The sequence below is a fragment of the Motacilla alba genome, chromosome 8 (assembly GCF_015832195.1).
Source record: "Motacilla alba alba isolate MOTALB_02 chromosome 8, Motacilla_alba_V1.0_pri, whole genome shotgun sequence".
NCBI classification, from domain to species: Eukaryota; Metazoa; Chordata; class Aves; order Passeriformes; family Motacillidae; genus Motacilla; species Motacilla alba.
This window is the reverse complement of record NC_052023.1, coordinates 29,502,284-29,740,986: the sequence shown is the minus strand read 5'-3', so window position 1 is coordinate 29,740,986 and position 238,703 is coordinate 29,502,284. Positions and strand designations below refer to the sequence as shown.

The 238,703-nt window shown below is 44.7% G+C and overlaps 7 protein-coding genes and 2 long non-coding RNA genes across 16 annotated transcripts; 4 read left to right on the top strand and 5 right to left on the bottom strand.

The window, feature by feature from the left end:
• Nucleotides 1-4,577: 4,577 nt before the first annotated feature.
• SELE (selectin E) lies at nt 4,578-12,411 on the bottom strand. The gene is made up of 12 exons (XM_038144672.1): nt 12,278-12,411; nt 11,550-11,622; nt 10,736-11,122; nt 10,293-10,400; nt 9,988-10,173; nt 9,185-9,370; nt 8,894-9,079; nt 8,316-8,501; nt 7,195-7,302; nt 6,876-6,897; nt 6,694-6,765; nt 4,578-6,334 (listed from the first exon to the last, which is right to left on the bottom strand). Exons 2-11 carry the CDS (start codon nt 11,584-11,586, stop codon nt 6,708-6,710), a joined length of 1,464 nt encoding a protein of 487 aa, XP_038000600.1. The 5' UTR covers nt 11,587-11,622; nt 12,278-12,411; the 3' UTR covers nt 4,578-6,334; nt 6,694-6,707.
• An 11,259-nt stretch (nt 12,412-23,670) lies between these two features.
• Nucleotides 23,671-26,526, top strand: LOC119703659 (14 kDa phosphohistidine phosphatase-like). Its single transcript, XM_038143741.1, has 3 exons — nt 23,671-23,903; nt 24,704-24,828; nt 26,330-26,526. The coding sequence occupies exons 1-3, from the start codon at nt 23,774-23,776 to the stop codon at nt 26,420-26,422; spliced, it is 348 nt and encodes a 115-aa protein (XP_037999669.1). The 5' UTR covers nt 23,671-23,773; the 3' UTR covers nt 26,423-26,526.
• A 4,156-nt stretch (nt 26,527-30,682) lies between these two features.
• On the bottom strand, nt 30,683-32,339 carry METTL18 (methyltransferase like 18). 2 transcript variants are annotated; one of them, XM_038143739.1, is made up of 3 exons: nt 32,198-32,339; nt 31,810-31,890; nt 30,683-31,675 (listed from the first exon to the last, which is right to left on the bottom strand). In XM_038143739.1, the coding sequence occupies exons 1-3, from the start codon at nt 32,241-32,243 to the stop codon at nt 30,708-30,710; spliced, it is 1,095 nt and encodes a 364-aa protein (XP_037999667.1). In that variant the 5' UTR covers nt 32,244-32,339; the 3' UTR covers nt 30,683-30,707. The 2 variants fall into 2 exon arrangements, with proteins under 2 accessions (XP_037999667.1, XP_037999668.1); XM_038143740.1 differs by having other exon boundaries at nt 31,810-31,887.
• Nucleotides 32,340-32,477: 138 nt separating this feature from the next.
• Nucleotides 32,478-60,812, top strand: C8H1orf112 (chromosome 8 C1orf112 homolog). 3 transcript variants are annotated; one of them, XM_038143738.1, is made up of 25 exons: nt 32,478-32,600; nt 33,176-33,215; nt 33,909-33,997; nt 35,445-35,549; nt 36,097-36,234; nt 37,605-37,767; nt 38,096-38,180; nt 38,707-38,845; nt 39,291-39,371; nt 39,699-39,763; nt 41,181-41,329; nt 41,858-41,966; nt 42,475-42,661; nt 43,002-43,084; nt 43,471-43,522; nt 43,804-43,893; nt 44,588-44,773; nt 45,453-45,575; nt 46,477-46,572; nt 47,001-47,114; nt 47,516-47,620; nt 47,919-47,999; nt 48,730-48,843; nt 49,120-49,301; nt 60,710-60,812. In XM_038143738.1, exons 1-25 carry the CDS (start codon nt 32,502-32,504, stop codon nt 60,714-60,716), a joined length of 2,682 nt encoding a protein of 893 aa, XP_037999666.1. In that variant the 5' UTR covers nt 32,478-32,501; the 3' UTR covers nt 60,717-60,812. The 3 variants fall into 3 exon arrangements, with proteins under 3 accessions (XP_037999666.1, XP_037999665.1, XP_037999664.1); XM_038143737.1 differs by having other exon boundaries at nt 60,707-60,746; XM_038143736.1 differs by lacking the exon at nt 60,710-60,812 and adding an exon at nt 55,435-55,557.
• On the bottom strand, nt 32,610-42,463 carry LOC119703660. The gene is made up of 3 exons (XR_005257684.1): nt 41,904-42,463; nt 38,456-38,613; nt 32,610-32,775 (listed from the first exon to the last, which is right to left on the bottom strand). It is a non-coding gene; the product is annotated as an uncharacterized LOC119703660 (long non-coding RNA).
• Nucleotides 49,676-65,194, bottom strand: SCYL3 (SCY1 like pseudokinase 3). 4 transcript variants are annotated; one of them, XM_038143734.1, is made up of 14 exons: nt 65,128-65,194; nt 61,733-62,007; nt 60,739-60,924; nt 59,973-60,086; nt 59,320-59,376; nt 58,516-58,618; nt 57,886-57,997; nt 57,477-57,554; nt 55,943-56,082; nt 55,467-55,654; nt 54,873-55,044; nt 52,882-53,025; nt 51,575-52,302; nt 49,676-50,404 (listed from the first exon to the last, which is right to left on the bottom strand). In XM_038143734.1, exons 2-14 carry the CDS (start codon nt 61,895-61,897, stop codon nt 50,342-50,344), a joined length of 2,250 nt encoding a protein of 749 aa, XP_037999662.1. In that variant the 5' UTR covers nt 61,898-62,007; nt 65,128-65,194; the 3' UTR covers nt 49,676-50,341. The 4 variants fall into 4 exon arrangements, with proteins under 4 accessions (XP_037999662.1, XP_037999660.1, XP_037999661.1 ...); XM_038143732.1 differs by lacking the exon at nt 65,128-65,194 and adding an exon at nt 63,963-65,108; XM_038143733.1 differs by lacking the exons at nt 59,320-59,376; nt 65,128-65,194 and adding an exon at nt 63,963-65,109.
• A 5,000-nt stretch (nt 65,195-70,194) lies between these two features.
• KIFAP3 (kinesin associated protein 3) lies at nt 70,195-138,328 on the bottom strand. 2 transcript variants are annotated; one of them, XM_038143728.1, is made up of 20 exons: nt 138,175-138,328; nt 133,671-133,802; nt 132,283-132,437; nt 131,117-131,172; nt 130,475-130,616; nt 129,266-129,365; nt 128,393-128,517; nt 127,823-127,921; nt 126,943-127,121; nt 124,643-124,805; nt 111,670-111,770; nt 107,299-107,407; nt 106,139-106,251; nt 105,016-105,181; nt 104,673-104,801; nt 104,345-104,443; nt 103,474-103,559; nt 95,163-95,352; nt 90,921-91,020; nt 70,195-71,568 (listed from the first exon to the last, which is right to left on the bottom strand). In XM_038143728.1, the coding sequence occupies exons 1-20, from the start codon at nt 138,204-138,206 to the stop codon at nt 71,460-71,462; spliced, it is 2,385 nt and encodes a 794-aa protein (XP_037999656.1). In that variant the 5' UTR covers nt 138,207-138,328; the 3' UTR covers nt 70,195-71,459. The 2 variants fall into 2 exon arrangements, with proteins under 2 accessions (XP_037999656.1, XP_037999657.1); XM_038143729.1 differs by having other exon boundaries at nt 104,673-104,798.
• A 13,224-nt stretch (nt 138,329-151,552) lies between these two features.
• Nucleotides 151,553-175,624, top strand: METTL11B (methyltransferase like 11B). The gene is made up of 5 exons (XM_038143731.1): nt 151,553-151,570; nt 152,960-153,345; nt 162,233-162,408; nt 169,602-169,851; nt 172,921-175,624. The coding sequence occupies exons 2-5, from the start codon at nt 153,102-153,104 to the stop codon at nt 173,193-173,195; spliced, it is 945 nt and encodes a 314-aa protein (XP_037999659.1). The 5' UTR covers nt 151,553-151,570; nt 152,960-153,101; the 3' UTR covers nt 173,196-175,624.
• A 2,483-nt stretch (nt 175,625-178,107) lies between these two features.
• LOC119703653 lies at nt 178,108-182,679 on the top strand. The gene is made up of 3 exons (XR_005257683.1): nt 178,108-178,871; nt 178,943-179,069; nt 179,810-182,679. It is a non-coding gene; the product is annotated as an uncharacterized LOC119703653 (long non-coding RNA).
• The last annotated feature ends 56,024 nt before the right edge of the window (nt 182,680-238,703 follow it).

Sequence of the window (238,703 nt, the reverse complement as noted above, 5' to 3'; positions counted from 1 at the left end):
TGGCAGCATTTGAAACACTTTTGTCAGTGACTAAAGGAACCACGTCTGAATTTAATGCAGCCAAACTGGACAAATAGCAGTCTGGAGAAAATGAGGATCTGTGTCTGGTTTCTTTTCAGCAAAGCCCAACACTTGTAAGCACTTGCAGTTACTTTACAAGATACTTTGTACACCTGGTAAGTTTTAAAAATGCAGATTTTAAACTCAGTTGTAGGATTAGAAGCCAGAACAGAAGAACCTCTGCTGCATCTGGTTGTTTCCAGGGGTTGCCGTGATAAAAAGTGATCTGCTGTGGAGTAACAGAGAGATCTTCTCCATGCTCTGACAGCGACCCAGCAGTTCCTACCTTACCTGCAGAGCTTTTCTCTGCTGCCTTCAGCAGATATGCAGAGAGGACTGGAGAGGGCCCTTGCTCTCAGCCTTAGGATGGGACTTTCCAGGCCAACCCCCACTGCCTTTCTGCTCAAACTGTACCATTTCCCCACGGGATACTTTGGTTGTTCGAGCAATGACAGCATTCCACCCTGTCTGATATTCATGTTATCTGGGCTGTTTGCACTGACACAACATGAGGTAAAGCAGGGACATCGCTTTTTCCTGCTGCATTTTCACCTTGGTTTGGGCCAGGCTGAGCTTGATTTCCCAAGATCCTGAAGTGAATTAATCCTGCCTGATTGCAGCCCCTCCTTTCCCAGAAGTCATCCTACGGAATAAGCCCTGTTTCCTATCTCCCTTTACCCTTTTCCTTCCACCCAAGTGCTCCATGGCCCAAGGCCTGCTCCAGAAGGCATGAATTCAATGTGATTCCCTCATCCTGCCCACTCAGAGGCTGTCAAAAGCCAAAAATGACAGCACTGGAGTGCCAGAAGCAAGCAAGTCACCTGCAATTTCACACCTGCCATCGCTGCTTTCGTGGCAGCTGGCAAGGCGAGAAGCTGATGAAGGTCCCACTTGGCCCAGGCTGAAAGTCAAAGCAATTGTTGGGCTTTTCAGGGAATGTCCTTTCCTGAAGTAGGAAGGCAGGTAGAAAACCTGCTGGCAGCTGCCCCGGGGCATCTGCTGCCTTGCTTAGGAGGCATTTGTGCTTTTTTGCACGCTGTCCTGTTCTTGGCAGCAGCTTCCCTGAGCTGGAAAAAGCACTGGCCATCATCAGCTGTGGAAACACTTTCTGGGCTGCAGATCTCTTTCTGTGGAGCCACAGCTGTTTTGGCCAAGTCTGTGTCCCTTCTAAGTGAGTGCCAGGTGAGTAGCCAAAAATCATCCAGCAGGTTTTGACTCCACTGGTCAAATCTAACCTGCAGTTTTGATTGTTTCTTCCTACAGCAGTGCAGGAGAGAGGCCATAAACCAGGCTAGGGAGCTCCACAGGACAACTGTGCAAATGCTGTGACAGGCTGGGCTCTGGTAGCTGCTTTCCTGCTTTTCCCCAAGTTCCTGTTGCCCAGTACCTACAGGAACCTGTCCTGCCTGTGGCTGGGCAAGCCCAGGCTGTATTCCTCATTTGCTGTGAGTTCTGACTCCCAGGGAGCAGCAAACTTGTGGCCTTCTCTGTCCCTGACCAAGAGCTCATCACAACCATTTGCTCCTCTAGGTCTGTGTGGGCTGAAGACCCCTCACCCAACTCCCACCACCAGCCACACAAGAGCAGGGAGAGGAGCCAGCCCCCTGCAAGAACCAGAGGAATCCAAACAGCAGCGAGCCTCAGGAGAGAAACCAGACTCACAGAGGCCCAGGAATGTTGCATTGCACAGACACTGTGTTTGCAGCCTGGCCTCCTGGCCCTAATATCCTCTGACAGCTCCCAGAGCAGGTTCTGGCCATTGGATCACAACACCAAGTCCTGTGGGAGCTGCTGCTCCAGAGTCCTTCTGCCAGGCCTCAGCACAGCACGCGAGGAGCTGCAGGGACGTGCAGCCTCCAGAGCTTGGAGCAGTGGCCGATCTTCACAAGAGAAATGCTGGCCAAATGCTGGCTCCAGCCCAGTCCTTAAAACCTGGAGTTCTGGAAGGCAGCTTCAGCCAGGCCCAGGTAAATGACTGCTTGTTTGGTGGCTAATGGCTTATGAAAAGAGAAGGCGCAAACCCAATGTTGTGTCTTACACTCTTTGTGTCGCCAAAGCCCACAGAAACACTCACCCCAAATCAAACACTGCCTGTCTGAGACTTTCAGTGGAATTTTGTCACCAACTCCCCCAGTCTGTCAGGCTGCAGAAGTGAAAAAGCTGAAGCCTCCCCGGGTAGCTGGGTTCCTCAGGAATGTGTTAAGTTACGCCACAAGCTCCATCCCCGTGCCAAGCAGCGCACACACAAAGCTGTGAAAGGACATGAGTGCCTCCCAGTTAATGTCACCTTCACAGCTTCCATAGGTCACAGCACAAGCAGACACCAAAACAAGATGCCAGGCAGAACGCGGAGCCCGCTCTGAACAATGCCATGGGCCCGGGGAGAGATGAGGAATTCAAGGGATGCAGAACAACAGGAAATAAGGAAAGTCCCTCCAGCAAAGGTCCTGTGGCCCATCAGTGGCTGCTCAGCACTGCACAGGGAGCAGTGACACAATGGAGTGACTGAAGGCCTGCCTGGCAGCCAGCATTCCCAAGGCCATTGTTGCCAGCACGGGAAGAACACAGATACAAACAAGAGCTGTGTTCCCAGGCACTGCCAGAGACACATCCACTGCAAATGAATTGACTTCCTGAAGCTCCTCAAGGCCTGGATGCACCATGCCATCCTAACTGGGAAATCATATCCTGAGGCAGGAAAAGCTGTGCCAGGAGGGGATAAAGAATCTAGCAACCTGGATGAGCACAGGCTGGGTTTTTGCCTGTGTGCTGGACCAACATTAATTATGAGGATAGACCGAACCTGAGAGTCACTGCAAGGAAGGAGATCCCCTTCAGAGAATCTTTGTCTGGCCTAGGGGATATATGTGAGAAGTAGAGGATGAATCCCACACAAATGTGATCTCACTAAAAGAGCATTGCGTCTAGAAGTCACAAGGCTTGGAGAAAGAAGACGGATAATTTCATAGTCTCTTTTCTGGCAATAAAGCCCCTGTAAGATCCCAGGGAAAACTGCTAGAAGCACCAGCTCTGGTCAGGAAAGGAGAAGATGAACTGCTCTGGGCAGCAGGGTGGGATCCATGCTGGATAAGCAGCTCTCTCCAGAGGATGGCCATGCACGTAGAGGACAACAACAAGGGCAGGCCAGGGGATTCATGTGGTGCTTTAGCTCTCAAAACAGCTCCTGCAGAGATTCAGAGCAGGGCGTTCCGGGCTAATCCCTGCGTCCCTCAGGGAACCTGAGGATTACTGCTCTACATCTGCTCCCAGGGCTGGGCCCCACCTTGTCAAGGCAGTGGAAGTGCTGACAGCCACTCTCAGCTCTTTAATCGGTTTGGGACAAACAGCAATGGGCTCTGTCCCCTGTGGGGCAGCACATCATGGCATTCAAATTCTCTGAAAAATCCCTTCGCTCAGGGTTTTTCTCCTGGGAAGCCTCAGAGAAAAAGAAAAACAATTCTTATCTCAATTGCTTCTCCTCTGTTTTGCTCATGTGGAATGTGTTTGGAGATTGTTTACCCACAGGTGATTGTTTCATTGGACTCTGCTGTGAGTTGTTTTCACTCTTTGGCCAATTGGGGCCAAGCTGTGTCGGGACTCTGGAGAGAGTCACGAGTTTTCATTATTATCTTTTTAGCATCCAGTAGGTGTCCTTTCTGTATTCTTTAGTATAGTATGGTATAGCATTCTTTAATATAATATAGTATAATAAAGTAATAAATTAGCCTTCTGAGAACATGGAGTTAGATTCATCATTACTTCCTGCCATGGGGACCCTGCAAATACAATAGCACCTCTTAAGTGCCTCCCTCCCTCACAGACCTGGTGGCTTCTCTTGACCCTTGGCTGGGGCAGGACTGCCCCTCAGAGTTTGTCTGGCAGCAGCTTCTGAGCTACAGTGCAGCTTCCCTGGTGTAGTGGTTTTGGTTTGTTAATTTGAGATTTTGTTAATTTTGAGATTTCTTGGTTAACATACTAAAGAGCGTGGGGGGTTTGGTGTTGGTTAATTATTAATGTATTTATTTTTTTGTTGTGAGATTGGAGTAGCAGAAAGGTAATGTAGGTTTAAAACTTTAAAAGGTATAAAGAAAAAATTATTAATAGTAATAAAACCAAAGAGTGATAAGAATTAGAATAAAACCCAACTAGAACAAGACTCAGTGAGCCCCCTGGAGAAGGCCCCAGCCCCACAACAGAACTTGTCTGGCCTGGCTCAGCTGAAACAGGCCTTATTACTTGTTCCTAAGTCATATTAAAAAAAAAAAAAAAAAGTTAAAAAAAAGAAAAAAAAAAAGAAAAAAATTCTCAAATTTCTTTCATCTTTTACATGTGTTTTCCACTGAAAACTGTCTAGTTTTCTAGTAGCTAAAAGTTTTACATCACTTCTTTAAATGTCTCCCATACAAAACCATAACCCCTGGTTATCTCAGGGGCTGGCAAAGGGTGACCCCAGCAGTGTCTGGCCACCACTGGAACCTCCCCAGCAGCAGTCATGGCAGTATTTGGCTGCAGCCCAGGCCAGGGTGGGATGGAAGTCCCAAGGCAGCAGTGAGAGCTGTGCTTTCAGCTATAGACCCCTGCAAACTCTTTCAACTTCCCAGCAGAAAGGGCTGCAAACACCTGGGGTTTGTGCCGTTAGTTATGCACCAAGATCACCTGCTTGTTTCTCTTCCTGCTCTTCTCTTCCTCCTGCACTTGCCTACCGGAGCTCGCTGCTGGCCCGAGCCCCTGGGAGACGCCACTGGTCCTTCCTCCTCCCCTTCAGACTGGGGATGCTGGTTCGGGATCGGCTCTGGCTGTGCCAGTCCCAGGCAGTCAGCCCCATCTGCTGGCTGCTCTGTCCTCGGCTGCTATGGAAATGCGGGAAGCTCCAAGGGAAGTTCAGGTTGGATCTTAGGAAGAAGTTTTTTTTTTATTGAAAGAATGATAAAGTACTGGAATCGTCTGCCCCGGGAGGTGGTGGAGTCACCATCCCTGGATGTGTTTAAAAAAGGATTGGTTGTGGCACTCAGTGCCGTGGTTTAATTGAGGTGGTGTTAGAGCATGGGTCAGACTTGATGATCTTAAAGGTCTCTTCCAACCCAGAGATTCTGTGATTCTCCAGTAATGGACAGCCTTGCTTTTAGCCAGTCTTCTCCCTACCCTCACATTCTTCTGTTGAAGCCACAAGTCACAGGGCAGACCCAAATAATTTAAATTATTAACATTTACAAATAGGGAGTGTTAAACTGAAAATATTTTATTAAAAATGTTAAAAATAGGACAGTACATATCAGGTTAAATGAGAGATTTTTAATTTATAATCATAACTTAAACATAAATTAAAAGATAATCTCATTTTAAGACTTTTACCAGCTAAAAAAAAATCATACTTTCAATACATAAACACACAAATCTCAGTCTTCCATTTCATTAGTGAACATTATGCAGGCATGCAATCCTTACAAACACTTCCAATTTCATTTCAAATAAACTCTGATCAACAGCCACAGACCTACTCAAGAACAAGTATTTTACAATACATGTACAGTTAAGAGCACAGAAATATCCACAGTAAAAGCTGCTCAAATAAATATGTATGTATATACACATATTACAGTGCAGAATCCCACAGGGATGAGATAATTTCAGATCTACCCGCTGTGTTCAGAGTCCAGAGTACCCTGTGTAAGCACCATGGTTCTTAGTGCTGTTATATATTTTTTTTAAAAGGCATCTAAGTTTTCTGGGATATGCAGCAGAAATCCAAATAATTGCCCATATCACTGCAGGCATATCTATTGACTGGGACATCTGAAAATAAACTGACTTCCACAAACCAGATCAATAGTTTCAAAGCTGTTCAGTGAATATTTTTCCATCCTGATTCTTCTGTTTCTGTAAGCATAACCCCTGTGACTCCTGCAGCAGTGTAGTAAGTGATGTGAAATAATGCATATCTTCACCTCACCTCAGTACCTTTGAGTGGAGCAGAGGAGGAACCAGCCTCCTCTTTAGGCAGCAGTGCACTGTTTACTCACCACCCCAACAGGAGATGGCAAGCTCCCAGTTCAGGATAACTACATGGCTGAATGTAGGCAGGATTTGGCCACAAGGCCAAAGTTCTCTGTTTGTCTTCAATGGAAATACCTGACAGCTTGAGTTCAAGATTCCAGAATCATACACAAGGTCACTCATCTTGTCAGCAAAAGGTAAAAACATCTGGACAGCTGCTGATTTGCAGGCAGTTTCATTCTCCAGAAATCTGAGATGTAAGTGAAGATGGCTGCAATTCCTGTGAAGAGAACAAAATTCCTCCATAAATCAGAAAACTGGCAGAGATTTGTATTTGCTCTCATCTCAGAGGAATTTTGTATGCAGCAGGTAGCAGAACTGCACAAAAGTGTTCCTAATACCATTTGCAGCTGGACAGAATGCTAAGCACAATCGTCCTTCAGGAGCTGAACAACCATTTCTACAGCAATAAATCCATCAGTCTTGTTAGGAACTGCCATGCAATGCCAAGATGCATATTAGGTGTCCCAAAGCACATACTGCTGTGTCAGCAACTGTACAGCAATTAGCAGCTCTGATTGATTGCTTGTGTGATTAAAAGGAAGAGAATTGGTGAGTGAAGCCATCACATGTGCTTACCTGAAACACCTGAGTTAGACATTCTCGCCAGCACTTAGGAAACTACCTTCACTGGCTGTTTCCTGCCAGTTCCTAAAAAACAAAAAGTGGAAAGTACTTTAGTGACAACAGGTTTTTATCAAATGGATTTTAGCAAAGTGATGGCAGTGGTTTTTCCTGTTGCTTTTTGAGACACAACTTACCTGAAAGGAATAAACTTCTTTGCTGCAAGAAGAATAAGAAAAGATATTAGTATTTCAAGACAAAAGCCCTAATTCTTGTTGTGTAAATATTTGGGGTTTACTATTTTTTTTGTTTTTCAGATGTCCATCCAAAAACCAAACATAGCATACACGGAGGGTTCTTGAAGATAATTTTGGAATTTATCTAAGTATGGGAATTACCACTTTTTCAACAAGCAAGGTATAGGGCTTTGGAGGTTTTGGGTTTTTTTTTTTGTTTCCTTCACTGAAAACTTTTCAGGAAGATAAATAAAGCAGTGGAGCCAGAGCGAGTGCTCACCTTTTCTCCGGAAGCGCCTTGCAAGCCAAAGGAGGAACGATGCTGTGGACAGCAGAGAGGCAGAAGTGGCTGCTATGGCCACAGAGATGTAGCTGGCTTGGTCAGAGGCTGAAAGGATGAAAAGATTTCAGTGAGATCAAGGGGCATCGGTGGTCTTTGAAACCCTCTCTCTTTCTTCCCTTTCCTTGTGCTCTTCAAGAGGAACCAGAACTGCAGTTTGGAACACTTAAGTTTTCTCTTGCTGAAACAGGATAGTTCCTGTACAGAAGGTAAAAAGCTGAATACTAAAAATTACCCCATCCATTGCCAAAATAATGGCAAGGCAAGAAGCTCCCTACACCAGGGTCTGTCTCTAATCTCCAGCCTTGCACAGCAATTTGTGCTCCTCTTATTTTTCATGCTGCAGTGCATATTTAACTCCCTGTGTGCTATCTTCCTCTTTGACCAATCCTGCTGAGATCAATGAAATTATTCAAGGATCTAAATTCTGTTCAAGCAAATGAAAGTGGAATTGAGCTTTTAGGACCTCAAGCAAAAGCATTCCAGGCAGGCCAGGGGTGTTCCAGCTGAGGGCAATGACAGAGCTCTTACTGCCTTGAATGAGAAGGCAAGGCTGAGCTTCTGTCCTTTGAAATTGCAGCCTCTGAGAGAAAAAGCTCTGTGAGGTCTTTTGGCTGAGGAGTCCATCCAAGAAACTATCACACCAAATCAAAAAAACCTATACAATTTTTCCACTGAGAATCAGACTTATGAGTGCAGATTTCCTCACAAGGTTCTGTTTGTCTAGGAAAGCTTTTGTCTCTATTCACATGGAAAAAAAGCTCATTGTGAGAAATATTTTGTTTAAAACCAAACAGAAAGAACTGAAATCTGGTTGCAGGGTTATATATATATATATATATGTATATATACGAAATCAATATTTTCCACCAAGATCTTTTAGGATTTTTCCCCTCTTCTATTTTCAAGCATAATGAGTGATTTTGTTGGGCTTTTGCATTCATGGACTTCTACACATTTTCTAGCTCACTGGTTGCTATTACCACCACTACCACCCTTCCATGCCTCATCTGACTAAAAATACAGTGCCACCTCTCTGTGGCTGCTCACAGGCAAAATACCTTCACATGTGGGCAGGCTGGCACTCCAGTTTCCTGAGTGGCTGCACTCAAGAACACGAGAGCCATTGAGACCCCATCCTTCAAGGCAGCTGAAGTGGCAGGAGGTGTTATAGGTGAACATCCCAGCCCCGTGGGAGCAATCCATGGAGCCTTTCTCAGGAGAGCTCAGTGGTTCACACTGAATGACTGAAACACAAAAAGATATGGTTATTCCTGCTGTAGAGCACTGAAGTATGCAAGAAAAAAAAAATCAAGAGGTTCCAAGTAAACAAATAGTGAAATTTCTATATAATTTCCCATGTTTTGCTTGCACATATTTTGTTGTGCAAAAGAACACACCTGGAACAACTAAGGACTTTCCTGTCTTTGGCCCAATTTTTTGCAATAGTAGATGTACAATTTATTTTCAAATTCATTTGACTTTGGGATGGGAGCTGCTCGGAGCCATGAGCAGGCATTCCAAGGCACAGCTGAAAACATGGGAGCACGGAGTTTAGTTTGAAGCCAGGGACCAACAGGAACGTGGATTTCTGCGTGTTCCCCAGCGACCAGAAAACTGCAATTTCCAACAGCCTTACCTTTGCATTTGGGCACCGGCTCTGACCACTGTCCCTGCGCCGTGCACTCTGTGCTGGGCGAGCCCTCCAGGACATATCCCTCAGGGCACTGGAAATCACAGCGTGAGCCGGAGGTGAGCTCTGCGGGAGCGCGGTCGCAGCTCACGGAGCCTTCTGCCGGCCGCGGGACAGCCTCACACCGCACAGCTGCAGCACAAGGAGCGCACAGCAATCAGCACCGCTGCTCCAGCGCAACACCGCGGCAGGGCCGGCAGCCCTGAGGGCTCGGCTGAGCAGGGACAAGGAAATTACCTGCACACGTTGGCTGCTGCCTGTCCCAGGCCCCTGAAGAGCCACACTGCAGTGTAGCTGGCCCTGTCAGGGTGAATCCTTCCTCACAGGTGAACTCACACGTGGTTCCCCAGGTGAGCTGCACAGAGGGATGGGAGCAGTTCACAGCCCCGTGGACAGGAATTTCCAAGGCAGGACAGGTCACAGCTGAAAGGCACAAGAGACAGCACAGAGCTTAGCTTGCAACAAACCATTTAAGGTTTTTTTCTTTTCTGAAACTTAGCAACACATCCACTAAACAGGAGCAGCTTTAGAAAGGGGTCTACTATGCCACCATCTCAGAAAGCAGACAGAAGGGGAAATATTTTTAAATGGAAAACTTGCTCTTCAGGCAAGACTGTTAATTTATCTACAGCTCATAACACCAACTATTTACAATCCAGAATTTCCCTATTTTGACTGCTGCTGGGTGACCTTTGTTGCTTTTATTTGTTTAGAAAAGTACCTCATTCCAAGCCAAACACCTCAGAAAATTATTTCTACAGTCAGGAGTAACTGGCCTGATGAGAGCAGTCTCACAGCTAGGTCAGCTCAATTCCCTGTTTCCACCTAAGAGTTGGAAAAGTCTTTCCCTCTAAGGAACAAGGCCAGAACATTCATCCTACTCATTTCACCTCCTCAGGATCAGAGACCTGTGTGCTGAAATAAAATAGCACCTACACCATGTAATGTGTTCAGAGGAATTGGCCAAACTTGCCAAACTTGTACCTACTGCCAGAGCAGCACTGAGGTGTACAGGGCCATGTACAATGCAGCAAGCTCACCTTTGCATGCTGCAAGGGGTGCAGACCAGATCCCAGAAGAGGTACAGTGGACAGACTCCAGTGCAGTCAGCTCATAGCCCTCCTCACACTGAACTTTGCAGGAGGAATTGTAGCTGAAGTCCCCCAAGGGATGGTGGCACTCAAGGCTCCCATGGTCAGGTTTCTTTTGTGGATCACAACTCTTAACTTCAAAGAAGCACAAGAAGGTACACAGTCAGTCTCTTTGGCTGAGCAGGTAAACCAAGAAGCCAAACTGAGCACCAGGTGGCATGAGTTGCTGAAAAAGCAGGATGAAATAATCTTACCAAACTCGCATTCAGGGCCATAGAAGCCAGGGTTGCAATGGCAGGTGTGGTTGTTGATAGTCTCTATGCATTCTCCATGGCCACTGCAGAGAGATGGGTTGCAAGAAGCTGGAAAAAAAAAATAAAGCAAATTATGAAAGAATCAACAACAGCCACTAAGAAAACCTGGCTAGCACTTTGTTTATCTTTCTGACACTAAACAAGCCCTTTGTATGGCAAAAGAAAATCAGAGGGTTTGGTATTTAGGATTATCCTGTCGTTTCACAGAAGAATTTCTGAAATGCACACCTTTTACAGACTAGCTCACAGTAAAAGGATTCTGCTGGCTGGAAACTCCGAGACCACTTGTTCTGATGTAAATATTAGATGAAGTTAAACAACTCATCCCAGCCACCACCTCAGCTCCGCAGGGTCACACTGGAGTGACCTTTATCAGACCATACCTGTGTAGCACAAGGCGACTTTCTTCTTCTCACACTGCTCATCGTTCCATTTGCCATCATCCTTCCCTCTTTTGATGTAGATCTCAACGCAGTCCTCATTGTTCCCTTTGCCATTTGGCTCCCCTGAAGCCCAGTTTCTTGCTTCTTCTGTCAGTTCTTTGTTAGTTCCAGTCCAGGTCCACACACCATTAATTTTTCTGATTCCAATCCAGTAGTAACCCGGATTGAAGGGTAAGAAGGCATTGAGATGCTTGATTTCCTCCTTGTTCTGGATGGCAACCAGGTTAGTATACTTCTTTCTGCACCACAGCTCTGCTTCCCTGTAGGTCATGTTTGTGTCTGAATAATGGTATGTCCACCCATTCACCCCCTGCAGCACTGTAAGTCCTAGAATGAGAAGATATCCAAAAGTTGGTGTCTGACTTTTCCCCTTCTCTCTCTCTAGAAGAGGAAATTTAAGCTCTATAAACACTGCAAACTTGTCAGTATCTGAAAATGCATATAAACTAGAGGTAATTATTTTATAAACAATCACCTGGCAAGCTCCAAACCAGGCAAGTCAGCTTCAAGTCCAGGACTTCAGCCTGTGAAACTATGTCTGATCACACAAAGCTTTGAGACTATAGGAGCCAACATGGCTCTGACAGGCAAGCAGGGAAAACGTGCCATTGCATCCAGAGGTTTTTCTGTGTGAACACAGCCCCAGGTTAATTAGGGCAGGTTCAAAAATTCTCTTTGATGCTGAGCTCAAAGAGAACAGTCACACTAATATTGCCATCCCACTAGTTTTCTACACAGCGAGATATACACTTACCATAGGTAAGAAGAGACAGGAACTGCAAGCAAATCATGTTTCTGAGAGTTTTCTCTATCTTTTAAGCAGATGGCTATGAGAAATCAAAGAAACATATTTGTAAAAAACCAAATTAGTCAAAAATCCATATAAACTACTGGTCATGCAATTTTTGCTAGGTACTTTTAAACAAGTAGGATTTCCACAAATTATTTGTAGTTATGATATTTTATGAAAATCATTTTGTCAGGATTTTCTTCTTCTGAGAAGCTGAAGGGTCTCAGCTTCAAGATGTAAATAATTATTATTTATTAGTGTGGAGTGTAATAGGTGTTTCCTTAATTAGTCAATGTGAGGTGTTTTTATTTAATAACTAATCAAGGAAGCAGCTAACTCAGACTCTCCAGGAGTCACAAACCTTTGTTATACATTCCTTTCTATTCCTATCTCGCCTTCTGATGCATCTTTCTGTCTGTTCTTTTAGTATAGTTTTAGTGTGGCATTTTTAATATAATATATATCATAATATAATAAACCAGCCTTCTGAAACATGGAGTCAAAATTTCTTCGTCTCTCACCCTTATCCTAGCTACCCTAAAAACCACAATTATTCATTTAAAAACTGTTTTTAATATCAAGATACTTTAAAATGTAAGCAGATTTTAAGGAAGATGAACACAGATTTCCAGCTGTCCAGTTCTCCTTTAGGTGGACAGTGAAACAGAATAGCAGAGTCCATTTCTACTCACACTTTGTAGCTGCCGTGTCCAGGTGACAGGATTCCTCTACGCTGCTTCCCAGAGACTGTGGCTAAGTGGATGAACTCAGCCTTGAAAATCAAGTTCAGCTCCAAGTGTCTGGACTCTCTAGTGCTCTGCCTTTTATTCCCTCAACTAGCCAGCCCTCCACGAGACGGGAAATTCCGTATGGAAAATAATTTCTTGGAAAATCCCAGGATCTGGCCCTCCCACACGTCAGGACGGATGTTTCCCCTAGCCAGATCAACCCTCCCAGAAAGTCGCACTGTGCTGACAGAGTGCCAAGTGCCCCATGACAGACTTTTACTGACAGAAACACACAATTCCAGGATATCAAGGAGGAGGAGGAGGAGGACAATTAGATGGAATTAAATGCATGAATAAGCAGATTCCAATATTTCACCTGGCATAATGTTTTGCAGTAAGGAGGTGTCAGTTCTTCTGGTATCTCGGTAGGAAAGGCACCAACGCTCAAAGCTGGTTAAGCAAGCTGGAGCAAAAAGGGGAGCTGCAGCACAGGACAAGCCCTTCCTTATGGATCTCAGCTGCGCCGAGCTCTCATTTGTGGTCAGGTTTGCCAGCCCCAGAATTGCTGGAACTCTTCACAATACAGGTTCATCAGTCCCTTGTAGCAGTCAAGCTTGAAACGTGGACCTTGCTTTGAAGAGTCCCTTTGACCATATTCTTCAGTGTCCTGATCTCAATAGAGTTACAGCACCTGAACAGGTGCATAAGACAATACACCAGACAATACACCAATACACCAGACAATACACCAATACACCTTTCGGGTGGACAAGACAATACACTAGGAATTCACGCACATTTATTGTGTATACCCTGGTTACTTGTACTGCTGCATAAAGCTTCACTGTTACGGATGGGATTTATGAGGCTGAACATGCAAAGGACTCAACAAGTGCTGGCAGCAATAGGAGGCCACAGGGTAGCACCTAATTCATATCTGTAAAGCATAGTATGAGTTTATACAGTGCATGTTGGAGCTCTGATTTTGGGGCCTCAGGCTGTTCTTACAGAATAAAAATCGATGGCTTCTGAATTCCAAGCTAACATCAACTGGTATCACCCAATTTTTTCACAAAAAAGAAAGAACTGTCAAGTAGCCAAAGATCTCTGCCCATCAAAGAAGTTATTTCAGAAAAGAGCATGGAATAAAGAGTACATTCTAAAACAGCCTGTTACAAATCAGAAGAGTTGACTACAAATTGCAACAAAGTCTTAGAAAGCAAGTCAGTTACTGAAGAGAGTGAGGATTAAAAACAACACACTGAATATTTGTAGGCAGAGGAACATTTTCTAGCAGGTGCTCACACCTGCTAGTAAGCGTTCCTCTGCCTACAAATATTCAGAGGAACACTTTCTAGCAAAGCTAGAAACACAAATGGACAATCAAGAAACTCTGGGAAGCTGAGGTCAGCTTTCGGTTGGCCTGGGCAAGCCCATCTTAGAAGCACCAGATGTCCTGAGGCTTCCAGGCAGCATCAGATCAGGGCTGCTGTTTATTTAGCCTCAAACTGGCAATGAAAATTCTTCCTGTTTGCCAGCCCTTCTCTGTCAGGAGGCTTTACCACCTGAAGGACACAGACAGAAGCTTGTGTTTTAATGCACCTGTACAGCACATCATGCAGCAGGGCCTAATTTCAACATTATTCTGCTACAAACTAATGTCAATCAGTCTTGATAGGGCAGGGTTTGGGGTTTTTTGGTTTTTTTTTTCTAAAACATTGATCACCTATTACAACTGTATACACAGAAAATTTATAGACAACTTCAGGAGAGTTTCATGCTCCCAGGCGCCAAAAGGCAGAAAATGCTGCGCCTTTTCCTGGAGATTCCCTTTTCCAAGCCATTTAATGAGCTTCCTACTGGTAAGCACTCACCCTTGTCATGGCAGATACTCTGAAGAAAGCTCTGAGGAAACTTCATCGGAATTCATTTGCCAGTGGAATCTCCGGAGGAAGGAAGAGCTTATTTCATAGCTTACACTAGTCTTCCTTTGCAGGGGCTGTCTGAGACCTCTTGTCTGCAGCAGATAAAGAAAGCCCCACAAAAAATAACAAAACACCAAAGCCTACAAGCATTATGCTTGTAAAAACTCCGGCCTAAAAAAAGACTGTTTCTTTTTGTTGGCTGTATTCCCTTGTGCATCATTGCCATGGGACACTTTTCGGTTTTTCCCAGGGAATTCTGCAATCCTCTGATTATATTCTTATTTCCCTGTAATGTACTGGAAGATGAAGGCAAAATTTTCAGGAAAAAAGAAAGCCTGAAAATCATTCTCAAAACTCCGCAACAGAGGTAAAAACCTCATTATTAAAAGTCAAAGGCACTTAAAAACTTCAGGGGAATGGGGATTCCTATGAGCTAAAGCTCCTCTTGGATGCTAAACTACATTGATATTTCAAGGAAAATACCTGTGCTACAGTTTCTTAGGATGAACTGGAGATAATCAAGACAAAAATACCATTTCTGATTTCTGTGTTACTTATTTATTCTCTTCTCAAAGTTATTTCACATTCATGCATTTTTACTCTTTTGCCAGTTGATTTGGGAATGTAAGATCCTTGTTTCTTGTGCTGTACAGAGCTGGATGAAACTGTGGCTCTCTTCTTATGCTACATGAGCACAGACATAGTTTCTCAAAATTAATACAATTCCTCTCTGCCAGAAAATCAGGAGACACTAAAGACAAGTTTTTAGAAATGCCGAACACTTCTTGTTCCTATACACTCCAGAATTTTATTTGCACAAGTGAAGGCCCAATTTTTATAGGGGGAACACGCCAGATCACCTATTTTCCCTCACAAACAGAGATGAATTAACAATTAGGTAGCCACAACTAATTTTCCAGCTGGAAGGTTTACTTAAGAGGCTACTATGAGACATAAAAGGTAAGAAAGGGCTATATAAACACATTAGGAGTAAAACCAGTAAAATCCAGCCAGGTCTGCCATTTAAAGGACACCAATCGACAGAGAACATGTCAAATGTAATTTCTTCCTATATAAAGGAAAGTTAATATTCACCGCAATAGTGTGGGGAAATAGAACAGGTCAGATTATGGAGTGAAGACTATTTAGGTTGGTTTCAGCCAATCAAGCTACGGTTAAAAGATCCAAACCCTCAGCAATTAACTTTGAGAATATGAGCAAAAAGGTGTAAAAAGGTGGACAAAGAGCAAATATTGCCTCTCTGTATCTCAGAAAAGGAGCTCAAGGTAATCAGAAGCCGGGCCTTCGATGTGAGCACCTAGAAAAGACACTAGAACATTGAAAAATGTTAAAGGAAACCATTGAAAAATCAGCAGAAGGCTGCCAGGCTGTCAAGAACAGCTGACATTGATATGATTGATCTGTTCCTGGTAGATCAACCTGGCTTGTGCCTCAAGGCTGTGTCAGTAATAAAGAAACAATAGTGCACTGTGGTTTCTTATAATTAAGATTTTTAATATCGTCCCATGAGACATTCTTATGAGGAAACAAGCGAAACAATGCTTAGCTGAAATCACCATAAAATGAGCACACAAGGGATGGAATCAGAACTCAAAGGGCAGATTTTCAAAGAACCCTGTCTGTCCAAGAGAACTGTTTTATTTCCACCCCACTGTAAAACAGGGTGCTGGAGGAAAGAAATCTTTACAATCTACTAAAACCCAAAAGGTGTTTTAGAGAACTTAGGAGGCACGTGATCAACAAAGCTGCACATCCACTTGGTGCGTACCAAGTAGTGGTGGATTGATTTGGAGGGACAAAGTTCTAATTGAATTTTTTTCCAAAGAGGCCAAGAATTGCTAAAACAAGGGTTTTGTAGAGTCTGCCTTTCTGTTGGAAATTTGTAAGTTTTGGTTTGAGAAGCATTTTTTCAGTATCTCTATCAGTATCTCAAGAAAATTTAATGCAGTGAAAAATTATTTTACTTTATCTGAAACTCTGTTGGACTTGAAGAAATCACAAATTCAAGACAAATACAGAATGTGGTGGGATCCCAGGAAAACAGAGTCTATAGATGTACATTTGTACATGTAGAAAAAGACAGAGATGAATTTCCCATGTCCTTTTTAAAGACTGGTTCTTTATCTACAAGATTGCATCTGCATTTACATATCAACAGACAAAAATAGAGCTTTAAGTACCTCTGAGTAATCCAGTTCCATCTCTCCGAGAAGACGTTTTTGTCATTCCTAAATTAAAACACTTGATAAGTATTTATTTCAAATTGCTTTGTATAACGGACATTTATCCCATGGCCAAGAGTCATAGAACCACTTGGAATTTTGAAATAGTGGAAAAACCTCCAGCTTCACCCACAGTAATACTAGGAGAGGAAAAGTAAGAGATTTAGCCAGCCTGGAGGGGGGAAAAGGAGTTCTAGTGCCAGTAGTGAAGGTGTTTCCTGTTTGGAGAGGAGCTTGCAACACTAAATTCTTTAGAAATTAAGAGACAAAAGGTTTAAGGCACAAGTTTTCCCTGAGGCCCAGACGGGAAGAAAAGATAATTTCTGAAACCAGACTTATCCCTCAGCCTCTGTGTCTGATTAAGTGTGAAGAAGGTAGGCAATGCAACTTCTACAAAGACATTGGAATTTCTCAAGGCTGCCTCAGGCAGTCTCCACTCTGTCTGGAGTGGAACCCCAGGACTCAGAAAATCTTATCTCCACTTTTCATTTCGGGAATTCTGATGTGACTCATAGTGCTCAATTTCCTCCAAACAGGCAAAAATACACATTGAAGTATCTAACCTGAGGCTGGGGGTCACTTGCACCGGCCAGGTGTGATTCAGAGCATTGAAACATGAAACAGCCAAGGAGCAGAGGAAACAACAACTCACACCTTGAGTTAAAATAAAAGCAGGACTGGCCTTAACACCACACACTGCCTGCCTGCAAGTGGAACTGATCCCATGCAGAACTTGATTCTTTCTAACTCCACTGTTGGAAATCGTGGCAGAGAAAATCTTGGAGCCTTGTCACCCTTCATGTACAGATAGAAAGAATAAGCATATAATGCATGCACTGGCTGTTCATTTACTGTCCAGCTCTGTTCCACAGCCCCATGGTCTCAGCAGGGAGATGTCCCAGAAATGACACCGACAGGAGATGCTGGCTCTGAGGAACAGAACAGGTACAGCTTTTGGCAAGTGGGAGGCGTTTTGGGATTAGGAGATTAAGTAGGTGGTTGAGACTGTAAAACTGTATCACGAGATACAGTTTTTGTTTTGCAGATTCTTTGCACAGCTTCTGCCTAGCTCTGTTCCATTAAAATATTGTGTTGACTTATCAGAGAGCATGTGAGTTTATCAGCAGCACTGGATGGCTGACATGACCCACCAGTCTTCATTTGCTGTATCAGGAGGAAGAGACTACAAAAACAGGAGGAAGATGCAGCAGCTTCACTTCCTTACTAATGCATTTCACCACAGGTTTATGAATTCCAGGCTTCAGGTTTGTTCTCTTTAGTGCTCAAGTTCAGCTTCAGGCACATCATTTTTATACATCAGTGGACACAGTATTTAACTACAACAGTATTCAAGAGCAGTCATTAAATCATTAAACACAGCATTCATTATAACAAATCTAACAATCATGAAAGGTCCATCACCAAAACTACTGGAATTCTGTGGAATGAGAACTTGCCACAGGGTATCTGAAATCTTCAAGGCAGAAGACCAAAGCACAAGGAACAACTGCACAGCACTGAGAAGTAAAACCTGACCCAAGAACAGCCATCAAAGTGTATCATTCATACCACTTTTGACTTTTCTCAGTCAATAGACCATGAGAGAACAGAAGTTGAATTCTGTTCTTCTTGAATTCAAGAAGAGTCCTTGAATTAAGGACTCTTTCAGGAGCTTTTTTTGCCAAAACCATACCATCTATGAATTATTCGGAGAAAGAAATTTATTTCCATCAGCAGAGTAAGAAATTACTTTTTAGGACAGATGTTTTTAACACAGAATCATTAGTGAAGTCTACTTTAATTGCTGCATAGAATTGTTGTTTCAAAAACAAAGAACTCGTCACTAACTTTGAAAGCATTGGTGTTAAATGACTTAATTTTATCACTTCCCAGACAAGAAAACCCCAAACAAACTGGCGCCACAAGGCTCTTAAAGTTCCAGTTAACTGCTACCAAGAAAATTAGGACTTCCCTTTTTTCCAGGGCTTGAAAACAATACTTCAACTTTTCCAACAAAGATTTTGCACTTCCAACACTTTTAGATTTCTTGACTCAGCAGGAAGGATGATCTGTCACCCTGTCACCTATCCTGAAACTGTTGCACTTTTATGTTTGAGCCTGAGAAGAGGTCCACAAAGTGGATTTTCTCAAGTGCAGAGCATGTACCCGCCCTACAGACCATGTTAATAATCCATAAATGTTGATAAAGGGTTGTCAAGCACTGGAACAGCCTACCCAGGGAACTGGAGGAGATATTTAGGTGCTCAGGGACATGGTTTAGTGGTGACTTTGGCAGTGTTAGGTTACTATTTGGATTCTCTTCTTACTAGGCTTTTCCAAACAAATGACTGATTCTGTGATTCTGTATTCATCCTTCCTGTTGCATACTAGTTGTGGTTTTTCTTCCCACATATCAATAGGCATTTACCCATCATTTGCAGTTGACCACATGACTGCAATCAGTAGCAAAGTCCGGTTATTTGGCCCAGAGAAATAAAATCACTTTCACAACAGGTATTGTATCAGCAGGAAGAGAAGGAATTGCCATTTACCGGCTATGAAATAATACTGAGCCTGCACAGAACACTCTTACTTCAGGCAGTCTGGAGTGCAGTTAATCTAAATCCCCACAATGGGGGTACACAAATACAGTGGGGAAGCTACCTTAGTCTCAAAATAAAAAGAAAGATCCAGATTTATGCCCACCTGAAGATAAGTAAATTCGGAGCACAGATGCTCTATATCCTCCAGAGTCAAAGACAGACAAAGGTTTTATCTAAAGGGTAAGTCAAAGGACATAACTTCAATTTACATCCAGAATTATGCTAGTAAGACTTCATACCATTCCACTCCCCATCCATCATCTTCATTCTGATTTTTTCTTAGGAGCTGCCATCCCAATACCATGACAAAGGATGGGCATGGTTTCCCTGCTGAATGCCTCTAGCCCTAAAAAACCCCTGATATCTCTACTCCGTGAATGCAAATGCATGAGCTTATCTTGAAGAAAGGCAGCTGAAAGGTCCATCCTGATATTCAGGATGTCACATATCCCACGTAAATGAACCCTGATCAATTAAACAGCTCATTCACACTGTTTGTCTCTGCAGACCACAAAGGAACAGCTGGACCTCAGGAACCATCACCTGCACACTGCTTCCATCATGCCCCCAACATATGGTGCAAGCCACGGACACCGAGAGCAGGGAAGGACAACCAAAGGACAGCAGAACCCTGGAAAAAAAAAAACCTGGAGAGCTGTTTCATTGATGAAGTGGATTCTGGGCATGTCCCATGTTGTCTCACTTCAAACATTAACAATCCTGTGACAGGCAGGTGATATTTATGGTCACTCAGAAGGAGAGCCAGGAGAATGACACCTGCTGGTAGGAAAGTCCAGGCTTTTCAAGGAATAGATACATGCCATGAGGTCCCTTCTAAAGAAATACCTCTCCAGAAGCCTATTAGAAATTTGTGTTTAAGCCTGGGGGAGAGGAAGCAGCTTGGAAGGCTCAGAAAAGAAAGTGCTCAGAAGTTTTCTGTATATAGACAGATAGGGCTGGTACCAAAACCCCAAATGGATAAAAAAACCTTTTGTGAGTAAACATTGACCAGAAATTAGAAGGGGTTTTTAGCCAGCAAAGCAATGGGGTTATGAAACTGCCTTCTATGAGGAGCAGAACAAAACTTGGTTTTCCCCAGATCTTGTTCAGTTTCTGAAAGGGATCATTATTTATGAAAGCAAGAGATGAGGGGTCCAGAAAAGGCCCTTCACAGATGCCAAAGATGTTAATCCCAAGAGAGATAATGTTATTAACCTGCATTTGTTCTGGTCTCTTTGCTAATCTGAGGAGCTGCTAATCAACAGATGTAGAAGAAGAATCTTCATTAAATCCTATTAAATTGAATGGGCCAAGCAGCAAAGAAGACCTGTGATCTTTGATGCCCATGGCAGAATTTACAACAGTGCATTTCCTTTGCACAAGTGTATTATGCATTCTTCTGACCAATCCCAGGGTTACTCCTGCTCTGGAATAAAAGATAGATTTGCAAGTACAGATAAACATTAGCCTTCATTTTACTTTCTCTGTTGTGTGAGGGTTACATGTGATGGAAAGCACCTACTTCAAAAGCCTTCCCTTAATATTTTCCTGTAATACAAGCACGGGCTAAATGTATCCTTACATCTTGTGCTCTCTGTCAGAGAGCTCAATAAAAGGAGAAATTTATACACCTGGAGTTCAAAGTGATTGCTTCCCTTTTCCTGATTCTAGTAGCCTGATTGATCCAATGGCTTGAGAGAATCTCGTGTTGAGTTTCGCTGCAGCAGAGCGTGCAGTTAACAGCTTTGCAAAACAGTAATATTACTTTTCTAGTCTCTTGCCATTTAGAGTTCAAATTGCTAAAAAAATGAAGATGTTTTGGCATTAGGATTCTCCTGGCTCACAGGATCTGATGATAGGAAGGACATAAACAGAGCAATTTTAGTCATTTGGGTGCAATCCAAATCCTGCAAACTGCAATGCAAAACAAGACCCAAACAATGTTTTTTAGGACTCCCCTGCAAAGAGACAAGATGTCGCTTGATCAAATAAATAAAAAAACCCTTAATTTTTTCAGAAAATAGTGCCAAGCCCATGACAAAAGGAAAGTCCCTTTGTGCAGTTTTGTTGGAGACAGGCTGTGTCTGGCTGAAGACCCCTGTCACCCCGTGCCATCCTCTCTGTACCTCTGAGGCCCACAAAGTGACGCACCAACAATTCCCACCAGCAGCGGGGAATTTTTGTCCGCAGCCTAAAAGCCAACAGGAAGCTCCTACACCTGGCATGGGAAACTCTTGGATAAGATGGGTGCTTAGGAAGGGAGAAGCATGGAAGAGAACTGGACAAAGCTCTGCTGGGACTATTACTAAATCACAAAGTTATCTGGTCAAACTCATGTAGGGTGAAGCCTGATGCCTGTCCTCCTTTTTGAGAGCAAATTCCTTTCAAGTTTAGCTTCTAAGGTATGCCACAAGTATTTCCTTTGCCATCCTCACCACTATTGTTTGTTGCTGGTTCCTGTCGTGCATCATAACTGAAATGGGGCAATAAAGGTTTTCACAGCCACGCAACAGATTTCTGTGCTTGAGGAAATGAAGGAAACCATTCCAGTGAAAAAGAAAAAATGGAGTTCGTGCAAACAAACAACCTCCGTAACACTTTGTTAGTACAGGATAAATCAGAACATGACATATTAGGGTAGATTGGTAAACAAAGTAACCAACCACAACCAAACCACACCTTCCTAGATTACTGGAAACAAACTTAAAGCACTAATCCTACCAGCCTTTAGTGCTAGACAAAGCAAGCTTAGGCAACCACCTCAACTCCACAAGACTCTCTAAGCTTCATTATCCTAAACAGGCAGAGATTTTATCGCTTTTTCTGACTGCCTTGAAAATCCAGAACAGCTGAGGCAGGAGCTTGGTTTCTACTTAAAGCCCTTCACACCTCTTCACCCCTTAAATTTAGTTAGTAAGGATTTAGCTCCCTAGGGCTCTGGGCATTTTTTCCTCCCAGGTTTGCTCTTGCTCTGTGCACAGCCGAGGTAACTAGCAACAGTCTCTGAAATAACAAAATGCTTGATTTTTTTTTTAAAATTACCATTTATTGCAATGAATAAAGTGGCTCAGGAAGCCGCTTTAGTTGTAAAGTAACAAATCTCAAAATAGTCTAATGAACCACCAATTTACATTTACCTTTGCAGTATCTCTAAATACTATATTTAGAGGATCTGTACTCTGCCTCTGTTTTACTGATTTTTTTCATTATATCATAAATTATATAGCATTTTGTGTATTTAGAGAAAGTATTCAAGTACTAGTTTTAGATTTTAAAGCTATTATTGATGGAGAAATTCATTTCAACAATAACTTAAATACTTGTATGTATGAAAAGAATAAAATAATTTAGTAAGAAATTATCTACAGTGCAATTTAAAATGTAGTTATGTGGAAGTGCCTGATGTTTTGAAACTTTAAAAAAAATTCTAGTCTTTAAAATCTGAAATTTTCCTAATTTTGGAGTAAACACTTGATACAAACTATGCTCTTACTTCAGCACTGCATGAAAGCAATTATTTTTCCTTTGGTAAATATTACAGATTTAGTCTTCAGTGAAGTGGTAACAAAAGGGGATGGCTTTAAATTGAAAGAAAATATGTATAGATTAGATAGGGGAAGGAAGTTCTTCACTGTGAGGGTGATGGGACTCGGGCACAGGTTGCCCAGAGATGCTGTGGATGCCCCATCTCTAGAAGTGTTCAAGGCCAGGTTGGATGGGGCTCGGAGCAACCTGGGATGGTGGAAGGTGTCCCTGTTCGTAGCAAGGGTTAGGAATAAAGGGTCTTTAAAGTCCCTTTTAACCTCAACCATTCAGTGATTCTATGAAATTATTCATTCTACACATCTGTGACTGTATGGTCAATTCGTGTGGGGCTTGCCTAAATCATCAGGTGCACCTATACAATTAGGCAACCACGAGGTATTGTATTGTATTTCTTATTCAGCTTCAGTAAAACATAACCTGTGGAATATTGGCTGTTAGAGCTACCAGCCTCCCTGTGACCCTCTGCTCTGGCACGAACACCTTGCTTTGCCTTGGCCCTGTAGGTGCCATCTACAAAGTCCCAGCTTAAGGACAATGGAGAAGAGTCCACGGTTGCAAAGGGAGGGATGCAGGACAAGAGCTCTCTGAAGGGCACTTTAGTGTTAGAGGCAGTGGTCGACTCCTGCTCTTGTAGTCTATGAAAAATACTTCATTTCTCTGCTTTTGGTGCCTTGATGCTCACAGAGGAGCATCAGGTAAAAGCAGAGTTTTATTGCCATGAGTGCTTCTGTCAGGGAGAGACCCCGAGGCTCAGATAACCTCAGTCCCAGGTCGGAAGTTAAAATATTAATTATATTGGTTTAGTGCTTCTCTTGACTTGGGGATTTGTTGTCAGACTCTGTAACAAAACCACCTTGGTGTTTCATTGCAACCACAGAAACGGTCATTTACTTATCTTTAAGCAGATGCTGTGCTGCTATTTTTAAGGCCGTATGTGGCTACCACGACACGAGTGATCTGCAGAAGTGCAGCTCTGCGACTCGACCTAACGACAGAACTCGGCACGTTTTTATCAGCGGGCCCCTCAAGGAGCAGCGCGGCCGCTGCCGCCCGTCCCCTCACGCCTCACAGCCCGTCCCGCCTCACGGCCGCCATGGCGCCCGCCCCGCCCCGCCGCCTTCCCGCCCCCGCGGCGGCGGCGCCATGGCGGCCGTGCGGGACGTGGAGATCGACCCCGAGGGCACCTTCAAGTACATCCTGGTGCGCCTGCAGCGCCCGGGCGGCGGCGAGCAGCGGGACATCGTCCGCGGCACCAAGGCGGCCGAGTTCCACAGTGCGTGACAGCCCGCGGGGCGCGGGGGCGAGCGGGCAGCGGCCGCAGCGGGGCCCCCCCGGCGGCGGGACGCGGCCGCCGGACCCCGGCGGGTCTGAGGGGGAGCGGGAGCTCTGGCCTCGATAGCTCAAAAGTCCCCCTTTCCCCGCTTTCTGCGTCCCCCGTGTGATATGAAAACTGGGGCAATATATCTGTCATGTGCCGTTCCGGAACCCAGTTGGAGGGAATGAGGACCGCAAAACCGTGGGCCTGATGGTAGTTAAGGGCAAATACTGAGAGGTGAAAGAAGAAGTGGAGGGGGAGCCATAAATTCCTTTGGAATTCCACTAATTGACACAGACCGTTACTTGCTCAAGACTGTGCTAAATCCCTCGATTTACAGAAAAAGAACAGAGACACAAGGAAAAAGAAAAAAGGTGTGGGGGTGTACACATTAGAAAGGGGGTCTGTTAAGTGATTGGGGAAGTACCTTTCAAGGGAAAGAGAGAAATGCTGCTGAGAAATTAGGATAAAAAGGAGGCTGTGTCTTCTAACAGTTTTGAGAGAGCCCACGGGAAATGCCCATGCTTCATTCTATTGGACTCCTCTGCCTCCTTTTTGGACATAACACAATCAGCCTCATTTTGGAGAACCATGTATGCTAACTAACTAAAAAACTAAAGGGCTTTAACTGCAGCTTTTCTCTGCCTCTGAAGAGAAACCTTCCTGCCTTTTATGTGAAAGAAGTAGCTAAAAATGAGTTCTAGACTATGTAATGCCTAGTTCCTGTTCTAATGTCTCTCTCCATTCTTCTTATGCAGATCATATATTTGAAAAAGTAAATCCTGAGATGGAAAAGCTGGGATATGAATGCAAGTGCCTTGGAGGAGGGAAAATTGAACATAATAGCAAAGACAAGAAAATCAGGGTTTTTGGGCTCTCAACAGTAAGTGCATCTCTCATTTTCCTTCAAATGCTTCTGTCTCTGATGCTCTGGGATTTTTGGTTAATAGCATGGTGGATTTTGGCAATTTACATCACATCTTAAACATTCCTGCCTGTCTCACTTGTGAGATAGGTTAGAAAAACAATAGTTTTAGGGCAGGAAACCTGTATTAATAATCTAGCTGCCAAATTAAGTGTTAGAGGCAGTGGTCAGCTCTTGCACTCTGAGAAACAGACTTTATTCTCTGCTTTTGGTGCCTTGATGCTCACAGAGGAGCATCAGGTAAAAGCAGAGCCTTATTGCCATGAGGGCTTCTGTCAGGTGGAGACCCTGGGGCTCAGATGACCTCGGTCCCAGGTCAGAAGTTAATATTTTAATTATGTAGGTTTAATGCTTCTTTTGACTTGAAGGTTTGGTGTCAGACTCTAAAACAGAACTACCTTGGTGTTTCATTGAAACCAGAGAAATGGTCATTAACTTCTTTTGAAGCTGTGCTGCTATTTTTAAGGCTGGATGGGGTCTTCAAAGTGGTTGCCAAGGCAAGAGTGAGCTGTGGAGCTGTTGCTTTCCAACTGACATAACTATATTATCTGCTCTTTTTGAAAAGCTTGCGTTTTATAATGCATCAACTTTAACCTTTTCAGTTTAAATGCTTGTTTATTTAAGCTGTTCCTCTTTGGGGCCGTCACTGATGAATAAGAGTATGCTTTGTTTGATAATACAAACTTGGGCTCCTTTTTTTCAGTTTTCTAAGTAAACTTTCATGTGAAATATTATGGGAAAAATAACCTGTAAATCACAGATTTCTATCAGTGTGCTGCACTGTTGTTATGTGTAGCTCTGAAATAAGAAATCAAGATAACTCTGATCATGTAAGACAATAATGGAAAGGCCACTTTGACCACAACTGCCTTTAAATTTCAGTGAAACAGCAACACTGTGACCAGTGATTTTTAAACGAGTGCTAAAAACCACATGGGTCATCTGACCTTACCTTGGAGTTGCAATGGCTGAAGAACACAGATACTTAAAACTGTGCTACTATCAGCTAAGGCAGGATGGGAAATAAATAAACCATGAAAACTGTGATATCTTCAGTGGCCAGAATAGTGTTCAAATGCTCACGCTTGTTTGCTTATTCCCTTTCCCATCGGCTGAGCCAAATTGTATGCTCACACATTAAAGTGGGTCAATGCAATCTCTGTGGTTTAAAGCAACATTCCATAAATACCGTGGTTGATGGGTTTGGAACATTTTTAAAACAAGCTTTCTGCTGGAGAAATTGTGTAGGAAATGCATTTTCTATTTGACCCCCCCTCATTTATTTTGTAGAACTTTGGTTTGGGGAGGAGGGAATTGGAGAGGATGATAGAAAAATAAAACATGATACTGCAAGAGTAACTTTTTTAGAACTTTTGATTTGCATGTGAACAACTTGTGTTGATAAGAACTGAATGGTTCTGAAGACTTAATGTCCATGTCCAATTTTTCTGTCTTGCAGGGCTATGGAAAAGCAGATCACTCAGTCACTGTAGAGATACTGAAGAAAGAGTATACAGATTATGAAATTACATGGTCAGATGACAAGAAATAAACTTGTGAACACAATGAGCAGTTCCAACCTGGAAACTGTGAGCTGTACTTTGATAAATAAAGTTGAATGTGTGTTCTATGTGTGTAACCATAAATCTGGAGTAACTGGACTCTGCCTGAGTTTATAATATGGTTGGTAATCCTCAGATATATCTTATTTTTTAGATCATTCCATTGTGCAGAATATGAAGTTCTAACCCTTTTTCCTTTCCTTTTGATGTGCCCTTTTAGTTAAACACTCCCACACCACCTTACCTCTAATTTGTTTTCATCCAGTCTCATTTCACTGATCTATTGTAGGATGCCTAAGGCTTTACCATCAACTTCAAACACCACTGGACCAAACCTGTTCACTGGTCTTTTGACCACAGTGTTTTCAATTTGTTTTTCTATTACTTTTTAGGCTTTTCATCTTACCCACATTTAAAAAAAAAATTGGTGTGAGGGTGGGGCTGACTGTTACAATGATCCAAACCTTTGATTTACTCAGTGATTTTAAAATCTAGTATTCTGCAGAAGTAATGATCAAAATATTTGATTTTCCTGTAAGAACCTTCCCTACAGCAGACTGGTGGCAACGTAAAAATTCTGCCAATGCTTCTTTCATTCTGATTCCCCTGGACAGCTTTGATTTGTGTGAATTTAATGATGCTTTTTTCTTTTTTTTTTTTTCATAGCAGTAATTGTGTTATAGTTAACTACCCCCTCAGTACACCTAGGCAGTGTCTGAATTATGTAACATCACCCTCCTGTTGTGGCAGGATGTTGCCTTTTGTTTGTTGTGAAATTATTTGCTACAATTTTCACTCTTTTTGTTTTGTGATACTTTTCATTTCATTCATTTGTGAATTTATTGACTTGCTGTCTTGCAGGCTTGCTGACTTCCAGAGGTAATGCGATATAGATGCAATATGGATTGTTCCCTTTTCTGTGGTTCCTACTGCACTTAGCCAGCACTATCTGGTGGTATAGGGAAGCCTTTCCTTTCAGCATGCAAGTGACTCTAACAGTACAAACCAGGAAATCTGAGAGACTTCAGGCCAGTTTCTATCACCAAAAATCTTGCTGTACTCCCTTCTTACAGTTGTGATCCGTCTTAAATCACCTTTCTGTAGCTTTGTTTCAGTCGTGGAGAGGAATTTTCTGTTCTCATCATCAAACCTTTGAGTCCAGTCCTCACCAGAAGAGTTCAGGGTGTCCATCCCAGTAATCTCCTCGGAGCAGAATCTCCTGAACCTGGTGCTACAGGTCTCTTGGTTGGCACCAGATTTCCCCCCACTTGCAGCCTGGATTTTCCCCTCCAGCATCCTTGCCTGCTTTTGCATCTGCTCTTTGTGCTTCTCTTTGAGTTCCTGTGCAGTGGTTGTCTGGCTGCGCTTCAAATACCTTGGTAATGATGGCAGGATTGTTTTTACTTAACAAGATTTTGATTTCAAAGCCTGTGTGCCTAATAACCAAGAATAGCACACAAGTCAGTAACCTGCAAATCGGGCACTTCCCAGTGCCATTATCAAGGGCTTTTCTTCCTCTAAGCTTTAGTAAAATAACTGTAGCTGCCAGTATACAGACCTGAGTTTAAAATAGCCTCATTTCCCAAAACTGGCAAATAGTCTTCAAATGGAAGTCATCAGTTAGGGATAGCTGTGTTAAAACAAACAAGCCTTTCAATTTAGTTTCCTGAGGTATTTAATGAGTGATTTTAATCTTTGTCTCCACAATACTTACAGGAAAGACATAATTTACACGGGACCTATTATTGTAATGACGTGTTCAAAATGTGAGGGGAGGAAAAACCATGATGGTTTGGAGTGAGCTGATCAAAATTGAGCTACCAGCTGATCTCTACCTTTTATTTCTTCACAGAAGAAAGACTTTCATGTGTCATCTAAAAAAAAAAATACTTTGAGGGACCTCCCAATTCAGTTATGTTTTAGTGCAGTGTCATTTGGGGCAACTTAATTTCCCTGGTCATTAAGTAATACATGCAAGTGTTACAAAGGAGTGAGAAGTTTATTTTCTTCTATTCCAGTTTGTGAAGAGGAGCAGGACACTGGTCACTAGGGTGGTGAGGATTTCTCAGGTAGAGCCAGCCTTAATGTAGGTGAGGGAAATTAGTATTATTTGAAGTTGAAACATCAGCCTAGAAAACTAAGTGTTGAATCCTGTTTCCTCCCAGTATGGACCTGCTGAATTCTAAGAACAGAACTCATCTCAAATATGGAAATCCCAATGCTAATTGTGCTGATTTCACCTGAGAAAAAGCATCTTCCATTTTCTAATCAGATTCTGAAATTGGAAGCTAATTATACTGTGTGGAGTTATTTGTTTTGCAGGTGTGCAGTCATGATAAGATTGTGGCTCTGCCATTCTTCCCTCAGAGTCCTAAAAATTCTGATTCTGTATTTGCACAAAACCAGCTATGTTTGAGCTAAATACTGAGTGAAGGCACAGTAATTAAACCACAGATGGTGAGTTTGATAGTGGAATACTATCAAGAGGAAATACTATAGTTGAAAATTTTAAGTACCTTCTTCATTTATTCATCCAAAATTACGTGAGATTCTTGTTCCTAACCATATTCTTTGTCATAGTGGTCAACATTTCTTATTACTTGAGGTATGGTTCTCTGGAACTGCACTAGACTAGCAGGTGCAGAACAACCTACTCAGTGCAAGCCATGATTTATCTTAGCATTGAGTTTGAAAAATAACAAATGGTAACCCATTTGTTTCCAGCTTTTCTGTTTTGACAGAAAAAAAATTTTAAAAGCTGTTAACAGTGCCTTCTTGGTTAGCCAAAGCTAAAACTTTTTTTGTTCCTCAGTCTGTAGTCAGCAGTTATCATCACTAAGTTTCAGAGTAGGTACAGAAAAATTCCAAAGCACCATTATATTCATGGCAAAACAGACTTTTTTCCTCCCTCTCTTACCCTATGAGAGGCTAAATTCAGTAGTTTCCAAAGCATCCCTTTAAAATAGTCTGAAAGAGTAGTGAAGGCTCTTCTGTGAAGTACAGGAAATCCTTTACAACTCTATCTTAATAGCAGCAGGTTCAAAATAGGAACCTTGGGATTGACTTTCAGCACTTTCTGTGATGGAAACTTGATGGCGTAATTCAAGTGATTTAGATCACTGCTGTACTAAGTTTCTTTCCATCCCCTCAGACTATTTCCTTCTGCTCTACACTGAAGATCCTTGCATCCAGTTTACAGCAGTGGTCACTGTCCCCAAGTTTGTATTTCTGCAAGGGCACCTGATAAAGCAGTGCATGATGTCAACAGCTGTCTAAGAGCTTTCTGTCTGGTTTTGGCCAAGGCAAAACATGCAGTGGATTTCCTTTTTTTATTTGAATTGCCAGTGGCAGTGAGTGCTCAAGTGTAGTTCTCTGGGGGTTTGTCTGCAGTGAGATCTTTGGCAACATCACTGCCTTCAGCCTAGGAAAGACTGAAGAGGTGTGGATGTTGAGTAGTACCCCCTGCAAGTTTAGAAAAATGGGGCAATTCATTTCTGGAAAAATCTTGTTAAAACAGTACAGCAATCTATTAAACTCCTGTAATAGCACAGTTTATCTCATTTTCCAGTTATCTCCTAAAGCTCAGTTCTGTCATTCTCCAGTATTTCATTTGTAGGCTTGCTGATTGGTAGAAGGAGCTGATCTTGTGTAGAATATTCTTTCAAGTCAGCTTCTAAACCAGTATGGCTTTTTCTAATTCCTTGCTGAAATTTTCTTAGCCTATGACAAAATATGAATGTGAAAATTTACAGACCACGGTGGTTAATATTGTTACACTCTTTAAAGGGCTTGAATACATCATGTGTACACATGGAAACATTACATGGATTTCTGAGATTCTCATGAGTGATAAATACAATCACATCCCCCTCTGCTGGCAAAGCAGCAGAGCTCAGAGGTATGTGGTCCCTGCTTGAATCTGGCTGCAGTTAGGCTGCCCAGCCCTTGAGAAAAGCCTCTTCCACTGATTTTGGATGCTAAATTTACCTCATTCAGCCACAATATGTCATGTATGTCATTCCTGTGATGTACGGAGAATGTGAAAGCCTGGCTTGTATATAAATTAATTATCATAAACAGCTGCTGCTTTAAACAGAACTCTATGCAAAGTCAACACCAGAAAAGTCCCTCACTTCTAGTCAGACACCAGAATTTGTCAAACATTTCAACAACCACCATCCTTAGTTTGTTAAACCAGAATAACAGAGGAAAAAGCAAAGAGACATGAGGATTAAAACATTTTTGAGCAATTTTTGGAAGATCAGTAGTTTAATTTTAACAGGAATTTTTAAAGGCAATTTCCATGATGCATCGTTGCAGACCCTGATCAATTGTTTTAACCATACTGGTTCTAAACACATTTTTGTCTTCAATGAATTTCTCAAAGAGATAGATACCACCACCAACTCCAAAATAATGCACTTTGCTTGCCAAATACACACGGCCATTCCTATCCAGGAGCTGAGCCAGTGTATCATGCAAAGCACTGTAGTAGTCAGGATTATAGATGGTCTCAGAGGTGAGAATTATATCGTACTTTGAACAGGGTTTGCTGTTTAACAGGAGCTGGCTGACTTGAGACCACTCTCCAGAAAAAAATCTGCATCTGTTGAGCACATCAGGTGAGCCCTCTGCTTTCCTGGGCCTCTTTGAAGGAGGCTTGCTGGCTTTTCTGTCCTTGCCACTGCCCATCCTCCTGCCTTCACAGATACCATTGGCCACCACATTAGGCATGGTTATTTCATCAATCACTGTGCTGTTGTAGTCCTGAAAATGGACTCTGGCAGCTTCACCCTGTAAAGCAACAATTCCCAACAATCCAGCCCCACAGCCAAGATCCAATACAGTCTTGTTGGTAAATTCTATTTCAGCCTCAGAAAAGTAGTCCATGAGATCAAAGGTGCATTCCCAGATTTTCAGCCCTCCTTCGTAGACTCCTGGGATGAGATCAGAGTGAGAAGAAATACTTTTGGACACGATGCCTTCGCTGTCAGCATCACCCGAACACGTCATTTCCACTACAGACAGCTTTACATAAGACAGGCCCAATACTGTTTCCATGACTTTATTTTCCAATACTTTGTTGAGATCTTGGGGAATGCTGTGCTCCTTGGCAGCTTTCACACAGAGGTTTTTCTTCAAAGCTGCCTCATCCTGGTTCTTAGCAGCAGCCAGCTTCGGGCTGGGCTTTGCTGCAAGAGTGGCAGCTCCCCTGCTCTTTTCACTGGATTCCTGCTTGTGTTCTGGAGAGCACAGCAGTAAGTAGTGAGCATCCGCCTCACTGTTCTCATTTTCATCAACAGCAAAATCAAATCGAAAATCCATTTTCAGGAATAACAGTTTTTTAAAAGCTTAATTTATTACAGCCAAGCTGTACCTTTATGTAGGTATTGTTGCAGGACAGAGTATTTTGCTGGTGCAGTATCAGATATCTTGCCAAGAGCCAGGCGAACTGCTGCTGGAAATAAGAGTAGATAGTTTTATTTATCATTAATATCAGCACAAACCGTATAGTTGTAGCATCCTGATTTTCAATTCCAGGCTCCGGAAAGCCGTGGAGTCTCCCTCTCTGGAAACATTCCAAATCCACCTGGACGCGCCGCTGTGTCACCAGCTCTGGGGGACGCTGCCTTGGCGGGGGGGGTGGACCGGATGATCTCCAGAGCTCCCTTCCAACCCCAGCTATTCCGTAATTTTAAAAGCCCGCTCTCTAACCACTTAAATTTATTGAAACACAGCATCACAGCTGACGGCATCTCACATACCGGGCAAGGCAACTGAGACAGCCGCCAGCTCCGCTAAGACTCGCATTTCAGACTCCACGTTTCAGGGGGCGCAAACCCAACGCGCGGAGCGGTCCCCCTGCCGCGCAGGCCGGGCGAGGGGCTCCGGGAGCACTTCCCAGCCCGTTTATCCCCGCGCCGTGCCCGCACCCACACCCGGTGCCGCTCCGGGCCGTCCCCGCTGCTCCCGCCTGGAGCCGCTTCCGCTTCCTCGGGCGCGGGGCCTTGTGGGAGCGCGGGGCGCTTTCCCGCCGCTGCCCGCGCTGAGGGGAGCGCGGCCGCTGCCATGTCCCAGGCGGACCCCGAGCTGCTGCTGCGGGAGCTGGACGGCTGGGACGGGGAGCTCTGCCGCCGGGAGCTGCCCGCCGTGCTGCCCCGGCTCCTGATATCCTTCCCAGCAGGGCTCTGGGGGGGCTGTGGGAAAGGCACACGAGTGGTGTCGGAGGGGTGGCTGTGTGCGTCCTTCGGAGTTCCAGGATTCCACCGAATGTGTGTGAGGGAGAGCGGTGGGATCTTTGTGAGGGGCCGGGAATTTCGCTGGAGACGAGTACAGCCTTTCCCTGGAATAAAAGATTCAAAGAATCTGGAACATCGCGTGTGGTTCTTTTAGCACTGCAGTTAATTCCCCGACACACCTCTCACCTACCCACCCCCCCACCCCCCCCAAAGAAAATAAACAAAAGAAACCCAACTCCCTAAAAAAAACCAAACCACACACCACCGAAAAAAAAAAATAACCAAACCAAAAAACCCAGCCCTCAAGACTCACTCTCTAATACATTTTGGAAATACTTTGTTGATCCCGGCGGTACTCTGGGCTATCAGCCTGCGTTGGTTGTGGAGCATCCCCACAAATTTCAGAGGAACGTGAGACCGTGATAGAAGTCACTGTGGCTTCTGCAGGTGCTTTAGAGGTAGCCTCTATAGCAGGACAAGTTTGATTTTCTTTAACGTTTTTACTCAATGTATGAAGAATCTGAGGACTGGACTGAGCATATTCGTAAGTAATGGCTAAGAAGTGCCTCTTCCTGTGGAGCTCTGTATTGCACTTGCGTTAGAATCACTGCAGTGCTGAAAATACTGCTACAACTTTTCGGAGTCTCCAGCAATCCTGCTGGACCTTGCACGTTCCACTAACTGCATGTTGAATGAGCTTTATAAATGCCCTTAGAGAAGCTCTACATCTAAGGCTGCTTTTAGCTTTCTGCTACTTCTGATCTTTAAATGCACAAAAAAGGGGTGTTTTTTTATCTGGTGTTTTACTGTCTTTTGGGTTGTTATCTTCTAGGTGACAAACATGATGATTTACAGAAAATGAGGCTTATATGTAACTGTTTATGAGTGTTGCTGAAACTGTTACATTGCATATTATGTTGCATTATAAAATGTGCTACTATTTGCAGTTTGGAATGTGTCAAATACTGGATCTGTAGGCTGGCAGTTGTGCTTAGCCTTCAACTAAGTTTAGTCAGGCGTGCTGCTATTTTTGATGGGTTTGTGCGTGTTGGAGCTATTACAGTTACTTGGTTTTTCAGCTCATATATGTGTGTTTTCATGCATTTCAGATAAGGCAAATGCTCTGTTGCCTGTCTCAAAATCAAGTACCTGATTTGTTTTCTGCAGTTCTTTATTTCCTCTGGTAGTTTGCTGTATATTTCTGAGAATTACACATTGCAAATGTTTTTCTTTGCAGGTATTTTGAGGATCCTGACTGAAATGTTTTTGCCGCATATCAGCCTTGAAGACGTGGAACGAATTTTTTTCTCAAAAGTATTACCTAAGGTAGGACAGCTTCAGTTAACTGTGGAATTGTCTCAGTCTAGTGTTAGAACCTGCTTAGGCTGCAGTGATTCTTCTTTTGGGGTTGCTCAGTATCAATGGGATACAAAAATTGCAATGTACCCGTTAAGAGTTTCCACAGTGTTGTGTTGAATTGTTTCTGTGATTGTTCTCGTTCTTTACAGTAGGGAGAGAATCAAACATACAATGTTCTGCTTTCTGTATTCAGCAACAGCCTTGGGTTTTATTTCTTTCTGAGAAGATTGGGCTTTTTATAAAATGACCAAGGTGGAGAATTTTTAAGTGAGGGAGCTTCTCAGGACAAGTAACCTGAAGAAATCAACACTCCCATATCACGAATGTTGTGAAATTTGTGAATTAATATAGTGAGTAATCTTTTAGACCATACTGACTTCACACGTTTTCTTTTTTGATTAAATGATGGAGAATTTTATGCCATAGGTATATTAAAATCTGTGCTTGCATTTTAAATGAAATAAAGAGCTGCCAAATGACTGAATTAAGTTTCAAGACTCAGCTTGTCCATTTTAAGAAGCCAGTAAAAATGGCCACTAGATTTCCGTTTCTCTTATTTTATCTCAAGTAACAAATTTTTGGAGATTACGAGAAAATTGTCTCATAATAAGCATATCGTGAAAAAGGCTCACTGTTTATCCTGCATGTGTCTCACTGTCTTTGCAGTCTCAAAAGTAACACTCATCCAAAAACCTCAACTAAAGTAGAAATAGATGTTGTCTGCATGTCACAGCCTTTTTTTTAATGTATTCAAAATGTGAATAATCATTCTCAACAAGTATTTTTCTATGACATAAAATGAAAGTATTTTTTTTAAATTATGTGGCTTTAACTAAGTAAAAATGTTTGGTAGAATAATAGAATATATTGTATTTAATATATAAAATTAAATAATATGTAATAATATTTATTATACATTATATATAGATGATATATATTATTAATGAATAATAATATGCATTATATAATAATGTATAATAATATAATAATATATGTATAATAATATAACAATATAATAATATTATATGTAATATATATGATAATATATAATATATAAAATTATAATATATAATAATATATAATGTATATACTAATAATATATTATATAATAATAAAATAATTTTATATTAATAATGAATAATATATTTCAAGCAAATTAGCTGCAAAGCTTTTTTTTAGCAACAGATCTTTGAAAAAATAACAGCTAAAATGTCTTCTGTCTATAATATATACATGAAAATGGTTTTTGCTTCTTGTTATATCATGCTTTATGACTGAAATGCTGCAAAGTGTTTTCTGCTGCAAGTTCTCTCTGTGCCTCCCTGCCAAGGCAGCAAGCAGGTATAAAATGGTATTATTATTTGCGTGTGTGCCTTTGTAAGTGGAATGTTTCAGTTTTGTTGTGTTCTGCCAGACTCTACGGTTCTTTGATAACTTGATGTGTGAATTATCCAGCAAGGCCAAAGGACTGACCAGCCAGAGTACAGAGTTATGCAGTACTGTGAGGAATCTGCTACAGGCAAGTCCCGTCGCATAAGTTGTCAAAATAATGTTTACTTCACTCTTTGCTTTTACCTAAACTACTAGATTACTAATTACTAAATAGGTTTCAGAATGTTTTTGCCACCTACTGGTGGTTAAAATGTGATTTAATCTTCCTTTGTAGTTGAAGTTCAGTTAACATTTTGTGAATGATTTGATCACATCTAGCATCTGATGCTAATAATAATTTAAAAAAATAATCTCAAATTCTGCTCCAAGTCCCTCCTGCAGATGGAATGGGACTCCCCATATTTAAAGAGTGACCCTGGCCCCTGTTTATACATATGTCACTTCATTCTGAATTCTAACATTTTTGTAAATTGAGAGCAATAGTGAAAGAAATAAGGAGCTTTCACCAAGGGTATGGTATCAGAGAAAAGCTCTGGAGCTTCATTTGTCTTTACTTATTGGTGCAAATAGCAGTGAGCTTTAAATGCCATGAAAATCCAGGTGTATTTCAGCTGAGAAAAGATGCTTGTGGAGGTATTGCAGGAGTGACTGATGTTGTTCAGTTTTAATCTCAGGCGGTGGTGCAGCTGCTGGAGACGCTGACAGGCTGCGTGCGCTACGTGTGCTCGGTGCAGGAGCTGTCCCTGCAGAGCATCCGCTCCCTGCCTTCCTCCGTCCTCTGCGTGGTAAAGAGCACCTTCACACACTGCAAGGTAGGGCTCTGCTGGGAGCACAGAAATCCTGCTGCTCCTTGGCTTTTGGGAAACACTTTAGAAGAAGATCTTATTTTGAAATTATACTGTTGTTGAAGTATAGTTGTAAAGTGACCCCAGTGCGAGGAATAACGAGTTCTGACTCCGTGATTCAGAAGGTTGAACAATTGTTTTTTTGAGCTGTACTGTATTATACTAATATTATACTATATTACATGTTAAAGAGATAATATACTAAAGAATACTATATTAAAAGAGATACTAAAGAAAAACCCATGACTGTCTGAGACAGCCAGGACACAGCTTTGACCCAATGGCCAAGGAATCAAAACAACCTTCACCAGTGTCCAGTTAACAAATCACTTTGGGTAAACAATCTCCATAACACATTCCACATGTGCAAAACAACAGGAGCAGTGAATAGAGATAAGAATTGTTTTCTCTTCTTCTCTGAGGCTCTCACTGCCTTTCCCAGGAAAAATCCTGGGAGAGAGAATTGTGTCTCTCTCTGTTCAGAGAATGTAAATAGCATATTAAAATATTATTCTTTTAATTTTAGTTTTTAAATCATTATCAGAATGCACTCAGTGCACAAGTACAAAGATGATTTTTCAGCTGTCTGCCCAGCAAATATGACCTGCTGGTGAGAAGCTCAGACTGGGCTATTTCCATCCTTTGCATCAGTGTTAGCTGAACATTCTGCTCAGGAGCAGAGTGCTCTGAGAGATCTATGCAGTCCTGATGGCTACAGTATTTACAGAGCTACAAATGGCAAGTTCCAGAGTGGATTGAAAGTTGAGGTTAGCAGGTTTATGTTGGTTACAGTGAGCAGTGTGTATCAGTTTCAGATATGGACTGATCTGGATTTTCAGGTGCAATAGTAATTCCCTCTAAGCATTGAAAGTAAAACTAAGATTATCATAAGGACACACCAACTTTTGGTTGCCTTTCATCTTCACTTTTAATATTTCTTTCTTATGGGAACATTTACATCAGTTTTCCATGTCAGGACTCAAACTCTTTATGTAGTAATTTTAAAATGAAAGTATTGGCAAGTCCTTGGAATGCTACTTCCTTTGCTGCTGACATAGTCCTGTTTGGTTCAGAAATATGATCTCAGGTTCATACATGGAGGCCTGATCCAGAGCCCCCTAAACTCACAAGAGCCAGCCAGACCTCGTTAGTTTCCCACGAGCTGCAGGTGAACATATTGAGTGCTCAGGGGCTGTGTATTGAGTTAAAGTAGTGCATTTGTGCCTTGTTCTTTTTTTCCAGAGAAATGTATGGCAAAGCTCTTGGTGTTTTCTGCATGTGAAAAATCAGCCTGTGAGTCCTGAGCTCTTTTACAAACCTCTTCCTCCCCATTTCAGGATAGTGAATCAGTGTACTATGGGCACCTGCACTTAATTTCTGACCTCCTGCAATCCATGTTCAAGGAGACTTACTCCCTTCAGAAACAGCTGATGGAACTGGTTGATCTGATTTCCTTAGGCTCTGAGTCCACTGAAGATGACATCACATATATGGTGTCAGGTATACATGGATTTGATACTTTAATCTTGCTCAGTCTTTTTTTCTTTGGAGAGTATGTTTGAAATTTTAAAACAGGTTTCTGAGTGTGCTCAGTTCCTGCTGTCCTGACCAGCTTTTCAGAAGGCAGCATTTTGAACCTGAAGTATTTCCATTTTTCTCCTGAAGCTGTAGGAACGTTGTGTAGATTTGTAGGACAGGGACAGCACCTAAAAACTGAGCCATTTTCCTAATTCATGTCAGAGTGCTCATATTCTCTCAGTATTCCTTGGGATTGCTGTGAGCTCACAAATCTGATTTAACTCTGTTGCTGCTGCTGTTATTTCCTTAGTAATCCACACTGTGCTGGAGATCTGCTCTGTCATTTCCAATATGGACCACGCTCTTCATGCCAATACGTGGAAGTTCATAATCAAGTATGTAGCTAAACTCTTTGGGTTTTATTGTGGTGTAGTTTTAAATAACGAATGTCTCAAATGCTTTCTGCTCAGTTTCTAATAAAATTAAAATGAGAGAATTCAGGGTAGCTGTTTAGTAAGGAAATTTAGCTTGGAGGTTAATATTAAAGCACTGCCAGTGAAAGTAGGTAGGAATTGGTATGAAAAGCAATAGAAACTTGGCCATCTGTATTGCAGTGCAGAAGAAAATTTGCAATACTGTTGTCTGAGTGAGGAGCATTAAGAGGTCTAACCTGCAGTTCTGTAGATGTTTTTGCCTTGAGTTGGCTTTCTCAGACTTCCATCCTGCCTCAGCCCTGGGTTTCAGCCATGGCCATGGAGAGGGTTGTTCTCTCTGAGTTTCTGCTTCCAGTGTTCACGGATATTGCACCAATCGCTGCTGTATAAAAGGCTAAATAGAAGAATTAGTTATTTGGATTTGTAAGAACTCATTGCATGATGACTTCTGACAATTAAATACCTGGTTATATTCCTGTCTTTTCAGGCAAAGCCTGAAGCATCACTCCCTGCTGCAATGCCACCTGAAGCACAGTGACATCCTCAGTGGCCTGTGCAAGGACATTCTTCTTTCTTTTGACTCCTGTTTGCAGCTGGCTGAGCAAATGAAGGTGTCAGAAATACAGGTGAGTTAAAAGCTCCCAAAGCTGCCAGTGAACTTGAGGAGGAGAAATTCTTTCTGCTGTATTATTGCTTGGAGTAATTTGGTTTGGGTTTTTTGGGGTTTTCGTTATTTCATGACAGAATACCTTTGAAACCACATGAAAATGAGGCCCACAGCTTTGTGTAGATAGAGGATGTTTTAGTGAGACACTAAGTTTTCATTATACTATGTGAGAATTTTTCATTTCCTAAACTGACAATATCCCAAGGTCGGGCGAATCCTTAATGTTGTTCTGAAAGTGCTGAAGCATACATACTGAATATTTTTAAAGTTTTGCCGCCTTAGCTTTAGAGTCTGTAGAGAAACAAATGTGAAATAGGTTTTGAACACTGTTAGCAATCTAACTTCCTATTTTACTCTATAGTAATTACTCAATATTAACTTTTAAAACTGCTTCTTTTGGACAGGAGGGCACTGACTTCAGGCTGTTCCAGAAGACAGTGAAACTGTGCAGGTTCTTTGCTAACTCCCTTGTACACTACACCAAGGTAGGTTTTAATATTTCAATTCTATGTTAGTATTAAATTTAAGCCTCTGGTCTGCGGATGGAATCATTTTGTACTCTGTGATATCTTAATGATTTACAGCTATCCCATATGGGCAGTATAATTAACATCCCTGCATAACCTGCTTTAGTTCTTCCACCTGTAAATACTCACAAGCCTGTGCAGGGTTACTGCTGGAGTTTCCCAGAAAAATCAACAGGTTGTTTCACGCAGTGGCACTGAGGAGTTGGTAGGAGATGTGCAGTAATTCGTGTAATTAATCATGGATTTTATTTTAAAAGTATCACTCAAAATTGATGGCTTTTGCAGGAATTTCGTGCCTGCCTCTCTGATTCCTGTTCTCAGTTACATCAGCTCTTTCTTCAGATATACAGGTATGTGAAGTACAAATAATTGATTATTGATAGTATCTTTATAACATTTCAAAATTACATTATTAAATTACAAATATTTGGAGATGTGAATATGCACTTCTCGTTCCAGAGTTGTTGCCATCTTTTTCATGTACAGAAAGCTGAAATATTTTAATAAATAAATATTTAAATATTTAACTATTTAATTTTAATAAATAAAGTGGTTTAGTGTTTTATAGTTACCCTAAACCCCATTCTTGATCAATACTGTGCATGTCCCATAATGCCAAACCATTAACTTCTTTGCAACTATTTATGCAAGATTTATTAACAAATTATGTGTAGGATATGCAGAAAAAAAAAATCTACAACTAAATGCAGGTGTCAGCAGTGCCTTTTGACAGATTGTTTCTAGTTGAAGACAAAGTTTGGAAAAATTTGTCCTGGAGAAAGAGGGGATCAGAAGCAGAGTGTCCTGAAATTTTTCGTAACTTTACTGTTGTGTTAATAATCTAGTGGAATCTCACAGGAGGACTCTGGTTCTCCTGGAAGCAGATGCTCTTATAATGCTGCACTTTTAAATGTCTGCAAGTGGTTTATCACTTTCCTTTTAAAAAGATTGGTTGCTGCAGTGGTGGGGAAGCACAAGAGAATCCAGACTTTGTAGTAATAATTGTTTATTGTCTGAAATCAGAGGGCTGATTCCAGCCCTTTGTTGGAATTCAAACCAGGCTCTGTGGTGAGATGTGCACCTGAGTTCACTGCATGTTCCACTGCAAGATTGGGTGGATAATTTTTATGAGTTGCTTCTTCTAAGTTTTCTCCCCTTGTAGGTTTTTCCCAGGTGGAAGATTGTAAACTTTTACTTATTCAGGGAAACTGAGTGGGATTTTTGAGTAGGAAAGCAGCATTTTTACAGTTCACTTTATGAGCTGCAAGAGTAGGTTTTAATTTCATGATCTCTTGCTTTATTCTCATATTGGTTCTTCTTTCTTTTATTGCCCAAAGTGTTTTTTTTCCTCTTCAGAGAAGCTGTGATACCCTTTTGGGGTCATGTGTTAAGTTAGTGCTGTAATATTTATGGCTGTAAAATCATGTATAAAGGCATTTTTCTTGGCTTTTCCCTTTCACTTGACTCTTTGTGATCTGATATGTGTCTTCTGAGAGATGTTATGTATTTTACACACATTTTGTGTGAGCTTGTAAGGTTTTCTTTAAATGTTTAGTAAAGTACTGGATTGTGATGCTCATTTTAAAGGCTGGATGCAGAGTTGTAACTCTTGGGCTATAACAGATATTCTAAAATGGGGAGCCTTTTCTGTCTTTTATTTCACAGGAACAAGGAAATAATGAATTTGCCTTTTTGTCGTTCTTTTGGAGAAAAAAAATGCTACTGAGAATATTTAACTGCTTTTTTTTTCTTTCCATTCCCCCTCAGCAAATTTCCTCCCAGTCTTTATGCTCCAGAGATCTTGGAAGTTCATCAAGATGAAATATCCCAGGTTTTTCTTATGGCTCTGGACCCTCTCATCACCCAGCTCCTTCCCTTTAGTCCTTTCATGGAACGAGTGTTGAGTGAAAATTTAGGTGGGTTGAAAGTACAATCCCAGTGCTGTCTGAGGGATCAGCATTGACATTTTGACTTTCTGCACCATAATATTCTGTACTCCCTTGCTTGTCTCTGGTTCTTCCATAAGTGCTGTGATAGAGCTGATTGCCTGCTCACTTGGATGGATTTTATAACAGATAGTTTATGTTGTTGCTGGATTCATGTTTTCCAGAGTTCTGATAGCAACTGCGCTGTTAACAGAAATCCTGTCAATTCTGCTCTTTTGCATAATTTCAATCCACATTTGCCACAAACTTTCGAAGTAAGATGGATTTTTTCTGCTGTTCTTTTTTCCCTTAAAGTAAGTATTTTCTGTGAAAAGTAGCATGCCTTTAAACTGGGAAAATATCAGCTTTTTGTTTCAACAAGCTCCTCTTGATTTCTGCCCTGACCGACATCTGAGGTAGCTCATCAGTTTGCCTCTACACTTGCTTAAAAGCCAGTTTACACACACAGTAAATATATCCAGGCAACTTACTTCACACTTGAAACCCAAACTTCTACAGGTCTCCCTCCTGAGCAGCAGCTGCCCCAGTGTCTCCTCCTGCTTACCATCATGGACAAGCTGTCCTCTCAGCCAGAAGAAGTGCAAACTCTCTGGAACACAGGAAAAAGGTACAAAATAGGTTTTTGTTGTAGTTCTTCACCACAGCAGTCGTTCCCTGCAGAAAAACAAAAGGGCTCAGCTGCTGGAGCTTCCTTTGCAACTGAACTTGGAAAATTGTCACTATGGATTTCCATCCCTATGCCAAGACTAACAGGATCTGATGTTCATTGCCTCAGGAGTGAAGGATACAGAGACAGAGATGTCTTTGTTTTTTCAGGGAAGGAGTGGTATTTAGAGTACTTGTAGGTTAGGAATAAGGCTATGGATGTAATTTGTTGATACTTCACTAAGTTAAAGTCTCGCACTTTTATGCCTGAACCCTCTAATAATCACCTGAATTGGTAAAAGAGGAAGGCAGCAGCATAAATCTGGTGTAAAAGCACTGAAGTTACTGCTATATTTTCTGGCTGAAGACAAAGATTTTGTAATACCAGTGTTGCTTGCAGGATTTGGGACTTACATATCTGTAACTGAACTGTTCTCTTTTTTGGTTTTTTTTTTCCTTTCCCCTTGCAGCCTGTCTTTGTTTTCAGCTCTCTTCCTCAGTTTCCAGCAGTGTTGTGGGGAGCTTTCTCTCCCTGTCTGTTTGCCACTGGTGGTCAGTACGGGACAGCCAGCAGTTCCCATCACCCTCTATCACTATGTGTGTGTCCACCTGTGCTCCTTCATTGCTTCCACACTCCCATCACACTTCCCTCAGCTGGTAAGATTGGGTTTTGCTTATCAATTCTTCAGCTGTTGTGATGCATAGGTGCTACTTAAAAGGAATGGGTTCTTTCAAATGATGTGGCTCTGAAAAGATGCTCAGAGAGAACCATCTCAGAGATGGTTTTGTAGAGATCAGCTGTGACACAGTTGCATGGCTGGAGTTCAGTTGCACAGCAAATGTCACTTTCGGGAAAGGGGAAAAAGTTCTTGAGGACCTCAGTGGTCTTCGCAATTTTTATTCTCTTTCAGACCAGGGAAGGTCAGGTTGTTATAAAAGTTTAGTACTTTCTTTTCTGTGGTATTCAGACTGTGATAATTTTCCTGTTTCTCCTCAGGAGCGTGCCCTGCTGGAAGCTGTGCTGGGTTCCAGTATGATCACATCTCTGCTAGCAGTGGACTCGTGGTGCTTCCTTGCGCGGTAACATGCTCCTAGTACAAGTCAAGCAGGTTTTCCACAGATCCAGTTCATTCTGTTGTTGTTGTACATAATTTGCAGCTTGCTTGAGAGAGATTTTTGTGAGATAGAATCATCCCAGACTTGGATTATTTTCATATACAGAACATATTTTGAAAATTGGGAGTAGAAATGGCTCAGCCATTTTTATGTTGTTGCAAGCAAGAGGAACATAGCTTCTCTCTTTAATAACTGATTTTTGAAATGGTTGTCTCACGTAAATTGTGTCTCTGCAAATCGAGTTTAAATGTGTTAGAGGAAATTGCAATTTCTCAGACCAGATTTATGATACTTAGTCTGTAGAAGAATGGGAAGTACAGATTCACAAGCTGCTGTCTCTCATGTTTCAGGTATGGAACAGCTGAGCTGTGTGCTCACCACGTTAACGTGATTGCCCACTTGGTAAGAACCACAGTGATGTTTTCCTTTTGGAACCAGTTTTAATCTTGAGTGTTACTAGCAAAGATTCAAATGGGAGATTGTGTCAGTTCTTCAAATTGGCTTAGTAATTAGCAGCAGCAATATAGTGAAAATATAAACCAGTGTGCCCTGCTTATTTTATTTACAGTGTTACTGCTGTGATCCCACATAGCAACTCAGAATATCCTGTACAGAATTTGTTTGCTCAGTGGTGATTTTTCCCTCAGTGTAATGAGGTGCATTACTCTTTTATCCTAATGCAGGTGAAGGCTTGGCCCAGTGACTGCTGCCAGGTCCCTGCCCTGGGCGTGCTGCTGAGGCGAATGCTGTTCCTGATGGCCCCAGAGCATCAGGCAAGTACAGCACCAGCATCTGCTGTTGTCAGTAGAAGAGATTTGAATCGGTGCCCTGTGTTCAAATATTCCCTTTCAGTTCTGGAGAAGTGACAAGATGATGAGTGCTCACTTGCTGCACTTGTTATTGTACTTGTTATTAGTTAGTCTAAGTCATTAAGTCACTAAGTTATTTCTTATTGTGGGTCCCACTTTGTGCAGATGTGCTCTTTAAAACAAGAAAAGCACATTGACCTTTCTAAGAGTCTTGCTGGGTAGCAATAAAGCCTTTTTTTTGACAAAGTATGAAAACAGCACATCTCCCCAGATTGGCTGAAACTGTATCCTGTCATTGCACCTGTGACATCTGTGAGTGTTCTCGTGACATCAGGTGTCAAGGGGAGTGTCCTGTCCTGCCAGTGCCTCTCTGTGTATCCTGGAGGGGCTGAAGCCCTCTCTTCTACTCACTGGGGCCATTGCTTCAAGCAGCTGAAAGAGTCAGTTGCTTAATCATTCTGATGTCCTGTATGTGACAAGGGAGGTGGCAGTTTCTAAATGTTTTTCATATAAAAAGATGGATTTTATTGAAATACTTCACACAAATTGTTTCACATAATTAATCTCAAGCAAACCAGCAGTGCATTTTGGTTTCTCATCTTTCAGGCTATAAAATTGTTTTCTGGTCTGTTTTGTTTCTATTGGCTTTTGTTTCCAGGTAGAATTTGCTCATGAGTTTCCCCCTGAAGAAGTGGAGAACTTGGCTGTGTGGCAGCACGTGTCCCTCAGAGCCCTGAATCCTGACCTCAGGGCACAAGTGGCATCTCAGCTGTGCTCGGCAGGGCTCGCACGGTGCCAGCAGTGGCTGAGCAGCAGCCGTGCCTTGGGAGGGCTCCCACCTGTGGTAAGGAGATCTGCTTCTCTCTGGAAAAAGGAATGAACTGTAGTTTTTCAAACTACCAGGGTTCTGTTGCTGTCACCTCAGTTCTGTTATTCAGTCTGTTGCACAGCTTTTTGCCATGCCTAGCTGCCATATGCATAAGCGAGAACTCTCATTTTAATGTTTTCTTGTAGCATGCAGCACCTTAGGACCTCTGCTGTGCTAGTGGAGGCTCTGTGATTCTCTGGTTATTCTAGTTGTTGTTTGCTCTCTGGCTGAGCAGATGTATTTTTCTTCAGAATTTCTGATTTATGCTGTACCTTAGCATGCAATGCCCCTTCAGTTTTAAAGTCCTGGCTGGTTTTGTGCAGCATCAGATCTTAAAGATGCTCACTGGCCTCTTTGATGAGGGAATGTGAGAAACCGGAGGCTTCCACATGAAGTGTCTGCTGCCAGAATTCTCCTGCCACTGCAGCAAATCACCTGCAGAGTGTGTGAAACTCACAGGAGTAGTGGACGGTTTCCCAGCTCTGCAATCTTTGTTGGCTGCTCTCCTGCTGGATTAGCTGTTCTGTACACCTGAGGCAGCACATTGGGCTTCTTTCCACCTTGTATCATTTTAGATGTTTCATATGAGCCTGGGATTTTGGGTTGGTTTTCATGTAATGTGTTTTTGTTGGTCTTACATATTTTTTCCTCCTAGAACACTGCCCTGTCTGTCCTGCTGGCTGCAAGCAGTTCTTCTGATGCCCCTCTGGAGGCAGAGCTCAAGACATCTGTCTTGGCAGTGCTCAGTCAGTTCTGGTCTTTTCTCCAGGCTAAGCAGGTAAGAGAGTTTGCTGCTCCAGCAGTGAAAGCATGTCTTGGAGAGGCTGGTGCTGTTTCCTCAGGCTGTTGTTACTCATTTGTTTGACTTGGATTGGACTGTTTCAGTAGTGTATCAGTGCTGCCCATCTGCTCTCAGCTGGTTTTTCTGTAGGGCAGGCATGAGCTCTGGGAGCCTTGAGTTTGAATTTCCTGAATGTTACATATATGGTTCCTTGTTACTCCATCTGTTACTCAGTGTCACATTCAGACTTGCTCAAGGAGAAGCCTGAAATACCATATTTTGCTTTGTACCAGTTACGAATTCAGTGTATTTAAAATATTCATCAGAATGTGACCAGAACTCAGGGTGGTTTGATTAGAGCACAGCCCAGCACGTGGAGACACACAGGGCCAATCACCCTCCTCCCAAGGTGGTCAGGCAGTGTCCTTGTGACCTGTTCGTGGCTGCAGCTGCATATAGGAAAGGAAAAAAGGATTGTCAGGGTTTTCATGCTCCAGATTAGACAAGAAAGTTTGAGAGTGGGAGTGAAGAGCCAACAATGTGCCCCTTCAGAGGTCTTTTCAAACCTCAGCCATTCTGTGAGGACATTTGGCAACTGAAAGTGAAAAGAAATAGTTCAGATCACCTCTAGGTGCCTATTTTAGTGAGTGATGGAAGGAGAGGAGGGTTACGAAATGTTCTTCACAAAAATCAAAGAAAATAGTCTCATAAAATATGACTACCAAGAAATACTGATATGATTGTTTCAATATTTTCTTTGCTGCTTACAATGCAATGTTTTACATGTGTGAAGTCAGGCTAACAATTTTGGAACGCTGCTATAACTTGACATTCTCTCTGAAGCAGTTATTCTATGAGCTAAAATGCAGTGTTACTGATATTTTGTGCTCTCTTCAAGGTCTCAGATGAGCCATGTCTCCAGAAGACACTGTGTTTATTGCTTCACCTTTCGGAATTTTTCATCCAAGCATTAGATGCTCAGCTGATGACCCAGGTGAAAAAAAAAATCTTAAAGCCCCCCACGCCACCTTATGAATAATGCACTACATGAAAACCAAGTTCTTTGTGATTTGTTGAAATCTCAAATGAGTTATTTCATGGTCTGGCCTTCTCTTAACAAGGAAATAATACTCCTTGATTACTTTCCTGGCCTTTAAACCAAGCACATGGCATTTGGGTTAATACTGCTTTTGAGAATCCCTTTCCTCTGTAAGATAATTGAGATACAAAGAAGTGTGATAGGGATCATGCTCATTTCTTTCTAAAATGCACCCTGCAGCTTGATCCTGGCCAGTTCTATTGGAGGTGCAGCATACCTCCTTCGGGTTTCTAAACTCCATGTGTTTGGATTTAAAGATGAGCCTGCTCAGTTTTCACCTGCAGTCTGTGTGCTGGAGCTTTGCTGGGGTTTGTCTCCTGCAGATGTTTGTGCTGCAGTCATTCCTGCTCCAGCTGCATCCCCCGGATCATGTCCGTCTAGCTATGGTGGATTTTCTGTCTTCCATGGGAAAGGTGTTTATTCCACAAGAAGCACAGGTAAATGGAATTGTGGCCTTAGTGAAATTGCCATGTCTTTTGATAAAAAGACTTTTATTTAAATATACAGTTAAGGGATCAAGTTCATTAACTAGATACAGAAATGCCAGGATAGTTGTCTTAGATTAATGGTCTGCAACAGGTTTATTTTTCATCAAGACATGCTGAGTGCATGCAAGATACTTCCAATGCCAGTGCTTTCTCACTGATGAGAGGTAACAAGAAGTGAGAATAGAATGTCACCTCCCTCACAGTGGTTCTTTAGCCAGACAGGGCAGTAGCACTCTCACATTTCCCAAACCTGTCCCTCAGTCTGAGAGCCAGTCTTCAATAATAAATCATGATGGTGAGGTATGCTCAACCAGCTCTTGGGAACTGATGGCTGTTTGTTCCTGTTGCAGAGGCAGGTTGTGCCCCAGCTGTCCTGTCTGTTTGCCTCTCTGCTGGCTGACCAGACCTGGCTGATTCACCAGCACGCACTGGAGGCATTCACACATTTTGCAGAGGTGAGCAGAGCACAAGTCTGAGTGCAGGCATTTGGTTCTGTTAACTTCTGTTGTACACAAATACTCCTGACTCAAATGTTTGCTGCTCCTCACTGCACAGTCTGGGTCTGAGTTACAGCTGTTGCACACTGAAAGTGCTGAGGGCTGGTGCAGGTGGAAGAGGTTTCAGGAGCTGGAAGTGAAGAAGGACTGGGCACTGGCTGCTTAGATTGGGCAAGAGGGCAGATGTCATAGAAACATCTATTTTGTTCCCTTGTTAGCAATGAATGTACTGAACAACCAATAACATTTTTGACAGGAAACAAGACATGAAGATGTTGTTCCTTGGTGCCTTAATTCCGAAGAAGCTAAGAACAAAGTTGTTAATTTTCTGGCTAAGGTATGTATATTGTTTAACCATTTTGCTGCTATCTTAATTGATGCTGTACATCTGCTGTCAGCAATACACGGCATGGGTCTACCCTTGCATTATCTGCATGACCATTAAGTAACTTTAAAATAAACTGTCTGGTTGAACTTTTCTACTTGCTTTAATCAGCAGAATTAGCAACTGCCATTCATATGCATGCTGGTCCTTCAGTACTTTCAACTTAAATGCAGAGTATTTATCATCCTTAAACAAAAAATACTTACTGAATTGCGTTGTTGTTCTTGAGAGAAGTTACCTATTTAAAAGACAGGATTTGATAATTAGGTTTGATTTCCTTCCCCATTTCTCTTGGATGAGTTTCTGAAATCTAAATGAACATGTATGAAACATCTCAGTGCCTTTTGCATATTAGGAGAAATCCTCTTGGGCCAGGTGGCTGTTGCTGCAGAACAGTGGCATTGGGAAAGGGGGGGCAGCTGTAACTTGAGGCAGGGCTCTCTGGCTGAGCAGCTTTTGGCAAGCAGATAATTTACAGAAGAAGTGGTAGCTGCCAGTGATGCTAACCCAAAGTTGTAGATAACCTCAGTCTTTGATCAGAAGACTATGTAAGGAATAATATTCTTTGAACTGCACATTAAAATCCCTCCCTCTCTCCCTTTTGTTCTGGCCTATATATTGTGCCTGTGAAGGCTGGTAATGCTGCCTGGGTTAGTTACCTCTCCTGGGGCTTTCTCCCTAGACAAGGCAGGTGGAAGAGACAAGAGAAGCACGAACAGAACGCCTGAAGCAAGAAAGGATTACCTGGAGTGCACAGGTTTTGAAAGTGGATGGAGAATTGGAGTCAACAGGAGAGGTACGTGTGATTCTTTAAACTGTTAATTTCTGTCAGTTCTGGGGAGTCCCTGAAAAGCTGAGCTGGTCTTGCTGCCCTCCATGTCCTAAGAAGAAAGGTCCTGGCCCTTAGTATGATATCCTAATGGTCTGTAGTGTCTGCCAGGCAGCAAGGACCCTCACAGGACCAGCGACTCTTGCAGCTCTGTTCCACCTAAGGCCTTTCTTGCATTTGGATGAAGACTGATCCTTCAAGTACAGTATTAAATTGATGTTTCATGTTTGCTTAAATCTGCAGCCTGTGGCCAAAAGAGCCTGTCACCCACCCTCTGAGGAGCAGTACGAGGCAGCAGTAGGCACGATGGAGGGAGCAGTGGAGGCTGTGAAGCTGCTGCTCCAGAAAGGGTCCCCTCCAGGCTGGCTTGCAGTGAAGCTGGAGGCTCTGCACACAGCCATAGCCACCCTCAGGGACAGCTTGCGGTAGGTGCTCCTCTTGGCTTGGGGACAACGACCTAGCTCAGCTCCCTGCTGGGAGGGAGGAGGTGCCTTTGTGCCAGGAGGGCTGCAGAAGAAAAAGCTGTGACATGGGGCAGTGCTCTACAGAACTGCTGGCTCTTGGTTTGTGTGCCAGGATGGACTGAGGGGTGCAGTGCCAGCCTCTCCTGCATAGCCTGCTGCGTTTGAGTGGACACTACTGGACATGGGAGCTGTGGGTTTGTTTATTGCTTGTTCTTCTACTGCGTGGAGATAAACATTCCATGACATTGTATTCTGGATACTGAGAGGTTTGAATCTGTTGTGAAAGTAGCAGCGACCTTGTTCCTGTCACATGCAGGTACTCCACACTAGGGTGATCCTTTAAAAATAATCTTTATTGGTCTTTACAGTTAAGAGCAGAAAGAACATGGTGCTTGAGCAGTTTGTGGTTGTTCACTGTATGGTCCTAGCACCTCTTGTGCCATCCATTGACAGAACTATACAAACAAAAATAAATAAGTTGAATAAACTGTACATTCATTTTAAAATCATCTCTTAGCTGAAAAGTTAAAAGGAGCCATTTCTAAGGGCTTCATTTTTCTGGGAAAGGAAAAAAACAAACAAACAAGAAAACCAAAGGAAAAAGGCACGTTAACCAAGAAACTCAGTGTGATTTTGATTTATTGTCAGCAGTTTTTCAGGGAAGGGGTGACTTCTAGATCAATCTCCTCCACCACTCTTGGCCTCCAGTAGCCTGTCAGCACCATCACCACCATCACGCTGTCCTCTCTCCGGGAGCAGGGGAGGCACCACAGCCGGGCATACTGCTGGAGTGCAGGCTCACCCCTGCAACTTTTGGCACAGACTGGGAAGGAGCATCCCTGGCAAGAGCTCAGGCCCCACAGGATCTTGTGGCTGTGCAGCAAGTGCCTGCCTTATGGCAAAAGCAGCGCTGAGGTACTTTATCCATTGTACTGGGGAAGCAGCAACTCCTGTCACAGGATGCAACACACCATACATCGCCTTGGTCTTGTTCAGAACTGTTACCAGTTTGTATCATCTTCCCAGTTCAACTCCTCTTCTTCACCCCAGCCTGTAGCTTCAGCCTAGAATCACATAAAATTATCAAGATTAAGGGATGTGGAATGTACTTGTGTGCTTAGCACAGGCCCAGGAGCCAGGCAGGAGCCTGCGTGGCTTGGGATGGCAGAGCATGCATCCACGAGGCCAAAAATGAAGTGTCAGTATTTGCAGCTTATGGTCTTAAAGAACTTTGTCTTTAAGGTGATTCCTCTTGTAGTTCAAAAGCAGACTTAACAGGGAGTCTCTTTTCTTTTTTTATTGTTTCTATCAAACCCACTTTCCATTAAAAAAGGATGCCGTACATTAGATGATTTCTTTCCCCCAGGAAACAGTTGTTTTCTTGTTGTATTCTACATTTGGTCTCCCCTTCCCACTGACACAGAACTCACTGCCTTCCCCCCAAAATGGGGTTGGGGTCATGATAGTCACAGGACATTGTGCCACTTTCAAATGTCATAAACAACTTCAGTTTACAGCCCAGGCTCCTCTCCCCATGCTCCCTGCTGTCCCTGGGGTAGCTCTCTTGAGGCTGAATGAGCAAAACAACTTGAAGTCAACACCTGTTCCCTAAGGGAGTTACATGTTCAAGTGGGAACGCTGCCTTCCCCTCCTAGAAAACAACAATGGTCTTTGGAGTCTCCCTGATTGGGCTACAGGGATTTATCTGCTTAAAGAAACTCCAGTTTTGTGATCCCCCTGTCTCTGAAATAGAGAAATGTTTCAGCTATTCTTTCACGAAAACACACTCAAATCTTTACTCTGTAATCCAGAGGTTCAGGTTTCCTGGACCTCAATTTACAATGCTATTATGTTTTGCTAGAAGAGTCAGGAAAAACACTTCAGTCCTGAGCACTCTCTGTGCCTGAAAGCCCCTTCTGTTTGTGGATGGGACCTGTTCAGCAGCCAGGATCCAGCCTTGTTTTACTTGTCTTGACAAACCAAAACTCTCCTTAACAAGTCATAGGATTCCTGCATCCAGGATGCAGCAGCACAGAGTAAAAGCTGGAGTTAAAACTCCTTAGTACTTGTAGTAGTGTACAAAAGGAGTCTATTCCTTGTTTCCTAACAGGAAACAACTCCTTGTTTCCTCTCTTTGCTGTATCAAGTGCCCACTGCAGTGCCTGGTGCCTGCTAAGATGCTGTGTCTGAGGAGCCTCTCAGGGCTGCAGTCACCTAAACCTCCAGCCTCTTACCTCAATCACATCAGCTGCTGCAAATTTGGATGAAAACAGCACAGTCTGGGAGGCTCCTCCTCTGCTGGACACCCCACCTGAGTGAGTGGGAATAACTGCTTCTGTCCTTGCCTCAGGTAAAATCAAGAAGGAGGAAGAAGGTTTAATGTCTGGGATCATGTCAGCAAACCAGTCCAGCTCCGGGTCTTGCACAGGTTTCCTCTTCACTTTGATTGTGAATTCTTCTCCCAGGCCAGACTCTGATGAAGACTTCAGCCTTTCCTGAAAGGTTTTTGGCAACACAGTTTCTCCCAGTTGTTCCTCACGGTCCCACTTGTCATTGCTCCAGCTGTTCCCATGGCAAGGCTCTGTGGGGGAACAAAGTCTGAGGCTTTTGAATTCTTTGCGCAGTTGCTGGGTACCTGGCAGAGGCCTTTCAGCCGCATCAGCCTGTGTCACAGTGGGGCAGTTTCCTGAGGACAGTTTACGACTGGGGCTCCTGGGTTCAAAGTCATCCCAAGGCTTCTCATCTACATCATGATCAGCAAAATACGGTCCTGTGCTGCCCCGCAGCTCCCGGGGCTGGATTTGAATGTTCACAGTTTTCTCAGTGTCTGTCTCCTCTGGCTCACTCCAGTCTGGCCACTCCTCTGCTGGCTTTTCTGAGGTAGTCAAAGAGCTCCTGCTGCTCCCCAGTGTATTAATGCTTCCAGGAATTCCATTCAGGGGGGGCTGAGTGCCTTGCTCACCTGTGGAAGACAAAGATGTTGCATACCCATTTAAAGAGAGCAAGTGCAGGCAGAGATGGAGTTATGTCTTAAACTTCTTGACATTACAGGCAGCACCTGGCACGGGAACAAGCCAGTAATTGATTGGAAAGAAAGCTCCTCTTGGATTATAAAGCAGGGACACCTTCGTGCTTGCAAAGGAGGGAATTCACCTCAGAGCCCTGGGGCAATACAAGCTGACTGCTGATAAGCAAGAGGTGACTGAGAAAAGGCCCTGGAAGGAAAGAGAGTCAGCTTTGACTCTCAGAACGAGCTGCCCTGTAAATGCAGAGTATCTGCTGAGCTGTGAGGGGTGAAAGCACAGCACAGAATCTGCCACAAGAAAACTCAAGTCCAGGCACCCAGTCTGTGTATGTCAGGTTCCCAAATAGCTATTCCCTACGATTTTAAGGATCACACTCCCCCCTTCCTTCACTGTTGCCCTCAGTGGTTCACTGACTCTTTCAGATCAGCACATGGGGGAAAAAGGCACACCTTTCAAGCAACACTTCCTTGGTGACACACTTGATTCCTGAAAGGAAGCACTTGGGCACATTTTACCTGTCTGTGAAGCCAGGGGATTGTCCTGTCGCACGGGAAGCTTTTTGCCAGGTGCATTTGCAGAGCTGGGGAACGAGCTGGGACTGCTCTTCCGTGGCTGAGAGGTTTGGTTTCTCTGATTGATCACACCATGACTGGGGGAACCTGCCAGGATAAAGGGAAAGAAAGGACACAAGTCCACAAGGTGTGCTGTCAGTCTGAGCTGAACTGCCTGCAGCACTGGAATGTTCTTTTGGAACAACACTGAGGCTTGGCACAGCAATCCAACAGCTGCACCTCCTGATCCATATATAACACAATACTCCACTGTTCCTGCTGCCTGCAGCTCTTGTCAGTACGAAGTTATGGCAACTGTACATGGTCAGCTTTTGCTGAGATGTTCTTTCAAGAAACACACAATGAATAATCTGATTAGGATCAGAGCAGATGCTTTAAAAGTGCTCTTTGCCACCTGGCTGGATCCAAAATCCCAACTGGTACACAAATCCAACTGGTACCTGCCTTATACAAAATCACTGCACTCGCTCACAGCAATTCCAAGCATAACTCATGGCACTACACAAACCCCTTTCCATGCCTGGGCATGGGCTCAGCAGCTTCCTGAATGAGAGTCTCTACTCCAAAGGCTGACTGCCAGCTGCCCTCCTATGCCAGCCTGAGGTGAGGTGAGAGGTGGGCAGTCGAGGCCATGCTCTAGAGCTGCCCAAGGCAGGCGTATTTCCCTGGCTCAGTGATGCCAGCTTGGCAAGCACATGGTTGCAGGTCATTTTTGGGAGCTGCAGGGTATGATCAGTATGGTGATGTTTTGCCAACGCCAGCCTCAGCTGTGTGGGACCCTGTTGCCACCACTTCAAAATGGCATATGGGCCAGTGCTGCACTTCCTTCCACAGGGCTCATGTGTGTTCCCGGCCAGCTGTGCCTAGGCCAGGGATCACCAGTGCCACCAGACACTGTGGCCCATGGGAAAGGACTGCAAGGAACACAGAGAACCCATCCCCTCCCCCAGTGGCCTTCATTAAGGGCACAGCTTTTGAGGGGCTTGAGCAAACAGCTCGTTAAGCATCACATGCTCAGCCTCTTGTGTTACTTTTTGCAGATCATCACTCACTGTTGAGGACAAAGGTGGGGTTTTTTTGTTTATCAGTAGTTAAATCAGATCTAATTTTTAGTATATTTGAAAAATAAACCTGGTTTCAGCCTGAGATCCACAGCGGTTTATTTACTACAGTCTACTAAAATAAATAATGTAAAGAAACTAATGCAGTGAGCCATCCACAGATTTTAATGAAGGGTGGTAGCTGCCAGTACACATATAAACAGGAAGCAAGCACTTAAACTGATCTCTGTCACGTATTTCATTTGGTATCTCTATGTCTAAAGTTGCACAGATGCTGACTTTTCCCTTGTTATAAACATTCTTAGTTTCAATATCCAGAGAAGTTTTCCCTTAGCACACTTGGTTCCAAGTTATCTAGCAGGTGCAGGGGCTACTGTCTTCACTTGCATTAGCTGAAAAGCCTCCAGAGAGCTGATAAAATAGGGAAGTTCGTATTCCTTTTCCAATCTATGAATAGAAATTGGGGGAAGAATGTGAGATTTACTGTTTTTAAAAACAGAAAGGACAGAGGGAATATTAAATAACTGCCTATGTAAGTCTTTCAGAAAGGAAATACAGTTTTTCCACAAAAGACACACACAAACTCTTATCTCCTTTACTTACAGGGATTCTTAAATGAAGAAGAGGTTTCATTTTTTCCCAATATATTTGGTATATTTAAAATACTTTTATATAACTCTTCTTCTGGTATCAATTCTGTATCTGCAAATAGCACCTAACTCAAAATCCAAGTTTGGCTGCAAATTAGCTTTTTTTTTTTTTTTTTTCAATTAACCTGTCACCAGGAACAGATTAATAATCCAAGAAATTCTGCCTAAGATGCCTGGACAGAACAGGCGAGCATCCCAAGAACACTCTGACTGTATCTTTTACCTTCTGGGGAGAGATCAGCAGTTTTCATGAAACTTGGTGCAGAGCTTTTGAAGATCTTTGTTCTTTCTCCACCCACAACCACTTCAGGCCCAAGCAGGGAGACGAGGACGGCCAGGCTGTGCAGGGTTATGGCCACGATGGAGTCACTGGTGTCCCGCAGGCCCAGCAACACCTGCACCAACAACACACTGATGTCAGCACAGCAGAAAGCTCTGCTTTTGCACTGTGTGCTTCCTCAGGTGTTACTTTTGTTTTCGTTTTTTCACAGACTGTCAGTTACACAGAAACTTGCATCACTTTTGTAGATGCCTCCCATGCAAAACCACCACATCAGCACATCTCATTTCTAATCCCCTACGGCTCTCAGCTGGATGTTGTTTCACAGCATAAAATCCACTTTGTGCTACCAATTAAGTAGGGTGGCTGATGCTAGTGGGTGAATGGGACTCTGAGCAACGTGGTCTAGTGGAAGGTGTCCCTGCCCGTGGCAGGGGGTTAGATTAGATTAGATGGTCCTTAAAACCCAAACCGTTCAGTGATTCTGTGAAATCCCATATTCCAGGATACACCACCCACTGGTCTGCTCTCCCTAACCTGTGGCAATATGATGTTCTTCAGCTCCTCCCGAGAGAACAGCTCGGCGTAGGCGTGGATGTGAGACAGCAGCACCATCCTCACGTGCTCCTCGTGCACCTCAAAGAGCTTCAGCAGCACAGGGATCACGTGGGCCTGGAACAGGGCTGGTGACAGCAGGCAGCTGGTCTGGCTCTCCCCACTTTGCTCTAGGGAACAGAGGTGAGGATGGGAAAAGGCTGCTTCACCCACCAGAGACAGCTCACCCAGAAGCTACTGAGTGGTGACACCAGGATCATTGCTAATTCTCCTCCCAGCATCAGCAGAGCAGTGCAAAGGAGGAAGCACAGATTAACTGTCCTTTCCAGTTCTGTCTGTTAAAGCATTTGTTCTGCTTAGGGAAACACCACTATTCCCTTGATTCAATGAAACCACCACTCTGAATTCATTCCAAACTTGTCAGGAATAATTGTGATGAGGAAGTATTTAAAGGTCACCTTTCTTTGGGCCCAGCAGATGAGGAAGAAAACTCTTGACAGCTACAGGTTCTGCAAACACGAGCTGATTGAGTAGGAGAGGCACCAGCCGTGATGCTATCAGCTCCTCTGACAAGCCAGCCACCCTGTCCAGCAGGAATCTGCATTCCAGGAGACAGCAATTAGTATCAAGGCAGCCTTCCATGCATTTATGCCTGTTTCCCTTAATATAATTTTCCCCTTTTTGTGTCTGACTCATCCAGAGTCAGTGTCCCACTGCAGCCTCTCCCTCTGCCTGCATTCTGACCTACAGAGAGAAGCCTCTGCTCCTGCCTGAGGCAAAGATAGCACAAACCAGGAGCCAGGACCACATCCTGTAACACCCCACACACCAGATCACAGGCTGGCACAAGCACATCCAGCTGGCACAGGAAGCTGCTGGGGCATCAAACTGCCTCAGAGCTGGCATCTCTCGTGAAGAGCTACAGTCAAAACTGCAGCAGAGTTCTCCTCTCACTCCATATCCTGGTCCAGGATTGCAAGGATTTTCCTGCTGCTTTGGAAAAAGCTGTTCTACCTACCACACGAAGGAAGTTTCCCTTGCACAAAGGGAATCCCCTTTTGAAACCACTTCCATCTAATGAGGCCAACAGATTGGGTTTATCAGAGTTTAATTTTGTGCAACTGCTCTTGTCTGTCAGACTTTTGTTTTTACAATGTTAATTATCAGTTACTGCTTTCTCTCTATGCTTGGAGGAGACCAAGAGAAGGGTGCACATGCTGTGAAGGCCCCTCTGCCTGATGGAAGGACAGCACTCCCCTACCTTTAAGCAAAATGTTCATTCCCTCCCTCAGTAAACACTGCTGACACAGAGATAGTGAGAAATACTCTGAATGTGCCTGCTAAGGATTCCCATTGTCCTCTTACTTCCTCCACTTAAGCCTCAAACGAATGAAAAATATCTGCTGTATAAAATAGGCAGGAAAACAGCTCTGTGAGAACACCAAGGCTCTTTTATATGGAAAAAGAAAAAAACAGCTTCTCCCCTTTTCAGGCCTAGATAATGCCACGATTACACAGAAAATTCCCTGACAGAAAAATTCTTGGGGAGCACAACAGTGGGATTTACTGCAAGATGTTCCACTACTGCAGCTAAGACATCCATTACAGGCAACAGCTTTACTCTTGGCACCACACGATTAATTCACTCAGCAAGTCTTACTGCAAGCTCTCTCATTGGCAGCTGCATCACTCTGGAGGCTGGGGAGCACCAGGATGATGCAGAGCCCAGCAGGGACTGCTCCTCCCAAACACCAAACCAGTCAGAAGGATTTGGGAAACGAGAGGTGGAGAGTTTCCTCATTGACAGGACTCTTTGGCTGGAGTACCCAAAGTGTTACAGAGTGAACAATGTTCTGACAAAGCCACCAAATCTGCCACCTGAGGAAGCACCTCTGGCCAGGAGCCTTCCCAGGTCCCACCACAATCCATTTGCAGAAGTGTGCTTTATCATTCTGAAATAAGAAGCTTCCACATTACAGCTCATTCGCTTACTTGAAAAATTCAGTTTTCTCCTCCTCAGACTTTAGCGTTAAGGTCTTCAGAAAATTCACAACTTCCAGAAAATCATTCCTAAGCACAAAACCAAAAGCTGTCAAGTGTGATCCTTACTGATGCATAAACCACCCACTGTGAAGAGACTGAAACCCCACCACCACTCCTTTAGCAGAGAAAAGAGACAAGAGGGACCCAAGCCAAGTGCTGGTGGATCAAGAGTGCCAGCAAGGAGGTGACAGCTGAAGGCTGCTGCTCAGCACCTCTTTGAGAGGGCTGGTAACACTTTCTTAATTTAAGGAGCCTCTTTGTCAAAGATCCCTGCAAGAGGCAGGGATTGAGTCTGCACTGCCACCCCACCTTCAAAGCAGTATCAGGACGAAGAGAGGCCTGACATTCCTGTCCTTACCTGAAGAACTCGTGAGACAATAGGCTGGACAGTGGTGGGCGACACTTTGGGTCTGGATTCAGCAGTGTACAGTGCAAGGTTTGCTGAAAGCTGGAGAGAATATCTGCTGAAACTGAAATCCAGAGCACCTACAGTTAGATTTCTCTCTCCACACTGAACAAGATACGTTCAGGACTCCTCCACCCCCCACCCCCAAAAACTTATTTTTAGCAAAAGTGCAAAAGGAAGGGGAAAATAGCATTTCCATTTCCCTTCCTAACCTGCCTGGCTACTGGGCCTCCAAGGAGTGCTACTGTTCTCCCAAGAAACTTCCTGCTGCCTCTCTGCTGGAAGTGGCAGCCCCTGCTCAGCTGTGGCTCTCAAGACCCACCTGCCACATCCTTAGCCCTTGGTAGGACCAGAGCAGGTTTGGGAGTGCTCGTGTCACACAGGCCGGTGACCTCCAGCCACATCTGACCCCGTCCCCGCAGGAAAAGGGGAACACAGGAAAAAAGTCTGCAAACAAGGGACAACACTGGCCACTGAGCCCACAACACTCCTGTCAGCTGCAGAGCAAGGTGGAACGTTCAACCACACAAGGAGTAAACCACAGGGCCTGTCACCAGCAAAATAAACCAGTGTCATTCTCACCCTGGTCATTGAGAACTGTCAGGAGATTCTCAACTGTTGTCCCAAATGCGTAGGCATCCCTCGCATGCCCGTAGCTGCTGGGCAGGATTTTGAAGTCTGCAGACTGAAAACAAAACAAAACAAAACATAACAACAAAAAAAAACCAAAACAGCAAGACAGGAGCTGATGAAATATGTGGTGTTTTCCATAAGTCTTCATTCCCACCCCCCACCATATACACTCTCTAGTTCTTTTTATAGCACCGAAGCTCCACTGTGTACCCTACAAGTAGAATATTATGCTAAAAAAACCTCCACTGGGGAATTTATAACCCAAAGGAGCAAATCCATAATGATGAAACAACTCCCTGATGAATGCAGGCAGTCAACAGCTTTCAGCATTTCTATGGAAACAGGCGGTAATTAGAGAGCAGAAGCGTGCTCCTGCAGCGCAAGCAGCTCCAAGGATTCCCAATGGCTAGGAAGTGACTAACAGGTAGGGGAGAGGCTGTGCTGGAAGTTACACAACCATGGGACCACAGTGATCTGGGCAATCTCAGCAGCTACTCTGATTTTTGCAAAACTTTGGTGATTTAGAAGCAACTCAAAGAGTCTGAAAAGTAGCATTACCTGTGCCCAACACCATTCCCAAAGCAGGGATGGGACAGAGGAGGAACAAAAGGCACAGAGGAAACCTCAGATATTATCCAAGAGCCGCTTCCATGCCATTCAGGCATGAGGAAATACAACATGAATGTAAAAATATTTCCTGACCACCGGGTTTTTCTTTGCTGGCAGCAGGGAGCCCCGTGAGCTGTCACTCACCATCTCCTCGCAGGGGATGCACGACTGGTCTCGCACCGACCTCACGTGGCAGAGGAACTGCAAGGACAATAGGGGGCCATGAGCTGCCTCCGTGTCCCCTCCGTGTCCCCTCAGTGCCGAGCAGCAGAGCGGGCTGTGCCCATGGGCTGGGGGCTGGCAGCAGCTGTGCCCATTCTGTTGGCACCCAGGGCAGGCTGAGCCTGCTGCAGCAATGACTCTGCACAGCAGGCAGCAGAAATCAAAACAGGAATTGTTCTTTCTGCTACCAAGCAGTGAAAATGCCACCAGCACAAGCTAAGGAGGCATTTAAATTCTTTTCCTTAATGGTTTGTTTCAGCCTGAATCTTCCAGATCTTTTTTAATTTTTATATCAGTCCAGAAGGGCAAAGATCTCTCACTCTCCAGCCAGCAGTGTCCCTTAGCAAAGTAGCTGCATTTTGGCTAATGGAGAACTAACTTGTGTGGATGTTTTAGTTTATAGTAATGGTGTCCTCAGAGCAAAGATCCAGGACAGAGTTGGAAGTGCACCAACACATTTAATAGCAAATCCAGCTAAGTGGAAGGACTTGGGCCTTCACCCCCATAGACGGCCAGATTCCACAGGCCAGGAATCCTCCCCTGGGCATCCAGAGTGCACTTGGCTCAGCTCTTACCTCTGGGGTGGCTTCACTGAATTTACAGACTGTTTCCATTCCTCCCAGCTTCCAGTGCCCATCCTCACTCACAAACACAGATGACAAACAGACGTTGTTATGAGTTAGGTTTCCCTAAAACACAAAAACCAAAAAAAAAGGGTAACTGACATGGGGAACAGATGAAGATATAGAATCTTAATCAGTACTAATTAGGTACTGCAGGAGGCTGAGGGAAAGCTGCCAAAAAACCACACAGTTCCTCTGGGACTTTGTAGGTGACCAGCAGGTACCAGGCAGGAGGGCCAGGGTTTCAGAGCAGACAAAGCCCTAATTGTCAGAGACCCTGCAATGCAACTGTAAATCCAGGGAAGTTCTCCAACTGTGAACACAAAACCCCAGAGCTACAGTCTGAGCTGGGATTTACCTGCAGTCCTGGGCAAACACACAGTGCCCAGACAGGGCAGCAGTGACACCAACCTCTGGCATGGGGCAACAGCTGTACACAAACAGCAAGGCCAAGCAATCCCATTTCCCTAAAGCAAGAAGTACTACAAGCAGATCCATGAACTGAGAACTGCTTCTTCCCTCATTTCCACAACATTTTCAATTACCCTTCCTCCTATAAAGCAGGCAAGTTTAGCAGTTTCAGCCTACAAGAACTGTGGGGAACGTGTCTGTCCTTTTGGGAGGAATCAGTCACCCAGACAAGGCCAGGTACAATGCTCTCCTGTCACATTTCCTCCATCTCCCAGCAGAGCCTGATGATGCTGCCGGGGGTACCTACCCTGTCATGGAGGAAGATGAGTGCCAGCAACACATCGTAGATGCCTGCACAGATTTCTGCAGCAGAGAGTGTCTCCAGGACCATCTCCAAGGGCTTCACCCGCTCTGTGACCAGGTGGATCCCGTTGGCTTCCACAGTGCAGGAGAGGAAGCGCAGAAGGCAAGGGTGGCGCAAGGTTTTCAGGTGCTTCCAGGAACAAAGGTGTCTGTTAGACTTCCTCTGAGGCAGCTCCCCCAGGTGCACAGCTTAGTCCTGTCCCCTTAACCATGCTTTCTCATGGAATTCAGACAGCCCATCCCTGCTCCTCACCAAGCACCCAGCAAACTTCCTCGCTCAGACTGCAGAACTTTTTATAAGGCATTGAAACAGAATCATAGAATGGTCTGGGCTGGAAGGACCTTAAAGACCATCTTGTTCCATCCCCCTCCCATGGGCAGGGATACCTTCCACTATCCCAGGTTGCTCCAAGCCCTGTTCAACTGGCATTGACACTTCCAGGGATCCAGGGGCAGCCACAGCTTCTCTGTGGGCAACCTGTGCCAGGGCCTCACCGCCCTCACAGAGAATTTCCTCCCCTAAATCCAATCTAAACCTACTCTCTCTCAGTCTGAAGCCATTTCCCCTTGTCCTGTCACTACATGTTCTTGTCCCTCCATCTGTCTTGTAAGCTGGCACTGGATGGAGAAAATCTTACACAGAATAAAAGCCTTACTCATAATAACTATGGTATTTTGGGTGGGTTTCACCCAAGAAAGACCCCGACTTGCATCAGCAGAAGGAGGCAGCACCTTGCAAAAGCTGTCTGAACATTGCTGCCCTCAGCATGCAGCACACAGTGATCTCTGCAGCTACCAAGCCCCTTCTGCCCCATGGCCAGGCTGGCTTCCACTTTCCTCCTGCCCTCACTCCCAAGGGTTTGACCCTGTTAACTGAGTCCCATCCTGCCAATACAAGGAGGGGCAGCTGTGCAGTGTGTCCCAGGCCCAGGCAGTACCTTGGCAGCTTTGTTGACCTTCTCCTGGCTGTCCCTCTTGTACACGAACACGGAGGCCCGTTTGCCATCCTGCAGCACGGCCGGGTAGATGGTGTGCCCGCTGGGCAGCGTGAAGGGCGGCTCCTCCAGGCTGTAGCTCTTCAAAGCACTGTTCTCCGAGCCCATCCCTTGCACAGGCGCCCTGCTCACCACAAACAGGCCCTGGCTGAAGGAGGATTTGCTTTGGGCAGGTTTAGTTCCAGCGGGCGCTGTCCAGGTCACGTTCAGAGCATTTTCTGCAAAGCAGGGAACAGCCATGAAGAACCTCCTCCTGCCAGTATCCTCTCCTTGAGTTTAAGGACAAGAATAACATCCCCAAAGTTTACTAAAGGAAACCTAGTGTCCACAAAAGGGTTTGGATCAACAGGTGAGCAGCTCTCAGCAGTGGGGCTTGGACTGCACTGGCACCTGTGTCAGCAGCACCACCAGCTCTGACACAGTGCAGCCACCCACACCCATCCCTGACCTGGCTGCCCAGCTGAGACCCAGCAAAAGCAGGATCCAGCAACGCCCCCAGACACACAGACACTCACTCCAAGGGTTTAACTGACATGAAGCTCAGTCAGCAGTTAGGAAGTGTGACTGCCACCCCACAAGGAGCCCCCGGCCTTCTTAAAAACACCATTCCTCAATTCTCCAAGCCAGAGAAGAATTCAGTGAAGGAGGAAGGGTTACAAGCTGGATTTCAGGAGGTTACCTGTAGCCAGGTACTCTCCTCCAGGAGCATGTTTTCCCTCTTGATTACCTTCTCTCCACGTGACAAATATTCCTTCTGCCTGCCAACCCTTCCTTCCTCCCACAGCCTGTCAGGAAGAGACTGACACAGATTTCTGTGCTGTTTCCTCACACACAAAACCAGTAAAACAAACACACTGATTGCAGAGGCTTTTTTGGAAAACACTGACCCAGCACATGCTCTGTCATCAGGCTTGTGATCACACGCCACTGGTGAGACCTGAACTTGTCTGCACACGCAAGTCAGCAAACCTTCCTCAGGAATCAGAGCGACAGAGCAAACCCTCAGTTTTCAGGAAAAGCGGGGGAAATTGTCCACCCCTAAGCTTTTTGGGTTTCTTTTGCAACTGGAGAATTGCTTTATTGTGGTTGTTTCCAGCCATGACCTGAGGCTTCAGGAAGGCAACATCACAGGAGTCTCCCCACACCCCCGCAGAGCTGTTCCACCCAAGCTGCTGCTCTGGCCCCGCACCTGTGTCTCCAGTCAGGTCTCGCAGAAGCCCCGGGGCCAAAAGTGCTCAGGGCCTTTGGAAAGGGAGCTGGCCTGTTACAGTTCCCTGGCTCCTTTAACCCTCCAGAGGGTGCCAAGTGAGGGTACAACAACCCCTGCAGCCTGAAATGGGGGGGAAGAGGGGCTTTTAATTAATTCTGTGTCCTGATCCACCTAAAATCTGAACTGAATGAACTACTGAACTTGCAGCTTCCTCATTGTCTCCCCTCTGGCGTCAGGCGTGGATCTGCACCTTTTCAGCACTGATTCAGTAAACGGGACCTTTAAGACATAAAGGGAAAGTTATGGAAATCTAAACTGCAGCTTCCCAGCACTACACAGAGGGGCTGACAGGTGAAAAGGAAACACAGTGCAGCGACAACACGTGTCTCTAAACTGGATTTTTCTTTGGTGAGCTCCCTGGCACAAAAGCATTCATGCTGCCCTCAGACAGAACATTCTCCTCTCCAGACAGGGCCTGGGAGCTCTGCCCCGGCTGCTCCAGGTTATCCTCCTCACCTGTGTGCAAGGCACCAGCTGCTGCTCCTGGGCACAGCCAGTGCATTTCTCTGCACTCTGCTCTTCCCAGCTGTGCCTCATTTGGTTGTCCTACATCAATGATTTCTCACTCAGGACACCTGAAAGTATCTGGGCTGACCTGATGCCTCAAGTTCCTCCAAATCCTCAGAGACACACTCAGCTCAGGAACAGAACCATAGAATGGTCTGGGTTGGAAAAGACTTTAAAAGCTCATCTCATTCCACTCCCCTGCCATGGGCAGGGACATCTTCCACTATCCCAGGCTGCTCCAAGCCCCATCCAACCTGACTCTGGGCACTTCCAGGGATGGGGAAGCCACAGCTTCACTGAGCAACCCGTACCAGTGCCTCAACACCCTTACAAGGAAGAATTTCTTCCACACACCCCACTGAATTTTCCCCAGGTTCCATTTGCAGCCATTCCCACCTTTTCCTGTCACGTTTCCTGATGAAGAGTCCCTGTCCAGCTTCCCTGTAGCCCCTTCAGATACTGGGAGGCTTCTATGAGGTCTCCATGCAAGCTCCTCCAGGCAGAACAACCCCGACTCCACCAGCCACAGGGGAGGTGCCCCAGTCCCCTTATCAACTTCATGGCCTCCTCTGGACTTGCTCCAACAGTTCCATGCTCTTCTCATGCTGAATATTGCAACATCAGAGTCATCCTCATGCCTGTGATGTACCTGAGACCTGCTGTGCAACAGCCAGCTGCAAACACACCGCCCCTCTCCAGGGAAGCTCCTCTCAGGATCAAACACGGAGCAGCCTGTGGCACCCCGAGCCTTCCAGCTTCTTTTATGGCTATTTGAAACTCCAGCTGGTAAAAGCATCTGCAAAGGTCCGTGCCCAGGTGTGGCTCTCCGGAGCCAAAACAAACCATTACTCACGCAACTATGAGTTAAGAGCATTAACCCTTTTGTATCTTATGTTCAACAAATTGTCAACGTGAATGTCAGGTGTAATACACAGAACACCTTGGAAGAGAGAGGAGCCCGGCAGGGAAAACTAGAGGGATTGGTAGTAAAGGACAATGTGGATTTACTACCAGAAAGAGGTGGAATTTCCATTTAGCTTCCCTGCGGAGCGAATGACAGCCGCACACAGAGTAATCACCTGAAACGCACACACACCAGCTCACAGAGAGGCTGCTCCCGGCTTTCCAGGAGCCCTGCCCGCCACCTCCCAGGCCAGCAGAGCCTCCGGGAAGGGCTCTCAGCCGTGCCGGGGCTTTGCTCCCGAAGGCAGGAGTCTCCCAGCGCGACACCTGCAGATGCCCGCCCGGCAGCCCGCACAAGCAGCGCCGGGCAGGCAGGAGGCGACCACAGCCCCCGCGGGAAGGAAGCCCGGCTCTACGCGCTCCCCCAAGGCCGGGCACCGGGCACAGCGCGGTTTTAACACACGGGAACCCGGGGTACCGCCGGCTGCGGAACAGCACCGCCAGAGCCGCCACTGCGGGAGCTTCGCCCGCTGCCCGCGGCTCGCAGCCCGGCCCGGGGGGCGGCAGCGGCACCGCGTCCCCAGCGGGGCTGGCAGGGCCCGGCCCGCCCGTCAGACCCCATGGCAGCCCCTGCCTTCGGCCCCCCGGCCCCGTTCACCTGTCCCCGCCGGGCCGGGGCTCCGGTGCCGCTGGGCCCCGCCGGCCGCTCCGTCCGCCTGTCTGTCCGTCCGTCCGTCCGTCCTTCCGCCCGCCCGGCCCGGCAGCGCCGCCCGCCTCGCGCGCCCCCTGCCGCCCGGCGGCCGCAGCGCCCCCAGTGCGCGGGGGCGGGGCCCGCGGAGCGCCGGCCGCCATGTTGGGTGAGGGCGCGCCTCGCTGCGGGCGCCCTCAGGGCCGGGAGCCGGGGAAGCGGCGGGGCCGGCGGAAAGCTGTGAGATGGAGCGGTGCCGCCGCTAAACCCAGCAGCGCCACTGCAGCCGCTAAACCCAGCGCCGGCTCCGGACGCCTCCTGAACACCGCTGGGAATGGTGACTCCAGCACCTCCCTGGGCAGCCTGTTCCAATGCCTGACCGCCCTGACCATGATTTTTATTTGTTTTCCTCCTATCTCATCTGAACTCCCCTGTCTCAGCTGGGCCATTTCCTCTCGTTCTCCCACTGCAGGCCCGGCAGAACAGGCCGAGCCCAGCTGGCTGCAGCCTCCTGTCAGGAGCCCCCTGAGCTCCTCCGAGCTCCACACCCCCGGCTCCCGCAGCCGCTCCTCGCAGGGTGTTCTGCAGACCCTTCACGGGCCTTGTTGCCCTTCTTTGGACACGCTGCTGCCCCACAATGTCCTTTTTAAAAGAAAGTTTTAAATATCCTTGCCCTCCCCGTGCCCCGCTCAGGTCCAGGCCGCAGGGTGCGAGCGAGGCAGGTGGTCTGCCGCTGCGGCGTGAGGGGATCCATTTAATGCCATTAAATCTAATTGCTCTCCGTGCTGCGGCTAAAGCGGCTCCGGGGGGAGATTTCACGGGAGTGTTTTGGATGGCGGAGCGAAGGTTGAAAGGAAGGGCTCCAGAGCGGTGGGAGGTCTGAGCTGTTCACACGCTATTTTCATATCGCCGGTGTTATTCCAGTTTCCTGCAGCGCCAGGACGTGAGGATGTGGTTTGCTCAGTCGCTCTGAACAGCAGCACAGCCCGGCCCCGTGGCCTCGTCTAGACGAGGGTTTAATGGCCAGGGCAGAGTGTTTAACACAGGTGGTCTGAACTCTGCAAGCGCCTCGGCTTTCTGTAGTAACTCAACTCCACGAGTTTAACCTGCACGGAGTTTTGTGCTGCCAAATCCAGCACGAACTGGAGAGTAGAGTGTGTTCTTTAGCAATATGCCTTCCCCCTTCCATTTCTAGGGAAGCCTTCCAGGGCTCGGACAGCACGGATGATCCCAGACACACAGTGCTGCTGGACAGTGGCTCATCAATGCCAGAGTCCCTTCAGCTACAGCTCTGCTCCCTGGATAGCAAAAGGGATTCCCTCAGATCCACAGCCCAACTCTGCTCAGCTGAGCCTCACCGGCTGTTCAGGTGAGCCAGGAGAGAGGATTTCTCCTGTGACTGTGCAGGGGAAGGGCATGTCAGGGTTAACATGTGGGGACACAGTGCTAGGAGGAGCCTGCTCCTCTGGCAGGATATGCTGATAGATGGATGATCTGGGGCTTTTTTAAAAGAAGAAGAAATATGATGGGAGGAGCAGGGTGCAGGAACGTGAAATGGGTCACAGTACGACATAAAAAGTACATCACACATTACAGGGTAATATAGTGCACACAGGAACAGAAACTAAATACAGTTCAGGTACACCACCTCTATCTGTCAAAGGCAGGAAAGATCAGAGTCTTTGACCCAAATGGGACACACGCCTAAAAAGATCCTGGCCCCAAAGTGCAAACTAAAAGAAACTCTGTAATGTTCCCTAAGGTGAACATTAGTCACCAGTTTATTCACGGGGCCAAGCGTGGGTTTGTATGTCCTGTGTGTGTTTGTGGCAGGGCAAAGGCAGAAGGTCAGAAGATGTGAATAACTGGAGGTAAAGATAAAAACTTCTTAATAAGCTACAACTGATTTCTCCTCACGGCCCTTGGCTCCAGCTTCAGGCTGTGGTGTGATTCATGTGGCTGTCAGGAAGAAAAAGCAACCTTAGGCTGTTCTGCATCATTTCTGGTGCGTTTCCTTTGCTGGCCTGTCTCTGTGGAGCAGCATTCTTTCCCTTTACCTGCTTCTCCCGAGTGATCCCACTGTTCCATACAGGCTGAAGTGGCACTGAGGGGTGTGCCCTGCTCAGGGCCCTGTCACTGGGTACTGCACAAAAACCCCAGCTGGGTTTCTGCCCCCCAGCTTCACCCTTTGCCCTTTCCTAAGCACGGCCAGCATGGGCTCCTCCACAGAATAACCCAGGGATTAGGATTAGGGAGGTGTGAACCCCTCAAGGGCAGAGGGAAGAGATGGAACCAGCAGGATTACAGAGCTCCTAGCAAATGCCTCATCAGAACTGGAACTGCTTCTTTAAGTCAGCTGGACAAGACAAGATTGGCACAGTGGAGAGAGAGACAGCTGGTGACTGCAGAGGAGGATGGGGCCAAACTCACTTCAATGGAGTGGAGCATGTATGGTCGAAAGGCACAGCTGGGGAGCATTGCCTTAGAATCCCAGAATGGTTTGGGTTGGAAGGGACCTTAAAGCTCATCTCATTTCATCCCTGGGCAGGGTCACCTTCCTCTGGACCAGGCTGCTCCAAGCCCGGTCCAGCCTGGCCCTGAACACCCGCAGGGGTGGGGCAGCCACAGCTCCAGCCTGGCCAGTGTGCTGGGCAGGCTCTCAGCAGTGCAGAGACGTTCCCCAGCTCTTTGGGAAAGGCACGGGGAACAAAGGCTGCGGTGGTGCTCCCACTGATGCCTTCTCCAGTGAGGTCCCACTCCTGCATGGCCATGTGAATTACAACTACAGCACAGCAGCTTTTTGTTTCCAGTGATATTTCTCAATTTCTTAATAAACAGAAGTGGGTTTCTTTTATTTTAGGGGGCAGGGACCCCAGCCTATTTTTTCCAGCTCTGGAAAAGTCCGTGTTTTTATTCAAGTGGGTGTCCAGACCAAGTGGCTGCAAATACCACCTTGTGACTATGAAACCCATGCAGGGGAGTGCAGCCCTCCTCCGTCTGTGCAGCTCCTACACCTCCCTTGGCACCTCAGAGCTCTTTCAGAAGAAAACCCCTCAACCTTAACCTGAAGGAAAAAACGAGCAGAGCACAAGAGCTTCGAGGTGACGTGAACTGCACCAGCAGTCAGCTCAGTGCATTTCGTGGGTTTGGAGGATGGTTACAGAAGGCATGGAGGCTGTCGCCCCTCTCAGCCTCTGGCTGTGGTGAGGGGACAGCCGAGTGCTGCGCTACAGGAATGCCATTAAAGAACCTGCCAGAGGGGCCCAGAATCTCTTGTATCTAAACAGAGCTTGTCCTGCTTATTCCAGAGGCAGATACATCTTGTTCCTGTTTCATTTAATCCACAGTGGATACAATTAAACAGAATCAGGGCAGTCTGATTTCAGAATGAAATGCACATGTTGAACTGCAGACAGCTCCACAACCCCCTGGCATTTGAAAGACCTTGAATCAGGTCCTCCATGAACTCTCAGGGAGGAGAATATTTGTAATATTTGTTTACTTTTGCTTTCCCCAACCCTGTTGCCCTGGAAAGCTCCTAAGTACTGGTGTAGTACAAATAATAATTTAACACAAGATCTTAGGCGGCTGCATGGAGCAGATTGCTCCCAGAAACGAGCCCGTCCATCTGCACAAAGCCTCTCTAATAGCTACCAGACATAGGAGCTGCTCAGCCATTGCTTATTTCATTGTGCCATTAACTTTACAGCCTCATTATATCTAAAACACTTGCCTAACCAAACTCATTAATTAATTAGCAGCAGACTGGGAAAGAGGATACTCCTAGGATGGTTCAGGATTGCTGCTGCAGGGAAAGAAAAGAGGAGCTCTACAAAGCCTGGAAGAGAAACCAGGAAAAAGAGGACAAAAGTTGCAGAAATTGCTAAATGAAAGCAGATCCCTCCTCGCCCTGTTTCGTGCAGCATACAGTACCCAGGGACTAAATACATAAAATAATTAAGATAATTAAACAGCTCAGACTCTCCCATCTTCCTCTGACACCCACAGGAAATGTGATATAGGAAATGTGAAAAGTTTATATGCTCCTATCTTTTCTTCCCCCTTTCTGGCTCAGGAACTGTAATTAAAGGGAAAATCAGCCTCTCTCCTGCCTTGAAAGTGCAGTGGCACAGCTGGTTTTCATCTTGGCGAGCAGGCTCTGTCCTCAGGCTACTAAGTGCTGAGTAATTTTTACCAAGCTCTGTTTGCAGATAAATGATGTTCTTTTCTTAGCTGCTGCCAGGCAAAGCTACAAATACTTGATCTTTTATTCTTTTCCCATAAACTCCTAACATTGAATACTAAAAATGCAGCCAGAGATTTTTTTCCACTGCCATTTATTCTCAGCATGGTCACAACTGTATTACAATTACAGACACCCACCCTTCACTGGAGCTCCACTGCAGCTCCTCGTTAACCTGAAGCTTCCAATTAAAGGCTCCTTCAGTTTCATTGATAGTTTGCATATACTCCAAGGACCCACTTCATTTCGGTTTTCCCCCAAAACACATTCCATGAGCAGGGCAACTGCTTTAAATAACTTCACACTAATTTCTAGAAAAGCCTGACGAGCGAGTGCCAGTCCCAGAATAGCCTGAGTGTGCAGTTTGAGGGATTTCTCTCACAGCTATAACTATAAAAATATCTGAAAGCTTTTGACTGAACGTGGCACAACCTCTGGGCAAATCCAGTGTGGACTCAGAACAAAGGAAACGATCTAGAAAGGTACAACACTGGAAACCTGTTAGTGTAGTTCAAGTTTTCTGCTGTGTTTCTTACTGAGATCTTACCTGTTCTAAGAAACTGTGTAAGAATTAGTTAAGAATGGTAGAGAAAATTATTTAAAAAATACTGCTTAATCTTGGCAATGCTGTTCTTCCACCTACCTCCAGTGAGTGAAGCCCTGAACAAGAAGCCAGCACAGAGAGAAGGCTGAAAACTGGTATGAAATACCATGGCTAATTTTAGACTCGTTTCCAGTCACGCAGCCTGGAACACAGGGAGTAACGGTGCTTATAAAAGAACTTGCACACTTTGTAAAGATAACACGGGGTTTCAAAACAATTTTTATTTCAAAGGTATTTTTGAAGTGTAAGACTAAGAGTTTGTCAGACTCCCCAAACAATCCCATGCCTTTGAAGATCACCTTCCCAGCACAGACCCCAATCTTATGGAATTACTAGTGACTGGTTTCGTAGGATGCAAGTCAACTTCTTGTTTAAGCCATAAAGGAGGGAGGAAGAAGGAGAAAAATAAATCTGCAAATCAACAGACATTAACAAAAGAAAAAGGATGAGGTACAGGTAACTTTTCTTTGAAAAAGTGAAAATTTGAACTGCTGCCTAGGTAGCTGTGGCAGAGAGGGCATTATCATCCCTTTCTTCTGTCTCTAACAGGGGGCATGCACAGCTGAAGAACAGCTTCACCCTGAATTCCATTTGCAGGTTATTTCAAAACATGACATCAAACAATCACCACACTGCAAGTCCAGTGTGAAGGGGTCCTGGCCTGACTCTGCTGCCCACTGATCGCTGCTTAGATCCAGCTTAAACCCCAGAAACCAGCAGGACAGGATGGATTTGTGTTTCCAGATAGGGAAGCTGGGGTAAAGGCTCTGCTCTGGATTCTGAGCCAAGATACAGTGTTTCTTGCTCTTGCTGGCCCACAGGATGGATGTGGCAGACTTCTCTCAGCCCACAGCACTCTGTTTAAACACTAGGGTGAAGGCATTCTGTTGTGTAGTTTCTAATTTTAAATGTTTTTAAGCACTTAAAATGGACTGTAAATGTCTGAAGCTCCAGGGGAGTGAATCTGTGCCATCTTTCCATTATTAAAGTGGTGACCCAGGACTGGACTTTGATCCAAACTATGTGTCAGGGCAGTGCCAGGAGATGCTGGGGCTTGGTGGTGTTCTGTGACCGAGGTGTGAGAGGGAAACAGTCCATGTTAAACACGCTGCACATGGAGCACTCTTCTTAAGTGCCTTGTAAAACACACAAAACATTGGTTAGAAACACATTCACCACTGCTGACCACACAGGTTTTTATATTTAATAGAAATTAAATTAGTAGCTTCATATACATAATGTGACACTTTCCAGTCCAGTAGTTTCCAATTCCCGCTTTCAAGTCACAGTTACTGTACAAAAATAATAACAAAGAGCAACCGAAGGGCAAACACTGTCACTAACACACCAGACCCAGAAAGGCTAAATTTACGTGGAGCTACACATGCCAAAGGATACAGAGTGCTGGAGGCACGGTGGTGCAGCCATGCAGGAGCAGCAGCGCTGCCGGCCGCCTCACCGCGCGCCGTAGCCGTAGAAGAAGGGCTCTTCCGGCCGGTAGCCGTACGCGGTCGCCGGGCGCCCGGGACCCCCCGCGCTCTGAGCAAAGCCATCCACTCCAATACTGCAGAAAACAAGGAGAGAGAAATTGCAGAGCTTTGTATGGCATGGAAGGAACACCGGTGCTGGTGGCTCCAGCTCCTGCTGCCTTTTTGGGCTTACCTAAAAACAAGAGGCCAGACAAAATAAAAAGCAGCTCTATTTATTGAACGGCCTTCAGGTACATTTAGGGCAGACAAAGCTCCCCCAGCGGCTGTACCCAAAATGGACAGCAGGTCACAGTTTTCACACTTTTATAAGTTTGGTCCATTTCCATATTGAGGGTTAATCTTTCAATTACATCTTCAGGTCATGAAGTCATTTATCCAAAGTTTGCTCCCCCCCAAACTCACTTTTGTTTCCATTTCTCGGGGCCTGAGGCAGTGAGGTGTCCTTGATTGCCAGGCCTGGAGAGGAATTGCTGTGTCTGACCAAAATGGGAAAGCAGCAGCTAACAATGGATATGGAGTTTGGAGCTGTACACTAAAGAACTGCAGGACTGCAAATAGATAAAAAATATACAAGCTGAAGTCTGAAGGCATCACTGCCACAGAGATGGTTTTGTGAGGAAGCTTTGTGAGCTGTGTTCCCCTTCTGGACACCACTTCCCTGGTGGAAAATGAAATGCTGTGGAGACATCAGTGCAACTCCGATCAGGGAAAGGCTTTCAGGTCCAAGAGGAATCCCAGGAGAGACCAAAGTCTTCTCTTCCCTCCTTTCACAGATTCACTGGCCAAGCACTTTACTTCCATGACTCAGTGTCTCCCTCTGTACATTACAGTTACCATGTCCTCCAGGCTTTGGCAAAACCTGCTGTAACCCTGCCCTGCAGAGCACATCCGAAGAGTCTCTTTCCCTGCCTTCAGTCCATTTTTGAGGTGTATGGAGAACACCACCTAGAAGTGAGAATATCTGGTAAAAGGTGGTGCTTCTGGTGGGGTACAAGACTGGCAGCCAAATGGCAGAAGGAATTAATCACATACTGAAAAGCTATGTACTAATGAGACAGAGTAATTATTTTTTCATGTAAAACAGCATCTTTTACACCTAAAAAGTCCCACAAAAATGAGTTAGATACTAAAACACAAGAACTGCCTAGAGAAAAGTGGCACATATTTCATTTCAACAATAACTCATGCAGGAGGTAGAGGAAAAACGAGCATTGCCTAAGACACTGGATTACTGCCTATTCATAGCTATGTCACTTCTTAGCTTCCCCTTCAGTAGGGGGACAAATGGAAAAGGATCCTGATTTATTGTCTGACTAAAGATGCATTGAAAGGAGCCGAACTTCCCTTCTGAAGACTGTCAAAACACAAAGAACCAAAGTGCTTTTGGAGTGGGGAAAAGCTGAACCTCATTACTGCCAATTATCCATATGGAACATGGGTTATGCAACAGTCGAGGCTGGGAAAGAACGACCCCTGCAGAAGATGTACAATGGGTGGGCCTCAGGCCCTGGCTCTGCAAGAAGCTGGCACTGCTGAATTGGATGGGCTGAAAGGGCTCAGCTGCGTGGGGGGGGACCATGTCCATCTCTGTCCTCACAAAGGCACTTTCCTTGGATTCTATCTTAGGGAGGCCCTAGGAAAGGATCCCTAGTGCCTGTTTCTCAGAAAACAAGTTCACTCATGAGATATCCTGATAGTCGAGTGAAGGTGGAAGGCCTGAGGCTGAGATCTGTCCTCTGAGACAGAAGGGACACATTCAATAGCCAAGCTGAGAGAAAAAAAAATCACTGTTTTACTTGGATGTATCTTGGGAAATGCTGTGTCCTGAAAGTGCTTTGCATTTCCACATCTGCCCATGTGTATCTGAATTGGCAACAGCCATCTCCTCACTCCTGCACAGAGCCATCAGCCCTACCCTGCAGGCTGATCAGCCCTTCAGCACAGCAGAGAGCAGCAGAGCGGCCCTGGAGTATCCTGCAGTGGTGCAAAGCTCTGTGAATGCATTCCTCTCACCACCCATTTCTTCCTGTATCCACTCCAAAGTCCTCTTACCCTTTTCCAAGCCCATTAGGAAAGGAGCTGGTGACCTCTGAGGCACCTTCCCCAGATGCCTCCTTTGTACCTGGCAAACAACAGCTTTCTCATTATCAGGCCTGAAGCTTTGAAAGACCCCTGAAAGAAGGGATTAGGAGAAATCCTGTTACTTTGTGTTTATCTCTCATCTCCAGAAACCCCCAACCCAGCAGTCACCCTAGCCAGTCCCTGCCTGTCCTGTGTCACTGCTCTGCAGAGGGCAAAGGCACTGACAGACAGACCTCACCCAGGCTGCCCTTGGCTGCAGTGGCTCCATATCAGACCCAAAGCTCTTGTGAACAAGCCAACAAGGACAAGCATGAAGCTGACCAGTTGGTTTGGCAGTTCAGAAAACAAACCATTTAACAAACTTCTATGAACCAATGCCAATTCCTTAAGGGTTCTTCCAGTACTGTCAGTGCCACGAGTTAACAATGTACTAAAAGAAGGCAGAGTGGGAATTGGGAGTGCAGGGTCTGGTTCTGTGGTGCTTCTACAAATTCCCAGTGACACTACAGATGTTACACTGCAGAGAAGCAGGACCCTTTAAGGCTACCTTTAAACTCAGGATTTCATTGCTTTCCTCCAAAGATCCTTGAAACATCTACAGCTGATTTATAACGAGGAGCTATTTTAACAGAAAACGCTTTTCTGGGTTTATCTTTCCAGGACGTTTTCTGTGACTATAACAATGTTAGTTGTGGACAAGTTGTTTTTTTTACAAGTGTGGTAGAACAGGGCCTTTTTGCATTTCTGCAAACCACTGCAAAGCTCATTCTGGAATGATATTCAGGTGAGTGAGGAGGCTGTGGGTGCCCAGGGCTTCTGACTGCAAGTCAAGCTTGAAGCAGCCGTGCCCAGGCTCACAGCAGTGCCATCCTCAGGTTTCCTGTGGCAAAGAGGGATACATCAAAAACAGGAGCTTGAAACCTGTCCTGAACTCCTCTGTACACCCCAAGGTGAGCCACCACGGGCTTTTGGGGGTGAGGTGTAATGACGCCCTGAGCCACGCGGTGGCAATGGGCCTCTATCCCTGCAGGCTGAGCTCTTCCAGCCACTTCCAGCTCAGTAATCCTCATTCAAAGAGCTTCTAAATGGATTTAAACTGATAACGAGAGCAGGGAAAATATGGTTTCAATCACACTCTCAACAAATCAGTTTTTTAATATTTTTTTATAAATGTGTAAGTAATTAGGTAAAGATCCCTAGAGTTTAAACTTTGAGGAGTATCAGTTATTTCCAAATGGTTCAGACATATGTTAGTGTCCTGAAGAAAACTGGAAGAGATGGATCAGCTGATAACTGCTTTGGACAGTTAAAAAAAAACCCTCAAAAACCAAAAACAACTACAGAAAATCACATTAAAACACCTTGATCAAATCACTACTCTCTCCTATGGAAATATTTCCCTGAAGTAAATGAAGTCTTGACCATGCTAGAAAAAAAGCTGCTTCATTTTTGCACGTTAGTGCTCTTGAAGCATAGCAGCTTTGCCTGTTGGATTGTTTGCACTGGCAGCCTGCAGCACGGAGCCTGTGGGAGCTGCAGAGAAGGGTCCTGAGCCCAGGAGGTGACAGAGGGGGGGACAACCACAGAGCCAACACACGCCTGGAGAGCGGAGCCTGGCTGCCAGGCCAAGGGCACAACCCACCGAGGTGAGGATGGATTTAAAAACAAGTCCTGATGAATCCTTGCCCCTTCTGCCAAGAACAGCAGAAAGGGAGAGCCAGCAGAGATGGCAGTTCTGCGGCTGTAAACACTTGCTGGAAAACGACTGGCCTGAGATCATGATCTGTGCCATGTGTGCTCAGATTTACACCAGCAATCAACCTCAAGACTTGCTCCTAGGAAAAACGTTGTTGGCTTTATGCTACAGCATCTACCAGGAAACTCAGTGCTCAGCAGAGTAAGCACCAAGCCTGTCTCCCATAAATTAGGGACACATAATTATCCACTGGGGCAACAATACTCATGCCTGAGTTGGTATTTTTTCCTCCCAGTGCTCACTGCTATGTAACTGGGCAGCCAGAAGTGCATGCACCCCTGCAGCTGTCGGGTGACATGGATGACAGAGCAGCACAACAGCCTCAGAGCCACGGCTCAGGCTGAGTGGCTGCAGGTCACGCGTGCGCAGAGCGCGGCGCTCGCTGCAGCCTGGCACAGCACAGCCCCATCTTGTGCAGAGCTCAGCCCCACGCCTGGGGCTCACGGAGTTAAACAGTGAACAGCCCAGCTAATTACTATGTACTGCTAACCTCAGTTGCTGGTTCATTTTGAGACCCTTTAAAATATGAACTGTGTATTTTACCCCTATGCACTCTCTTAATGATTTGTTTTTTTTAGACTGAAATCACTTCCAGCCATCAGTTATACTCGAGGTCTCTACACATGCACTTCTCCAAGCACAAATATTTCTTTTTCCTATTGGTCTGCCAGCCCCTGTCAGAGCAAATTTCACTTTAAACTAAATGCTGTGATACTTAAAACCTCTTGGATTACTCAGGCTGCTAGTGTGATCTATGACCTTCCCCAAATGACAGCTGAACTTTCCAATTTGCTTGTACTGCTAGGGAACTGAGGAGCACATGCCGAAGAGGAAAGTGTTCCTGATGTGCAAGAGTGAGGAGAGATTTCTGAACAGCCCTGCTTATTGATGATTCAGAGCATCCAAATTAATATACCCATGTAGGATCTTAGGTGCCCTGACAAAATTCAAGATGTAAAGACCAGTTGTGTCCTGTCTCCCAAGAGCAAATGGCAGCCAGCATCCTCCTGCATCCACAAAACCCTTCTGAACAAGACAGGCTTTGGACTAGATAGAATTCATGGGATGTGTGGAAGGCTCAGCAGGCTCCCACAGGGAGCACTCCATGGGGAATCCTCTGCTGGAGTTTCCATCCAGGAGCCTGTCCTGCTTCCCAGGGCAGGGTATCAGGAGAGGCTGGAGAGTCTGGGCTGGGTAACTAACACGAGGGTGCAGAGGGACTGTGGCACTGCACACCCCCACCCTGTCCCCACCAGTGCTCACACTGCGACAGTGCTGCTGCTGACAGGGGCTCTCAAACCACAGCCTAATTCCCAGGTGCTAATTCCTCCAGCAGGGCCTCAGAAAGGCAAGAGGCAAATCCAGCATCACTGGGGACATTCTTGGTCAAAAGTAAACACTTGAAATCCAACTGAAAGCCCCCCAGTAGGATCCATGGATCTTGGAGTGATCCCAGCAGGAAGCACTGTCTGGGAAGCAGGTCTGAAGCAGTTTGGCACACGTTGTACCAGACTGTCACTGCCTGTGTGACAGTGGCCCTGGAAAAGCCTTTGAGGGTGAAATACCAGTTTAGGAGCTCACACTTTAGGGCCAAAATTTCATTTGTTTCTGCCCAAAATTAAGGCACCCTGGAATCGCTGGCCCCTGAAAATGAACTGCAAGCTAAACACAGAGTGCTTCCACCAGAGCCAAGATTTCATCTCTAATTCTTTTCATTCTAAACTTTTTCTAAAACCCTGTCAATCCTCCCTCCTTACTCTGCATCAACAAGCCCTCGTGTCTCAGAGGCTCACAGCTACTCAGTGGGGATACAAGATTTATAAACTTATTAAAAATAAAATCTATAGATTTTTAATTATGTAGATGCTCTGACCAGCCAAACGCTACTTGCAACTCTCAACTCATCAGCAGCCCTACCAAGTCCCAGAGAAGGGCTCACACCCAAAGCTCTCCACATGCTCCAGTGAGCTGCCAGGAGGGTTTCCATGCAGGTGTAAACAGGCAGCCTCTCTCGACACACGTGGCACCTCTGATCACACCTGCAGCTCTCCAAAACTCCTCCTGAGGATCAGAGAAAGGGGTTAGAACCAGAGGGGTTCTGAGCATCTTTCAGAAGCCTGGTATCAGTACAGTTCATAGCAATTCCACTGTTTCCTCTGTACCTTCTCCCTCTATACACTGGCTGTTATTGTTCCTCAAAATCAGTCTTCACTCCCAAGCCATCCCCGCCTCAGCCCAGGCAGACGTTCAGAGTTTCAGGTGCACATCACTGAAGTCCTACATTTTCTGTTCCATGAATCCACTCATGTGTGACAGTACACTTCCCATCCTGTATCTCCTTATAAACTCTCATGCCACAAACCCCTGTATTCCACAATGCTGGATCGAGTTCCTGTGTGTAACAGACAAAACAAATCATGTTCAGATGAACACTGAAGGCTGTACTTTCCCCTCAGGAGGTGCCAGAGCCACAGGAGTGGCACAGCAGTCTCTAATCTCCAGACAAGCACAGCATTATAACCTGTTCAAATGAGATGCAGCTCACTGATCAGAACTCTTGCCAACAAGACACACAAGTCTGCCAGCAGCAAAGGCTGTATTTTTTCTCTCATCTCAGGGTTTTTGTTTGTTCCTGAAGCGTTGATGATTGCTGGTCTGAGACAAGGACTGCAGCGCAGGGCAGTATAATCACAAAGGGGACGCTCAGCCCTGCCAGCCCAATCAGCAGAATGGCTGCTGAATGCCGCAGCTCCCTCCTTTCCTCCCTCCTGAGGTTCCTCTGCGCAGAGACCAGGCATGGAAAGGCAGGGGGAGCTGGGGCATCCAGGCCCAGACCCACTGCACGAGCAGGGATTAGGGCACTGTGTGCATCCAAGCACTGCAGGTGGGAAATGGTTTTGAATCCCAAAGAACACACACAGACCTCCAGCTTCTAAAGCTGCCTGCAGGTATGACACGTGTAGCTAATCCTCTGCAGGTAGCGAGGAACCGTCACACGTGACCCAAGGGTCAGAGCCTCTGAAGCCATGGGATCTGGGGCCTTTCTGCTGATGCTCCCTGGCAGCTGAGTACTGCATGGGACCCCACTCTCCCAACACCAGTCATGGCAGGGTAAAGAGCATCAAAAAAGGCATCACAGGCCTGTTGCTTCTGTCTTTGCTTCAAGTCCAGAGATTGAGATGATGATCCCATTTCCTCCTACAAACCTCTGGTTTGCCTTCATTGACCATAAATTTTCTGTCCTTCAAAGCAAGAGCACAAACCATGGGTTATGGAGAAACTCCGTACAACTGAGAAGCCTTAGGAAAAAACAATGTTTCTTTATATAATGTCTTGTAACTAGATTCTCCCACTACTGGTAATGACGTTAAACTAGAAACCACAAGTCTCCTAAATTCTGCCTCTCATGACCCCAAGTTGTTCTCCCCTATCTGCCAAGCTTTTTTTCATGCTTTTTATTCTTCAAGCTCAAATGGGAGGGGAGTTTAGTGGCAGTGTCTGTGACTGTGCCCACTGCATCAATCACCCAAGTCCATCTCTACATTAGCATTAATGTCCCTTAAACAGTAATATTGTACCTGCTCACCAGACAGAAAACATCCAAATGAACCTGTGCAGTAATACTTTAGCTCCCTTGTGCATCATAACACAGCTTTTATGCATATGATCATGTCTCTCCTTCCATGTGACCCAGCTTTCTTCAGTGTACTTAATGACTTCAAGTTTCCAATTGCTTCTGGACTTGTTGCCCAGTTGTATCTCAGCACAATACTGCTGTTTCTCCCACTTAATTACAAACAAATGGAAAGCTGACAATGGGGGACAAATGAGCACTGTGTCTTCTGTGTCAGGCTCCAGCTATGCACCAAGCAACAACTACGCCAAAATTCACTGGGGGAAGGCAGCATTAAAAAAAAATAAATTCCCAACTGAATAGTAAGAAAGCACTGAACCAAAACCAAATGACCTTGCTTAGCCAGATTCAGTGTGAGCCTTGCTTGAAAGCTGTAGCTCTTGCCATCCTTGCTCTGCAAACACAGCCTGGGATTTGGCCTCAGTTTCTTGCTCTGTCAGTTACCTGCTGTGTGATCCTGGACAAGTTGCTCCTTTTCTCCATGACCTCAGTTTCCCATTGGAGTATTGGAAGAGAAAACACCCCAGACGTTAAAGACAGCCAAATGACAAACTACAGTAATGAGAAGACTCAAATCAGACTGACATAGACAGAAAAGACCTTTGCTTATTCTATAAAACCCTTTAGGAAAAAAAGATTATTTCTGCTCTGCTAGAAAGGCAACCAATCCCCAACAGAGCCAGGAGGCAGAACAGCAGCTCAAAGGCTGCAGTTGTGTCACACAGCCACGTCGTTCCTGTGAAGGGCATCAGGAGAGCTCCTGCAGCATTCCTGCAGTCAGGCTCACAGCGCTGCCACACAGACAGGGAATTTCTCAGTCATTCTCTCTACAGGATTTCTTAAAAGGTCAAGTGCACAGACAGATCTGGAACGGAAATCAAGAGCTCTGGCTTTCCACTCTAAGCCTGACAGAAACATCTCCTGTGCTCTTGGCTCAACAACTGTCCAAACCCACTGATTAGATACATCCATTTCTTAAGAATTAATTAAGAACTAAAACAAATAAAAAAGCCCCAAGGAATAGGCAGTAAAAAGCAAGATGTTCTTTCCTCCCCCTCTCTGCTTGCACAGTCCAAAGTGTCAACTCCATACACTGAAGAGTACATTGCCTTAATCTGAACTAGGGATAGGCCCGGCTTGGGAAGCTTTCACACCTCTCTTTGTCTTCAGCGAGCTCAGTGTTAGGCTGGGTACAGAAAGCTTCAGGCAACTGCCTGAGCGGAATGAGATGCTGAAGTTTCACAGAGATGACTGGTGTCACTGACCAGATCAGGATCTGCTCCAGCTTCCATCAGCCTTCCCATTTCCACACAGGAAGTGTTCCTTGCTTCCTTGCTAGAGCAGGTCACTGAAAACGTACCCAGAGATAAGCAGCTGAAGCAAAAATGCAGCTTTCTGGTGGAGAATTTTCCCTTTAAATGTTTATACAAACCCTTCGAGCCCAAGCACAGCCACTCAGTTCTGTTCTTCAACACAAAAGGGGACAAAAGTTCCCTGTTGTGCACCCAAGCCAGGAGGAGCCGAGGCCACAGGGCACTGGTGACACCGTGCTGTCTGCAGGGCAGCCCAGTGGGGATGAGAATCCAGATGCTGGAGGGAAGGAGGGAGAGTCAAGAAATCTGTTCTGCTCTGACTTCCAGCTGCAGCCAATAAAAGCTTTCAAAGCCTTTCTGAAAGTTAACATAGCAGGGGGATTTGCAGCGCTCGCTCGAGCACACACAGCCAATGCAGTTGCAGTGTTACTACTGATGAAGAAACTTTAAATATTCTTCTACCACCACAGCTGATTGTCCTGATTTCAAACACTTTTATATATCAGCACAGGGGCCTAGTGAAATCTTGTTGAGATCTATCCCAAATCAGCAAAGATTTTAGTGAAAATCAAGAAGAAAATAAATCTCAATGTCTCTTACTGATTTTTTTTCCTTAGGAATAACACTGGATAGATCAGGAAACAAGGCAGATACAAATACAGACAAGGAATGTGTTCTTGGGGATCTATTTCTTTGAGTAGCATTATTATATAAAAAACTCAACTTAAACAAATGAGAAATCAAATGTTTCCAGACCAAAAAGGTTGATCAGGGAGTACTGGAAAAAAAAAAATTTTTAAAAGCTCAACATCCCAAAGGCAAATAAACTCTGTAAGCCAATTGATTATTTTTTAAATTTCAGAGTTAAAAAACCATTATCTTGGTTTTCCAGAGAGAAAAGAGTAGATCAGTCTTTGGAGTTGGATGGTTGAGGCTGATAAACACAGAATCAGAATAAAATTTTAGAATCAAAACAATTCTAAGTATTTGGCAAAGAAATTAATTTGATATATTAATTTTTATGCTAGAGAGTTGCTCAGAGCACATGTTCAGTTCAGATAATAACCACAAGAAATACCCCACTGATATATGGGCCTTTTTAAAACTCCTCATTTTAAGTTTAATTTTGAATCCTGTGAGCATGCTTAAATCCAGCACACAAAACACCCCTCACTTTATTACAGTTTTAAATCTTTCTTCCAGATCTGGCCTTGCAACCACTTGTCTTGATAAAATAGGTCACTTGAAAAAGGAAAGCTCAATAAAATGAATTACAAAACCAACAAGATTAAACTGATTGTGCTGTTTTTGTACAGTGCAGCCGAATTCTGCAAATATGCTGCTGGCTGTGGTTTGGCATTTAACAGCATGTGATCAGTGAGAAGGAGGAAATTTTATTCTCATTAACTGTTGCAGATTTACTGCAGTGAAAAAGGGCTATGTAACCTGAGAAGTGACAGAATGGAAAGATCAAAGCAGCAGTCTGGAAACTAAATAAACCTTCTGGCTACTTCCTGCAAGGAAAATTCACTCTGGCAATGTAAAACAGAGTCCAGTTAAAAACTACTCTCAGTTTTATGAGCTGTCACAGCAGCTTGAGTGGTTTGGACCAGTCAAGTTTAGAACATTATATTTCCTTGTTTTTGTCTCAGATACTTCTGTAAGCAGTTTTACAGTTTCTTTTTCTTTTTTTTTATTTTTAAAGAGAAAAATAAAATTCTTTTCTTTTGGTTGAAATCGAGAAGGTCACAGCTAAACTCATTAAAAACAAGCAGGTCTTCATTTGCACATTCCATTCCCCTTTACTACATTTTAATATTTTACTTTGAGATTTATAAGCAATGTACATTTGCTTTAATAACTCTTCCGCATTCTGTTCACTTATTGTTTAATATAAGTGCAAATCAGTTTACAGAGCCCAGATGGCTTGTAACCAGGGAGCCAGTCTATTCCTAGTAGCACATCTGGAGGGACTGAGCAGCAGACAGAACGTGGGAATTAATTAATGTTACATTTCAGAAGAGACAGGCCCAGGTTTGGGGGATTTTTTGGTAAGACATTCCAAAGGACTTGAGCTCACTGCTACAGCATTTGGGTATTCTTTTAAAATTCTTAATAGCCACCTAAACCGTGATGGTTAAATGAGGCCAACTGCAGGTGGAATATAATAAAATAAAAAGCAGCTAAAAATGTAAAAAAAAAAAAAAAAAAAAAGTGACTGCAAGTAAAAGAGGCCCAAGTATCCTGTATTCTGAAAGAGCTGAAGTGCATTAAAACCTCAATACTTATTCTCGTCCCAAACAGCATCTGCAACTTGCTGAAAAAACTCTGCTATTTTAACTGTGTTAAAATATTCCCCAGCAAGCTATTTCATCTCTCCCATACTGCTGCAATTGTTGGAGCAATTAAACCTCTCTTACAGTAAATGAAACAAGGGCAACCTGATCCTTCCCAGCTCCGGACCACACACCTTGGCGAGGTGGTGTGGTCTGGTCACTGTGGGAGCAATCAGGAGAGCCCTGCCCTGCTCCAGCCCTGGCACCTGGCTCTGCAGGAGGAACTGCCCTTCTCCTGCTCCAGCCCTGGCACCTGGCTCTGCAGGAGGAACTGTCCTTCTCCTGCTCCAGCCCTGGCACCTGGCTCTGCAGGAGGAACTGTCCTTCTCCTGCTCCAGCCCTGGCACCTGGCTCTGCAGGAGGAACTGCCCTTCTCCTGCTCCAGCCCTGGCACCTGGCTCTGCAGGAGGAACTGCCCTTCTCCTGCTCCAGCCCTGGCACCTGGCTCTGCAGGAGGAACTGCCCTTCTCCTGCTCCAGCCCTGGCACCTGGCACTGCAGGAGGAACTGCCCTTCTCCTGCTCCAGCCCTGGCACCTGGCTCTGCAGGAGGAACTGCCCTTCTCCTGCTCCAGCCCTGGCACCTGGCACTGCAGGAGGAACTGCCCTTCTCCTGCTCCAGCCCTGGCACCTGGCACTGCAGGAGGAACTGCCCTTCTCCCTCCCTTCCCTACTCCTCCACCTCTGGAGGAGTAACTTCCCTTTTCCCTCACCTGCGCTTTCCTGCCCACCTTGGCTATCACCTCTCAAGGTCTGTGGGCATTGGCTGTGTGTGGGATACATGGAGAGCTGCTTGGGAGCGTCTCCTCATGCCAAGAACACAGTGACAAGAAATGAACACCCAAGCGCATTCAAAAGTTGTTGTACATCAAATATTGGATATGAATAACATTGTCCTTTCATGGATATTCCTCAATTACAGCCCTAATCTTTCAGCGGTGCAAAAGTTCTCCAAACTCTGGGAAAATCTCAGTGATGAATATGGGCCACAGGGCAAAATCTCCATGCTCTGGAATAATCAGAGCCCTGTCTTCAAAAAGGTTCCAGTAACTGTCCGCAGCATAACAGCAAAATTTGGTGAGACACTTATTAGTGACACCTAAACTGGGTTATATGATCAGGCTGCAGCACCTCTATAAACAAGGCTTTGAGCAAACAGTATGAAAAAATAATGAAGTGACAGCTAGCAGGAATATGACCACTACCCAAACAAAAGCAAAAAAAACCAAACCAAACCAACAAAAACCCAAACCAACCAACCAAAAAACCACCACCACCACCAAAACCCCAACAAAACAAAAATAAACAACCAAACAAACCCCCTCCCCAAAAAAAAAAAAAACAACAAAAAAACCAGAAAGAGAGAGAGCTCTAGTTTAGTACTGATGCAGAAACAAATTACTGTAAGACACAAAGAAATTCAAGCTCTCATTCAAAAGCTCTCAGCAATGAAGCCTTCCTGTTCTGGAAGCACCACTGCCACATGTCAGTACTGAAGGGGAATAACTACACAGTGAGTTCTGTGTCATTTTAGGCCACGATCCGGGCAGACCCATGAAACAGTCAAGTGAAGTCTTTCAATAAGCTTGTCCCAGACTGTGACCAAAACCCTCCAAAAGGCAGCAGTTCCCACTTCCTTCTCAAGTTCTTTTAGATGCAAAATCTCACTTCCAGGAGAAGTGAGGTGCACTGAGGCACTCAGTGCCTGCACAGGCACTGAGGAACAAAATATCTCTGCCAGTTCCCCAGGAATAGTCAGTGCCTTGAACTTCTATAAAACTAAACACATAGGCACAGTTAGGAGAACAGAATATGATAAAAAAGCGACTCTGCTGCCAATAACAAGATTTTTGTGCGATAAAAATAAAATACATGAACCAACCAAAATAAACTCCCTTATTTGTGTCCAGGAACTTCATTGGTTCTGGGCTTTTCTTTAAGACCTTTTCAAATTCGTTTCAGTGGGATTTACAATTTGCTAATACTGATGTGTGATAAACTAATAAAACCTCCCTGCAAGGTTATAGGCCCAATTTACTAATAAAACCTAATTTAATTCTCCTGGGAAATGCAAATTAAATAGTGTCCAAATGGCAGAAGCTGAGTACAACTCTGCTGAACATATTGCAAAGGCAACTAAGGTAGATTTTGTTTTTAAAGTAAGGTTTAAATATGGAAAAGAAGAAGTACTGCACAGAGCTGTAAGAAATATCATTATGGTAAAATGGTTCAAAGTAGAATCATCTTGTAAGAGTAATTTATGCTCTTTCGGGTTTTCTTCCCATTAATTAAAATATTTTATACTCACTATATGTCCACCTCTAAGACAGGGAAGTATTATTGCCTCTGTTCAATTGGGGAGGAAAGAGATGCGAGTACTCTCAGCACAGACCCTGCAGGAGAACATTTTTTGTCTAAAGAAGCATGGAACAGTTTGTTCTGCCACCGATCCCTGCTGCTGTCTGCTAACAGAGTGGTTTTTCACCCTCAGAGACAGCCTGCAAGATGGTTCTTACCTCCTGAAAAGCTGGGAAGGGAATGTTCCAACTTCTAAATAAACTGTCCTGAACTTTACTGAAAATAGAGGATGGATGAGACACACTCCCTGGCAGGGTCACCAAGATCATCAATTCCCTCAGTCCTTTCCTTTAGCAAACCTAACTGAAGATGAGGATCTATATGGAACATAGCTCTAAATGTCAAAGTAGGATGTAGGTTACAGGTACAACCATTTTAAAGCATTTTGATAATCATTCACAAAGTGCACATTTGCCACCACCTGCTGCAGTTCCTGTAGCTGACCCAGATGGGAGATGTTCAGCTGGGAATTCACACCACAGCGCAGCAATCAACGGCAGTGAAAGGCTACAGCTCTGGGTTGTTCCACCATGAAAACTCCCACCTGATTCTCATCAGGGTTTCCAAGTGAAAAAATGCCACGGATAGGAGCATTCTTGCCATTCAGTGTGGACTTGCAGCACGTGCAGACATCACAAGTGGTTAGTCCAACTACAGATAAGCCAAGTCCCACTGAGAGTGTTGGAGCACCAGGAGCTGTGGCCAGGTCCTGTTTCCATCAAGCCCAGACACAGGAGCCTGGCTGTGCACCCTGGAATTTGCCAAGAGCAGCCACAGCTTCCCTGGGGCCAGCACAGAGCAGCCTGCAAGGGCCTGGCTCCAGGCACTGAGCTCATGGAGCATCCCAATGACCTGCCATGGCAGAAACAAGACATGCAGGCACAGCCTTAGGCTGTAAATCCAGGCACAGGAAAGATGTTCCACCAAGGACAGAGACATGCAGTCACCCCATAAAACTGGTTGTGCTTGACATGCCAAACCTCACTGCTTCCTGGGAAGAAGCCTCAGTCAGATCTCTGCTGGGAAGAGCTGGGAGTGCACATGCTGGGAACAGCACACGCAGAAAGGCCTTGTCTCAGAGAAAATGAGGGTTGAGCAATGGCAGCTCTGCTGCATTTTACAACAAGGTTAAAGGATCCTGCACTGGTGAAAAACTACCTCAGGGGAAAAAAAAGCATTCTGGCCAGCTCTAGCATTCCTAACTATTAATCTTTTCAAAGCTACAGACTGAGAAGATTTGAGAACTCTGCTGAGAATATTAACCAAAAATTGGCTTTTGCACTCAGAGTTTGTACCATTACCTAGCTGTAGCTGGGAAAGGTTAAGAAGTGGCCTCTTCCCCAAGGAGCAAGAAAAATACTGTGGCTATCTCTATTATAAGGTATTTAGCCATCACTGTTATGTTTGTGTCTTAAGAAAGTAATTAGTCTCCAGAAGGTGATTAAAATTTGATAAATGACCATAGATTCTGGAAGATGTCTTTCAGCTGGTCTTTATCCCCTGCAGCTCAGACACTAAGCTGTCATCACATCGGCCAAAGGTGAGGGATTTTTGTTTGCCACAATCATAAAACTTTCACTCAATATTAAGCTTTATCAGAACCAGAAACCTTGAATTCAGATTTTAATAACAGATGAAAATTTCAAATCTATGCCTAATGCCCATCTGCTTCTGAAAGACAGTAAGATGATTCAAAGCTGGTAATCTAATCACAAAAGTCTTTTCCTAGCCAATGAAAAAAAGCTGGATAGATGCTGTCAAAACAACCCCCTCAGCCACATCTTTTCTGCTGAATGGAAAACATACCTTACAATCTGTCTGCATTATGCTCCAAACCTTTGAGGAAAACAAGAGATGCTGTTTATGGATTTTATCACTGCTCCCGTGGATGTTACATTCTGAAATAATTCTATTTACAGGCCTCATAGGTAACAGTACAACTCCACTAAGAATACAGTTCAGGGATAAGAGCTGTAAACAGAAGCTGCAGAACACACAGGCTAGATCCCCAGAAACAAAGCATTTCCCAGAGTGGCACGATCAGAAAAATGGCAGCTGCCCAGGTCTTCACTTTTGTGCTCCTTCTGCTTCATGATGACAAGTAACAGAAATAATTATCAGGATGTGGACATGTCCAGAACAGCAAGCATACAAGCAAATCTACAAACTGAATTCAGGGCTAGACACTTCTACAATGCCCTTCAAAGGTGTTCTTTACTTCACAATGCATTATCATGTGAGGGGCATTCTCAACTCCTGAGAGTAACTCTACTCCAGGTTTCAAAGAAAAAGTCCAAGGCACCCCACGAAGGGAAGGTAGTGTCTTTGAAAAGAGCCTCTTTCCCCAGATCAAGAGATGCTTTTACTGCCAATGCTGTCACTTCACGTTTCCCTCTTGAAAATGACAGGGAAGAACATCCCCAGTGTGGTAACCCAGTGAGTGCAGATGCCTATCCATAATTCAACTATTTTGAATTCCTATTCTGCTTGACTTCACAAAAGCTTCTCGCTACCCTCCTAAGACTGTGCAGCAGCTCTAGGTGTGTAGGTCCAGTGTCTCCTGGGACAGGGACTCCACAAGAGATGCTGGTGGTATCCCTGCTGCATTACAGGAGAGTCAACCACTTCAGCACCTTTGGATACAGCTGCTGAATTTTCCCAAAGAAGCAGCCTGGAAATGCAATGGCAGAGGGTGCCCAGGAGCTCTGCTAGAACAGCATCCCCCCAGCCCTGGAAGTTCACAATGAAACTGGAGTAGCAATACCACACATGGCAGGTGGTGTGGGCTGGGTTATCAAACATAAGTTACAGGGAAAACCTTCCAGACAGTTTGAGTTTCATTGTGGTGCTTGACAGCCACTCCTCACAAACACAGCTCTTTGGCTCCAAAAATTAGGATGGTGATCAGAACAGACTCAAGCCCTGGTAATGCACTGAGGGCACCAGCACCAGTTCAGAATGAACTCAGTTTCTCAGTGATGGGCAGCCACTAAGAACATGGAACTTTCCGGCTGCCCTTTCAGCCCTCCTGGAGGCAAGGCAAAGTCCCGATTCACTCTGAGCACATTGCAAGGACAGGAAACAGCCTCAGAGAAATTAAAGAGGTAACATATCCTCATTCTTTCTCATAGGAATGGAGAAAGGAGAAGAAAGGATTAAGTTATTCAAGGCTAAGGAGCAAGAAGTCAGCTCATGGTTGTTACCTACCTCAACATCCACAGGGTGGTCTTAAATGGCAAAGAGACTCTCTTAAATGACAAAGAGACTTCAGAACTCACCCCATTGCTTAGCAAAAACCACTTCTATTACAGAATTGAAAAGCCTAATATAAAAGGCAAAGACCAGAAGACACAGGCATAATAAATAAATGTATAATAAATGAAAAAGTGTAACAAATTAAAAGACCAAAACCAAGAATCTACTCATAATTAGCAATCTCTCTCTGAACTTCCAAGACATGTTACTATTAACTGACTTGCTAATTGTCTATGAAAACCACAACTCAGCTTTCTTGCTAAAAAAGCTCCTAAAAACAAATTCAAATATTATTAATAGAAAAACGAACCATTTCTTATAACAAAAATCTTGATTTATTAAAAGCTGGAACTGGTTAAAAATAAATCCTTGACATAAGGTTCTTGTTAGCTTTAAACTGTAAGCATAAAAATACCCCAGAATTATGTTTTGGTAGGCTGAAATGCACACTATATAACACATAAAAAGCGCCTTGACTTGCTGCTATTATTTTTAATTAGGCTCTGTAGCACGTATGGTTTTACCTTCCAACACCAGTTCCAATTGGGAGAAGGGAGCTGCAGACCCATGGGACTGGCAATTCCATGCTCATGCCTTGGAGCATTAATGCATTTTACATTAGGTCTGAGCATCAGGAAATCCTGGCTGCTGGCGCCAAGCAGTTCCAGCCCATAATGACCCACATGTGAGAAGTCAGATTCACCACTCAGCTGCCAGTATCTATTCTATCAAACAATTCGCTCCTGCTCTGCTACAAGTAAGACAGAACATTTGCAGCACTCCACACTGTTTCCAATTAGACTGTGTGTCTGGACTGCAGATAAGTCCATGGAGCAATCATACTGAAAGAAATCTTCCTAAGAAACAGAATTCTAGCCAGAAATCCCAGTATTTCCAGAGGCCATCAGCAATGGGCCAACCTGCAGTTTTTCTGTTTCATTCTTGAGGTGAGCCTTCAGTATGCCTTGAAATATGCAAGAAAATTCTACAAATACTTAATTTAACTAGGTATACACCAGATGTATTTTGCTACTCATGTTAGTTGGAATACAATCAGATTAAAAAGCAGGTTACTATTGGAGCTCCCTGATGAGGGTCTGCAATTTGAGGCTGACTGATGTGCCTTCACTTTTAAATAAGGACACTGAAGATGGTTTTGTTTCCCAGCTGAAAACTCTCTGTTTTCAGAGTATCTTGACTGGGGCTTTCTCTAAGTTTACTTAGTTAACTTCTCTAAGTGTACAGGAAACAAAGGAGTCTGCAAGCTCTACCCTACACACCTTTCCCCATACCTCCAGGTGGGCCTGAAGATCACAGGGAGCACCCTCCAATGTTCTGGTGAACAGAGAAATCCATCACCTCATGGTTGTGTCCATTGTGAAGTTAAAAATGGTGAGTCACCCACTGAGACCCCAAGAGCAGCACAGAGCTCACACTTACCTCAGTTTCTCTCCCACCTGCAAGCTCTGCAACAAAGGCTGAACATTTGGAAATGATCAGCACAGGCACCAGCATCCCCTTCCCAAACACAGACTCACACTACTCTGAACTTGATGCTTACTGAGTATAAATATTTACTTTTTTCTAGAAGATTCATCTCAATTCCTGGTTTGTTTTTTTTTTTGTTTTTTTTTTTCCTGAGCATGTTAGTTATTTTAATTTGTCACTAAAAATGTTACCACCACTCCAACCCTCACTCAATGTTCAGCTTTCTGGTGAGTCACAGGTAGAATAAACCAACAAAAGTAACTGTCCACCACCCTCGATTAATTACAAGAAGCCAAAGTAAGGAAGGAAAATCTTTTTTTTGCTTCAGCTGTACATACTATGAATGGCTTACATTTTACAAACGGTGACTGAAGTTGTTAGTGGTGAAAAGAACATTCTTCCTTTGGAAAGAAACAGCTTCAGCCCCAGGGCTGAGCATATTCAGACAGCTGGATCCTGCTGAAGTGAATACTGTACCTTGACTGTCAAGTGTTTGAACTATTTCCTGCTCATGAGTGCACAGAATTCATACTTCATAAAAGGCAAAACTTCCTAAACTCTACATCATCAGGATTTATGAAGATTCCATTATTGGAAATGAGTCTTTTCTATTTTGAACTCATGGGAGAAGTTCACTCAGAAATTCAAACTGCAACAGCTTGCCAACATTGAGAAGGAGAGGTCTTTGACCAGAGGGGAAATTCAGAGAAAGATCTCCCAGAATATCAGCAAAAGCTGATGCCTTTTGCTCCTATAGCCCATTTTCCAGGTGCCCTCAGGAATCTAAGTGAGAATACCTTGGGAAGATTTATGTTAATGAAAAACACAATAAACCCCAAACCCACAGCAGCTGAAAGACTTCTTTTAAATTTACCAATACTGGAAACAAACATCTCAGTAATCAGCATCTCAAGCCTCTCTTTAGATATTTCCCAGTGTCTGAAGAGTATTTGAGTAGTTGTCATAACAGGTGGTGGATTCTGTGTTATTGTTCTATTCTACAGGTTTTGGGAAGCTGTGATGTGTTACAACATGTTAGGATGTTAAAACAGACACGTGATTCAGACAACGGACTAGAACTGCTTGTGCAGTGTAATTCATTCCTACTGTTATGGGGGCAAAAATTACTCAGCACTACAAATGAAGCCCTAAAAGAAACTTGAAGGGCCATTGGATGATAAGAATTCTTAAGTAGGAGCAACTCACTTGCCAGAGAAGGGGTGCTGCCCAACCAGGTCTCCATTCTGCAGCTGGTAATCCCCGAAGATATCCGGACTCACCGCTCCATCCGGGACTATCAGCCCATCTAGAAAACAAAACACAGTCACTTGTCAAGGAGCAGGATTGATGGCAAGTGGGCAAAACCACCTGTCCTGGTTTCTTTTAGCAATTCATTAGGAATTTAACTTACAGCAACTTCAAGCTGCTGTAATTTAACCTAGCAACTTCAAGTACAAAAAAGTCCTTACTGGGACTCCAAGCAGCTTCAACCCACTGTCCTGAAAAATGCTGTACCTAAGAAATATTCCCTTCTTTCTTAAGCCTATAAAAGTTATTTAAAGACAAGTCTTGTCTCACCCATTAAAGTAAGCCCAGAAAACAAGTAATGAAAAAGGTAAAACATTAATCTGGGCCAGCAGCTTAAAAATAAAAAAGCAGCAAAAGCTCTTAATTGTTCCGACTCTATACTGCACCACTGTATCTCTTCAAACTTGTTGAGAAAAACAAGAAAGTGACTTCAAACTTGTTTATTTTATCTTGCCCCATCTTTTAGTATCTCAGAGCTCTTTCCAACAAGGGCAGGCTTTTCCTGTGATATCCTCTCAAGAACACAGGTTACAGATTTTCTGTGCTCTCTTTACATTACAACATTGGCATATGAAGAGGCAGGCATTTGTCAAGCCAGAAGTATTCCTTAAAGGCTTCACAGTCTCTGCTTGCTTTATGAGGAAAAGAAAATCAGGAGCTAACATCTTCCTTCTGTTACATCAGTGTAAACCCAGAGAGTGTCTTTGAAGTAAAGTCACTGAACTGACCGCAGCTGAATGAGAGCCCAGCTTAACTCTTTGCTGCTCCCATTCACAAGACACATTTCTTTTTAATATTAAGGACACAGTTCTTACTTGGTAATTAGTATTAGGCTCTAATCAGATAAAACAAGCTCTATCATTTAAACAGCCCCTACATCAGTTTGTCTCCATCACTGTATGAAAACCATTCCAGACTTGAAGTGCAGAAAGCATCCCCATAAAACCAGGGCAGAAACAGGTACATCCAGACTGATACATTAAGAGTTTAAGAGAGGGAAGACAGAGATTCCTAATGACTAGGAAGTTACAAATGCCATTCCACTTTAAAGAAAGAGAGATAAGATCCAGGGGAGTCACAGGCCACTTAGCTTAACCTCTGTGGTTTCCAAACTACTAAAACTGCCTGCACAGGAAGCAGTGGAAAGTTACTTACAGACACAAGGGCTTAGAGATGACGACTCTGGCATTCAAACAAATCTCCCTGTGCTTTATGAATTTACCTGATGTTTTTTGAAGATAATATAGTGACAAGTGATAAAAGGAACAGAATTGACACATCTAGATTTCTAACAGACATTTGATGAGGTGCTACAGAGATTCATTTCGAAGATAATACCTCATGGGAAAGTGACTGAATGCAAGGCAGCAGATTGCAAATGGAAAATGCCAGCCATGATCAGACCACGTTTTAGCAGCATCAGATCGCTGTACATGGCCATGTTCTAACTGCAGACATGTGTGTACAGTATGTGAAGGAGTATGAGTTGACAAGCAAGCGTTCTGGCAGGGATCAATATTCCTCTCTCTCAGTATGTTCAGTGGGACACGAGTGCCCTGTGACATCACACAAATAGAAAATGTCCAAAGAAGTGAAAGGAAAGTTGAAATGGCCTTTATTAAGACTTGTGCCAAATTTTTCTATTTCACCTCCTAGTCTGTGTGCTCCACTGAACTGAAATGAAGAGGACCTTATCACTTTTATACCTGCAGCACTTCAGATCAAAAGCATTTATGTGACTATGCCTTTTAAATAGTCAGGCTAGATTGAAACTTCTCCTCTTTGAGAGCGGAGAAACTTAAAAATAACATATGTCTCTGCATTAATAAAGCAAGCACTACATTTTAACTCTGAGGCTACTGCTACCACTACTTAAAGTGTCTTCAATCAAGAGTGTTAACAGTCAAACCATAACACTCAGAGTTATGGCTCACATGAATTTATAGGAAAATGAAAGCACATGGAGAGCGTCAGCTGCAGAAAATGTGATTACACAGTTAAAGGACATCTGTTGTTATGTACATTTCAACATAAATTAGGCTATGTACTTTCAGAGCAAGAGAGGCACTGAGCTCAGGAAGGTAACTTCAGAGATTCTACCACATTTTTCATGTAGATTTAAATTACTGTGCAAGAGAGAGATTGGCCTGTCATGAAATAAGGAACACATCTTGCCATCAGTGAGCTCAAGAATGATTATGGTCAAGGTGGGACTTGTACTGTCAGCCATCAGTGTAGATCACTTCTGAAATTATCAAACTGAAATACAAGTATTTCATTTCTGACTGCACAAAGATTTGTACTTTTGGTGAGTTTGGGTTTGGTTTTTTTCACTGAGTAATGATCTGTCCTTCAGAAACCCAAATCCCTGCTCCAACTGGTACCTTAACCTGTAGCCTTTTCAAAGGAATCCTATGTCCATTTTGAGATGCCACATTTCAACAGCTGAAGTCTAAGAAATTGCAGAAGCACATAATTACTGACGCTTGTTGCAATGAACCTGAGAAGTGAATCTATCTTTTGAATACAATCACTCTTTAAAAAGGGCTACCTTTAAAAACAAAAGCACATTTCAAACATCTGCAGAACATATCACCAGAATTCTACCTTTCCCTCCCAGTCAAGCACAAAAAATCCAAAAGGGATAAACTATCACACTAAGAGGCAAGTTGCTGTGGCAGAAGAAAAGGAAGCCTTATGTTCTGATATCCTTTGAGAACAGTGCTTGAAATGCTACTGAGATCTTGCACAATTATTTTCTTGCAGCAGCTATGAGTGAAGACGATGGGGTTTAGTGGTTTTGTTTTTCTAATTACTCTTCCTGCAAATTGATCCCGAGTCAAGGAGTTTTGTGACTCATGCTTCGTGGCAGAGGACTGGACACACATGTGGAAAATGAAAAACACAGACTCAAACCTAGCAATTCAAAAATACAAGCAAAAAATTCATGCACTCAGTTATCCAGAAGTTTGAAAAGGATCTAAACCCGCAAGTTTGAGAGGGTAAGCAAACTCCTCGTTACAAAAAGTTATGAAGACATTTATCCACTGGGCAAATTATTTCATTATTGTCTCCTGCAAAGTTTTATTGAATCTTCCTCCTGAACAGCTGGCAACACTGGATTAGATAAATCAGCATTTACAGAAGAGATTCAAACACTTCCCTAAATCCTAGATATACAACAGCAAAAATCATATAGATAAAGTCATGAAATGATGGCCTCTGCTAAGGAATCTATGAGTTTGCTGAGAATCAACTGAAGTCTTCTATCAATATCTGCAACAAAAATCCCATTGTACAACTAACACAATAGGCAGAACAAAATTCAGCACAAATCTCACAGCTGTGAATTTAACAAGGATGAGAGGATTTTGTTTACAGAGCAAACAAACTATGGACACAAGAAATAGATGGGAAGAACAAGGCTGGGCACCCTTTACTTGACTCCATTGTCATGATCCATCAGCTCTCTGAGACAGGTCTACTCATATTCCTGCAGACCTGTAACACTTCCTAAAATCATGGATGCAGTACTTAATCCATCACTGACACCCTGATGCCTTAGGATTTTAGCTTTTATATTTTTCAAATCCTGTACTGCATTAGTGTATAACTCTGAACTCCATACAGAGTGTTAGCTGCTGTCTTCACATTTTGGTCAGACAAAACAATCCCTCTGGGCCTGAAACTCAAGGACACCTCACTGCCTCAGGCCCCAAAAAGTATAAGCAAGAGTGAGCTGGGGGAGCAAACTGGGGGAATATGACTTCATGGCCTAAAGCTGTAATTGGAGGGTTAACCTCTGATATGGAAATGGACCAAACTTATAATTGTCTGAAAAACTCGTGACCATTGTCCATTTTGGGTGTAGGCCCCTTGGAGGCTTTTGGCTGCCCAAGGTGTAGCTGTTTGAAGACCTTCAATAAATACCCACTTTTATTCTCTTAATCTTGTTCTAGGTAGCCACTCCATGGTATCAACCCCAACAAGGACAAGCCCATCCCTGGCTGGCATCAGTGCTGCTCCCAGTGCCACAAAACAGGAACTGTCCTGCTGGTTGGAGTCAGGCCCAGCTCAAGCTCCCACTGCAAACGCAGAGGTGGCAATCCCAGTGCTAAACACCAAGAGGTGCTGCTTTACCTGCATTATAGTAGAGGTCAGGTCTCTCCAGAATATCCCCCTCATGGATGTAGGGCTCGATGGGATCATCCCCATACAGGTACTGCTCGCTGTCGTCCATCTGCCGGCTCTCCACCATCTCCAGCCACTGCGAGTTGTGCCATCGGAACTTCTCCGTCTGGATTTTTTTAGCCCATTCCTCGTCATATTCCTGGTAAAAATCACCACACAGTGGTTTAGGATCAGCTGTAGACAAAGCTGGTGTTAACAGGAAATGGCAGGGGAAGCCAACATCAGCAAAAGATGCCAGTTCAGGGCCCAGTGACTTAAACGCTCTGCTCAGTTGCACGTTCTTCGAGCAAAGAAGGGATTTTGCAACCATTGGGCATTATTTGGGTTTGTGATACAGCAGTACAATCTTTCCTTCATGGTTTGGAACTTCACACCATCCAGAAAAAACTCCTGCTTTGAACAGAACAGTTCCATTAGCAGTCTCCTCACTCGGTTTAATTAAGAAGACCCAATTACTGCCAATCTGCAGGGGATTTTTAGTAATTAATTATTAACACTGACCAAAACCCCTGCACATCTTCATTAAATGAGCATTTCCTAGGACAACTAGTTACTAAAAAAAAAATCTATTAAGAAAAAAGGCTGTGATAAAACCAATAAATTTCTTTTCTTTCATGAGCTCCAGCAAGAATTTAATTTCAACTTCATGTCAAATTTTATGTATAATGTCTAACAACCACAAAAATGGTAGGCAAGGATAAACTCTGAGGGGAACTTCTCCAGAAAGCTGAGTAAAACAGGATGTAGGTTCCAGTCACTGTGGAAAAACATGCAGGCATGACATTTCAGTCTGGATTACAGCTTAACTGCACTCAAGTGATGTGATATCCATGTAAAGGAACACCAGCATGAAGTGAGATAGCCTATGGTCACTGCAATCAGCTGTTCTGAGAAGCAGCTTCTGAACAGAGCAGATCTGGGGGCTGGTGATTTCCACAGAGGGAGCACCAACCCATGGGGAGCACTCTGTTCCTCAATCCTGCTGGGAAGACAAGGCCCAGCTATCTCTAGGAAGCTCATCAGCATATGAAATCTGCAGATGGGATCAATCGGGGAACAGTCACAAATAAGGCACCACGATTTGTGCTTTTCAAACCAAAGTATTGTGAGCAAGAATAATAACCCTAACCAGAATGTTTCTTCTTGTGGGAAGAAATATCCTTATGGAACATATCCCACTCCACTGTCTTCTAACCTAACTACAAAGGAGAGAAAAGTTGAAAATAATTTCTTAACTCTCATGGTGGTGAACACATGATCTAGACAGACTTTCCTCAGAGATCTAAGGTGGAGTAGTTCAAGGCTTTAAAAATCTGTTTTACTTAGCCCAGAAGATGACACACAACTGGTGACAATGCCTTGGTTGGCATTGTGGAAGTGAGAATTTCTCACATGCCAAAGTAGATCTGTCCACAACCAGAGGCCATAAAATGGCAGAGAAGGCAGAATCAGCTGGCTCAGGAGCTCAGGTTAAATTTCTGAAAGCTCCATAGTCTGAACTAGAGGTTTTAAACTGACTTAATATTCAACCAGCCTTGTCTTCATTGCTGTCATATGTGTTCCACAGGTAACACTGTGTGCCTTTCCCACCTTTGGGCTGGTGGATAACACAAAAGCCAGATGGCCCTGCCAGTCTGGCAAAGGCTTCTCTGACACTGCCAACAGGTACGTAGAACATCCAAGATTTCATTATTTTCAATTTCTCCAATTCCAACTCTGATCAACACTAATTCCTAGACCTTGCTAATTCCACTCCTCACCATCCCGGCACTCCTGTTCAGTGATCCTGTCCAAAACCTGGTGTCCTGCACAACTTCCACACCCAGAGCAGGTATCACCTGTGGGATCTACAGCTATTCTCAGTGCCTAGGGAAGCAAAATTCCACTTTCTGTCTGTCAGGATTATTGCAGCCTTAGGGAGGGAGAAAAAACAAGACCAAAACCCAACAAACACACACACCTCATACTGTTTGGAAAAGAACACCTCAGGCTATTTCTTGATTTTTTTCCCCCATTTCCACTCTTGATTAAAAAGAAAAACTAGAAGTAACAGTAAAAACTTTGAAAAAGCAAGCTCAACACTGAGGACCCATAAAAAAAAGACAAGGCATGACTTTCAATGATGACATCTGACCAGCACCTTGGAAACAGCTCCTTTGCTGCATCTGCCAGAGCTAAACCCTGGGCTGGCTGTTATGTCACCCTCCAGCAGTTGTGAATTACTTACAAGCTTTAGAGAAACATCTTGTAACTGCCAGAAATCATACTGCACTCTCAAGAACACTATTCCCAGAAGTCATGATTGCAAAGAAAGGGAGGAAAATAAACAAATTTAACAAACAGCAAATTAGATTAACCTCTGTGAAAGCTGAATCCCTTTTACATTATCCTGTTTACTTTTCAAAGTTCTCAAAAGCCAAAAGGCCATCAGCTAAATCACCTCACTCACATTTACCATCAATGCACTCTGAAAACACTTGAATATTCCCAACGTTACAACCCTAAATGTATCCCCCTTCCTGACATCAGAGTTCCACTCACACCACTGTCTGAACATGCTGAAATCTGTCAGAAACAGACATCAACTTCTTATATCCTCTAGCAAAAATAATTTTACATTTCTCAGATTCTAACTGATTTTTCCTTCAGCTGATGACTGCAGGGCAGAATATTCCTACATATTCTACATTTCCCATCCTATATTAAGAGGTTTAAGACTCCCAGGTATTTTTCCTCTATCATTCATCTAAATTTTGGAAAATGATATTAGCAATTGAACAGCACATTACTTAAAAACCACAATTTATCCATTCAAGGACTTTGACAACTTTGTTCTTGTTGTTCATTTCCAGTGAAAAGAGCAAGGTACAAATGGTACAAAGAAGTGACTGCACCAGAACTAGATCAATGACCAGTTCTGTCAGGAGTTTCATTCTGGCAGCAATCACAGAAAAGGAAGATTTGCAATAATCTAGAATGATTTACATAACCTCAGCACTAAAGAAGTTCATTCAAGTAGTGCTAGATCAGGAATATATTTCTGTAGATTTTCCATGGAAATATGCAGAACCACCACTGGGTAAATGATTAATGGAATAACATCAGAGTGGAAGAAAAGCTGTAAATGCAGGACTACAGCCAAAAGGCACAAAGAAACCAAATTAAAGACATTTAGAGCAAAACAATTCCCTAAAACATTGCAAGTCTTCCAGTAATTACATTTTGATCTATTAAAATCTTTTTTATTATTATTTTGTGGGGGAGGGTTGTTTTGGTTGGGTTTTGGTTTTTAAACACATGAAGCACTCCTTCTTTACAAGGGAATTTCTGCAAAGATGAAACCAGAAAACTAAAAAATTATGGAGCTACAGCTACAGCTTTAAGCCCTCCAGTCCTTTTAAATGTTAGGCTACTAGAAAAGCAAGGGAGAACACGAAGGTGAACAGAATGTGCCTATTTTCCAGGACCACCCCCCTCAAACACTGCAGTCATGGTCAGAAACTTGAAAGGAGGAATTCTCAAAGCTGATTTTATTCTCTTTGGAGCTCCCTGACATCACTGGTTTTAACATTCGGTTTCCATAAATCCAGAAGTGTCATAGAAGATGTATGGCTTGACTCTGGGAGGAATGTGCCATCCTTTTTGAAGTTCTCCTTCCAGCTTTGTTTACTACTGAACCATTGAAATATTATGAAGCGTTAACTGGCCCATTATCAGAGCGTGTCTGCTCCCTATCAGGGTCCCCTTTGTCACTGGCTTCCGTCACACCTTGTATCTGATTAACACACTATAGGATAACACAGAGCTACACAGATCTGCTTTGTGTTCCCTCACAGCTGATGGAAAACAGATTTTCCTTTGCACTTTAATGTGGTTGCCCTTTAATTGGGTCTGTAATAGGGTTCATTTGATGTGATTCCTCATACTGAACCGAAACTGCTCTACAATAAGTAGAAGGCTCATTATGTTCAAGGCTCTACTTAGTGATTTGTTACATTCTTCATTAAAAACCTACTGTTTACATGAAAGATTAAATGAACCATTTCTTAAGAAAGAAAAGATTTATCTTGTCTAGCTATCTGAAAGTTAGGCATGTGATTTTAACTCAGTGCCTCTATAAACCAAGGAGAGAGATGTTAGGGATCATCTTCTGCAGGTGTCTACCACACCTACCTTAGGGTAAGTACTACTGCAGGGCAATTCCTTCACAGGCCAGGAAAAAAAAATCCTTCCACCACTTACACCTGTGCAACCTAGAGTCACTGCATCACAATCAGCTTCATGACTATAAATATATTCTGACAGTAAGCTCACAGAAACCTGAGAGCTGAAACTAATGGCAAGGCAAAGAAAAAAGAGTAACCATTGATGTCTTCTAAATTTAGGTGGCTCCATAAAATGTAGGGCACCCTCAAAGTTCCTATATTGGCAGTAGCAGACTAGAGAAACTTTCTTCCCTCCCTTTGGGAGGAATGTAAGATCTCATTGGCAACCTGCTATGCAAGTACAGATCAGTGGTTTGGCTCACTTTCCCAGTCCCACAAAGCCAGAGAGCAGGCACCAGTGCTGAAAGGGAATCTGTCCAAGGCAGGTTTTATGTGAAGACAAAAACACTTTGCCCTAGCAAAAGCCACCTGTGGTTACTCTGCTGCAGGCAGAGCCACAAGAAGCAGCCAGCACCAGAACAAAGTGCTGGCAAATTGAACAATGAACAGAGGAAACTTCAGCAGCTCAGCTGCAGCCCCAGCTCCTCGCTGCCCTTCTGCCCACCCCTGTTTTCATGTTTGCTACAGGATAACAGGGCAACAAGATGCACCACAGAAAGAGAGTCCTGTCAAGTGACGGGAGACCCTTATTCCTGGAGTGACTACAGCACTCTTCATGGAAAGAGGACACCAAGCTGGAGTCAAAGGTTATCTATTTTCAGAGCATGCCGCCTATTCAAATAAAGCCCACACCAAATCCCTGTGGTCTGCTCTTCCTTGACTCTAAGAGAGCGGGCCAACATCTCATACAGCTGTCCCAAATCCCAGAGCACAGAGGGTTCACAGCACATACCTGCTTCTTAGGTGAAATTCCAGCATTCCCAACATGAAGGATTTCTATCAGGGAGCTTAGCTAACACAGAAAGATGCAAGCTGATCATTAACAATCAATTCCATACAAGGCATTATATGTCATCCATTACTAATACCCAGGGCAAAGAATGAGAGCTGGAAAAACACCTTAGGCATGAGGCCCTTCCTAAATCCCATGGACAATGGTGTAACCATCTAAAAGATATTTTACTGCTGCAGGACGTCTTGTGATTCACTCGTGATCATAAGAGAAACAAGATGGTACAGCAGGTCTGGATTCAAAGCTGCAAAGGCACTGAAGAGGAAAATCAGGGGAAGGGGGGAGGGTCAGACTACAGAGTCCTAGGATGGTGGTTGGTGATGATGGTTAATTAAATATCCTTTGAGTAAATGAGGAAAATAGTTTGACTACAATAAAACTGAGCTAGGAACAGAAAAATAATAAGAAACGTGAGAGATTAGTAGCTCCCTTGGCTCTCGATAATGTTGCCCAAAGTGAACAGAATAAAACTATCTGAAGTAAGTTGACATCTCTTTCCACAAGCTTGGAGTTGCAGTTCTCCAGGCTTCTGAAGTAGGGGAAAAGTGAAATTAATTTGCTTGAGACTCCTATACCAGCTGCTGATTCCAGGCTTTCAGCTAAGCCCTGAGAGCTGCCCCACTTCAGGAGTACAGGAACACTGAACTGGCTGCTTGCTGCCAAAGCTCAGCACATGACTGAGACTGAAGCATTCTTAAATCGTCAACTCAGACTTTTTCTGACAAAAGGGCTATCTTGCTTCTCCCAGTGCAAAGCTGGGACTGCCCAGTATATACTGTGCTACAGCAGCACATCTGTTTCAGTTCATCAGTGGCAGAGTCCAGCCAAGCTATATTAAACAAATCATCACTAGTGTAACATTTCCATAATTTCTGTGACAATTGCTTTACTACAGAAAGCATTTCTCCCCTAAGGCTTATAAGCCATGTGATTTTCTCCAGTGCTATTTCAATCACAGTATATACAGCTCATTGATGAGTGAAAGAAGCATTTGTCTCCCTGAGTAGAAATTATTTTCAAATCTACTCGCCAACATTTATTCTCTGATTTCCATCACAGGACCTACTCCTGTCAGCATGTGTGCAACAAGACTGAAAAGTGAAGGTTTGCTTGTTGTGGATTTAGCACAGATAAGAAGTTCCACCACTCCTGGAGACTGCTCAGACACCTCAGCAGGCACTGCTGGTGTAAAACTGCCCCCCAGCCAAACACCTCTGTGTTTACAGCCTGCTGTAACATTCCTTTAACACCTACCAAGATCTGAGCTTCTGATAATAACTTACTCTCTTATAATTCCTACAATCACTATTTAGAGTACATTGCCTTTTTTGCTTGTGATTTTTTGTACTGAGAAACACAAGTTCAAACAGATTCCAACATGACTGAGAAAGCAATCAATTAATTAGTGGTTCTTTTTGTCTTCCAGAAAAGAGAGCACATTATGCTTCCTGTTCCCCTCAGGGGCATGGTGTTTATGCAACTTATAACCCCAACACCCAGATAATAAAGCCAGAAAGACCTTCTTGGAAAAGGACCTCTCCTAACTCACCAGCTAACATCATTCTAAGTGCGGCATTGCTCCACAAGCAAAGAAAAATATAATTTACCACCATGCAAGCTGCTCTCAGTATGTGTTTGGTATCTCCTCCTCCACCCCCAATAACCACAGCACCACATCACTTCTTCCCTTTATTCTTCCTCAAGGCCCTAAAAGGCCTGTTCAGTGCTTTCTGCAAGTTGAGAAGCCTTTCCCATCCTTATCTTAGCACTCCTCACTCATCCATGGTGAGCATAAAGATTTCTTGTTCTTAGGAAGGTAAAAAAAAGCCAAGTACATTTTATTCAGATGGTAATATTGAATATGAAGCTGTATTTTTGTATGTTTATTCTTCTAGATTCTATAAATTTTGCTTAATAATATTACAACACAACTCACTGTAAAGCTTCCCCCCATGAACAAATCAATATGTGAGTTACTTGGAAATTGCACTGGCTCAAGGTAAAGCAAGTGTTGGATGCTCTCAGATTGTTCAGCCTCAACCAGAAGTTAAAAAAAGTCCTTCCACTGTTTCCATTGGAGACGTCCCTAGAAACAGCTGATGGTGTTTAACTGAACATGATGCCCATCATAAATCAGTACTAAGTGCAAACTCATCTGAGTTTAAATCTAATCCTTAATGAATATCAACAGTAACTCTGATACTGGAGCAGATTTTCATTCCATACCTTCATGAAGAAAAGACAGAACCAGCTAAAAAGAACTCCAGTTCAGAAAATGTTATGTTATTTCACTATTAAATTAGAAGACATTACTAATGAGCATAACAGAAGAAGTCAAACTAGACTATATATAGTATTTTGCAGTGTACATTAGGCCTTAAACGATACTGAACTTTTCAGAGAACAAGCTGCAATACACATAATTAAACTGAAAAAGGAACAACGCAGATGACTGAAAAAGCCATAGGTACTGCTGCTCTTGACTCAGTTTAATTGTTTTTGACTATAAAACTTAATTTCATGACAGCTACTCTGTACTCAAAAGGATGTAGAGTCACTACAATCCTCAACAGCACTTGATAATTCAGTATTCTTTCTTTTTTCCAATTTAGCAGTGTAATACAACAGTCCCAGAAGTTGACGGTGATCCATGGATAGCTGGACAAACTAAGTTACATAGCTAAAGGAAATCTATCCAAAAGGTAAAGACAATATTAGACTGACTGTTCCCTCAGCAGGGAACAGCCAGCATCAGGACTGCTGCCACATTTCCTTTTTGAAACAAATACTGGCATCGGGCAATGTAGAGAAGCTGAATAAAGCTGCTGGGTAACAAGAGCCATTTGTCTGGAGAACTAATAATGAAAGCTTGGCACACTTACGTAATGTGATTAATTTATAAAAGTATAAAAGCACTTTTAAAAAGTGTAAAGTTAACTTGTATGAATTTTCAAAGCACACACACACTTTCTGGAAGTTGATGCACTGTCTAATGATTGTCAATGTGCCCTGAAAATTCATCTTTTATCCATATGATTAGAAAGTCGCACAAGAAAAATACTTTCAATTTGCAATGTATTTGGTTCTTTTAGAATTCTCTTGTGCAAAGAGGCCCTGGAAGGATGAAGAAAGCCAGACCTACCGCTATGATATCCAGAGTGTTGTCACAGACCTTGCGGATCTCGGCGTTTTTATCGTGCATCAGGTCTATAAGGTACGCTGGAGCTTCTGCAAAGCAACTGTTAAGGAGAAAATATTCTTTTTTTCCTCCCCTCACAACCCTGGGTTCTTCAAATTTCACTAATTTGCAGGAATTTTTCATCTCATATAGCACAAAAGCATTTTTCAAATGTTGGTGCTTTATCGTTCCAGAATTAGCAAGAGATGCAGCTTATCTTTAATTCTTTAAAGCTAGCAGCCTAGGAGTCCAAAGAGGACACAAAGTACAACCACCCAAATGGCTTCTCAGATATTCCACAGAGATTAAAGGCAAAAAGGACATGAAGAAGTATCCTTTGTATTGTTAGCAATGTAATCATTAATTTGTTATCCCTCCCAGGGCTCATTCAACCCATTCTGAATGCTTCAATAAAATTCAACATTCAGTTAAGGCCCACAGAATTTCAGATCATGCAACATATTTGTATAATGCTGCAATACAAAAAGTTTGCTAATGCTCTACATATGTTCTTCTATGAACTGTGAATTTCATTATGATTTGCAAAACAAATTCAGACAGTAAATCAGACTGGATAGTAAGTAACGAGTCAGATGGTCCAGGGATCCCCCTCCTACTCCCCTCCCTGTTTCAAAGCAAACTAAGTTTTAATCTTTACTATTAATCTTACAGTCCCTTTACATGCTTAGGCTGCTTGGGTTTTTTTCTTCAGCTGAAAAACATTTACAAAGAAACCTCCGAGATCATGATGTTACTGCAAGAGAAACAGAAGTCAAACACCAGCAATGGCAAATTAAGTGCTGCAAATCCAGATGTTTAATCTGTAAAAAGATACGTGTTTCCTTGATGATGACATCTCTGGTGGCTTGGTGGAACACCATCTGATAAAATACATAGATGATCTGGCAGACAAACTCATCATCTTCCTGCTGAGCTGCAAGGAGAAGAAAAATCCACCACAATTTCAAATCTCACAAGTAGAAGCTTTTGATGGTTACAGAGTTGTGAAGGTGTGGGGACACCCAAATCTACGGAACCACCGCTCAGAAACTGTCACAAACAGAGTAACTGCTGCTCCTTCTTCATACAAACACCAACCCCTGCCTTGCAGGGAAACAGCAATGTCAATAACAGCTCCTGCTGTGCACAGGTCACACATTTACCGTTCAGCAGCTCGATGAGGGCAGGGATGATCCCAGATTTAGCCAGCAGAGCAGCACAGGAGTCATCCATGGACACGGTCCCAATCATGATCACCACTTCCAAAACAAGGTCATCCTCAGCAGAACCTGCTAAGGCACAAGGCAGAAGTAGGAAGTATTACCTCTCTCAGGAATTCTTAAGCTACTGGCAGTTGTGTATTTATCTGCAGACATGATTCTATTCTTCAGTGTTTTGTTTTCCTAAACAACCACAAATAATAAAAGTAAATTGACTCTACTCTGAGCACTCTAAGTAATCTTTGAGAGACTCTGCTTTGGAAGCCCAACGCAACTTTGTACAGACCTGGTTTTAACTTATCCTTGAGATATGGAACCAGTTTGTATTCCTTCAGCACCAGTTCCCAGTCCAATTCTGGTAAGGTCAAATTTGCAAGTGTTCCCAGGCATTCAATCACAAATTCTTCTTCTTCAAGATTTGATATTTGAGCTGCTAAATCACCAACATATTCCTAAAGAAAATACAACAAAAGTTACAAATCAATAATCTGGGTTTCTGAAGAACTCACATCTCAGCCAAACTAAAGCTAGCTCTCAAAAGAAAACTAAAGAGACTTTGCTCCTGAAATAAGGACTAATAAGGCAGTTTCAATTCCAGTTGATGAATAATCCAAGAAAAAAATTTAATCACTCTTCCTCTACATCCTTTCACTTTCAAGAAATGTGGATCTTTTGTTTCAATGTTCCAAAAGTAGTTACTACAACACTGAATTTAAAAAAGCTCTTAGAAAAAAAGGAAAAGAAGATGGAGAAAACCATCCTGCATTAGTGGTAGTAATAAGAGTTCTTTACCTAATTATTTTAACAAATAACTAGAAGATTTTCTGAGGACATGAACAGGGGAATAATGTAATAATCTACTAAAAATAATCTACTTATTTTAAACTGCTTTAAGACAATTTGATATTTGATCCACATTTAAGAGAATGTTTAAAATCTCCATGATTAGAAGGTTGTGTTTTCCTCCTTTCTTTTGAAAGAGTGGCTTTACAGGATTACTATTTAAATATTAAATATCTTAAATACCCACAAATAAAACACACTTAGCACAGTGGAAAAAAAAAAAAAGCACCAGATTTTTGTCTCTAGGTCCAAAAGCAGAAATTTAAGATAACTTAATTGTTATGATGTTCACCCCAGCAGCTGAGGCATTTTTGTTTGCTTGGATTTGTGTGTTTGTTTTGAAACTTACTGGATAAGGCTTAAGACCTGTTTTCCCCTTATTGGGGGATCCAAACTCTGATCTACCAGCTGAGATAGCCTCCTAAAACAAAACATAAATCATCCCAGGACAGACAAGGAAACTTAAACCGGACACCCTACAAAACAAACCACGGCAGCTCTCCAGAGCCAGACTTTCCCAGAAGGATAAAAACCAGAGATCACATCAGGTAAGACCTAATACTTACAATAAACTGGCTTTTAGTTGGCCCATCATGTTGTGAAATATTTCTGATCATCTTCATTAACAACGGATCCTTAAACTTCAAAGCCCGCTTCATGAGCATTTTCAAACCATTTCCTGAAAAGAAACAAACACTTAGGAAAAAAAAGGCAAGTACTGGCTGATGAAAAATCAACATGCACACAAACAAATGCTTTAAGCTGTTAAAGTTTAGAATGAAAAAGTGCACAGCAGTTAGTCCAGGCACAGAGATTTCTCTCCCAATTCCATGGAATAAATATGTTGTTAGGGTTTTAAAAATTTATTAACAAAAGATGAGTGCATGGGAACAGATCTGAAGTACTTGACCACATAGAACAAATTCCAATGTTACCTTTATGTTTATCCTTGCCTACCTAAAAGGTACTGCTAGCTTGAGTTTCACCTTGAATATAAAATTGGATCTCACTGCTCCCCCTGCTACAGAGAGCTATGCACAGAATTTTAAAGTGTAATTTCAGGCCACAGAATCTCCTGATAGCAACTGTCCCCTTTGAAGGCCACAGGTGACTGCAGCAGCTCTTAGGGAAAATGTTGAGCACAAGTGAAAGTTGGAGCTACTGAGTAATACTGTTTTATTTTAAACCGCTAGTATGAAAATAATGAAACTTTAAAAGCAATCCAGAGTCACTGCAAGAAATTCAGAACTATCAAGACCATGAATCAAAATATTAGAACCCAAAAGAAGCTCAATTATAATAAAAAAATTAATGGAAAGATGCAACTGGAAGACATCACTGCTACTCATTTGATACTGGCAGGTGAAACATCAATGAGCCAAAGATGGATTTTAGGCATCAGGCAGAATAAAATCCTGATGTCTCCATACAGCCATAGTTTCCCATAGCAATGTCATCAGCCCTGTTTTTCAGACCTGCATGCTAGTACAAGAGGTGTGGGCATCTCCCTGAAGTGTCATTCCTGCCACCAAGAGCAAACTGTGAGGAGGATGTGGCCCTTTGCTTGCAATCATTACCCAAACACATGCATTTTATTTTTTAAAAACACATAGATCCATTTATAAATAACTCAAATATATATAATTTACATATGTAAGTATAATAAAAGAAAATTTACAAAGTGTTGTCATCTCTAAACCCTCCAGCAAAACCTCAGTCCAGTTACCTTCACAGATAAGCTGCACATTTCTTTTGTTGGCAGCCAGGTTAATACAGAAAGAAATAAGTTCCAGGTCAACTCTCTCATCAGGACATTCAAAAAGCATCTTCATTAACTGCCAAGAAACACAAGCACACTTGGGTCATTAATCTTTCAAAAACATTAGAAAAGCAGTGTTATGATATCAACTACAGTACCTTTTTTAAAAATTACTCTTCAGCATTTCTGCAAGAACAGTGAAAGTTACAAAGGTCAGGGGCACGACATGTATAGTTCCATTATTTAGGGATAACAATCCTTTAAAGTGCCAAAAATGGCAATCACTCATCACCTTAAATTAACTTGGCTTAGTTACATTTTATTGCTACCACTGAAATTTTTGTTTGACTGGTTTTTAGTGTCTGTGAATGGATAAATTTGTTTTGAAAGCTCAGGTGAATTTAATATAGAAAAAAAACCAACCCCACGACTTAATTTCACAGAAAGTCAGATTAATACCTATTAGCTTAATAAAATTATGACTCTAAACAGGTACTTACTTAATAATTCTACTACTATTTTGCTGTGAGTTACTCCATTGATAGGTAATTTTGGCTGTCTCTGCAGCACTGTTCTTTCTCTTTGTAGCTTCCAGCTAGAGCTGAACACTGCCACATCCCACAGACTCCTCAGCAGTAATCCCATTCTTCTGGTAACATTAATGTAAGTAGACAATCACCTATAATCCTGTTCAAACTGTTCAGCAAATGGCAGTGAATTCCCAGGCGATTCCCAAGGCTCCCACCCCATGGACTGCCATCATTTTACACACCTGGCCCTGTACTGTCCATTACATCATAGGCTGGCTATCCTGGCTCACTTGGTTCAACAGGAACAGGTACTGAAATGGCATTTGGAATATATGAACATGACTGAAATAAACCCATTTCTTCTCCCTCCGGTTCCAGTCCTGGCAGACAAGCCCTGCACAACTTCAGGGCTGGGGGACATCACTCTGTTTGCTTCTAAAACCCACTCAGTTCACAAGACATGGTTAGATTATAATGCAAACCAGTGTGATAACAAGACTGAGATTATTGGAAGAAGAAACAACAAAGCCTAAAGATAAGCAGGACATAAGGTACAAAAACTTCACCTCAGAAAGGGGCAGGAGCACAAGAAAGCAAAAAATGATCATTAAATTCAATGATTAACTAATCATTAAATATTTGTGTGCTTGCCCCCTGGTGGAAAGACAAGTTTGTAATGCATTAAAAGCTAGAGAAAGTAGGTGAAGAATACATTTAAACAGGAGAAAATAAAAAGAAACAATAGGATTTCAAGAATTCTCTCCAAATTATTTTACTCTAGCTATTCTGTATGTTTACCTATTATCAGATATCAGGCTCTCACTCCAAACAGAACCAAAACCTCCAAAATAAAAACCACATTACAACAGAGCTATTTATGTCTTTCCTGAGACTTTCAGGTACTCATTTAAAAGCTATCACTGATTTCTTCCTCCTTTTCTTAAAAAAGGTAGAATCAGATTTCTCGAGGTAGTTTTAAGAACTTATAAAATCCCTGGTTTATGAAATCCTTAAGCCTGACAGTCATATAAGAGGGAATTAACAGAGAAGAAAATTGCCGTTTAACAAGTAGAACACGAGCATTCAAAAATCACCCCCTGCAACTCTTCTGTTACAAGACCTTTAAAAACAGATTTTTAAAACCCTTCAAATAATTTGAAGGGAAACATTCTCATTACTTACACAATACAAAATCTGTGGAAATTAAATGTTTAACAAGATGGGATTACACTGTTAATTACTGAACTACTTCTCTATAAAAGAAAAAATATATCCAGTTTCAATTAAAGCCATTCAAATTTTAAAATAATAGTTTCATACGAGTTCCATGTTTCCCATTATGTCTTCATTTAATTTGATTGCTTCTTGTGCCACTTCAAAAGGAAGAGTAATTGCTGCCAAATAGGAAATATTAAAATTAAATTTGCTCTGCTTTTACTATGTCCATTGTCATCTTTTACTGATTTAACAGGAAGGCAGTAAAAACACTGCAGCATGTGCAATGAAGAGGCAGTAGTGTTCAATCAGACAAGTCCCATATTGAGTATCAGATACCACAGACCAGCACTGAAATCACTGTGTCTAGACTCTCTGGCACCTGCCTTCACTTATTTACCAGTGACCAGGGGCCAACCCCCACAGCTCTGTGTTCACATACACCTCTGTCCAACCCCCTCCCCAAGCCCAGCTCCAACATCTTTGAATGATTATGCCAGAACTGCATGCCTCAGGAATCTCTCCTGAGCGGCTACTCCCAACTCCGCTGTTTGAAGTGATGCTCTGGTTTCTGAACTTCAGCAGATAATGGCGGACAGGAGCAAAGGGGGCTGTCAAGAGAGGACGTTTACCAGCATTAAGCTGAAAAGAAGCTTAGAGATCAAAGAGGGCCCAAACAGGACAAGCGTGGTGGAAAACATGTGGGCAGCTTTGGAGAACCTTGCACACCGCTCTGCGGTAAAATATTAAATATCACCATGACATCACTGCCTAACCATGCCCTTTGATTGGCCAGGTTATTACCAATAAAGGCTTTTATAAGCATCTGGATGGCATTTGCACCTATTTAAACAAAACACGCATTGCTGAGGTCTAAACAAGAATGAACTGTTAATACTCGCTTTTAACTGTTACTAGAGTAGCACCCACTAACTCCTGCAATCCACAAGGATGTCTACCCGGGACAGCACGCGCGAGCACTTCACGCAGCCAGAATCACCACAGGGGCTGCTTTCTCCCAGCACTTTCTATACTGCTAAACATTAATTAGTATTTGTTGATGAACACCTTTCTTCAAAAAGAGACAAACCCACACGAGGGCGTATAGCACTACTGAAAAGAGATTTTGGGTTTCTTGGGTAGAATTAGATAGCAGTGAGTCCATTTAAAACTAATTTTCTTTTCCTGATGCCTTATCCACTTCCTAATGCTTTCTGCTACCTGGCTTCCTTGATAACCACCCTAATTTTGAACACTGATTAGTAAAATCTAAGCTCTGGTTGCTCAGCTTCTTTTAGAACAGTGTGCAGAACCTGTGAAACACCAATAGCCATAGTTATACTTTCCAACTTTGTTGTTTACTTCACTAGAGCCAAGTGAAGGCAGCAGAATTGTTTGCTGCTCCACCAGTCTTTGGACACAGCTCTGTCCAAGACTCATACCAAGATTCCCTGAAAGCACATCACAAGCAAGTCCTAAGACACCGGTGTAGGAATTTGAGTTTGGCTGGTAACTGCTAGAACAAAGCAGGCCCCTTACATCACACAAATGCCTTAAAAAGTAATTGCTCATTGTGGCAGAAAAGACAGCAGGATGTTTACAAGACCACTTTGTAACATATAGTAGTTATTCACACCAGTTTTCCCCTCTCTATTATCCAAAATCATCTTGCACGTGGAAAAACTTCACTGATTTTGCCATACGATAATTACCAGAAACATTCTGATAACTCTTCCATGACAGCTTTCCATTCTGGAAGTATTTGATGTCAAAAACCCATTTGTCAGGAAAGAAGATACCATGGTGCAATTCTGAAAAAACTACCAAAGAGCTTTTACACTTGGGCAACACAGGCTTTCTCAACTCCAGCCTCACCAGGGCTGAGAAAAAGGGCAGTAAGAGAGGACTTGGTACTTGAGAAAAACAAAAAAAAATCCAAACCAACAAACAACAAAAACACATGCACACAAAAAACCAAACATACCCACAAAACCCCAAACCCCATGACATTGAGTCTGCTTGAGTCAATGAGTTAAGTAAGAAAATGTAGCCTGAAGGATCAGTGAAGAGCCTTCCACAGTCATCAAGTCTCCCTTGCTGTACACGCCGGCAGTTGGAAAAGGAATTGTCATGTAGGAATGTAACCCTCCTTGGCTGGTTTCCAGTTCATATCCTGCAATTCTGGAGACACTGAAATTTTGATACCCAATGGGATCAGGCAAGAATGCCTTCTAAAACTGCAAAGGAAATACTTTCTACTGCATTCCCTAAGGAGCTGCTCTGCACAAACTTTCATCTCTCTCAAGCATTCCCAGTCTTCTGTAGGAATCCTCCGGGTCACTTGTACTTTCAGCAGCTCACTGGTGCAGCTCAAGTGTCAGCAGCAGGGACAGAGCTCGGCCACCTCTGCTTTTGCTGGGTACCGTGAAAACCCAAAGAACAGTCCCTGCCTGAGGAGGAGGAGGTGCCTCAGTGCCAAGCAGCACCGTGGCTGTTCCCTTTGTCACCTGCGGGTGTCAGTGCGAGCTCTGCCATGAGCGAGGGAAGGACTCAGAGCATGAGGGAAGATGGATTTGATCAGCCCATCACGTACCTGAGGGATACAGTCTGTGTATGCAAACATCGATTTAAAGCAATCGTCCATGCTGATGTGATACAGAATGCAAATCGCTACTTTTTTGTTGTTTTCGTTTCCTAGAAGGAAAAAAGAAAATATTATTCTAAGATTTTTTTAGCTGTTGTTAAATACTCAAAGGAGGAAAATGAAAAGCAGAACAATCCTAGCTAATAGAGGGAATATTCTAATCAGAAATGACAAGTTAATGAAAGGGTCTTGGCCTGGCCTAGCCAAATGAACCACATATTAGTGCAAAGATGGAACCAGGGCAATGGTAAATATTCCTTCCTCTTCCCAGCGCCTCAAAGCACTTCCTTAACCCCACTTTGCAAGGTATTTATTTTGTGAAAGGAATGCTTAATGATGACTGGCTATCCAGAGAAAGGCTTAATCAGTTTCCAGCTAGAAAATTAAGATTTAGCAGTGGATATTTCTATTGAAATTAATAAAGAATGCACCAGTGGCAGAGAGAAAAATAAGAACTACCACTAAGAGGTGTCGTAGAAGGAACTCACGGCCTTTCAAGCAAATACTAGTCGTTTTACTCTCCCAAATAACAATATTATCCCATTGGTGCCTTTTGTGTTTCATACACATCAAAAACTACATCAGTGTATTTTCATAGTGGTATTTACCAAAGAGAAAGACTCCCAAGGAAATTTGGAGCAGTTAATGTGAGTGGAGTGTGAAGTATTTAGCTGAAAGGTTCTATAAAATCATCTTACACAAACATACAAATGTTTAAGAACAACACAGACAAATTTGCTTCTGACTCACTGCTGAAACCCACTGGGCATTCTCAAGTTCTCCTCTAGCCCCGCACAAGCAGGATATTGGCTATATATGGGATAAACCCTGCATCTCAATGTGTACATTAGTTAAACCAGGATGTAATAAAGTCACCAACTCCAGATTCATTCGCAGGTCTTGCACAACTCACCAGCAATACCCTACCTCCCACTTCTATTTAAGCTAAGTCAGAAAATATCTGTGTAACAATTTGGCAAAGCACAAAGACCTCAAACAGCAACCAAAACAAAGAAATTTTCCTTCTGCATACATCACTGGGAGCTGCAATTTCCTTTGAGCAGCAAGGATATGGCGCATTTATCCCGAGAATGAGCCTTTTTCAAAACAGAATTATCTAAAGAGACCCAGGAAAGCCCTCTGGCAACTGCCATACCAGTGAGTGAAGTATTCTTAGCCATGTTAAACCTAAAATCAGAGCTGACCTTTCAAATCTTTCTAGAGTCTTACCTGCTTGAAAAAACATAACTGGTAACACAATCTGCCAGACATTTAATATGGGAGGAAGGATAATGCCCAAATGTGAAAGCTACTCTGATAATTATGAAAATAAAAGCACAAAAGGTTACAGCAAACAAAACAGAGTGCGTGTTCTCTTTAGTGCTTCTCCTGTGACTGGTCACCTCACCTACCTATTCACCTGCAGAAACATTGGGAAAACAATTTCATGAAAAAAAATTCCCCCACATACAGGTAAAGGTTTCTTCTATACAAATTTAGAAGTTTACAGAAGAAATTATTCCTCCAAATTTCACGGGTCTAGGGAAAAAAAAAAAATCTGTTTACACAGCTCTTAACACTCCATGCCTGTATTTAGGACTTAAACACAAGTCTCAATTTACAGTTACACTTAGCTGGATAATGCAGGAAACTGTGTGTGAAGGCAAGCCAGTATAAAAGAGAGAGAAACTCCCCAAAACACCAACAAGAAAAACTGGAATGAAGTTAGACCAGACCTTCAGCACACATGAACTGCGAGACCATTAACAAGAACGATGCTAAATGTTACTGTTTAGCCTCTGTCCTTTGTGGTTTTTCTTCTTCCTCCTTATTTTTGCAAGTTTCATTTGTGCTAACATAAAGCATCAGTGAAGGTACAGTTTTACATTTGGTAAGCTCAGCAGCTTCCTGGTATTTGGCAATATTAGTGGCTTATTTTCAATCATAATAGGCTGTTATAACAGTATAGGCCTTCTGTTTTCTTTCTTAGAGGAAACTCTGCATGATTTTCTAACCCCTTTTTTCTCAAAGGTCCAGCTGGTCACAATAACCTTGCTGATGCCTGAACACCACCTTGACTGTCAGTGCTAAATGACAGCACTACCTCAATTTCAAAACTACCAAAAATAATCAAAAATACCCAGATACTCAACCTAAAGTGTGAAGAATATGTGGAATCCAAATAAACTTATTTTAACTGAACAAACTCCTAAAGAGTTGCTTTCTAATGACCAGCACTTACATCATTCTCCAAAAGTGCATTCCATAAAGTAGACTTTATGACACACAAAAGGCAAAGACAACTACAGTTTCCAAGAGAAGAACTGAATTTCAATTCCTCCTTGCTGTGCAGTTACCTGACCAATTTTCCCTGAATTGTCCTGTCCTATTGTCAACAGGGGGAACAGAGAAGAGTTTAAAGCATTTAAGTCACAAACTACCATTGCAGAGCCTCAGCAAGGAAGTACTTTTCAATTGTGAGTAAAACAAGTGAATTCTACTAATTTGAGAATAAAAGTAAACTACAGAACAAAAGCTGAAAGTAAACACTCTGCCACTAACCCATCTTTTAAGTATTTAATGATGTATGTGTTTTAAGTATAATTTCATTTTAATTTCCCAGAAAGGAAGAGATTTCAGGCTGATGTCTGCAAGTTTCACTGATCTACGTTCCCTATGGATGCACTTAGGAAGGAAAAACAGAATCAGAATCTTGTGATTTTGTAAGATCTCACACAAAACAGAGACAATTCCTGATCCAGAGAGTAAAACACTGCAGGAAAATCAAGAGGAGGTGGTTGTTCCTAAGCATATGATTTAACACAACTGCTCATCTCATGCTCACTTGGGAAGCACACAGCCTGCAGGAAAGCTGACTGGAGACCAGGTAGAAGGAGTTGGTTGAAGATTAGGAAGGGGACGGACACAGCAGCTGAAGGATTTTAAACTCAAAGCATCACCTGCAGGCTGAAGGTTACACAGAAGGGGAAGAATAACAGACACTCAAAAACCTACCAAGCCAATTCTCATCCTTTTACATTGGTACTTTACTTCCAAAAATATCAACTGGCAGCTGCTGACTATTACTTGAATATGTCAGTACCAAGCTTCCTTTTCCTAATTATTTTCTACTCATCTGAATGCTAATTAATTAACCTGAGTCAAGCTTTGCATAAAGACTTGGTTGTAAAAATTTCAAACCCTGCCCAGCAGCTGGCTGGAAAACAGCTTTCCAAAGCACCCAAGTGATACCTTTTCTGCTATTTTTGACCACTGCTCAAGGCCACACGTGAAAAAGGAGACATTGCAAGGAAGACTTCCTTGTGACTGGGTAGAGTAAGGATCAATTACTTACTAGAAAAAGCAAGAGAAAAAAACCCAAAAAACAGATCTCTGCCAAATGTGTTCATAAAAATCACCAAAGTTTTGGTGAGGTGCCAGAAAGTTGTGGCCTACAAATGCTGGTAAGTTTTGAGCATCAAGCTTTTTATGACTGAAGGTGGAATAGCCAAATGGCCTAAAGCAGTAAGGGCAGCCCTGGAAAATAATGGCCTAGTCATTATGGATTCTTCTGGTATTCATAATAAAACATGAATCATAATGAACTCATTGGATATTAAATGTGGGGGTCATGAGCACTTTGATAGGATTTCCACAAGAATCTCCCATTAATTAACCAAACAATTATTTGAAAGTGTAACTGAATTAGCCTTAGTTCTTATACAGCCATTCCTGAGAAATTGGTCATTCCCAGCTGAGTGCAGTTAATGCCTTAACAAACCAGTCATTAACTGCAGTTACTGATTTTGTGGGAATTATTGTGTTATAAAATACACTCAACAGTTTATAGAAACAATACTTAAGATTTTTTTTTTTTTTGCAGCTGTAGTTCAGCTGGAGCAGATGGGATGGAAAAATATCGGGTCCCTGGGGCTGTTTTCACAACTAGTTTTCTGCAAATTAGAGAGGGAAATAAATACACGATTGGTTCGGAGTTCAAAATGGCTTCAGATTTTTAGCTTTTGAACATTAATAAGAAGCCATGTGCCAGTTCTGGGGGACCAATGCCTGAATTCCATGTTTAGTTCTTACTATGGTTAAAGATCTAAATAGTATTAGTGGCAGAAGCTAAAGAAAAAAAAAAAAAAGATTTCTTGATCACAAGATCAAGTCCTACATTTTGGTTGACTTTGTGAGCTTAAAATAAAAAAATCTTCCATTAGCTCCACGACAAAAAGAGAAACCCTAAAGCTGTAAAACTGAATTGCAAGTCTCAGCAGCAGCATTCAGCTTTCAAATGCTAAAGTAAAAAGGAGAATATAAATTACGGACTAAATTATTCAAATATAACACTATCAGTAAATCAAGCAGCCATCACTTCTAATGGAATAATCAATGTTTCCACATTAGATATGAAATATGCTCTATCCCACCCATGTGCAAAACATTAACAACACTAAATCAAAACCAGAACACAAATGAAGATAAATACCTGTTAAAACAGCAGAGTGAATCTTTATTTCAGTTTCAAACTCTAACACCCTAACGTGATCTGCTGCAGAATCAGGCGAGTAAGAAATCTAGATTATTAGGAATGCCACAAACTGAATAGCAGATCTGTCTCACCCTAATGTCAGAAAACAGATTAATCAAGAGTTATTTCAAATGTATCATAATTAGCAGTGATTTTAGGAAAAAAATTGATAGAGGTAAGTTTAGATCCCTTTCTATCCCATATCATTCCTCACAACCAGCTCTGAAACAGTTGGACTGAGTTAGTCCATGTGTGCTCTAGACACATATTGGTTTGATTTACATATGTAAATACAAATCATATTGGCTATATCAGTTTATTTTATCAAGAGAAATTGAAAGAATTTTCAAATCTGCTCAGACTCAAGGAGACTAGACATTGTAAATAAAACATTATGATAGTAATTACATACTAATAACCCCTCCTGTGCCCCCTTTGTGTTATTTAAAACTGGCTTCATACCATAAGCCTAATTTAAAACTCAATGTTGTCATGGTTGGGTTTGGGGTTTAGTTTTTTGGGGTTTTTTTCCCCTTCACTCAAAGAACTCAGCACATGCCACATCTGAAACCTGGTTACAGTTTTTTTTTCCTAGGAAACAAAAAAAGAACTTCAGTGATGAATCCTAAGGACTAAAAACTGATAAATTTGAGTTATTTAACGTTGCAGCACAAGAAAAAAAAAGAAGTTGCATGTCTGGAACCTCACACTCCATTTCTTTGCTTGGAACTCCATGCAAGACAGACTGAAAAACATTCAGTAACCACCTCAGTGTAGTTTCTGACTGCCACTCAGAAAGACTGATAATTACTGCTGTAATTAGGTGTGTCCTTTTTTGAGGCAAAACATACCCCATTTTTTATACTTAGGACAGGCTATAACCAATCATACTTGAACTCACGACTTCACACAGAAACTGGAAGCTGCTTAGTTGCAATATCCCATATACCTCACAAAGCAGAAAGGAATCAACTAAACATTCAGATTAGAGAGAAATCAAGAGGCAATAGGCTTATCCCTGAAAGAAGGTAAAACTGATCTCTTTCCTCCATAGAATATTATGTTTTGGGTTAGGCTATGACCAAGAAAGAAAGCCAAAGATAGAAAAGAGAGTTAAGGACTGTTGTTATTACCAAAAACTAGAAATAAGAACAGGTTCTCAGTCTGATTCAAACTAAGCAAACACACACTTCCAAAGTGGAAAAAATTCTAAGCAAAGATCTTTTTCTAGAGGTCTCCACCATGTTCTGTAGATTAAATGGAAGTGTACAGGACATGCATAATGTTTGCCATATCTGCACTATGATTTCATTAAAGTATATCAACTGCTCCAATTAAAATTACTGGAAAATATCGAGACTTTTTGGATCCAAACACACCCTTCTAATCTAGTCTGGCACTCAGAGGGAAAGGAAATAGGTGGAGGTTTTCTCCACAGGAGAGCATCTCAGCTCTGGATGGATGGTGCAGCTGGATTCCAACATGCTCCTGCTTGGAGGAGGAACAAACTCAAAGCAGGATGGGCTCTCTTGCCTCGAGAATGGGATGACTCACCACTCTGAAATGGAAACTGGTTTTACCCGTCTTGAAGATGCTGAAGTACAAAGCTGAGGTTCAAATCTACTAAGCCCAAAAAACTGAGTTAAATATTGGTTAAGCTTTTGAGTCTTCCAGATAGCAAGAACCGAACTCCATATTCTTCAAGCACCCATTTAAAAGGGTTTGAAGAGAATATTGTCAACTGACAAAGCATTTCTCACTCACCTCAGCAACTGCAGACATGGGGAATCTACAGCTGGTCTCCTGGACTGCAACAAGCATTTGAGAAACTCTTAAGGAAGGAACAAACTTGTGAGTTAAGATGCTCCCACATGTCTTGAAGGAAAGCAGAGGGTAACCTCCTCCATTACATCTGAACTTGTAAAATCCTCAGGAGCTCTAGGACTACTCCAGCAGCAAAATTGTTCCACATGGTCATCTGAAGCCGCCTCTCTGCCTGCAGCCTTCACAACAGCTCTGGGAAAGGTGCTCCTCTCTTCCACCCTGGCCCTCTTCATGATGATGTTACCACAGATCAGGAAGATTAGCACAAGTGCCCCTCCCCTTCTTTATGGAGATTTATCCAATAAACCAGAACTAGCTGTTTGTGTTCTGTCATGCTTCAGGCATCCAAGTTAAGCTCTGTAAAGCTTTCAGATGTCAACAGTTCAGCAGAAGATTAGATTTACTTTTTACTGTTAAATATTAATTTGCTCTTGCAATAAGCTAAGAAACCATTAAAAGCATTGAATTAATCAGTCACATCTTGTAAGCTCCACAACAGAATCACTGGCTCAGGGGATCCTTTCCATTCGTGAGTTCAATGAATTTCCAACAACTCGGCTCCCTCATCTTTAGATTGCTGCCATCTCTCCACTCCTGTCCGTGCTGCTGCCATGAGCATTTTTATTTCCAGTCAACACACATGAATTTAGTTTCTTATTTCCACTAAAGTTAACCTCTTTACTAACACGGCAAATTAACACAGGTAAATTCACACACACACTTGTGACCAGCACACCACAGCAAGGAGCTTTCACTCACCTCACAGTAACGAGTCTCTACATTCAGTTCTGTATTTCTCAAAATGAGAAGTCATTTCTTCTTTGAAGTTTGCTGTCTATATCCACATTCAAAGTATCTAAATTTAAGTGCTGAGTTCTAAGACAAATTGTGCACCCTCCTCTCCTTCTACCACTCAGACATGCTTAGGTCTATCTGCACTTCTAATAAGGATTTTGAAAATTAATGTTAAGAGATGTTTTTGGTTTGTGGGTTTTTTGTGTCAGGATTCTTTTTGTTTGTTGTTGAGGGTTTTCCTTTTTTTTTAAGCCTCGGCCATACTCACCACAAATGATAAAAAAACTACCATTAAAATAAATCCCTTAATAATTGCTGCTTTCCAACAGACTGGTCCCTGTAGTTGAACTGTTACTTAATGTGCTTCAGCCAGCCTTCACTATAAAGGAATGGAGACACCCCAGGCAATATTCACACAAGTAGTATTGGAACCAGCTGCTGCAGAGCCACCTTAGGAAAAAAAGGTTTCTCAATTTAATTGGGAAAACAGGAGGAAGCATAAATTTTACTGCCATTAATAACTTCAAGCAATCCCGATATGACTTTACCTCACCCTGATGGCTGGACATGTGCTTTTTGTTAGGGTCTTTGCCACATCTGACCCTCATTGTTTGCTCACTTGATCAGGTAAGAAAATGTATGTTTCTTTATAGGATAAACGAGGCCTATTAAAGTCAGAAAAAACACTGCAGTAGCCTATAAGAAGCTCCATTTTTCAACAGATGTGTGAAGCTCCATAATAAGTTCATTACAAAAAGGCCAAGTGAACTCATAAAGAGAGCACATCTACTTTAAGCCTTCTTAAAAGAAACTTTCATAAAAGGAATAGAGCATTAAAAACCCACAGCACTCCGTTAATTAGAGAGCAAAGTACTACTTGGCTTTTTAAACAGCAGTCACCTTATAATCCAGCTTGGCTGCATACCATATCAAGCCTTGATTGTTAAGAAGCCCAACATACAACTGGCAATTCTTTGATTGCTCATTAAACCCAACTTGTAAAGAATGGAAAAATATCAGAGGAATTTCAGCAGTTTCTAGAAAATATTCTATCAATGAATCCAGTGAAGACAGGCTCTTCACTGAGGACTAAATGTGATTGTCAGTGCTACTCTCTGCTCTGGCTTCTCCAGCTTAAATGAACAAGACAGAGAAGCCTGACTTACTTTGGAGTTTCCACAGCCCGTGAATTTTAATCTAAAATTAGGCGACTACTGCTTCTCATTGTGCTTATATTAAATCTTAGAACACCAAGAAATTAAGAACTTCATGCCAGGATGCTCACATTAATACAGCAGAGAGGCTGGGCACAATCTGTGACTGGCAAAACCATACTGTTGCTACCTGGGGCTGCCCACACTGTATTTCAGAGTGCTGTATAACAAACTCTCATCTGCTTGGCTGAAACACAAATCCACACAGCCAAAGTGCTTTCAGCCACTGTAATCTGTGCTGGAAAACATAACCGGATGTTCCTCACCACCTAAAAACTTTTTGAGACGGACTACCTTGGCACTGTGCGGCACTTTCACAGCTGTATGCACAACCCTTCTGCACTCCGTGTTCCTTCTGGGCCTGATTTGCAACCAATGCTGTTTTGTGACCCATCCACTTTTCAGCTCACCAGTATCTGTGTTCAGTCTTCAATTTTTAAAAGCAGATAGTAATTGCATGCAACAGAAGAGATACTTAAGTCTGACTTCCAAGCATAATGGGTTTTTATTCCTTCAGCACAGCTTGCACTGGGGAGTGAATGAAAAGAAAATGCCATTTCAAGACAATATGTATTGAGTACACCTAAGAACTGTCCAGCAGCTCTGGGAGATGAACACACACGTCATCAAAAGATTCTTGTTCCCTGCACAGAGTCAGTCCCGCTCCTTTTACTCTTTGAGCAGCAACACAGTTTTTTCCCACTGTAACAGCTTTTGGAACATTCCCTGTAATTTGCATCCTTAGAAAGGGATACCTCACTGACAGGAACCAGAAATGCCAGCACTGCCCACCACACAGGGATGCTGCCAGGAGCTGCTTCTCAACAGGGCTCCACCATGAGCTTTTCAGGCTGCCTTAAACCCCACAGCAGCACTCAGCTGGCTCTGCTGTACAAACTGCCTGCTGTTCCCATGGCAAATGGGGACTATTTGTCTCACTTCACAAAGGCTAAGAAACAACTCAGAGTCAGCATAAACCAGCACTCTTATTAGAAGACTATGCATCACAAACTGTGCCTATATTTAAGAGAGCTGTACTAAAAATTTTGTATTCAATTTGGCCACTTAACTGAAAAACAAAGTGGATTTGGTCCAAACAAAAAGTAAGGGGGTTTTATTTTTCCTTGAATGTTTTCTTCTGTTGGCTGCCAGGGCATTTACTTTAGAAGCCAATCACACATCCAGGGGAAGAATTATGAAAAAGGGTAACATTTCCCTTATGTCCAACAATGGAAGAGCATTTCCAGGAATCAAGAAAACACATTTGTATCCTGTTTTGAAGTTCAGCTCTATGTTTCTCCCTTTCCAAACTCTACCATAATTGGAGTAAGTCACTCCTGTGCTCCACTTCCCTTGAATTCTGCCATGCAAAGCACAACGAGAGCACTCTAAGAGTGAAGCAAACCTCCATGGAGTAATGTGTAGCAGGCTGCTTTGGTCTCTTTCCACAGGGATGACTGGAAGACACTAACCTGTGTTTTCCACCTTTCAGGCAAACATCTAGTTTAAACCACTTAGTGCATTCACATGAATTCTCACCTTAGGCAACTCAAGTCACACTTCACGTATATTGGCACAAGAAAGGGAAGATCACACTAAACATAATTTCTAAGTATTAAAACAAAGCCACAGTACAAAAAACATTCTCTGCAGGGCCCTGGTGATTCAGCATTTAAAAGGTCTTCTTAAAGGATGGAAGTCACACAAAGGAACAAAATCTCTTTTCATAGCTCCTCAACCACCCTATGTATGGAAAAAGCTGAGTACAGCAGACTGTATCTTACAGGCCTCCACAGCTCTGCTCCAGCTTCAGATCCCAAGTCTGAGGCCAAACTTCCCTCAGCTGCACACAGCTCTTTGAGAGTCACAGCATAACAAAGATCAGCTGTGGTTGATTAATTTGGGTGCCTGCAGGGAGCAAGAGGAGCTTTGTCATACACAATACTCAAGACTTGTGAAGAGAAGCGAGTGGTGCTGACTGGCACAGCTACATGGGGAAGCAGGCATTGGCACTATTAAAAAGAAAAAGCAAATTAAAATGGAAACCAAGACTTAAGCAGAGTTTCTCATGTCCATGCTTTCAACAGCAGCTTCAACACTCTGGAGTGCGACGGAAAGAAAGAAGATGTTACTACTCCATTACATCCATGGCATTCTTACTCCTTTCCTGAGAGCTCAGTTGGAGCCAGTTCATCCCCACTGCTTCAGCCTCTACCTCCATTTAGAGCCTTCCTGCTCCCAAGCAATTAAGTGTCCCTTGAGAAAGCAGAGCACCTTCCAGAACTTCAGACTGCATTCACCTCCATGCTCAGCCCTAAACCAATGCCTAACAAATCCTTTAATTCTTTGCAATCTCAACTCTCCCCTTAAACACCTCTTACACTTAATTGGTACCCATCTCAAACCCAGTGCTGAAGACTCAGAGGCCCAGCATGCATAAATGCTAAATTTCAGGAGGTTGAGTCAGTACAGTTGACCTTGTGGCATTAAGAGTTGTACAAGGACTTGTCAACAGCTGTTGTGCTGTGTTAGCACTTGGAGATGACCTGCAAATGTAAACTGAAGGGTACTGACTTGAATAATGTGTGTTTAATACCCAAATAACCTGTATAAATGGGGCATCTGGCACATGGCTGTTTTATTATTCAGATTGCAGACTTCTCTCAGACAGGATATGGCAAGTCATGCACTTGAGAATTGTTTGAGTCACCATACCAAGAAAAGTCTCACCAAGCACAGGGATGGCTTAAAGAAGCAAGTAATAGACAATATTTCTACCTAGATTTTTGGCGCATCAAAAGTAAGTATCAACCAATTCTACAGGGAGAAGCAAGAACAAACAACACATGCCTCTATGAAAAATTAAAATTAAAAAAAGAGAAAGAATGTTCGAATACATCCTAGATGAGAAAAGAAACACACTGAATATTCTGGAAGTACCAGCAGGACGTGCAGTAATTATCCTAACAGCTACTTGAGGAACAGACTGCAATTTTAGCAACCAGTTCTTCTGAGCTAAACAACCTTCACACAGGCCTAGTTACAACTGTAAGAGAATGGCATTTGAAAAGCAATTCTCCTCTCCATGTTACAAACAGACACACTAGAAAGCAGATATGTAACTGATGAGTTCAGTCTGACTCTAATATTAAATGGAGAATTTATGGGAGCAGGGACTTCAGTGATTTGTGTCACGCCATTGCCTGGGGTTACAAATCCCCAGAAGCCCCCCTCACACCACAGCATTATCTGCTGTATGAACAAAAGGGACAAGTTCCTGCTCCAAAACGTTTACGACCCAAGTTGAACCAAACTAACTAACTCTCTCAAACAAGAGGAAAGATTTCCTCATCAGCTTCCGTTTCTCAGTTCACTTTACTACCAAATAACATTGTCTTGAGGATAAAAAGATAAAGAAGACAGCTTTCAAATGCCAATTTTCATCAGCCTAGCTCAGACCGGTGCAAACATGGTTTGTTCATGGGACAGAAAGTATAAAAGGATGTGAGGCATTTCAGGCTGTACCGGGTAGCTGTTATACAATAATCACCAACAGGATTAAGGCTTCCAAAGCACTCTAAGTTTTCATGGTGTTCACTAAATAGCAATGAGGCTATGTTGAGGTTGAAATAGAACTGGGGAGACAAACAACCCTAAGAGACTTCACAGCTAGAGGAGAAAGCTGAGATTCACCACTGCATAGCCCTTGCCCCAGCCAGGACCGGGATACACCCTCTGCACTGGATTTAGCACATCCCAAAGCCACCAGGTTTCAGAAGACTTTAGCAATGTCTTGCATCAGTGATTCACACAGACAAGACCCTCTATTCCCACTCAGCAATCCGTAGAGCCAAAAGCTGCTAAAGCTTTAGTGTTATCTACCAGAGCAGCCTCCAGGTAGTATCAGCCAAAGAACACACAAAAAGCAATAGAAGCCCCTCCTCAGAACTCCAGCATACAACAGTGATCAAATAGAACAATCCTCTGCTTTTTCCAAACTCCTTATTGTTTCCATGGCTTTCCCCTCGAGACAACAAAAAGTTTCACTTGTAACTGATGTACTTACATGATCTTAACACAAGACTGCCAAGCTGAAAGTCTAGAACTAGACTGAAAACTAACAAAACTGAGAGATCTCTGATCTGTCTGGACAAGTTACAAGAGCAAGCAGGTACACCAAGCTTCACTAAAAATAAATAAATATTTATATATATATATAGTTTGTACCTATATCAGCTAGGCCCTGTGAAGTTTCTGGCTATTTTTCCTAGGTGCTCCCCCAGAATTACAAGCATCACTCATGTGTCAGTTCACATGGTTTTCAGGAAGCTGCTGAAGTAATTTTTAAAGACTGGAAGATTCATTCTACAGTTTAAGAGACCCTAGAAGTAAATCTACTGGAAACCTGTCTGTGACAAGATGATCTGAATGCCAAGAAGCTGGGAGTGGTGAGGAAGTGGCAAAGACAAAAGTGATGCAGCAACTTTTAGGTACATCATACCATGATGCAAACAGCTTCACTGAAATGTCCGTGTTAGACCAAAAGAAGACATACCCAGGAGTGCAGTGAGTTTGGGAAGCAAACCAACGTGGACCATTTTACTTCTCAGGCCTGTGTCAAAGGAGAGATTCAGTAAGAGTCGAAGAGTGATATTCAGCAGGTCTTCATGTTCACATGGTACCATCTTCACAAGTTTTTCAACAATATCCATTTCAACCTGTATTTCAAGGGAAAAAAAACCAAAACCATAATCCATCCGAACTTACTCTGGCTTCAATATCCAATTTGTAGCCGTAACAGTGACTGTTAATGCAGTTTCATCTGAAGCAGTTGCACTTACGCCTTTGTGGTTGAAGTCTTCTAGACTGGCTTACTGGGAAACATTGATTAAAAAAGGCTTTGAACCAATCAGTTCATATGTCTTGGAAACATTCCTCACAGTTGGAATACTGCAGGAATGTGGTAAAGACATCACCTGCAAAACTAGATTGGGGTGAGCAAACTCATTTAAACTTTAACACATGCAATCCTGCAGCAACTGCCAGTGGAGTCAAAGGTAGATTCAACCAAGAAAGACAGAAAATTGGCATCCAAAAAGAATTTGAGACCTTTCATTATGCATTTCAAATGAACCCCTAGCCAGAAGGGTGCATGTGCTCTCAGAAGAGGCATGCCATCCTGCATGTCAATTTAATAAAAGCAAGTCATCTTGAAACATGTATCACTTTCAAATTAAAAGTGGAATCCAGAAACTGAGAAGTGGTATCAGTTCCTGAGATCATGTTCACTTTACCAGCCAGAAAACACATCTGAACTGGCAAGACTTCAGAAAGTTTTTATCATGTTTTAAGCAACATTTCTGAGCTTTTATTTGACACAATCTTTTAAATCCATTCCTTTTTTTTTAATTTTTTTTTTTTTTTTTTTTTTTGTTTCCCAGATCCTTCTTTGGCCAGAAGGAAGCACATAAAATTACTTGGCATTCTTCAGACTTCTCCATGTACATTACTAGTCTGGTTATAAATAGACACTGAATGAACACTAAGAAAAAAACACTACAGCTCTCCCCACACAGCACAGTGCAATAATCAAACAACTGCCTGGACAGCTTTGATCAGAAACAATCAGACAGCAAGAACTCCTACCTCACTGCTTTGAATTTCATATGGCCCTGGAACAGCCAAGGAAAGAATGTGCCATAAATACACATGGATTATTCAGTTGTATTTAGAATCAGGTGCTGCACAACTAATCTTGGATCATTTTGCCTTTGACAGTTCTGTATTACTGCCCAATACAAATATCAGAACACCTTCTCCTTCACTGGTAGCTTTCCTTAATAATACCATGGAGAAAAAAGCATCACCTTTATTAGCAGTAAGGAATGCTCAGACAGCTGACCTGAAGCACACCGACATTTTCAAAATTGTTAGAAACACTCTGAAATAAAACTGATTCAACAACTTTGTTTCATTTGTCTTTACACTAAATCAGATGGAATGGGGAAAGTGTGCCAGCAAATCAGTGGGCTGGAGAGCTAATTCTTATTTTCCTAACCAAGTCCCATATATAAATAAGGGAGATACTTCCTGTCTGCAGTGCTCAGTGCACAGGCATGCAGAGGTCCAGTTAATTCACTACTGCTTTTACACAGACCTTTTCATCTCACAATCTCTGTACACCATTGATCTCAGACTACCTCTTGAATAAAGAAAATATATCAAATTAATCTAATAAATTGTAACAGAGGCACAAAGGTGAAGTCAAGTATCTATTAAAGTATCAGTAAAGGAGGTACTTGGCTAGGGCTAGAGTTTGAAGTCACAAAACAAATTATGCTACAATTTCAGAAGTGTGAGACTTCACCAAAAAAAAGTTCATGAAGAATAACTGCCTCCAATTCTTGGGAGCTACTGGCAGCAGGAAGGAACCAAAACTGACACAGGAAATAAGTAAACTAGTCCAGCAAACTCCAGAAGAATAAATATCTCTCTTCCCTAGTCAATACGTGGCAGAAACAACACTATGTTGTCACAAGAGTATAGTCTGGGAGCAGAGTCATGGGCATCACCACAAGTATGACAAGACTCTGAGGTGCTGATTTCAAATCTGGAATTTTGGGGATCGTATTTTGCATCCTATTCTGTGTTTGGGATTTCCTCAAAACTGTTTGCAGTAGGTTATGACTGGATGTTGTGTTTTACTTCCACTCATTTTACTTGTAAGAAAAGAGGATAATCAGTGCTAGAGATACTCAGTGTGAAAACAGAGATGTTTCCCTCTTCCCTCCAACCACACAAAACTTTCAGAATTCCAACCTTTCCAGCACTGTAGTAGAGTGCTACAAGCCTCACCATATCATTTTTGTTCTCCATGAAAATGCTGAGTTTCTTCAGGAAGGTTACAACGAGGATGAGCAGCTCAAAATTATCCCGGTCCAGCGCTTTCACCAACATGTGCACAATGTTCTTGTTCCTCATCTTCAGCTCAATGCGAGTATCCTCAGCGAGGTTTAGGAGCAGGTAAATTGCAACTAACAAAGGTCAACACAAATCACACCAACAGCTCATACCCAACACAACTAGACAAGGCTCTATTTACACTTGAAGTGCTGAAGACAAGACTTTAAGAAGCATTATGCTCCCTTTTTAATACATTTTAAAGGAAATTGCCAGTGAATGCTTTTTTTTTCCTCTTTAAGAGCATTAAGAAGATTAATTCTAATTGTGGCTCTGAAAAAAAAAATAGAATTATGTTCACTAGAAGCTTTTTATGTTGTGTGGTTGTTTGTTTTTTTTTAATCCAAATTGCAACAGGAACCAGTAAAAGGACCCTCTCAGGAGAGGTTTGCCACCTGGATAACTTCAATCTAACATGAAGTGTATTCTAGTACAAAAACTGAGATAGAATGACATCCATTTGAAGAGTCAGATACAAGCTAAGTTAGGCAAAATCAAAAAAAACCAAATACCCAATTCCTCCCAAACCAATACCATGAGTAAAGAAGAGTGGATCACTTTTGCTCTTCTTCTTCTGACAAATGGCTTTTAAAATTATTAATAGTGTCAAACAATCTGATTAAGTAGTTGTCTTCTCCCTGTTCCTTGGCAACACTCTTCCACACTCATCCACACATTTAGGATGTTTAAGACATCCTGGTACTAACAAGAATCACACAGGATCCCTCAGCCATGTTTACCACCAATAAAATAATTTGCTATTTGGATTTAGTACCTCTAAGCAGCTGTTCCTGCTTGACAACCAGCCCTTTGTATTTCTTGTAAGTTTTCTCATAGTCCTTTTTCAGGGTTTGATTTTCAGGATCTTCATCAAGTGAATTAGAGAAGTTAAGGAGCTCAAAGAAAAGTGATACAGGCTAGATGACAACTGTCCTCTAAAATGTTCCTCAGTCACCAGTGAAAAGCAAGGGATCTATGGAATACCCAGCACCAAGACTCTCCCTCAGCACCAGCCTGCTACACCTGCAATCTAGGCCATGACTGTTTTCAACTTCTAGGCCAGGATATTTTACACCATGCTAAGCAGCACAGATGTTTTAAGACGTACTGCTGATAAAATACAACTTTTTTTTTCTTGTGTTGCTTTAATAGCTTCAGCTTAACCTCGTCCACATCCCAAAATCTTCACTCTTGGTCTTTCTCATATCTGCAATTGTATTTTGCACTTCCTGGTAAATTCTACTGCTTTTACAGAAGGTGCTTTGTACTCATCTTGTGTAACCCAACAACACTCATCAAGACAAGTCAGAAGCCATCAGCCTATGCCAGAACATCCAAAGGATATCAGCTTTCTTCTTTTTAGCAAGTTCTTCCTGCCAAAGCTCATGTCTCTTCAGTTCATGGTCTATGATATTCATACACAGAGCTCCAATTTTGTAATGTGTGATTATCCCGTGAAATTGAGAGAAACTACATTGAAGAAATAATACTTGTGAGGAATAAATGCCAACAACTCTGTATCTACTGTGACATCTATGGTAGCAATACTGCACCACATGAAATATTAAAAAAGGTATTTACAGTTTACCCCATTAAAGCACTTTCCTATTGGAAAATTATTTCAAAACAAGAACAATCCCTAAAAACATGAGTGTTTTCTCAACTTGTAGAAACACAAGGAACAGTTTGTTGTTCCAGATCAAAACAAAAACACATTCCAAATTTCATGCATAAAGGAAAAGGTTTTCCCCTCAGCCCTGCCTTCCATACTGCAAGTGCTTCAGAGCACTCTCTCCTCACCAGAAATAGAACAGAAACATAAAATCAAGGTAAATGCAGTTTCTGCTTGAATTATTTCTAGGCAGGGTATGCAGAAACGCTGGCATACCTAAATTAGAGCAAGTGCTCCCTTCAGTTTTGAACATTGTTTCTCCCCTGAAGGTGTGCAGATGGAAATTAGAGGTGGCAGCTAAGCCACCTTTCATTTCTGACACAAAACTATGAGTCAGAATCTTTACTAGCTTCTTCCCAGCTCTCTTACAAACTGCCTCACCATGACAGTTCTTTTTGTTATAATGATAAAACTGAGGCACAAGCATGTTTCTGTCTGTTTTTCCTGTTTCAGTGAAGTTTTGTAGCACAAAGCAGAAAACAAATGAAAAGCCACTAAGCAGAGCTACATTCTTTATGTTCCTAAATCCAGGGACTCTGCACTCACCTTGAAAAGCAGAAGAAAATGTAAATTATATTGGTAGCCAGTTCAATGCTTTGTTTCCAGTCTTCCCTCAGCACTCTAGCCAATGCACCCAGGGCAGTTTCTGAAGCGAAACAAGATTTAGAGAAGCATCAGCATTTTGTGTCCCTCCTTTCTAGCTTGTGAGCCTCAGACGTTGAATACACCTTATTCTACATCAGTTTTCTACTGGAACACTTCCGCAGGTATCTCACTTTAACAGGCAGCACTGCTCACGAGCTCTGTTTGGAGACAGTCCCAGAGAGTACCCTGGGTGGTCATCCTGTCACAAGCCCTAAGAGGCAGCAACATGGAAGGAAAGTGCAACCAACCACCCAATTAATCTCAAAACTTCCACTAACCTTCAGATCTTGTGGCCTCCGCCAGCTCTGTGTTCCATACTACATTGTGTCCCCTGCCCAAAACACTACAATTCTCACTTTCAAATCCCCTTTAAATTCTGCCTGGACAGACAGTATTTCTCATCCATCTTTCCATTTATTTCTCCCCCTGAATCTACTTAATATTATTTCATAATTTGGTTTCTCCTTGTCTTATTTAATTTCACTTTTCCAGTCATGTTCCCCTAGCTAGTCTCTCTTCATGTACACCATGTTCCTTGATCAGAAAAGCAGCAACTGGGAACATGAAGCACTTAATATTTTCAACAACTCTTAGGGACAAGCCAGTATTTCATGGTTCACCATTCCCATCCCATCTTCCATGGTGACACTGCAAGATGGGCCCGTATTAAAGTCATCAACACATGAGGGTATAAGGGCTCAGCAAAAGAGACAAAAAGGGCAAAGAAAGAAAATCACAACATCAACCCATGTCAGCTTGCAAATCCTCTTTTCAAGGCAAGTTACCTGATCTACAGAATACACCAATACATTCCCATCTTCAGCAGTAATGCCAGCTGGAGTTAATTTAGCATCAAAATAACTAGGATCAGGAAAAAATAGCTGAAGCCTCTAGAGGCCAGAAAGATTTCAGTATTAGGCTCACCTAAGACCAGTCTGAGCAGCATCCATTTGTAGAGAGACCTAACAGAGTTCTGATGGCCACCTTATTATATACAGAGAAACAGAGCCTAGCAAACTAAAGAAAATGCCAAATTAAAGGTGAACTACTTTCCCCTGGACACAAATGAACAGCACATCAAGAGAAATTACCATTGGGTTTTAAAATTACCATTTATAAGCAGCTCTTCCAAATTATCAGGATTCCTGGCCAGCTGCAGGATGAGGGCAGAGCCACGCACCTTGTCAGGAATGTCCTCGTACAGTAACTCAATGTACTCATCCATGTCATTGATATTGGCAACCTCATCAATCTGAAAGCAGCCAGAAGCAAGGGCTTCACAGAGAGACATGGCAATTCAACACCAGCAATCACAACGTTACTCAGTTGTCACACCAAAGGGCACTCAGCTTCTGAGCACAGATCTTAGGCAAAAATAAAATACAAGGTAAAAAACCCCAACATGTGGAGAATGACTGCTGATGAACACCAGGACATCTGAGGAGACAGATTTCCTAAAAATCAAAGGATGCTCAGACACGGCTCTGTGTCCTGTCTGATGTTCCAGTCCTCACTGGCAGTCCTGCCGTGTGCTATACTTGGAGGGGCAAGTATGCAAGTCAAATATTTTACCCTTTTTGGAGAGAATTTTTTTTTTCATTGTGCAGTATTTCAAAACCAAGTTCTTTGTTTAAAAAACAAGAAGCAAAAAACCAACAAGAATTCAGCATTTCCTCTCCCATCCTCGCTTTTGTAACTGCTTACTGAAGTAGTAAACAAGGTTTGCATTTCTCTTTTAACACCAATATTTACCTCTGTTCCTTCAAATGGGGGTGGATCTTTTGGCTTGCTGGTTTTCTCTTTCTTTTCTACAAAGAAAAAGACATGGATGCAGTAAAGTTACACACAAATACAGACCAAACACATATCCAGTGTTCTCATAATGAGCACTCTAGTTAAATGAAGGTCAAAGTCCTTTTGTGTCCAGCTGACCTGCCAGACTAACATAGGTTTCTGAACCTGAACAGTCCCAGGGAGTAAAACAAATCCCCAGTTGCCTTTTGACAACTCAGTCTAAATGATCAGTGATAGCCATATCAGCTGGGGAGACAGAGGGTAATAAACCTCAGAGCAAGCCCAGAGTGACAGCACTCACTCCCACATGAGACATCAGCAGCTTTGACTCTGCTTGTGCCTTGTGACACACCAAGACACAGAAATGCAGAGTGAAAGAGGGTAAAACGTGCAAAGCTCTTACAATCAAGCCCCATATATAACATAAATCTTCATTTTAAATTTGTCTCACTAGGAATCCAGCTTGAGAACAAAGCTTACCATTTCAGGGCTGCAAGAAACCTGGGTAACCTAAAGGTAATGTAGAATCTAATGTTAAATATTCAACTGTCCCCTGAGCAGAAAGTTTAAGGTGAATTTAAGACATAAATAGGAGCACCAAGAGGCCAGGAACTTTAGATGACAAGATGAGAGAAATACCCCAGGCTGTCTGCTACACTGGACCAAAGCTTGTCAGGCTCTGAAACTCTCCAGCTTTATACAGAGCCCAAATTCAGCCTAGGCACCCGCTGTAACCTTGCAAGAGGTGATGGCAGAGGTCTTTCTAGGAAGATCCTCTTAGAGACTTTTGCTGTCACTGTAAGTGCAGATGCAATATGACGAGGCTGCACCCAATAGCTGAATCTGTACCTCTCAAGTCCTGCTAAAGCACAAGGCAGCCAGTAAGAAGCATCAATACTAAATGCAACCAAATAACAAAATAAATTTGGTTGTTAAAAAGGTAATTTCCTCATTTCAAGATCAAAATTGTTTCCAAAGGTGATAAAAGATACATGTCCCCTACTGTCACCATCCCCAGAGAACTGGTACATCAGGCACATTGGGCTCTCAGCTAGGAAGACCTCGGTACTTGTTCAAGGCTGAGGCACCCCAGTCCCAAGCTAATCTGTTCCTGCATTTTTTACCTTTTCCTGCTGAGGAATCTCTGCGGTTCTGCAGGTAGTACAGCAGCTGCTCTACTTCTGCAAGCTTGGAGGGGTGAATGAGCTTGCATTCTTCAACAACCTTTCGAGCCAGGGAGCCAATGTCTGTGTTTGCATTAAGACTCTTCAGCCGAATTCTGCAACACAGAGAAGTCTCTTTTCAGTTTCTAAATTTTTTTATCTTCAGTCCTTTGATTATGTTTATACAGTCAAGAATTTCTCAAAGCAGAAATGAGCCTGATACACCCGGTATCTGTGCCTTTCATGTCAAAGTGGTGCCTCTGAACTCCAAATGGCAAGCAACTGTCAAACAGATTTGGTGGAGCGTAACTGCTCATGAGCTGACAAGCAGCAACATTAAAGGCAGCTGCATGAACAGATCCCTTACAGCCATCTTAGACAGAAAAGACAGTAACTGATTTGGATATACCCCATAAAAAGTGCACAGGACCACAAAGGAGTACTGCAGACAAAAAAAGTCCCAAATGAGAGACAGTTCTGGGTGTTTGTCTGCACAGAAAGGTTCTTTTGCAGGGCCAGGAGTCTCCCACAGCTCTGGCAGATCTGCAGCCAGGTCCACAAGCAATGAGCAGGAAGAAAACTCTGTGGGCATTAACAACAGGGTGGGAAAAAATGGAATTCCACCATCATGCAGATGCAAGTTATGTTGATTCATCTAACGACAGAAGTATGCTTCTGATATCTTCAAAAATTTGAGACAATTTAAGGATTCTCTCTTCTTTTTCCTCCAATTATTCTTCTAACATGCACTCACACAGGCAGCCACTTCAGTTCAAATTTTCAAAAAGAAATCAGTACAGAGATAAAACCCCCTGGAATAGATCCAACCTTGCAGCTTGAAAAATGAAGCTATGATAGTTCTCTGGGCTTTTCCAGAGGGGAATATTTTAATGGCCTTGAAAGAAATTAACCAGGCAAAAGTGAAATGCAGATAAAGCAGTGAATTCACTGGTTGGGCAGGGGCAGATCAAAACAACAGGAGAGCCAACAGCTGGAGCACAAGGCTGCCAGGAGGTTCAATGGTACTTCTTGCTCCAACATGAACTACTACTTGCACAGGAAACAATCACTTCACTTTTCTCTGCCTCAAGACCCATCATGTAAAACAGGAGTCATCACTTTTCTGTACAAAACACCTTAAAGGAGATGGCTGAAATGCAATTTACAACGTGTGTTTCAGATGTTAACCTTCCTAGGCACATGTTATTTCCTGGCTTTGAAACCCTCTGCTAATCCAACACTAAGTTGCATAAAGATTATAGGCTATAATTTCTCAGAGGTAGGTGCTACTCTGAGTAACTGAATCCATTTAGATTGAAATAAAATACCAGAGCTTGCTATGACCTTACATTTTCTGACATTCCTTGCGTTCCCCCAGCATGGGGTCTCCCAACTCTCCCAGAATCGTTGCTTCCACTTCATAATGGACAATGAGGGCTTTCTCAGATGGATGCACATCTATGTTACCTCCTTTTACCTTCCTGTCATAAAGGGAAAAAAAAACTGATTAAACGAGAAGCTCAGAAAACACACCAGAGCAGAAATCAGGTACCTGCTATGCAGACCCTCAACCCAAGTAGTGATCTCCTTCCACACATATTCCATCTCACACAGCTGGGCCAAGGCCTGGTGCTAGTGGCATATTCTTGGCTACTGCCTGTAGAGAAATGTCAGAAATATCCAAGCCACTGGTCAAGCCTTACTCACGGAAATCAGGAAAGAAATCAAAGTTATCCTGTTCCACATCACCGCAATGAGTAAAAAGATGCATTTCACCAAGCAGGTGAATTTCCCAGCTGGTTCCCCACTACCTTATCAGTATTGACAAATCTTTGTCTAATGGCCTTCACTTAGTGCAGTCCTCTACAAATGGAATTTTTTGTGACTCTCTTGGCTAACTCCTAGTAGTTACAATTCTCTGAGACTGAATTACAAATAATTTGTATTTCAATTTAACTGCTCTCTCTCGAAACACAAACCTCTTTGCTACTGTTCTTCATCTCATTGCGCCTGCTGCCAGGCTTCAGGGATTAGAAAAATCAACAGCTGCCATCAAAAGATAAAAATCATGTCTACCTGCTTTTCTACAGCTACAGATCCTTGGGAGAAGTATTCCCCATGGAAGCACTCAGGTGTATGCCAGTGCCAAAAAGGCCTGTCCTGCTCTCTCCTCCTTTGTGCCAACAATTCTGTGTCCATGCAGATCCACAGCTCCTGAGGAAAGGCTCAGATGGATGAAGACACACCTCATTTCTATTTTCAAGCAGTGGCAGAACCAGAGAGAACAGTGATCCAGAGAATACAGCAATCCATTTTTATTTACTGGTAAAGATGGCACTTGTCCCTTTTCCACTTGGTACTGCCAACTGAGTATGTACAGTCACGCCATAAACCAGGCTGCTAAACACTGCAGACTAAAACCACCTCCAAAATGAGGGTTTGGCTTTTGGAATGTGGAGTGGGTTTTTTGTTGGGTGTTCCGGTTTTCAGACAGATCATGTCCATAAAAAGAATTACAAGTGGCTTTACCAGCGGCCATATCAGCATCTAGGAGAGAGCAGGTAGCCATGGCATTGGGTCAATTAGATCAGGAAAAATTACTTCAATCTCATAAAGCTGGGACTGTCAGCAAATCCAGATGCAGCCTGTGGCGTAACCATTCTCAGCAGAAAATGTTTGAAATGTGTCTCCATCTACCCAGCTACTCTGGTGTTCACTTTTCCTTCTGCAGATACAGCTGCGAAAAATACCTTTGTCTTGAGATACAGCTGCCCAAAAAACCCCACAAACCACAGAAAGATCTGCTGTGGGAAACAAAGAGTCCACTTCAACTACCAGCCACATAAAGCTACACAGAGCAAACAAAAATATCTCCCTAGTGCTGGAGAGTAACATTTTCCATGAAAGCATAGCAAAACTCCCTTTAAGGCTTGAGATTTTTTGAAGAGACTTGGGTTTGCTCCACTTTAACCGTACCTGGAAGCAGGTGTTTCATTACAGTCTGTTGTCTTGCAGGACAGAAAGCTTATGGCACATCTACTTCAAAAGAATCCAGCTCTCACTCCCCACCTCCAAATATATTTCTCCTACATTCAGATCTATCAGAAGACGCCAACTGCAAACACTGAGGGCTCCTGACAGTCAAAGCTCTGGTTAGTGACAGCTTAGGAATATTTACAGATATAAAGAAAAGGTTGGGTAGAGAACAGTTTGGTAAAGCTTTACAAGAATAAAGCTGGACTAACAGCTCATCATTGCCCAAAGGGTTAGATCTCCCATGTTTCCCCTGCTCCTGGCAGTCACCTTGGAGTTCAACATGAGGGCTCATCAGTCCCTGTCACAGCCAATTCCAGCAACCCAACAGAAAATTCTCCATGTTTTGGAGAGGAAGTTTTTCACTGTGTAACAGAACTAAAGTGCTCTATAGAAAAGGAACAACAATTCCTGTTTCTCATCAGGGAAAAGGAGGAGTGGAACCTCCTCCTTTTGGCAATGGTAAACCCCTGATGAGCTTAGCAACCAGGAGAGCCTTAGCTTAAGACTGCTTAATCAGTTTTAGGACTTCTCATATTTAATTTCTTCTTTCAGAGGGATAGATGAGTAAACTGAAGAACTTGGAGCTGCAGAGACTTTCTGTCCTCTCACACTGACAAACACCCTCTCTGCCTGAGCTATTTCTGAGCTAATGAAGTCACAAATCAATATACAGCCGAGCTCCCTCTCTGAAAATCCTATACCTTGTGAAATGCTTGAGGACCTACACTACAATGTACTCCCCAGCCACTGAAGTTGCTTTTCATTTGGAAAACACTGCATTCAGATTGTCAGCATCACAAGGCAAATCTTCATTTACGAAAAAAATCCCCTCCTCTCCCTCAAATCTACAAACATCTTTACTGATTTTCTACACATCCCGAGTCTGTAAATCACATCATACAACATTTGAAACTGCAAATATTACAATGAGTAGAAACAGCAGTGCACTGGGGAGCTCTCATGCACATCAGCCCGTCCTTTCACTTCACTGCTTGCTTTGTCAACAAGAACCCAGTTCAGTTCAAGGTTTAAAGAGGAAGGCCTTTTCTGCAGACAAAAGCTGCAAGCTGAGCTCACATAACCAAAGCTGGAGTGTTAATATCCTTTATTAACTAATTCCTTTAGAGGGAAAAAGCAAAAGCAAACTATCCTAATGAAAAGTGGCACAAACCACACGTGGGTAAGCCTGAAAATCCAGTAACAAATCCCAGCAAGTCAGACTTGGTGGGAGGAGGAGTGCCCATGCAGGGTGACAAAGGGAAACAGGGAGCAGAGGAGTACCAGACTTGCACACCACGTTACCAGCCTGGCCATGTTAAACAGCACAGCAGGTAGTTTTGGGTTTGTGCTCCCAAAAAAGAGAGACAACCACACCTGTTGCAGGGATGACTACAAAACAAAGATTCCTACAAAATCACAGAAGATGGTACAAACTGAACAGGTAAGGCTAAAAAACCAGGCACTACTCTAAAATCATAGCTGTTGATTTAATTAAGGGTGGCCATTTGATTTTTACCCATCATTGCATTGCTAGGATAGAGCTGATGCTCAAAGATTATCAAGAGGGGGTTTTTTTCCCTGCACTGTTTACAACTTGGGAGCTTAATATGTGGCATGTAAGAGGAAAAAAAAAGCAAAATCTAGACAGTCTAAACAGGAAATTCTGCAAATACTAATAAATGGAAAGGAAGTAAAAAACAAGAGCAGGAATTCCTTAGGATTCAAGACGGGATGGATAAAAAATCCCCAGCACGATAGGAGGAAGTGACGCTGTCCACACATGACATCTGAACAGAGGCCTAGATGACCTGGCATCTCCTGGGACTGATTCACTTTTGCTCTGAAACAACTGACAGAGATCCAAGAGCTGCCAGCTCAGGCCCTATTCTTCATGCTGACTGGTCTCACTGCCAAACAGAGAGATAAAAGGCACCATTCAGTCAGCACACCTGCAACACCAAACCCAGATCATACACTTCATACCCCACTGTTACCTCTTCCATTCACAGAACTTGTCCTGCCCAATCTGCCATGCCATACTCTTTAACATCTCCTCTGCATCACTCTCCCAGCTGCTCCCTGAACCTGGCCTTACTGTCTCTTATCCCATTCCTGATCCCCAAAGCAGCCACCTGCACCTAGTACACAATGATCCTCCCAACTCATCGCCTAATAACACCTATTCTCCTCTCAGCCTGCTGTCACTTTAGCGCCTCGTCCCAAATGCACCATAAAATGCCACCACAGCCATCCCCAGACCAGAGCAACCTCCAAAGCCCTCCTCCTCCCCAGCAGCACCCACCCCACCTCTCTGCCTGCCCTGCCTTTGCAACCTTCACTCATCCTTAACCCTCCCAGTCCTCATCCCAACCAGACTGGGGCAGGCTGAGGGGGGACCGCCGAAACAAATCTGTCTCCCATTCTTACATACCTCCAGACAGCTTCCAAACCAGCCACTCCTCACTCGCCATACCTCCACCCACCTCACCATCACCCCTCCCAAAACACTCTCCATTGTCACCTCCCCAACTGCGATCTCCACACATCCCCAAGCCAGTCCTCACTACAACCAGCGACACCTCGGCCTCACACTCCACCCCACAGCGCCCCTATATTCCCCCACCCACAACCGCCCGCCCACCCCTGCAAACACCCCGCAACACCTGCGTCTCGCACCCCACAACCTGACACACTCCATCCCTCGCCACAAGCCGCCGCGCCTCAACCGCCGCAACTTCCCCCCCACCCCCCCCCCCCCCAACCCGTTCATCCCCCCAGCACGAACCGCCGCCCCTCGCGCCCACGTTCCCCGGTCACCTCTTGAGGTACCGGGCGTCCTCGCCCTGCATGGCGGCGCTGAGGGGCCGGGCTGCGCTGGGGGGGGGGCGGCCCGGGCAGGGCGCGGCCCCGCGCGCGCGGTGCTCGTTACCAGGGAGAGCGCGAGCCCCGCCCCGCCCCGCGCACGCGCGCCGCCCTCGCCGCCCCCGCCTTTCCCCCCCCGTCAGCGCCCCCTGCAGGCGCGGGGGAGGCGCTGCCCCGGCCCCTCACGGGAGGGAACGGGCGCCTGCCGTTCGCTTGCGGCGGATCAGGACGTGAAACGATGAAGATGTGTTGTTTTTTGTTATTTTCCCCCTAAATATGTACACGAAAGTTAAGTTTCTAAGCTTCAGGAACGCTGCGTTTCTGGGCAAGACTTGGCTGAGAGTGAAAAGTGACCTGACCTCAGAACAGCAGAGGCAGGTGGGTTGGTACCCTTTACTTAGTCTTCTGTATTTGTTTAATGCTTATTATTTTGAAATGGATACGCATCACTGCCACCTCCTGCCAAATTATGAAATGGTTTTTCAATGAATCAGCAAGTTGTTTTTGGCGAGAGGCGCATCAGCACACTGCAAGGGAGAATCTCAGAATGCTCACAGAATCACAGCACGGCTGGGTTGGAAGGCACCTCTGGAGATCGTCCTGGCCGAGGCAGGGTCACCCCGAGCAGGTGGCACAGCGATGCATCCAGGCGGGTTTGGGATGCCTCCAGAGAGGGAGAACCTGCAACCTTCCTGGACAGCCTGCTCTGTCGCACTCAGTGCAAAGAACATCCTCATGTGGAGGTGGAACTTCTTGTGTTTCCATTCGTGGCTGTTGTGCCTCACCCTGTCATTGGACAGCACTGAAAACGGTCTGGCACCATCCTCCTGGCACCTGCCCTGGAGACATTTACATGGATTGATGAGATCCCCTTTCTTCTCCAGACTAAGCTGTCCCAGCTCCCGCAGTCTCTCCTCATCCAGAGATGCTCCAGACCCTGTGTGCAGTATTTAGAGGAGGATTGAAGAAGGGCTCTTGCGGTGTCCTGCCCCATTGTGGCCACCTGAGCTGGTCACTGGTCCTCAGCTCTTGGCCAAGCCCAGCCTTGAGGCAGCCTTGGTGTTTTGGAACATAATCTTCCTTTTGGGTCACTGACACACAGCACGGGGATGACACTGCATGTAGCTCCAGACTCAGGTAAAGTGGCTGCAAATCCAAAATCATGTTGGAAAAGTTACATATTCAGGCAGCACCTGAATCCTCTGTCTCTTTATCTTGTCTCCAAGCCACTCTAAAGAACAAGCAAACAGCATTATATCCAAGAGGTCTCAGAAAGGACCTTAATGGGCTGGAGTTTTCTGGAGTACTCTTTACAACTGAAAATTCTGTCTACCCAGAGTCGTAGGGGTAATGCAGAAATAAATAATAGACAGCAAAGTTTTTAGTTTTTATTGTGGTAAAATATTAAGCATAAATACTTAATGTCTACTGATCCCATTAAAGACTAAGAATTTTTATACTTTCATAATCTGTAACAGAGCAGAATAAAATATTTTGTGGAATCCACACAGTGCCTGCCTTTGTTTTAACAGAAAATGGAAAAAGAAAGTACCCTGTGAAATATGAAGTGCTACCCTAGTGCAATGAATTTACAAAACTGCTAGAACATAACACCCTTGTTACTAGGCTTATTCTATTTTTATCACAGTAATATTGTCGTAAAGAAAAAAAACCACCACAGCTACCTAATCAGAATGATAATTCTCCAGTGATTTCAGCAGCTCTCCAGATAAGCATAAGCCAAACATTAAACTCTGAAGCCATATAAATAGTCTGATATTTACTGAGCACTAAGTACCTGACAGTCTTCATTTATTTCACTACGAATTTATCTTATTTATGTGGTCACAGATGCCTGTGAATGGAGTCTAGTTTTAGACACCTGTGGAAAACAGGCCAAAGATTACAAGATGAGAATGATACAGAAGAATGTGAGAACTGAAAAGATACGAGTAAAGGAACGTTCATTCCAGTTAAGTGTGCCATGATGTTTGGGCTAAAATTGGCTGTTTGTCAGGACCTGAAGGGACAGCAGAGCCTGGAAAGAGCCCAAGTGAAATAAATATCTCAGCTTTGTAGGTATTGAGCCACCAGCATGGCCAAGATCAGACAATTCTGTTGGGCAGCGACAACCAGTTGATGCTGGCTTCAGAAAACCACGTGGCATAAACACCAAACCCCACGTATTGCATGGTGGATTCTTCTAAAATTAAATTGTAGAGCACGAGCTGCCTGAGGTTTTCTTCTGCAGCCTTGCCCTGAGCTTCTGAAGTTGTTTTGCACAATTCCTTACATCCCTGTCCTTACAGTGTGATGAGGTTTATGGGATGAGGCTCTGGAGATCCCCTCACCTGCAGAGTAGAAGTCCCTACCAGGAGGAGGAAAGAGAGGGTGGCATTTGAGGCAGAAGGGTGATCAAATTGCAAGCAGAAGCTGAAATACACAAGATTTTTGTGTTTCTACCTTGTTCTTTTGTTTGGGTGGTTTCGGGGTAATTTGGCTTTTCTCGTAGGACAGTTGCAAGAAGTATTGTTCTGAAGTCAGCTTGAAGGAGAGATTTTTTGTAGTGAGGGAATAAAAAGGAGGGTGTAAAAGAGCTTGGGAGCTGTAGAGAAAATCAGAATAAGAAGAGAACGGTGGAGAAAGTTGCATGAGGAGAAGTTGGGCAAGAAGAGTGAAGCAGGTGGGTAAAAAACAAGAGGAAAGACAGCACTGTGCAGTGCTTCCATATGGTACATGTATGTATGTGTATATGTATATATATTTATGGTAGAATAAGCACAGATGCAGTAATTAACAACATTTTTATGCAAAACCTCCCAAATTTATATTTTTTGGTCAAGCTGCAGACATGTTATGAACCAGATGGACAGAATACACTCAGTGACGTCAGAGCAACACCCACCACATTGTCTCATGGTAAACTTGATTTTATTTCTCCTTGTTTGTTCTCTTAGTATTGAAAAGTACTGATACTAGCAGTGATTTTTAAGCCAAGAAAGGTGTTTCCATTGTCTTCAATGAGCATTTGGTATATGACAAGACTGCATGTTGAAAATGCATTAGGACTGGTTTCTTTTACATCGCTGTAAAAAAAAAAATCAGCCAAAATAGCCAACACTTTTTCTGTAGCAAATGGAATTGTTGAAATGTAATAGACAAATCTCTTGTGTCTCGTGGAGTTGAGAAACCAAAGCAACCCTGAAATTTGTAATCTATCCATCAAAGATTGCATCTTGCTCTCAGGAAAAAAAAGAATCCAGTGGTTTGTAGGGAAAAGTCATGAATATGGGACATTGCCTAGTCCTGGTAAAATGAACTGTGCATAAAACTCCTTAAGACCCTTTACTAAGTAAAACAAAGTGGAGCACTCTGAAAGGATGACTTCTAGGGAAACATGTCGGGTGATTAGACTGTGCAGCTCAGTGGGGGCTGGAGATGATGTTGTTCTGATGTGCTGTCACGCAGTAAGGGACAGAGGAATGGAGGTAATAAACCCTGGACTTAAAAGTTTATACGGGGAGGAGGAAGTGAGACAAGGCAAAGCAAAATCTGATACGCAAAGGGAAAGTGGCTTAACTCCTCTGGGTGGAATTAATCTTGGAGCACAGATCAAGGTGATTCCTGAATGTCTTTTTGATCAGCAGTGGCAGTGACATCTGTGCAGGAGAAGGTCATTTTCAGTGTGACACATGATTGTGCTGGCAAATCCTGGGTGCTTTTGTTGTTCTTGAACATGAGGCTTCACAAAAATGAGAACAAGAGAACAAGATGTGCCATGAAGAGCTTGGTTTGTATTTTATAATTTATTTAAAATGCAAAATATTGCTTAATATATTTAAAATACATTTTAAATATATGAAATATATTATATAGAAAAATATTTAAATATATATTATATAATATATATTTAAATAATAAATTTAATCTATATTTCTATATGTATTTTTACATTTATTCTTTATATTTAAATTTATTATAAATAGATTTTAAATATAATAATATGATGTGATATATGATGTGATGTGATACGATAGGATATAATATAATATAATATAATATAATATAATATAATATAATAAATATAAGGTAATATAATAACACTGAGCTAAGTAAATGCAACAATTTTCAACTCATTCAAACCAGGGAAAAAATGACCTGTAGGTCCATTGTTTCAGGTGTAAAAAGAAACATCTGAAGATGTGAGAAGCAGATTTCTTCATACAGAGTTCACTGTAGAGCAGAGTGTGCTGTTTTCTCCTTTGGCCTACTGAAATCAGAATTCCTGCCTTCCATGGGACTGATCTTTGAAGGCCTTGTAGCTCCTTCTGGAGCTGGGGTTGTGGTAAAGTGCCCATCTCCATGGACTTCCAATGCCTGACTCAAGATTAGGCCTTTAAGAGGGATTTTTCCTGTGAGGAATGCAGAACAGCACGTTGTACACTATCATAGAATCTTAGAATCATGCAGGTTGGACAGACTTTTGAGATCAAGCCCAAGAATAAACTTAATACTGCCAAATCCACCACTAAAGCACATCCCTAAGTGCCACACCTACCTGCCAGTATGTTCTGGATATGGATGTTCAGTGTTTGTGCTGCACTAGGATTTGCATTCTCCATTTCTCCTCATTTTCTGGCAAACGGCCCGAAAAGGTTAAATATGGAAGTGTCCACACAAGAAGGAACAGATGGCCTCTCTCTGTTCGTGTCATCCTGTGACCCCCAATGACAGTGAGGGGGATTTCTTGTGCAAAATCCTGGCTTTGCTGAAATCAATGGGAGTTTACCACTGACCCCAGTGAGGACAGAATTTCACCTCTTAATGTTTATTAGATGCAGCAGGCAGAAAGCAGACTCGTAGCTATAAAGGCTGTGACATTTTATGGTTCTGACTCTGCAACCACTCAAGCACATGCTTAATTTTGCCACAGTAATAAAGTTAAGCACTAGCTAAAGTGTTTTCAAGGAGGGGTCTCTTTTACACTTGAACAAGTCTATATTTCGTCATAAATCAGGAATTACTCCCCTTCAAAAGAAAAGGATTCTGCATGTGATCATCAAATTGTTTCTACTTTGCACAACAATTGCCCTTTTTTTTTCCGTTTTTTGTCCAAAAAAGGCAAAGGGAGAGCAAGGAATAAGTATCTCAGCTGAAGTGGTGTTGCTCTGGTGACATTTAACTCATTTCAATTGGATTCAAGAGGGAAATACCAATTTTTCAATATTAATTCTAAATACCTCAGACACTGGCTATTTCCTTCAGAAAGTGAAGATTTTGCGCAACACTTTACAGCCAAAATTTTTATGTTCAGTTTTTAAACTGTTGTGGACAACACCAGCATTGTTCTTCATATCCAGGAAAACTCTTCTACTTTTGCAGTGGTTTTGTATTTTTTTCCACCTAATTTTAACCAAAGCACATCAGGAGTGTAGCAGAATGGAAGTACAAGGAGAGGCGTTTGAGCTAGATGAATTCAGACCTGGAATAAAGCATAGAATTTTACTGGGATAGCACTTAACACATGGAATGACTTACCTTAGGATTTATGAGTTGATGCTTCCCCATTATTACCAGTCTTTATATCAGGAGTTTAAGAAAGAGAATGTGGGTGAGTGTAGAGTAAATCCTTTCCCAGGGTCTGTCCTGATGCTAATTAGTTTTATTTCCATCATGGAAGTAACCAAGCAGAGGCTGAACTTGGGTTTGATTTAGTGCACTTGCCCCTTCGCCCTGCTTGGTGAGGGAAAAGCAGGAGAACATTTGGAGCACCTGGAGGAGGCTGTCAGAGGAGGATGGTGATGGGGGGGTGGCAACAGAAGACCCAAGAGGTGGAAGGGAGCATGGGGCAAAGAATATTCCTTCACCCTCCCAGCTGTGCTTTCCAGGAGCCTGGAAAGGACTGGGGGAAGGAAAAAAACAGGGACTGGTCTGGCTGGCCCATGAATAAGAAAATAGGAGAGCCCAGGAGTTCAGCTCTGGAAACTACTGGTTCTCAGGAGCTTCTGGGTTGCAATAATGGAGGTTTTACAGTGCTGTTGAGCTGTGTGTTGAAAAAACAATCCTTCAGCTTTCAACTAATTTAGTTACCATCTGTAAGCTGTTTAAGCCATTCCCCTTATTTCACTTTCCCTATTTAATTTTGCTCTGTATGCTTTTTCTTCATTCCACCTCCTACATGTGCAGGCACAGAGAAGCACACAGGTGTGTAACTGAGGATTTTCTGCAGAGCAGGAAAACACCACTGTCACTGATGTTCTCTGTGGGCAGGACAGGGTAATGCTGCATTACTGTAACGCATCCACAGACTGCTGGCATTTTGCTGTGGGGACCCATTGCCTCTTGCTCACACTAGTGTATTTTATATAGACACAGAAACAGTGAAATACATTTTTTTAAAAGTGCTTTCTGCTAGAAAACTCCAACATTGGCATTTGAGTAGATGTCTGAGTTTTATTTTGTACGAAACTCAATTTGCTACTGGATTTCAGATTTCAGGGCTAGCATATTAAAGTTGTCCTTAGCTCACCCAGCTGAGCATCTCATATGTTTCATGAGAGTCCCCTGGAACCCAGGGGCATATCAGTTGTCATGGCAAGACATAGTGAGGTGAGTTAATTAGTAGCATCCCAACATATTTATTGGCTTTATTGGCTAGCAGTGAAGAATCCCAGAAGAAGGAAAGCACTGTAATTGTGCCAGATCCATCCTCTGTTTCCTATAGTTTCGCTCTAGAATTTTTTTTCGTACGTATTGTCCCGGTGCCAGTGCTTGTGGTCTCTGAAATTAAAAGTATTTCTCATAAAGGGGATTATGAAATTAAAAATACTGCTCATAAAGAACACATTGATCCTCACTGGGAGGATGACAGACATAAAACCATCAAATTAATGATGTCACTAAATAAAACTAATTTAGGAGATAACAGTACATTTTTAAACAAATAGTGGGGATGTATTGGATTTAAAGACTGCAAGAATTTTCCTTCCCAGTGTGCTCATTCTTCATTTATCATTTTATAAGAAAACCCCTTAAACTAAAAGTTAGTCTCATACAAATGTCACTTGCTAGCTTTCTTGCTAATCCAGAGGAAATATTATCCTAGTGGTCCCTGAGGTCCAATGTCTAGGTGTTGGATACATGATAAACTTACTTGAAGCTTTCTCAGTGAGATATAGTCCTCTGGAGACAGCTGTGGATTTAATTTTTCAAGCTTTAGTACAACTTAACCTCTTAAAAATAAGATTTAAGTTTCCCTTGTCAGGTCACTTAAGAGTTTCTTCTTTTATTTTGCTTTTTTTTTATTTCCCTCCTCTGCTACTTGCCCAGGCTGTTAATCCCCAGCCTCTGGAGGAAACATTTAACCATCTCAAACCTTCCAAATCTTGATCATTTTTTGGTTCCATAGGAGAGCACGCATCCATCTGACTTTTGAATTGTTCTAGTCTGAGAGTTTATCTAGAAAGTATCAATGCAAAGCAAACAATTTCCAGTCTTGATCATGTAGGTTTCTACATCAGTGCTGAACAGAGGTGGTGTTTGCAAATGTTGAGCCACTTCTCTGTGTAAGAGCAGTATTTCACACAAAGAGGTGTGTTTCTAGTTTATGCTGTCCAGGAGTTGAGTTTAATCTAGTTTTCTTTCCCCTTGATATTTATCACTCAGTGTTTCAGAAATGGTAAATTTAATGTTTCAAGGCATGCACAGAATTTAACTGGTGAGTTCCTGGTATTGAGAAACTCCACACAACTCAGAGCCAGGTTAAGGATGAAGGCTGATCAAGCCAGCAATGTCACAGACACTGAAATGTATCTGAAGTTCAAGGGATATTATACTCTTGATACTTTTACTGATCCACAGAAAATGCTGCTTACAGCTCCTGACCCCCCTCATCTCCCTGCTGTGCACACACAAACACACTCACAGGCTCCTGCCAGACTGTTCCTTCTCAGGAGCTAGAGGTGCCAGAGGTCTCTCAAGGTCACTTGTCATATTTGTTCTCTACAGTCAACTTTTCTTTTTTTCCTTTCAGCTTGTTTTTCTTTGACTTCCTGAGGAAATTAGTTTTATCTTGCCTTACCTATCTGTGCATTCATCAGGTTTCTGCTCTTTCCCTCTTAATGCCCTCGTGACATGTTGGCCAAGTGCAATCACCACTGAAAGATGTGCATGGGGTCTGCAAGTTAATTAAGGTTTTAGAGGTTTGTGTGCTCTGGCTGCCGGGCAGATGAGGGAGAGACCTGTGGTGGGGACTGTGCTCAGGGAGAGTTAAGCAAAGTTCAGCTCTTTGGCAGCAGAGAGGGGTCAGTCCCTCTGTGCACACTCTCCAGACAGACAGACAGCACACAGGAACTGTGGCCAAGCTGTCCCACAGCAGCTCCTTTTGTATTTTCTGGGAAATGCCCTGACGAAGGCAGGAATGATGAATCTGACTCCATGTTCTCAGAAGGCTAATTCATTATTTTATGATACTATATTATATTAAAGAATGCTAGACTATACTAACTAAAGAATACAGAAAGGATACTTATAAATGCTAAAAAGATAATTATGAAAACTCGTGACTCTCTCCAGAGTCCCAACACAGCTTGGCCCTGATTGGCCAAAGAGTCAAAATAACTCACTGCAGAATCCAATGAAACAATCACCTGTGGGTAAACAATCCCCAAACACATTCCACATGAGCACAACACAGGAGAAGCAAATGAGATAAGAATTGTTTTCTTTTTCTCTGAGGTTTCTCAGCTTCCCAGGAGAAAAATCCTGGGCAAAGGGATTTTTTCAGAGAATGTGAATGCCACAAGCTCCAGCCTGGCTGCTGCACAGGCAGTTTCTTGTCCAGGGTGGATCTTTGCCAACAGATGGCAAGTGAGAGGAGCTGTGGGGCTTATTTCAGGTGGAATCAAAAAGACACACATCTAAAAGAAGCTCTCATGTTGCTCTGTGGCTCACAGAACAATCTATTTTCCGGTTTAGTTCTAACAGTTCTGACTGAATGGATATTCAGCAGCACTGCTGTGAAATGTGCCTCTGTATCAGATCAGGGAAAGCCAGTCTGATGTTTGCCTTCTGAGCCAACAGCAGGGAGGGATCCACAGAGCTGCAGATCTGAAAGCCTGGATCTTTACATCTCTGCATCTGCAAAAAGAGATGTAGATTGAGAAGGTTAAATTGTCTTTCTCATCAGCGGTCTGCACACAGCACTTCTTTCTACAGCTCTGTTAGCCATTGCACTCTCTTCTTTCTCAGGGTGGAGTTGCTCTTTTGTCAGAATGTTCACACTCCACACAAAGGCTATCCCCTCCTGACATCACCCCTTCCACATCACATCACCAGTGTGTGCCCTGGATCTCCCCCACTGTGGGGGGCTTCATGCCTGGGCCTTCTAAGAGTTCAGGAAAATACCTGGTCTGGCTCTGTGCTGAGTGCTAGGAACTAGCCAAAGCACATTTCCTACCTAATGGATTTAGGCTGTTCCCTAAATCTGCTGCCAGTGGCTGTCAGACACAGGATAACAGGGCAGTAGCTCTGTGGTCTGAGCAGATGGGTCAGTCTCATGCCTCAGGTAGGAAGGATCCAGCTGAGAGGAAGTGGAAAGGCATGTTTTTTCTGGCAGTGTTGTGTGCAGAAGGAGCTTTGATGGTGTGGGTTGCCATCTTTTTCTTGCTTTGGAATTGAAAATAAATCCTTGAGAGACTTTTCACCAAAGCATTTCTGGCAGTTGCATGCCAGAGCTGAAAGACATTGAGGCTAACTTATCTCCCACTTGCCCAGTTCTCCCTGAGGGGTTTCTGCATCGCTTTTGGTGCTGTTTCATGAGTGTGCAACATCCTCTTTATCCCTGCTCACCAAACCACGATCCCTTCTGGTCACTTCTTAAAACTTTCTTCTTATATGCAGTCTTCAATGGGCGAGCCAGGCAGTTTCCAGAGCCCTTCCTCCTTGGTTAGAGCTGTGCCTGCATTCTTAAACAGAGCTGTGGGGGCACAGGAACTGTGCACACTGACACGCACAAGGCTACAGCAGACTTGATCCTGCATTTTCCAAACCCCTCAAGTCTCCCCAGTCGGCCAGGAGGAGTTTTTGTAGCTTTCACCTCAAAAAGGAGCTTTACCCTGCATTTGAGCCAACAGAGGGCAATAGACTCAAAATTCAATATTGAAAAGAAATGCTTTTAAAAGATGGCTTTGAGCAGCCCAGCCCTTACTGTATCTGGTGTCACATATCACAGTGAAAGGCAGCATTCCATGCAGGACCTAAAACCTTCTCAGGCTCCATCAATTAAACCACCACATCTGAGGTGGAAGAGACTCAGCAAGGAACTCTCACTAGGGTTCAATGAGAACCAGATGTTGTGGGCACAGCTGTCATGCTTCTTATCAAGAACAACAGAGCAGCCCCTGCTGCAGTTTCATCAGGAACCCTGCCCTTCCTTCCCTTCATCCTCAGCACTACTGAGCGGCCCTAACCAGAACCAAATAAAATCCTCCTGGCCAAAGCTCAGGAGTCCTCCCCAGATATTGCTGTTTGTGTTAGCAAACTGTTTGTGGATCTCCAAATCACACAGAGAGAGTCCTGCTGGGACTCTCACTGTGCTTGGGACACGATCTTCAAGCTGCCTCTCCTACTCAAGAGTGGCTTCACTCACTCCCTTTACAATGTAATTTATAATGTTGGCACCCGGGCTAGAAGGATTAGAGGGAAAGAAGTGTGTGTTCCCTCCATAGGAACAGAGCTCTGGCCAATTTCAGTTACAGTAATTTTAATATATATTTACCCATAGGGCTCAGATGCTGTGTTTTGTTGCTTTAGATGGAATTCCAGATTGCTAAATTCCAATTGTATAAACGATAACAGATTGCTGCTGTGGCTGCACCCATGAAAGCACACGGGAATTGTGCAGGATATGCCCTGAAGGCTGTGAGTCATCCTGACCTACAAGCAGTGAACTCTGCTTTGGAAATGTGGTTCAAAGCAAGGGTTTCTCCTGAGACATCAGAAGTCTAAAACTCCCAAGGCTGGGTCTTTGCCCAAGGATTTGCTTTGGTCTGCATTTCCTTGACACAGAGTGATTTTGCAAGACTGACCAGTCTGCTGGAGACATTATTCTTGTTTGCACTTGTAAATGATAGACTGAAACCAAATCTACCTGAATCTGATTACAAATAAACAAATAAAAAATTAGAAGGGAAATAGCATTGCAAACAAATAAAAACATTTTGTTTGGCCTGACACAGAAATTTTTTTGTGTGTGAGAAAAGGGCAGTATTTCAGTTTCTCATCAACCCAAGGCACTTTTTTTTTGTTTGTCAATTCCACAGTCAACTCAAAACTCAATTATTTCCACAGTAATAATTTTGAAAATTGTTAAGTCTGATTGGACCCATGAGTGGTGTTCAGGATTGTGACTAAGAGTGCTGGACCTCAGCAAGTCAGACAGTTTGTCCATCCACTGTCATATTGCTGTTTTCCAGCCTGACAGGGGCATTCACTGCTGCTCTGAACGAGCCACCAAATCTGCAGCCAGAACAATCCAGGCAGCAGGGAGTTGTAAAGGTTACCAGCTGCCATCCAACCTGCAGCTGTTCTTCACTGCCCTCAGAGCTACACGTGTGCTCTCTGCCCGTGCCTCTTGTGTGGACATCATCCCGTGGCTCTCAGGAACTCTTAAAAACCTGTTGTCGAAGATAAAACAAAAATTACTTGTTTTAACTGCATCTATTCCTGACAGCATATGCCAAACATGAGTGTGAGGGAGAGGAATGACTACAGAGGCCTTTCTAAGATAAAGAAAAATCTTACAGCAGTCCTGATGACTTGTCTGTGTGGAAATTGGATTGCATACCAGGTGTTTTGTAAGCAGAACACAGTCATTTAAAGGCAACATTGACCCTTTGTGATCCATGTGATACGTGGAGCTTTTGCACATGTTTTTATTTCTCTCTTCTGTGCAGCTGATGTGTTTCAGAAGTACATGGACAGCTCAAATCTGCAGGGACAGATGGTTACCTACTAATAGAAAAGCAAGTCCAACTCCTCCTTAAACATCCTGATTCTCCAACAAGCAGATCCACCTTGGATCTTGCAGCAACTCATCATAAACCATCTGATACCTTATTTTAAATGGGCTACTTAGGCAGAGATGAGCTGCAGGTGTTTTAACCAGAAGCTGCTCTAGCTGATCCCTCATTTTAATTTCTGCTAAACCTCTTGTCACAGGACTGCCTGATTTCATGGGAAGGAAGAGGAAGGCACACAGAAGAACTGTTGGCTTAAGATAAATACAAGCACATTCCTATTTTAGACCAAAAGCTGCTCAAGCCAGTGACTGGCAGGCATTGTGTAGACTGGTAATTTAGTTTAGTTTACTCCACTTTATCCAGAGCCCTGGATTCTCCCTACCACCAAGAAAAAATCTGGTTAGCTGCCTTCAACTTCAGAAAGAGTCAAGTGGCCATTTGGAAAAGGAAACTAAGGTTGAGATGTGGGTTTGCTCACGTTTCAGCAGTCACACCACAGGTAGTGTGGGTGTCATCGTGCCCATCCTCAAACCCCACACTTCTTGTGAATGCACATGTGGGATGTGTAACAGTGCTTCAATAGTACACAACTTCTGGGTAGACTGATACTACTCCTGCTCAGAATATCAGTTTAGGAGACAGTGTGATCCACTTGTGAGTTGTTCTTAGCAGAAAATATTAATATGCTGTTGTTTACAAATGGAAAATGAAGCATCCACTTAGGGGAAAAAAAACAAAACAAAAGAAACCCCCAAAACAAGCAAAAACCAAAAGCAAAACCAAACCAAAACACACACACACACACAAAAAACCCCAAAAAAACCCCAAAAAAACAAAAAAAAACCAAAAAAAAAAAAAAAAACAACCACCAAAAAATCCAAAAAACAACAAACCACCAAACCCAACCCTGCTATTTATGTGCTCTTTATCACGCAGTTCTGGGCACAAATGTGTTTCATCTACGCTTTGACAGCAGTAGGAAGTGCTTTGAAAGTGCTTTAAAAGAGTCAGTGCTGTTGAGATTCACTTGGTTATCTGCACTAGGATCTGAGGAGCAATGGTGTGTCCACAGCAACTCACAGATGACAGAGCTGCAGCAGAGATTTGATCACATGCAGGTAAAATAATAGAAGCAGTGTTTGTGCTGACTTTCTGGAGATCTTCACTCTTTTTGTGTAGGGCGGGACTGCTGTGAGTCAAACCCACCACAACTTTATCTAAAAGAGTTATAACCGGCATTCACCCTGAAAAACTAACCCTGTTTTTTTTTTCAGAACTGTTATTTCTGACACATTTGTATTGGGCGAGAACTATACCATGGAAAGACAAGTGTGAGTGTCACTGTGCCAAATAATTCTTATGGTGTTTATGGTGTCTGGTAAGAGGAAATCCCACTTTGCTGAGTGAATCCAGGATTACCTTTGGCTGTTGTGGCACCCCCTGGTGCAGATTCTTTGTTTCTTTTTGCCAGGGTCAGGATTTAATGTGTGAGATGGTATTTCTTGTTTGGACTCAGATGTTTATTAGTTCTTCTCTCTGTTACAGTCTCACAACCCTGAGCTCTACAGCACTTCGCTCTAACAAACTAAAAATGGAGCCATGTCTCTCTACAAGGGCTTTTAAGGACAAACTGTCCAATTAAGAAATGAAACCTGAATTATTTTCACTTTTAACCCAATAACCAACCACCCGTGCCCACAATGTGGACTTTTTTACCCAATTACACAAAACCACCCCAACCCATGGACAAGAAGAAGGACCAGCCACTGCCCTAAAGCTTCCATCTTGCTTTATAGATATTGCTATATTCTAAAACCTTCAACTCTAAGTTTTCCACCCTGTGATATTACACACTTCTATGCAAACTCCACACCCACAATCCCAGTTCTGTCATTCCATTTTGGAAGCCTTCTCCACGGCCTCAGGTGAAATGCAGTGTTCTCTTGGGGGTCAGTGCCTGGCAGCACAAGAAGTCTAAAATTCTCAGCAGCCAGGGTTCCAACACCCTGGAGCAGACCTCTCTGACAGGATGAAGCAGGATATCTGCATTATGGATACAGCCACTGCCACCCCAGGTGGCTGTTCCAGCCCCCAGACTGTGGCACGTGGCAAATTCCCACATGTCAGCTGTGAGCTGGACTAGGGAGCTGATCCTGCTTAATAGAAAATGAAGTCCATTTTTCCAAATAAGATTTATTTTGCTTGGTAAAGGCTGGGTCACCTTTGTGGTGCTCTTAGAAACTTGGTCAGATATTTGTCAGGAAGTTGCAGTGCTGCAACACTGGGATGGGATGTAGGGCAGCCCATTTGTATTGGGAACATCCAATTTCCTGACTGTGTTTCTGCAGTGCAGTGTACTGATACTGCAGACACCTGGAACAAACAGCTTGAAAAGGGGAAACCTTTGCCTGCTGGAATCACAGTTTACTGGGAGTCACAGTTTGTGTAGAGGTACATCCATGTTCTGTCTTCTGGCCTTCCTCTTGACTGCCTTGCACTGAAGAACCAATAGTGAGGAAGAGACACAGAAACAAAATCACCCAGCAAGGTGTAAGAGGGAGATTCTGGATAATATCTGAGTTCTTTTGGAGTGAAAGCTGAATAGATTAATAAAAGTACAATTGAATTAAAGCCGCTCCTTTTTGGAGCGGATATACTTTAATATACTTTAACCCTGGCTAAGCACTGGTGCTTTTTTTTTTTTTTTTTTCACTTTCCAGCACCTGCTTGTTTCAGAGGGCAACACTCCAGGGATAACTGTGAGCCAGTGCCAAGAGCCAGCATTTCTCACTCCCCTCTCACCCGCCTCCGCCCCCTGCCACACACCCCGATATAGAATGACAGCACATTGCCACAATTTAAATGACTCTGCCTCTGCCCCCGTGGAAGGGCAGGTCCTCCAGAGAACACCAGCCACAGCAGCTGTCCATTCTCCCAGAAAAAATCTTCATCATGGCCTATAAAGCAGCACATTTGGCCTTTAAGTCACGCTGGCACAAGACGGATGAAGAACTCTGTCGGCACAGCATGTCCTTTGTCTTGCACAAGGCGATCCAGAACGACTTCTTCAAGTGCTACCTTTACCTGCTGGAAAAGCTTCCCCTGGGTGAGTAGCCGTGGGCAGGAGTGTCTGTGTGTGCTCTGGAAAGGCGGATTGTGTCAGATGGTGTGTCACCATCATACTTTCTGAAAAATCCTCTTTGCCCAGGATTCTTCTCCTGGGAAGCTGAGAAGCCTCAGAGAAAAATTAAAACAGTATTATCTCATTTGCTTCTCCTGTGTTTTGCTGCTTTGGAATGTGGTTGGAGAGTGTTTATCCAACAGGTGAATTGTTTTAACTCAATGACCAATCAGGGTCAGGCTGTGTCAGGACTCTGGAAGGAGTCATGAGTTTTCATTATCATTCTTTGTAGCCTTCTGCCTGGATCCTCTCTCTATTCTTTAGTATAGCATAATATAATATAATATAATATAATATAATATAATATAATATAATATAATATAATATAATATAATATAATATAATATAATATAATATAATATAATATAATATAATATAATATAATATAATATAATATAATATAATAACCTTCTAAGAACAGGGAGTCAGATTCATCATTTCTCCTTCGTCCTGGGGACCCTGAAAATACCACAATGGTGGAGATAGTTACTGGCAGTGAGGAGGAGAAGTAGATTTGAGAAACCCAACTCAAAAGACTGCAGTGCTCACTAAAGGGTTTGGAACTGTGTCTCCCAACTCCCTCTAATCCAGTAGTCTATTGTTTCACCTAAATACTCCACAGATTTTTAGAGGGGGGCAAGGGAAAGACTTGCAAGAGTGATGGAGAAGTTTGGTTTCTGGCTGACCGATCCTATTTTTGCCATCATTTGAGTAAAACATGCTTTGACCTGTTTGGAGCTTGGAAGGACAAATTCAAAACTAGCAGAGCTGGCAGGTGGTTCTTTCTTGATATCTGTTTTGTTGTCATTCTGGGTGTCCTTACCTCTGGTGTTTGCATTGATTTGGACAAGTGCTTGAAAGGTGGTGATTTAAATTTTTTTTCAAGAGTCTTTGTTAGGCAGATCTCTGCAGCAGATTGTCTAACCTACTGTTTGCTCTCTGGGAGGAAAATGCTTCCAAAAATTTGTTTATAGACAAATTTCAATTACACCCTCTGGTACAGAATTCCATGAGGGTTTGGTGGGATTTTTGGTTTTGTTGTTTTTTGGTTTTGTTTTTTTTTTTTAAGATGTAGAAAATGAATGTTCATTTCTTATGCAGATTTGACCCTGAATAAGAAACAGAATTTCCCAGTGAGAATAAAGCTAAAAAGTAGATTTGACTTGAGCCTGTATTACATTGACATGTTCTGTTTTAAGCAGAATTATTCAGCCTAAACTCAATGTCAGACCTGTAGGAATTTTAAGATGGGAAGGATGAGCCTGTGCAATCTGTTTAAGTGAATTCTTGGGGGTTCCTTTCTAATTGAATGATCCATTTAGGCAAAAGGAATACCTTACCTGTTCGTGTGAACTGTACAGATGCCAGTGATAACTCTGCTCAAGAGGGTAGCATTCATTAATCCTAAAGAGAAAAAGCAAAAAAAAATAATCCCACGTTATCTTAATATTTTAATATGCAATTTAGTATAATTATTATAATATATAATATAATAATTAATATATATATTTATATATTTATCATCTTAGTATTTTTAATGCGGAAATATCTGCAGCTATTTAAAATGAAACATGGAAAATAAATATTTCTATCCCTAGTGGTAGGTAGCTGTGAACAATGGAAAGGAAGGAAAGATGGAAAGGAAGGGAAACCAATTACAGGTTGATGGAATCTCATGAAGTCGATGAAAATGTTATTCTTTCATTTGCTTTGAAAATAAACACGACTTATTAGAAACTGAGCAGGATTTCCTACAGTGTTAGCTGTTAGTGTAAGTACCACTGCATCATTTTAAGGTTAGAAGGTACCCCTATGAGCATCGAACTTAGAATTGAGGGTAAAAATTCTGGCATCATGCTTGTAACTTGTCTGGGTCACAGAACATAGAATTTATTTATGAGCACAGAAATACCTTGGTTTAAGTGTTTCAAATAGCTGAGAACCCATCAGGCACCACTCAGCTGTTTCCAGGCCTAATAGCTTCACTCATAAAACCATACTTATTTCTTGACTGAATTTTATTGAATTTCCATTCCTGGCCAACAGGCTATGTAAAATGTTCCTATCAGACCAAAGGTCCCCTCTGCCAGGCTTTTAATGACCTGACTCATTAAAACTTAACTAATGGTCTTACAAGCCTATTGCCAGCCTGTCCAAATTACTTTGACTCCATGGAAGATGCACGGCGAGCCCAGCCTTCAGGTGAATATGCAGCATGTGTCTGCCTCCCTGGTTCTTGTCCTGAAGTAAAAGTGGGCATGAGGGCAGGTGGAGTGATTCATGTGCTACGAGTACACATCCAGGAAAATTCACGTCCTGCTATGATGGCAGGGTCTGGATAGGGGGACAGTCAGGCAGGTAAAAAATGTTTGGGTGATTGGCTCAGAGAGTTGTGGTCAAATCTTCAACTCAGTGGAATGCTACCAGGGTCTGCCCTGGGACCTGTCCGGTTTAGAACCATGGAACGGTTTGGGCTGGAAGTTTAAGCTTTAAGTTCATCTGGTTTCAGCCCCTCTGCCATCTTCATCAGTAACCTGGAGGAGGCAAAGGACTGTTTTATCCTCACATCCAGAGATTGCAGCCAACTGCCAGGACCTGCCCACAAGCTCTAAGTCAGGACTGCTAGCCAGAGGCACTTAAACGGGCTGGAGGAAAGAGACAGTAGCAACCTAGTGCCGTTCAAACCCACTGAAATTCCAACCCAAAAGCCAAGTCATGTGCCTGGATAGGAAAAACCCTGGGCAGCAACACCATGGACTGGCCAGGGAGTGCCCTTCTGGTGGGGTTTTGGTAGGCAGCAGCTGAATGTCCCGGCAGCCAACAGAATCCCAGGATGAATTAACAAAAGCATGGCTAGTTGAGTGAAGGAATGATCACCTTTTCTGTAGCAAAAGAGCCTTGAGCTGCCGGTGCAGGAAATGACATGGAATGAGTTGGAAGACCCTCATTGTGGTGAGGGAACTGGAGCTCTGGAGGGAACAGGGGACTCACGTGCCCTGAGAAGACAGACGAAGGGAATGGGGCATGTTCAGCCAGAAGAGAGACCAAATATCATCCTGCTAGTACCTACAGGAAGGTCATGAATAAGATGGAGCCAAGATCTGCACAGTTGTGTGCAGCATAAAGACAAGGGCTGGTGGCCATGAATCAGAAGTAGTCCAGACTGGCTATAAGGATAGCCAATCTTTTTACGTGAGGAGAGTCAGACATTGGAACAGGTTGCTCAGGAAGGTTGTACAATTCTCCATCACTGGAGGCTTTCTAAACCTAGCTCTCTAAACCCTGATGCTCCTCATCTGGCATCCTGTCTGTCCCTGCTTTGAGCAGCAGTTTGGACCAGAGACTTCCTTAGATGTCTTTCAACTTGGACTATCCCGTGATCCAGTGCTCTTTGTGATGGAGAGGACAGAATGTCTGAACATCGCTGCAAAATGACAGTTTCTGGCTCAGTTCAGAGTGGACCTGAGCAGAAATGAGCTGAGCTTCTCAGGCTTCCAGACTGGAGCCAGATACCTCTGTGTAAACAATGTCAAAGGACTAGGGCAACACTGTGACCCAGCAGGGAAGTTAAGCGTGTGCTTAACCCGACTTATGAGTAATAACACTGAAACCAAGCCTCACACTGAATCCTGCAGTGCTGCCCAGGGTCAGCAAGGTCCAAAGCTTCCTCCAAACTCTGCTAACTCCACGCTCCCCCCACTCCATTGCTGGGTTCAGTGGTGGAGCTCTTCTGGGCGTGTTTACTTAGGAGCTGAGTGTATCTGGTATCACAGCCTGTTAAGAGAAACATGTCACTTTTACAGACCAGGCTAACATTTATAAATAAAAGACATGAGTAACTTCAGGCCCTGATCCAACAATGTACTTAAATGTGTGTGAGAGCCCTTAAGCCCAGTGGACTTTATTGGAGCTACTCAGATGCTGGAAATTATGCACGTGTTTACACGGGCTCTGGGACTCGGTGCCAGTGGGCTGAGATCTGCAGTGGAAAACTGAGAAGATCCACTCCTGGAGACAAATATTCCTGTGTGTGAGGCACGTGGCTAAAAGTAAAATCTGCTTTGGGGGTGGCATGATGTTCATTCTCTATAAAGCAGAATTTACATGGTACGCAGACCACAGCAGAGAGGTAGATTCTACCATGCACACAGATGACTATTTTTCAACTGATGCACAAAGCAGATGTTGCATTTAAATGGGAGCACTCAGCCAAACTGGAATTAGTTCAGTATCTTGCAAAAAGCAACTGGAGCCACAAAATAATGTTCACAAATAAAAGCTTCAAAAAAAATTACTTGCAGCATCTACTTCTGCCAGGGAAATTTAGTTGAGGAAACCCTAAAGTCAAGAACTGTGAGTCAGCGTACTGCAGGTTGGGACTGCACTGGGTCTTACGTGTTAAGTGGTCCATTTCTTTAGAGATTTTGACCAAATGCACTGGAAAACAACATTTTTAACTGATCCATAAGAAAATATGAGAGGAGATGTTTTGAACTTTGCAGCGTAAAAGGCTCAGGTGGATAGTGTCTGTCTAGTCCACATTGGCTGGCATTCAGCTGTAGATCACCACTCTGCATCCAGACTGTGTTTGCAGTGACTGACAATTATTGATGTCTCATGACTGGAGTGACCTTTAGGGAGCCACTTCGTGCCCTCAGCCTGCCTGAGCAGTGGGTTTGCTTCAACCACCTTCCCTTGGGGACTTGCCAGCAGATTCAGCTGAGGGACAAGTGTGCCATGAAAAACTTTCTTCTTTACTGGAAACACATTTCTGACTTTAAATCTTACAAGTTACCTGCCTTTACACTGAGAACCTCATATGTTAGCCAGCTGCCTGCCCTGTGATGTCTGAGGAAGCTGAAGCCTGAGTTGTTCTATCCTGCTCATGCCCTACTTTATGGAATTTGTTGAAGGCAGGCTGTGTACCCATAGCAGGCCTCACAAGTATTTAATTTCCTGATGCATGAGGCAGTCCCACACGGGTCATGGAAAGGGAGATGCCTCTGGCTAGACAGGTCCTGTGATGAGGGGGAGGCACGGCTGCAACACTGACAGCCACCAAGGACACGTGGTGCTTCTCTTTTGGGGTAGATTCCTGCAGGCTGGCAAACCTCCTCCTCCCTGTGGTGCTGCTGCTGCTGGAGCCTGCATGCCAGGCACAGCTGCGAGGCAGATCAGAGGTGAGGTTGATTGGCTGTGTCTGGAAAACTGGGTTGTGCACTGGGAGAGTTGGCAGTGCTGCAAATTCCTGAGAGGGAGGAGCAGCACTGAAGGAGCAAGAGGTGGAAATCACCTCTATGAATTTCACACTGTACAAGTGAGGCTGTGGGTCCACAGGAGAAAACTTGGGGTACAGTGCCCCTCTTTGCACTGGCCCGTGTCCCTGCATGCCCTGGGGTGGGAGACATGCATAAAAACATCTTTGTACAGTTTAATGCATGGAGAAGCCCCTGTGGATGCTCACCCAGAGATGGTTTCAGATGCCAGCACGTAGGGCAGGGCTCTGGGGCCCCAGATGGCCCAGGAGGAGCTGCAGTCAGCTGGTGTGTGCATGCAAGTCCTGGCAGGAATTCTGCAAGCCTGATATTGGTTCTGAGTGAGAAATGTGAGAGCAGACACTCCAGATCTGATATCCTGAACACCATATCGGCCCCATGTGTTGCCGCAGGTCAGGCTCATGTTTTAAGTAGATGGACTCCAAATATTTGTTGTTCATGCTGTCCTGGTGTGCAGACAGCCTGTAAATGTCCTTCCTTTCAATCTAGCAAAACGGGATAAATTACTGTCCCTTGACAGGTCCATGGAACAACCCCTGGAATCATCACTGGGTTCTTATATGGAAGATCTCGCAAAGCCAACATTCAGGGATCCAGTTCTGTTCAGCAGACAGGCTGACCTCTGAAACAGAGCAAAAGCAGACACAGAGAAGACAAGATGGTGCCACTTCTGGATAAGGACAGAGATTCCTTACTGGGAAAATCCCAGCCACCGATGGAGTCTTTTTTCCCAGGCTCTGGGAGCCACCCTGGCCAAGTTGTTCTGGGGATTGGCTGCTGCCCCCTTCATATTAATTTCTTCAGCTAAATGGTTTCTTCTGAGTATGTGAATATAATCAGTGGAGTGTGTAAAACTCCCAGGTTTGACCCTTGCTGGGCTCAGTGCTTCTTGTGGTATAAATTTCTCAGGCATAACATAAATGTGTAATGGATTAAAGCTTTAATAGTATCCGTTCAGCAGTTGACTTAAGCAGGTGATGACAAGAGGGGCTGGTAATGCTGCTTTTGTTGGATGAGGGATATGCTGGGCATGCTGCTTATACGTAACCCAATAGCACTATTCTGTTCTGAGTGGTCCTTGGTGGTAATTATTCCCTATCCTGCTTCCTTTGTCCCCCCCTCATTTGCCTCCAAAATGTCACTCTCCTGCTGAGGATGGGCAGGCACACACTTATCATTCCCCGCTGAGCTTGCTTGCCCTCAATTAAATACATTCCAGGCTTATATTCAGGGCCTCTGGCCTTACTCTCCTCCTCTGTGTGGAGGGCATAATTCCTGTTCCCCGGCCTGCACAAGCCTATTCAGCCCCTTCCCAGCAGCAGCTGGCAGTGCTCCCATGGAAGTTTGAAGATGCAGGGACAAAGAACTGCTGCCTGGGCCTTCTGTGCAGCTGGCAGGGAGCTCTCCCTCCCTCTCTTGTCATGAGCTCAGAAGGTGTTTGCTGCTGGAGCATTTCCAGTTCCCTGGGCACGCTGGGGAGCTGCAGCAGACCTGGTCTCACACTGCAAGGTGGTGCTTGCAAAGGCTTCTTCCCAGTGTGATTCTGTCCCTCCTTGTTGCTTGGTTTTCACTGTCTTGGAGTTGTGTTTTTGGTGGAGGGTCTGTCACACACAGGAGAATGCCTGGGCAGTTGTATGTACACACAACAGAGTCAGAGGTGATGATTTGCTAGCAAAACTTATAGCCTGCCTTAATCCAAGCTTTTGAGCTTTGAATCCATACTTTTGACATGCTGATGCACATCCAGTACAGAAAAACCCAGGCTGTGCAGGATAGACCTCAGTTTTTAAAGAACAGGGCAAAATAGCCCTTTATCCAGCAAAACCCACAGGTTTTAATAAAACAGCTTCAAAATATTGATTGCTGTATGTTACCAGCAATGTAGCCAAGCCATGAAAAGGAACATCCAAGGCTCTGGCACACAGGAACCTTTCAGTATATCACCCACTGATTACCTTGCTCTTTGACCTGTGCCAGATGAAAATTTAGGACTGTCTCTTCTAAATTGTGTCCCCCTGTGTACTCATTTAGGCCTGAGACTACCATCTGCTCCTTGGTTCAGCTTACTTGCACTGCCACAGACCATACAGTATCACTAAAAATAAACCAGAGCAAGTGCCTCATTCATCCACTCTCTTCCTGGGGCACTCTCCGTGCAGCTGTCAAGAGCTGGAAAGCATTTCTGGAAATCTGCACAACAGTTAGGTCAGTGAGAGCAGAAATGATGACCCTGCGCAGTAGTAAATGCTGCCCATAGCTTTTCCAGGAAGAAACAGACTACTTGATGTCCTTGGCATGTGTGTTCACTTCAAACCTGAAGTGATTTTTCACTGACACGAAAACACAGTGTGATGGTTGAAATGACTTCTGAAACTGGAAAGCACTGAATTTTCATGAGGAGGGCTAGATCCCTGCAAGGTCTTGTAGGATTCAATCCAACACCTCTCCTTCCACCGTTGCTTTAGAAATGGATTTGGTGTTTTGAAGGTTCAACTTCAGTTTATAGGTCTTCATCTGTGGGAAATGGATTTGAGAAAATTCTCGAAGTCTGACAGAAGGCTCACATAGTGAGGATCTGTATGTAAACCTTGAGATAAGAAATGCTGACTTAGAAATGCCATGGAATAGGACAGACGCTGCTGAGAGAGAAATGGAACTAGAAACAAGTTTCAAAGGATGGTTTTGCAAAAAAGACTAGATACTTTGGAGAAATGGAACTATGAAAGATGCATTGTAGTAGGACCCACGAGGGGTAATTTTAGATTATTGGCTTTAAGGTATTTACACCATGGTGTGGCAAAAGCTGATAGGCCAAGAAATGCTTATAGTGTATTGTAATGAAGAAATAATTGGCTTTTTGATTGTGATGGCGTGAATTATAACATCTGTATTGTCTCACCCTTCTCATGAGATTGAAAATGGAATAAAAGTTTTTAAAACACCTCTCAGCTGCCCCATCTTTGGGTCAGAAAAGGGTAAAATCTGACATTGATCTTCGTGCCTCTGGAGTGTCACTGTGGCCCTCGATAAAGAAGGATGCAGGACACATGTCATGGTGCAAAAAGAAAGGATCTAACCTGGTTTATTTTATTAAACCCTTTTATTGGGTTGTTTAAGAACATCCCCTGTCTGTCCCCAGTCAGTCAGTAACAAGTTGTTACCCCGTGTTGGTTGGTCACTCAAACCCCTGGTGTGTATGTGCAGGAAAGGTTGTTTGTGAGAGACAGCTTTCATTTCTGGTATAAAACCAGTTTATACATGTGGCTAGAGTTTACCACAGTCCTAGAGTTCTTTCTCAGGGAAAGCGGGTTGTTTTCCACAGTCTTAGAACTCTTTCTCAGGAAAAACAAGTTGTTTTTCACTGCTGCAGAACTCTGTTCTCACAAAGAGCTGTCAGCTCCCTCGTGGCTTCTGGGGGCTCGAGTCAGGATTCGGTCTGTAGGCCTTTGGCCTGCTGCTCCACTACCACATGCAGCAATTAGCTAAGGCAGAAATATCTGTCACTAACCATGAAATGGTGATTTATCTGCTTGCAGTGAAACTTTACGCTCTGACAAGCCAAGTCATCAACGGGGAGATGCAGTTCTACGCCAGAGCCAAACACTTCTACCGGGAGGTGCCCGCCACGGAGGAGGGGATGATGGGAGACTACATCGAGCTCTCCAACACCGACGTTGAATCCTCCCGGGAATTTCTCAGGAAGTTTGTTGGGGTGAGTCATTTAATCTCATCTTCTGCAAGGAGCAGTGGTGTGTTGTATTTAGGTTGTCCCCAGACGGAGGAAGGAACGATGAATCTGACTCCATGTTATCAGAAGGCTAATTCATTACTTTATGATACTATATTATTTTAAAGAATGCTGTACTAAACTGTACTAAAGAATACAGAAAGGATACAGACAGAATGCTAAAAAGATAATAATGAAAACTCGTGACTCTCCCCAGAGTCCCAACACAGCTTGGCCCCAATTGGCCAAAGAGTGAAAACACTCACACCAAAACCCAATGAAACAATCACCTGTGGTAAACAATCTCCAAACACATTCCACACATGAGCACAACACAGGAGAAGCAAATGAGATAAGAATTGTTTTCCTTTTTCTCTGAGGTTTCTCAGCTTCCCAGGAGAAAAATCCTGGGTGAAGGGATTTTTTCAGAAAGTATGAATGTGACAGTGCTGATATGTCAAAAATGACATGCACGGTGCCCAGGCACACCTGATTTAAATGGCACCGTGTGTCGTTGGGTCTAGTCATGTGTTCTGCCAGGTCATTCATCAGCATGAATACATGTGGCATTCACATTCTCTGAAAAAATCCCTTCGCTCAGGATTTTTCTCCTGGGAAGCTGAGAAGCCTCAGAGAAAAGGATAACAATTATTCTCTCATTTGTTTCTCCTCTGTTTTGCTCATATGGAATGTGTTTGGAGATTGTTTACCCACAGGTGATTGTTTCATTGGACTCTGCTGTGAGTTATTTTGACTCTTTGGCCAATCAGGGCCAAACTGTGTTGGGACTCTGGAGAGAGTCACGAGTTTTCATTATTATCTTTTTAGCGTTCAGTAAGTGTCCTTTCTATATTCTTTAGTATAGTATAGTATTCTTTAATATAATGGAGTATCATAAAGTAATGAATTAGCCTTCTGAGAACATGGAGTCAGATTCATCATTCCTGCCTTCATCGGGGCATTCCCAGCAAGTACAATAAATACACATTTTGCCTGGTCCTACATCATTATTTACCTGGTTTACATCCTTTTCTACTGCTCCTAAGCTGCAATGAGGAGTTCTTTAACCTGGGTTTGATTAATTCTGAATGCAGTACTGGGACCTTTCATGAAAAAATCCTTGTTGGCTTCAGTGGCAGATTTGTCTGTGCAAATTCTTGCAGTCCAGTTGGGAAACTAGCTGAGACTAAATGCCCAGTTTATGGTTTGCCTATTTATTGATATTTCTGAGAATGTGGCAATAAAACCCACCTGCTCCTACACATTGTAAGTATATAGAAGAGGCTACACATTAGGCAAATTTTTTTTCCTTCAACATTCCACTGTCACTGAAAATCTTTTCAGGCAGATTGCTAAAGGTCTGTAAAGTCTTGAAAGGTCTGCTTTGGCCTGAATTGCAAGGAGATGCCGAGTGAGATTTTAAGAGCAGTATCACTTTGTTCCTTAGATTTCTGAAAATCCTGTTGAGTCCTAAAAGTGTCTTTAGAAATCTGAAAACCTTTAGAAGCATGGCCTGATGGTTTTCTGACTGCCCTGCCCTTTTCCCAGGGAAGGAGACTACTAAATCAGCTCAACGTCAGTATTAGAGGTTAAGGAATCCACAAACAAATTTGTGAAGTTCTCCGGCTGACAAAATTGCTAGTTATATATAATGCTGCCATAGATCTTTAATTTTCTGCTCAAATGTACAAATTTGGGGTAGCCAGATGACTTTTTCTCAGCCTTAATGGCCCACTGTGGGAAGAAAGCTCAATAGGTTAATTAGACGTTGTATATGGAGGAAAAAAAAGGGCACAGTTTAAATGGATTGGGATGGAAAATGAGTGTGGCTTGACAGCAGATAGAAATCATGCGGAGCTGTGAAGGGCAAGTGATGGCAAAATTTGCTGTACCTGATAGAGGGAGACTTTTGGGGCTCTGAGCCAGAAAAACACAAGTGAATGGCTGCATTTTTCTACATCAACAATCATTTGTATTAATGCTGAGGAAAAAAAGGCTTCTCAGAGCCTCCCTGTGTCACACTGTCAACGAACACAAAATGAGAAAATACAAAGGAGGTTCAGGGAGGAGCTGAAGCTGATGGTAACATTTCTGCATGACATTTCTGAAAGCGGCATTTTCAGAAGGAAAATGAAACACAGTCAAGGCACATTCCTTAAATTTTATTTAAGTCTTGTTTTAAGGACATTTGTGGAATTCAAGTGGTGCAGAAGTGTGTGCTCAGGGGAAGATTTCACCCTTTCTAGACATCTCACAGATGCAGTTTCCTGCAGCAGGTTTGTGTCACACTGTTACACTTCCTCCTCTCCAAGACCCGAAAAGGAAAGAAGTACAGTCTGGGACACAGTTTCACATGCCAAAGGGGAATCGTACCCAGTGCATCAGCTGTGATGACAGATAAAAAATACTCCAGAGCAAAATTCCCGCTCCTATAATTAGCCAGGGATAGAAAGGATACTCTGAATGGCCAAGATCAAACATGAAAGAAAAAAATAAAAGAGGAACAAAAAGGAGTCTGCACCTTTCGCTTATTCTGATTTAGTTTCTTAAAGCCTGTTGTCTGTTGAGATGTAGCCAATTGATTATGTTACTTATGGTTTATTTTTCTTTCTTACTACTGAAATCTGAATCCTGCTCAACCAGATACAGATATTTAGTGGCTTTCTGTAGCAGTGACTTGATAATAAAGCTAATGAACTGTCTTACCAAGTTTATGGCTCTGTGAACATTTTTTTTAACCCATAAAGTGATGAAGATAGGAAAAAACCAATATGCTTCACCCTAATGTACTTTCTCTTTTTTAAGAGAAGTTTAACAAAATTGGAAAATAGGAAAATTTGTTTCAGATCAACTGAACAATTTTTTAATAGTTTCACCCTCTGAAAAACTTTTCCCTTTGTTTTCAAGAGCTCAAGTCAGTTCCAAAATAAAAAATGCTCTCTAGAAATGAAAGTTGACAAGTTTGGTTTCTTTTTTCCTTGAAAGTTATGGGAAAAAAAAAAAAAAAAAAGTACTTTGACATTTTCAACATTCTTTCCCATGTTTTTTTGGCTAAAAACTATTCTCTAGATTTGAAATACCAGTTTCACAGAGAGTTTTATTCATTTAAAACTCTGGATTCTGGCAAAACCGGTGCTCCCTAAACAAACACTTGCCCGGTTCCACTCAAATTACCCCTCTTGAGTTAGTTTGGCTGGCGTGGAAATGCCACACAGTGACATTTCCCTTCCATGACTGATGTTGCATACCTTCAGGTATGGCATTTCTTAGCATGATCCTTAGCACCACTGTAAACTGAGCTACAGATTTCTTTGGAGAAAAGAATTCATCTTGCCTGGGCACATGGAAGGAATTACAGGAAGGGACTGAGGGCTTTACTTATATTTTAGCTTCGCGGGCGAGTCGAGCGGGGTTGAAAGTGCCACTGTGCTGGAGTTAAGAGGTTTTATGTGTGTGTGGGCAGAACTCAAACCAAGAGCAACATGGCTTGAGCCAGCAGGGCTCTGCAGACAAGCTCCAGGCTGTCTCAGGTACAGGGTTATCAGCACAGCTACAGCCCTGCTTATTTATGGCAGCGTGCTAATGCCCCTGTGTCCACACAGCCACTGTGTTTCCAAGTGCCTGATCCGGTGGCAGCGAGTAAAAAAGAAAATAAAGAAAACAAAGGAAGCATTAATTCGGCGTCGGTTGTGAGCTGTAGGTGTGTAAAATATTACAGATGGGGATTATATTGACTTTATGGCTCCCTCTCTGCCCTCAACGCTTTCGGCCTTTCTTGCCCCCAACTCACCTGCTTGATTGGTTACTTGCTGAGTGAAAACCTCTTGAAAAGTGATTTTTCTCCAGTTTGATCAGAGTGATAGAAGAGATGTTGTTGAAAACATGCTCTTTTTTGTTTATTTAGAAGGAAAACCACTGGGATTTTTATCTATTTCTTGAACTCTGATTCCTTTTTTTCTTGTACATAGCCTCATTGCCTTTCTGCTCTTCCAAGACCTGAAGTAGCACTGGGAACATATCCCACAGCTCTTTTATTCCAAATGAAATCTAGGAGTGCCCAATTTAGCTTTAGAGAACAATTTTGGGTGTATATGTGTCCTAAAGGACAGTGATTCTGAGTAATGGGAAGCAAGTAGTCAGAGGAGCAGTCAGTCTCAAATTCTGAAGCCTGTTCTGGCTTACAGTTTTCACTTATACCATTTTTTTAAATAAGGAGTCTGATTTTCAACTCAATTAGACTTTTGGGAAAATGTTTGCCTTCCAAAGAAAATGTTAATACTCTGTCAAAGCCCTAAGCACTTCCAAACTGAAAATATATTAGCTGAACATGGAATTATGTCAACATTTTCATTACAAACGGAGCCGTGGTGTTTCACAGGGCTTCTCATCTGACTGCTGGAAGCCCTCACTCCTTTTCAGCAATGTGTGGGATCGAACTTCATCTCCCATGACCATTCCCTTTCCTTCTTCTCGATGGCACACGGAGATGTGTCATCAGAGGTCCTTGCTGTGATGTGTCATGGGAGATGAATTCCCTGTTTTGAGTGATGAATTCTCTGTTTTGAGTCCCTACTATGACTGTAGATTCTGTGAAACACAAATGTTGAAGGCTTTTTGTCAAATTCTGTTGGTGCTTTTGGTAAATCATCTCAGTTTTCTCAGCAGCTTTCTCAAAGATTTTTAATTGATCCCATCAGTGTAGACCTGTATGTACCTGCCAGCCAACAATATGGAAATCCACCTTGTTAAGATCCAAGACAGAGCTCCTTCTTCCTTTCCTGAACTCCTTGTTACCTCTTAGTCTGGTCCTCAGTAAAAGCCACATGCAGGAACTTCCAAGACCTGAAGCAGCACCAGGAACTGTGAGCCAGAACAGCCTTCAAAATTTGAGACTGACTGCTCCTCTGACTACTTGCTTCCCTATACTCAGAATCACTGTCCTTTAGGACACATATACACCCCAAAATTGTTCTCTAAAGCTATTTTGGGCACTCCTAAATTTCATTTGGAATAAAAGAGCTGTGGGATACGCTCCCCGTGCAGCCTGTGGATGAAGAATGGCTCCCATTTTCTGTCTAACTACAAACAGGGAGTCTCCAGAGCCCCATAGGGTTGAAGGTCTGTAGACTCGTGCACACATCAGGAGATTAATCTTCCTGGGCATACAAATTGGGAGCAGCAGCCCTGGAGACTGGTGAGAGCCCTTGAGGGCCGTGTGCTCTTTCTACAATTACTGCGTGTAATCAGATGCTGGCCTGGGCTATTCATAGTCATGTCATTGACAGTGCTGTCCTTTGACCTTAATAATCTACTGAATTACCCACTGAAGCCAGGCCAAAAAAGTGTGAGTTACATGATTTATGCGGGGTTCATTACCAAGGGGGGGTCTCCCAATAAGCAGGAAGAGCAAGACTCTTCCTGGGCTTGTTGCCTTTGAGTGCAGTGAAGTTGCAGCAGGGACTTTGGCCCACGGCTTTCACTTCAACACTCAGTTCCAGAGGACAGGGAGAAGGTGTTTACGTTTGCTTTTAATGTTTGCTTAACAGATAACTTTGGCATGGGGAGCTCCTATCCCACAGTCAGTGTATGTGTAGGCTCAGAATTTGTGTTTTACAGAACAGCAGCAGGCTCTTAAGAGCTGTTTTATAGCTAGAATGGAAGCTTTAGAGGTGAAGTACAGCTTTCATTATAAAGCCTCTTTTACAGCGCTTCATTATTTTCTCATAGTCACAGCCTTTGTGCCACATTTTTTCATGTCTGATCTCTGTCCAAAGATGACATTTATGAAGAAAAAAGGAACAGTTAAGCAAAACCTAGTCAATCATCCTTCTTGTCTCTATGCCTAAAAGAGAAATTCTGTATATGCTCCAGCCCAAACTTCTCAAGTTGTCCTAAGTTACCTGCCACTCTGAGATCTTTGTTCAAACACAATTTGTTTTGAGGACTGCACTTTGATCCCAGGGATTCTGTGTATCTGTAGAAATGCCCGTGGGCACCTCAAGAGTTCTGTGCTGCAGAAGTTACTGCTTGCAGGCACTATTTGGTGTATGCTTCCTTTTTTATTCAGCCTTTATGGGGCACAGAATGAGGCTTATCTAGCCACTTAGTTCCCTGTGATCTGTGAACATTTGAAGTTGCAAGGACTTTACAGAGAGTAGTAGATCTTCTGAGAAAGCCAGGAGCTTGTGAAAGACTCTGCCTCTTCTTACACCAAACAAAAACTTCCCGTACAGCAGCAAATGCAGTGAGAAGTCCCATCAGCAGCAGCCCAGGAGTGTGACAGCCCAGCTCAGCTCAGACAGTGGTACCCAAATCTGTGCTGATTCTTATCAATCTCCCAAAAGCCCTGCAAAGATAAGGAGAGAAGACACCAGGTAGGCTGGACGCATAGTTGGTAACACTGTGTCTTAGTTTGGAAAGACAGATGTCTGCTAAGGAAGGCAGGAGCCTCTCTTGAAATGGAAAATGTAAACTCCCTCCCTCCAAATTATTATAATTTTGAAATTAGGGAGCTCTCAGGCAAACATATGGGAACAGGAATAACAGTTCTTTACTAGGAAAATTAAAAATACAAATGCAATAGTACAAAAAAGAAAACCATTGCCAGAGTCAGAACAGGCCCTGGCCCCCTGTGTGTCAGGGTGGTGGCAGCAGTGCCATTCCATGGTGGCTCAGCCCTCCTGCAGTGCCAGCTGTGGTTCTGCTGGAGCAGGGATCCTGGACAAGGGGGGAGTTTTCCTCTGAAGCTCCAGGGCTGCTGGAGATGGGCCTGCTCTCCCTCTGGGAATGCAGGGCAGAAGAAAGCTGCTCCTCTGGGAATGCAGTGGGCAAAGGCTGCTGTGCTGTTCCCAGGCTCAGATTGTATCCAGGTAGGAATGCTTGGCTCCTCCCCTGGGTGGAGCATCTCCCCATGGGAGGATGGAATTTGATCAGCCATGCAGGGACACTCACTGGCCATGAACAGAAGATAATTAATAATTAATGGCCCATGAACAGCAGAGATCTCCTGGAGGGAGGATTGGTGGTGGAAGAGATAAGGAAAACTGCCCCATCTCTGACAGATGGGAACTGAATACACACTCCAGCTAAATCTTTGAACCTAAGGCACGGGGTTGCTGTGTATTTTTTTTTTCAGGTGGTATTTTTCAGATTTCCAATAATTTTCTTGTATCCCCCAGGGGGTGGGGAAAGCTGGCACCAGCCGTGCCCTGGACTGTGGCTCTGGGATAGGTCGGATCAGCAAGCACGTCCTGCTGCCCGTTTTCAAAAGTGTGGAGCTGGTGGATATGATGGAGAATTTCCTGGCTGAGGTCCCAAACTACCTGCAGGGCAAGGAGGACAGAGTAGAGATGTATTACTGCAAAAGCCTCCAGGAATTCACACCAGCCCCACGAAGATACGACGTCATCTGGATTCAGTGGGTTTCAGGTTAGTTCTGTGTGATCTTCTGGCCTGACATCTCGCAGAACAGGCAGCCTCTGCTCCAAGGAGGTTCTCAGGTCTTTGGGATTACTTCCTAAAACACCACAAGAGACTTCTGAGAGTTCCCCACGGGCAGCGTGGGTACAAATCAAGTTGGTTTTTTCAGGTTCGTGTATTGGAGAAACGTGCCAGATCTGAGGGTGAGTCCCCACATATGGATTTTCTGGAGTAGAAATGCTCTTTCTTAGGTGCAGAGAGATACACAGGGCTGACCACACTTGTGAACAGTGATTTCTGAAGCTGCTGATTATCCAGGCTTGGTGGTATTTTAGGAAACAATCAGGAAATAAGCCATAGTGGAATCACCAAAACCTGTAAATCAGATCAGGTCTTATTACGTGCACTGATGTTTATCAGACATAGGTTCCCTTAGCTATGTCCCACAGTAGCCCTTCCTAAAAGAAACATCTGGTTCTTCTCCTGCAGCCATCCCAGTGAATGCCCTGCAGCATTTAGAGCAACCAGATAATGAGGGTTTTTTAATTTTTTTTTGTACTTTACAAAAAAAAAAAAATTCTGTGCAGTGAAAATAAGGTTGTGTCCAGGGTGCAGTTTCAGAAGGCAGAAGGAATTATTCAAGAGGAGGTCGGAACAAATTGCTTTAGACCAGCATACTTTTCCCTTGTATTTTTGTTTTTCCTTAATAATGAGTCATTGCAGTAAATGTAGCTCCTGCCTCACCTTTTGAGCAAATCCAAGTCAAAATGAGGAGGAATAAGCTTAGACCTATCTAAGGCTGTGCTGGTCAGATATGTGGCTCTTAACTAAGGAAGCATATCATAATCTTAGCATAGACACAGAGCTGAATCTTCCTTCTCCATCAATGTCAAGGAAATATGGAGTCATGTTATTCATTAATCAAACTTCTACCCCTATCTTGAATTTGGCTCAAATATGCCAACAAACTCATTTGATAGAGCGAGAGCAGGACTGTCTGCTAGAGAGCAACACCTTGAAGATCTCATTTTCTTAGGAAACTACACTAAAAGCCAAGTAAAGAGAAAAATAAGTTCCAAATCAGGTGTTCAAAAGCTTCAATGAATCTTGCCAATGAAATCTTGATTTGTCTTATGCATTCATAAGCATGTGAACCCTAGCAATCATTTTGTAAAAGAAGTAAAAGTGCAAGCTTACATTCCATATAGAAATTACCATTTTCCTTCAACTTGAAGGGTATTCAGCTTTAGGTTTTGGGGCTTTTTTCTTTTATTTTTTGGGTTTTTTTGGGGGGGAGGTTTTGTTAGAAGTGGTTAAAGAAACTTGACATGCTATGTCAAAATGTGGTTTTGAAATGACAGCTTCCATTTATAAAAGTTTAAATCTTTCATCAAGAAAATGAAATAGTTTTTCTAGAAAATACAGGTGATTATTTTTTCCAAGTTTTTCATTCTGTTTCTGATCACCTGTCCTTGTTTATTCACATTAGATGTTTCACATGTGAGAGTTCTCATTTTGCTCTTCTCTGAGCTCTGCAACACTGTTCTCCACAGAACTCCTGATCTTTGAGAGGGAAGGATAAGAAACAGAATCTCAATAACATATTGGACAAAAACACTATTTTATAATATATACGTATCTACAAAAATCCCACGGGGTATGGAGTAACATGAGGAGTTTAATTTGGGTTGTGGAATTGGCATTGCATTCTTTGCTGGATCTTTGATCCAGAACTCCTTTGATGGAGGGATACAGTGCTACACAAAGTTACAGAGATTTTTAGCAGTAAAAGACAGAGAGGACTGGGATTATCTAGTCTGACCTACTCTATATTCCCAAGCTGTTGTATTCATTCTTTACCCCCGTGGTAAGCCAGTAGTTTGTGTTCAATTAAAACATATCATGAAAGATTCAACCACACTTGTTTTGAGGTCTTCACGAGGTGGTAAACCCCACTTCTGTTGGTAGTTTCCAATGGGTAATTGCTTACACTGTTAAACAGTTGTCACTTATTCCCTATAAGAATTTGTTTGGCTCCAGCCTCCTGCCACTGATTCTTATTATAACTTAAACCACCAGACTAAAGAACCCTTCAGCACCCACTATTTTCTCCACTCTCCTCAGTGGCTTCTGTCCACATCTGTTGCTGCTACCACCATGGATCCCAAATATTGACTGGAGTTTGTATTTGTCGATCTCGTTTATTTGCCCAAGATTTCCTAGTTAAATCTGGCAGGACTGGAATAATAATTTTCTGCAATAAACCAGCACAGGAGACTCAGATCAAGGCACCCTTCTGACATTTCTGAATGGTTAATAGCAATCTATTTTCCATCCGGCCTAGTTTGAAAAGCCAGGTGTCTGCTAAGGAAGACAGGAGTCTCCCCTGAAATGGAAAATGTAAACCCCCTCCCTCCAAATTATTATAATTTTGAAATTAAGGGGCTCTCAGGCAAAGATCTGGGAACAGGAATAACAGTTCTTTATTAGGTAAGGAAAAAACCCAAAAACAAACAGTGCGGTAATACAAAACAACACTGCCAGAGTCAGAACAGGAGCTGGCCCCCTGTGGGTCAGGGTGGTGGCACAGTCCCATTCCATGGTGGCTGCAGCCCTCCTGCAGTGCCAGCTGTGGTTCTGCTGGAGCAGGGATCCTGGACAAGGGGGGAGTTTTCCTCTGAAGCTGCAGGGGTGCTGGAGATGGGCCTGCTCTCCCTCTGGGAATGCAGGGCAGAAGAAAGCTGCTCCTCTGGGAATGCAGTGGGCAAAGGCTGCTGTGCTGTTCCCAGGCTCAGATTGTATCCAGGTAGGAATGCTTGGCTCCTGCCCTGGGCGGAGCATCTCCCCATGGGAGGATGGAATTTGATCAGCCATGCAGGGACACTCACTGGCCATGGACAGAAGATAATTAATAATTAATGGCCCATGAACAGCAGAGATCTCCTGGAGGGAGGATTGGTTGTGGGAGAGACAAAGAAAACTGCCCAAGGGACAGCAGATAACTGCCCCACCTCTGACAGACAGGAATAGAACACGCACCCCCATTTCGAACCTAAGACACCATCTTTTCACCCGCAGGATATCTCACAGACAAAGATCTCCTGGAGTTTCTCATCCGCTGCCAGGGTGGCTTGAAGGATAACGGTGTCATCATTCTGAAGGACAATGTGGCCAGGGAGGGCTGCACCCTGGACTGCCTGGACAGCAGCGTGATCCGAGACCTGAACATCCTGCACAGCCTCATCGAGATGAGCGGGCTCACCATCCTGCGCGAGGAGAGGCAGGAGGGCTTCCCTGAGCAGTGTGTCCCTGTCTGGATGCTGGCCATGCAGAAGGGCCCTGGCCACTCCTGACTGCCCTGTGAGACTGCAGGGACTGGGATATGGATGAACCAGGGGACTGGGAAGGAGAAAAGCACCTCCTGGAATCCTCCTACCCATGCACTGCTCCAGGGCAGCAGCTTCTAAAGGGTCAGGAGAGAACCACAAAGCTTCTCCCAGGAACAGTCTGCTTCTAAATCCTACCTGCTCCATCATTCTTTCCATTTTTAAAAGCTTTCCTGACCTCCTTGTCAGAGCTCTCTTCCGTTAAGGAGTCAATGCTGTACAAAACTCATCCAATAGAAAATAATTAGATCGGAAGTTTCTGTAGTAGTTAATAATTTTGGGGTGTTCTTCTTGGAATTTCAGAAGGGTCTGTCAGATCACTGAAGCAGGAAATTCAAGTAACTTCTGGAACACTTCACCCAAATTTTGGCTGTCCTCTCTACCTGTACTTTAGAATATTTAAACCAAGAATATAAGGAAAGTTTTATCTTTTTGTTGGCATCAGCTATGCAGTTTTGGGGTTTTTGTTTTGTTGTTGTTGTTGTTTTGGGGTTTTTTGTTTGTTTGTTTGTTTGGGGGGGTTTTGTTGCCTTTTTTTTAGGTTTGGGGGTTTTTTCCCATTTTTGTCAATTTGGACAATAAAACAACCTGGCTAATTTTCCATTTTTAGGAGCTACTTCCTCTTCCTGATGTTTCTGCTGTAGAACAATAGTGGCACATAAGAGATTTCACACTCCAGAGGAAAACTTGGCTGACAAATATCTGCATGTTTGCATTGAAATTTTCTGAAAAGCTTGCCCCACATATTACATTCTGGAATTTTAATTTTTTTTTTTTTCAGAAGGTTTGCAGTGGAAACCACTTGAAAGCCTCTCTTTATTATTCATACCACTGTACATTTCTTTTTTCCCACATTCAGAACAAGCCTGGCACCATCTGCAGAGCTAATGGGATTTCACGGAACGTTAATAGTAAGGCTGTAAGAAGAACTAATACAGTATTGTATTAATTAACAACTGTGCTAAACTGCAGAGAGTGTTAGTGTAGCCCAAAAGCTATGATTTATATTCCAAGAGCAGCTGTGTAAGCCTGGATTTGAAAATACTGACATGCAGCCCATCTCCTTAAGGCTCACAGAAATGATACATCAAGCTTCTTGTCCTCTTTGTAGAGGCACAGAAAGTGCCGTGGGAGGACAGAAGTTCATTTTGCAAACAAATTCGGAATTTGGAATTCTGCTTCATTCTAAAGATGTGAGGGGGGAATTTTGAAATTTGTTCTGAGGGAAAGCTACACAACCACAGTTTTCCAAGCTGATTAAATTTTTTTGTCCAGACATGAAATGCTTCTTTTGAATTGAACTTTTAACATAATTTGCAGTTAAAATGTTACTAAGCCTTGTTCAAAATTTTAGAAATTAGTCATAACATTAGAAACGTTCTGACTCTGTCAGAATTTTTATCACATCTTGCTCCCTTGAAATGCAACCCTGGCAAAGGCTTTCAGACTTTGTAAAGAGTTGCACTATGACAAATCTCTCTGTGCTAGGGGAAAGGAGCTCTATAAAACATCCCTCACATGACAGCAGGCACAATTGGCTGTGTCAAATATTGTCAGCTGTGTTGGATTAACTAAAAAAGAAGCCTGAAGATAACAAGATAAGAGAGCCTCTCAGCTGGATTTTAGTACACATTGCTGTCCTTTGATAACAAATCTCCAATTTGGATTTTAATTGCATAACTCATCTTCTCTGGCAATATGTTTGCACATGTTGAGAATTACCAGTTTATGGCAGAAGGCTTTCTGCCATCAACTCTTATCCAGTAACTCTTCTGTTAATGTTCCATGGCTAATTGTAGCATTAAGGAAAACCACACTGGTGATTTGGTGAAATATTCTGGTGTTTCCTATAGCCTGGAAACCTATGGTTCCCACAACACAGATGCTTCTGGAATGTTTTGACTAATTCTTCCATTCTAATCAGCTGGTATTGGATAGAAACTGAGTAAGAATTTTTTATCAAGAAAGGGGCATCAGTCCTGTAGCAAAAAGAAGGGAATATTTACATATTTTCCTTTACATGGATTACAAATTAATTTGCCCTTCACCATTTTTTTTTCTTCCAGCCAGAGACATCTGCCATGGTGCAGAACACTTGGGGGACTGCTGGAGATCCTTGTGCAGTGGTGTCTGTGCCAGGCAGGTCTGAGAGGTGCTGTCACTGCAGTGGTGAGAGAATGGCATGGTGCAAAAAGGGGGAATAAAGAATTTTATACAAACCTAGACAGCTGCCAAATCTTACAGGGCACAATATATCAGCTGAGTTGGTGCAGTTCAGTCATGAGAGACGTGGTTCCAAGGTGGATTTAGAATACAAAGTGGTTCAGGATGAAAAATGGAATATAAATGGCTGGTGTGGTTACCAGTGAAATACATTTTTCAATGTAAAAAAGTTCTTCCTGTGTTTTGTGTATCTTTCCTATTAGAATTTCCAGAATGCATATACAGAAATATATAATGAAAATTGGTTCCCTTAACTATGTGAGAAGACAGAAAAGTAAAATCTTAATTTAGTAGAAAAACCCACATTTCATGGTTTCCACATTCCTGGAAATTAACGTTTCATGGCTATGTTGCTTCCACAGTAAAATAGTAAAGCTTTTCTGGTGACATAATGAATCTCAAGAGTAAAGAAACACAAGTCCTTCAGGAGCTTAAATGCATGAGAAGGCTGCAGACTGAAAAATATTTTGGTTTCCTCCCTTTCTGAGGCATGCTTTAATTCAAGAACCGCCAGTCATCTAGTACAGGCCACCCTTAAATGTCCCTTAATTTGGGTAAGGGCACTTCTTGGCTTAAAAATTCAGGGCTGTCTGCAATTTACCAACAGTATGTAATAATAATAAATAATCACAAATTTCAAACAGAAGATCTTGCTTAGAAATCATCTGTGTATCAGTTGTTCTTTGGTGTTCAAGGACTGGATATTCAATTCAACGGCTGTGCCTCAACTTCCATGTTATTTAAACCAATCATTTAAAGAAGTCTTTAGCTCCCCGGGGGTTTGAATCCCATTTGTTTTCTGCTCATGTAAGACTTGTTCCTGATCTTGATGTTACCAGAGATTGAATCCAAGATCAGGACCCTGTCTGAGACAAGGCTCACAGAACACTGAGGGTCCTTCAAGCTCGAGTCCTCATTGGCACTGACAGGTGATTAGGGAAATTCCTAACTTGTCCTTCCAGCAGATCTTTCTCCCAGGCTGCCACACTGAGTAAAGGTTTAGCCACAGCACAGTAAATCCCATTTCTGCCAAGCCACCGCTCAAGTTCTGGTGTCACTTGGTGTCCCCCTATCAAGTCCAGCTTCTATTCTGTGTGACTGAAGGCCAAATATTACCTTTGTTGTGTGAATGTGAGCCTCAAGCCCTGGTTGTAGCCTCAAACACCACTGCAACCCCACAAAATGTAGAAAAACAGCTGTTGCAGCACTCTGAGCAGCAATCCCAGCCATGCAGCTCCAGCAACCATCACAGCTCAAGCTGTTCATGCTCCAAAGGCAATCCAGACATTGCAAGTGTCCTTTTGTTCCTAAGTGGAAGAGAGAGCCATCGTTTTGAAACATGCAGCTGAATGGATGTGCTGAAATGCTTTGTTTCAGAAGTACTGAAATGATATCAGGTATTTTCAGCTTGACTGTCTTGTTTGGGTGTTTATGTAAGTAGTTTGGACCAACATGCTATGTGAGGTGTGCAGTGATGGTGCATCCTCGTTACAACCAGCTCAGCATCGTCATTGTGATGTCAGGCAGGGGTGCAGTGTGTTCTGAGGAGCTGTGGCTGCCTAAAAGAAGGCAGGGGCTTGATAAACCAAACACCCTCTGGAAATCAGTCATGGAATTGACTGCATTCAAGGGACACCTCAGCACTGCCTAATGCCAGCTGGAAAAAGCTTTGCCAGTTAGTCCACCAAGAGCCCTGAGGACTTTTGTGCCATTCCCTTGTTTTTTTCCAGGCTCCCCAGGGTGTTTACAATGGCATATGAGAGCGTGGGCCTGTCCAGAGGAACTTCACTCTCATGTGAGATTAAAACCAGTTGTGCTGCATCCCATCTTTCTCTTCCTTTGATGCTTCTTCCAACTTGCCAAAGAAAATCCTGCTTCCACTTGCCAAAAAAGATTTGTTTTCTGTGGACATCACCACATCTCACTGAAGTAAAACAGATTATCTTTGATTTTAACAGGAGGTAATTCTGTCAGTCTGAGAGCAATAACAACACTCTGCATTTCCAACATGTAGGTTAATTCCTGTCTTTTCCAAATGATGGCAAATAGGCTCCCCCAGACCACTGTGCCAAGCAAAGCTCACGTTCCCATCACCATAAATAACAATATTTGCATGACACCATACAACCCATGGCCATGAAGAATGGGGTTTATTGTGTTTGGGATGAGGAAACTGAGGCACAGAAGGGTGGTCTGGGCAGCATTACAGCTTCACCTAAACAGTAGCTGTGAGTGAGTAGCACCTCTGCAAACCAGGCCGCCAGAGGAACTCCAGAATGTTTAGCAGGCAGACACAAACTGATTCTGGCTGTGCTTGGTACAGATTGAAACAGCCCAGTTGTGGTTAGCCTGCTTAACCCAACCTGGAATGTTCTCCAAAGAGAGGCTGAACATTAGGCTCAGGAATATCAACAGCTTCTGGTCCTTTCAAAGCCTTGAAACAGCAACCCAGTGTATGCCTGCAGCAAAAATAACAACACAAAATTGGTGAAAAGTCTCTCCTCCATGTATCTCTCTTCAAAGAAATGTTGAATTTGCAGGCATTTCAACCTCTTGTGGTGTCTTCAGGCTGCTGGGACTGAGGTTTTTAGAGGCATCTCCATTCAACTGTCCCTCTTCACAGTGACTTGCACTGATCTGTTGGTACATTGTGCCTGATTGCTCCTCTCTCCCTCATCAAGTCAAAAATCCCAGATCTAGGTTCAAAACCTTTGTTTGGGTTATTCCCCTCTGTGTGTGCACACCTGGTAACAGTTTCACCCATGCACACGGCTCTGTGTAGAATAAATGCTGTTGGAACTGGCCAAGGTGGCCCGTGGTCCTGGCTGTACGTGTGGCTTGCCAGCTTTGCACCAGGCATCTGCTGCAGTGGAGCAGGGCCTGCTGTGTGACTGCATCCCCAGCCACCCAAATAATCCCCTGTTTGCCAAGGGAACCATTGCTGGATCAGCACTGGATGTCATCTGCTCAACCTGGCCCCATCCCAGGACCCCATGGCAAATCCCCTGGGTGACATCTGACATGTCTGGCTTGTAAAACCCACTCAGATCTGTCCCAGCCTCTTTGAATTAACGCTGCTTGTGTCTTAAGCCTCTCAGTCATGTGAGGATTTTGTAATGTGGGACACGGCATCAGCTGAACTGACCCAAGCACCTCATGGCTGCCTTCTCCACGGCTGCACACGTCCACAGGGCACACCAGCTGCTTCTCACCTGATCTGGACATCTAAGAGAAACTCATCCGGGGTTAAGGCAATGTCAACACCTCCCACAATTGTCACTGGGGAGAGGTCAGCTCCTCCCAGAAAGCTGCTTCCCTCCCATGATGTTTATCCCAAGCTTATCCCACACACATAACTGTAGAAGAAGCCATGGGGACCGTCTTAGGTCCAGACAAGGAATTCTTTGGTGCCTAAGAGAGGTGGGTGAATTTCAGCTCCAAGGTATGGAAATTCACGGACCCCGCATTCAAGTCTGTTCTTTCTCCCACAGATGCAAACTTGGATCTGCAGCCCCAGCTGTAAAAATGTTACAACTCTGAAAGTCTCTCCAGAGGCGTGAAGTAAAGCTGGTTGGAAATAACTCCATCTTGGACCTTTTGGCATTTCCCTTTCAGAAGGTATGGGCACAGAAACCCCTGAAAACTCAGTGGAGTGCGAGTCACAGTGATATTTGGCTGGTACCCCCCTCAGATAGACATGATGAGTTTCCTGAGAGGCGCTTTTTGCACTCTGGATTGATCAGTTTACCAATGAACCAGGGCTGACCTTCTGTTGGGACTTATTAAATAACACTCTAGTTTTATTTATGGATCAGTATGTGAGTGCACTGCTAAATAAACAAGTGACTTCTCCTAAAATTGGGGTACCATTGGCAAACTCTTAAAAATCCAACCTGTAAAATAAACAGGCTCCAGGAGTTACCTCTTACTCCTGCCACTGCAGGAACTTCAAGGTAGCAAGAAGTCAATAAACCCCCATCAACAAAATCCCCACTGGGATCCAGGCAACTGAGACCCTGAAGCAGCACTCATCAAGAGAAACAAAGTGATCCAGTAAAAAATTAGAGTTCCCAGAGGAACCATATTTGCCTTGATTTGAGGCAGACCTGACTGCCCACCGAGGGCAAGGAGGCTCCTATTGGATGGTGTCTGTCTCTGCTTCCTGACGTGCTCCCTGCCTGTGTTTCACCCCTGAATGTCTGCATGCCAGGGCACAGGGACCCTGAGCAACGGGACCTTTCTCACCCTACACCATTTCACTGCCCACGTAGGGTTCAGTCGCTGCTGCTCTGCTCTCCTCAGGCTGATGTCTGGTAACACCTTCTGTTTGTAACACGAAGCAATGCTGATTTCCACAGGCAGAGCAAACCTGGCCTTGGCCCTGATGCAGCTGAGATCAGGAGATAATTGCCTCATTTTCTGGGCTTTTCAGCACAGGCAGCTTCATCCTGCCTCCCCCAACAGACTGCAATGTCTACAGCAAGGAGCGAAACACCACCTCCCAAAAGATGGCATGGAGCACCAAGGAGATCCAGATCAGTTCTACAACAGCCAGGACAGGTGCCTGTACCAGACAGAAAGGATTTAGGAACCGGTGCACTACTGTCCACCACTGCCTTCTCAGGCAGACAGATCCTTTTGCAGTCAGGCCTTTAGCATTTCAGCCTTAGAGCAGGTTGTAATAATTAGGATCTTTTCCACCCCCCTGTCAGGTAGGGAAGGACTAATTAGCTTCACTGTATGTTTGGGAAGCCCAGAAAGGAGAGTACATTCTCCTTGTGTTAACTAAGCTGTTTAGTCCAATGGTTAATTGCAGCTGCCTAATGTGGGATTCACATTCTCTGAACCTGAGAGAAGCAGAGAAGAGAATGATCAAAAACAATTCTTATCTCATTTGCTGCTCCTGTTGTTTTGTGAACGTGTGGAATGTGTTGGGAGATTATTTACCTGAAGGAATTTGGTAATTGGATTCTGGTGTGAGCGTTTTGTTTTCTTGACCAATCTCTGCAAGCTGTAGCGTGACAATCTGTCAGGAGAAAGTCACGAGATCTCGTTGAGTGCTTGTGCAGTTTCAGTTTAGATGTAGTGTAATATAGTGTAATATAGTATCGTATAATATAGAATAATAAAGTAATTAATTAGCCTTCTGATATGGAACCAGATGCATCATTCTTCCCACATGTTGGGAGCGCCTGGCAAAAATATAGCCTAACAGTCAGGGGAGCAAGGCCAGCTCCTCTGCAAGGCTTTTCAGTGCTATTGGACAAATCTGACAGTGGGAATATCCTGCCTTTCCCTGCTGATCAGTGGTTTGGTCTTCAGCTGGGATCAAATGCAAGACGGGTTGAATCTCATCTTGAGGGAAGAGGGGCCTCAGAGATGTGTATGAGTTAGGGCAGGGAACAAGCCCTCCCTAAGCTCTCCTTAGTCACAGCCATGTGCTCAATCCACTGAGCCACTTCCTCTCTTATTTGTGTAAACCGAGGGGATTTGGGATTCCAATATGATAGACAAGGATTTAACTACTTCCTCCCTCCTCCCAAATAACTTTCCCTGAAATTAACATGGTAAACAGGGCCCCTGCTCTCAAAAAACCCTTTTTGTTTGGTGTTGTTTTTGTAACTGATCCTCTGCTGGAAAACAAGCAACTCGCATTTCTGCTAAAAACAACCCAAGGGAACCTCTTAATAATAACACTACAAGCAGTCTCATACCCTGCTCCACTGGGTGACAAAAGAGTGGGTACCCAGCCATGGATGGGTTGGCAGTCCTGTGGTATAAAGCAGCTCTGGGGCAGCTGGCAGCAGAAAACAAAGATCAAGACAAGATGGAGAAAGAGGCAGTCACAGATGTGAAAAACAGGACTGTGCTACTCCTTCTACCTGGAGAATAGTGAGAAACCTCCTGTCTATCACATAGTCTAGGAATATGTTTTGGAACTGTGCCTTCTAAATGGCTTTACTCAAGGCTAGGCCTAAAAGCACAAAGTGGCTTGCAGTGATTTCTTAGCTAGGTCTCAAAGGTGCAGTGCAGAGAGAAGCGAAAGGAATCCCTTTTGTGGAAGGGAAAATGATGGCCCAGAGCATCAGATGACTGAGCAGCCAAGTTGGGAATCCCCCAATGCTGCCCCCAGACTAAGTTGTTCCTTCCTTATGTAAGGAGGTAGGTTTTTCACAGGCTGGGGCTGGGTTTTCTTTGACACAGGTTTCCTTCCCCAAGGAGCAGAAATGAGAGCACACAACCAGCCCTTGGCCACAGCCTCGCTGCTGTGAGAGGCACAGCAGCAAGGAGAGTGTCTTGGTATGGTAGGACAGGAGCTCCAGCCAGGACAGCTGAGGTGAAAATCCTGCACAAATCCATATGAGACACCCTTGCAGCTCAAGACATCCACCAGCTAATCCTCCCTTTGGCAATCTCCCCACTTCCATCCAAGGAGTTTGGGTTACGACGGCTGCTGTCTTAATGAGTGTGACTCTGAGGAGGATGGCTTCTCCAGGACAAAAATAGAGTACTCTGCATGATGTTGGTCACCTTGCCTCTTAAGAGAACCAGGCACTTCACAAACTGCTCAAAGCTTGCTTCACAAGCCTCAGAAGGGAGGTGAGTCCTCACCCAGGAAGCTGTGCACACAGAGCTGGGTCGAGGGTAGCCAAGTGCCTGTCTCGTGCTTCAAAATAATCCTGACCTGAACTGGGCACAGAATGTGCATCTCCCACCATGCAGGTTTCTAAGCAGTTTGTGAGGCCAGGCCCTGGCCCTGGCTGTTCACTGTCACACAGACCTAGCAGTGTTCTTTCTTTGGCAGATGGAAGGTGTTAACTCATGTTTCCTGGCCACACTTCAATTTGGCTGGCTATATTTTTACTTTCTGATATTCCTGCCACACCCAATCAACCAGTTTTGACCATTTGCTGATTCCCCCCATCACTTGTTCCTGTTGGTTGTGGTGATGGCTTGTGAAGGCTGACCTAGAACAGAGGCTAAAGAGAGTTAAAGAATAAATCAGGGATTTTTAAAAGGTCTTAATGGATCCACCTTGGGCTGCACAAGAGCCCAGCCAGGGCTACACCCAAGATCAACCAAAATGGTCACAAAATGGACAGCCGGTCACGGGGTCTCTCACTTTTACAAGTTCTGCTCTATTTACATATTGAAGTTAATTGTCCAATTCCAGCTTTAGCCCATGCAGTCCCATCCTTCTTGTTTTTCTCTCTTCAGCCCACGTTGTTTGTGCTCTTGGGCTGAGATCTGGATCATTTGTCCTTGGTGCCCAGCTGGAGCAGGAATTGTTTTGTCTCCCTGCTCTGTGCAGAGAGCTCACCATCCCCTGATATGAAGCCCAGACCCACACACTAAAGCAGCACAGAATCTGAAAAATAGAAAAGCTGAAACCTGAGGGATCAGTGGAGTGGCTTCTCTTTCAGCCTAGAGCTTACTGCGCTGCAGAACTGATCTCAGGTTCTAGCTCACCTACAGTGGCATTCCCTGTTCTGGAGAAGCGAGTTTGGGTTCCCCCCACTCCTCCCCAACCCTTGGAAGTAGTGCTGCCACAAGAAGGACAGAAGGTGGAATGGGGTGCTCTCATGTGCTGTTGCAAAGCTGATGTTCTTCAAGAGGGCTTTCTAGTTTCTCATTCCTTTTTCCCCCTGTAATTATTGGAACAAACTGGTCATGCCCCTCTAATCAAAGAAATGTGAGGTTAGCAAGAGGCTCCAAATACATTTCCTGGCAACAAGACAAAAGTAAGTCTACTGAGAAGTTTGTGCAGAGGGAACATTTCTTGTGTATACAGTTGTGTCTTGTTCTCAGATGCCCATTCCAAAGCAATTACTGTATGGGAGATGCAAACTGGCTGGAAGAACCTGCTCATTCTGGGTCTGTAATGGAGCCTGTGAGGAGCTCAGCTTCCTGGGGTGGCAGGAGGTAAGTGTGTGTGAGGAAGGGAGGCTGGGATGTGTTTATTTGGGAGGGTAACCTTTCTGGGCTGGGAGCCTACTTTTCAGTTTATTCGGTGGTCCGGGAAAATGTGTCACATCACATTCTTCAGCTCCCATTTGCACTGAGGTGGTTACATCACCCCAGAGCCTTTGGTAGCTAACAGGGATGCAGCTGTATAAAGTGCAGGCTGGCCCTCTCATGATGGCAGCAGTGCCATTTGTCCCTAAGTTGCACAGGAGAGGTAGAAGTCTGCTTCCAGCCAGGGGAATGCAGATCCAAGGCCAGCTCTGAACTTTGAGCCTGCTCATGGTTGGTATTCTCCACGTGTGCTTTTACCCCTCACATCAGATCCAGAGACATGTTGTGGCCTCTATGTTCCTGCAAGCACAAGAGCTTGCAGCAACATTTCTTGCAGGGTCATTTCTGGGTTCCTGGAAGAGCTACCCAGCACCAGTACCAAGGCTTCCCAAAAGGTAACTCCAATGGTCTGAGCAGCATTTTGATGGTCTGGAGTTGCCAGGCGTCTTGGCTTTACAACACTGTATTTTGCAAAACAAGAGTGAAAGCTCAAGGTCCACAGGAGTTGGGGCAAAACCAGCCACAGGGTTGTGGAAAAAAATGCTGAGGGCTGAGGAGGGTGGAAAGGGAGAGCTCTAGAGTTCCATGGCAGAGAATCAGTGGCTCTGCCATCACACACTCCCTTTTTGGTGCCATCCCATATACAGGAGTGAATACAGAACACTTTGTGCTCTGGGTCACAAGCCCTTGCTTTGGCAAGATCAGCCCTCGGAGCTCAAAGGGACATCAGGGTATTTACTCATGGAGTCCCACAGCACCTCTGAGAGGTGTCCAAGTATTTCACCTCCCTTTTGCTCACAGCTGATGACCTCTTTTTTTCTGGTGGTAAGGCAGTGCAGGGAATCACCTTTCACAGCACAGAGTGCAGCAGTGTCAGAGCCAGTCTGCCTGCTGCCCCGCTCACTGTGTTCTCCTCCAGATCCTCTGCTTCCTCTGCAGAGTGCTGCTTCTGTGCCCCATGTCTCGTGCTTCTGGTCTATCTCAACACCAAAATCTTAACTGCTGTTTAAAACTGGCATAATGGATTTTGATACCTGTGCAGGGATTCTGTCTCCAAAAGCTGAACCATTCCTCTTGCCATGCAGAGCAGCCATACTTGCACAGAGTTAATAAATCCATGTGAGCTCTTTAAAAGAAATCAGGAGAGTTTTTAAGACATTTTTAGTTTTTTTTTTTTTTCCATGCAGCCTCCTTGGTAACCAGTTAAAACAAATTCCTCCAGACTGTAAACTAGAGATAATGGAGTGCGCCTTTAATCTCCATCCGCTGCAGATCAAGTTACCTCTTAGAAATTACTTATCCTGGCCAAGCAAATGAATTGGAATTGATGTTCTTAATTGTTTTCTAAATTGCTGTTCCCTACTCCCTTCCTCCCCTTCTCTGCACACAGCTGTTTTGCATCAGAGTCTAGTCTAATGGGTACTGTCACTCACACGAGGGGGTGAAGTCATGTGGTCATAAAAGAGAAAGATTGGGGGAAGAGAGGGAAATACCACCCAGTGCATTATCTGGCTGTGTCACACACAAACTGAATAGAAATAATTCCTCCTAGGGGGCTAGTCCCAACAATGGACACAGTGCTGTCTTGGGCTAGAAAAATGTGAAGACTCACTGCGTTTTCTGATACTTGTTTCTCTCTCACAGAGAAGGAAGATGATTAAAGTCCTAGTTTGGGACACAGGAAACCTGAGCTGAAACTGCTGACTCTGCAGCAACCTCCTTTGTCTGGTTTTGTGCAAGTTGCTTTGTTTATGCCTTAGTGGCTGCAATGGTAATGCATAAATAATACAATTCCCTTCCTTTCTCCTTGGGGCAACAATGGTCTTTCTTTGGCTGCATCTTACAAAACAGCTTAACCTGCTCACCCTCTCCACAAAACGCTCCAGTATTCCTTGTGCTTACATATATCAGTCTCCAGCTCACTCAGAACTTGCATTGCAAAGTCTTTGGGCTCTGGGAGCATCAGGCCATGACTTAACACCAGAATCCCATTCCTCTATATCCCCTATAGTGGGCACAGGTCTCAAGTCTTAAGCGGGACCCATCCCCTAAAGACTTTTTGCTCCTATAAAATTCATTCTTGCATGTGAAATGTATGCCAGCTATTCTACCAACTTCCCTGTCCTGCACTACATTCCCTCCCAACCTATAAATGACCAATAATTCCAGTTTTGCTGCCAGCAGTTTTCCAGAACGCAACTGTTCCCTTTTAGACCATCTAATTCTATGGACTAGCAACTGTTTGCATGGACTGGCAACTCTCTGCTCATGAGTCCAAAAGAACGGTGGTTGTCCTCTTCTTACTGTCCCCCAGAAGGTCTCTCCTCACAAACAACAGTCTAACACTTATCCTCTTGTTATAATGTCAGATCAGTTTTCTGAGGGCGATCAGAGATTCAGAGAATTTGCTGCCCACATAAAGTCCTGAAGTGCCTGCTGGAAAAGCAGCAGATTCTTGGATACCTGCTTGTAATACCTGAGAGCACCGTGTGGGATAAATCTAAGATAAAATGGTAGGGAAGAAGGAGTTTTATAGAGAATGAGTTAAAAAACATGCTAACTGCTGCTAATGGTGAGGAAACCTGACTGTTGTAAGGGTGATGTTTCTTCCCCTCCTTTTCAGTAAGGAAAACATGGATTTCTGAGCTGGTCACTGTGCTGGAAGGGGGGGGATGAAATGTGCATGTGCTAGGTGTTGAGATTTTCAAAAGACTGAATGTGAGTTAGGAGCACAGCTTCCAAGTTGTGTGAATCAAGTACACCTGATTGTCTAAATGTGGGATTCATTCAGCTTCCCAGTAGTTTAGGTGCCCAGTTCAAAGCTAGGAGGAAAAGCAGACAAAATGTGTTTAGAGCAATGCTCAGGAAGGAACTCTGACCTCCTCATCACAGCTTCCTTTTATCACAGGAGGATTTTTGTAGCTGTTGGAGCTATAAGCTGAGCTCTTGTTCTTTTTGCTTCTTATCACATTAGCACTAAGGAAGAATCTTCAATCAGCATTTTGCTGGAGAGGTGCCAGGAGGAAGGGAACCTGACGTGCTTTGTCTGTAGCAGAGTGTGCTACAGGAGAAAAAGGAGAAAAAACTCATTTATGTCAACAGAGCAAACAGCTGTGAGCCTTGGATGGTGGTGCCCTTGCTGACATTGGGTACTTTGCTGACTCCTTGAATGGCTCCATTCAAGTCTCTATAACTGCCCTTGCAGTGAGTTCTGCTCAGTGTTAATGCAGATGTCAGAATCTGGCCCATGGGGAATAAATGCATTGAGCAAGAAGGAGCTCTTTTATAACCTCTTTCCTAGAACATGTTTGGAGGCCTACATTTGCAGCTGGTTCCTATCTCGAAACCAGGCCAAACCAAGCTCCCCCTCACCAGAAGACGCAAGCGTGCCCAGACTTTTGGAAGTTCAGCTCCAGATCCAAACGTAGGCCTGATCCAAAGCTGATAGACTCCCACTGACCTAAACAGACACTTGGCCCGAGTCCCCATGACTTGGGCCCATCCTGCCACAAAGCAAAACACCACACACGAACACTACTGGCATGTCTGGACCCATGTCTGTAGGAATATGATCCCTTTTCTGTCTTTTTTCCCCTTGATTTAATTTTTTTTTTTTTTAATTTGCTAGGGAAGGGATTAGTCTCAGGGAGGCATAAACTCCCTTCTTTTCCATCCCTGACTGAGTATCAAACTCCTCCGCTGAGATTTCTCCATGGAGACATTGGGTTTTCCTGGCAGGCAGGGTTGCAAACTACTCAGAGGAATGTCTATAGTTCTGCAGCTCGAGAGGAGCCAGCAGGCTGGGCATCCCAGCCAAGGGAAATACTGCTGTCGTCCCAAGAACACTTTCATGGAGACTGAGGTGCGCACTGGATTAGAGGCAGCTAAGCTGGGCTCGTGTGTTTTTTTCTTGGTTTCCTCTTTCCCCTCGAAAACCTACAGCATGAGGAAGAGAAGTGCCCAGATGAGAAATCTGGGGATCCTGGTGGATGTTGAAAAATGTGGTTTGTTAATGGATCTTTTTACTTCTGGTGCTTCTGGCTTGTTCTGTGTATACACACACACACACACACACGCATAGAGAGAATTGCTTGGCAAGCTTGTGTTTTCATGGCACAGCACCAGGAAATGGGAGTTCCCCTCCCAACAGAGAAGATCAGGGCAATGAGGCAAAGGTGGGGAATCAGACCCAGCCTGAGTCTCAGTGGAGCTCTGGCCCGGACAACTCTTACACAAATAATCTCCAGGAGCTCTGAACCCATGTTTCATTGTGGACACAGACAGTGCTGTAGAAAAAACAGACTGAAATTGCTTCTTTTTCATGGCATCTGTAGTGTAAAAATGGTTTTCGTCCAAGACATTTGTGGTCGGAAAATCCTGACACCTCATAAATTATCTTAGAGGCGCAACAAAGCTTCAAAAAGATGAAACTCAGTGCTGAGGTCAGCAGGAATTTTTTTGCATCTTCTGCAGTGGAGGAGCGTTTTCAGTCTCAGGAAAACCACCACAAAAAGAGGCAGCAAGAAGGGAGAATATTTCTTGGCACGAGAGCCTCAGTGCTCAGGGGAGCAAGGCGTCTTCTGTTATTTATTTTTGGCCACCTCTGTGTTCACACATCATCAGAACATGATCCAAGAGACCACGGGCACCCGACAGCGAGGTGGCTGCTGCAGTTGGGTGACACTTCCAGGTCCACCCAAACACTCAGGTTAATTACCCTGCATAGTGCTGGGAGCTGCACAGGTTGAGCACCTCCTGACGACACTTTATAGGTGGGGTGCCTGTGGGACAGGACTGAAGTACTGCAAAACCACAGTCAGCTCCAGTGAGAGCCTGCAAAGAGCATGGAACAGCATTGTGAGGAGGGGTTTATGGTCTCTATCAGCTCATACCCTCAAGCAGTCAGCAGGCATTTTTTAAAGCTGTTTTCCTATTCCTCCTGACTACAAATGCAACCCTGCCACTGGAGCCGTGCTGCCCTGCTGTGTGAGACTGAACAGGCAGCTTCATCCCTCACACCTCCCCAGATTATAGCTAGTCTGGATGAGGACCACTGCCTAGCAGTTCCCCTTGCTTTCTGCTTGGATATTTCTTTTTTGTTAACACAGAGGAAGGAGAGTTTCCTTCTACCAGGTGGAGAAAGACGACCCTGAGGGCGATGTCACGCACAGCCTTTAGTGACACATGAACCTCTGCAGCTTAGTTACCAAGTGTGGTGTTAGGGTGGTTCCCAACTGTCCTCTGCAGCACATTAAACTCCAAGTTGCTCAAAACGGAGGAAAACTGAGGTGGTGTTTGAAAGGAGAACAGAAACCTGACATCCAGGATGGCCTGTGCCTCCCCTGCTGTGGTGTGTGGCAGGAAGGACCTAGCCAAAGCCAGGGAGCTGAGGAAAAAAGGACCTTTTTTTGCAAGGGGAAAAGTGGAAGGGATGTTTCTGAGAAGGCAGAGTGGAGTTTTGGGTCATTATTTATCCCCTTTAGTGAGTAGTCATCATAATGGCTCCATTTAATCTCCAGCATTGCTTTTATGCATCTTATTTTGGAGAGTGAAGTTACAAGGTAAGATATGAACTGCTCTCCATTTCTGTGGGTGGACAAAACTTCCAGATTTAAAACTTCTCTCCATCTGTTCAGCTCTCTGAGTCCCCTGCAAGATCTGACCTCCCTGCCCACTTAGTAAATCAACGGTTTCTAAGGCATGTAGAACTGATTTTATGGCAGCAAGATGCATTTCACTGGATTTATGTTATTAAACTGAAGGGGGGGAAGCCTCCTTTTATTTGGGGCAGTCCTTGAGTTTTACAGGCTTGTTTGAGTAAGTAATTATTTTGGTAATGCTGGGGCCTCCTTTATTGGATCGTAAATGCATCCTGAACAGCTCTCAGAATAACAAGCAGACCTTTCCCTGAAAGGCTGAGGATTGCCTTGATTAGCAAATCTGAACATTAGTAGTTTACTTTGTGATTAGCTTTGCTGCTGAGAGCTGCCTTGGTTCATTTCTCTAGGACTACTCACAGGATTAAGACTGCGTGTAAATGTTTGCAGGATCAGTGTCACAAATGAAAAAAAAATCCAACCCAAAAGCCATTTCTTTGGAAACATCCTCTCTGACCATGTTAGGGAAAAGGATCAGATAATTGGGATCTTTATGATGCTTATTATAAAAAATGTTTTGGAACTAGTTCAAGCACCAATCAGAAACCACATTGTTCCACTAAATCACTTTCAGATGCCATCTCAGATACAGAATACAATTACTCCTAGTTTAAAAATATAAATGTTCCCTTCATAAAACACACACACACACACACACACACACACAACTATTTTAATTTCTTTTATTTTTATCTGTCTTGGCTGGAGCACAGGCCTTCCACAGATGATCTATCAACAGTTTCTGTGCCATTTCTTTCTGCCAGGCGTCGCGCAGAGCCCACGCAGAGGAGCCGTGACATGGACTTTGGGGCTTTACAGGCACAAGAGCTCTTGCACAAACCAGGAAGCTGGAGGCCCAGGCTTGGATGTCTGTGTGCTTAAGAAATCAATTCAAAGCAAAACCTGGAACAAAAATTCAGCCTGAGTGTTGCATTAAAAACCCACCCGAGACGCCTGGAGGGGTTCCTGGCCTGTCACTTTTGGTTATTGGATCTCTGTGGGTTTGGGGAAGCAAACTCCCTCATCTGCAGGGTGGCTGCTGCCCACATGCACTCCTGGTTCTTGGGGGAGCCTGAGGCCCACGTGTGACGAGCTCAAACTGGGAGCCTGGTCCTGCTGGTGATGGGGACCCCCCAGGCCCTGCTGTTCGTGTGTGAGCACAGGCTGGTGGGGAGGTGGGGAAAAGCTGGGGAGGGAAAAGGCTGCTCCACTGTGGGCTGGATGGGCTGGGCACACCCTGCTCTCTGGGGTCAGGTCTTTTTCATAAGAAAAATTTGGTGTTGGCAGCATCTCCTTCCTTCTGAGCCAGCACACCATCACCTCCAGAGGGTTCCTCAGCCTCTCTGTCAGGTGTGACTCATTTCCCAGGAGGCAGCATCCCTGCAGAGACATAGGGAGGGAGCCACAACAACAACAGCTGACCCCAGGACTTGGGCAGGCAGTAAGATTCTTGGCAAAGGTGCCAGTCTGGCCAGCAGAAGCTCTAAGGGAAGGTCCGGAGCCTCAGGCTCTTGTGGGCTGCCCAGAGGACATTTTCAGCTCTGCCAGCACACTGAGTTGACTCTAGGCTGGGACTGTCTGGGACGTGGGTAATGGAAATCTTTGGAAATCTTTCCTTGCTGTCAGGGAGTCATCCTCCGTCACTGCTGAAAGCCTCGAGAGTGGTTCTGGTTTGGTGAGCCCAGGCAGAGCCTGTGGGAGCCCAGCCCAGGCTCCTGCCGTGTTTTCCAGGCCTTGGGGCCCCGGGCTGTGCTCAGTCCTGCTGTGGGACAGGAAGCCCACAGACCCTCGGGAGAGTTGCCCTAGAATCCAGACAAAACCCCCAGAGATGCCAGACCCCCAAAAACCTGGCAGAAAGCCCTGGGAACCTGGGATCAAAACAAGGAGAACAAGGCTTAGGGATGCTTGAGGATGTTGCCATCTTTCAGACGCTCCATGGGCCATCTTTTTTTTATTTTTTTTCTTTTCCTGGAGCAAGCAGAGGGATTTCTCAGCATCGCAGCATCACGAGACTCTTGAGGGCTGCATTTTGGAAAAAGTATATGGAAACATTTTCATACTTTCCAAAACAGAAGATGCTAAAGGGTTTGTTACTAAGGGAAAATTCCTCCACTGCTTTTGCACAGGCTGAGATGTCTGAGTTTCCTTTGCGCTGCTGGTGGCTTCTTTAGGAGGGCTTTGGTCTGACACTGAGAGGAATGGCCTTTGGACTCAGTGGTAGCTTAAATGCAGTGTGTGAAATCCTGGCCCCAGCACCAGCAAGTGAGATCAGGAACTCGGGCACGGTGCGTTAGCTGACATTGCTGGGGCCTCGTGGTGGAGTAAGGGATCTGCTCTGAGCCAAAATCTCAGCAGCCCTGGCCAAAACCACTTTGCTTCCATGTCTCCAGTGGCTGGCAGGCACGGTTTGAATGGAGAACAAAGCCATTTCTGAAGAAGGGATGTTGAGATTGATATAAGAGTTGAAGAAGCATTTTACAGCAGTCTGAAATAAATCTGAGAGAGGGGATCTTCAGAAGCTCTGGCTGTTCCTCCTAACACCAGTGACTGATTTTACAGTGGGAGCAGAGGCAGGCTGATGTAAGGTGGCTGTGGAAATTGGACCATTGGTGCTCTGGATTTTTGGTGTTTCTGACCAGAAAACTGGAGCTTTTGCTGAGATGTGATTACTTTTGTGATGTTTTGTTGTTACAAAAGAGTCATAGCCCTGTTCAAAGACCAGGACTTCCCTGTAGCTTGCTGCATCTCTGAAGAACATCCCATTGATCCAACTGGGCAATATCCCACCCAAGTAAAGAGCAGCCCACAATCCATTTCTATGAGTATTGTTTAATTACTACATATTAGTGTGATTAATAATTTTGTTTTTCAGCAAGATGGCTGCAGCATTTGCTGCAATGTACTGATTTCTATTTAAAAGAGACATTGCTGACAAATGTTTCCCAGCCCTCGTGTTAAGATGTGCTTCTTATCTCAGGGATGGAAGCTTGCTCTGCAAACAGGAAATATTTTTCACTGATGGGATGGGGAAATGTTTCAGGTCCTGATATGGTGAACGAGAGAGGCATTAGTGATGGGAGAAGTGAGAATGGGTTGAAACTAAAGGAGGGTAAGTTCATATTGGATGTTGGGAGGAAGTTCTTCACCCCAAGAGTGGTGGGACGCTGGCAGGAGTTGCCCAGTGGCTACCCCATCCCTGGAAGTGTCAGGGCCAGGATGGACAAGGCTTGAAGCAACCTGGTCTAGTGGAAGGGTCCCTGCCTATGTCAGGGTATTGGAACGAGATGAACTTTGAGGTCCCTTCCTGCCCAAACCATTCTGTGACACTGATTTCATGATCAGGTTTGGGGCACTAGTCATTGGTAGGATGTGATTATTCAAACCTCTCTTTCAAAAGGTTTTCTTTTTTCCAAGGTTATATTCCTTGCCTATCTTACACAAAAATTTCCAGCACAGTGAGACAACTGCAACTGGAAGCATAACAAAACCTAGAAATTCAATAAAAAGCTTCCACATTTCTTGTTCTTTTCCCTCTTTTCCTTTCTTCTCTTCCTTCTCATGGCTGCCTCCTCATTCAATAGCAAGGCTTGGAGGCACAGAAAACTGCAGTGGGAAGAAAGCAAATATTGTTTGAGCAGATGGACTCAAGCTCTGGGATCCAAGGAGGAGCTCCAGCCTCTGATCCAAATATCATCAGCATCCCGATTCCTTTTGCTGTGACGATGGGGCTTGAGCTCTTCTGCACAACAAAGAGAGCTCCATTCACCTATTTGGAGGTTGGAAGCTCAAGTGTCAGTAGTCATTAGCAGTGGTGGGAAAAGTGACACTTTTCGAGGTAAGTGCCTCTTCTGGGGCTCACTCCTCATTCCACAGCAGCGCTGAGAGCACCAGGGGAAGCAGGGGCAGCAGGAGCAGAGCACTGGGCTCGGGACGGTGCCACAATGCCACGGCTGAGAGTCCTCGCAAGCTGCCCATGGAGAGAGCCCACCAGCCTGCACCAGCAGAGCCATATTTCATCTGCACAAAAGAACCTGGGGTTGTCCTGGGAGGCTGTGCAAGAAATGAGGCTCCATGGTTGGAGTGAAACTAATAATAAATACTATGGGAATAAATCACACAGACTCCATTTTCTTCATGGTGGAAAAAGCCCATTCTCTATTCACATAACTCGTTTTTATACAGTTTTACAGACCTTGTGTGGGACTCCAATTGGTCAGTAGCTTTCTTGCCAATTACTTTATCAGTCAGTAACAAGTTGTTACCCTGTATTAACTGGTCACTCCAACCCCTGGTGTGTGCATGCAGGAAAAGTTGTTTGTGAGAGATAGTTTTCATTTTTCTAACGGTGTAAAAACAGTTTATAGAGGGGCTGGTTGTTTTTTACCCAGGAATAGATTTTGTTAATGAACTGCTCACACCAGGATTGCTTTCACATGGGAACCTGCAAAGGGCTAGCTTGACAAGGCCAGCCACTGAATTTAGGAGAGCAGGCTTGATTTTATGAAGCCTTTCTTTATGATTTTTCTACCTTATTGCAACAAAATACCACATTTCCTCCTGCCAAGAGAATGGAGAGCAGGGGGAGGCCTGTGGCAGAGAGAGCTGGGACAAGCACAGAACAGCAAAGGATGTTTGTTAGTTCTTCACTGTGTCCTTACCAAGTGTAACCAACCCCACCACCATCAAAAGAGATGGTGACCATGGTATGAACCCACCTCTGGGACCCAGTGGACATTTTTCATTAGAAATTTTTTTAAAATAAGACTTTTTTTGGGGTTTTTGGTGGGGGGTTTTTTGTTTGTTTGGTTGGTTGGTTGGTTTTGTTGGTGGTTTTTGTTTTTGTTTTTTGTGCAAACATTTAAAAAGTATCTGTTTTGAATATTTTTTTCTGGGCAAAGAAAAGCAAATAAAACCCAGTCTTTCCCCAAAAAGAAATGCCAGAAAGTTCTGTTTCCACAGCTTTTGAATGTTCTGAACATTTTCCAATATGAAATGTATTTGGTTAGGGGTTTTTTTAATGTTTTGGAAAACTAGTGTCCAGTTGAAACACGTGCACTCATATACATCTGTTTATTCAGTTTGGTTGTGAGAAGTTTATTTCTAAAGCATTACCTTATCACTAATATAAAATGTCCTTATCCTCTCTGGAAGAGCAAAGGAATTCAGAATCATGGAAAAAGCTCATGAGACGCAGGACCAGAAAGAAGAGGAAGGTAGATGGCAATGAAGAGAAGCAGGGAACAAGACTTTAGGAAAGAAAACCAGAGGGCATTCAGTGAAGAACCACCTGGGTTAAAAAACCAGACTAGGCAGGATAAAGCTGCTTGCAGAATAGATTCCCTGGTGTGGAGAAGTGCTGCACAGGAGGAGGAGTCTGGACAGTTCACAGGCCTTGATCCAAGTTCAGGAGTTTGTGCAAGGATGGTGATGACAAGGAGGATGGGGATGTGATGAGCTCTGATATATTGCTCTATCTTAAAGTTTTATGCAACCTACCATAAAAAAACAGTCCTAAAGATTTTTGCAAAACCTGTATGTCACAGGGCTTTGCCTGTCCTGGGTCACTGGAGAGCATGAGCAAGACACAGAGGCCTGGGGGTTTGGTTTCCTGGGATGGTGTCAGAGCTGCTGGGTTCAGGATGTGCAGGGAAGGCCTCTGAAGGAGGCAGTGCTGGTGGCCCAGGAAACCCAAGGAACACTGTTCCTCTGCACTGCAGGGAGCCTGGAGATCATCCAGAATGGGGGCAGAGTCTGACTCGTGACTTCTCCACAGCCATGCACCAGACAAAGGAGGAGGATGAAGATGATGTGCTTCACCTCTCTGTCACTGGCAGGCAAGCCTGTCCCCAGTTATGCAGAGCCAGCTGCAGCCACCCAGCTCCACAAATACGCTGGTGTGGGGTCTCAGGCACTTGCAGGGGCTTTGAAAGCACCTCTTGGGTGTGCTCCAGTCATGAGTAAACACTTCATAGACACCAATGAGGTACCCTGCCTCTCAAGCAGCATGAGCCAAAGTGATAAAAATTGAAATAAAACCCCCAAAACAAAGGCAGAAGACAGAGGGAGAAAATGCTGTGAGGCCCAAAGGGCTGAGGATGTGGGTACTGCTGGGCTTAATTGTCTTCTTCCCTGCTGTGCAAGGGGGAATGTTCCTGGGACAGCATTGCTGACTCTCGGACTGTTACTGGTTGGGGTTTTTGTAATGATATTATTTTCTTCCCCCAAAGCCAACAGGCAAGTGACATCAAGCAAGCGGAACTGCTGTTCTGAAGCTGGGAAAGTCAGAGATGATCCCTGGCTGGAAACCCCAGATCTGGGTTTTGAATGTCCTTTGTAGCCCAAGGCCGTGGGGACCTTCAGCTGGGCTGGGGCTGCCATGTGCGGAGGGGGCGAGGGGCCAGCTGCAGAGTCAAGTTCAGGTTTGGATTCAGGTTTGGAAACACATCCCCCTTGCCAAAAGTCCAGGGTCAGTCCCAGAGGCTCAGCAGGGAAGAGCCAATTCCAGCCCTTCTCCCCTAACAATTCATCTGGGCACCTAATGAGGAAAGCTGTCTTCCTTGTGCTGACAGTTAAATATGTGCTCAGGCTCGTTCCTCCATCAAAAGTTTACATTATGCCAGGTTTAAATTATTTTTTTACTGTGGTTGCACCTTCATTTCAAAAACCTTTCAGGCTATTCTGGTTTGGAACATGGAGAACTTTGAAAAATTGTGAATTAAAGCAGGAAGATGTCTTCTCATAACCTTATTTCCATTTTCAGGCTTGAATCCACACCATTGACTTGTCTGCAGGGACGTGAGGGTGCTGGAGACATCCAGGAAGGACACATAAAACAAAAGCTTTGAGCTCAAATAATCACAGCAAATCTGTGATTAATCCTTGGTTTGAAAGCTGGAGTTCTCCCCAAACTCATGGGCTGACTGGACCATCCATCAGATCCATTTCAGTTGGAAAGGAAGCAGTCAGGATTTGATCAACTTCTCAAACCAAATCAGTGAGGTTGATTAAAAGTGACCTCTGAGAGCTTTTTCACATCGTGGGTTCTCCTCGAAAGAGATTGCTCTGAGCTCCTCAGCCAGGAGAAAGTCACTTATGCCTCCTCATCCTCACGGCCTCCACAGGCACAAATTTGAAGGGCATTTCTAGGAGGTGGCACAAAGTAACCCCAGAGTCTGTGACTGACTCAGGTGGGTGAAAGGGGAGTAAAGGGAGTACAGTTACTGGGTAGGAAATAGGGTCCATGAAGCATGCAGGGATTTCAGACACTGGGATTTTTTACAACATTTATTGGAACGGACAGGCTAAGAGCGCTGAGGGATAAAGGATCCCAAATCAAACAGGCTAATTGGTCTCAAATGGAGTGACTAAGGAACTCTCCCCCTTCCAAAATGGGTCAAATTGCATTTTAGAAGGAGATCTCTGAAATTTGAGTGGGAGGCCTGGATAGAAAACCGAATGGATGAACTCATAATTGACATGGATTCCATTATGGCTAATACCTGTGTCAGGGCTGCCACCGAATACGGCCTGCAAATCCAGTCTGGGGGAATTCCCTTTAGAGATGTGACCCAGGTGAAGCAGACTATTTGCCATGAGCCTGCGAGGAACTGAGACTTTAATTGCAAACATATGGCTGGGTAACTTTCCAGCAAGTGAAAACTGGGGGATAGAGAGAGACCTACTCTGAAACAGATGATCCAGGAAGGCTTTCACTGTCTCCAGTGATGGTTTCTGTGCTCTCATATCACTTTGTGCTGAACAGAGAAAATTGTAAAGAAAGGAAAATTATGCTAAAATATAACATTGGCACAAAAAGCCCTGTGATTTTAGGAAGAATAAAGGTGAAATTAGGTTTCCTGTGAATTAACTGTGACATAGTTCCCTGTTTTTATCTTTTAAAAGGCAGCAGTCTGATCTTTGGCTCGCTCCTGCATTGGAGAAGATGTGAGGTGGTTCGTGGCATGAACAGTTGTGCCTGGGCTCAGTTTCACCCTGAGAAGATGGCCTGAAGGACAAGAGCATCACTCACTTGTGGTGGGCTACTTGAATTACCTGTTCTGGTGTTCAGCAGGTGGGGTGAGTGCACTGCAAGGATGTGGGCACCAGCTCCAGGAGCAGATTGCTTCCAGGGACAGTAGGGAACACCTCACCCTCCATATCCATGATCAGGATCAACACGGTCTATGAGCACCTGCAAGACCAAGAGCCTGAGTTTATGGGCAGCTCCCATGGGAACTGGGGAGGAGCCCTGCAGAGGCTGCTCGATGTTATTTCATGTTATTTTTCATGGCAGTGTGATCCCAGCTTGCAGCAGCACCATGTCAGAGCTGGCCTGTAGCACAGGCAGCCAAACTCCAAGGCCAGGAGACAGGCTGCAGAGTTTTCAGTGCACTCAGGGCCTGGTGAATGCAGACTGGAGTGTTAATCTTGTCTGTTGCAATCTCTTCCTACTGTCCCAAAGTTTTTCTGTGCTTTGCAGAATACCTTTAGTACTAGAAAGTGTGTTTGTGCTTTCCTCTGGGACTGGAAGCATGGCTTTATGCATCATGAGGGGCAAAGAACTATTGCCTGTATGACTGGGAATGTGAAGGGGAGGTGGGCTGGCATTGATTCCAAAAGCAGGAAGGATGAGTTTGAGGAAGTTTTCTTTTCTGGAAGCGTTTTTGTTTGTCAGGTGACCTTGAGAGAACACAAACTTAACAAGGCAGGAGCTGCCCTGTGGTGTCTGGACAGGAATGTAGCTGTAGCAGTCAAGGTTTGTTAAGGTTGCACAGCATCTTCTGGGTCCTGGTGATGCCTCAAGTTTGAGCTTTTCTATTTTTCAGATTCTGTGCTGCTTTAGTGTGTGGGTCTGGGCTTCATATCAGGGGATGGTGAGCTCTCTGCACAGAGCAGGGAGACAAAACAATTCCTGCTCCAGCTGGGGACCAAGGACAAATGATCCAGATCTCAGCCCAAGAGCACAAACAACGTGGGCTGAAGAGAGAAAAACAAGAAGGATGGGACTGCATGGGCTGGAGCTGTAACTGGACAATGAACTCCAATATGCAAATGGAGCAGAACTTGTAAAAGTATGAGAGACCCCCATGACCAGTTGTCCATTTTGTGACCATTTTTGGTTGATCTTGGGTATGGCCCTGGCTGGGCTCTTGTGCAGCCCAAGGTGGATCCAATGAGGCTCTCTCTAGCCCCTGTTCTAGGTCAGCCTTCACAAGGCATCACTGGCTTAGTAGAAGCAGCTCCTTGGTGTCCCAGATGGCCACTCCAGGGGAAACTTGAGCCTTTGCAGAGCTGGAGGAGTTTATCTCCAGAGTGTTGGAGGTTCAGGTTCTGGACAAATTGAGGAAGGCCTTTACTTGCTGTGGGGAAGGGATTTCTCCTTCCCTGAGCAGGCATCCAGGTGAGGAAAACAGCACCTCAGGTGTCAGCTGGGAGGTTGGCTTTTGGAAGAGAACCAAGGATGGGCTGGAACAAACACCTGTCAGTGCTGATTTTGTGTCCATAACTGCAGTTTTCCATGGGACCTAAACATCAGGGTTTGAGGAGGCAAAGGCTGTAAGTCACTAACAGACTAATTGCTGCTTTGTGATGATGTTTTTTAAGGCAGTGTCTGGGACATTTGTGGCAAAGGCTCTGGTTATGGCAAGGAGTCCTGAGAATGAAACCTGGAAAAGTCAGGTCTGCAAAACCCGAAGCATTTCCCAGTAAATATTCCCTTAACCAGTGACCACATGTCTGAAAAGGAAGATTTATACAAAATGGGAAGTTTCATAACAGCAGCCCATAATAAAATAACAGTGATGTACACACACGTACACACACACTTGTTCCAGATAAGATCAAATACCCAAAGCTGATACACTTCTATTTATTTTTATCCTTATGAACCATGAAATGTGTTTTTTGTTGGGCTGACCATTCCAGATAGAAGTGCTATAGATGATTCTATCAGCCGCTGCTGGGGGTGAGCTCTTTACTTTGCCTGCATCAATGGATCTATCTCTGGTCTTTCCTGCCTGTAACCCTTCCTGCACATCCCAGTCCTCTGCTCCCTCAGGCCCTGCTCTCTTTGCTTTACACATCCCTTTCCAGGATCCTGGAATGCACCTCCACGTAGATGTTCTGTTGCCAGTGATTTTGGCAGATAACAGAGAGGCAGAGATTGGAGCAGAGCCATTGCAGCAATGGTGGGATCTGTTGGAAGGGAGGAAATGCAGAAAGGAGAGTGAAAAGGAGGCAAAAAGATAGAAGTAGAATGGAGGAGAAGGGAAAAGGGGAAGGTGAAGAGAAAGAAATGAAAGAAAAACCAAGGGTATGAAAGAATGACAAATTACTCCTCTGGGCCATGTTATATGCTGCATAATTTACAGTAAATTGAAATATTGTTAATCTATAAAGGCTGTATTGTTCTCTTTTTCTCTTGGCCAGCTACTGACGTAAGCAGAAACTCTGTTCTGGGCTAAAGCAGTCAAGAGCCTTGCAAGAGATCCTGGTGCCCAGAGTGGAGCTGGAAGAGGGATTTGGCCTCTGCTGTGACAGCTTTGAGGAACCCAGGGAATGTGAGGTTGTTCAGCAAGGTTCAGGAGCTTTTAGTCAGTGCTTCTTCTACAAAAGGTAATAAAAATGCATCTTTAAATCTTGTCCAGGAAGATGTCTGAGCTCTCCTACAGAGTTAATATGCCTGACACAGAGACCAGCTTAGTCATGACAGGATAAAGCATTGCCTGCTAGTTCATATACCCTGCAATATAGGATATATGAATATTTGTCCTAGGTTGGAAACTTCAAACCAAGACAATATTGGATATCTATCATAGGATATATGAACATGACTATTATTGCAGGTTCATATATCCTGCAAATCTCACTCCATGAGATGTATAAATGCATCTGGGTGCAAATATATATTTATATTTATGTGTGTGTGTGTGTTGCTGTGTATAAGCTTATGCAGGTATCTGTTTTCTCCCAATAATTCAGTAACTCTGCCTGCAGACTCCAGGATCCTGGCCAGCTGGAGCAGGGGAGGCTGCCAAGTCCATCAGGTTGATGGAGCCAGCAGGCTGCTCCACCTGCCTGTCTGGAAGCATTCTTTTGCTCTCCTGGGAGCTTCCCAGCACATCCCCATTTCCTCTGGAAGAAGGTTTGCCCATGACTGCCAGCATCTGTGGCAGGTCTTCTTTCCATGGCTGGTGTGGCTGCAAAGCCCAGAGACCCATGGCCCTTCTCAGCACTGTTCCAGCCATCTCCCAGCTGCACAAGTCCTGAGTATTTCCAAAATGTAGCTCATGAAGCAAATGAAAAGAATGAAGCAAATGAAAAGATACAGGCTCTTTGCTGCTGCTTTATGGGGATAGAGGGGATGATCTCAGTAAGAACTCTGCATGTGCCACAACCTGGTGAAAACAGTAATAAATCATGGTTTTCTTGTCTTTCAAAGGAGAACTTCCTTGTCAGCAGCTGAGAAAATCCTGAAGAGTTCCAAGGTGTGTGAGGAGGTAACAAGGGACTGCTAAAATTTATATTATTGTAACTTTCTGTGCTCATATCAAGAATGATCCTACTGAGAGAGTCAATTCTTTGCTCATGAAGCTGGGGTTCAGGTGCCCTGCAGGAGCAATGCAGAGACACAGAAAGGGCTTTTCACCACCTGATCTCAGCATGCTGCTGTGTTCTGTCTGCTCCTTGCCTGGGACAGTGTCAGAACAAGAGGGGGGTTCAAAACTGATCTGCAGGGGGGAGAGCAGGAGAAATCCTGTTTTCCTCACTGTCCAGACTAAAGAAATTGCTCCAGCCACACCTTCCCTTCTGGGTCATCCTTCCAAGGAGAGCTCCTTCACAAGGCTTGGAAGCAGAGGCTTGCACAGCACCTTCACTGACAGTCTGCACTCATGCCCTGCTCTCCCACTGCCCACTGCATGGTGGTGTCTGTCCTGCATTTCAGGCTTGTTCTACATCTGGAAGAGCCATCCCAAATGCAGGCACAGTAGTCAGGTGGAACCCTGAAATGAGAGAGGGGAGCAGCAAACTGATAGGAGAGGTGGAAAAAAGCACCAGCAACTAGCCCAGGATGTCCAGTGGATGCACAAGCAGGCAGCATCACTGTGTGTTTGTGAAACAAGCCAAGACAGGAGTGTCCTCACTGATCCTGCCTGTCCTGAAGTGTGAGGTGTTCACTCTGGCAAGGAATCCATGACTCCTTGCTCAGCTCACTGGAGTGTCACACTAAGACAGGCAGCCCCAGGCTCTTCCTCTCCTCCTTAGCACAGGCCATGGCAAAGAGCCCTGATAACCTTCTTTATGTCTTTTGGAGCACTCACACTTGTATTGTTCAGCTTTGAATAGAGAGTTTTTAAAAATAGTTGGTTCTCCAGACGAATTACAGACTTTTATAACCTCACCAGCCAACCATGGATCAAGGGTGGGAAGTGCTATTTTGGCAAAAAAGGTGACAATTCTTCTTATTTTCTCTCTGTTGGTTTAGGTTTGGTTTGGTTTTTTTTATATAACAAGAACTCAGGTAAAGAAGAGCTGCATATATAAAGGAGGTGAGGATTAGTGAAAAAGCAAGCAGGAGATTTTTTTTTTTTTGCTTATGTGGAAGGGGAGACAAAATAGGAGAGCTGCTTGTGGAAACATGGAAGGTCTCTGGTGTAATGTATAGTAATTTCAAATGTATTTTCTGAGATCTGAACAGTATTTATATGCAAATGCTGTCTCAGAATGTAGTGGGAAAAGACCAACAGTTTTCCTAACATTGGCTGGGAAACAAAATTTGCAGTTCTGGAAGACTTGCCATTTCCATAGGAACCAGATGAGATGAAGTAGAAAGACCTAAGAGAGGCAATTAAAAAGTGTTTTATATTGAAAACAAACTTTCTAGCTGAATGACATAAACTACTTTTAAGGGAGCAAATGGTTTTCTAGTAAGTTTAAAAAAAACAAGTATCTGCCCTTTAGTGACCGTGTTAGAGAGCCTTGGAGAGCAACAACCTTAGAGGAGCCATGGGCACGTGTTCTGAGGTGCTGGAAATCTAATTTATGCCACCAGAATTTTGGGGGTCCTGTTAGAATTTAAATACATGCAAAAAACCCCTAAAGCTTCATAAATCAAGGAAGGACCTTCACTACTTTGCATAGCTCTGAACAGAGGTTGGAAGTGAGTGATATGGGCCGAACACTTCATCCCACTGTTTGGTGCTTGGGAATTTTAACAAGAGAAATAATTATGGGTGATAGCCTGCCTAATTTAAGGTTTTGTAATTTAACAAAGAAGGATCCTCCTACTTTTGTGTTTTGTTTTGGTTATTTTAGCAGTAATAATTTTGTGGTTTCTGTAGTCACCTTCCCAAAGCAGGGAGCCATCACAAACAAACGAGCTATTTCCTCTACAGTCCTATTTCTGTTTTGGTTTATTAGCGAGCTAAAAAAAAGAGCTTTGATCTACCCTCCAGCTTGATATGTTATGAAATATTTTCATCAAACTCTGCCCTTAATTGAACTCATATTAATCTCAGCAAGACAAATGCAGATCTATGTTCTTAGGGGTTTCTGGACAGTCAGATCTTGCAGTTGGACCTTGCTGGTGCTGAGTTCAGTGGACACCACTGGAGGGGCAGAGATATTTCTATAGAAAATTCATTTTGGGACTGGGTGTAAGAGCAAATGCATTTGGCCTGAAGCACGAATAATGCATTGCCTAAAGTTTGCCAGTATGTGTTGGTCCTTCTCCCACTGAAGTTGATGGCAAAACTCCCATGGAATTCAGCAAAGTGGGGTGGAATCTATACAGAAATTATTTTTCCCAGAACAGCTTTGCAATAACCAGTGGATTTGCAAACTCCTCACTCTGACACATTGAAATAATTTGGGACTTTCATTCCATTTTGCTTTAATTGGACTTACCCTGCATTTGAGTCTTCCTAAATGGGTTGCTATGCCTAAAATATGTGCAGGCATGTTTGCACTCTCTGAGGGAACATGGAGGTTAAACTGGAAGGCGAGGTTATGTTAGCAAGGATATTTTCTTTTTATACTGCTTCCAAAGGCAACCCTGTTTTGGGCTCCCCACTCTGCCCTGACCGCTCTGTGCCTCTGCATCCCAAATCATGCTGGGATTTGATGATAAAGCACATCCTCTTTCCAGGAGCCCTGCCAACCCCTACATCCTAACACACTGGTGTTCTGGTACCTTAGGCACTTTGTGGTCAGAAGGCAGACTGCAAATGTGGGTATGTCCAAACCCTCTGGAGGAAGAGAAGAAATTTCTTACAGAGCTGCTGTTGTCCATTTGATCCCCAGGTCCTTTGTTTCAGTGTTTCTCAGGCTGTGCCAGCTCAGACAGCTCTTAGCTGGATACCAGCACTTGCAGGGCCTGCTTTGGTTCATGTCTTCTATAAAAGTTTTCCATCTCTGACCAAGGTATTTCACATCAGGGTAAAAATATGAGTAAATCAGAGCTGGCATCTCTCCCAGACGTATCAATTCCCTTAATTCCCTTTTTCCTGTGGCTTTGGGACAATCAAAATAGGGAATGTTTCCATTGCTGTACCTTTATGAAAGTACAATATGTGAACACCATCTCCTGAGTGCATCCAGTGCATTTCCTTGCCTTGGTTACAACAGCTTTCCCTGGAAATTATGTGGGAATCAATCCCTTGGCAGGGCTGGGCTCCAGGGAAGAGCAAAACCCCTAACCTGACAGTTCATGAAACAAGGAGAAAGAAGATGGAAGCTGTCACTCCCAGCTGGCCAACACCAACACACTCCCAAGGCATCGGGAGGTGCCAAGGGGTCTGCTTGAAAAATTTGGAGACCTGGGGGGGTCACAGAGAGGGCTGCTCTGAGGCCACTTTTCCTGGCAGGAAAAGCCATTTGCAGCAATGGAGGAGCAGTGGAGGCCACTCTGAGGGGACATGCACTGTCTTTTTTAAGACCCAGGACAAGCTGGCATTATTCTGCATCCCTGGGGTGAGGGTGCTTTGCCATGGAGCTGAGCTGGGGGGAGTGCAGGGAGCAGGGCATGGATCCAGGAGTATGAACTGAAGGATCCAGGGGTATAAACTGGAGAGGCACAGGATCCAGGGTATAAACTGAAGGATCCAGGGGTATGAACTGGAGAGGCACAGGATCCAGGGTATAAACTGAAGATCCAGAGGTATGAATTGGAGAGGCACAGGATCCAGGGTATAAACTGAAGGATCCAGGGGTATAAATTGGAGAGAAACAGGATCCAGGGGTATAAACTGAAGAGCAGGATCCAGGGGTATGAACTGAAGAGGCACAGGAACTGCCAGGACAGGGTGGCACAAACAGAGCCTGTAATGAGCCTGTTTATCTCTAAAGCAGTGTTTCTCAGACCCTGATCCACGGGCCTTTGGTGGTCAGTAAAATATCCAGCAGTGGCTCATGAAACAATAGGAAACCCCCTCTCTCTCTCCCCTCCAGCAGCCACAGAAGCATGCTCACAAGCAAAATGGGAGAAAATAAAAGCTACTATAGGTTAGCTTTCAAATTTTAGTCCTTTGTTTATTTGATTTAATGTATAAAATATATACAAGTTGGTCTTCTGATTATTGTGCTTTTTCTGAAAAAGGTTAATCTCTGGACTTGAGAAGTTCAAAAAAATGTAGCTCTGAGGATGCTATTTTTGGAGCCAATTGCAACAGCATTGAAATGTTGAAAGATTCCTTTTATTTGTTGAAAGATTAGGCTGAAGCCCTTCAGTCTATAAAAGAATAATAAACCCTAGCAGGATAAAATCCTTCATTGCAATGAGGAAACAAAAGCCACCTCACAGTGCTGTGCAGCCTGGGCGGAGGCACAGGGCTGGCAGAGCTGGCATTGATAATTGCTGAAGTTATCAGTGCCCAGAAAACAAGACTGTGATCTCTTGCTTCATTCATACACAATCTCATCTTCCACCTCCTGCCCTCATCTTGGACAGCATCTGTAAAATGAGATGGGCTCACACAGAGTGCCCAGTCCCTCTTAGTATCCTTCAGTCTTGTGCAACCCACTCCAAAATGAGTTGTTAGAATGGAAGCATTGGCAAATTCTTGCCTCCTGAAGTCCTGGAGAGAAAATGAGCTCTACTGACCTTTTCTTCCTGGCAAGTATTGTCATCTGGGCTGCCTGGGGATTGGGACCAGGCTTGCAGCTGAGCAGGGTTTGGTTTTCAGATAATCCCACTTAAATGAGCAGTTTCTGGGTTATTTGTAAACCACCTTGAGAGGCATCACCAGGACAGAGTTGTGCAGCTGTGCCTGCCACTGGTTTCACACACATTGGCTGCACATGCAGGAGGGTATGGCTGAGCTGAGGAGCTTTCCAAAGGAATGCTAGGTTTGAGGAGAGCCCAGGGTGCAGAGATTAAATGGAAAATAAACCTGAACATCAAGACCAGGCATGCCCTTGTCTTGTCTGCCTGGAACAACACAGAATCAGCAGTGGGAATGGCAAGAAGCACCTCGGGGCAAGGGGGGTGTGGCACAAACAGCAGGTGACCACGGTGCCCTGGGTTATGGGCTGAGGGCCCCTGGTCCCTGCAGTCACAAGGAGCACGAACTTCTCAAGCAGAGAGTGAGCCTGATGGCAGCTGTGGGTCATGTCCAACAAGTCCTGTCCAGCCCTTTCCCTCCCACCCTGAGCGCCGATCCTGCCATCCCAGCCCGTTCTGCTGGGATGCTGCATTACCTGCCACGCTGGAGTATTAGGGGAGCCCTAACAGAGCCTGAAAAGAATCACATGGTGCCTTTCACTGTTGTCTTAGCCAAATTTCAGTGTGATTAATCACACTGTTCCTGCCTAAAGTTCTCCTCAATCACCACGATTTTAATTCCTTCCATTTAATTTCTGGCTGGTGTGTTCCATGGAGCAGCACTGTTCTCATCTGTTAGTCTCCTCAGTTTCACCCCACAAGGTGCCCCCACCCCATAGCAAGTGAGGTGATCCCCCTGTGCCTCTTATTCCTTCCCAGGGCTGTGGCGAGGATTAATAAGCAGGCATTTGCAAAGCACTGTGTGATCCTCTGAGGAAAGGGTTTATCCAGGGGTGAAGTGTTGCCCTGAGCAGAGGTGGGGTGTGTGACCAGGTCAGCCTGAAGCTGAGTGTGCCTTTGGGGCTGTCAGCAGGCACAGAAAGGAGAAGCTGTCCTCATTCCCCATTTACAGCTCACGTGGCCTTGGCATGGGAGCTTGGCTTGGCAGGCTGGTGGGGATGGATGTCTCTCAACACCCTGGGAGGGTGACAGACAGCTGGGGTCCGTGGCACGTTCAGGTCTTATGAAATCAGCCCCACTGGGGGTTTGAGAGGTGAAAGGAAACCTGCCTGCCCTTGGGTCTGTGAATTTGTCATCACAGTGGGGGGGCTTTGGGGCAATGGGGGCAAAAAAGAAACTCTAAAGAAACTGATTTATACCCCAGAAATTTAAAACTCTAAAAACACCACTGATTTCTACTCCAGCAGAAATGGAAAGCAAGCCTAATCAGAAAGATCCCTCAAACCAAAAAGCTCCTGCTCAGGAGCTCCTGCTCAGGGGTTGTCTCTGCCTATGTTTGCAAGGCTGTTTTGGGCAGTTTTCCCCTACTGATGTAACCATCCTCATCCGTTTCTCACCAGTGGGCTGATGATGACCTCAGGCTGAGTGTGTGATGTTTGGATGGCTGCGGTTTTCTGGACAGGTCCTACTTTTATCAGGATGCAGGGGTGGTGCTCCAGGGGCAGCCAGGAGCCACTTGCCAGGAGCCACTTGTCTAACTTTGACCCTTCAGATTTGGAGGATTTGGGATTTCCAAGTGGTCTGATTAATCAGAAAACGCTGACACTTCCTGCCACCTCTCCTCCTGGGGCCAGCTTGAAGAGAGAAAAACAGGAAGGATGGGACTTTATGGGCTAAAGCTGTAACAATTAACTCCAATATGCAAATGGAGCAGAACTTTAAAAAGTGAGAGACCCTGTGACCAGGTGTCCATTTTTTGACCATTTTGGTTCATCTTGAGTGTAGCCCTGGCTGGGCTCTTGTGCTGCCCAAGGTGGGTCCATGGAGGCCTTTTAATAAATCCCAGCTTTAACTCTGTCTAGTCTCTGTTCATCCTTCACAAGGTACCAAGCTCAGCACATGGAAGCACACACAAGCCCGGGGCTGTTTGATGGGCTGCAAAGCTCAGCCCTGCCTGGCTGAGGGAGTCAATCACCTCGGCAAGGAGGAGCCACGGCCAGAGAGATGCAGGATGAGTCAGACACTTTGCGGGGACTGGAAATCAGAGCAGAAGGCAGGGGTTTCCATGACTCAGATTGATTGCAGGGAGGGGGCTTTCATGGAAGAAGGAGAGGTCAGTTACACTGGATAATGCTTTGACTTCAACTTTTCTAGGAAGCTGCAGCCCAGAAGACGTCTTTTCCCTGCCAAACAAGGGCCAGTACAATGACACCCTTCCCCCAGGGCCTCCACCCACTGTCATGCAATCATTGAAAAGGAAGATTATTTCTGCTGTGCCACACATTAACGCTGGAGCTGCCAGAGCCGCGTTCCTGTGCTGCCATGGCCCGCTCCCAGCTCCAGGAATGCTCCAGGAATGCAGGGGTCACTGAACGGGGCAGCTCCACATTGGCCCCCAAAAACTGCAGTGCTGGAGACAGCAGCAAAGGGTGGGAGCTGCCTGTCTGCAGCTCACATCTCTGTCCCCTTGGCTCACAGTCGTTGAGCTCTGCCTTTTCCTGCCCTGTTGCCTTCCCTGTCCTTTTTATCACTGCAGTGGGTCCAGGCTGCACGGAGCAGGATCTGCTCAGGATTAACAGCACCCCATGGGGGCTGCAGCTCAACCCCTGGCAGAGTCAGGCAGAGTCAGGCAGTGAGGTTTTTCTATCCTATGTGACTTCCAAAGATGCAAGCCAAGCCTGGCTCCCCATAACCACCCAGGGGGTCCTGACAGAAGATGGAAATCCACCCGCAGAGACTGAAATATGGCAGGGGGCTCTTTGGAGAAGGCCCCTCTCCTCTTGCCTGCAGGGATGCAGAGAAGGTGCCTCTCAGGCACTAGGGAATCATCACCTGGTGACACCACATGTCTTTAATTTCTCCACTCTGTCCCAGAAGTCATTTCAGGGAGCTGAGGAGAGGCGGACGTCTGGGTGGGTGCTACTGTCCCCTCAAAGGGCAGCTGTGCTTGCTGATCCCCATGTTTCATTTCAAAGCAAGCTCCTCTCCAGGGCTCTCTGGGTGCATGAAAATACCCTGAAGCGTGTGGCTATGGCAAAACACTACATGGCTACTGTGCAAAGAAATGAGATTCACCCCTGACCGCTGCCCCCATGGAGAGCTCCTCAAAACACTGCCAGGCTTGCACCAGTGCCTCGGAGGGGAAGCAGCTGCAATTGTTCTCTCTGTGCCCAGAGCTCCCTGGGCAGCAGCCACACACCCAAGTGCTGCCCATTTTGTCATGTGCCATCCACCACGCTGGAGGGACGGGCAGCAATGTCACTGTGGGCACCCCTGGAGTGACACAGCCACCAGGACTCCTTCCACGCCGTTCCTCGGGACCCACTGCAGGACGGGCAAGGGCGGGAGCCAACTCCACAGCTGCTTGTGGCCAATGATGCTTTCATCATCAAAGCAGGCATTTCTGGGGATTAGTGACAGATCCTGCTTTTGGACCAGCAGCTTCAAGTTCTCCCAGCTCCACCCCGTCACCTTCACCAGCCGTGTTTGCCCGAGCTGTGCTGTTTCACTCCCTGGAAGGAAGCAGGGTCACTGCAGCCTCCTGGGCCACCAGAACACAGGGAGGGATGAGGACTCCATTCCCCATCACCAAGGCGGCGGTGCGAAAGGGTTAAGCCGTGTTGTCGATTGTCACATGGTGCTGGGAATGCAAAGGCAGCGAGAGGAGAGAGAGGCACATCTTGAGTGCACATGTGGCCTCTACCACAAACACTTCAAAGTGCTTCCCTCAGACTGACGGAACAGCCTGACGCCGACTGTAAATGCCCTTGACACGCAGAGTGGAAAATATCAAACGCGGCGGCGCTGCCCCGAGCCGCGGCCTGCTCCGGCTGGGAAGGCCCTAATGAACCTGCCCGGGAGAGCAGGGGGAGGACTGAGGTGTCCCGGGTGGTTCTCATTTACGCCCTGGATGGGTACACGCCAGCCCGGGCCACTGCACTTAAATCTGAGGCAATTCCAAGGGCTTGAGGACATTTTAAGAGAGGCTGGGACATCAGCTTGAGGCGACTCCATGTCAAGATCCCGCCACACCTTCCCCCACTGCCTTGCTGCCTGCCCCACAAAAGGGTTTCCAGGCCTGGATCTTAAAAAAGACAGTGCATGTCCCTTCAGAGAGGATGAGTGGCCTCCACTGCTCCTCCACTGCTCCTCCATTGCTGCAAATGGCTTTTCCTGCCAGGAAAAGTGGCCTCAGAGCAGCCCTCTCTGTGACCCCCCCCAAGTCTCTCCAAATTTTTCAAGCAGACCCCTTGGCACCTCCCGATGCCTTGGGAGTGTGTTGGTGTTGGCCAGCTGGGAGTGACAGCTTCCATCTTCTTTCTCCTTGTTCCTCAAGGAATCTCTATCTCCTCCCATCCCTCTGCTCCACCATCCCCAGCCCTGAAGTGCACTCCCTGATCAGATGCTATTGTGACACTGGAATCCTTTCCAACCTTGGCACAGAGCAAATGCCAGAGGAAACCTCATGGTGGCCATGTCCCTCCCCTGGGGCTGTGAGATGGGGCAGACCTCTTTGCCCCATCTTCTCCAAGCAGGACAGGCCTCTCTTGGGACACAGTCCTGCTCTGATGCAAGGGAGGAAAAGCTCTGAGGATTGCAAGAACAGATCTTGGTCACCAGTAACATCATGGAGTCACTGGGGGCTGTCTGCTGTAACCTTGTCTGGGGCATCATCTGCCCCTGGGCACACTTGTCTGGTCAGGATACGCAGTCCTGGTGGCTTTGGCTGCTGTGGCTGGGGAGGTGACATCAGGGGAATGTGCCCCACATCTTTGAGGCCATTTTCCCAGGACAGGGGCCCTGATGCAGGGAGAAAGCACCACATTCCCCTTGCTGCATGGAAACCTGCGGGCAGAGGCCAAAGCTCTGCCTGTACTGGTGGAGGGACATGAGGTACTGAAGAGTAGCCAAGATACAACAGCTCTTGACCCTGGAGCTCTCTGGTGAGAGAGACACAAGGACACAAAGATGGCCCCCTTTCACCATGATCCCTGCAGACTTAAAGGGGGTATGAGCACGAGTGATGGCCATGGACCAAATGTGTGCAGGCAGGCAGATACAAATGTTCTGCCCAGCAGAAGAGGGGACAGAAAGACAGCGGGCCTGTGTGCGGTCTCTCCTTGGCTCCAGCACAGCACACATCACTGAGAGGCTGAGCAGGGCTCTGATGACTGTAGGCAGGGATCCATTGGTTATGACACATTTGGCATGGATGAAATTGCCTCATTAAATACTTCTCAGATCAGCAAGAACTTGAGGGATCTCAGGAGGGAATTGAAGGAGAGGAAAGTTCAGACGGTCAGCAGCAAGACCCCACCTTGCATCTTGGGAGTAAAAGTAGACAGAGGAGGAGACCACCAAGGGGCAAAAAGTGTAAAATGGAGGTCGAAAGGAAGTGTAGCAGGTCATGGAGCACTGGGCCTACCTCCTGAAGGATCATATGAGCTGGACCACCTCCATCTTGGTGGTACAACAACTGATTTTTCAAATAACAAGGCAGAGCCATTAAGAGGGGAACATCTTTGGGGAGCACTGCTAAAAGGGTAAGCAGAACATGTAGGTGCCACCAAAAACTGCTGAGTCGTGGCAGCACAAATGTTAAAAGCAAACCCAGAAGCCTGCAGTAAACAACAGGAGGTGGAAACCTCCACTGATGGCAAAAAAAGCAAACAGCTTGGGATTTATGAAACCTCCTGGGAAGGTTTATCCCCCAGTAAGCTCTTGGTGTACCCTCTGCTTGGAAAAGATGCTGCTGCCTTCTTTAGAGCTGTTGCTTTCTTGGAGGGGCAGGAGGTGGAGTGCCTGCTCTCTGATGGATCACGGGAGGAGACTTGGAGGGTGACTTGGCTCAGCTGGCTGCAGAACACCAGGGGATGGGGCCTGGGAGAAGGGGACGCTGCTCTGAGGGAACAGGCAGCAAGGGGGACAGGGTCTGGCACCGGGGACTATCCTGGGTGCCACCAGGGCTGGAGGAGGGACGGCAGGGGACAGCGGGCTGGCACAGCCGGGGGCCTCCCGGAGGAAGATGGATTGATCGCTGAGTTGTGGATTGATGACTGCTGTCAGCTGGTGGCCTGCCTCGCCAGCCAGGCAACGGAAGCAGACTCCATGCCCAGTCTCTTTAAAGGCTTTTTGCCTCGGGATATGATTTATTGTTAGAAAACAAAGGATGTTTAAGGAAAAAAAAAAGCCAACACAAAATAAAACATCACAATTGATGAAAGCTGTCTTTGGTCCCCAGTGGCTTTTTCCCCTCTTGTGAGCCTGGGAGCAGAGAAGGGATGCATCCCCCACAAATAACCCCAAACCAGCTTCCTCTGCCTTTTAGGTATGCAATTCTCCAGTCCTGGGATGGACAGAGACTCCACAACCTATTCCCAGGCTGTCTCCCTGCCAGCGAGCACCACACTATGTGCAAACACAGAAAAACTCTGACCAGAGCTATTTATAAGTGGTGAGGGACCAGATTTTTAAGAGCACAGAGATGCCCAGCTGAAGCCCCTGGTTCTGGAAAAACAACTGCTTCCCTGGGCTGAAAATAATTAGGACTACAATTAAGGGGTGGAAGGAATTATTTTTACAAAATTGAGCAGAGGATAATCAGGGAGTGTTTGAGGCTGTTTGGCGAGATGCTCAAAAATCTGTGCTATCCTGGAAGCCTGAACACTGCTTTGCAGAAACCAGCCCAGCTAGGAGGAAAGGTAGAAGCTATTTATCTATATATACATAGATAAATAGCATTATGGGCATAAATATGTGGCAGTGAAGTGCATATTGGTGTTGATGATTAATACAAAACGAAGAATCTGATAGTGGTCAGTAGAAATCAGCAAGAACCTGGGAAGGGAAGCTAAAGGTAGGAGAGAAAAGCCTTTTGCCACTGGAGTTAATGATAATTATTTAAACATATCAAAAAAGCCAAATCCTGTAATGAGATCCCTGGCAATAATGGGAAAATACTCATCCTGTGTGTAAAAGAGACAAAGTTATTTGTTCAACATTTATTTTTCCCTTTGGAAGGAAGTGGGATGACACAACCATACTTTATGGAAATAATGAATTACTTCGTATTCTACCAGTGATGAAGCCGAATGTTAAAGAGCAGTGATTAAAGTTAGACATTCTGCAGGATCAGATAACTTGCATCAAAGGATAAACAAATTGGCCTGAGAGCTCTCTCAACCATTAGTGTCGATTTTTTAAACAAATCTGGAAACTCTGGGGAAGTTCCAGAGGACTGGGGGGAAAATCTAACACCAGACTAATAGGGCAGTAAATAAGATGGGCCATGAAAACAAGCCGTGTTTGGCAGGACGTGGATCCAGAAAGAATGAACACAAGGAAAACCTTGATGGAACACAGTCCATATGGACTCACAGTATGTTGCATAATTAACATCAATCAGCAGAAAATAAAGACTTTTTACTGTCTGTGATGGGGTAGTGACCTTAATTTACAAGGTGGCATCATCCATGGAGGGTTTTGCATGATTCTTGGCTTACCTTGGCATGGCATCTCAAGGAAAAAAGGGAGAAAAATCATCCCCATGTGAAACTAGTCCCCTTGGGATGACTGTAACTGAGTCAGTGGGAAATCTGGAGATGTTGTCTGGTGGGGTGTTTCTTGGGAGACCTTGCAGGGCTCTGGTTAACGAGAGGGCTGATCAGGAGAGGGCTGAAGCTCTGCATGGGCAGGCAGGTCTCTGAGCTCACTCTGTGCTCACCACCCCTTGTGTTGTGGTCCCCAGCCCCTGCAGGGGAGGGAGCTGCTGCAACACGCCAGCATTCCCATCTGGATTTCCTCTCTCTGAGGCTCTGGGGTTGCTGTACATCCCCAGTCTGGAGCTGGGATGCAGCCAAAGCATGCCTCTAGATCTGAGATTCGGGAAGCATTCTGGGATAACCTCATCTAGGCACAGCTTGGCTCCCTTGGCCAGGAGGACTCCCCTCAGCAGAGTGTGTCTCAGCCCAGCTACGTGCAGGGTCTTCTGCAGCTGGAAGGTTTGACCAGCTGGGATCACAGCAAGCCTGCCCAGATCCTTGGAGCAGCCTCGTGGGCTCATGAGCTCCAGGATCCAACAGAGAGGGCTGTGCATCCTTCCTGGGGCTGCCCCACAGCTCCAGAGCAGCTGTTCCCAGTCAGGCCTTTCAAGTGGTGATAAGGATCAGAGTGTGTGACAGTCTCTGTGTCCCCTGCAGCCAAGTTTCCACAAGAGCAGTTATTTACAATCCAGTGCTCACACCCAGAGACATGGGCTGAAATGCTGAGACAAGCCCTCATGGAACCTGAGTCCAGTTATTCCAGCTCGGTTGTTGCCAACTTATTTGTTTTTTTTTTTTTTTTTTTTTTAGTTCTGACTCTTTTTCTTGAGCAATAAAGACCCCCTTTAGACATTTCTAATCTGCATGTAATCGCCAAGCAGATATTCACTCTCATTCCTTATTCACTGTAGGAGTGGCTCGCAGTGTCTTGGGGCACAGGTCATAGCCCCTGGTTTAAAAAAGGGAATTGCTGCTCCTGCAGGGCATGGAGAAGGTCAGGCTTGGAAGCAGCTTGGGTTTTACACAGTGCTTTGAGCCTGGGGTTTTTGGCAGTTTGACGTTTTAGAGATGCCACTCTGTGCACGGCTGGGGCACATCTGCCCATATCGGGGAGCAAAGGCAAGGGGAAGGTTGGGTCAGAGGAAGGTGACTTATCCAGCACAGCATCTCCCTGGGGGTGACCTCCTTCCCTCAAGGCACGGCCTGGCCCAGAGCAATGTCATTTCTGGGGGATGGTGGCCACGACCATCCAGCTCTGTCGTGCATTTGTGGGGTCAGCAGGAGAGGAAACCAAATTCCCCTTCCTTTGGTGAGCTGTGTGCTCCATAACTCAGGAATGTGAACCACCACATGTTTGGCTGAAAAATGATCATCCTCAGGAAAGGAACAGGTCTATCATGGTAAAGGAAGGGAACAACTCAAAGCGTGACGTGCAGAAATGACACCTCAGGGCTTCAAATTTGTTCCCTGTCAATGCAGAGGAAGAAAACTGACCTAGACACCATTGAGGTTGACAGCTCTTAAATTCAATCTGCTCTAAAGGCACGATATGACCCTGTGCTCCTGTGCTCTGTAAGGCTGCAGCTGTTTTACCCATTGGCTTTTCCTGCTCTCTGGCCACCTTGCAAGCAGCAGAGTGGAGAAATATTCCTGTCTGTGCACTGTCAAATGTGGGACCCTTCTGACTGAAACCAAGCCCCAGGGAGGGGGCTGTTGCCAGAGAATGCCATCCTTTCTGGGACCTGGCTGGTCTCTGCTGCACAGGAGCCTGTCCCCAAGCACTGTGGTTTTCCTGCCTCCATTGTCCTCCTCCCTTCACTGCTAAGCTCTTCAGAAGAGGTCTCACCAAGCGGGGGTTTTTCAGAGCCCTCCCTCAGCCTCCCTCGAGGCAGGCACATTTCTTCCCTTTTAGTTTTCCTGGACCCTCAAGCTGGGATTTTTTGGGTTGGCTTGTGTGCTATTGCTGCTTTTGCCCTTTTCTTCCTCTTTGTTACACATCACCAGGCAATTCTAATTTCAGACCGTGGTTCCTGCAGCCAAAACTGGACTCTCAATCCACTGGGAGCCATGCCAGGGGGTCTGACCCCCATTATCCCAGGGGGTTATTTCTGGAGGCGTGTACAAAGCTCAGGGACCTGCAGGCACCAGACCTGGCTGATGGTACCATGGGGCCCCACAGGTTTTGCAGGCATGAAGATTACCTGGATCATTCTACAGCTGCAGCCACTGGAATAATTATGGGGATTTTTAGTTTTACTGGTGGAGCCAAAGCCTGGAAGAAGAAAAGGCTCTGCCAAGCCAGCGGGACACATTCATCTTCCCAGTGAAGCAAACAAAAACGGGTTTCAGGTTAATCGATCTGCCCCAAACAAAGCCTTTTGGCTTGGCCTTCCTCACTTCCCCATCTCCTCCTCTCTTCTCTCATTGCAGCTGTTTGGATCTAGGATCAACTGGATTCAACCCAAGCCACAGAGGGGTCCAGTCCACTTGAATTAGTACTTCCCTGCAGACAAAATCCATCTCTGAAAACTTGCGTGTGCTTTTAGGTTCAATAACTTCCGCTATCACGAACTCCCTCCTTTGACCTTGATCCAAATCCTTGAGCTGGGCAGGGCCTTTGTTTATTTGAGTAAGATGCTCTTCCCTTTCAGCGCCGATTGTTCATGGAGGCAAGGGCTCTGTTTGAGCCGTGCCCTGTGTTTACACAGTTGGCCGACGTGTTGTTGTGAAACTGTTGATTGAGGCCTGTTGGAAGATGGGGAGCGCTCGGCACAGGCGGATTTTGGGCTTCATCCATCTGCCAAACACCAACCAGCCTTTGCTGTTTCCCAGACTCGTGATCTGACCGACTGCGGGCGCCGTCACGGGGATGGAGAAAGGCCCGTCTTCTCACTCAGGGGACACTTCTTGCCAGGCCTGCAGGCACTGCTGCTTCCCACTGAAATGGTTGTAATAATGTTTGAGCATGGGCAAGAGAAAAAAAATAAAGAAAGAAAAAGACCTCCCTAAAACTCGTTCAAAGGGCTGGTGGAAATGGAGTCATGGAATTTTTTTGACAAACACAAAACAAAACACAGCCCAAGGCAGGAATCCAGCATGGAAAATTGGAGCCCAGTTAAAGTCTGGCAAAACTGTAAGCGGAGAAACTTCTATTCTCTTCTATCCTGATCCTAAAAAGCTGCCTGATGTCTCTTCTCAGCTGGGAGGAGAGAGTGGGGGCATGGTGGGTTTTCACCTCAGTCTGCAACTGGAATGTGCTTGCCTTCATCATGGGGATGATGATAAAAGAGGCCTGGAGAACTCAAGAGCGAGAGATGTTCCCCAGGGGCCAGGGGCCTTGTGGAGGAAGTGGGAAATGAAGAAACACAAAGTCCCTGCTCTGGTTCAGCCACTGATCTCGGGATACCAAGGAAAACATCAGAATTCACCTTTCTGTCTTCCCTCCTGACTCTCCTTTGGGCACGAACTAAGGAAAGGACCTTCCTGACTTCCTGGGGCTGCTTTGCAGAACTGCTGGGGCAGGAGAAGACTTCAGACGTGGCCACAGCCCCGTGGCCATCTATGCCACCATGCAAACTACACACCCCATCCCCCAGCAGGTCAAGATGGTAGGGTGGGGGCAAAAACTGTATCACAATGGTGGCAGAGGAGATCTACTTAGTAAATCCAGGGGAAAATGTGTTTTAAAACTGTAGGGAGATAGAGGGACCAAATGATTTTCCCTGCTGGGATCTCTGTCTGGGCAGTGCCATGTGCTCATGGTGAGCAGTGCTGACACTGTGCCCCAGGCCATGTCCTGCTTTCTCCAGCTGGGACATCCCTGGCCAGTGACTCAGCCCCTCAGGGGTGTGTGTCTGAGCCACTTCCCCTCAGCCATCTGGGGAGCATCCTCTCCCATTTGCCATCACAGACCTTGGCAGCTCTGCTTCAGGCACATCCACACCCAGTATACCTCTGCCCTTGCCTCCACAGCTGTGTCCAGAGCTCCTGGCTTGTCCTGCATGGATTCAGCCATGGCTGGACTGCTCCATCACCCTGACAGAAAGAGACTACTCTCTCGGTTGTCCCAAATCTGGGCCTGGGAGAATCAGCCACAGGAAGAGACTGGGCAGAAACAGCAAGCTGCATGTGGCCATGGGATGTCTCAGCACTTAAAGAGATGAAGCAGGAGGACCCCCAAAACTGCCTAGGCAGGGGAAGGTGAGACAGCAGAGAAGGCATGTCTGTGGCTTCTGTGGATGGATGCACACAGGAACTGGCCAAAGGGGCAACCTGTCACTGCAGAGGACTAAAGTGAACCCAGTTTGAGGCTCATGTAAGACTTGGTGGATGCCATTTCATGCATTTGGGTTTGTGTCTCACATTCAGATAAATCTGGACTGGAGCCAGCATATTGCCATTTGAGCTGCTCCCAGTGCTGCAGCATATGAAGATGAAAATGAATTATCAGTCTCCTGGCTGTTCAGGCCCTGGGAATAGAAAGCTTTTGAAAAATAAAGTTAGGAGCTTTAGTTGCAGTCTCACCTTTTTTAGGTACCAATGTCCAGCTCCACAAACCTAAGTCAGTCTACTGTGAGAGCCTTTATGGACTCCTAGATCCAGGAATGAGTTCCTACTTCTTTTTCTTGTTTTTTTAGGACGTCGTTTCTTCAGCATTGTCCTGACCAGCCAGGAGGACGGGGCCAGTTTTTGGTGCTGTTTTGCCAAAACCATACTTTAGTCTCAGGTAGCTCCTGGATGCTGGTGGCTGGGATGAGGACAGTGGAGTCTGAGAGCAGACAGACCCAGAGCTGTCTGCAGTACCTGGTCTGGATGGAAAGGAGACAGGCTGCCAGCTGCAGTGCCTGGACAGACACACTGTGGTTAGAGTAGTCTTGATTTTGAGATGGCAACAGTATTAAATGTGTGTAAAGCAGACAGACTGGTGCTAAAGCACTTACTGGGAACATTAATACACCATGGACCACCCTTCCTCATCATATGATGTGGTTCTGTCTATAGGCAAGATATGTAAAAACAATTTAAAATTAATTTAGCTTTTAAATCTTTTAAAAACATATAAACCCCCCAGCCTTTTGATATGGGATTGGGCTGTTTTTCCAAGTGGGAAAACGTTCACATCAGGATTGATTTAATTTTTTTTTCCCCCTTTTAAATCATAAACAGTCCCGGTACAAGAAACAGTAGCTGTTATTGATTAAAAGTTCATTTGCCTTGTCTTTGCTGATGATTGATATTTGGTAAGGAAGGATAGAAGAAGGGAAGGGTGTTGTACTTTGGAGAGCAAAAGAAAATGAGTCACATGTTACCTGCATCTCAGAATAATGTTGGTGTTGGAAGGAGCACTATCCCAAAGAATAACAGTTGTTTTAAGGTTCAGCAGCTCCCGGTGCTTTCTGCCTGTGTTTGACTGAGTTGGACACACCCTCTTTAAAAAGCAGGAGGATGCAGGAGGGGAGCAAGGCAACTGCAACCCCAAATGGGATTTCTATGGCCCATGGAAGGAAAGCAGCTCCCCATGGATCCACTGTGCTGCTCCAGCTGGAAAGGCTTCCCTCGGGAGAGCATGTGCAGCTCCGGCGAGTGCAGGAGGAGCTGGTGGGTTTGCTTCAACACCTCAGAATTTTTATTGGGCTCCCCAAAGCCCCAGCCTGCTGTGACCAGCTGGGAGTGCAGGGTGCAGCTGGTCACAACCCAGGATGGCCCATGCAGGGATTGTGGCCTTGGTTCCTCCTCCCAGGGATGGGGTGTGGGTGCTCCCACTGCCATGGGGGCTGCTCTGCAGGTGGGAAGAGGGAAGCCCAGAGGTTTTATAAAATTTGAAAATCTCTGTTATTGTATTTGTGGGGTGCCCTGATGAAGGAAGGAATGATGAATCTGACTCCATGTTCTCAGAAGGCTAATTTAATATAATATATTATATTAAAGAATATTAAACCAAACTATACTAAAGAATACAGAAGGGACACTTACTGAATGCTAAAAGATAATAATGAAGACTCGTGACTCTCTCCAGAGTCCCGACACAGCCTGACCCTGATTGGCCAATGAGTCAAAACAGTTCACATCAGAAACCCAATGGAACAATCACCTGTGGGTAAACAATCTCCAAACACATTCCAAAGCAGCAGAACACAGGAGAAGCAAATCAGATAATTTTTGTTTTCCTTTTTCTCTGAGGTTTCTCAGCTTCCCAGGAGCAAATCCTGGGCAAAGGGATTTTTCCAGAAAATGTGAATGCCACACTCCGTTTACAGACAGTTTACGTGGAAACCACACCAGGATGCTGGAGGTTGAAGACCCCTTCAGTCTTACACCCACAGAGGACTTGGACTCAGTGGGGCAGGAAAGGCATTTCTCTGTCAAAACATTCTCCAGGCTAAAAAAAAGGGTTGGAGTCAGAGAAGATGAAATTCTGTGAATTCATCTCCATTCCCCAAACTGTTGAATTGGGGAAGAGGGGAAAAAGGAAATGTTTTACTGAGACGTTTTCAAAGCAGAATGTTTCTGAGGTTTCTTTTCTTGGCCCAGTCTTTGGTTTCAGGACCTCCTTCAGTTTCAGTTAAAAAAATTGAAATTCTTTAACAAATATTTAAAACATCTGTCAAAACACTAATTTCTCAGTAGAACTGAAATCTTCTTTTTCCAAGACTTCATAATTTGCTGAAAATATTTGTGGCAAATTTTCTTCCCAGCTCATTCCCAGTGCTAAATGCCTGTGAACTGGCAGGGCAGGAGCACGCCCTGATTTGCAGAGAGCTCCTGGGCAGCTTTTCCCAGCACTTCTCTGAAGGTGCCTCAATGTGTGAGGAAACTGTGGCAAAAAAAAAACCCCAACCAAAAACCAACAAACAACAAATTTTCCAGTAAAGGAGCACTGGGGTTGAATCACATGTACTTTCAGACTTTTTCATGGAAATTTATTGATTATAAATAGATATGTGATCCCATGGGAAGGCGGGACTTGTCTCCATCAGTTTGGCTTGCTTAAAAGTTAAAGACTTCATGGAGGTTTTGCTGTCTCAAGTGTTCCTGCCCACGCTGGTGCTCGTTTAAGGGTGATGGGGTGACTTGCTGCTCTCTCCCATGGCAGGAGAGACCAGATCCCCACAGGGGATGGCTCTGTGTGATCCTGACATGAGTCACCCACCTAATGCACCCATCACTGGCACTGATTTACACCTCAGCACAACGAGGGTGTTTTCTGGCCCTCTACCTTTGAAAGGGCAGGTTTCTTCATAGCCTCCTGATTTTACTGCTGGCTTTCCCATAAACAATGTGCCCTGCTACTACTCCCTTATCCTGGGAACCCCATCCAGCTCTTCTGAAGCAGTTTGCAGTGGCAGGAAGCAGGAGCCCATGTGAGACACAGATCCAGAGCCAGGGTCTCTCCAGGGATCCAGTCTGCCCTCATGTCAGTGGTACTGGACAGATCCTCTGCCATTAAAATTGGTTATTTACAGCAACTCAGCCACACTCTTCCATGGGAGAGGAGGCTTGGCCACATCTGTTCACAGGCCTGAACCTCTCCCAGTTTATTTAGATGATGCAAAATCCCAGCCCACAGGGGTCCAGGGTCTGGGATTTTTCAAAGCAGGACAAGTTGGACCAGAAGAGCTTGGGAAGACCCCTCCCCTCCAGCTCATTAATGACTGTGTCGATTACCATTAACCCCTTACATGGCCTGGCTTTATTCCCGGTGCCTTTCATCTCACAGCACCAGGATTGTGTCCACACTGTGTCCACACTCCATCCTTCTGCATGTGGGATGTGTGCACCTACCCAGTGACCCCCAGAGACAGAGCAAAGCAAGGATGAGAGATCCAGCACACCACTGGGCGGGTCTCAGTCCTACAGGCAGGAGTGACAGGGGACAAGTGACACAGAGAGACACTCCCTCTACAAGGAATTGCTCAAGGGGTTGGGACTAAACCTGACCTGCCAGGACGTCAACCCCCAGCTCCCTCCCTCTCCAAGAGATGGAGTTTCAGGATTTGCAGCACACCCAGCCTTGCCAAATCCCCTCTCCCATGCAGGCGTTCCTAATCACGCATAAATACGGCGGTGGATATCGCTGTCTGTGTTGCTCCAGAGAGAGCCTTTGATCCTGGATTGAGAGCTCATGTTTCAGGTGTTTGGGCAAATCAAAAGTACAAAATAGAAACTCCAAATTGCCTTGTAATTTTTAAGAGGCAGATCAGGAAGACACTGCTTGCTGGATGGGGAACAGATGTCTCCCTGCCGGCTTCTCTGCTGTCCGGAGGCAGCGAGGCTCCCCTTTCCCTGGGTACCTGCAGCAGAGAGGGAGGGGGTTTGGGGAACATGTCCCAGAGCTTTAAGGATCCTGTCTGAGGAGAGGGCAGGTCTGCTTTTCTCTGTTCAAGCCCCAGCTCTGGTTCAATGCTAGCCTCAGCCATCCTCCTCCTTTTCGCCTATGCTGTTTTGGGACTGGAGCCCATCAGCAACGCTGCAGGCCCTTGTCCCCGGGGTTTCACCTGAGAATCAACTCCACCTGGGGAGTAAATCAACTCCCTGTGAAGCAAGTGGGGTTGGCAGCTGGCTGGTCCCTGAGCCAGGCAGCAGGGAGAGGCTGATGGAACCACCGGAGGGACGCTATAAAAGGGAAGGGAGGAGCCTCTGCCTTCCTTCAGCTCTAGCAACAGTAGGAGCTAGGAGAAGGTGGAGTGAGGAGGGTTGCAGCCAGCATCGCTAGGGAGGGCAGTACATGGCTCATTTCCTGTGTTATTTTGTGGGCTTTGCCTCTCTGGAAGGTGAACTCTTATCTAGACACGGTTTTGTTTGTAAGCTCCCTCCAGCAGCCTGGGGAATGCAGAAGGGGCACCCTAGGGCAGGGGGTACCCAGTGATGCCTTGGGGATGCATGTATGTGAAGTGGGGGTGCACCAAAGGGGCCAGCTGGCTGTCGGAGGCAGAAAGTGTGGGGGTGATGTACCTGGACCCCGTTACTGTTTGGTGGTTGCTCCTAGTGCCAGCAGTGGTGGCACAACCTGGTCACCAGATGATGCCTCAGAGCTGAGCCCCCTGGGGCGAGCCTCAGGCTGGATGCTCCAGGGAGCCTGGTGCCTAAATCCCTTTGCTTTGGTGCCTTGGCTGGATCCCTAAACCACTTGAAAGGAGCTGAGGCTGGTGCTCATGGCTGCCTGAGTCAGAGCAGGAGGCAAGTGGGAGCCTGAGGCTGGGGCAGAGCTATGAGTCACGGCTGCCAGAGCTGCTGGGGCAGCAGCCGGGGACCAAGATGATTTTGGACAGAAAACAGCAAAAAAACTACATTTGGCATGGAGAGTAAACCTGAGCAGGGCCAGACCAAGAGGCTGCTTAGGAGCTGGGGTGGTTGGGTTTCCCCCTGAGGGCTGGTGGCCAAGGGAGGTCTTGGTGCCTGGACAGCCCTGAGCTGACTTGGTGTTGGTGTGGCAAAGGGCTTCCTTGGGCAGCTGGATCCATGGGGCTGGCCCTTAACCAGGCAGAGTAAGCCAGCGTCCTGTAGAGAAATGGCATGTAGGGGCGGATTTTTGAGCAGTAGTGGTTATTTACTGCCCTTTGTGTGAGACTCTTGGCTGTGCCATGAAAAGCCCAGGTGGTTCCCTAAGACATGAGATGCACTGAATAACCCAGCATAGAGCAAAGGTGCCTGAACAAAGGGACTGGCCTTGCTGATGCTGTGGAGGAGCATGGAGGTGGTCCAGCAAAGGTCTTCTGTGGGTTGGGAAGGGGATGGAGGCAGAAGGCAGGTCCTGGAAATGGTGTTTGCTGTGGCAGAGCTGTGGCCACCAACACTGGGGTCACAGGATGGCTTTAGGAATGTGTTGGGGAGCCAGTGATGGTCTCAAAAGGTCCCTGATTGTATTAAGAGGGTTTCAGGGGAATTCCTAGGCGAGGCTGGAGAAGAGCACCTCAGCCTTGCCCCCTGTGTGGCCCCCACTGCTGGGTGTGTTGGGGAGCTTGGGTCCATGGCCTAGTCCTCTTCATCACCCACCCTGCAGCCCCCCAGCCAAGAGAGGTGCTGTGCTGTCAGCAACCCCCAGAGCATGGGATGGATCTGCTCGTGCTTTGGCCTTCAGCGCTGAGATTTGTGCAGTGGAGAGCACAGAGATGTCACTGAGAGCACAGCTTGGCCGCAGTCCCTCGATGGGAGCACACCTTGCAGCCATGCTGCGCCTGACCTCCAGCTGATGGGTGCCTGCTCCAGCACTGTGTTTTGAGACTTCAGTGCTGTGTTCTCCTGAATCCTTCCAAGAGTGGGGAGGGCGGTGTGGGATGTGCTGGGGCAACTGCTGTCAATTAGTCCCCTCTGCTAAATTGCTTCTGAGCCCACCCCCTCCCCCTCCCCAAAAAGCAAGTTACAAACCCCTCTGAGTTTATGATCTGTGAGTTCATGCAGCCTCCATTAATTTTATGAGGAGATTTTCCTATATTTACTCTCATATATCAGCCCGAAAGCAGGAGGTGGTGGTGGCAGGGGAGTGTGATGTAACCTGCTCTGACACACATCACTGCTGGGAGGGAGGGAGCGAGGGGGAGCACCCAGCCTCTGCCACTCTTCCCACCTTTCCCCACAGCTCCAGGGAAGCTTCAGGCCTCTCCATGCAGAAAGGAACACTTCTGAAGTGTTCCATGTGGAGGCAGAGCAGCTTTTCCCTGAGGAGCACCAAGAAGGGACACTTGATGCTCTTGCGTGAGGATGGGGGAATATAGAAAACTCCATCCCTGATCCGGTCAGGATGAGGAATGGGAAAAGCTATAAATCACTCTGGAAAGCAATCCAGTTGGGAACTCAAAAGGCTCCAAGTCCCAGAGCATGGATTGCTGACCTAATCCCCCTTTTGCTCAGCTGGAGGGGTGTGATTTGTGCGTGCTGTGTCCGTGTGTCTTTAGAAAGACCGAGGTATGGTGGGAAGCTGGGATGATGTGCTGAGCCTGGAGTGTCTGCAGGAGGTGTTGACCTGGGGACTTGCCATGGAAGCCAAATGGGTGGTGCAGACTGGTTTACTTTCCTTAGAAAACCTTGGGAGCCTTCCCCAGTGAGCAGCAAGAAGGGCTGGGGAAATGCCCCTTTTCTGCTGTAGTTTGCCCAGTGTAGGTGCCTCTGGCATGCAGGGGGTGTTAACCATCCCACAGCTCCTGGGGGCAACGGGCTGCCTGGGCAGATTGAAAAAGGGATGGAAACCATCAGGGCTCCCTATAAATTTGTGGGGTAATTGGCAGCATTGCATTTGTGATGAAATCCAAGAAGGAGCTAAGCCCTCAAACAGGGGAGAGCTTTGGGAGGAGGGTGCAAGGCAACCTGATGGAAACCCTGGTTTTATTTCAGGCTTGAAGTCTCTTTTGCTTTCCCCTGGGGTCCAGCTTCTTGTATGGGTCCAGGCCAGGTGGGACTTGTTCCCCATCCTGAGGAGCTGCAGCTTGGGATGCAGGTGTGGGGACCCCAATGTGGGTCCTATGCCCTGAGAACTGCCAAAAAGTCCTTGTCTAAAGTTTTGTTTTCTCAAATCACTCCATGTCTGAGCAGTAATCCATCAGTAAACACTGTTTAAAGTTTTTTGGGCAGTGATTTGTGCTGAGTTGTTCCAAGAGGATCTCATGGGGCTGCCAGGAGCTTGGGGTGGGCTGGGGCAGGTTGTGGGGTTGCAGCCCCACAGCTGGGAGATGGTGCTTGGCTTTGCTCCGTGGTCTTTGCCCAGGCCAGCTCTAAGGTGGTGCAGAGCCCTCCCCATGCTGCTGGAGTCATTCTTTTTGAACAAAGTCTGACCATTTTTGTTCATCTTGCCTGCGCTTCGCGTCTGCTTCCCAGTTGGCAACACTTGGGAAATTTTTTTGCAACTTTCTGTTGAAAGACTTTGGGTTGGTTTTTTTTTTTCCCCAGGATAAATTTTGCAGTGGAAAAATCCCATTTTTCAGCTACCTCTCTGCATGGCCTCTGACAGAGCACCCTCTCCCAAACCAACAGTAACCAGACCACAAAAATTGTTCTCAAAGAAGCAATTGAAAGGAAAAAAAAAGGGCACCGACCAAGATCTCTTTTTCTTTCTATATTCTGAGAAAGCATGTGAATTACCCCGCTCCCAATTCTTCCCAGAACATCGTAGTAATGTTACAAATTTAGTCATAAATCTGCGGTCGAATTACAGTTATCATTGTAAAACAATAATAACTATGCAGATCCTTATTATGGTGCATTAAGTTACAATGATAGTAAATCTGTCACAATAACCATGGCAACTCTCTCAGGCACGCAGCAGGGCTCCGTGATGTTATTGATAAAATCTGCTGAACTCTGCTGTCTTACCCTCCGCAGAGCTGCGGGGCCGCTTTATTGGGGATGCTGATTAAGTGATGCAAACCATCTCCCTCTCCCCTGGCACTCATTTGTTCTCCTCATTTGTGTGGAGAGGTATTAAATGCTCTGGCACAGAGCACAGGGGACTCACGTTCATAGGATGGGTCCAGGCTGAAAGGAATGGGACAGGGGAAGGGTGGGTCTGGCTCGCTGAGCACTTTTTTGGGGTGTCTGGCTGGTCTGTGTGGGATTTATGGGATTTTGGTGGCTTTGCGTGGGCTCTGGGCCAGCTGCTCACCCAGAGGTGGCTTTGTTGGGTGGTAGGTGCCTGTACCTGAAAGCAGAAAGCGGCAAGCAGGGCGTGGTCCCAAAGGAGCACTTGGTGTGGGAGATGCTGAGCCTTCCCTGGAGCTGGTTGATGGCACTGGAGTGTGCCGGAGGCAGGTCAGGGGATGGCTGACTCAGGCTGTGGTCGGGCTCGAGCATCCAGCACAGAGACTCTCATCGTGTGGCTGCTGCTCTGACATGTTTTATGGCCTTGTGTCATCTTACTCCTGGTCCTGTCCAGCCCCGCTGCTGCCAGAATAACCCACAAGAAAGGCTGTTCTCATGAATTTCCCTGACTTGTTTTGGGGCAAGGGAAGATCACACTTCTCTGGCCGCCTCTGGGAGCCAAACCACAGCAGCTCCTTCCTAGTTTCCATTGACCTCATGCATGTGCAATCTTACACAAATGCTTGGGGCCGTGCCAGGCAGGGGCACCGGTGTGCCCAGGCAAGATGTGTGTGGAGGTGATGCCTTAAGGAGCTGGCACAGAGGCTAGATGGAGTTGAGCGGAATAAAGTGGATGTTTATTGAAGTGCCTTCAAGGGCCACACCCTGGCAGTACCAGAGCCACAGTCGTGGCTCTGCCTGGATGGCTCCAAGATGGGAGCAAAAGAGGGCTTGGTCACGAGATCTCACATTTTCATAAGTTTTAGTCCATTTGCATCTGGGAGTTAACTGTCCAATTAATAGCATCAAATGATGAACTTTCATCCTCCTTGCTTGCTTGCCCACCCTCCTCTTTTCACCTCGTTTATGCTTTGGGCCTGAAGTTTGAAGAGATTGTCCTTGAGTCTCCAGCTGGAATAGGATTGTTCTGTCCTCACCACCCTGTGAAAAGATCCCAGTAACACTTCATATAAAGCTAAAAGCTGCACACCAAAACAGAACAGGAAAACTTAAAACCTGAGGTATCCAAGGCATCAATGGCTCCTGGGCCCATCTCTCTGGGCTGTGACATCTTGGAGGATCTACCTGCAGCCTCTCCCTCTCTGTTCCATGACAAAGTGAGGCCATTTCATCCTAGAACAGACTTTGGGCTTGTTAACCCAGTTCCCTCTGTGAGCTGCTGCTCCTTGGGGCTTATTTCAGATGAGCACAGCCCAGGCTGCAGCTGGCAGAGGCGGGGGAGCCAGCATGGTTCTGGGGTGCTGGGAGGCTGCCTTGGTGGAGGGCAGGGGGCTCCTGAGCCCAGCTCAGCTGTAAGGGAAAGCCACATGGCTGTGCTGGGCTCTGCTGGAGCTGGTGACAGGCTCAGGGACACACTGGCTTGTGGTGGCTGCTGTGCCCAGGGGTGGCATGGGCTGAGAACCCCCAGGTGAGGGCACACTGGAGAAAAGCCACTCTGCTTGCTGGGCTGGTTCTTGCTTCCTCATCCCCTCCTCTTCCCTGCAAGGGCTGCCAAAAATGGGCATGTTTCTCCTTTTGTCATTTTTCCATTGTAAGGTTTCATGCTGGTTTAGGAAAAAAGGCTACTAATTTATCACTCTAATAGGATTTTTCTGGCTGAAGAAAAGCCCATTAAAGTCTTGCTAAGTATAGGAACCCAAGTTTCATTGTGAGTGTTTATATTTTCTAATTGTTTGCAGATGATGCCAGTGTGTAGCTGGATATTGGAATGTGAGTGCTGGCTGGTTTCTGTGCCATTGCTTTACTGGCTGCTTTGTGCAAGTCTGCCATGGCTGGAGGGTCAGAACGTATTTGGGAAGGAGTGAAGGTGCTGGGATGTGCCTCACCTGTGCAGTGATCCTGCAGGATGCCTTTGTGTTTGCTCTTCTCCAAGCACCCTCTCTGCCCCAGGATGGGACAGCCTAGGATCTGCTGCTCTCTGGGTGCAGCTGGTGTAGGTCAGTGAGGGTGCAGTGAAGTGAGGCAACCCCAGAAAGACAGCTGGCCCTGCTGAGGGATGCTTATTCTACAAAATGTAGCATTTTAAAAAAGCAATTCCTTGAAGAAAATATGTGCAAATGGTCCTGCTGAGGCATTTCCTGTGATGTTATTTAAATACTAAGTTGGGTAAAATGTGTCTAAGACAGCCTTCTCCATCCTTATACTGGGAAACTGCCCAGCCCCATGGGAAATCCACCTGGATCCCTCTATGTGTCAGCCTTCAGAATGAAGGGAATATCAGGGATGTTCCCATCCCAGCATCATGTCTGCCTTTGCTCGAGCAGGTGAGAGGATTGGAGAGCCTGGCATCAGGTCAGGCAGAGAGAAGGGCTGGCACAGGATGATCCAGCAGGATGGAGACAGAGTCCTATTGCTCCTGACCTGCAGCCAGCGCTCATCTTCCCTTCTGCACCTCACTGTTCTGCTCCTAAAGCCCCTCTGCAAATCTGCTGGGATCTTTTCAATTCTGTGTAAAGATCTGTGGACAGATTTGTTGTTGTTGTTGCTGATTGGAAACTTATCAGTATAATTACACAAGCATATGTTTTATAGGTTGCATCTTAACACTGTTAAACATCAATCTGGTATTTACAGTGAGTTGTATTAACTGCTAGTGAGGACTATTACACAAATGCTGACAAAATTATTGAACGAGAGCCATCTGAAATTTCAGGGTCCCTATATGTGCCACTGTGCAATGTTTTCTCTATTACTGAACTGAGAAAAGGAACTTCAAATATCCAGACCCCTTGATGTATTTATGTGGCTAAAGGCATGATGGATTTCATATGCTGCAAAACCTGAGCTTTCATTTAAAAATAATAACTGGGCTCTCTAGGTTGCCAGCCCTGCTCAGTGCCTTCATTCCCCCTTACCTTGACAAACAGGAAACCCTCAATGGCCAACACACCTTTCACAGACTCTGAACTCAACCTTTATTCTGTTGTTTGGGTTTTTTTAGGGTTTTTTGTTTGTTTGTTTGTTTGCCCAAGTCTGCAGATACTGTCTCAAGACAGCTTTGTACAGCAAAGGCACAGAGAGGTGTGCCATGGACAGAGGGGACATTGGCACAGAGTGTGGTGGCCTCTTCTGCCATCACCATGGAACTGTTTTAAGGTTGGGATCATCCTTGATATGAAATGGGGTTGTGTCGCTTTCTCTGTACTGGTACCCTAGGAGCAGCTTGAATGGGATCCTGCTTTCCATTGGGTCTGATGGGGAGGGAGGGTAGGGAAAGGTTTGGTGTCAGGAGGAGCTTGTTCAGCTGGGGAAGTGGGGGCAATAATCTTGGTTTCATAAAAAGGAGCTCTGAATGACTCAGGATGCAATAAAAGCTCCATTTCCAGCTGAGTAGATTGGGCTTCACTTTGGGTTGTGGAGTTTGGGGGAAATAGCACTGTGCTTCTCCTTTGGGTGTGTGTGCAGAGATGGGGCACGACCTTCCCCTGGGCCCAGGAGGGACGTGAGGTCTGGGGGCTGGAGCTGGTCTCAGGATCCCTTCTGCTCTGTTTGCATGCAGGATGGCACAGTGCAGTCTCTGGTGGCTGCTTACCCAGGAATGTGCCTTTGATAAAGGACACCTGGGAGCACTAAATAGTGACTAATAATGGGTCTGATAAAAACAAAGGCTCATTTTGTTCTGGCTGTGGCTCACAAGGGGAAGTTCTCATCTCTCCAGCTCTCTGAAGGGGCTGGGAATCCTTTGCTGTCTTAGCAGTGTGAAACCTTGGGTCACAGAATGGGAAATGAGGAGGGGACTCAGGTGTTTTATGCTGCTGCTGTGAAGCCTTGAATCTCTTTTGAAATATTGTCTCCCTTAGTGACTCTCTGAGGGGGGAAGATGGATCTTGAGGAAGTCTCCTGTGCTGTAGCTGCTCACCAGGGACCTGCTGTGGTGGCAGCCGTGTGGGGCTGCTCTGCTGGCAGACTTGGGAAAGCTGCTTTTCCCCATGGTGTCTCTGCTTGTGGGATAGAGCAGGTGACCAAGACAAGCACCATCCAACAGGGCACCTTGCCCACAAGTGATGGGGGTAAGGCTTTGCTGCTCTCATGCACACCTTCCCCATGGGTCTGGCTTCTTCAGGTGGCCAGAACAACTGGCATTGAGTGTCCTTGGTCACCCAGAGGGGAAGCAGAAAAGGGCAAGGAGGGGGTAAGGGAGCAGCCCTTGCTGCTCCACATGGTTGGGAAACCCTCTCAGACCAAACAAACCACAAAGGGGGGAAGGTTCAGCACAGCAGTGTCCTTAAAATGTCCTTATTGCAGCCCAGGGAAGGAACATCCAGATCCTGCTACCCCTCAGGTGTCCTCAAGATGCATTGAACCCGCAGCTTGTTTTGTGCCTGCTGGTGCTCTAGAGTCAGAGCTCACTGTGCCTGTTGTGCTGCTGCTCTGCCTTCCCAGCAAAGGGGCTCCTGCAGGCAGCTCTCTGCCTGGTTTTCCCTTTCCCACTCAATAATTTGCTTCCAGACTGGACTCACCTGGCAGTAAGGCAGAGGTTGTTGAGGTTTGTGAGGAACAGGAGGTGAGCAGAGGGATGCTGGGGGTGTCCCCAGTGAGGACAGGCTGCTGTGGGAGCTCAGCACCCAATGCCCAGCAGCCTGTGCCTTCTTCTGGTTGTGGTTTCAACTCCTGGGTGCTGCTGGGGCTGGGAAGGGATCCTGGGCTGCTCTGCAAGTCTGGGGCACCCCCAGGAGCACAGGCAGGTGCTGTTTGTTCTCATGGCAGAAATAAAGCTTGGAGGATCAAGGGGATTTTACTGCCTTTAAGGAAAAGCTGCTTCCCTGCCTTCACCTTCCTCCCAGGAGAAGCATTGAGGTGCAGAACTGCAAGGGAACAGGACCTGTTAGGCATTGCCTGCCAGCCCCCAGGGCTTGCTGGTTTAATATTTTTTATATCTAATAGGAGCAAAGAAAGGCAAATAGTCCATGAGGAGAGTTCCACAGCATAAGCTATTGGAATAACAGATGGAAATATTATATTTTTGAAACATTCTTGCTGCAGAGCTGCCTCTTTGAAGTGTGTTTGAGCAGAACACACCGTGCCAAGAACAGGGGAGAAATTATTTGTGTCAGCAGAGCTGGGAGCTCGGGTGTCTCAGATGCTGCAGAGCCCCAGCTCAATGGTCCACTCAGCCTTGCCAGGCAGGGGATGAGGGTCTGGCAGGACCTGTCCACTGCAGACAAATCCAGCAGCTGTGCTCAGGTGAGATGGTGAATATGAGCTTTCCCAGAGCTGTTGCTGCCCATGAGTGGTGCTAATGTCCTGTGCTCACTCACAGCACTGCCTGACTACATTTGCACTCAGACTTTTTTCTCCCAGATGATGAATGATTCTGGGGAAGGGAGGAGGATTAAAGTTTTATGGGATTTTTCTCAAAAAAAGTGGAAGACTACAGTTTTTCGTTCCACCTGATTCTCTTGTTCTCAGAATGAAAAATTCCACATTCAGTCAATTTAGGGGAAGTTCAAGAGGGAGTGTGGCACCCCCAGGGCTCTGCCTGGGGATGTGGCATTAAACAGGAGGCTGTGAGGAAGAGGCGAAGGAAATGTTGATGGAGGCAGGCTGCACAGTTAGCAGGGAGAGATTTACCTTGGAAGAAGCTCCCTTCAAAGCATGCAGGAAGGAATAAAACCAGGTCAGGCAGAGCGACAAAGCTCTCAGCTCTGTTTACGAGGCCCTTTTGGGTGAATAAACACTGCTGTGATCTGCAGCAGCTTTTCCTGAGCCCAGACTGTGGAGGGAGGTGGCTCTTGGTGCTGGGCTGGAGGGTTTGCTCCTGAGATGCTGGGGGAGGGCTGCAGCACACCTGGGTGGTCCTGATGTCAGAGCAGGTGTCTGGGGAAAGCTGTCCTATGAAGGCAGCAGCCTCCTGCTTGCAGGTGAGTGCTTGGTGCCTGCTGTCCTGGGCATGGACAGAAGAGTGGCTGTGTCCCCCTGCAGCAAGTCAGCAGGGAAATATGTGGGAGAGGGACAGGGCAGTGCCTTGTGTCATGCTGAGTGGGGAGGATGTTTGTGCTGGGTGCAGAGAGGCCACATCACTCTGGCTTGTCCCCAGCTCAGCCTGGTCAAGCAGGACACTGGGACTGCCCAGGAGTGCTTTTGTGCCCCTGAGCAAGCAGATGTGACTGTCCTTAGAGCTGCCACGAGCTATGGGGAAGTGGAAAAGTGTGGACCCCTAAGGATGCCGTGCCTCCCCGGATTAGCAGGAGAGGCTGCCTTTGTGCTGGTGAGTTTCCTAAGCTGGTCTGGCTGAACAACACCAGGGTGATGAGCATATGTGGGTCTTCTCCATCGTGCAGCCTCAACACGTTTTGTCTTCACAGCAGGGAGCAGCCCAAGCTGCTGGGGGCCGTGCTGTGACAGCAGGCTGTGCTGCCATCCCATACCTGTTTGATCTCGTGGTGCAAAGACGTGTGTGTTATGAGCTTGTGATAAAGTTCCTGTGATAAAGCAGCGAAGATGTGACAGCTCCAGGCAGGCCCCAGCCCGTGCTCTGGGATACAGATGTTGGCACTGCTGGAGGATGGTCCCGGCAAAATTTCACCAAGGACTTGGAAAACAGATTTGGAAATCTGTTTCCTTCCTGATGGGAAGTGAAGTTTGTGCTGTAAGGTGCTGTGGGACTCTCCCTGAGGGGAATTGGGGTGTGAGAGCTGCCTCTGAGTCATGCCAGCTCCACATCCTCCATCCTCCTTGCCCTTCCCAAGGGGGAGCATGAGTGTGGATACTGACAGCCTGGTCAGAAAGAGAAAGGCAGATAAACTATCCCAGGAATTATTCTGGGGAGTTTTGAGAAGGCTGAGAGAAAGAATTAAAACAATCTTGCAGCTGGTGTTTTGAACAGTTGTTGTCTCATCAGATATTTACCAAAGGGTGTCTTCTTAATTAGCCAGTGGTGAGGGGGTGCTGATTAAATGGCCAATCAGGTCCACCTGTATAGGAACAGTGTATAAAAACGAATGGCTTTCTAATAAACTCTGTATTAGCCTCCTGAAGAGAGTTGGAGTTGTGTGTCACTTCACTTCCGTTCCTGACTCAACGGTGACACCTGAGCAGGTTTCCATTCTTGGCCTGGGCCTGTTAGCAAAGGCTCTGCTACTTCAGCAAGGAGATTTGATTTGGATGAGGCTGCAGGGTGTGTATTTGCTCAGGGCTTTCCCTTCCAGCTCTGACCAACATTATCCCTAAGGAATGGGAAAACTGAGGCACGGGGACACCGTCCCTGCAGTGCCAGTGGGTGTGGAGTAATGTCACACCCTGTGTCCTGCTCTTGGCCCAGCGCAGGGAGTGGCTGCACACAGCTCTGCTCCAAAGGAGCCTGGAGCTCCCCTGTGCTCCAGGGAGCTCTCAGGCTGCCTTGCTTCCACCAGCCTGATGGCAGTTCCGCTCCTAATAAGTTAATCTGATGGGTTTTGTCATGAGCAAAACAAGAAATCACGTTTTTAATAATAAAAAAAGGGTCCTGCATCTTGTTAACATCTGGAGTTCAATCATTTCTGTGCTCAAAACTGTGGAATGCTTCAGCACAATATAAATCTTGCCACTTGCTGTACATGGGCTCCAGATGGGGAGGGAGAGTTCACGTTCACTTGTAACCCAGATGGGTGCTGGAGGCTCTGCCTGGAGCATCCAGGGCGTGTGGATTCCCTGCTCCCATGCTGGGTGAGAGGGCTGAACCCCCCAAACTTGGCATGGCAGGGCTGTATCTGGAGAGGGGGGACGTCTCCTCGCTGCCTAAAAGCTCATGCCAAGGGCTTCTCAGCACCACGGGGCCAAAGCAGGGCCAGGTTGGGCATCTCCACTGGGTGATGCACAAACCATTCCTGGGAGCCAGTGGCAAGGCTGAAGCTGTGTCCCCAGACTGCACCCAGTGCCATCAGACAGGACCACCTTGGGGTGGCGGGATCCTGAGCCCCCCTGGGTTTGTGTCCTTTGTGTCCACCTTGTTTTGCACCCAGGCCACTGATAAATACACAAAAGCCTGGAGCAGACGTGTGGGATGCCTGGCTGTGAATGTAACATCAGGCTGGAAACAAAGCATTTATCCTTGCTCTGCTCCTTTGCCAGGCTCTAACCAGTTCCTTCCCTTTTACGCAGTGCCTAATTTCCTTAATAATCCCTGGAGGCAGGCTTTTCTGATAATCTGAGTGTACCCATCACACCAGGAACATTTTTAATGAAAGCAAGAGAATTTATTCTCTGGAAGTTAAATTTTCACCAAAAAGACACGTAAATTGGTTGGGGTTTTTTGGTGGTTTTTTGGGGGGGGGGGGTTTGGGTTTTTTATTTTTGTTTTTTTGTGGGTTTTTTGGTGGTTTTGTTGTTGTTGTTGTTTTGAGTTTGTTTTTGGTTGTTTGGTTTTTTTTGTTTAAAACCAAGAATTTTGCAGCTTGACACCAAAACTCTGTCTAATTTTTCTAGGGTTTTTGACATTTCAGACAAGTCAGGCAAATTTCCACAAGAATATTTTCTGTGCTTTTAAAAAAAAAAGAACCAAAAAAATCTGCTTTTGACTGATGAATGACCTGCTACGAACTGTTTGGATGGAAATTTTTCAAGCAGCTTAGACAGAGTATTGATGTGAGAAAGGCAGTAGCAGAGCTGCAGGCAGGAGTAGGAGTTGGGGAAGGTCTGTGCTGCTTGTGGTTCTGTTGGAGTTGTAGGTGAGGCGCAGCAGTTTGGCTTTTCCACATTTTTAGAAGTTTTGGGGATGTCTAAAGTGGAGACACCACAACCAGGCTGGAGGTTGGGTTTTCTGGGATAACAGGAAGGTTTACAAGCACTGGTACACAACCTGTGTGTCTGAATCTCTTCAGGAAAGCCCCTAGGAATGCTTTTGGGTTTTGTTGGTTTCTTTTTTCTTTTTTTTTTTTTTTTAGGCAGTGCGCACTTCAAGACCCTGCCCACAAAAGTAAGCTCTTAATTTCTATTAAAAACAGTTTGCCTAAATACCTTCTGAAGCTCTGGGTTTGCCCTCTAGGTCTTATCTGTCCCTTTAGGCATTTAGATATCTTTAATTGCCTGGCTCTCAGGGGCTTCAGCAGAGAGTAGGGATGTGCCTGCTGGCTTTCCTGAATTAAGTTGCTTTCCTGGAGCAGGGTTGGATCAGCATTCTCAGTGTGGCTCTGATGGATGACCTACTGCTCTGACAACCCCCTTCCCCAATTTCCATCTTGGCCTTATTTATGGGGAAATCGAGTCCAGGCATATGAAAAGCAATTTTCTTTTTATCAGTTTGGCTGGAAATCTCAGTCTGCTCCAGGGTGAAGTCAGTGCTGCTCATAGGTAGCTCTTGGTCATGAAGAGAGCAGTGAAGGGAGGATCTCAAGGTTGCTGCAGGGAATCACAATTTCCTCTGTTGGAAGGCTCCCACAAGCATCATCAAGTCCAACTCCCAGCTTCTTGCAGGACTACCCAAAACTACTGTGCTCCATCCTGCTGGTTTGACCTGGAATGAGTTTTGGTATCTCCACGAGCTGAGATCACCTGTGGATTTTTAAGCAATGTGTTTCCCTGTGTCAGGCTAAGTCTGCAGAGGGAGATTTTGGGATCTGCTTTGAAACATGGAGCTGTTGTTAAGGAGGAGAGGTGATTATTGGCATGGATTGATGCTGGGGTGATGGTAAGGAGAGTATGTGCATGTCCCTGCCTCAAGTGGAAGGAGGATGTGGAGGTGCATGAGGAGGCAGGTGTTGGTTGCCAACACAGCCAGACTGATATGTTAGCCTTTGAAACTCCTTTTTCCACCCAAGAAAGCTTGACTTGCCACAAAATGAATGCTTCTACGTAAAATGTCAGGCCTCTTTAAAAAAAAAAGCTCCAGCTCCAGCTTTAACTGAAAAACCCAAAAGAACAAAATGGAAAATTAAAAGATTTGGATTGTTAAACACTGGATTCCCAGAAATTAAAAAAAAAAAAATAAGGCTGGATTATTTTTGTTTTGGTTCCCAGATTTTGGGGTATTTTTCCCCTTGGGTAACCATCTACCCTTGATCTGACAGAGGAAAAAAGAGACAGGCAAAATAAATCCATGGCAATCTCTGCCAAGCTGATTGGGGGGGGAGTAAATAGTCCTTCCTGACCTTAAAGTCAGAAATTCTGTAGCCCCAAATACTAGCAGAATGCTCAGCCAGCTCCTGGGGTGGTTTTCCAGCACCCCAGGACTCCCACCAAACCCCTTCAGCTATCTTAGCTGGGAGATAGCAGGGAGAAGATGGATTGGAAATCATCTCCCTTGGATCAAAGCCACTTGAGGCTTAAGAAGCAGGCGTTAAAGTTTTATCTCTGGCTGCCCCAGGGTGGGTTTGTTGTTGCTGACCACACCGTGGCTCTTCCATTCTCTGATAACCTAGTGAGGAGGAAGGGTCCCAGCTCCTTCCTCAACTCCTGCAACAGAGATGCAAAAGGCAGCTCCCTCAGTTTGCTTTTCCCCCTGTCTATGGTTGAATATCTGTAGCTGTTGTTTGCTAAACAAGAGCGCCAGTGGCAGAGGAATTAGAAGAAATCCCTTCTTAATTGGAAACAGTGAGTCTGTGTATTTTTTCAGTTGTCTATTTTGGGCCTTGTAAAATTAAAGTTATTAACTGTAATGCAGCGGTTTCCAGATTCCCACAGCCCTTTACAATAGTGGGGAAATTCATCCCAGGTCACTGGGAGCCTTTAATGAATACATTAAGGCTTATTATTAAAATAAAGTACTTGCAGCTTTATGGGAGACATCTGGCAAGGCTGCTTGTCTCTCTGAAGGCTCCCTGAGTGTCCTCTCCCGGCGTGCACCACATCAGGCCCGGCTTTCAGGAGCTGTTCCCTGCACAAGGATTCCCACAGGAGGCTCTGGGAGACACTCAGAGCCTTTGCAGGATGTGATGGAGAGCAGTCATGCCAGACTGGAGCTCTGTGGTGGCTCCATGGATGTTCCTGGAGCCGGGCTGGCGCTGCAGGCACCGGGGTGAGCCCTGCTGGGATGCTCCTGCTCAGAGAGAGGATGCACTGGGCTAAAGCTGCCTCATTCTCCAGTGGGATGGGCAGGCCGAGCTGCGTTCGGCTACCCCTGAGCAGGAGGAGGAGAGGCTGGGAAGAGCCAGCTGGCCTGGGTGCAGGCTCCAGCTCGGAGCCAGCTGCTGGCCAGCTGTGCTCGCCCAAAGCAGGGCGCTACCACTGATAAGCGGCTTCATATCACATCTGATGGCTGCACCCACCCAACCCTGCACAGCCACGTCACACAACAACTCCTCGGTGTTGCGTGAAGAGCTGGCAGCCGAATCCTGGGGGTTTAGGGCCAGAAAGTTGCCCTGGGCTGGCAGAGCTGGGAGCAGGTCCCTGGCAGCCAGGCTGCTCGCGTGCTGAGGAGAGAGGAGAGCAATGCCGGCTGTGCAGGGGCTGGAAGGGCTGGGATCTTATCGCTGCTTTATCTCCATCCAGCCCTGATCCCGGCACAAAGCGGGGCCACGTGGCAGTAATTGTGTTAGGAAAACAAACTAATCTCCGAAGGGACAGAGAGCAGCTGTCGGGCTATCGGTGCTATCAGGGAAATGGATGTGGCCTGCCAGCTCCCATCACTGCTCTGCCGGAGCAGGGGCCAGCCGGGAGATGGAGGGGGCAGAAAGGGAAGGAAAATGAGCTTGGGCTGCCAGGCCAGACTGAGGGAGTGTTTGTAGTGGCATTGGCCAAGAAGCTCTTTGCTTGCCAGAATGTTTGTGAGATGTGGTCTGGTGGGCCAGGTGTGGCAGTGAGGAGAGCCAGGTTAACCCTGGCAGATCCCTTATCACTGCCTGCTCAGTGTCTCCTCTGTGCTCCTTGTCTAATTTAGCTGCACGTTTGAAGAGCTTTCTCTGAATGTGCTCCCCCCAAGGATGGCTCTGTGCCCCAGGCACCCCAAAACCTGCTGCTGATGCAGCTTGCCCATCCCAGGGTTGGGCTCGCCCTCCCTTGCTACCCTGCTCCCCTCTTCAGCCCAGCCTGGTGACTCCAGAAAGGGTGCAGGGGCCAGACCCCACGAGTGTGCTGGGGAGATAGAAGGGGTTCCTGGAGATGCACATCTCCAGGATCAGGCTGTAGCAGGAGGAGCCTTCCTCCGCAAGATTTCCCCAAATTTGCAAGGGAGAGAAACCACGCAAGGTCAGGTTGGTTTTGAGCTGGTTCTCTCTCCTGTGAAACCATTGGCAGGACATTATTACAAAGATCCTCCAAGTGTTGTGCTTGGCCCTCTACACACCTCTCCTCTCTGCCTGGGTCTCCAGCCCAGGATCTGAGCCATTGCCATGCAGGGAAACACAGGATCTTCCCCCAAATTCTGAGTGTGAGCCTCTTTGGGTGCCGGAAGGTGGGGAGGAAAGCAAATGGCAGGGGCAGCGCAGCCCCACAGGGCTCACATGTGCCCCTGTCCCCAAAAAGCTGAATAAATCCCCTGGCTCTGGATAACCCCAAACATGGGGAAGGTTTAAATCTACCTCTGAAGTGTCTGGCTCTGACCCAAGACAAACGTTGTTGTTTCTGGATTATATGTTTAAGAGAAAAGAAAATCCTATCGTGAAGTAATGCCAACAAGATACACAATTGTGTCTTGTGTTTAGTCTGTCCTCCATACCCTGCTAAGGCTCCAATTGAGATGGACTTGAAAAATAAAAAAAAATTAAAAAGAAAAAAAAGCAGAATTGCACAGCTCCCAAAAGTGTTCTTGAAAATAAATTTTGCCAGGTACCTCCCCAGCAGTTAATTAAGACTTCTATTAAATGCTGACAGGAGCTTGATAGTGTTATATGTTGCAGCAGGCCCTGTTCATGGTGTTATAATTATGGCAGTAAAACAGTTTCCATTATGGTCCTCCTATTCATAAGTTCATAACTTCTGAAAACATTTACTTTTCATGTTGAAATTTTTGCATGCCTGGCTTTAACTAGGTGGGATTTTTTTTTAACTCTGAGGGAAAAAAAAAAATCCATGTAGCCCTTTTTGAGTTATGTGGGAAAAAATATGAGGTTTTTTCAACTGGAATATAGGTGAAGAGGAAAAGGTAATGACATCATTTTTCTAAAGAGATGGATAGCAAAAGCCTGTGATACCTGATGCTAGCTTTGGAAATTGATAGGCTGGGCTTTGCAGAGTGCCTGGGGCATTTCCCATCAAAAAAAAAAAAAAAAAACAAAACAAAACTATCTCTGATTTAAAAGCCTTGCTGAAGCCAATGACAGAGCCTCAAGGGAATCCACTTGTCACCCATTAGAAGTGACTCTTGGTTGCAGGTTAAAAATAGAGGTTGGTAATTAATAACTCTTTCCTTCTGGCAACATTTTTGAGGTACTGACAGTAT

What these genes read in the sequence shown, in the direction of transcription:
- SELE (XM_038144672.1), bottom strand. Translation starts at nt 11,586, where the DNA reads ATGATTTGCTTGCAGTTCCTGTCTCTTCTTACCTATG. An exon ending in CCTGTCTCTTCTTACCTATG is followed by an intron (nt 11,123 to 11,549) that starts GTAAGTGTATAT and finishes TTCTCATTCTAG; the next exon opens with GACTTACAGTGCTGCAGGGG. An exon ending in TGGCCCTGAATGCGAGTTTG is followed by an intron (nt 10,174 to 10,292) that starts GTAAGATTATTT and finishes GCTTCTTTGAAG; the next exon opens with TTAAGAGTTGTGATCCACAA.
- LOC119703659 (XM_038143741.1), top strand. Translation starts at nt 23,774, where the DNA reads ATGGCGGCCGTGCGGGACGTGGAGATCGACCCCGAGGGCACCTTCAAG. An exon ending in CAAGGCGGCCGAGTTCCACA is followed by an intron (nt 23,904 to 24,703) that starts GTGCGTGACAGC and finishes CTTCTTATGCAG; the next exon opens with ATCATATATTTGAAAAAGTA. An exon ending in GGGTTTTTGGGCTCTCAACA is followed by an intron (nt 24,829 to 26,329) that starts GTAAGTGCATCT and finishes TCTGTCTTGCAG; the next exon opens with GGCTATGGAAAAGCAGATCA.
- METTL18 (XM_038143739.1), bottom strand. Translation starts at nt 32,243, where the DNA reads ATGCGAGTCTTAGCGGAGCTGGCGGCTGTCTCAGTTGCCTTGCCCG. An exon ending in TGTCTCAGTTGCCTTGCCCG is followed by an intron (nt 31,891 to 32,197) that starts GTATGTGAGATG and finishes TCTTATTTCCAG; the next exon opens with CAGCAGTTCGCCTGGCTCTT. An exon ending in GCAACAATACCTACATAAAG is followed by an intron (nt 31,676 to 31,809) that starts GTACAGCTTGGC and finishes TGTGCTCTCCAG; the next exon opens with AACACAAGCAGGAATCCAGT.
- C8H1orf112 (XM_038143736.1), top strand. Translation starts at nt 32,502, where the DNA reads ATGTCCCAGGCGGACCCCGAGCTGCTGCTGCGGGAGCTGGACGGCTGG. An exon ending in TGGGAGGGCTCCCACCTGTG is followed by an intron (nt 44,774 to 45,452) that starts GTAAGGAGATCT and finishes TTTTCCTCCTAG; the next exon opens with AACACTGCCCTGTCTGTCCT. An exon ending in TTATTCCACAAGAAGCACAG is followed by an intron (nt 47,115 to 47,515) that starts GTAAATGGAATT and finishes TTCCTGTTGCAG; the next exon opens with AGGCAGGTTGTGCCCCAGCT.
- SCYL3 (XM_038143732.1), bottom strand. Translation starts at nt 64,440, where the DNA reads ATGCTCTTAACTCATAGTTGCGTGAGTAATGGTTTGTTTTGGCTCCGG. An exon ending in TTGTCTCACGAGTTCTTCAG is followed by an intron (nt 57,555 to 57,885) that starts GTAAGGACAGGA and finishes TTTTGTGCTTAG; the next exon opens with GAATGATTTTCTGGAAGTTG. An exon ending in TCTGCTGGGCCCAAAGAAAG is followed by an intron (nt 55,655 to 55,942) that starts GTGACCTTTAAA and finishes TCTGTTCCCTAG; the next exon opens with AGCAAAGTGGGGAGAGCCAG.
- KIFAP3 (XM_038143728.1), bottom strand. Translation starts at nt 138,206, where the DNA reads ATGCAGGGCGAGGACGCCCGGTACCTCAAGAG. An exon ending in TGCTAAAAAGAAGAAAGCTG is followed by an intron (nt 127,922 to 128,392) that starts ATATCCTTTGGA and finishes TCTCTAATTCAC; the next exon opens with TTGATGAAGATCCTGAAAAT. An exon ending in GCAGGAACAGCTGCTTAGAG is followed by an intron (nt 127,122 to 127,822) that starts GTACTAAATCCA and finishes GACCTTTGTTAG; the next exon opens with TTGCAATTTACCTGCTCCTA.
- METTL11B (XM_038143731.1), top strand. Translation starts at nt 153,102, where the DNA reads ATGACTCTGCCTCTGCCCCCGTGGAAGGGCAGGTCCTCCAGAGAACAC. An exon ending in TTCTCAGGAAGTTTGTTGGG is followed by an intron (nt 162,409 to 169,601) that starts GTGAGTCATTTA and finishes TGTATCCCCCAG; the next exon opens with GGGGTGGGGAAAGCTGGCAC. An exon ending in CTGGATTCAGTGGGTTTCAG is followed by an intron (nt 169,852 to 172,920) that starts GTTAGTTCTGTG and finishes TTTCACCCGCAG; the next exon opens with GATATCTCACAGACAAAGAT.